Source organism: Carex rostrata, chromosome 10 (assembly GCF_964058835.1).
Source record: "Carex rostrata chromosome 10, lpCarRost1.2, whole genome shotgun sequence".
Taxonomy (NCBI): Eukaryota; Viridiplantae; Streptophyta; class Magnoliopsida; order Poales; family Cyperaceae; genus Carex; species Carex rostrata.
Window position 1 is genome coordinate 5,838,080 of NC_135927.1, and position 258,020 is coordinate 6,096,099.

The 258,020-nt window shown below is 34.4% G+C and overlaps 17 protein-coding genes and 5 long non-coding RNA genes across 33 annotated transcripts; 13 read left to right on the top strand and 9 right to left on the bottom strand.

The window, feature by feature from the left end:
- The first annotated feature begins 8,592 nt into the window (after positions 1-8,592).
- Positions 8,593-10,189, top strand: LOC144560601 (uncharacterized). The gene is made up of 4 exons (XM_078309844.1): positions 8,593-8,676; positions 8,831-8,971; positions 9,053-9,140; positions 9,968-10,189. The coding sequence occupies exons 2-4, from the start codon at positions 8,858-8,860 to the stop codon at positions 10,096-10,098; spliced, it is 333 nt and encodes a 110-aa protein (XP_078165970.1). The 5' UTR covers positions 8,593-8,676; positions 8,831-8,857; the 3' UTR covers positions 10,099-10,189.
- Positions 10,190-23,397: 13,208 nt separating this feature from the next.
- Positions 23,398-27,144, top strand: LOC144560571 (cytochrome P450 CYP72A616-like). Its single transcript, XM_078309801.1, has 5 exons — positions 23,398-23,799; positions 24,486-24,706; positions 25,026-25,270; positions 25,754-26,144; positions 26,568-27,144. The coding sequence occupies exons 1-5, from the start codon at positions 23,511-23,513 to the stop codon at positions 26,994-26,996; spliced, it is 1,575 nt and encodes a 524-aa protein (XP_078165927.1). The 5' UTR covers positions 23,398-23,510; the 3' UTR covers positions 26,997-27,144.
- Positions 27,145-30,857: 3,713 nt separating this feature from the next.
- Positions 30,858-31,973, bottom strand: LOC144560205 (F-box protein At2g17036-like). The gene has a single exon (XM_078309381.1). The coding sequence runs from the start codon at positions 31,971-31,973 to the stop codon at positions 30,858-30,860; it is 1,116 nt and encodes a 371-aa protein (XP_078165507.1).
- A 39,375-nt stretch (positions 31,974-71,348) lies between these two features.
- Positions 71,349-72,118, top strand: LOC144560206 (F-box protein At2g05970-like). The gene is made up of 2 exons (XM_078309382.1): positions 71,349-72,008; positions 72,107-72,118. The coding sequence occupies exons 1-2, from the start codon at positions 71,349-71,351 to the stop codon at positions 72,116-72,118; spliced, it is 672 nt and encodes a 223-aa protein (XP_078165508.1).
- Positions 72,119-80,407: 8,289 nt separating this feature from the next.
- Positions 80,408-84,903, top strand: LOC144560670 (Nucleotide-sugar transporter family protein). Its single transcript, XM_078309913.1, has 7 exons — positions 80,408-80,589; positions 81,180-81,228; positions 81,680-81,906; positions 83,223-83,421; positions 83,674-83,817; positions 83,969-84,043; positions 84,495-84,903. The coding sequence occupies exons 1-7, from the start codon at positions 80,498-80,500 to the stop codon at positions 84,654-84,656; spliced, it is 948 nt and encodes a 315-aa protein (XP_078166039.1). The 5' UTR covers positions 80,408-80,497; the 3' UTR covers positions 84,657-84,903.
- Positions 84,904-87,334: 2,431 nt separating this feature from the next.
- On the bottom strand, positions 87,335-93,106 carry LOC144560081 (putative disease resistance protein RGA3). Of its 4 annotated transcripts, none has more exons than XM_078309233.1 (6): positions 92,690-93,106; positions 89,411-92,257; positions 89,233-89,300; positions 88,398-88,631; positions 88,089-88,190; positions 87,335-87,626 (listed from the first exon to the last, which is right to left on the bottom strand). In XM_078309233.1, exons 1-2 carry the CDS (start codon positions 93,056-93,058, stop codon positions 90,830-90,832), a joined length of 1,797 nt encoding a protein of 598 aa, XP_078165359.1. In that variant the 5' UTR covers positions 93,059-93,106; the 3' UTR covers positions 87,335-87,626; positions 88,089-88,190; positions 88,398-88,631; positions 89,233-89,300; positions 89,411-90,829. The 4 variants fall into 4 exon arrangements, with proteins under 4 accessions (XP_078165359.1, XP_078165360.1, XP_078165361.1 ...); XM_078309234.1 differs by having other exon boundaries at positions 88,089-88,288; XM_078309235.1 differs by having other exon boundaries at positions 88,393-88,631.
- LOC144560082 (uncharacterized) lies at positions 88,113-101,657 on the top strand. The gene is made up of 2 exons (XR_013513315.1): positions 88,113-88,206; positions 101,394-101,657. It is a non-coding gene; the product is annotated as an uncharacterized LOC144560082 (long non-coding RNA).
- On the top strand, positions 97,721-99,408 carry LOC144561021 (uncharacterized). The gene is made up of 2 exons (XR_013513556.1): positions 97,721-97,782; positions 99,144-99,408. It is a non-coding gene; the product is annotated as an uncharacterized LOC144561021 (long non-coding RNA).
- CRY1 (cryptochrome 1) lies at positions 100,242-105,851 on the bottom strand. Of its 2 annotated transcripts, none has more exons than XM_078309230.1 (6): positions 105,398-105,851; positions 104,199-104,417; positions 103,029-103,380; positions 102,409-102,766; positions 101,034-101,803; positions 100,242-100,529 (listed from the first exon to the last, which is right to left on the bottom strand). In XM_078309230.1, exons 1-6 carry the CDS (start codon positions 105,747-105,749, stop codon positions 100,466-100,468), a joined length of 2,115 nt encoding a protein of 704 aa, XP_078165356.1. In that variant the 5' UTR covers positions 105,750-105,851; the 3' UTR covers positions 100,242-100,465. The 2 variants fall into 2 exon arrangements, with proteins under 2 accessions (XP_078165356.1, XP_078165357.1); XM_078309231.1 differs by having other exon boundaries at positions 101,026-101,803; positions 105,398-105,850.
- A 19,715-nt stretch (positions 105,852-125,566) lies between these two features.
- Positions 125,567-131,103, top strand: LOC144560596 (putative protein phosphatase 2C 41). 2 transcript variants are annotated; one of them, XM_078309836.1, is made up of 6 exons: positions 125,567-125,751; positions 125,839-125,936; positions 127,476-127,718; positions 128,189-128,465; positions 130,099-130,253; positions 130,658-131,103. In XM_078309836.1, exons 2-6 carry the CDS (start codon positions 125,898-125,900, stop codon positions 130,799-130,801), a joined length of 858 nt encoding a protein of 285 aa, XP_078165962.1. In that variant the 5' UTR covers positions 125,567-125,751; positions 125,839-125,897; the 3' UTR covers positions 130,802-131,103. The 2 variants fall into 2 exon arrangements, with proteins under 2 accessions (XP_078165962.1, XP_078165961.1); XM_078309835.1 differs by lacking the exon at positions 125,567-125,751 and having other exon boundaries at positions 125,790-125,936.
- Positions 131,104-131,898: 795 nt separating this feature from the next.
- LOC144560526 (transmembrane 50A-like protein) lies at positions 131,899-135,025 on the top strand. Its single transcript, XM_078309750.1, has 4 exons — positions 131,899-132,169; positions 132,903-133,002; positions 133,568-133,720; positions 134,785-135,025. Exons 1-4 carry the CDS (start codon positions 132,028-132,030, stop codon positions 134,819-134,821), a joined length of 432 nt encoding a protein of 143 aa, XP_078165876.1. The 5' UTR covers positions 131,899-132,027; the 3' UTR covers positions 134,822-135,025.
- Positions 135,026-135,841: 816 nt separating this feature from the next.
- On the top strand, positions 135,842-139,612 carry LOC144560095 (uncharacterized). Of its 2 annotated transcripts, XR_013513322.1 has the most exons (7): positions 135,842-136,056; positions 136,415-136,455; positions 136,884-136,971; positions 137,814-138,185; positions 138,278-138,461; positions 138,597-138,672; positions 139,268-139,612. It is a non-coding gene; the product is annotated as an uncharacterized LOC144560095 (long non-coding RNA). The 2 variants fall into 2 exon arrangements; XR_013513321.1 differs by having other exon boundaries at positions 137,814-138,461.
- Positions 139,613-144,790: 5,178 nt separating this feature from the next.
- On the bottom strand, positions 144,791-149,214 carry LOC144560207 (uncharacterized). Its single transcript, XM_078309384.1, has 2 exons — positions 148,089-149,214; positions 144,791-146,085 (listed from the first exon to the last, which is right to left on the bottom strand). Exons 1-2 carry the CDS (start codon positions 149,212-149,214, stop codon positions 144,791-144,793), a joined length of 2,421 nt encoding a protein of 806 aa, XP_078165510.1.
- A 1,858-nt stretch (positions 149,215-151,072) lies between these two features.
- On the bottom strand, positions 151,073-157,119 carry LOC144560721 (ChaC-like family protein). 2 transcript variants are annotated; one of them, XR_013513454.1, is made up of 9 exons: positions 156,980-157,119; positions 154,972-155,048; positions 153,765-153,815; positions 153,240-153,296; positions 153,122-153,162; positions 152,744-152,815; positions 152,449-152,528; positions 151,543-151,842; positions 151,073-151,090 (listed from the first exon to the last, which is right to left on the bottom strand). XR_013513454.1 is itself a non-coding variant. In XM_078309973.1 (8 exons), exons 1-8 carry the CDS (start codon positions 157,086-157,088, stop codon positions 151,787-151,789), a joined length of 543 nt encoding a protein of 180 aa, XP_078166099.1. In that variant the 5' UTR covers positions 157,089-157,119; the 3' UTR covers positions 151,445-151,786. The 2 variants fall into 2 exon arrangements, 1 of the variants encoding a protein (XP_078166099.1); XM_078309973.1 differs by lacking the exon at positions 151,073-151,090 and having other exon boundaries at positions 151,445-151,842.
- A 12,455-nt stretch (positions 157,120-169,574) lies between these two features.
- Positions 169,575-170,370, bottom strand: LOC144560178 (uncharacterized). Its single transcript, XM_078309360.1, has 3 exons — positions 170,268-170,370; positions 169,727-170,181; positions 169,575-169,638 (listed from the first exon to the last, which is right to left on the bottom strand). The coding sequence occupies exons 1-3, from the start codon at positions 170,334-170,336 to the stop codon at positions 169,623-169,625; spliced, it is 540 nt and encodes a 179-aa protein (XP_078165486.1). The 5' UTR covers positions 170,337-170,370; the 3' UTR covers positions 169,575-169,622.
- Positions 170,371-173,082: 2,712 nt separating this feature from the next.
- On the bottom strand, positions 173,083-178,348 carry LOC144560803 (uncharacterized). Its single transcript, XM_078310047.1, has 3 exons — positions 175,519-178,348; positions 173,897-174,194; positions 173,083-173,233 (listed from the first exon to the last, which is right to left on the bottom strand). Exons 1-3 carry the CDS (start codon positions 178,346-178,348, stop codon positions 173,083-173,085), a joined length of 3,279 nt encoding a protein of 1,092 aa, XP_078166173.1.
- Positions 178,349-186,853: 8,505 nt separating this feature from the next.
- LOC144560761 (uncharacterized) lies at positions 186,854-188,148 on the top strand. Of its 4 annotated transcripts, none has more exons than XR_013513468.1 (5): positions 186,866-186,922; positions 187,135-187,220; positions 187,318-187,349; positions 187,703-187,864; positions 188,046-188,148. It is a non-coding gene; the product is annotated as an uncharacterized LOC144560761 (long non-coding RNA). The 4 variants fall into 4 exon arrangements; XR_013513469.1 differs by having other exon boundaries at positions 186,884-186,922; positions 187,115-187,220; XR_013513466.1 differs by having other exon boundaries at positions 186,854-186,922; positions 187,135-187,349.
- A 12,273-nt stretch (positions 188,149-200,421) lies between these two features.
- Positions 200,422-202,269, top strand: LOC144560586 (protein VERNALIZATION 3-like). The gene is made up of 4 exons (XM_078309820.1): positions 200,422-200,689; positions 200,842-200,903; positions 201,200-201,240; positions 201,621-202,269. The coding sequence occupies exons 1-4, from the start codon at positions 200,495-200,497 to the stop codon at positions 201,851-201,853; spliced, it is 531 nt and encodes a 176-aa protein (XP_078165946.1). The 5' UTR covers positions 200,422-200,494; the 3' UTR covers positions 201,854-202,269.
- An 8,913-nt stretch (positions 202,270-211,182) lies between these two features.
- Positions 211,183-214,687, top strand: LOC144561086 (protein VERNALIZATION 3-like). The gene is made up of 4 exons (XM_078310293.1): positions 211,183-211,452; positions 211,590-211,651; positions 211,956-211,996; positions 214,071-214,687. The coding sequence occupies exons 1-4, from the start codon at positions 211,258-211,260 to the stop codon at positions 214,301-214,303; spliced, it is 531 nt and encodes a 176-aa protein (XP_078166419.1). The 5' UTR covers positions 211,183-211,257; the 3' UTR covers positions 214,304-214,687.
- Positions 214,688-216,541: 1,854 nt separating this feature from the next.
- LOC144560208 (BURP domain-containing protein 6-like) lies at positions 216,542-218,674 on the bottom strand. The gene is made up of 3 exons (XM_078309385.1): positions 218,642-218,674; positions 218,079-218,190; positions 216,542-217,619 (listed from the first exon to the last, which is right to left on the bottom strand). Exons 1-3 carry the CDS (start codon positions 218,672-218,674, stop codon positions 216,802-216,804), a joined length of 963 nt encoding a protein of 320 aa, XP_078165511.1. The 3' UTR covers positions 216,542-216,801.
- A 9,894-nt stretch (positions 218,675-228,568) lies between these two features.
- LOC144560559 (uncharacterized) lies at positions 228,569-251,216 on the bottom strand. Of its 2 annotated transcripts, none has more exons than XM_078309788.1 (2): positions 250,395-251,207; positions 228,569-230,470 (listed from the first exon to the last, which is right to left on the bottom strand). In XM_078309788.1, the coding sequence occupies exons 1-2, from the start codon at positions 251,167-251,169 to the stop codon at positions 229,221-229,223; spliced, it is 2,025 nt and encodes a 674-aa protein (XP_078165914.1). In that variant the 5' UTR covers positions 251,170-251,207; the 3' UTR covers positions 228,569-229,220. The 2 variants fall into 2 exon arrangements, with proteins under 2 accessions (XP_078165914.1, XP_078165915.1); XM_078309789.1 differs by lacking the exon at positions 228,569-230,470 and adding an exon at positions 249,343-250,226 and having other exon boundaries at positions 250,332-251,216.
- Positions 230,756-251,264, top strand: LOC144560560 (uncharacterized). The gene is made up of 3 exons (XR_013513418.1): positions 230,756-230,951; positions 251,151-251,198; positions 251,242-251,264. It is a non-coding gene; the product is annotated as an uncharacterized LOC144560560 (long non-coding RNA).
- Positions 251,265-258,020: the final 6,756 nt, after the last annotated feature.

Here is a 258,020-nt window from a genome sequence, read left to right on the forward strand (position 1 = left end):
TGGCTCCATCATACTCGCCACCATTGTCCGATCTCAAGCACTTCATCTTTTGACCGGTCTCATTCTCGACCTCTGCCTTCCACTTCTTGAAAACCTCGAACACTTCAGATTTGTGTTTGAGAAAGTAGACCCATACCTTGCGAGTGGAATCGTCGATAAACGTGACATAGTACCTCGAGCCTCCTTGGGATTGGACCGGTGCTGGTCCCCACACGTCAGTGTGCACAAGTTCTAGCCTGCCTTCCTTACGCTTTCGCCCGACTTTTGAAAAGCTAACTCGCTTCTGTTTGCCTAGCACGCAATCTTCACAAAAGTCGGTTTCAACCGACTGCATAGCCGGTAACAACCCTTTTGATGCTAGAACCTTCAACCCTCTGTCACTCATGTGTCCTAACCTGTTGTGCCACAGGATTGGATTGGTCTCAGCCCCCGCAATTGCTACCAAGTCTACACTGCTGTCAGTTAGATAAAGTGTACCCGTCTTGGTGCCTCGTGCTACAACTATAGCTCCTTTCACTATTCTCCAAGAACCTTCTCCAAAGATGGTCCTATACCCCTCACCATCCAATTGACCGACAGAGATTAAATTCTTCTTCAACCCGGGAATGTAACGAACATCATGCAATGTCCATCTATAGCCATTGCTCGACTTAATATGAACATCACCTATGCCCGTAATATCTAAAGGTTTACCATCCGCTAGGAATACTTTTCCATATTCCCCAGTTACAAAATTTTTCATCAATTCTTTGCAAGAGGTAGAATGAAAAGAAGCACCTGAATCTAGAATCCAAGATTCGATTGGGCTGTCGACACATAAGACTTGAGCATCATCTGAGTCCTCCTTGGTTGTTGCATTCACCGAGTTGGACTCGTCTCCTCTCTTCTTCGCCTTTTTAGGGGCCTTACAGTCACGCTTCAAGTGACCCTTTTTGCCACAATTCCAGCACTCCGCCTCACCTTTGGTTCGAGACTTGCTTCGTCCTCTCGACTTGGATCTACCTCGGTTCTCACCCTTTTGACTCTCCCGACCCCTTTGAACGGTTAGGGCCGACCCGCTTGTTTCACCTCGCTCATTTCTACGAATCCCTTCGCTAATGATGCGGTCACGAACATAGTCGAGAGTCACCTTTTCTTGGCCCGAGATCACCTCTACGGTAGTTGACCAGCTGTCCGGCATAGAGATCAACAAGCAATGCGCGAGCAACTCATCATCCAAGGGATACGCAATCGCCTTCAGTTGGTTCACGATATGGTTGAACTCGGCTACATACTCCGTCACGGAAACACCCTCGGCCATTTGAAGTTGAAATAGTCGTCGTAGAAGGTGAATCTTGTTGGAACTCGAGGGCTTCTCAAACAAGTCAGACAGTCTCTTGATGAATCCAAAGGTTGTGGTCTGATATCTCCATATTATGTCTAATTTACAGCCCTAATTTGCACTTAAACCTGTGTTTTAAAGCCTATAAATGTGGACTTTTTACTTGTATTTCAAAGAAATGTGGTACTGCTATGTTTTGTTTGGTATTTTGTAGGAAAAAAGGCGAAAAACTGGATCTGACAATTTTTCATACGGCCCGTATGATATTCCCTACGGGCCGTACAGGATCTGCCCAACCACACAGAAGGTTCCACAACAGAGGCACGAAGTCTCCAAGACAAAGCACAGGCATACGGCCCGTATGGGGTCCCCTACGGGCCGTACGACGCTAAATAGGCAAATCCAGCTGGAATCTGAAATCAGCTGAAATCAAGGAGGCCGAAAAGGAAGCCTCTACAGACGCGATCTGGGGCATTAAATGAGAGAATTACACACCAAAAAAAGGGGGATTCACCACTGGAACTGGGACAAGCTTTCTTGGAGCAAAAGATGAGAGGAGGAGAAGAGGAAGAGAAGGGAAAAACGCTAGTTTGCAACGGATCTTCGGATTTTCCACTGTTTTGTCATGAACTCTTTTATTTTCTGTTATTTGTGTTATCTTATGAACATGAGTAGCTAATTTACTTTGTTTCTAGGGTTAAGATGTAGTTTCTAGTTTGGTTTTGTTTGCATGCTACTTGGATTTTGTGTTGAATGCTTTGTTTTTACCTTGTTGAGTAGTATTTTGATTGCTTTATTTGTGCTTGCTTGAATTGATTAGTCATCCCGTTAGATGAATGCGCACATCTAAGTGTTAGGAGCCAAGTCTATGACATTTAATCCAACCGAATAAAGTATATGAAGTAAGGTGAAACCAAGGAGTACCCGAAAGGTGAAACTTTCCTTGAGGCGAAAGTCCTTGGATACTTTTAGTAAACCAACAAGTAACTTAGATAAATTAGGCCAAAATGCGAAAGTTGAGGTTTAACGCATCTAAGAGGGAAGTATTTGAGTCCGGTAATCGAGTACTAGGCCAAAATGCGAAAGTTGAGGTTAGGTATCTAGATCTGGTCGATAGAAACCCTAAACATTAGTATCAACACAGAAAACAGTAGCTGCAGCATTAACTCGGGGTCCCCTACGGGCCGTACGGGAATCCGTACGGGCCGTATGCCTCGGGGCTGAACAGAAATGAAATCTGAACCCTGGAAACGCCTTTCTATCAATTGAAAACAACTCTAATTCTCTTTATTGCTTTTTAAACTTGCCATAACTCAATAGAATTATTAGAATTAAATCAAACTAATTTCTCTCACTTCTAGAATCTCAAGTAATTTTAGGATAAGTCCGGTCATTTTCTTCCGTCCCTGTGGATCGATATACCTGAGCATACTCATCGATAGGATAGTGCACTTGCTATCTGATTTGACAGAGTATAACAAAGGTTTAAAAGGTATAGCTTGCTATACCGAAACTTTGTAGCATATATTCTGTGCGAACATGGTATCATTAGCGACATGTGAAGCCACATCCATTGAGATGGTATTGCGAATGAGACCAAGTGCACGGCGATCTAGCTTCTTCCACACCTTGTCCTCCATGGTGCCGGGTTTGTTCTCTAACATCGCATCCTCTAGTTCTTTGGCATACAACATATCGGTTATTTGTAGCTTCCAATAACCAAAATGTTTGCCATCGAAACAACGGATATTTGCCTTGCCATCCTCCATGTTGATCGAGCAGCACTTCCTCCTTCACAAACGTTCATTTGGACTTGCACACCAACAGAACCTCCCCGTAACCTGGGCTCTGATACCAGTTGTAAAGTCGAGGTAGCAGCACAATAACACAACACGATACTGAGATGAGCAAGAGAGAGAGAGAGAAAGAGAAATAATAGAACACTAGAATTGTGGAAAACCAGACGGGTGATGAAAAACCACAAACCCCGCTGGCCTAATATTGTTTATAGAGGAGAAATGAATTACAAGCTTCAGAAAGCTATTCTGTAAGTGATGATTACAAGAGGGAGTCTAGACTCCTTTATATAGCCTAGAATAACTTGGGGGCAAAGAAACCTAATTAATGCAAATATCTATCACAAGATATTTCCTCTACCAAACATTCATAAACCAAAGAAGAGTGGTAGCCAAGTAACCTATCACCTTGCTTTGTGATCAAGTAACCTATCACATTACTTGGTGAACAAGTTGTCTTCACACCCAACATACCTGCTCCTTGACCTTCGTAGGAAAGGTACCGCTGGTGGTTCCTGAATCTCATCCACAAGCCTCATTGAAATTTATTTGAATATTTACTTTTAATTATGTATATTGAAATTATAAAATATTTAGTTAAGTATATTCAATATTATTTGAATTTTTTTTATTGTACTTTTATATATTTCAACTTCTTTCATAAAATATCAAATGTGTACTTGTAATTTTGTGTTTAAAATTCTAATTTATGATTATAAAGACTTGAATTTAAACCACATACATGCATTATACATTTTAAATTTTCTTCTTAATCTATTTTTTTCTAATTCGGTCTCTCATATAACAGAAACAATAACTCCATAAATAAGAATAATGATGATAATGTCAACAAAAATAAATATGAATTAAAAAACTAAGTAATCTTTACTAAGCAAAATGCCAAACTAAGAGTCATGTGATGTGCCTGCAGACCCAAGAGAAAAGGTAAACGCAACTACACAAACTTTCAGAATCATTTATTTTAGGAATATATAAAACAAATGTCAGAAAAGAAAAAAGATAAAATGTTTTTAATGCACGTGAATAAACTGAATCATTGTTTCGAACTAATTTAGTTCTTTAGAAGCGTTTTAAATAAGTTGGTTTCATAGAGTTTGTATATATATCTCAATTCTTAGTCACACAAAATGTCTAATTAGCATATATAGAAACTATAATAATTAATCCAAATCTTTGATTCGGTTTCTTTGAGAATGCCTACAGGAAAGAAATCATTCTGAATTAATGATTCAGTTCCTTCTATGACATTGAAAATGATTTTTAACATTCTAATTCTTTGCAAAAAATTTAATACATTTCTAAAAAATAAAAATAATGTTCAAACTCAATAAAAAAGAATGACATATTCAAAGATATTGCATCTCTCTCTCTCTCTCTCTCTCTGGCATTTTAACTGAAATGGATCTCAAAACAATTGCAGTTCATTTCATCCAACAATGGGGAGTTCTCTTCTACTTGATGATGAACTTCCAGAAAATGCTCATTTCATGCCAGAATATTAATCAGACACCTTGCAATTCAACTGATGTCTCTACCTTACAAGCCTTTGTCACCTCTCTTCCTTATTCTACCATCAAAGGTTGGAGTTCCAATTCATCTTCTGGGAAAAACATGGCATGTTGTAATTGGACAGGCATCTCGTGCGACAATTCTACCGGTCGGGTAATAGGACTGGATCTCCAACTCATGAATCTTCAAGGAACCATTTATCCATCTTTAGTTCAATTGGATCAACTCAGATGGCTTAATCTCAGCTACAATCGTCTTGAAGGCAATATCCCTAACCAACTTCTTTATCTTCCCAACTTAGAGAGGCTTGATGTTTCAAATAATATCCTGCGCGGAACCATCCCTATCTTTATCCGGTCATCCAGTCTTGAAATATCTGATATTAGCTACAATAATTTTTATGGTCCTCTGAATCCAGCTATTTGTAATTATTCATCAAACATTAAAATTCTACGGTACTCGAAAAATCTATTCAGAGGTGATTTCCCATTTGGTTTCAGCAATTGCAGATCTATTGAAGAGATTAGGCTTGATTCAAACATAATCTCGGGCAGCATAGCAGTCGATCTGTTCAAGTTTTCCAATCTGAAGAAATTGTATTTGCAAGACAACCAACTTTCTGGCGAAATGAGCAAAATGTTTAGTAATCTTTCTAACCTGATTGAGCTGGACATTTCTGATAATCTGTTTCAAGGAAAAATACCAGATATCTTTGGTACCCTTCAAAAGCTGATAACTTTTTATGCCAATAGTAATGATTTTACAGGACTATTACCTCCTTCCTTTGTTAATCTGGCATCACTTAGAATTTGACTTCTTAGGAATAATACTGAGCGGTCAGATAGATTTAAATTGCTCAGCCATGACACAGTTGAGCTTGCTTGATCTTGAATCAAATCTTTATACGGGACCAATAAATGCTCTGAATGACTGTCTTATGTTAAGAACCATTAATTTAGCCAGAAACAATCTCACTGGTGAAATCCCATCGAATTTCAGAAACTTGAAACTATTATCCTACGTTTCTCTTGCAGAAAACAACTTTTACAATTTATCCTCGGCATTATCTATCCTTGGAGATCTCCCAAGCCTAACCACGCTTGTCCTCTTGTACGAAATTTCTTTGGTGGTGAACATTTGCCTAGTAGCATCATAGGGTTTGAAAATGTTGAAATTCTGGTAATGGCAAACTGTGCTTTTTCTGGTGTGATCCCACCTTGGATTGCCAACTTTACCAAATTGAAGGTTTTGGATCTGTCATGGAATCTTTTCACCGGCACAATCCCTCCTCAGATTGCTAACCTTGATAGTCTAATATACCTGGATTTATCTAACAATGTACTAAGCGGAGATCTTCCAAGCAGCTTAACAAATTTGAAAGGCCTCATATCCAAAAATATTGTGCACCAATGGGCAGATGAGGCCGATTATTTCCCTTTTTTTACAAAGTCAAATATTACTGGAAAGACTCATCGGTATAATCTCATCTATCATCAGTTCCATCCATCTTTAATTCTTCGCAACAATTTGCTGACATGCCCAATTCTACCTGGTTTTGGGAATATGAAGAACCTAGAAGTTCTGGATCTTGGCATCAACCAATTGTTAGGTGCAATACCTGATGAACTCTCAGGTTTATCTAACTTAGAGGTCTTGGACTTGTCGCATAATGACCTATCGGGTGGCATTCCGGCTTCACTTGGTCAACTTCATTTTATTTCTATATTTGGTGTCGGGTACAATAACTTAACCGGTTTAGTGGCAAAGGCACATAATCTCTATGTGAAAGATCATGAGTTCGAAACTTAGATGGGGGAAATCATTTGTTATAATAATAAAGGTATTAAATAGTTGGATGGCTTGACATCCAATCTTTACTCGAAAAAAAAAAAAAATAACCGGTGAAATTCCGAGGGGTGGTCAGTTTGATGTTTTTGTATGTTCAAGTTACGAGGGGAACCCAAATCTCTATGGTGTCCCATGTAATCCTTATAACAGATCGATCTACGCCTTCAGAATTTGGAACTCAGGTTCAAGGCAAGAAAGATGTATTGATCCCTGATATCACCGCTGGTGCTATCATTGGAATGTCTGCAGGTTTCATTATTGGTATTGGCATTGGTGCTCTAATTCCACTAGGTGGCCGGTTCTCCACACGGCACTCTTTCATTGGTTTCTTATACAATTTTCTTCCTAGAAAGTCAGTATCAGCTGTTTGATACTTGTAATAAAAAAAAATTAAAGAATAAACATGTTTGCATGGCTTTGCTTGATACTTGTAAGATATATAGTACTTCTTGTTATTGTTCTCCTCTCCAATTTTGTTCAAACAATTATATCATGTTTTAATTGTTACTGTTTTTAGGATAATCTCTTCATTGAAAACAGTATTTATTTATAACAAAAATATCACGTATCACAAAATTATCAGATTTATAGGTCACTACTTGCAGAGGAAAAAATAAAAATTATAAGTCTATTATAAACAAAAACAACATGCGTCTCGATAAAATTTAGAAAAAAGCTGAATGTTCATCAGTGACGTACCAAATTTCCCTTCTTGAATATATAAAAAAAAAAACCTCTTAATTTGGATTACTATTTTCTGTGCTTTTAAAAACAAAATTGATTGTTATTGTCACAACCGGATTTTGACCATCTAAAGTGTGATTAAAACAACATTTTTTTTATAACAGCAAGCTTCTCTATAACAAGTTTTATACAATTATATACATTTATATAAATAAAATTAAATACCACAAATATATATTCAATTTACTCCCGGATATTTAACGAGATAATTGCACACCAGTCTATCAGATCTAGACAAACAATGTACGTGAATCACAATTAGGTGATCTCACCCGCTATATATATATATATATGCCGATGTAAATTGTACAACAAATTAAATCATCTCTTTCATACACAAATCAATTAATTTTCTTGACCTAATTCGATTTTCATACACAAAACTATTTTTCACATCACATATTAATCCTCATGATGTAAATCATTAACAATTTCACATATAACAAATAAACGTAATTGAAATTATAAAGAAGTCTGATTATCAGGAAGGAAACAATATGCAAACATTGTAAAGCCTTTCAATTTAGTAGTGTCACTAAAAAATTTAGTAGTGTAGTTATTTTCTTGTTTTACAAAAATATCTTGTAATTATTATAATAGATAATAATATTTTTTGGGGTGTTACAGTTATAAAAAGTGATCAATGAGAATTAAGCTAAAACCATTAATTTTCCATACAATAAACTTGAGGGGATACGGACACCTACGTATCCTTTTCTCACTACGACTTCTCCATTTCATTCCCTATCCAGTGCCTCTAGTACAGCATTTTATCCTTACTAGACATCACGTTCACAGGAGAGCATAATAACAGGTGGTCCCCAACCGTTAATTAATTCGTTGGTGAACTCACCTCATGAGTTCTGTTTAGCGGACCCCACTTACCAGTGTCTCGCACTATCTTCCCATCTGAAGAAATCTCTTGATTATCTTTCTTTTATTTTTCTTCTATTTTCCTCGGCCCAGATCCGGAGTAAGTAACTTAACAGAGCAATTTTCACTTCCTGAAGCTCAAGGACTATAGAATCAAAATAGTACTGCATATGGTTTGTGATCTGCATTAAGCGAAAACTACTCTGTTACAATCTTCACCCCAGATCCGGCCCAAATTTTCGGTACGATACCCCTAAAGTAACTCAAATTTTGTATTTTCATCTCCACCGTGTGATCGGAATCCGAACCAATTCGATCCAGCTTAAAATGCACCGGATTTTAATAATCGTGCAAGGACAGATCAGACGGTCCCAATCCAAACTCAGATCTGCTTCGTCTGATCAGAATTCGAATTCATATCTTGATTTTCTTTCTTTTATTTCTTTCCTGTTTTTCTCGGCCCAGATCCGGCCCAAATGTTCCCTTCTCCTTTCTCCCAAATCAAACAGCGCCATTGCTGCCATTCTTTCATTGGCCTCCTCTCCTCTCCCTCCGCCAGTACAGGTATCACTTCCTTTATCTCTTTTTCCTCTTTTTTCTCACTCCTTTTGGCTTCATCAATCCCTTGCCTAACCTTGTTTGTTACATAATGCAAATTTGATTTCAAGTTAAAACCCTAGCTACCACAAATCTAACCATTAGTTGTGATTTCTACAAGTTTCAAAAGCACAAAAAGCAAAGAAAAATGGAGTTCTGTCCATGGTGTGGTTTGATGCTACAAATTGAGCCGGCTAGAGGTGGCCGTAATTTGTCTCTCTCTTGCCCTGTCTGCCCCTATTACTGCATCCCTGTATCCAAGGTTATTTTTCATAAATTGTTTCTTTTTTTATTTTATGTTTTATTATCTTGGTTGGTGTTTGATTGTTTGAATTTAATTCAGATTGAGAAGGAGATTGCAATTGTTAAGAAGGAGGTTGAACCGATTTTCAGTGGCGCTGATGCGATGAAATTGGCACCCAAAACAAAAGGTAAATTTTTTTTTTGTGCCAGTACTGTTTTTAATATCTATTACAAATCGTGGGGAAATTGAAATAAATATTTCATTAATTAATTTCTCATGATTTTACAATACAATATCAATTTCGTTACTATTTTTTCTTTATATGGTAACCTTGATAATTCCATTTTTGGCTGAGTCAGAAAAATAGGGTTTCATTGGTAAAAGTTACATTTGATTTTGTATAATGTACCGAGAACTGGCATTTCCAACAGTATCATACTGATTAGGTCATTTTATTAGTAGTTCCTGCATCAGGAAATTTTGTAATCCTTAGTACTAAATCAAGTATATGTGATTTGATATTACATGTTTTTTATTTCTTTTTGAAGGCATAGCATATTCAGGGCAAGTATAGTTCCTATCTGTGTACATTGCTAATATTGTTTTTAATAGGAAGGGGGAATTTCATGTATACCCCTCAAAAGTTTCGAAATTACATATTTACCCTTCTAAATTTGAAAAACTCACAAAATTAACCATTTTATTGTCTTTGCTATTAAAACTCGTTTAAATTTATGAAGTACCAATTTTACCCTTCATTAAGAAAAATAAAACAATTGGTCAATTTTTGAGGGCAAATGGGTCATGTCTATCATTCTGCCAATCACATGAGCATGTACCTAAATGTCCACTTGTTATGAGTTTTAGAGGGGAAAATACGTAATTTCGAAGTTTTTGAAGGGTATACATGATATTCCCCCTAATTGTAATTACCTGTTGTGGTTTTTAATTTTTGTTGTTTATGTTGTTATATACTCCTCTTACTCTTGTTAACTTTTAATTTAAATTGTGTAGCGACATGTCCGAGGTGCCACAATGGCGAGGCTTACTTCAAGCAAATGCAGATTCGGTCGGCCGATGAGCCCATGACCACCTTTTACAAATGCTGCAATGATAAGTGCCGCTATGACTGGCGTGAGGACTAATATTTTGCTTCTAAACTTCAGTTTTTGTTTTCTTTTCCTTTTTACACTCATTCATCTGGTAAATTGGAGGCTGAGTGTATGTGTGTGTGTGTGTGTGTGAGAGAGAGAGAGAGAGAGAGAGAGAGAGAGATAGCACAAGTATCTTGATTGTTTTCTTTTGGAGAGATGGTGTTGTTTCTGTACTGTTTTTTATATAGTTGGTTAGAAACTCCTAGATAAAAAAAATTTGCCATTTGGAAATATATACTCTAGTGTTCTATTCTTTGAAAAAGGTTCAAGTACAGCTCGAAAGATGGTTTTTTAAGTTATCTCTTAAGTGGGTCAGATGCTAGTGTTCTATTCTTTGAAAAAGGTTAAAGTACAGCTCGAAAGATGGTTTTTTAAGTTCTCTTAATTGGGTCAGATGCTAATAATATAACATCCAATATTATTGTCTCAGTATAAATATAGCTGTTCACTGATTTCTACAATTCGACTTTCCTATTTTGTGCTCCTTCCGTACCTGTAGATCTACAACTTGATTTTGGTACTATGTATTGGGGTAATTATTGGACTTGGGTAACAGTAACAAATGGAATTTATCTCTAAATTCAATTTGTTGATGTTTCTTTTGCTACTTATGCAGATAAAAAACTTTACTATAATTTGAAAAAAAAAAAAAAAATGTAAATGTGAAGACAGGATTTGTGCATGCAAGGTGCTTGAGGAAATGCCCCTCTCTGCCAATTTCATTACAGAACATGTGATATCTAGTAAATGCACACATCTTATTAAATGGGTTTTATGATTTTGTATGTGGTACCAACTCTATACCTTCTTAATTGGGTTTCTTGTTTTTTTTTTATTTTTTTGGCACTTGTTGGGTGCACAAAATGTTATGTGATATATTTGTTCATGGATCAATTTGTAGCACTGACAAGTGTGACCAAACAGGATAATCTCTGCATCATAGAAACTTAAACAGCTAAGTAGATTGGGGTTCTTAATGGTAGTATTTACTTCTGAGCTACTTAACTGTTTTTGTTTTAATAATACACAGTTTATCCAGTATGGTCATTTACTTTTTTAGAAATCTATACACACACCCCCACGGCCCCACACACTCAGAATTCAAATCCTCTACATTAATGCACTGTTTGAGTTTAGATCCAAACCGTTTGATTCAAATCCGAACCAATATTCAAGGACCCATTGCATTACAGGCATGAACCGGATCGGCTCTGATTCTGATCGGACAGTGCTTAATGAAATGCTTCTGTGTAATTTGATTCATCTAGGTGTTGAATGTTTAGATAAAATTTGTGCATGCAAGGTGCTTGACGAAATGCCTCTATCGGCATTTCCATGCTGATCTAAGGATTTTGTCGTTTTGCTAGCTGCATTTTTTTTATAAGTAAAATACACAAAAAGGGATGCTAATTTGAGAAGGGAGCAATTCAATGTACATCAGATTAAATTCTGATATTTTGTTGGAGCTGTTAAATTGATTCATGATTAATGATTCATAATTCACAATGTACATCAGATTAAATTCTGATATTTTGTTGGAGCAATTCAATCAAAATAACTCATTTGCACGAATCTTAATGCAAGTTGAATGGCTCAGACTAGACATCTTACTAAATTTGATCTGATGTCCATCGAAACGCCTCCGATTCCATGCTAATTACCTAGGTGATGATCATTAGGCCTTGAATGATTTTTATTTGACATATTTGTAACTTTAAACTTATAGAAACCATTGTTGTTGGATGCTTTTACAATAATTTGAAAATCTTCAGAGAATAAATTTATACATAAATATAATAACATTTTATCTATATGCCACCATCTAACCTTACTTCATACAGAAAAATATAATAATTTTTTGACTTGCTTTTGTTATGCTTGACATATAGTTATAAAATTTTCCTAAGATAATTTATTATTTCAAAAGGTCAAACAGTTCCAAATTCAGATCCAATTTCTGAAAAAAATATATAAAGGCTAGAGTTTTCTAAAAAATAATGAGGTTGATGTAAAAATACTGCTGGAGACTTTTAGTTGAGTTTATGGTTTAGGGTCAGTCAATGCCATATTTAGAGAATGTAGCATTAAAATTATACTACTTGTAAAGTTTTCAAATCTATTTGCAAACTTCGATGAAAAATGTAATGCTAATAAGATGCAATTGGCTATGTACTGGCTGTTGACAAAACTAAAAGAATCAATCTCTAAATTAACATAACAATTTACTGATTTTTATCCATAAATAAAAAAAAATTAAATTGGTAGGATTACTTTTATAAACTTTTAAAAAAAGAATAAGATTACAATGCATTATTGACTTTTTTTTTTTAAATGTTCACCAAGAAATAAAAAATTACAAAAATATCCATGATTTTCTGAAAATTTTAAAAATACCCAAAATACTAAGATTCTTGGCGGTTGATTTTTTTTTTTTTTTTATCGCCAAGAGTCCTATCGATCCAGTTAATTTTTTTTTTTTTTTGTTAGAACATTCTCAAAATGAAAACACTAAACTAAATTACTAATAAAGCACTAAACTAAATAATCAAAATGACATGTTTTTTCTATGACATACATAGATCTGGATATAAAAAATGTATACAAAATTTCAAAACGAAAACAACAAACTAAATTTCCAAATGAAAACACTAAACTACACGTACTAAACTAAACCATCAAAATGACTTGTTTTGATTATAGCATACCCGAGATCGGGATATAAAAAATGCTAAACTAAATTTCAAAATGAAAACAATTGAACTAAAAAATAAAAATATAACAAAAAAAACTCTAGATCTAAGACATTACATTTAGACGAACAATGCCTAAGAAAAAGTATTGCAAAGAATGATAAAATAAATAAAAAATAGACAAAAAAAACCTTAATTGAAAACTTCAACTCAAGTATTGAGGCTCTTTCATTTATTTTTCATACAATTTTGAATTTAAAAAAAAAAAAAACGCGAACCATAAATATTGATATATTTTTCCCGCAAGCTTTCCGAAAAGTAATTATATGCTGAAATTGTACACTAGAGCTCCAATATGCGCCCGTTTGAAGTTTCTTTGTCATTTTCCACACTTCTCGGTTAAGATATCGTTTCTCTTGACTAATTCCTTGCCATATTGTTGCCGGTTTATGAGAGATGTCTCAGATAAATACATGTATAACCTACATGTGTTTTAGAAGTGAGAGAAATGACTTACAAAAATAGATAGAGATGCATTATAACAGGAAGACAAATATTGATCACATGAAAAAGTTTGTATTTCAGTTATCACACAAATATCATACAGTAAAACCATGTACATGCACATGAAAAAGTTTGTATTTCAGTTTGAATAATACAATATTTTTGTTTTTGTTCTGTCATTTAGTTACCGTTTTATATTATCCATTTGATATTAATTATTAAAAAATTAATTTATGAACAATTTTACTCTTCAACTACTCTTTAAATACTCTTCAATTTAAAAAAAAAAATCATTAATATTTTTGTATTTTTATTTTTTGGTGGATATTAAAAAATATTCGGACATTAATTGATACCGAGAATGAAAAATACTGTAAAGAAATGTGACCTCTGAACCATAGTTTGGTTACACTACTAGAATTTCCGTTTTTTTCAAGGGTAGCATCTGTATTTTCAAGGGTAAGAAGGGCCCTTGGAAATGAAATTGAGTTTGCTGACACATTTAACTATTTTCAAGGGTAGGCCATTGGAAATAGTAGCGCATGGAAATCCCTGATGCCAACCCTTGAAAATGCTTGCTATCCACCCTTGGAAATACTTTTGCATGACCCATGACCCGCTAAACAGAACGAATACTATATTTTATTGAGAGCCCATATTATTTTCAAGGGACTACCCTTGAAAATGTTTTGGTAAGTCTGTTTATACTATTTTATAGTGAGGCTCATGGAAATGCTGGAGCACAATACCCTTGAAAATACTTTGTTGATTCAGTTTATATTATTTTATGCTGAGGCCCATGAAAATGCTGGAGCACACCCTTGGAAATGTTTTATTGATTCAGTTTATATTATTTTATAGTTAGATATAATATTTTCATGAGGCTACCGTTGGAAAAGTTTAGCTCTTAGAGACAGAAACATTTTTGATTATTTGAGATGCCCCTTTGAATGATAAAAATAATAAATCACAACAATAAAACTAGTACAATAAACACCCACAATTCCAATTAATAATACTAAATTATATAAAAAGATTACTAAATAACACAATAGTAATATCATATTATGCAAGTATCATATTTACAAAATCAAAGTATCTCATTATTCAACACAGTTTCATATATCTATGATCAGAAAAAATCCACCTACAATTTTTCTCAAAACAAGAAAAGTGTCAAAACCATTAAAAAAAACTCAACGCAAACTAATATATCCCCACTGGTTCTAACTAATACAGTGTACAGGGGGGATTTCATTGTGAATATGTCTAATAATCATGAATATCAATTACATTTTCTTTTGCTATATTAATTTTTTTCAAGATGGGATTTCATTGGAGTAAGGCTAGTGACTGGTACCAAGCCGGTACCAGCACATCAGTTTTACAACTGACCATATGTCAACATTACACAACATATATACCAATAGCATTCTTTTACTAATATAAACTCTTTCTAATAGCTAACCATGCAAAATAAAACCTGAGTTACAACCCAAACAAAACAAGTCTGACAACAACTATTACACTTTTGCAAATAAGTCCACATAACTAAGAAAATATCAAAAACTTGAAATCAGCAGCTAACAAATAAGCAAACTGTCAATTTCCAAATGGTTCAAACAGCCGATTCAAACCGTTAGACGTGGTATGTATATCAACAACATGTGCATGGTCATGCTCAAATGTAACCTGCTCTGCTGGCTTGAACTGCTCAGCCTGCACAAATTATCAAAAACACCAATTTAAAGCAAAAAAATAACATAAAAAGAAAAGGCATTTATTTTCTGGAGTGATTCAATGTCATAGTTATTAGGCAGACTAAACTCGATAATCAAAACTATAGGTTAGGCAAACAAAGCAAAGGAAACCACTTAAATTTTCCTAACATCAACCTCTTTAACAAAAAATTTGATTTCACTTTCAAACCCTTTCCTAATAGGTAACTATGCAAAATAATTTATGAGTTATAAGTAAAGTAAAATAATAAAAAAGAATATATATAATTAAGTCATGTTCCTTGATCCATTGTCAGAGAATTCTTCCCTGACCCGATACACAACCGATGCTGATAAGGAAATTATGAGGTGCAAAATCATGGAAATTATGATGCTGATAAAACCTCTCTCCCTGACAATGGATCAAGCTTAACTGATTCTTAGAAATTAGTTTCTTTGTACAAAATTACCTAAACTGAAAAATTCTCTTGTAATTATATCCGGTGCCAGCACATCCAGCACTAGTATATGTTGACATAAGTCTGAATTTACAAGCATCCATCTAATTTCACGCATAGAGTGCAAACTCTCCCTCTAACAGAAAATTAGTAAGAGTCAAAATATAGTTTTCATAAAAAATTAGTAAGAGTCAAAATATAGTTTTATCAACTTACTTTGGTACCATTGGGTACAAGGTCTTGCAAGATTCTCAGCCTCTCATTGATTATTAGGCTGTGAAGCTCTGAGGGTCTGTTGCAGAACCGTGACCGGCATGTGTTTTTGCAGAAGTTCGGTGTATTGTTTTTATTGTACATAATAGCTTTAAAAAGTGTATTTGGGGGTAAGCAAATAAACCATAGAGGGAATTGCGAAGCAAGGCATTAGATGAAGCAAGATGCATAACCGTAAATGATATCAGTACCAAATAATTTTCAATAAATGATATCTTGCAATAGCTCTGGTAGGATTCCATTATGACAATATATTTCATAATTTTCAATATAACCTAATTTTTCAACAAATGTAGTGAATGTTCCTTAAAAAGGTTAGGATATTTTACATTCTACATAACAAGGATAGAATCAGTTACTGGTAAAACCCTAATTCAATTAAAAAGCCCCAATTAAATAAAAATCAATCAATATCAGTGTATACAAAAAATGGTTAAAAAAATAGAGTGAGAGAGAGTACCAGTTGTGGAGGAGGTGGCGGTGGAACAGAGCTGCGGTGGCGAAGGATTGGACCGACGGAGAGGGGGAAGACAGCAGGGAGGGAACAGACCGCATGGTGTCGACCTTGGGTTTCAGGCGGGGATTTGTCGAAGGAAGGGGAAGGGAAAAAAAAGGTGGCGGCAGAGGAGGAGAGGAGGCAGAGGGAGGAGAAGGGGTGGTGGGAATGAGGATTGGAGGGGAGTAGAGAGAAGGGAAATGCAAAAAAAGAAGAAAAAGAAAGAAAGAATCGATACCGCTAAAGAAAGGGAGTCCGCATCGTCTGCATTAACTCAAAAACGGAGTCCAGCCGTGCGATTATAAACTGGATCCATCCGACCCTCCGCCTAAAACATTGGGTCTTTACTTTTAGTGCAGATCTAATTTGCACGACTCTCAAAGCAAATCAGACGGTCCAGATACATTAACTCAAAAGATTCCTTTTTGAGTTAACGTAGAGGATACAAATTCGAAGAAAGGGACCCATTATACTGTAGCAACTCATCAAGGATTAGATAGATAGTATAGATTGGTCCGGATCTCCTGAGGTAATGGAGATGTCCATTGACAATCAGGATGGCACATTTTTAATTGAACGGTTTAGATTTACAAATGTTCATAGCCCTTCGATGTCTCGATATTCCATTAGCTAGATGGATAAGTAAATGAACATGAAATCAGATCAAACTTTGCTGCAAGGAAATAAATACAGTGCTCTTTAATTTCAACGGTTCCGATCGACCACCGAACAATGTGTTTACGTGCGTCTTCATTAACTCACAAAGCAAGAGTATATGTTCTATAAAACATATACTCTTGCTTTGTGAGTTAATGAAGGCACACATATACACATCATTTGCTGATCGATCGAAACCGTTGAAATCAAAGAGCAATGCATATATATTATTGCAGTAAATTTTGATGAAATTTTATATTTATTTACCTATCCATCAAGTCGATGGAATATCAAAAGATCAAAGGGTTATAAACACTTCACGTTGGATCGAAACTCAAACACAACAAAACTTCAAAACTTTTATGTTGGTTGTGTTTAATATATGCCCTTGATCATTTCAAAACAAATTTATAATCATTTTATTGTAAATCAACCATTGATCGTTTACGCGAAAATGAACGGTCCACAGATATTTGCTAAATTTGAAGGGGCAAATAATGATGAAAGTCTTTAAAATTGACACTTATAAGTATAATTTGGCCATAAAAACATAATTAATTTTAATTTTAATTTTTTCATATTATTTGATGTATATGCATTACATAATTAGCAAATATCAACCTCCAAGCCGTATGATAGATAATGAATGGTGATGATGTATTTATTTGAGGTGATTTTATTAGCAAAGCAGTTTTGATTTATGCAGCGCACAACCTATATAATTTAAGGAGCTTCCAAAAAATTTGATACACTGCTTGAAGCTAAAACTGCTCTGTTAAAATCTATACTTGTCAAATTTAGTTCTCCCATTACATCCAGAGAATATCTTTAGGCGCCTCCTCTCTCTTTTCTCCCTAAATTTTTCATTTCTCCTAAATTTTCCCATTCCCTCCAATTTTATCCGCCATTTTTCTCTTCTTTTTCGAAAATTCCAAATGGAGCCGCCAAATGTGCCGATCTAACTAGACCCAGATTGAACGCGTCTCTCTCTCACACATACTTTACTCTCCTTCCTCTCTTTTCCTCTTCTAACTCCACCGTAGCACCTACCCTGCCGTAGCACCTCCCTCGCTGCCGTAGCACCTCCCGGCTGCCGTAGCACGTACCCCCACCGTAGCACCTCCCCCACAGCCGTAACACCTCCCGGCTGCCATAGCCCGTCACCTGATGCCGTAACACCTTCCCTGTCACCATAGCATCTTGAATTGTGAGTTAGGGTTTCAGTGAGTTAGGGTTCTGGACACATAGAACTCTTGAATTGTTTTTTAGTTGATGCCAAGTAATTAGGTTTTAATTATTTTAGTTTTAAATTAGACCACAACGATTAAATTAGACCATAAATTTCCTGGTTTTCCTTCCTTTTGTTGCTTGAAAATTGGTCGTTTTCTGTTTTACATTTTTTTAGGGTTTTGGATTTTATGAAATTTGGTTCAAAAGTTGAATACCAGTACCTTAGTGTATGCAGTCTAATAACAGGAATATTTGTATACTCTATAGTATGTACCTACATTGATGGCAGTTGTTCTCATTAGTGAAGCTGTATCCTGTACTGGTACGAAAGTCTCTGAGATTGGGACTAAAGGACATTTGTCTAATCCCCAAAGAGTACTACTAATTAATTAAGCCTTCATTGGGGATATATGATCCTAACACTACAAATCCTTATGTCAATTTGTACATATTGCAAAAGTTGTATGGAGAGAAATGCTTGGTCGGACTCTACGGACCCAACCCAAAATCTGGAACCAGTCAGCACATAGACATTGTGCTGCTCATAAATAAAAAGTTTGCCTTTCGTACCCTCATTTTATCAGTATAATTTATTTTCTTCTTTGCTTAAATCAGCCTGAGTTTTGTAATTTATGATAGTCTTAAATAAAAAAAAGATAGCATTGGAGATGTAATACCAAATCCAAAATTGCTAATAGTGTAAACAAAATTTGTAAGAAATTGACTTTACTGGGATCAATAAATTATAGACAGCAGTCGTTCTCTCTTTCATTTGCATAGTTGTTAATGCTTTACAGTAAGTTCATTTCATCAAATTTCTATTTCTATTTTTTGTATAATTAAAAAAGTGAATATGCTTTTAATTGTAGTTTGTCTATTACTTCATTTATATGCATTTGGTTTCACGTAGTTAATACATTCTTTCTTTTTCTGTTTCAGTTTATATTTCTTTACATATATTCTTTCTTTGCTTCATTTAATTTCAGAAACATAGTAAAACACTCTAACACTATTAGTTCTTTGTTTCAGAGGTCATGTATTTCAAGAAGAATGACAGTGCAAGAGCAGATATCAGCTTACATGGATTCGCCCCTGGCAGGCTCCACTATGCCAGAGAGTATCATCACCATTGCCATCACTCTCCAGATTTCGAAGAGGAGGTATCATACCACTTGTCTTTAATTGTCATTAGTCTAAAAATTGTGACTTATAAACTGAATTTCTGGTCTTCTGTCTGTTCAGTGCAACTTTAGTCGCCAGCTAAGCTTTCACTGGTCTCTTCCTGCACAGAGGTAAATTACTGCTTTTTTTTCTTTTCTTTTGTTAATGGCAAGTCTGTTGTTCCTTTTTTCCTCAATTGACTCAGCATTTCACTGATTTTTGTCAATGGTAGTGAGGTAAAAACAAATTTGTTCTACTTTTTTTTCCTGTGATTTTGGGTTCTATATCTCTGTTTTTTGTTGTATGTTGGGTCGTTTGCCTTTTCATGTAGAAATCACCTTATGTAAATGTCGGGAACAAGACCAAACAATAACGGTCCTATACTAATATAATACAACATTTTAAGTCAAAACAGACAAATAGTAGGACTGCAGTGACCATCCAATGTTGATTACAAAATTTTAAATGCACATATTAGGTATTGGGATGTGGATTGGAACTATCCTTGATACAAAAATGTTGCTGTCATGGACATGTAAGTAATTTTGTCAAAAATATTAGCTATATCTTAACATGTGCACTGCCAACACAATGTGAAATTTAATTGATATTATTCGAAATATGTACATGCTTAGTTATATGCAAATAAAAAATAGTATGCAATAATACTCTCAAGAATAACTTGTAAATATTGGTTGTACTAGATTTCACTACATGGCAATATCTTATAATAGCATAAGGAAATGCCATCTAAAAGAGAAGATACCATCTGAAAAGGATTACTTGTCAGAGGTAAATGATCTCATTTCTTGCTATCATTTTACTAAGTTGAATGTAGATGTAAGTTATGGCTATCATTTTATGTGGTGAAGTTGTACTTTTTTATGTTTGTAGAGTGTGGAAGCAAAATCATGACAAGCTAACAGTGATATTAAAGTGGTCCTAATTTGGATTGCTGTTGCGCTTGGCAAGGATTGGTAATGCTTTAGATTTTTACTATCTAAATATTAAATTGTATAACCTTTTAGTGATCACCACCTATTATTACAGTGAGAACAACATAGCAAGATAAAAGGAAGAGTGACTGCATTGTTCTCGTAAAACATTTTTGCAATTTAGTCAATTGTAAATATTATTTTGCTAGTTGTCTTCAATTAGGGCATATTTTGAGTATGTATAGAAGTGTTTTTTAAGCACTTTTAAAGGGTGTATACCATGGTTTATATTAGCGGTGTGCAAGCACACGATATTGTGTTGTAAAGGGTTTTTCACTTTCTTTTGATACAATGTGTTGATTATGCTATGTTAATGATTTATGCTTATTAAATGCTTTGCAATCTCTTTTCTTAATGTGTTTTTTATCGATTTGTAAGATGTGTTATCAGTTTGAATGGGAATTGGAGATTGTAAAGGAATATTGGGTTGGTATCGGGAGAATTATCCAATGAAAGCATTCTGGTACAAAAAAAAAGAGGCTAGTATTTCCAGGGGTATATCAATGGAAAAAAAATGCATGGACCCATTTAAATAATAGCACCAATATCTGATCAGGTGGGGCCCACTTTCGCTGGTCATGGATATGCTGGGGTGGGTCCCTCGTAAACTACCCTTGAAAATACTCTAGTGGGTCCCAGGGGTGTCACCCTTGGAAATGTTCAAGTGGGACCCATGTTCCCTCCCCTTGAAAATAATCTGATGGGCTCCACGATGCTCCCCTTGAAAATAATCTGATGGGCCCCACGATGCTCCCCTTGAAAATAATGTAGACAGTGGCCAAGTTTGAAAGTATTTCCAACGGCCCTTTTTTCAAGGGTATTCTCTTGAAAAAAGTTAGAAAAGAGTATTTCCAACGGTACCCTTGGAAATACTGACTATTTGCAAGGAGGGTATTATCAACGGTAGTATTTTCAAGGGTAGCGCTTGAAAATAGCGATTTTTGGGCTTTTTTCAAGGGTAATCTCTTGGAAATAGCCATTTTCGGGAGCATGAAAAAAGAGTGAATTCTAGTAGTGTTACTATATTATATTTTCTGACAGAAAGTCAAGCCCTCTAATTAAGCATATCACGTGCAATACATTTGCCGAGGGATGTGAATGTGAGCAGAATTTTTTATTTCTAGAATCTAGTAATATCTTAAACATTATTTTATCATGAAGGAGAAAAATGGATTAATATATATATATATTTTTATATATGTTGCGATAGGAAAAAATCAAATCATTAATTATTTTCTATTAGACAATTTTTAGGAAACCGAATTAAAAAATTAGTTTGTGGAGATCCCAATTCTTAACATAAAATATATCTATCTTATGGGCATAAAAGTTCTATAGTATTAGATCAAATTTAATTGGTTCAACGTCTGATCATAGATCGATGTTCAATCGGATTAACATTCATATACTTTTAGTATGTTTGATTGTAAAACAAGAATAGCTGCAATAATTATTTTTTATGTTTGTCTTATTAAAATAACTAAGTCTTATTTTTTTGTTAGAATAGATTATTTTAATAAGATGAACAAATTGGATTTTCAATTCTAGCTATTCAAACTCAATCAAATTCACAATAATCTATTTTCAACCCAATTAAATATACCTCAAGATCAACATAAATAATAAATTTGTACCCAAACAGATCTGATCGAATATCGAATCAAATTAGCTACTACCAAATTTTCAAAAAAAAATAAAAAAATATCGAATCAAATTTAATATGATATTCATTGAACCGCTTCCATTCCATATTTAATAAATTTTAGTAAAAAAATATTCTAGAATGAGAGGTCCCATTAGAAAATCAGGATAGGATGCTAATGCTAGATATAAAAATACATTTCCTCTTTTTCCCGCTTCCCTCCCTTGTTCTAATCTACTTAATTAATTTGTACTCTTCATGGGATATTGAAGAAGGCGCCAAAATTTAGAGTCATTTAGGTCAACACCACCCAATCCGAGGAGCGCCGTTCCCAATGTGAAATCGGATTGGTCATCTCCAACATTTGATTTTTTTTTTTAAAATTTAAAATACAAAGATAATAATTATTTTTATTTCTGAACAAAACTTGCACCAATGATGTTGTTTTTTAGACTTTAAACACTATTTAAGAGAAAGTAAGATTGTTTCAAGTTCATCAAATTCTTTTGTGAACTAAAACCTATCCAAACGATGAATTCGAACTGTTAAAATCCATTTACGTACCTTACGAATAATGTGTCTCTATGTAAAGATTTTAAACTTTCGAATTAACTTTGTATAGAATCATGTGGTAAAAAAGGTTTAAAAAAATGAATGTATTAAAATTAAATTTATAAATTTGTTAATTTTGGCTGTTTGACACATACTAAATTAATTTCAAAGTTTAAATTTTCTTATGTAAACACATTACTCATAAGGTAAATGGGTTTCAACGCTTCAAATTTTTCGTTTGAAGTCAATCTGTTAGGTTTTAGTGTTTAGTTCACAAAGGGACTTGGTGAACTTAAGAAAACCCTATTTCTACTCCATTTAGACCACATATTTGTCCAAAAGATGCTGAGATTGCACTATTCACTACAAGAATATATAGAACAACATCTGCGAGGATAAAAAAAAATCCTATCTACAAAAACATGCTATATTTTTTAGCGTATCAGTATTAGTGATAGGATTATCTGCGAATATAACATCATCAAAAATCACTTCTATCCTCGCAGATACTGTCCCATTATTGTAGTGATTGGTACAGTTCCATCAGTTTGTTTTTGGTGGAACCGTATCCATTTATTTTTCAAGGAAAAAAATAATAAATCTCTCTTACCAATAAAAATTTCAACCATTATATTGCTTGAAAGATGTGTATTGGACGTTATATCAACATCCTTTGAAGAGAAGCAACACAGAACCAATTAATGTTTCATCATCTATACATTACAGTCAATATAGACCTGATTTTTATTCTCTCTGTATTTGGCGTGCATTGGAAACTTTCCCCGGATTCCATGGGAAAAAAAATGAAAAAAAAATTATAATCAATGGTCACTTAGTAGCAACGTCAACGATTTCGAAATCACCAAAAAAAAAAAATTTAATATCGATACATATATGTTAAAATAATGACATATTTAACCTCCCTAGCCATGCATGCTTATTGGATCCCTCTTCCACTGGAACAGTCACATGCAACAATACCAGTACAGAAGAAAATTAATTGCGTAATAACCAATTGACGCAACAAATGATTTACCAATTTGGGTTAAACCTATGGAGCTTCTTCATTGGAGCTTTCTTCTTGCTTCTCCTATGGATAGCAGTTGAAACATTTGAATGGGCATGGCTCAGGCCAAGGCGCCTGGACCGAGCACTCCGGAAGCAAGGATTGCGTGGCACCATGTACCGATCTCTCTCCGGTGATGTAAAGGAGAACAATCGGCTCAATAATGAAGCTCGGGCCAAGCTCATGCCCCATTCGCACGACATTACTGCTCGTGTGGAGCCAATGCTACATTGTGCTATGAAAGAATACGGTGAGAATTATTATCATTTTTCTCTTTTTTTCTCATTGCAGATGGAAGATCCATTTTCTTTCTTGTGGGAATTTCATATATACCCCTTAAAAACTTTGAAATTATATATTCCCACCTCTAAAGTTCTTAATATTTTTATACCCTTCTAAATTTCAAAAACTCACAAATTTAACCATTTTATTACCTTAAATTTCTATCAAAACTCGATTTATAAAGTACCCATATTATCTTTTATTAACAAAAATAAAAAATATGTAGCATGTTTGTGCAAATGTCAGTCTTCAAATTTGTCGGTATGTTTCCGAGGGCAAATGGTTAATTTGTCTACTTTTGATGTTTGCATGACAAGTAGAAAAATTAACCATTTGTTTTCGGAATGCGACCAATTAAAAGACTTACATTTTTCTTAAATGGGCTACATGTTTTATCATCTTTTTATTAAAGGGTAATATGAGTATTTTATAAATATAACATTAGTTTTTTGAAAAGACCCTAAAATGGATAAATTTGTGAGTTTTGAAATTTGAATGGATAAATATGATATTATGAAGATTAGAGAGGGTATACGTAATTTACAAGCATTTTAGGGGTATACAAGAAATTCCCCCTTTCTTTATTCATTAATGCTCTTTAATTGCCATGGTGTATGATACTGTGAATACTAATTTCTTTCTAAAAAAAAACAGGCAAACAATCCTTCACTTGGTATGGACCATATCCAAGAGTTACCATCAGAGATCCAAAATTAGTGAGAGAAATTCTATCCAATAAATTTGGGCACTATGAGAAACAAAAAGTAAGCGGATTTGTTCGGTTGTTAGCAGATGGACTTTTGATATATGAAGGGGAGAAATGGCATAAGCACAGGAGAATTCTCAATCCTGCCTTTTATCTAGAAAAATTAAAGGTAGTTTGTTAATTCGTACAAAAATAAACTTTCATTGTTCAATCCAGCTTTGTTTCATAATTTTTTTGTACCTACATTAGGCCAGTTTGGCATATTTGTTAGTAAGGTTAGTGTACTGGCATTAACCAGAACCATGTTAATTATCAGAATAGTTTACTTGACAATAACAAGAGAACTGTTATTCCTGGAGCAATGACAAATCGTCAAATCTACCTGTCCAAGTTTCAAAAAGTTAATTTCAGAAGCTTCAAATTTTAAAGGTGCGAATATAATTATTTTCTTCTAATTGAAGAGTCCATGAACACATGCTCCTTTTCAGAGGATGTTGCCAGCATTCTCTACTTGTTGCAATGAACTAGTAGGAAGATGGGAGAACTCTGCCGGACCTGACGGGTCGTTCGAGTTGGATGTGTGGCCAGAGTTGCAAAATTTTACTGGAGATGTTATTTCAAGATCAGCATTTGGCAGTAGTTACCAGGAAGGAAGGCGCATTTTTCAGCTCCAAGGCGAACAAGCTGAGTGCCTTGTCAAGGCTTTTCGCACCCATTACATCCCTTTCTACTGGTATACATTCTGCCCCTTGCTATCATTGTTTTTATTTGTGACATGATTTTTGTAATTTGTGATCAAGTGTCACACTGTCACCAGAGACGGACTCAGGAGTTGGGCTAAGTACAAAAATATGAGTTTAGCTAGGAATCAAACGAGTTGAGACGGAAAAAAAATTAGTTGGGAAAAAAATAAATTTGACTCGGGAATAGGCAAACTTTTTCACCAGAGATAGGCCACAGACCAACAATACATGACCTATTTTTTTTTTACAAAATTGAGGGTTCCTACTTCTGGGTCTTTCCGGGTCCACCCCAGAGGGTCACTATAGTAGTGTATATATATATCCTCGTCTACAAGCTAAGTTACAAATACTAGAAGAAAAAAAGGACTAAGAGCTAATCATTTTCCTCTTATTTTAGTCCGGTACTAAACCAATTTTTGTCTACTTTAAGAATAATAAAAAAAATATAGCAACATTTTTTACTGATATTGCAGGTACCTCCCAACAAAAAACAATAAGAGGATGAAGCAAATCGATAGAGAGGTCGACACACTCCTTAGGGGCATGATAACAAAAAGAGAGAAAGCCATCCAAAATGGGGAGAGCACACAAGACGACCTGCTTGGTTTATTGTTGGAGTCCAATATGAGGGAAATGGGGCAAAATGGGAAATCCGATTCAAGTCATGGTATGACAACTGAAGAGGTGATAGAAGAGTGTAAATTATTTTATTTTGCTGGAAAGGATACTACCTCAGTGCTGCTTACTTGGACAATGATTGTGTTGAGCATGCATCCCGAGTGGCAAGAAAAGGCGCGTGAGGAGGTGTTACAACATTTTGGGATGGAGAAACCAGATTTTACTGGCTTGAGTCGGCTAAAGATTGTGAGTATTTTAATTTTTAAATAAATTACGTGAAAACCGAAAGACGATAATGTTAGCTTCCGCTAAAAAAATATGATCAAATTTTTTTTTTTTACTGAACTACATGGGCAGATAGTGAGTTTTAATATAAGTATGATTCTGTTTTATATTGAACATGACAATTATGATCTTGTATCAGACTAGAATAATTGCTGATGGTATACAAGCATGAATGCATTGTACAAATATAACATACCCCCAACTGAAAGCCTTTAGAATTAATGTATTAAAGTATTCTTTAAAGTTAAATCTTAATTGCTCATTCCCACATCAGTTATGTTAGTTTGAGATGAACTACGAAATATAATTCATGTCAATTTGGAAATAAATTTCAAAACTCACCATATATTGTTATTTCAAGTTCTTAAATAATTTTGTATTTAGGTGACCATGATACTATACGAGGTGCTTCGCTTGTATACTCCAGTAGCTATGCTCACCCGTCATACATACAAAACCGTGCAGCTTGGTGATGTAACTCTTCCACCCGGTGTGGTTCTTGGATTGCCCCTACTATTCATCCACCATGACACTGACATATGGGGCCCTGATGCTACCGAGTTCAAACCAACACGGTTTGCTGGTGGCATCTCAAAGGCAGCAAAGGATGGCCAAGGAGCCTTCTTTCCTTTCGGGTGGGGCCCACGCATCTGCATCGGGCAGAATTTTGCACTTCTCGAGGCTAAAATGGGCTTGAGTATGATTCTTCAACGTTTCGTATTTGAGTTGTCAGAAAAGTACCAGCATGCACCTTGCACTGTTATCACTGTACATCCTGAGCATGGCGCACCGCTTAAGTTCCATAGAATTTAACCTAGTGCATTGATTTTAGGACAATGAAGATGTTTATTGTATTTCTGTAGGATTTTTTAGAATTCTTAGTGCTATTTGAATAACTTATTCAATAAGCAATGATGCAATGTTATCATTCTCATGGGAATACATGAGAATTTTGACTAAATTGTAAAATTTATCAACTAATAGGTAAAACTTTGACAGCATTGGGAGATATCTCATGGGCATCGGACCAAATTCAGTCCGATGTTCGGTCTGAACTGTTCGATCCTCATTGAAATTCATATAAAAAATTAAAATTATAAACCGACCCGTGAATATAAACGGTTTGCAAAACTCAACACAGATCGAACAGTCCAGATCAGGCATCAGAGCCCTTTTGTAACCAATCAACAATTGCATGCATGCATGTCTACTTGTCTTAATAATTCATAAAGTGGCCTTGTAATTTCTTCAGTTGCTTTGTTTTGGGCCCATTATTGCATGTTACATTTCAATATTTTAAGCTCAGCCGAAAGAAAATATATTTGCAATGACGGGGCCTCCATGCAGCGTGTTAATTAGTTTATCCGTCAGATTTATGCTTATTGCCTATTTAGGGACGAAGTCATTCTCAAATCTCAAATAAATATGGTTTCTGAATTAACAATGAACACAATTTTCTACAACAGAGCATTAAATAATTTATAACATGCTATCATATTGTTTTCATAAACCCATATACAACCCTTCCCTTCCATATATATTCTTACTATAAAGTCCCGTATTGATTGTAGCTTCATTTTTTTTCTTCATAAAAATGGTGTCAAACACATGCACCTCCTGTTTAGTTCATTACTGAAACATCCACCATTTAATTTACATCATAAAAAATATCGTCATAAAAGAAACAATAAACTTTAATTTATTTAGTATGGGGCTGGATTACTAGGTAAGATCCAGTAACGACTGTTTAACTTTAATCCAAGGAAATAGTCAGGTGGAATCTATATGTGATATTTCACAACAATTATACAACAAAAAATATATAATTATATCTATTTTATTTTCTATTTCTGTTTAGTCATTAAATAAATATCTTTCTCGAAATATATCCCTAAATAAATAACGAGCATACAAAAATAGGTAATTAATCTCAATTAACAGGCTTAATTTTTTTTTCATTTACCCATATATAGCTCCCATGCACCCTAAATTTGAAAAATGACAAACAATATTCTTTTTTGCACTACATAGAAATTCTTATATTGTCAAAAAGGCCTATACATTACAATGTACTGTAACCCATCTCTCTCTCCCTCTCTGTGTGTATATATATATATATATATAGTAAGACTACCATACATTGTAATGCATATGCATTTTATGTTGTTCTCCATATTAATATGTCTTTGGAGACCAAATTTTATATTTTTTTGAAAAAATTTTTACTATTTTTTTAGATTGATTGAAAATCGTTGTTTTTTATGGTCCATATTTGTCTGAAAAACAATGATTTTCAATAAATCTAAAAAGATAACAAAAAATTTAAAAAAATATATATATAATATGGTCTCCAAACACATTAATATGGAGAACATGATGAACGGTTTGAATCAGTTATTTGGACTTTGAATCCGATGATTTATAGTCTAATGCACAAAAATATTTATGCATTGCAATGTATAGTAGCCTTACTCTATCTATATGTATGTATGTATGTATGTATGTACATATGTATATGTATATATATATATTTAATTCAATTTTCAACCCACCTAAATATATATTCGTGTTTTTATTAAAATACAATTGCATATATATAAAATGAATTATTTTTTTATGTTTAATTTGTAAAATATAATAAAACAAATTATTATATTAGTATTATTCGTTATTGACCCACTACCATTTCGTTACCCGAGAATATTAACGGATAAGGATAGGGCAGGATAAGGTTAATGGATATGGGTAGATATGGGTAAAGTCAATTTTAATAGGTATGGTTATGAAAATGTCTCCACCCGTACGTACCTTACCCATTGACACCCCTACTAACAAGGTTGGTATATTATTAATATAATAAAACATTCATTCATGTGCACAGCCTTAACTGATAATATATCAATAATAAGAAAGAAAAACATGTAATTCAGCAACATTCAAACCATTACGTTTCAGCATCATATTAAAAAAATACTCCATTGCACAAAACAACACTGTTGCCCTGTGACGCAGTGCGTATTGAATAAATATCCAATTCAGATTCGGACGTAAACGATGGGCACACCAGATCCAATCCAATCAATGAATTGAATGTACAACTTTATATTTCATCCAGGCCACAATGGCATGGGCGGTCTTCTAAGAAACAATTAAATGGCATGGTCTTCTAGGAGCCTTGAAACAATTAAACATTTCTATTGATTTGACCGCACGAGTTTTGATAAGAATTAGAACTTTTGTTGGTTTACTATAAATTAGCATTAATAGTATTTATTATTTAGCATTTCCTATGATAACTTTTAGTTTTGTTTTACTTTAAATATGTATGGAAACCCACAGTTGGTGTTGGGGCACGGAAGTTTGAATATAAAATTTTATTGTTTTGTTGTTTGTTCTATTTGTGACTCTATACTCTTCTCCATTACTACTTAACTGACACATGAGCTTAACGGGAAAGATCGTAACGGGACCATTTTGCGTTACCCTGTCAATGAGGCAATAAACAATTTGCCATCCATAGTTTTGCTTCGTGCTATATCTGATCTGCAAGCATCTGTGGCTGCATTCTTTAATAAGAAAAATTACTGCATTTCTCCACGTCATCGAGCTGGTACACAAAATCAGCGAGGTGCTCCTCTTCTTCCAGTCCCCCCCTCTGACCTGCAGGTTGCGGACGGAACATTCACATGTTGTGTGAATGTCTGCGCCTATGTTTACCAGATTAAAACCCACCTTATTATTCAAGATAACCATATGTGCACAGCATAGGGACACAGAAAGAACACATAAAAGGCGGGTTGTACCGGGTAATTCTCACATAAAATGCAAGGAGAATTGCACCTCATGTTTCGACGCTGCATATTATTATGCGTGAGCAATCTGTCTTTTAACAACAAGAACAAGAAAATTTTCACCGTTGGTGGCACTTTGAAACAGGTATATACAGTAAGTTATTAGAGAGTCACTAAAATTACTATGGAAAAAGGTATATACATATACAAGCTACAACATATTTGACAAGTATAAATTAATAACAAAAGCGATTTTCCATGATGAATAGTTTTTGAATGATTGAGGTAATTTATTGCTTTATACTTTCATAGGACTATTTTCTGATAGGAGGGAAAGTCATAGGAATTTGAAAGCGCATTGAATAGTATAGTATAGTTACAATGGTGTAATTTTTTCTACAAGAAAAAATTGGGTTAATTAATTAACTCCATATATTACTTGTAGACACTTTCTGTAAAACGGGAAATTAAAAGAGAGAGAGAGAGAGAGTGTACCAAACAATACTTGAACAACAAGCACATATATAATGTTGTGTTAATTATATTTTGTTCTCCGGGATATATATTTTGCAATCTTGCTACTCAATCAACTATTTAGTCTGAATATCCTCCAACATCCAGTTTTGGTAAAAAATTCAGCAAAATTAGAGACACTTCACCTTTCATATAACAGTCCTAATTGATGAGTGATACACACTATGAAAAATAACAGTAGAAAAAAATACATCACAAGGCCAGAACCACGGTACTGAGTGATTCTACGTACAAAAAATACATCACAAGGCTATGAAAAATAACAGTAGTAATTATTACAATAAATTTGACGCTACTGAGTGATTCTACGTACAAACTGATAAATATGCCTGAGCCAAATTAAGAAATGCTATTTGACATCACAAGGCCAGAACCACGGTGTCGGATAACTCTTGTTCATGGGGAATCGCACATAAGTTTTCTTCTTGAAGTTGTAAACAGCTAAAAAGTGATATTTATTATCATTATCATTGCAACATTCATCGAAGTAATAAATGCAATTCCTTTCTGCACTGTCAAGGCCAATAGTCGATGCTATGCGACAATAATCCAGACCCATAAATACCGCTTTATCTCCAATGCTTTTAACGGAACTCAACAGTCGGCGTCCCTGGTCTAGGTCAAGCTCATACATATTCATTGCATTGCCACGTCCCTTGTTCCTACAAACCATCAAAAGTTTGCCTCCAGACTCGACGAGGTACTTTCTAAAGTTATTCAAGATACTATTTTTTATGGTGAGAACGACCTTTCCTGCCCTAAAAGAAGAGCCTTCATCTTCCCAACAATAGAGAGTGTCATCTGTCATGGCATAGATCTTCCCTTGATAAACGATGGCATCCTTGTAATGTTTTTCAAGGTCTAACCAGGTCCACTTATTGTCTCCAACCTTCAAAACAGCCAAACCATGCGGCTGGAAGAAACACAGTAGCAAAAGCCCATTATTGTTACCGGAACTGTGACCAGACACCCGACCAAGAATTACTTTTTCATGAGAGTGAAATTTCAAGGTGTTCCGCCGAGCGTCCCAATATGCGTTGAGGTTTCCTTCGTAGTCATGGGGGAGTTTCACAGAGGGGAGTAGTTGCTTATCCCCAGTGAGGGGTGAGATTAGGTGCAGTTGGGATTTATCGTCGATACATACGAGCCTGCCAAAGTTGGAGCCAATCCAACGGGGGCCATTGAGGGTAAACGGGATGGGGCTGGTAATGCAGTAAGCGGTGTAGGTGGTTAAATCATAGAAGGTGAAATCAGTGTGGCCGCAGTTATTGTATGAGTTGCAAGTATTGATGAGGTGCCAAGGGATGGGCTGGTCGAGGCGGAACCGAGGGAAAGTGGGAAGGCGGGGTTGGATGATGAAGGCCCAATTAGTGCAGACGGCTGATAATCGGAGGCAATTGAGGCTGTCTAGGCGGTCAGAGATAGAGATCAGCAGGTCGGATGGGAGATTGGCCCATGTAGCCATTGTCTTTTAAAATTGGTGCAAGCAAGCCAAGAGAAATGGCTACTTGTAACAAAGATGAAGAAAACAATGAATTTAATTTAGTGTCCCCTATGTCGCCATCAGGTCTCTATATAGAATATCTATGCAAGAGATTTCAAGATTGGAAATCATAATATATTATAGAAAGAAAATTTATTCAGTAAATCTTATTATACTCTTAAATGGATGATACTGGAAATCAAAATATATGGTAGAAGCATCGTATATCACAATATTCTAATTCCAATTGTGAAACAATTTGTGTAACATGATATTGCTTGCATGAATAATATATCTAGAATTGGTTAGATTCAGTTTCCAAATGTCATTATCAATAAAATATTACAAGTTAAGATAAAAGTGACAAAAATCATTGTCAAGAAATTGCATTCACGATGGAAAGCTATTCATACCTGAGAATATCTTCTTGAGATGATCGAGCGACAAGCAGATAGCCGACTAGAATTATGAGAATATTGTTACAATGGTAATGAGGAGGCCTCGTTTAATTTCTATATACACAAGGGTCTACGATAAGAAAGATAAGTTTGCCATTTTATAAGAGATCAAAATATAGAATCCTAATTTTATTTGTACTTCTTAATTTGTCAGAGGCACAAATTAAGGTGGAATATTGATGAGGTGATATAATTTTTTTTTTCTTCGTTGCTTGCTGACGGTACCTTTTGTTTGGTTATCATTTTATAGCATTAATGGAGAAATATATTAATGAGCAAACATTAATAGGGACTTTGTCCTATTTAGATATCGTAATACTAGAGGGGACTTGACAATTGACTATTATAAATAGTACCTTATTGGATATATTTATATTTATATATATTTTCTAACGATTTAATTTCATTATATTTAAATATTGTAAGAACCTTTAATTTAATTTTAGACAGTTGAATCTTTAAGTAGCTTGCTTGTACTCCACAATGGTGGAATATTGATGTGGTTAAAGTAGCCCACTATATTACCTGAAATAAATACCACACAATATCTCTACACACTCTAAAATTAGTACAACACAATCTGTATAAACATTGTGCATAAAATAATATCAAAGATAAAATATATAGAAATCGCTAAAATAGCATTAGCACATCAGTTCCACATGTAAATTGTTTTGCACCGTATCTGTATTTTTAGCATAACTTCTTCATCCAATCAATGATTAAGATGACATCAGTTGACAAAATAAGAACAAACTCTACAACATGAACCCGAAATAATTAGGATGTTGATAATTATCCCCGCACTCTCATCTTCACATTTATGCCCCCATTAATTTCCATAACTACCATGGGGGACCATAAAAACTCCAGCACTGATTTTTTTTCTAAAGTATTAATACTTACGTACAAAAATATTTATCCCTAAGAATGAAAATATTTATACCAATAAGGTAAACAATTTTTACATAAATAATTGTCTCTCCAAATAAATCTCAAACTACATGAGGGACCATGCACATTTTTAGAGGTGGATTTTTTTATCTCGTTTCAATCTCATCCACATTTCTGACAATATATGAGGAATTTTGTGAATCTAAAACCACAAACGTATTTTACGTAATTTTCTCTTTCAAATGAGATCCATGATGACATACTTTCGGACACGTCGTTACACATGTATTTATACCTCATCGTGCAAGTATTCATATCTATACTTGCAAATACTTTTTACATATGACAGTGACTGACATATGAAAATATTAATATCAAGTATTACAAGTATTTATACTTATACACTAGAGTATTTATACCTATGTAAAAAATACTTGAATAAACACCTCATATACGTTTATCGTGATGAATATTTTTTGTATGGATAAATAATTAGTGGGGACCATTGTACAGCCTCTAATTTTAAAAGTGAACCCTCTAATTTTAGAAGTGTTTAAATAATTAGTGGGGACCATAGTACAACCTCTAAATAATTATCACATTTCTTATTTAACTTGGAATCTTTAATTTTAGAAATGTTTAAATAATTAGTGGAGACTATAATGTAATCTTCCTTAACCTCCTTAATAAAGTGGAGACTATTATGTAATCTTCCATAACCTCCTTAATTTTAGAAATGTTTAAATAAATAGTGGAGACTATAAATTGTAGTTGTGGGGATGGAGTGGGGATAGGAGTGTGGAGATGAATATAATTATTCAAATAATTAATAGTTCCATAACCTCCTTAATAAAGTTTTGAATTTTGTTGTCTATTTTAGGTATAAGATTTGGTGGTCTATTTGGATACACTTTTAACTTTTAAATTCATAAATGACCCTATAAGTAAGGTAAGATCGATTGCAAGCGCACAATCGACCCTTGTAGTAATACGGGTGTTGCACCAAGAGATAATGGAAGGGAATAATTTTCACTAAATTAATTAATTCTAAAATAAATGCAAGTAAAGGGGGGTGCGGTTGTGTTGAAGTCTAGGGGCTTTCGGCTACTATCCGTTGGTCTTATTACTACAATACTCGTTTTATATTCATGTTTTGATATGATGGGATTTCTAATCAAACAGTGTCAAAAGGTCACTTTCATGAAGTAATGATGGACCTATACAATTCGGGCTTCTCACCGTACATCATTCTAGCTATATAGGCCATATTCTTTGTTGTCCTAGTCTTATTCCAAAGAATTGTTATTACTATGCTTGTATGCTATGAGCATTAATATTCCTTTCCTAAGGGCTGTCACTATCTAAGGGGATTTTTACTTTTGACCACAATCAAACAATTAATACTTTGCTACAATTATTTTGGTCAATCTTAGGCTTCCCGATTATGAGGCATCACGGTTAAATTCTTCACCTCAATCAAAACCTTTGTTCTTGTGGTTCTGGTCAAAGACTAACCTATTATCATTGATGTACAAGACTTGGTGTCCTCAATCCAATAATGGAATCCTTAATGTAAAAAGTCTGTCAGACTCTACAAGATTAATTACCAGTTTTAAGCAATTCAAGTCATACATACACAAATATTAAATTACCAAGAACAAACATCAACCATACCAATCATAATATAAAAACGAACCGAGTAAGGTAAATTTCAAACCAGCATCAAGTAAGGTAAAACTTAACTCTTATTGGTTCTTGAATATCCATGTTCAAATAAGAAAAGAGTACAAGAAAAGTAAGGTAGATTTTAATTTGAACATGCAGTTAATGGGCCTTGTCCTGGGGTAATATTAAACCTTGATAGCAAGCGAAATAGATAAAAAAACCAAGTACAGGATAAGATAGCAATGAAATCAGAAATTTTAGCCAATTTTTTTATGTATTCATGTAGTAATACAAAATGTTTCTAGCCAGTATTATTTCATACTGTCTTTTTGCACAGGCTGGGTTGCTAGAACCTGACTCGGTTGAAGGCACGGAAGGGGGTATACCAGAATTCAACATCTTATACAAGAATCAGAAGATCAACACAAAGTTTGAGTCTACTGTCTGGAACCTGTTACACAAGAAGATCTAGGGCTCCTACATGCGACAGGAATTTCCATGCATTACGCGATCTAGGACCCTTTACACCCTTGGAAATAAACTCTATTTCCGTTCGAAAAAACTCAGATTCCAATAGTGAAAAATCTGCATATATATATTTTTTTTCCAAATACCCGTACATAGCTCCCACCTAAATTGGAAAAATGAAAAAAACTACTTTTGCACTATTTAATGAGCATACAAAAATAGGGCGGTGACTAATTTTTATTTAATTTACCAATATATAGCTGCCATGCATCCTAAATTCGAACAATCGAGTAAGGAATTTTGGCCTAATTAGATTCGTGGTGTCGCTTGAAGATTTGTAGCAAGGCAAAACAAACAGTTTGGATCTAACCTCATGTGTTCAGGTATCTGAGTGATTTGAATTCCAACCCAATTGCATCTATATATTTTTGCATTTGTTGACAACGATATCGATCAATGTCTGTTAATAGCATGAGCCGCAAGACTGCCTCCTCCTGGTCCAATCTTCAACCAGACCTATTGCTTTCCATTGCAGACCGCTTCGATGTCACCACATCCATCCGACTCTCCGCCGTGTGCACCTCCTGGGCCTCCACAATCTGTCCCTCCCTCCCTTCCTTCCCTCCAATCCGTCCCGACCAACCCATCCCGTGGATGCTTTGCTTTGCACGAAACTCCCATTCCAACCGCAACTGCAGTGTCCTCACCTTTTATGATCTCAGCACCAAAGCCTATTTTTCTGTCCGGATCCCTATCCCCTTGCTCTGTGAACACCACTGGATGGGCTCCAACAATGGCTGGCTCGTGACCCTTGACCAGCAACTCCAGCTTCACCTAATCAATCCTCTTACGGGGACCCATGTCCTTCTCCCCTCGAAAGGCATAGAAAATGAGCACCCCAGCAAAGTAATTATTTGGCAGAGTCCCAAAAATCCCAACGAATTGCAAGCTTTTTGTTTGACCCAGCAAGGGGTCTTATTCTATGCGAAGCTTGGCCAAACAAAATGGAGTTGGATGGCTGCGGGTTGTGAGGATATCACTGCACTTCGAGGGAAAGTATATGCCTTTTCAATGAATGAACTCTGTTACTGGAATCCTGGAGGCTCTTTTACTAAACGAACGATCATCCCCAGTTACTTGACCCCGGGATCGACAAAGTACCTCCTAGAGTTGAATGGTGAACTCACCATGCTGAAGATAGACAATAAAAAGCAGGTTAGTTTGGAAAATCACACACCGAAGCGAGTGAAATTTTGTGAATTTAAACATAAATATCCTGTCAGCTGGAGTACGCATTTTAAAAGCTTAGGGGATGTTGCTTTGTTTTTTGGTGCCAATTGTTCCTACGCAATGTCGAGTTCCGGTCGTGATGATATACAAGGGAATTGTATTTATTTTACTAATCAAATGTCGCTCTGTTTTCATGATGATGAAACATCTCATCCAAAACAAAATTTTGGACGTTTTGACTTGACGAAACAGACTTATTATAAGCCATGCTGTCCACAAAATTCGCCTATGCATTTGCCCCCACCATTTTGGTTCTGGCCTTGCTAATTATGAAGATTGTCAGACTGACGCGGTAAGTTTTATTCACTTATTCATATTAGTTAGATCATATTTTTTAGTCTTCCGCTGTTGGTATATTGTCAATTGATCAAATGCTCTCTTTAATCTGATCAATTTGTGAAGTAGTATGCATTTTGAATATTATTGCTGGAATATACTATATATTGACATGATACGGTTTTCCAAATGATATGAGCACAGGAATATATAGTTTTTATCTGCAATGGACAAATTTGGTAATATGGCCACCACAACTTAATCAGAAATCGGATTCAAAGACAACCACGTTTTTACCAAAATCACAGTATTCGGATTACAAATAAAGGGAACCAAATTACCCTCTGAAAATCGCACAATGTTTGTTTGTCAAAACTGTGCACTATGGACTGGTACTTGCTAATGTAATTCCTCACCTTTGGTTGTTTCTTGCTGGTTGGTCTTTGCACAAATATTCTTTATTTTATTAGAATATAGCATGCTATACAGTACTCTCTATGGTTGGTTAAGAAATTTTTTTTTTTGATGAAGCATAGCTGCATTGTGTTTTTATAATGATTTCAAAATTGTTAACCAGCAATTCACTAGTCATGTTGATCCTAGATATGGAGTTGGACAACAGCCCCTAATGATTTTATATTTAATTGTTCATCTGTTAAGGACTTGTGGTATTTGGATGCTAATATATCCTTGAAAGATATACTATAAATTGAACTGATTTGGAGGTTTGTAATGTGATGTAATGTGAAATATTTGGCTAGAAAGAAATAGAATTATCTTTCCAGGTGGTAGGGCTAAAAGATTGCATACTTTATGGGGTCAAATAATAGCAATGTCTACTTTCTAATGTAAAAACCAGATAAATGGTAATTATTTCAAATTTACTCTTTTGTTACCTTGTGATACAAAGGGTATGACAGGGACAGATATGGAGGTAGCAGAGGAAGAAACAATGTGTGGAACAGGATTGAGGAGTACAACTAAAGATCTGATGATGTTGGTTAATGCATGAGATTCTGAGTTTTTATGTTTTAGTGACTTTCTATGGTTGTAGTAAGTAGGATGACAAACTTAATATAATATATTATATGTTTGATCATTGGTTTTACTGGTCAAACAGATGAATCAACTTGTTTAATCGTTATATTTCAAATAACAAAGAATATATTATGGATGCATATATAGCTGTAGCATACTTAAAAATGAGGATCACTTACTCTGTAATCACTAGAAATTTAAGAAATGAAAACAAAAGAAAATATATTATATGTTTCTTCCAGAGAAAATACTCATAATTTATTTATTTATTTTATAGTACAATACATTAAACGTACGTGGCAATAGACATGTTAAGCACAGTATAATAAAATGATAACTTTGAAATCCATTTTATAGGGATAACATATTTAAGGCATAATTAAATGACTTTTATCTATATGGATCAAAAACCAATATTGACTTCCATTTTTTGGCTAGATAACGTTCATAATTTTTGTAACTAGAAATCCTATACATGAAGGAAATAAATTGTAAATTATATCTTGATTGGGAGATTATTTCTTTGTTTTTTGTTTTGTGTGTCTTTCAATCTATAATATCTATGTATGAAGTATGAATTAAGAATATCGTTCTTCATTTATATTGGAAAATATTTAATTTGCTTTAATTGTGTTTGTCAATTAAGAAATATACTTGCATTAATTACACAAAATCATAATAAATCAATAATGAACCGTAGCCCAAGGCTTTGATTGACAGAATCTCCTTTTCAATTGTGCAATATATATTGTACATAACTATATCTTATATTCCCTTAAAATAAACAAGATAAAACTCAAATTAGCTGCTTTTACATTGACATATTCCATTAATTCATGATTTGTAGCACAAAGTTTATACAAAACGTGAATTAATAAAGTAAATTAAACAAGGTTTGCACAAACAGCTTTCCTAAACGAGTAAATTTATTTATCATTTTTTTTAATAAATACGGATTAAATATTAATGTGTGGACGAATATAATATATGCAGTTAATTGATTTGTCAAGGAGAGGTAGGGGAAAGGAGAGGAAACATGTAAACATGGGGTAGGAAGAGGGAGGGGAAAGGAGAGGAAGATGAGGTTCCCACAATGACATTTTGTTATAATTTTTTAAGAAAAATTGGTTATTTGTCACTCCAAAACCTTCAAATTTAAATAATGACATCTCGAAATTAGAAATTGTAATAATGTCACTCCAAATAATTAATGACTAAAATATCCTCTTTCTCCTCTTCTTCTTCTCTTGCCTCCTCTTCTAGACCACTCGCCATGGCTGCCTCCTTTTTCCTCAATTTCAGTTAACTCAAAAACAAAAATTATCTAACTAAAACATATTAAAACGTTGAATGATGCAAGTTTAATAAACTAAAACCTAAAGGTTGAATCATAGCAGTTTAACAAACTAAACCCTATTCTTTTCACATTTAAAAGGATTTAGAAAAAGCCAAGAACATGCAAGAAACTTCAGATCAAAATGAAAAATAAAAAAGCAGATGTTAACATCAAACCTTGAGTACAGCAGTGCTGTCCCTAAGAGGGGTACGAGGGTAGCAGTAGGGAAGCGGGCAGACTGCGCAACCCGGCTAGTTGCTGAGATTATGTTCTCCTTGTTGTCAGTCAAGGACCCCACCCACCTGTTAGGCATTGGATTAATTGGTACAACTCCTCAGATGAAATAACCGCCTGTTAATTGATCCATAGACCCTCTTTCGATCAACATCTGCATTAGAGAAACAATAACTAAGATAAATTAGATGTAAGAAATCAATTTTACAAGGAACTAACTGCTGCATCTTTATCTAGCGAAAGTCACCCTATTGGATCTAAAGGAGATAAATTATCGGAATAACGCGAAATAAGGTAAAAACTATTTTCTTAAGGCACGATTTGAGATGATTTCCAACGAAGGCGTGGGAGATAGCCATGGCGAGTGGTCTAGAAGAGGAGGCAGGAGAAGAAGAAGAGGAGAAGAAGGGAGGTTATTATAGTCATTAATTATTTGGAGTGACAAAACTAAAAATTAATGAAGTTGAGAGTGGCATTCTTACAATTTTTAATTTCACGATGACATTTTTCAAATTTGATGGTTTTGGAGTGGCAAATAACCATTTTTCCCACTTTTTTAAGGCAGTATTTTTTTTGAAAATTTTGCAAGGATAGAGTATTTCTTTGCAAAGTTTTGGAGTAGCAAATAACCCATTTTCCTAACAGCTATACCCTAAACCATAAATCCTAAACCCTAAAGCCTCAACCCTAAACCTTAAACCCTAACCGCTAAACCCAAAAACCCTAAATCTTAAACCCTAATCGCTAGAACCTAAAACCTAACCGCTAAACCCTAAACCTTAACAGCTAAACCCAAAACCATAAACCATAACCCTAAACCCTACACCCTAACCGCCAAATCCTAAACCCAAAACTCTAAATCTAAACACTAAACCCTAAACCTTAAACCCCAATCGCCAAACTCTAAACCCTAAACCCTAAATCTAAACCCAAAACCCTAATCCCTAAACCCAAAACCTTAAACACTAATCGCTAAACCCTAAACCCAAAAAACTAAACCCCAAACCCTAAACCCTAAACCCTAAAACCCAAACCCCAATCACCAAATCCTAAACCCTAAACCCTAAAACAGAAACCCTAAACCGTAAATTCGAAACCCTAAACCCTCAATGCTAAACCCTAAACCCTAACCCCTAACTCTAAATCCCAAACCCTAAACCCTAATCCATAAACCCTAAACCCTAAACCCTAATCGCCAAACCCTAAACCATAAATCCTAAACACTAAACCCTAAACCCAAATCGCTCAACCCTAAACCCTAAATCCCAAACCCTAAACCCTAAACCTTAAACCCCAAACCATAAACCTAAACCCTAAACCCTAACCGCTAAACCCTAAACCCTAAATGCTAAACCCTAAACCCTAAACCCCAATCGCTAAACTCTAAACCCTAAACCCTAAATTTTAACCCTAACCCCTAAACCCTAAACCTTAAACCCTAAACCTTAATCGCTAAACCCTAAACCCAAAACCCTAAACCCTAAAACCTAAACCCCAATCACCAAACCCTAAACCCTAAACCCTAAATCAGAAACAACAAACCCTAAACCCTAAATTTGAAACACTAAACCCTAAATGCTAAACCCTAAAGTAGAAACCCTAAATCTAAACCCCAAACCCTAAACCCTAATCCCTAAACCCTAAACCCTCATCGCCAAACCCTAAACCATAAACCCTAAACCCTAAACACTAAACCCTAAATCCTAATCGCTAAACCCTAAACCCTAATTCCAAAACCCTAAATCCTAAACCCTAAATCCTAAACCCTAATCGCTAAACCCTAAACCATAAACTCATAGCTCTAAAACCTAAAGTCTCATCGCCAAACCGTAAACCTTAAACCCTAAACCATAATCGCTACACCCTAAACCCCAAACACTAAACCCAAAACCCTAAACCCTAAAACCTAAACCCCAATCACCAAACCCGAAACCCTAAACCCTAAATCCGAAACCCTACACCCTAATCCTAAACCATAAACACTAATCGCTAAACCCTAAACACTAAACCCTAACCGCTAAACCCTAAACCCTGAACCCAAAACCCAAAACCCTAAACCCTAAACCCCAATCGCCAAACCCTAAACCTAAAACCACAAACCCAAAACACTAAACAAGAAACTCGAAACCCTAAACCCTAAACCCTAAACCATTAACCCTAAACCCTAAACCCTAAACCCTAAATCTAAAACCCTAAATCCTAAAACCTAAACCCCCATCACCAAACCCTAAACCCTAAACCAGAAACCCTAAACCCTCAATGCTAAACCCCAAACCATAAACCCTAATCTCTAAACCCTAATCGCCAAACCCTAAACCATAAACCCTAAACCCTAAACACTAAACCCTAAACCTTAATCGCTAAACCCTAAAACCCAAACCCCAAACCCTGAACCCTAAACTCTAATCGCTAAACCCTAAACCCTAAACCCTAAACCCTAAACTCATAGCTTTAAAGCCTAAAGCCTCATCCCCAAACCCTAAACCTTAAACCCTAAACCCCAATCGCTAAACCCTAAACCCAAAACCCTAAACCCAAAACCCTAAACCCTAAAACATAAACACCAATCACCAAAACCTAAACCCTAAACCCTAAACCAGAAACCCTAAACCCTAAATTCGAAACCCTAAACCCTAAATCTAAACCCCAAACCCTAAACCCTAATACCTAAACCCTAAACCCTAAACCCTAATCGCCAAACCCTAAAACATAAACCCTAAACACTAAACCCTAAACCCTAATCGTCCTACATATAGTCACTACTAGAGTACTCCAAACACCTTCAATTCGAGTGTTGTATTACCGTTACAAATGCCCTATTATATTGCTATATAGAGTCACTACTAGTATGCTCCAAACAACTTGAATTGGAGTGTTGTATTAGGGTTGTAAATGCCTTATTATCTTGCCATAGAGAGACACTACTAGAGTACTCCAAACATATTCAATTGGAATGTTGTATTAGGGCTATAATCCATTTTATCTTGCCAAATAGAGACACAACTACAGTGCTCCAAACACCTTCAGTTGGAGTGTTGTATTAGGGTTGTAAATGTCCTATTATCTTACCATCCGGAGACATTACTAGAGTACTATGAACACCTTCAATTGGAGTGTTGTATTATGGTTGTAAATACTCTATTATGTTGCTATCTTGAGACACTACTAGAGTGCTCCAAACAACTTCAATTGAAGTGTTATATTACGGTTGCAAGAGCCCTATTATCTTGCTATTTGGAGCCACTATTATAGCGCTCCAAATAAGTTTAATTGGTGTATTGTATTAGGATTGTCAATGCCCTATTATCTTGCCATCTAAAGATACTACTAGAATGCTCCAAACGTCTTCAATTGAAGTATTTTATTAGGATTGTAAATGCCCTATTATCTTGTCATATAGAATTACTACTATAGTGCTTCAAACACCTTCAATTGGAGTGTTGTATTAGGGTTGAAAATGTCATATTATCTTGTTATATAGAGTCACTACAAGAGGGCTCCAAACACCTTCATTTGAAGTGTTGTACTCGGGTTGCAAATGACTTATTATCTTGCCATAGAGAGACACAACTAGAGAGCTCCAAACAACTTCACTTAGAATGTTGTATTACAGTTGCAAATGTCCTATTATCTGGATGTATGCAGTCACTATTAGAGAGATCCAAGTACGTTCAATTGGTGTGTTGTATTAGGGTTGCAACAGCCCAATTATCTTGTCATATGGAGACAATACTAGAGTACTCCAAACACCTTCAATTGGAGTGTTATGTTACGGTTGGAAATGCCCTATTATCTTGCCATCTGGAGAAACTACTAGAGTGCTCCAAACACCTTCAATTGGAGTATTTTATTAGAATTGTAAATGCCCTATTAACTTGTCAGATAGAGTCACTACTAGAGTGCTCCGAACACCTGGAATTGGAGTGTTGCATTAGGGTTGTTAACGCCCTTTTATCTTGCCGTATAGAGACACAACTAGAGTGCTCCAAATAGCTTCAATTGGAGTGTTGTATTAGGGTTGTAAATGCCCTATTTTCTTACCAACCATAGACATTAGTAGAGTGCTCCAAATACATTCAGTTGGTGTCTTGTATTAGGGTTGTAAATGCCCTATTATCTTGCCATCTAGAGACACTACTAGAGAGCTCCAAAAACACCTTCAATTGGAGTGTTGTATTAGGGTTGTAAATGCCTAATTATCTTCCCATAGAGAGACACCACTAGAGTGCCTGAACACCTTCGATTGTAGTATTGTAGCAGGGTTGTAAATGCTCTATTATGTTGCCATCTTGAGACACTACTAGAGTGCTCCAAACAACTTCAATTGGAGTGTTGTATTACAGTTGCAACAGCCCCAAACACCTTCAATTAGAGTGTTGTATTAGGGTTGAAAATGTCATATTATCTTGTTATTTAGAGTCACTACAAGAGGGCTCTAAACAGCTTCATTTGAAGTGTTGTACTAGGGTTGCAAATGACTTGCTTGCCATAGAGAGACACAACCAGAGAGCTCCAAACAACTTCACTTGGAGTGTTGTATTACAGTTGCAAATGTCCTATTATCTGGATGTATGGAGTCACTATATGGGAGCTCCAAGTACGTTCAATTGGTGTGTTGTATTAGGGTTGCAACAGCCCAATTATCTTGTCATCTGTAGACATTACTAGAGTACTCCAAACACCTTCAATTGGAGTGTTATGTTACGATTGGAAATGCCCTATTATCTTGCCATCTGGAGAAACTACTAGAGTGCTCCAAACACCTTCAATTGGAGTGTTTTATTAGAATTGAAATTCCCTATTAACTTGTCAAATAGAGTCACTACTAGAGTGCTCCGAACACCTAGAATTGGAGTGTTGTATTTGTTAACGCCCTTTTATCTTGTCGTATAGAGACACAACTAGATTGCTCCAAACAGCTTCCATTGGAGTGTTGTATTAGGGTTGTAAATGCATTATTATCTTACGAAACGGAGACATTACTAGAGTGCTCCAAATACATTCAGTTGGTGTCTTGTATTAGGGTTGTAAATGCCCTATTATCTTGCCATTTGGAGACACTACTAGAGACCTCCAAAAACACATTCAATTGGAGTGTTGTATTAGGGTTGTAAATGCCTAATTATCTTCCCATAGAGAGACACCACTAGAGTGCCCGAACACCTTCGATTGTAGTGTTATAGCAGGGTTGTAAATGCTCTATTATGTTCCTATCTTGAGACACTACTTGAGTGCTCCAAACAACTTCAATTGGAGTGTTGTATTACGGTTGCAAATGCCCTATTATCTCGATGTATGGAGTCACTATTAGAGAGCTCCAAGTACGTTCAATTGGTGTGTTGTATTAGGGTTGCAACAGCCCAATTATCTTGTCATATGGAGACATTACTAGAGTACTCCAAACACCTTCAATTGGAGTGTTATGTTAGAGTTGGAAATGCCCTATTATCTTTCCATCTGGAGAAACTACTAGAGTGCTCCAAACACCTTCAATTGGAGTGTTTTGTTAGAATTGTAAATGCCCTATTAACTTGTCAAATAGAGTCACTACTAGAGGGCTCCGAACACATAGAATTGGAGTGTTGTATTAGGGTTGTTAACGCCCTTTTATCTTGTCGTATAGAGACACAACTAGAGTGCTCCAAACAGCTTCCATTGGAGTGTTGTTAGGGTTGTAAATGCATTATTATCTTACGAAACGGAGACATTACTAGAGTGCTCCAAATAATTTCAGTTGGTATCTTGTATTAGGGTTGTAAATGCCCTATTATCTTGCCATTTGGAGACACTACTAGAGAGCTCCAAAAACACCTTCAATTGGAGTGTTGTATTAGGGTTGTAAATGCCTAATTATCTTCCCATAGAGAGACACCACTAGAGTGCCCGAACACCTTCGATTGTAGTGTTGTAGCAGGGTTGTAAATGCTCTATTATGTTGCCATCTTGAGACACTACTAGAGTGCTCCAAACAACTTCAATTGGAGTATTGTATTACGGTTGCAAATGCCCTGTTATCTTGATGTATAGAGTCACGATTAGAGTTCTCCAAATACGTTCAATTGGTGTGTTCTATTAGGGTTGCCACAGCCCAATTATTTTGCCATATGGAGACATTACTAGAGTAATCCAAACATCTTCAATTGGTGTGTTGTATTAGGGTTGCAACAGCCCTATTATCTTGTCATCTGGAGACACTACTGGAGTGCTCCAGACACCTTCAATTGGAGTGTTGTATTAGTGTTGTAAATGCCCTTTTATCTTGCCATATAGAGACACAACTAGAGTTCCCCAAATACCTTCCATTGGAGTGTTGTATTAGGGTTGTAAATGCCCTTCTATCTTACCATCCGGAGACATTATTGGAGTGCTCCAACCACCTTCAGTTGGAGTGTTGTAAATGTCCTATTATCTTGCCCTCTGCACACACCACTAGAGTGCTCCAAGCACCTTCATTTGGAGTGTTTTATTACGGTTATAAATGCCCTATTATATTGTCATATATACTCACTACTAGAGTGCTCCAAACACCTTGAATTGAAATGATGTATTAGGGTTTTAAATGTCATATTATCTTGCTATATAGAGTCATTGGAGCGTTGTATTAGAGTTGTAAATGTCCTATTATCTTGCTATATAGAGTCACTACAAGAGTGCTCCAAACACCTTCTATTGGAGTGTTGTATTACGGTTGTAAATGCCCTATTATCTTACGAACCGGAAACATTAATAGAGCACTCCAAATACCTTCAATTGGAGTGTTGTATTAGGGTTGTAAATGCCCTATTATCTTGTCATCTAGAGACACTACTGGAGTGCTCCAAACACCTTCAATTATATTGGAGTGTTGTATTAGTGTTGTAAATGCTCTTTTATCTTGCCATATGGAGACACAACTAGAGTTCTCCAAATACCTTCCATTGGAGGATTGTATTAGGGTTATAAATGCCCTACTATCTTACCATCTGGAGACATTATTGGAGTGCTCCAACCACCTTCAATTGGAATGTTGTATTAAGGTTGTAAATACCCTATTATCTTGTCATCATGAGACACTACTATAGTGCTCGAAACAAATTCAATTGGAGTGTTGTATTAGGGTTGCAAATGACTTACTATCTTGGCAGAGAGAGACACACTCGAGAGCTCCAAACACCTTCAATTGGAGTGTTGTATTAGGGTTGTAAACACCCTTTTAGCTTGCCACTCAACTAGAGTGCTCCAAACACTGTAGAGTGTTGTATTAGGGTTGTAAATGCCCATTTATCTTGCTCTATAAAGTCTCTACTAGAGTGCTCCAAACACCTTGAATTGGAGTGTTGTATTAGGGTTGTAATTGCCTTATTATCTAGCCATAGAAAGACAGCACTAGAGTGCCCTAACACCTTCGATTGGAGTGTTGTAGTGGGGTTGTAAATGCTCTATCATGTTGCCATCTTGAGACACTACTAGAGAGCTCCAAACAACTTCACTTGGAGTGTTGTATTACGGTTGCAAATGCCCTATTATCTTCCTGTATAGAGTCACTATTAGAGCACACCAAATACGTTCAATTGGAGTGTTGTATTAGGGTTGCAACAGCCCAATTATCTTGCCATATGGAGACATTACTAGAGTTATCCAAACATCTTCAATTGGAGTGTTGTATTATGGTTGTAAATGCCCTATTATCTTTCCATCCGGAGACATTACTAGAGTGCTCGAAACACCATCAATTGGAATGTTGTATTAGGGTTGTAAATGCCCTATTATCTTGCCATATAGAGACACTACTAGAGTGCTCTAAGCATCTTCAATTGGAGCATTTTATTAGGGTAGTAAATGTCCTATTAACTTCTCATATAGGGTCAATACTAGAGTACCCCAAACACCTTCAATTGGAATGTTGTATTAATGTTGTAAATGTCCATCAAGCCATCTGCACACACCACTAGAGTGCTCCAAGCACCTTCAATTGGAGTGTTTTATTAGGTTGTAAATGCCCAATTATCTTGTCATATAGAATCACTACTAGAGTGCTCCACACACCTTCAATTAGAGTGTTGTATTAGGGTTGTAAATGCCCTATTATCTTTCCATATGGAGACACTACTAGAGTGCTCCAAACACGTTCAATTGGAATGTTTTATTAGGTTGTAAATGCCCTATTATCGAGTCATATAGAATCACTACTAGAGTGCACAAAACACATTAAATTGAAGTGAAGTATTTGGGATGTATATGCTCTATTATCTTCCTATATAGAGTGACTACTAGAGTGCTCCAAACACCAACAATTGGAGTGTTTTATTTCGGTTGTGAATGCCCTATTATCTTGTTATATAGAGTCAGTACTAGGGTGTCCCAAACACCTTGAATTGAAGTGTTTTATTAGGGTTGTAAATGCCCTATTATCTCGCTATACAGAGTCACTACCACAGTACTCGAAACACCTTCAAATGGAGTGTTGTATTAGTGTTGTAAACGCCCTATTATCTTTTCATAATGAGACACTACTAGAGTGCTCCAAACACCTTCCATTGGACTGTTGTATTAGTGTTGTAAATGCCCTTTTATCTTGCCATATAGAGACACAACTAGAGTGCTCGCAATACCATCCATTAGAGCGTTGTATTAGGGTTATAAACGCCCTACAATCATACCATCCGGAGACATTATTAGATTGCTCCAACCACCTTCAATTGGAGTGTATAGGGTTGTAAATGTCCTATTATCTTGTCATCTAGAGACACTACTAGAGTGCTCCAAACACCTTCAATTATATTGGAGTATTGTATTAGTGTTGTAAATGCTCTTTTATCTTGCCATATGGAGACACAACTAGAGTTCTCCAAATACCTTCCATTGGAGGATTGTATTAGGGTTATAAATGCCCTACTATCTTACCATCCGGAGATGTTATTGGAGTCCTCGAACCACCTTCAATTGGAGTGTTGTATTAGTGTTGTAAATGCACTATTATGTAGCCATCTTGAGACACTACTAGAGCACTCCAAACAACATCAATTGCAGTGTTGTATTACATTTGCAACTGCCATTTTATCATGCCATATAGATACACAACTAGAGTGCTCCAAACACTTTCAATTGGAGTGTTGTACGAGAGTTGTAAATGCCCAATTATTTTTCCATCCGGTGACAGTACTGTAGTGCTCCAAATACCTTCAATTGGAGTGTTTTATTATGGTTGTAAATGCCCTATTATCTCGCTATACATAGTCACTACCAGAGTACTCCAAACACTGGCAATTGGAGTGTTGTATTAGGGTTGCAAATGTCTTATTATCTTGCCATAAAGAGACATTACTAGATTACTCTAAACACTTTCAAATAGAGTGTTATATTAGTGTTGCAAATGCCCTATTATCTTTTCATAATGAGACACTACTAGAGTGCTCCAAACACCTTCCATTGGACTGTTGTATTAGTGTTGTAAATGCCCTTTTATCTTGCCATATAGAGACACAACTAGAGTGCTCGAAATACCTTCCATTAGAGTATCTTACCATCCGGAGACACTATGAGAGTGCTCCAACCACCTTCAATTGGAGTGTTGTATTAATGTTGTAAATGTCCTATTATCTAGCCATCTGCACACACCACTAGAGTGCTCCAAGCACCTTCAATTGAAGTGTTTTATTAGGTTGTAAATGCCCAATTATCTTGTCATATAGAATCACTACTAGAGTGCACAAAACGCATTAAATTGAAGTGAAGTATTTGGGACGTATATGCTCTATTATCTTCCTATATAGAGTGACTACTAGAGTGCTCCAAACACCTACAATTGGAGTGTTTTATTTGGGTTGTGAATGCCCTATTATCTTGTCATATAGAGTCAGTACTAGAGTGTCCCAAACACCTTGAATTGAAGTGATATATTTGGGTTGTAAATGCTCTATTATCTTCCTGTATAGAGTCACTACTAGAGTGCTCCAAACACCTTGAATTGAAGTGATATATTTGGGTTGTAAATGCTTTATTATCTTCTTGTATAGAGTCACTACCAGAGTGCTCCAAACACCTGCAATTGGAGTGTTGTATCAGGGTTGCAAATGTCTTATTATCTTGCCATAAAGAGACAGTACTAGAGTACTCAAAACACCTTCAAATTGAGTGTTGTATTAGTGTTGTAAACGCCCTATTGTCTTTTCATAATGCGACACTACAAGAGTGCTCCAAACACTTCCAATTGGAGTGTTGTATTAGTGTTGTAAATGCCCTTTTTATCTTGCCATATAGAGACACAACTAGATTGCTCGAAATACCTTCCATTGGAGCATTGAATTAGGGTTGTAAACGCTCTACAATCTTACCATCCGGAGACATTATTGGAGTGCTCCAACCACCTTCAATTGGAGTGTTGTATTAGTGTTGTAAATGCACTATTATGTAGCCATCTTGAGACACTACTAGAGCACTCCAAACAACATCAATTGCAGTGTTGTATTACAGTTGCAACTGCCATTTTATCTTGCCATATAGAGACACAACTAGAGTGCTCCAAACACTTTCAATTGGAGTTTTGTACGAGGGTTGTAAATGCCCGATTATATTTCCATCCGGTGACAGTACTGTAGTGTTCCAAATACCTTCAATTGGAGTGTTTTATTATGGTTGTAAATGCCCTATTATCTCGCTATACATAGTCACTACCAGAGTACTCCAAACACTGGCAATTGGAGTGTTGTATTAGGGTTGCAAATGTCTTCAAATGGAGTGTTGTATTAGTGTTGTAAACGCCCTATTATCTTTTCATAATGAGACACAACTAGAGTGCTCGAAATACCTTCCATTAGAGTATTGTATTAGGGTTGTAAACGCCCTACAATCTTACCATCCGGAGACATTATGAGAGTGCTCCAACCACCTTCAATTGGAGTGTTGTATTAATGTTGTAAATGTCCTATTATCTAGCCAGCACACACCACTAGAGTGCTCCAAGCACCTTCAATTGGAGTGTTTTATTAGGTTGTAAATGCCCAATTATCTTGTCATATAGAATCACTACTAGAGTGCTCCAAACACCTACAATTAGAGTGTTGTATTAGGGTTGTAAATGCCCTATTATCTTTCCATATGGAGACACTACTAGAGTGCTCCAATCACGTTCAATTGCAGTGTTTTATTAGGTTGTGAATGCCCTATTATCGAGTCATACAGAATCACTAATAGAGTGCACAAAACGCATTAAATTCAAGTGAAGTATTTGGGATGTGTATCTATTATCTTCCTATATAGAGTGACTACTAGAGTGCTCCAAACACCTACAATTGGAGTGTTTTATTTGGGTTGTGAATGCCCTATTATCTTGTCATATAGAGTCAGTACTAGAGTGTCCCAAAGACCTAGAATTGAAGTGATGTATTTGGAATGTAAATGCTCTATTATCTTCCTGTATAGAGTCACTACTAGAGTGCTCCAAACACCTTGAATTGAAGTGATGTATTTGGGTTGTAAATGCTCTATTATCTTCTCACATAGAGTCACTACCAGAGTGCTCCAAACACCTGCAATTAGAGTGTTGTATTAGGGTTGCAAATGTCTTATTATCTTGCCATAGAAAGACAGTACTAGAGTACTCGAAACAACTTCAAATTGAGTGTTGTATTAGTGTTGTAAACGCCCTATTGTCTTTTCATAATGCGACACTACAAGAGTGCTCCAAACACCTTCAATTAGAGTGTTGTATTAGTGTTGTAAATGCCCTTTTTATCTTGCCATATTGGAGAATTCTATTAGGGTTGTAAACGCCGTACAATCTTACCATCCGGAGACATTATTGGAGTGCTCGAACCACCTTCAATTGGAGTGTTGTATTAGTGTTGTAAATGCACTATTATGTAGCCATCTTGAGACACTACTAGAGCACTCCAAACAACATCAATTGCAGTGTTGTATTACATTTGCAACTGCCATTTTATCATGCCATATAGATACACAACTAGAGTGCTCCAAACACTTTCAATTGGAGTGTTGTACGAGAGTTGTAAATGCCCGATTATCTTTCCATCCGGTGACAGTACTGTAGTGCTCCAAATACCTTCAATTGGAGTGTTTTATTATGCTTCTAAATGCCCTATTATCTCGCTATACATAGTCACTACCAGAGTACTCCAAACACTGGCCATTGGAGTGTTGTATTAGGGTTGCACATGTCTTATTATCTTGCCATAAAGAGACAGTACTAGATTACTCGAAACACCTTCAAATGGAGTGTTGTATTAGTGTTGTAAACGCCCTATTATCTTTTCATAATGAGACACTATTAGAGTGCTCCGAACACCTTCCATCGGACTGTTGTATTAGTGTTGTAAATGCCCTTTTATCTTGCCATATAGAGACACAACTAGAGTGCTCGAAATACCTTCCATTAGAGTATTGTATTAGGGTTGTAAATGCCCTACAATCTTACCATCCGGAGACATTATGAGAGTGCTCCAACCACCTTCAATTGGAGTGTTGTATTAATGTTGTAAATGTCCTATTATCAAGCCATCTGCACACACCACTAGAGTGCTCCAAGCACCTTCAATTGGAGTGTTTTATTAGGTTGTAAATGCTCAATTATCTTGTCATATAGAATCACTACTAGAGTGCTCCACACACCTTCAATTAGAGTGTTGTATTAGGGTTGTAAATGCCCTATTATCTTTACATATGGAGACACTACTAGAGTGCTCCAAACACGTTCAATTGGAATGTTCTATTAGGTTGTAAATGCCCTATTATCGAGTCATATAGAATCACTACTAGAGTGCACAAAACACGTTAAATTGAAGTGAAGTATTTGGGATGTATATGCTCTATTATCTTCCTATATAGAGTGACTACTAGAGTGCTCCAAACACCAACAATTGGAGTGTTTTATTTCGGTTGTGAATGCCCTATTATCTTGTTATATAGAGTCAGTACTAGGGTTTCCCAAACACCTTGAATTGAAGTGTTTTATTAGGGTTGTAAATGCCCTATTATCTCGCTATACAGAGTCACTACCACAGTACTCAAAACACCTTCAAATGGAGTGTTGTATTAGTGTTGTAAACGCCCTATTATCTTTTCATAATGAGACACTACTAGAGTGCTCCAAACACCTTCCATTGGACTGTTGTATTAGTGTTGTAAATTCCCTTTTATCTTGCCATATAGAGACACAACTAGAGTGCTCGAAATACCTTCCATTAGAGCGTTGTATTAGGGTTGTAAACGCCCTACAATCATACCATCCGGAGACATTATTAGATTGCTCCAACCACCTTCAATTGGAGTGTATAGGGTTGTAAATGTCATATTATCTTGTCATCTAGAGACACTACTAGAGTGCTCCAAACACCTTCAATTATATTGGAGTATTGTATTAGTGTTGTAAATGCTCTTTTATCTTGCCATATGGAGACACAACTAGAGTTCTCCAAATACCTTCCATTGGAGGATTGTATTAGGGTTATAAATGCCCTACTATCTTACCATCCGGAGATGTTATTGGAGTCCTCGAACCACCTTCAATTGGAGTGTTGTATTAGTGTTGTAAATGCACTATTATGTAGCCATCTTGAGACACTACTAGAGCACTCCAAACAACATCAATTGCAGTGTTGTATTACATTTGCAACTGCCATTTTATCATGCCATATAGATACACAACTAGAGTGCTCCAAACACTTTCAATTGGAGTGTTGTACGAGAGTTGTAAATGCCCGATTATCTTTCCATCCGGTGACAGTACTGTAGTGCTCCAAATACCTTCAATTGGAGTGTTTTATTATGGTTGTAAATGCCCTATTATCTCGCTATACATAGTCACTACCAGAGTACTCCAAACACTGGCAATTGGAGTGTTGTATTAGGGTAGCAAATGTCTTATTATCTTGCCATAAACAGACAGTACTAGATTACTCGAAACACCTTCAAATGGAGTGTTGTATTAGTGTTGTAAACGCCCTATTATCTTTTCATAATGAGACACTATTAGAGTGCTCCAAACACCTTCCATTGGACTGTTGTATTAGTGTTGTAAATGCCCTTTTATCTTGCCATATAGAGACACAACTAGAGTGCTCGAAATACCTTCCAATCCGGAGACATTATGATACTGCTCCAACCACCTTCAATTGGAGTGTTGTATTAATGTTGTAAATGTCCTATTATCAAGCCATCTGCACACACCACTAGAGTGCTCCAAGCACCTTCAATTGGAGTGTTTGATTAGGTTGTAAATGCCCAATTATCTTGTCATATAGAATCACTACTAGAGTGCTCCACACACCTTCAATTAGAGTGTTGTATTAGGGTTGTAAATGCCCTATTATCTTTCCATATGGAGACACTACTAGAGTGCTCCAAACACGTTCAATTGGAATGTTTTATTAGGTTGTAAATGCCCTATTATCGAGTCATATAGAATCACTACTAGAGTGCACAAAACACATTAAATTGAAGTGAAGTATTTGGGATGTATATGCTCTATTATCTTCCTATATAGAGTGACTACTAGAGTGGTCCAAACACCAACAATTGGAGTGTTTTATTTCTGTTGTGAATGCCCTATTATCTTGTTATATAGAGTCAGTACTAGGGTGTCCCAAACACCTTGAATTGAAGTGTTTTATTAGGGTTGTAAATGCCCTATTATCTCGCTATACAGAGTCACTACCACAGTACTCGAAACACCTTCAAATGGAGTGTTGTATTAGTGTTGTAAACGCCCTATTATCTTTTCATAATGAGACACTACTAGAGTGCTCCAAACACCTTCCATTAGACTGTTGTATTAGTGTTGTAAATGCCCTTTTGTCTTGCCATATAGAGACACAACTAGAGTGCTCGAAATACCTTCCATTAGAGCGTTGTATTAGGGTTGTAAACGCCCTACAATCATACCATCCGGAGACATTATTAGAGTGCTCCAACCACCTTCAATTGGAGTGTATAGGGTTGTAAATGCCCTATTATCTTGTAATCTAGAGACACTACTAGAGTGCTCCAAACACCTTCAATTATATTGGAGTATTGTATTAGTGTTGTAAATGCTCTTTTATCTTGCCATATGGAGACACAACTAGAGTTCTCCAAATACCTTCCATTGGAGGATTGTATTAGGGTTATAAATGCCCTACTATCTTACCATCCGGAGATGTTATTGGAGTCCTCGAACCACCTTCAATTGGAGTGTTGTATTAGTGTTGTGAATGCCCTATTATGTAGCCATCTTGAGACACTACTAGAGCACTCCAAACAACATCAATTGCAGTGTTGTATTAGGGTTGCAAATGACTTACTATCTTGCCAGTGAGAGACACACTTGAGAGCTCCACCACTAGAGTGTTGTATTAGTGTTGTAAATGCCCAATTATCTTGTCATATAGAATCAATACTAGAGTGCTCCAAACACCTTCAATTAGATTGTTGTATTAGGATTGTAAATGTCCTATTATCATTCCATATGGAGACACTACTAGAGTGCTCCAATCACGTTCAATTGGAGTGTTCTATTAGGTTGTAAATGCCCTATTATCGAGTCATATAGAATCACTACTAGAGTGCACAAAACGTATTAAATTCAAGTGAAGTATTTGGGATGTATATACTCTATTATCTTCCTATATAGAGTGACTACTAGAGTGCTCCAAACACCAACAATTGGAGTGTTTTATTTGGGTTGTGAATGCCTATCTTGTTATATAGAGTCAGTACTAGGGTGTCCCAAACACCTTGAAGTGAAGTGTTTTATTAGGGTTGTAAATGCCCTATTATCTCGCTATACAGAGTCACTACCACAGTACTCCAAACACCTTCAATTGGAGTGTTGTACTAGGGTTGTAAATGCCCGATTATCTTTCCATCTGGTGACATTACTTTAGTGCTCCAAATACCTTCAATTGGAGTGTTTTATTAGGGTTACAAATGCCCTATTATCTTGCTGTATGGAGTCACTACCAGAGTGCAGCAAACACCATCAATTGAAGTGCTGTATTAGGGTTGCAAATGCCTTAGTATCTTGCCATAAAGACACAGTAGTAGAGTGCTCGAAACACCTTCAAAGAGAGTTTTATATTAGTGTTACTACAGGAGTGCTCCAAACACCGTTAATTGGAGTGTTGTATTAGGGTCGTAAATGTCGTATTACCTTACTATATAGAGTCTCTACTAGAGTGCTCCAAACACTTTCAATTGGAGTGTTCTATTAGGGTTGTAAATGCTTTATTATCTTGCCATAGAGACACTACTAGAGTGCTCCGAGCACCTTCAATTGGAATGTTGTATTTGTGTTGGAAATGCACTATTATGTTACCATCTTGAGCCAGTACTAGAGTGCTCCAAACAACTTCAATTGCAGTGTTGTATTACAGTTGCAACTGCCCTTTTATCTTGCCATATACTGACACAACTAGAGTGGTCCAAACACCATCAATTGGAGTGTTGTATTAGGGTTGTAAATGCCCGATTATCTTTCCATCCGGTGACATTACTCTAGTGCTCCAAATACCTTCAATTTGAGTGTTTTATTAGGGTTGTAAATGCCCTATTATCTTGCTATATGGAGTCACTACCAGAGTGTTGCAAATGCCATCAATTGAAGTGCTGTATTAGGGTTGCAAATGTCTTATTATCTTGCCATAAAGACACAGTACTAGAGTGCTCGAAACACCTTCAAAGAGAGTTTTATATTAGTGTTACTATAGGAGTGCTCCAAACACCGTTAATTGGAATGTTGTATTAGGGTTGTAAATGTCGTATTATCTTGCTATATAGAGTCAATACTAGAGTGCTCCAAACACCTTCAATTGGAGTGTTCTATTAGGGTTGTAAATGCCTTATTATCTTGCCATAGAGAGACACTACTAGAGTGCTCCGAACACCTTCAATTGGAATGTTGTATTTGTGCTGGAATACACTATTATGTTGCCATCTTGAGCCAGTACTAGAGTGCTCCCAACAACTTCAATTGCAGTGTTGTATTACAGTTGCAACTGCCCTTTTATCTTGCCATATACAGACACAACTAGAGTGCTCGAAACACCTTCAATTGGAGTGTTGTATTAGGGTTGTAAATGCCCGATTATCTTTCCATCCGGTGACATTACTCTAGTGCTCCAAATACCTTCAATTGGAGTGTTTTATTAGGGTTGTAAATGCCCTATTATCTTGCTATATGGAGTCACTACCAGAGTGGTCCAAACACCATCAATTGGAGTGCTATATTAGGGTTGCAAATGCCTTGTTATCTTGCCATAAAGACACAGTACTAGAGTGCTCGAAACACCTACAAATGGAGTGTTGTATTAGTGTTGTAAACGCCCTTTTATCTTGCCATATAGAGACACTACTAGAGCGCTCCAAGCACCTTTAATTGGAGTGTTTATTTAGGGTTGTAAATGCCCTATTATCTTGTCATATAGAGTCCCTCTAAGAGTACTCCAAACACCTTGAATTGAAGTGATGTATTTGTAAATGCTCTATTGTCTTCCTATATAGAGTCACTACCGGAGTACTCCAAACACCTTCAATTGTAGTGTTTTATTAGGGTTTTAAATGCCCTATTATCTTGCTATATGGAGGCATTACCAGAGTGCTCCAAACACCTGCAATTGGAATGTTGTATTTGGGTTGCAAATGCCTTATTATCTTGCCATAAAGAGACACTACTAGAGTGCTCCAAACACTTCAATTGGAGTATTGTATTAGGGTCATAATTGCCCATTTATCTTGCCATATAGAGACACAACTAGAGTGCTCCAAACACCTCCCATTTGAGCGTTGTATTAGGGTTGTAAATGACCAATTATCTTACCATCCTGAGACATTAGTGGAGTGCTCCAACCACCTTCACTTGGAGTGTTGCATTAGGGTTGTAAATGTCCTATTATCTTGCCATCTGGAGACACTACTAGAGTGCTCAAACCACCTTCAATTGGTATTTTATGAGCGTTCTAAATGCCCTATTATCTTGTCATATAGAGTCACTACAAGAGTGCTCCAAACACCTTGAATTGAAGTGACGTATTAGGGTTGCAAATGCTCTATTGTCTTCCTATATAGAGTCACTACAGGAGTGCTCCAAACACCGTGAATTGGAGTGTTGTATTAGGGTTGTAAATGTCTTATTATCTTGCTATATGGAGTCACTACCAGAGTGCTCCAAACACCTGCAATTGGAGTGTTGTATTAGGGTTGCAAATGCCTTATTATCTTGCCATAAAGAGACACTACTAGAGTGCTCCAAACACTTCAATTGGAGTGTTGTATTAGGGTCCTAATTGCCCATTTATCTTGCCATATAGAGACACAACTAGAGTGCTCCAAACACCTTCCATTTGAGCGTTGTATTAGGGTTGTAAATGACCAATTATCTTACCATCCTGAGACATTAGTGGAGTGCTCCAACCACCTTCACTTGGAGTGTTGCATTAGGGTTGTAAATGTCTTATTATCTTGTCATCTAGAGACACTACTAGAGTGCTCAAACCACCTTCAATTGGTATTTTATGAGCGTTCTAAATGCCCTATTATCTTGTCATATAGAGTCACTACAAGAGTGCTCCAAACCACCTTGAATTGAAGTGACGTATTAGGGTTGTAAATGCTCTATTGTCTTCCTATATAGAGTCACTACGGGAGTGCTCCAAACACCGTGAATTGGAGTGTTGTATTAGGGTTGTAAATGTCTTATTATCTTGCTATATGGAGTCACTACCAGAGTGCTCCAAACACCTGCAATTGGAGTGTTGTATTAGGGTTGCAAATGCCTTATTATCTTGCCATAAAGAGACACTACTAGAGTGCTCCAAACACTTCAATTGGAGTGTTGTATTAGGGTCCTAATTGCCCATTTATCTTGCCATATAGAGACACAACTAGAGTGCTCCAAACACCTCCCATTTGAGCGTTGTATTAGGGTTGTAAATGACCAATTATCTTACCATCCTGAGACATTAGTGGAGTGCTCCAACCACCTTCACTTGGAGTGTTGCATTAGGGTTGTAAATGTCCTATTATCTTGCCATCTGGAGACACTACTAGAGTGCTCAAACCACCTTCAATTGGTATTTTATGAGCGTTCTAAATGCCCTATTATCTTGTCATATAGAGTCACTACAAGAGTGCTCCAAACACCTTGAATTGAAGTGACGTATTAGGGTTGCAAATGCTCTATTGTCTTCCTATATAGAGTCACTACAGGAGTGCTCCAAACACCGTGAATTGGAGTGTTGTATTAGGGTTGTAAATGTCTTATTATCTTGCTATATGGAGTCACTACCAGAGTGCTCCAAACACCTGCAATTGGAGTGTTGTATTAGGGTTGCAAATGCCTTATTATCTTGCCATAAAGAGACACTACTAGAGTGCTCCAAACACTTCAATTGGAGTGTTGTATTAGGGTCCTAATTGCCCATTTATCTTGCCATATAGAGACACAACTAGAGTGCTCCAAACACCTTCCATTTGAGCGTTGTATTAGGGTTGTAAATGACCAATTATCTTACCATCCTGAGACATTAGTGGAGTGCTCCAACCACCTTCACTTGGAGTGTTGCATTAGGGTTGTAAATGTCTTATTATCTTGTCATCTAGAGACACTACTAGAGTGCTCAAACCACCTTCAATTGGTATTTTATGAGCGTTCTAAATGCCCTATTATCTTGTCATATAGAGTCACTACAAGAGTGCTCCAAACCACCTTGAATTGAAGTGACGTATTAGGGTTGTAAATGCTCTATTGTCTTCCTATATAGAGTCACTACAGGAGTGCTCCAAACACCGTGAATTGGAGTGTTGTATTAGGGTTGTAAATATCTTATTATCTTGCTATATGGAGTCACTACCAGAGTGCTCCAAACACCTTCAATTTGAGTGTTGTATTAGGGTTGCAAATGCCTTATTATCTTGCCATAAAGAGACACTACTAGAGTGCTCCAAACACTTCAATTGGAGTGTTGTATTAGGGTCGTAATTGCCCATTTATCTTGCCATATAGAGACACAACTAGAGTGCTCCAAACACCTTCCATTTGAGCGTTGTATTAGGGTGGTAAATGACCAATTATCTTACCATCCTAAGACATTAGTGGAGTGCTCCAACCACCTTCACTTGGAGTGTTGCATTAGGGTTGTAAATATCCTATTATCTTGCCATCTGGAGACACTACTAGAGTGCTCAAACCACCTTCAATTGGTATTTTATGAGCGTTCTAAATGCCCTATTATCTTGTCATATAGAGTCACTACAAGAGTGCTCCAAACACCTTGAATTGAAGTGACGTATTAGGGTTGTAAATGCTCTATTGTCTTCCTATATAGAGTCACTACGGGAGTGCTCCAAACACCGTGAATTGGAGTGTTGTATTAGGGTTGTAAATGTCTTATTATCTTGCTATATGGAGTCACTACCAGAGTGCTCCAAACACCTGCAATTGGAGTGTTGTATTAGGGTTGCAAATGCCTTATTATCTTGCCATAAAGAGACACTACTAGAGTGCTCCAAACACTTCAATTGGAGTGTTGTATTAGGGTCCTAATTGCCCATTTATCTTGCCATATAGAGACACAACTAGAGTGCTCCAAACACCTTCCATTTGAGCGTTGTATTAGGGTGGTAAATGACCAATTATCTTACCATCCTAAGACATTATTGGAGTGCTCCAACCACCTTCACTTGGAGTGTTGTATTATGGTTGTAAATGTCATATTATCTTGCCATCTGGAGATACTACTAGAGTGCTCAAACCACCTTCAATTGGTATTTTATGAGCGTTCTAAATGCCCTATTATCTTGTCATATAGAGTCATACAAGAGTGCTCCAAACACCTTGAATTGAAGTGAAGTATTAGGGTTGTAAATGCTCTATTGTCTTCCTATATAGAGTCACTATAGGATTGCTCCAAACACCGTCAATTGGAGTGTTTTATTAGGGTTGTAAATGTCTTATTATCTTGCTATATAGAGTCACTACTAGAGTGCTCCAAACACCTTGAATTGGAGTGTTGTATTAGGGTTGTAAATGCCCGATTATCTTTCCATCCGGTGACATTACTGTAGTGCTCCAAATACCTTCAATTGGAGTGTTTTATTAGAGTTGTAAATGCCTTATTATCTTGCTATATAGAGTCACTACCAGAGTGCTTCAAACACCATCAATTGGAGTGTTGTATTAGGGTTGCAAATATTATCTTGCCATAATGACACAGTACTAGAGTGCTCGAAACACCTTCAAATGGAGTGTTGTATTAGTGTTGTAAACGCCCTTTTATCTTGCCGTATAGAGACACTACTAGAGCGCTCCAAGCACCTTTAATTGGTGTGATTATTTAGGGTTGTAAATGCCCTATTATCTTGTCATATAGAGTCCCTCTAAGAGTACTCCAAACACCTTGAATTGAAGTGACGTATTAGGATTGTAAATGTTATATTATCTTCCTATATAGAGTCACTACAGGAGGGCTCCAAACACCGTGAATTGGAGTGGTGTATTAGTGTAAATGCCCTATTATCTGGTCATATTGTATCACTACTAGAGTGCACAAAAGATATTCAATTGAAGTGATGTATTTGGGTTGTATATGCTCTATTATCTTCCTATATAGAGTGACTACTAGAGTGCTCCAAACACCTACAATTGTAGTGTTTTATTTGGGTTGTAAATGCCCTATTATCTTGTCATATAGAGTAAGTACTAGAGTGCCCCAAACACCTTGAATTGAAGTGATGTATTTGGGTTGTAAATGCTCCATTATCTTCCTGTATAGAGTCACTACTAGTGTGCTGAAAATACATTCAATTTGAGTGTTGTCTTAGAGTTGCGCCGACTGTTTTCCCTTGCCTTTTACAGACAATACTAGAGTTATGCAATGACCTTCAATTGGAGTGTTGTATTATGTTTGTGACCACCCACTTGTCGTGCCATATAGAGACACTACTAGTGTATTGCAAAGACCTTCAAATGGAGTGTTGTATTAGAGTTGCAACCACCCTCTTCTCTTGCCATCTGGAGACAACTACTAGAGCGCTGCATACACCTTCAATGTGAGTGTTGTATTTGGGTTGCAACCACCTTGTTCCCTTGCCATTTGGAGATACTAATAGAGTGCAACAAATATCTTCAATTGGAATGTTGTATTAGGGTTTCTATCACTTTCTTCTCTAGCCATTTGGAGACACTACCAGAGTGCTGCAAATACCTTCAATTGGAGTGTTGCATTAGGGTTGCAACCACCCTTTTCTCTTGCCATTGGAAGACACTACTGAAGTGCTAGAAACACAGTCATATGGAGTGTTGTATTAGGGTTGCAACCATCGCCTTCTCTTGCCATTTGGGGACACTACTAGTGTACTATAAAGACCTTCAATTGGGGTGTTGTATTAAGGTTACGATTATCCTCTTTTTTTGCCATCTGAAAATACTTCTAGAGTACTACAAAGACCTTCAATTGGAGTGTTGTATTAGGGTTGCAATTACCTCATCTCTTGCTAGACACTACTAAAGTGCTGCAAACACCTTCAATTGAAGTGTTGTATTAGGACTGCAACCACTCTCTTCTCTTGCAATTTGGAGACACTACTAGAGTGCTACAAACACCTTTAATTGGAGTGTTGTATCTGGGTTGCAACAACCCTCATCTCTTGTGATATGAAGACACCACTAGAGTGCTACAAAGACCATCATTTGGAGTGTTGTACTAGGGTTGCAGCCATCCTCTTCTCTTGTCACCTGGGTACACTACTAGAGTTCTGTAAATAATTTCAATTGGAGTGTTGTATTTGGGTTACATCTACCCTCTATTTATGCCATCTGGACTACTAGAGTGTTGAACAGACCTTCTATTCGAGTGTTGTATTATGGTTGCATCTACCCTTTTCCCTTGCCATTTAGAGACACCACTAGTATGCTGCAAACCTTCAATTGGAGTGTTGTATTAGGGTTGCAACTACCCTCATCTCTTGCTATATGGAGTCACTACTAGTGTGTTGCAAAGAACTTCAATTGGAGTGTTGTATTAGGGTTTCAACTATGCCCTTCTCTTGCCATATGGAGACACTACAAGAGTAATACAAACACCTTCAATTGGAGTGTTATATTAGGGTTGCAACTACTCTCTTCTCTTGCTATATGGATCCAATACCAGAGTGTTACAAAAACCTTTAATTGGAGTGTTGTATTAAGGTTACAACTACCATATTCTCTTGCTATATGGAGGCACAACTAGAGTGTTGCAAACACCTTCAATTGGAGCATTGTATTAGGGTTGCAACAACTCTCTTTTCTTGCAATCTGGGGACACTACTTGTGTGCAGCAAAGACCTATAATTGGAGTGTTCTTAAGGGTTACAACTACCTTCTTCTTTTGCTATCTTGAGAAACTAATAGAGTGCTGCAAAGACATTCTAATCGAGTGTTGTATTAAAGTTGTAACCACCCTTTTTCCTTGTCACTTAGAGACACTACTAGAGTGCTGCATATACTATCAATTGTAGTGTTGTATTATTGTTGCAACTACCATCATCTCTTGGGATATGGAGGCACTACTAGTGTGCTGCAAATACCTTCAATTGGAGTGTTGTATTAGGGTTGCAACTGCCCTGTTCTCTTGCCATATGGAGACACTACCAGAGTGCTGCAAACACCTTCAATTGGAGTGTTGTATAAGTGTTGCAACCACCCTCTTCTCTTGTCATTTGGGGACAATTCTAGTGTGCTGCAAAGACCTATAATTAGAGTGTTGTATTAGGGTTACAACAAACCTCTTCATTTGTCATCTGGAGACACTACTAGAGTGCGGCAAGGACCTTAAATTCGAGTGTTGTATTAGGGTTGCAGCTATTAGAGTGCTGCAAAGAACTTCAATTGAAATGTTGTATGAGGGCCACGACCAACCACTTCTCTTGTCATATAGAGACACTACTAGTGTCTTGCAAATACCTTTATATGGAGTGTTGTATTAGGGTTGTGGCCATCATCTTTTCTTGCCATCTTGAGACACTAATAGAGTGCTACAAAGACATTCTATTCGAGTGTTGTATTAGGGTTCCAACCACCCTCTTCCCTTTTCATTTAGGAGTGCAACATAGACGTTCAATTGGAGCATTGTATTAGGGTTGCAAGCACCCTCTTCTCTAGTCATCTAGAGACACTACTAGGCTGCTGCAAACACCTTCCATGTGAATGTTGTCTTAGGGTGGCAACCACCCTATTCTGTTGCCGTATAGGAACACACTACTAGTGTGCAGCAATGATCTTCAATTGGAGTGTTGTATTAGGGTTGCAACTACCCTCCTCTCTTGCCATAGGGACCCACTACTAGCGTGCTATAAATACCTTCAATGAGTATTATATTAGGGTTATAACTACCCTCATCTCTAGCGATATAGAGGCATTACTAATGTGATGCAAAAACCCTCAATTGGAGTGTTGTATTAGGGTTGTAACTACCCTATTCTCTTGCCATATGGAGACACTACTAGAGTGCAGCAAAGACCTTCTATTTGAGTGTTGTATTAGAGTTTCAGCAACACTTTTCCCTTTCCTTACCATTTAGAGAAACTACTAGAGTGTTGTAAAGACTTTCAATTGGAGTGTTGTATTAGGGTTGCAACCACCCTCATCTCTAACTATATGGAGTTACTACTAGTGTGCCACAAAGACCTTCAATTGGAGTGTGGTATTAGGGTTTCAATAGCCCTCTTTCTTGCCATATGGAGTCAATACGAGAGTGCTGCAAACATAATCAATTGGAGTGTTGTATTAGGGTTGCAACCATCCTCTTCTCTTATCATCTGGGGACACAACTAGTGTTGTAAAGACCTTCAATTGGAGTGTTGTATTTGGGTTACAACTACTCTTTTCTTTTGTCATCTGGAGACACTACTAGAGTGCTGCAAAGACCTTGTATTCATGTGTTGTATTAGGGTTGCAGCTACCATTTTTTCTTGCTATATGGAGACACTACTAAAGTGTTGCAAACCTTTAATTGGAGTGTTGTATTAGGGTTGCAACTACCCTCAGCTATTCCGACATGGAGTCACTACTAGTGTGCTGCAAAGAACTTCAATTGGAGTATTGTATTAGGGTTGCAACTACCCTTTCTTCTTGTCATATCGAGACAAACACCTTCAATTGGAGTGTTGTATTAGGGTTGCTACCACCAACTTCTCTTGTCATCTCGAGAAACTACTAGTACATTGCAAAGACCTATAATTGGATTATTGTATTATGGTTACCACTACACTCTTCTTTTGCCATCTAGAGACACTACTAGAGTGCTACAAAGACCTTCAATTGGAATGTTGTATGAGGATTGCGACTTATGACTAACCACTTCTCTTGCCATATAGAGACACTACTAGTGTCTTGCAAATACCTTCATATGGAGTGTTGTATTAGGATTGCAACCATCATCTTTTCTTGCCATCGGGAGACGCTAATAGAGTGCTACAAAGACATTTTATTCGAGTGTTGTATTAGGGTTGCAACCACCCTCTTCCCTTGTCATTTAAGAGTGCAACAAACACGTTCAATTAGAGCGTTGTATTAGGGTTGCAACCCCCCTATTCTCTTGCCATTTGGGAACACACTACTAGAGTGCTGCAAAGATCTTCAATTGGAGTATTGTATTAGGGTTGCAACTATCCTCCTCTCTTGCCATATGGACCTACTACTAGCGTGATGCAAAGACCTTCAATTGGAGTGTTGTATTAGGGTTACAACTACCCTCATCTCTTGCGATATGGACGCATTACTAGTGTGCCGCAAAGACCTTCAATTGGAGTGTTGTATAAGGGTTACAACTACCCTCATCTCTTGCAATATGGAGTCATTACTAGTGTGCTGCAAAGACCTTCAATTGAAGTGCTGGATTAGGGTTGCAACTACTCTTGTCATCTAGAGAGACTACTAGAGTGCTGCAAAGACCTTATATTCATGTATTGCATTAGGGTTGCAACTACCATTTTCCCTTGCCATTTAGAGATACTACTAGAGTGCTGTAAACCTTCAATTGGAGTGTTATATTAGGATTGCAACTACCCTCAGTTATTGCGACATGGAGAAGCTCTCTCAACCTAGTTTCATTATTGCTAATTTGACTCTCTCTAAATGAAATGTTTGGCTTATTTGTGAATGTATGATCATTGGACAAATTAGGTTGAGTTTCATTGGTTTCAAGTGAATTGCTAGTTGATTCACATTCGGATTCATACCCATCTACATCGAAATTTAAATGTACCTTTATTTGAGGTGCTAGAAGATGTGCTACTTGAGTTCTCCTTTTTGTTGTTCGACTTAGCCACCTTTTTAGGATTTCCAATAGCGAATTTGTTGGTGATGTTGTGGTTGGAAATGATCTCTTTCTTGTTGACATCGGAGGCTTTATCATGGTAAGCCATCAAGGCTAGGTTCACTACATGTGCATCATCCGTCTCCAGGTCAGACTCATCTCGCTCCAAGGGAGGCTCCTCTTGTGGGGTTTCTTCCTTAACCCTTCTTGAAAAACTTTTAACATTTTCTTATCTTGATATTCTTCATTATTCGATCCCAAGTTGCATTCTGGCCTTTCTTCTTCATCCTTGTGTCTAGAAAAGATCATGTAGCATGTTTGCATGGAGTGTCCTTCCTTGTGACAAATTATACACATCATCTTCTTATTACCCTCTCAACGCTTCTTGTTGTGTTTTTGTTCAAAGTCCAATATGCCTCGAAATGTTTTGAATAGGAGGAGAGAATCTTTGGAGAATTCTTGGTTCATTTTGTTTATGAAGTGATTGTAGGATTTATTTTTGTAGAATTTTTTGTAGTTTGCGCGAAGAGCTACATTTTTAGTGAAATTATATTTGGGTTCATGATTTTCGGTTTGTCGAAGTTTCTCTTCACAACTTAGAAGATAAGCAATTAGTTTGTCCGGGGTGAAGGTTTGGACTCTCGAGAGTACTTCAAGAGCGCTTATCATTGACTCCCATCTTGGTTTTCTAAGCAACACACGCAAAATATTTTCTACAATTTTATTGTTAGAAATAGGTTCTCCCAATTCTATAAATTCATTTTGAATTTGTAACATCCTATTGTACATGTCATCAATTGATTCATTATCTCCTATATTAAAAGTTTCAAATCTAGTTTCAAGCCCAGTGAGTTTGGTTCGTTTAAATTTGATCATTACCCTCATATTTGTTAACAAGGGCATCCCATATTTCTTTAGAATTTGTGGCATTACAAAATACTATAGTTATTGATTCATGTACCAAACCCATAATAACATTCATTGCTGTATCATTTAGACTTTTTAGTAATTATGTTGGTGGTTTTACCATACTCAGGGGTGAAACCATTTTCAACGACTTTCCATACACCAATTAGGTTTAGAAAGTTTTTCATTATCTTTTTCCAATAGCTAAAGTTTTAGGTAGAAGGGGTTAACATTGGAGGTTCCCTACAATAACTTGGTACCATTGGTGCCATTTATAGATCAAAATAAAAATTTCAAATTAAGTGTACCTTAATTTGAATTTCCTGCTCTGATACCACTTGTTGGTCCCAAAGGCACTAGAGGGGGGGTGAATAGATGTTTTCAAAAACTGTTAATCTAAATTAAATTATTTAGCGTGTCTATAAGTTATTCTCGACGGAAACTCGAATAACTTAAATCTAAACTAAAATAGAAAATAAATAAAGTAAATAGTAGAGTTTAGAGACACTTACAGAGTTTGGCACTAACGCCTATGTCTCCGGGGCTTTGCGATCTTCTTGATGGCGCGTCTTTCTTTACCCAATAAGAAAGGAATACAAGATGGAACCGGTGAGCCCTTACAAAGCTTGAGAAGTCAAACAACCCGAGAATGAAAATGGTTCAAGAGCACTAAAGGATCTAATACAAGAGAAGCGAGCACTCAAGGCTCTAGGGTTTGTACGAATAAAAGATCTGTCACAAATCACTCGAGTTCTTACAATAGATTGAGTATGGAGTAGATTTTTGGTTGTTGAATGAATATTGAAGTTTCAAGATTAGGCAACCAAGGTAGCTCTCTATTTGAGTTGAGAAGAAGAAGTTTGACGGCTGGAACACACCCAAGAAACCTAGCTTTGGCTTATATATAAAGGGAGAAGCAAATCTAGGTTTATTCTTGTTTCCATATCTGACGTCTGTCTTCCAAGGCCTATAGGGATCCATCCATTCATATTGTGAATAACGTTAATTCATAGAAGTTGTAGATCTCGGTCTCTTGAGAATTTCAAGCTTTGATTCACTCAAATTAGAGTTTGTATGACCAAACGGTGGCCAAAATACGAAGGGTGCGCAGGCTGACAGAATTATAGCGTTGCAACGGTCCGTCTCTAGATTGCTTAGCGTTATGTGATGCTAAATAGTATTTTATACGTCACGGACTATCCTGTGATGTATTTTTACCATTATAACTCTCCCTGGACATATAACGGTCCTCAACTGTTCTGGAACTTCAGCACTCTTCAAACAGGCGTATCTTGGTATTCGAGTGTCCGATTTTGGTATATGACCACTTTTCGGAAAGCTTGTGAAGAGTAGATGTTGATTTTAAAGTTTTAACTTTCATTGGAATATTTTTAAATCTTATGAACCTGCACACATCTCAACTCAAGAAAATTATTAAATGCAATTTATGTATGTTTTGCAACTCCAGAAAAGTCGAGAGCTCCCAAAATCCAACATTGTTACCCTTGACCAGCAACTCCAGTTCCACCTAATCAAGCCTCTTATAGGTGCCCATGTTCTTCTCCCTGGCAAAGGCATAGAAAAAGAGCACCCCAAGAAGATAATTATGTGTCATAGTCCTGACAACAACAATGAATTACTAATTTTTTGCTTGACCCACCAAGGATGTTTAGTCTCAGCGAAGATCGGGGATGAGAGTTGGACTTGGAAGGCTAATTCCGACATGGCTTATGAGGATATCGTTTCAAAAAAAATCTTCTCTTGTATCTCAATGCTTGAACTGATGTATGATAAGCTCATGCTTTCTTTTTCTTTTTCTTTTTCTTTTTCTTTTTTTTTATTTGTTATGAGTTGATAGGTCAGGGGACCCCTGTAAAGGGAGAGATAAGCGGTAGTAAGATCTTCAACTCGGAGCTTTGCATTCATGATGCATGTGGCAATGTTAGTAATCTCCATAAAGGTTAAAAATCAATGTTAAAAATCTATAAAGTAGCACAAGGCTTCAATTGACAGAATCTCCTTTTCTATTGTGCAATATTATACATAACTATATTTTATATTCCTTTAAAATAAACAATCTAAAACTCAAATTAGCTGCTCTTACATTGACAATATTCCATTTTGTTTTGTTCGGAAAACAAAATATATATATATATATATATATATATATATATATATCTATTTTGTTTTCTATTCGGTTTAGGCTTTCAATAAATAACTTTTTAAAAATATATCTCTCAATAGATAACGAATCTGCCTATATAAACAAATTCAAATACCCATACATAGTTCCCGGTAAATTAGAAAAACTAAAAAAAAAAAAAAAACCTTCTTTACACTATATAACGAAAGCAAATATATAGCTCCTATTAACAGGTGCGCGGCCTAATTAGGGCTGCTAATGAGTCGAGCCGGCTCGCGAATCAACGAGTTGAGCGGCTCAATATTTCATAATGAATCGGACTCGAAACTAAAAAATGCCCTAACTCGACTCGACTCACTTTTGAAAGAAAAAAGCTCGGCTCGGCTCGACTCATGTAAACACTTGGCTCAACTCAGCTCAACTCGCGAGCTCGCGAGTCGGCTCGTGAGCCGGCTCATATTACATGTTAAAAAAATGATCATTTAATTATTTTAAAGAAATGATTGAAGTGGGATAGAGATATTCTTGTGACTTTAAATTATATGTTGAAAAACTTTGATTAGTTTTTAAAGAAATGATCTAAAGAAATTTGAAAAAAATATCATTCTTTTAAAATAATTTCAAAATGCCGGCTCATATTACATGTTGAAAACTTTGAAATTTGAAAAAGAAAAAATTTGAAATTTGAAATCTGAAAAAAATTTGAAATATGAAAAATTTTGAAATATGAAAAATTTGAAATCTGAAAAAATTTGAAATCTGAAAAAAATTTGAAATCTGAAAAATTTGAATCTGAAAAAAATTTGAAATCTGAAAAATTTGAAATCTGAAAAAATTTGAAATTTGAAAAAAATTGAAATCTGAAAAAAATTTGAAATCTGAAAAATTTTGAAATCTGAAAAAATTGAAATCTGAAAAAATTTGAAATCTGAAAAATTTGAAATCTGAAAAAAATTTGAAATCTGAAAAATTTGAAATATGAAAAAATTTGAAATCTGAAAAAATTTAAAATCTGAAAAAAATTTGAAATCTGAAAAAAATTGAAATCTGAAAAAATTTGAAATCTGAAAAAATTTGAAGTCTGAAAAAAATTTGATATCTGAAAAAATTTGAAATCTGAAAAAAATTTGAAATATGAAAATTTTGAAATCTGAAAAATTTGAAATATGAAAATTTTGAAATCTGAAAAATTTGAAATCTGAAAAAAAATTTGAAATCTGAAAATTTTGAAATCTGAAAAAATTTGAAATTTGAAAAAAATTGAAATCTCAAAAAAATTTGAAATCTTAAAAATTTTGAAATCTGAAAAAATTTTGAAATCTGAAAAAATTGAAATCTGAAAAAATTTGAAATCTGAAAAAATTTGAAATCTGAAAAATTTGAAATCTGTAAAAAATTTGAAATATGAAAAATTTGAAATATGAAAAAAATTGAAATCTGAAAAAATTTGAAATCTGAAAAAATTTGAAATCTGAAAAAAATTTGAAATCTGAAAAAAATTTGAAATCTGAAAAAATTTGAAATCTGAAAAAATTTGAAATCTGAAAAAATTTGAAATTTGAAAAATTTGAAATCTGAAAAAATTTGAAATCTGAAAAAATTTGAAATCTGAAAAAAATTTGAAATCTGAAAAAATTTTGAAATCTGAAAAATTTTGAAATCTGAAAAAATTTGAAATCTGAAAAAAAATTGAAATCTGAAAAATTTGAAGGTAGGTCTCATGGTAAATTAACATATACATGTATTACAAATTTGAAAAAATTTGTCTCTACATGTAAATTAATTAAACATCAACATAAAGGTAGGCCTCATAGCAAATAAAGATATACATGTATTAAAAATATGAGTTGGCTTGTGAGCCGGCTCGCGAGTTCATGAGCCGAGTCGAGCTTTTTCTTTTAGGAGCCGAGTCGAGTCGAGCTTTTTCTTTCACGAGCCGAGTCGAGCTGAGCTTTTTCTTTCAAAAATGAGCTGAGTTAAGAGCCGAATCATTATGCTACAATTGACGAGCCGAGTCGAGTTTGAGCCGAATCTTAATCATTAGCAGCCCTAGGCCTAATATTTATTTTTTTATTTAATTTAACCATATATAGCTCCCATGCACCCCAAATTTGAAAAATGACAAAAAATATTTTCCTTTGCACTGTATATAAACTCTTCTATTTTTAAAGGTCCATATACCATCCCTTTTCAATCGAGTTGGTTAAGGAATTCGGGCTTGTTTTGATTCCCAGTGTCGCTTGAAGATTTGTGTTGAGGCATAACAAACATTCGGATCGATCTAACGAGACGCGGCCAGGTGTTTCAGGGATCTGAATTCCAAACCAATTGCATTTGTATGTTTGCATTTGTTGACAACGATATCGATCGACGTCTGTTAACACCATGAGCCCCCAGACTTCTAGCTCTTGGGCTAACCTTCTACCTGACGTAGTGCTTTCCATCATGGACCACATCGATATCACCACCTCCATCAGACTTTCCGCCGTGTGCACCTCCTGGGCCTCCACAATCCGTCACTGCCTCCCTTCCTTCCCTCCGATGCATCGTGACCCACCCGTCCCTTGGCTGCTCATCTCTGCTAAGAACTCCAATATGAACATCAACCGCACTGACCTCACCTTTTATGATCTCAGCACTGACTCCTATTTTACTATCTGGATCCCGATACCCTCTCTCTGTGAACACCACTGGATGTGCTCCTACAAGGGTTGGCTTGTTACCCTTGACCGGCAACTCCAGCTCCACCTAATCAAGCCTCTTACGGGCGCCCATGTTCTTCTCCCCGGCAAAGGCATAGAAAAAGAGCACCCCAAGAAGGCAATTATGTGTCATAGTCCTGATAACACCAATGAATTACTAATTTTTTGCTTGACCCACCAGGGGTGCTTAGTCTCAACGAAGCTTGGCCCACCATGTTGGACTTGGAAGGCTAATTCCGACATGGCTTATCAGGATATCATTTTACATCAAGGAAAACTTTATGCTTTTTCAATGGATTATTTATGCTACTGGAAGATCCCAAACTCTTCTACCAAAGGAAAGGTAATCGGCTATATCTTTACTGAGGAGTGGACAAATTACCTCCTACAGTGGAACAGTGAACTCATCATGCTGAGTATAGAGAATGAACAAATGGTTAGCTTGGAAAATAACGCACCAAATGAAGTAGAATTGCTTCAACTTAAACCTAAAGATCGTGGCTGCTCGGCGAGACGTGTTTTGAACTTAGGGGATGATGCTTTGTTTTTCGGTGCCAATTGTTCCTACACAACGTCGAGTTCTGGTCATGATAATATACAAGGGAATTGCCTTTACTTTACTAATCAAATGTGGAATTGTTTTCATAATGATGAACAATTTCATCCAAACCTTAATTTTGGAAGATTTGACTTAGGAAATCAGACTTTTTATAAGCCATGTTGTCCACAAGATTCACCTATGCATTTGCCTCCACCGATTTGGTTCTGGCCTTGCTAATTATGAAGACTTAAAATATAAGTAGTACTCTTCATTGATTGAGTTTAGTTTGTTCTTCTTTTTTAATTCTTTGTTTAAATTCTCCATCTTTTACATATGTCCGGTCAATTTGTCTTTTATTTTCTTTCTTGTTTCTTTTAAGAATAGACAATCCTTTTTAATCGCATTGTAAGCTCTTATTAATTAATTTGTCATTATTCATGATTTATATTTTAACAGTCTGTGCAATTGAGTAAAATCTGGTTTACATATAACCAATTGGATGTGCATGCATGCTAGTTCTACATCATTACAGAATTTTATGTTATTTTATCAAAACAATGTTATCTGTCATGGTATCTCAATAGAATAATTTCTGTAAATCTTTTTCCCAGAAAGATTGTCTATTCTTACAAGAATATTATAGAAAACAAGCTAGTTCTACACCATTACTGTATTCGTTGTCTATTCTCATTTTCTTGGAAACAAGCTATTCTCATTTTCCGGATTTTCAGATGTCTGTTCTTAAAAGATTTCGAGATGTGTTAAAATTATGGAACCTGATAATTGTACTCCGAACAAAATCTCCGAGCACGCCCCCCAAGTAGTTTAACAGAAAAAACTTCCAATGTTATTTAACTTCCATTATTTCCTATGTTAATATCCAAATATTTAAAGTTATCTAAAAATATTTTCTTTTTTACCTTGAAGACAAAAGTAGTTGAGAGTTAAAACTATCTAAAAATGCTTTCAAATAGGGGTTTATATGCTTGCGAGTAACATTTTAAAATATTATAAACATAGCTTTAAATGTTTGGATATTAGCAATGGAAATGAAAGTTAGACAATATTAGAAGGTTTTTTCTATTAAACTACTTGGGGAACGCACTCTGGTATGATGGCTTGAAGTACCATAACATTTCTCTAAAATTATATTGTAAACTCTGAAGAATAGACATCTGGAAATCATTTTCCCATAGAGTTGTTTCCAAGAAACAAACTTGTTTCTGAGCTGAGCTACCAGAGTCGAGCTGTCTCCGAGTCGAGCTCACCCGAGTCAAGTTGGGCTGTGGCGTTCATACAATCCGTGTCGAGTTGGGGTTTTTTTTTTTTTTTTTTTATTGATCGTTGAATTGTTAATGCCCGGCTCTTTGGCAGGCCTTGGAGAACTATAATACGAAAGACAAAATTGACAAAAGATAAATTTAATAATTAATAAAGACGAAAGATGAACCATAGCTGAATTAATTAAGTTAGAAGATAATTACTAAAAGGATGTGTTTTGAATGGTTTGTATCACATGTTTTTGAGATTTCTCTGCTTCCATTTCTTCATTTCATAATTAGTTCAGATGTTACTTCTGTTAGGTCACAAAATGTTGATTGGTTACCTATTTTGAAATTTGTTCAAAGAAACCTTAATTTGCAATCAAATGATGTACACACAAAGATATAGTTCTTTGAATACACTTGTTTGAATGACCAAATGTTGTACTACAAACGAGTTTAAAAATTTATACACTTAATATTAGAATATCTTAATTCACATAGAAGAATAATATCAGTAGAATGTTTAAGTAATGGTGTAGAACTAGTTTGTTTCCAAGGAAATGAGAATAGACAAAGAATTAAAAAAGAAAAGACATCTGGAAACAAGCTTTTTTAATTGTATTGTAAACTCTTGAGAATAGGAATCTGGAAATCATATTTCCAGAAAGTTGTTTCTGAAAAAATAAATTACAAAGGAACGTTTTCTACTTTTGGATAATTTCAGAGTCTAATTAAGACAAATCGACATTTTCTAATGAAACCATTGGACTTAATTGTTATCTTATAAATTTATTTCTTATCCCCATGACAGCTGATATATCCCAGTTCTTATCCTCTGCTACATTGAGGTCAGACGGTAGCTCGTTACATCCATTTGAGATTTGTTAAAAAAACTGACAATACGAATTTACTGTTAAAACCGTCGTACAGAATAAGAACTCTACCTGGCCACCTCTGTTTCTTTTTTTGAGGATATTCCTAATATAGACAGTTGTTATCAGTATAAAAAACAGTGATTTAAATTACTTCTGAAAACGTCAAATATTAGTAAATTCTGAGATATAATCAAGATGAACACCAAGCTGAGCATTACCATTGCATTTCTTCTCCTCTGTAATATCTTTTGCTTGACACAAGGTAATCTTCATTCTAGAAATAATTGAAAACCAATATAACATATATAGAAGTAACAAAAAAAATCTTCTCTTGTATCTCAATGCTTCAACTGATGTATGATATATAAGCTCATTTTTTTTTTTTTTTTTTTTCTATTTGTTATGAGTCGATAGGTCAGGGGACACTGACAAAGGGAGAGGAAAACCGGAGTAAGATTTTCAACCCGGAGCTTTGCATTCGTGATGCATGTGGCAATGTAAGTAATCTCCATATATGTTACTGCTGCGCGGGCCATAAAAAGAGATCTTGCTACCAGAATCAGAAAGACTGCTGGTCTCAATGCCAGTAAAAATATATTTATACTCAAAGTCTCCGACAGGTGACAATTAATGGGCATATATATAATCAGCATCAACCGTGTGCTTATTTTATATCTGATTTGTAATCTAAAGTGTAAGAGTAGATTGATAATCAATTATGAAAGTGCTCATGAGCTTAACCAAGACCTAATTACATGACTCTCTTCGTCATGAAAGTAATCCAATAAACACTTAGTGTGGAGCTTCAAGTTTTACATGATTCTTCTTGTCATTTTTGTGTATATTGTTTGGACCATCTCGAAAAGAAAAGATTAGATAGCTTATACAATTCAAAAGTATTTGAAGCCAAACATTAATACAATGGAAGTTGGACAGGTGTACGCTACTACGAAAACGTTAATCATACATGACATATCATACAAGAATGCGAGAAAATTTCAAACAAACAGTGTATAAAGGGAGGTGCTCATGTGAAAATTAACTCAACCATGAACAGGGGCGGATCTACTGCAGCACAGGGGGGGTCAGCTGCCCCCCGCTGGATTTTCAAAAATAGTGCTAAAAATCTGTTTTTCGGACCTCTGCCCCTCCCTGGAATTCAAATTGTCCCCCTGTAGCGAAACAAATTAGCGGAGCCCATATAAACTCTGAGCGAAACAAATTAGCGGAGCCCAAATAGGCGCTGATCCCAAATAGCGAAAATTAGTTGAAACAAAATATTTTTATTTTTTTTTATTTTTTTTAATTCAAAGGCAGAGGCTGCCAAGTTGAACCAAAATGTTGATTTCAAATTCCCTATAAATGTTGAATTATTGATTTTTTCAAGTAATTTAGAATTTTTATTATATTGATTGGTATTTTTTTTGTTATGTTGAATTGTACCCGATAAGCTATTGGGTTTGAACCCGATAAGCTATTTGCATCCGATTATTGCCCCGCCCTGACAAAAATCCTGCGTCCGCCCCTGACCATAAACACATGGTCGTTTAAAATGCAGCCATGCACGAAAGGCACCTATTTTTGTACATAGTTTATTATTAAGAAACCGTGTACGATCTTGTCCTATCATACACTGTTTTTATGGAACAAACCATGTATGATTATATTAAAGAGAAGGGTTCAAATGCCTTCATTTTTTGTGCCTCCACCATGCCTCTATTTTTTAAAACTTTAATAACTCAAAATTTAAAACTTAAAAGTTAAAATAAAACCGTTAAATGTGATCTATGTTATTTTCTTTATGTGCTCATAAAAAATTATCACATTTTAATTTTGTTTTTATGTGAATCAATAAGTTCAAAAATCAACGTCTATAAATCATCCATATTAATGTATTTTTTACAAGTTCTTGATGACAATTAAAATAAAATTGAAATGTCATAATTTTTTACACGTGCATAAATAAAATGACGTAGGTCATATCCAACGGTTTTATTTTGATTTTTAAGTTTTAAATTTTGAGTTTTTAAAGTTTTAAAAAATGAAAGTATAGTGGAGGCACAAAAAATGGAGGCATTTGAACCTTCCTCTATATTAAATCTCCAATATGGTTTTGCATTTAATAAACGTTTACGATCGCGCTCTCCAAAACCAACCCCTGCTAAAAAAAAAATTTCTTCAAGCCACGCCCCCTTGCTATGCGCGCGCACCTCTTCACATTTCCGTCTTCAACCCAATTTAGGTCATGCCTCTTCATTTTTCTCATTAAGTCCATTATCTAATTCATTTTCACTCTTATCTTTCTCATTTCTAATTAAACCCTCTCACCATGGTCGGGAGATTTATCTCCCTTTGACAATGGATACCACCAAGATTTAGGTAACACAATATATCAATGGTGCCCATAGTTAAAATGAGATTAATCTCAACAATATTTGTGAATTGTTTGGTTGTTTTACACTCTTATAAAAAGATAAGAACATACTGTTAGATTTATTGCCAACCTCGTTGGATTTAATGTCAACATTGAGCATATATGTAATCTAATTATGGATTGTTTACTGTCATATATAGTTGTCAATTAAAGTGATCAAATAAGGTAATAGACAATTAATATATTCATTAGGATATAGTTCATAAATGTGTAGAACAATTTAAGAAAAGATCAAATCATTGATGGACTGATTTAAAATTTTGCAATTAAGAAATCTGTTTTTATGAAGAGTTGTGCTGTCCGCACGGATATCGATGCAGTTGCACAGCTTTTGATGCGCTAGCACGGTTTTTGATGCACAACACATTATACCTTTTTTTAATTTCGCAAATAACCAAAAAGATTATTATATATAAGGATTGGTCCCCAAAGCACAACTGAACATATGTTTTTCTCTTAAGAAAAATACAGTTTGGTGTGTCTTCTCTTCTTCTTCCACCATCAAAGAATAGAGAAGAGAAATATATTAGGAAAATTTGGAGAGGATTTTTCAAGAGTCACACCTTGTTGTCTTGGAAGACTTATTCCTCGACCCGACGACAAAAGGCGAGAAGGACTTCTTGCCATTAAAGACTTGTCTCGTGCTCACGGAGACGGCTTGCTCTGCTATGGTTTTGGTTATTACATGACAAACGACATGGAATCAGGTATTATGTTCCGCACTTAAAATTTATGTTTTGGGTCTCTTTGGCATAGGACGGTCCTTAAGTTAAGATGGGGAACTGTTTCTCCTTCCCCGAGGTGTAAGTGTTTGACCCCTAGATGAACGGTTCAGATCGACCGTTTGGATTTTGAAAAATCAAATTTGGACCGTAAGCACTTCGGTCCATATGCAACTGAATGCATATTAGCCACTCTCTCTCTCTCTATATATATATATATTATTTGATTCGGTATGTTACATGTAAATCTTTATATGTATAAATTTGTATATTTAGTTCATTCTTTATATGTATGTGTGTGTATTATTTAAATAAATAAATGTCATACACGATTATATTGAAATAACCGTGTATATATAAACCTTGTGAATTAGGATTTTAAATTTTTCATGCTCTCTTTTGCAAATTATACACGGTTTTTGTAGGACCGTGTATGATCAGCCCTCATTCTATATGATTTTTGTTATTGAACCGTGTATAAAAAGTCCTTACAATTTTAGGTTTTTTGTACATCTTCATATACTGCCCTTTCTTTAATTCTCACCTCTAATCAAATAACTCTTTCACTTCTTTCTCTCTCTCTTCTCCCTTCACTGCACTCTCTCTTTATGTTTTGTCTAATTAAATATAGAGTGAGTCTATGGTGCTATGCATATTACGATTTGGCACCGTGCTACGGCTCTATATTTGAGTTTTCAAATCCTAACGGTCGATTCGAACTGTTCATCTTGTTCTCCATATTAATATGTGTTTGGATACCAAATTTTACATTTTTTGAATTTTTTTTACTATTTTTTTAGATTTATTGAAAATCACTGTTTTTGGATGGTCCAGAATTTTCAGATCAAGTGATTTTCTAAATATCTAAAAAAATAATAAACAAATTTCAAAAAATGTAAAATTTGGTCTCCAAACACATATTATTATGGAGAACAAGATGAACGGTTCGGATCGACCGTTAAGATTTGAAAACTCGAATATAGAGCCGTAGCACAGTAACAACCCGTGATATGCATAGTACCATAGACTCACTCTTAAATATATTTGAAAACTCAGTCAAATCTCTTTCTCTTTCTAGGTTCTCTCAAAACCAATCTAGATTTTCACTTACAACTTTGAAACTGTCAGTACTGTAAAAGAAGTTCCAAGGTAACAAATTATTGGTCTGTAAAGAAATAGCTTACGATATAATAGGTACATTATAGCTCTCAAAAACATCAAAATTACATATATCCCCCTCTAACATTCATAATATCATATTTGCCCTTCCAAATTTCAAAACTCACAAATTTAATTATTTTATTGTATTTTTTATTAAAACACGTTTCAAATTTTTAAAGTACCTATTTTACTCTCTATTAAGAATAATAAAAAAAATATGTAGTGTGTTTAAGAAAAATAGCAGCCTTCTAATAGATCAGCTTTTGAGGTAATTAAGTGGTTCATTTATCTAGTTTTGACACATACACTGACATTCAGGTATAGACTTGTTCAAAAGTAGAGAAATAACATATTTGCCCTCCGAAACTATTCAATTAGAAGACTGAGATTTTTCTAAAACATATACATTTTTTTTTACTTTTTTAATGAAGAGTAAAATAGGTTCTTTATAAATTTAAAATGAGGTTTAATACTAAAAAAACATTAAAATGGGTAAATTTGTGAGTTTTTTTAAAAATTGGAAGGGTAAATATTATTTTATGAACTTTAGAGGGGAAATTTCGTGAATTTAAATTCCCCTTTTTTATGTCTGAGATTTCACATCAACCTTTTTTTTATATATAGAAAAAATAACAAAAGAGGTCGCATAAATCTATAACACTTGTAATTAATTAGCCTTTTTAAAAAGGGATCGTGCTGCTACTGCTACCAATTATCAGGAACAAAAGTTCTGCCAACTGACAAAAGCGCATGATGTTTTTTTTTTTATATATATATTTTCGTTTATAAATGTAAATTTTATACAAATTAAATATATATACGGAGTTAATAATTGATAAAAAGTTTATACATACAAAAATTGTATTGTCTAAATTTGTAAATAATATTTGAACACACTTTTTTAAGTATAAATCCTTTCATTTGTGTAAAATTTTGTCACCTAATAACCTAAGATATATAGGAAATTATATACGAAAATCAATTTTTATATGAAGAAATTACAAAAATACTGTTAACTTTATTCATTTATTGTGTATCGTCTTGTATATAATTTGAATGTTATTTTACATTTAATTAGATGCCACTTAGTCGTTACATATAAATCGTTATAATATGAAGTTATTTTATATATGGTAGAATATACACCAACTTGACCAAATTGTATTATTTTTAATATATATAATGTATACAAATATAAATTATTTTTCAAATATCCAACTTTTAAAATCATAATCCTTCTTTTTTATGTTCTCATTTCTCAAGCATCGTCAATGGATCCAAGTCCAACAACCCCAAAAGAGAGGTAATGATTTTAACAGAGTCGCATTCGCTTCATGCAGCGCATGGACTACAGAATTGAAATATCGCTGCACATAGTTAGTGCGCTGTATGAACCAAAACTACTCTGTTAAACTCTTTACCAATAGAGTTTATACTGCTTTTGAATAGGGTGCGTATTCTCTGAGATATCTCAACTTTTGCGTGACCGACGTGTCCGGTGCCTATTCGGGGTGATGTAGGGGGCTTTGAGATTCGTGCAGAACGTATTTAAATGTTTGGGATTTTCCATAACGTCACGCAAAGTTTGAGATATCTCAGAGGAAACGAATTCCCTAATACCCAACTGGAGACGATGGGTTCAGCGTCAAAATTATCAATCGAGTCCAATTAGCACTGAGTCCGTCCAATCAGCTTTACGATCCGTGCATTTCACTTCAATATTCGTGTCCGTGCACTTTATACCACGCATGATTCTAGAAGAACTGGAGACGACGGTACGAGGCGCACTTCGTCGTCGTCGTCTCTCTCTCTCTCTCTCTCTCTCTCTCTCAGCATGACTTCTGAGAAACCAAAGGTGTGGCTTTATCTCCTCCTCTTAACCCTCCAGTACGGTTCTCAGCCTCTCCTCTCCAAGCGCTTCGTGAGGTTCTCTTTTCTATTCTAACACATATTTACCATAAGAGAAAGCCCAAAACAGAATCAAGGGTAACTTGAACTTACTTGCAAAATTGAACTTGTACTGGTTCCTTTTTGTCAAAACTGAACTGCTAATAAGTGCATTTGGGTTCTTTCAAGAAAGCAATTAACTGGTACCAGTGCCTTCATGTCAAATGAATTGCAAAATTAAACTGGTACCAGTACCTTCCTGTCAAAATGGAACTACTAATAAGTGCATTTGGGTTTATTCAAGAAAGCAATTTACTGGTACCACTGCCTTCCTGTCAAATGAATTGCAAAATAGAACTGGTACCTGTGCTTTCATTTCAAAATTGAACCATTAATAAGTGCATTTTGGTTTATTCAAGAAAGCAATTAACTCGTACCAGTGTTTTCCTGTCAAATTAATTGCAAAATTAAACTGGTACCAGTTCCTTCCTGTCAAATGAATTGCAAAATTGAACTGTTACCAGTTCCTTCGTGTCAAAATTTAACTACTAACAAGTGCATTTTGGTTCATTTGAAAAGAAATTTTTGTTTGCACGCGCCAATTTCAAGTACTAATGTTTATTCTACAGGAGGGAAGTAATTGTCACCTCACTAGTTCTAGCATGTGAAGTTGCAAAGGTGATTTTACTAATACTATTTTTATTTACCGTAATTAAGAGTTACATGGACCAGTACTGGTAATGACCATTTTACAATCACTAGTGAATCTTAGAAATTATGTGAATGTAGCAAGTGAAGTAGTGATAAAGTGCTTTAAGTGGAGTATAGTTAAAGCTGCTCCATAGGTTCATTACTTAAAAGACACCGAATCTCTTAACTTTTGACACTTGTTACCCTTACTGCCCTTTTTAACATTGTGCATGAGGACAATTTGGTCTTCTTACTTTGCTTTAGAGTGATTTAGTATCTATTTCACTTTTAGTTTACTGCACTTGACAAACTCAGGATTGATTTCTAGTTACTTCCTGCTTTGAGTACCAATGTCTGTACCAGTTGAAATTTATTAACATTGAATGTAACATTAAAAGCTGGTTTTGCAAGGCAAACAATTGATTTTGACTTTTTGTAGGTCGTATGTGCGGTAATTCTATTAGTGAAAGAAGGCACCTTCAAAAAGCTGTTCCAGCAGTGGAGTCTGGTGGGTTCACTTACTGCATCTGCACTTCCTGCAGCTATATATGCAGTGCAAAACAGTTTGCTCCAGATTTCGTACAAGAATCTCGACTCCCTTACTTTCTCTATCCTTAACCAGACCAAGCTATTATTCACAGCTTTTTTCACCTTTCTTATTTTAGGGTACAGTAATTTCTCTTAATTTTCCCACTTTACTCATTTATTTATAATTCAATCAAGAGTGAGGCTATGGTACTATCCATAGCGCATATTGATCCGTATGATGGATCAATATCTCCATTTTCAAAGTCCCCAAAATTTTTTTAGTTACCACCCTAATAAATCAAAATTACTCAATTGATCAGATTTCAAAAATTACCACCCACGCATACCCAGCAAATTAAACTAGTGTGCAGACGGGGGATGCACACCAGTGTTGTGTGTAGACTAGGGATGCACACCAATTGGTGCGCATAATGAGTTGGCGCAGTTGGCGCACCAATTGTTATAGCTTGATATTTTTCACTAGCTTACGAGGTGTTGGTCATCTCATTTCTTTGATATTTTTCTTCTTTTCTCTGCTTTTGAGGAATTAAAGTCTTCCTCGTTTTCAATCATGTGTGCTTGATGTTTTCAATTAGATGAGAGTAGTTAGAGTTTGACCCATTTTACATGTTTGTAGAGTTTGATTGGAAATTAAAATAATTTGGGTACAACATTCTATGGTTTCTATAGAGACTTGTTACACTACACGTGTCATGCTATTTGAAAAGGTCAAAAACAAGATTTTGATTGAATGGATTAAAACTAGGTGGTGCGACAACCCAGTATGCGCACCAAATTGGTGCGCATCCCCAGTCTTTCTTTCCAATTCAATTTGGTGCGCGAACTGGGTACGCGTGGGTGGTAAGTTTTGAAATTTGATCAATTGAATGGTAATCAATTAATTTTGATTTATTAGGGTGGTAACTAAAAAGTTTCGGTCAAAGTCCAATCGATCTAAATAGTTTAACATAATCACTGTATGAAAATGTAATTGCATATCAAATTTTACATTGTTTGAGAATTTTTTCACTATTTTTTTTATATATGGGTAGAAAATCACTTGATCTAAAGATTCTAGACTATATAAAAGCAGTGATTTTCTACCTATATATTTTTATGAATTATTTTACTATATTTTATATAGGTACAAAAGCACTACTTTTGAATGGTCTAGATTCTTTAGATCAAGTGATTTCTGCGCATCTAAAAAAATAGTAAAAAAATTCTAGAAAATACAAAATTTGATCTACGGGTACATTTTCATATGGAGATCATTTTGAGTGGTTCAGATCGACTATTTCAACTTTAAAAACAAAGATATTGATCCATAGTACGGACCAATTTGTGATATGCATAGTATCATAGCTTCACTCTTATCTAAATACAAAGAATAGGATCCACTTTGTGACACTAGCAATATTTTTTACAAATCTCACATTTTAAAAAACTTACAGACAAAAGCAATCAGGAAAACAGATACTAGCACTGGGTTTGTTAATAATTGCAGCGACACTCCTAAGTGTCGGTGAGAGTACAAATAAAAGCTCAAGTGGGGCCCACTCAGAAAATATACTGTTATATGGAATTGTCCCTGTTATGGTTGCCTCAGTTCTTTCTGGCCTGGCCTCTTCTCTCTGCCAGTGGGCCTCTCAGGTTAGATTATCTTTTAATCTACTTTGACATATGATACATGTTGATTCAAAGAGAGTAGTTTAATTTTTTTACTGCATGCCAGTATTGAATCTCTTTGGTGCAGTATTAGTACAGTAAAGATGTTACTTTTGGATTTGCATTTGAAAATTCATATGCTATGGATATTGCTCTGAAAGATTAAGATGAAAGACGAAGGTTTTAAATTTTTTTATTTTTTATTTTTGTTTTGTTTTCGTGCAACCTAAATTGCAGGTTAAGAAGCACACATCATACTTGATGACAGTGGAGATGTCACTTATAGGCAGCTTTTGCTTGTTGGCAAGCACGGCCCACTCACCAGATGGAGAGGCCATTAAAAAATATGGCTTTTTTCATGGATGGACACTTTTGACTCTGGTAATTCCTTGTTATTTTTATTTTTTTCTGAAAAATTTGCTGGAATTTCCTATGGCAAGAAACTGCAAAACTTACAAGGTAGTGATTACTCAAAACAAAATTAAAATATAGAACAGCTTGTGTTTATAAAATGAAGGTTCTCCTTTTTCAGGTGCCGGTTATATCAAATGCTGTAGGTGGCATTCTTGTTGGACTTGTCACTGCTTATGCTGGAGGTGTTAGGAAGGCAAGTTAACCTAATTTTGTGCTTCATTATTATTTTCGTAATATAATTTTTATTATCGTACTAAGGTTCCATGAAGCAAATTAAAAAAAGGGCCCTGAATTAACTCAATCAACTCAGCTTATGCACATGTAGGCAAAATCAAAATTCAACATACAAATATACATAGTTATAAGTTGGGGTACTGATTACAAGTAGGGGCGAAATTGACCATAGTTATAAAATTGTATATGAAACAGATAGTTATAACAAAATTGTAAAGACTGCAGTTTCACTTTGTTGAGAAATTTCAATGAAGTACTAAAACATTAATTTCCACAAATATCTCATAATAAGAAAAACATTGGGTATTAATCGCAATTTGTAGATGTTGCTTTCTCTTTCAAATGAATTAAACATAGGGTGCAATTTGCATTATTTACCAAGAACTTTGATTTATTAATTTCGGATGCAGGGTTTTGTCATAGTATCAGCACTCCTTGTGACTGCACTCTTTCAGTTTATTTTTGACGGGAAACCGCCTTCTATCTACTGCCTTATGGCCCTACCTCTTGTCACTTCCAGTATTTTCATATACCAAAAATACCCCTATGTGGACCGCAAGAAGAAAGACTAAGCATTTACATTCATGAAAAGAGCTATATATTTTTAGAAAGCTCTTTTGTTTATGTTGTTGGAGTACTCTTCACTTAACACATTCTTGTTAGCTAATTGAAGGGTCTGGTTACAATTTGAGAAAAATAGAGGGACTTAAATGTCTAATTGTTGTAGGCTGTAAGCAAACATGCTTTGATTGGTCTTACTAGGAATATTTATTTCTATTTTCTGCACTGTGGTAAATTATTAAAATTGTGTTTCTCTTATTTTTATTGTTCTTTTTCTTATTTTTCCTTTTTTTCCTGGTAATTGCTACAGTTTGTCTTACAGGCTTGTATTGAACTATTGATAATTGAAAAGGTTTCAAATGCCTTCATTTTTTGTGCATCTATCATATCTCTATTATATTATGTTTTATATTAGAAAAAATTCTAATAATTATATGTCAAATTAAAACCATTATATATATTCTTTATTATTTTCTTGATGTATACATACAATATTAACACTTTTTTTTAATTTTGTTATATATGAATTAAAAATTTGAAAAATCAATATATAAAAATTATCCACTATAGTGTATTTTTGCTAGTTCTTGATAACAATCAAAATAAAATTAAACTATCATAATATTTTATGTGTATACAGAGAGAACTGATATAAATTAAATTTAACAGTTTTATTTTGGTATTTAAAATTTAAATTTTAAGTTATTAAAGTTTAAAAATCGAAGAAATAAGAGAAAACCCCTCATTGATAATTACACACAAAAATTGGTTAATCATATTTTATTGAAGGCCTTTTAGCCTTCACTGCACTTTTCTTATTAATTAAATTGTTGGTTGCAATTAAGCAACCCTTCAAAAGAAAAAATTATTATACACGATCAAACATATGACAAATTAAAGATTTTGTTATATAATTTTTTACTGATTTTACTCTGTAATATTATGGTATGAAAACAACATTTATCTAAATCCATAGTCAATAAATAATTAAGAAATGAAAATACTTTACCAGTATCGTCAAGATTGTCATTTGTCAATGCTGCAGAAATTTACTGAAATCAGCGGTTTTCAAACCAGCTTAATAAATAGTAAACAAATTCCAAAAAATGTAAAATTTGGTCTCCAAGTAGATTATAATATAGATTAAACATCTAACGGTTTAGATTTGTTGTTTGGACATCAAAAAAACAAAAAAGGGCCGGTAGCAAATTAGCCGGACCCTATATATACCGATTTTTTTATTTTTATCCAAAATTTAAATTAAATTTCAAAACTTAACCGGTTTGATTGTCATTTTCTAATTCTACCCAAACCGGTTAACCGTTAACCGGACCAAATTTCCGGTTAACGGTTAACCGGACCCTTTGAAATGGTTCGGTTTACCGTTAACCGGACCCAAACCATGGGTCCGGTTAACGATTAACCGGATTTGTTGGTCCGCTTAACCGTTAACCGAACCAAATTTTTTTTTTTTTTTTTTTTTTTTTTTTTTTTTTTAAAACAGAAAATTTTAAAAAAAAATTTCTATTGAAAATAAACATGAAAATTCGTATTTAGATTTATCAAATTTACACCAAAAATTTACATATTTAGATTTATTAAATATTCGTATTTAGATTTATCAAATTCGTATTGAAAACCACCATGAAAATTTCTATTGAAAATAAACATGAAAATTCGTATTTAGATTTATCAAATTTACACCAAAAATTTCTATTTAAAATTATAGAAAAATACACATACACATACACATACACATACACATACACATATACATATACATAAATAATATACGGTTACCAATTTTTTTTTTTTTTACTTTTTTTTAAAACAGAAAATTTTAAATTTTTTTATTTTTCTATTGAAAATATACACGAAAATTCGTATTTAGATTTATTAAATTTTTTTTATTTTTCTATTGAAAATATACATGGAAATTTTTGGTGTAAATTTGATAAATCTAAATACGAATTTTCATGTTTATTTTCAATAGAAAAATAAAAAAATTTAAAATTTTCTGTTTTAAAAAAAAGTAAAAAAAAAAAAAATTGGTAACCGTATATTATTTATGTATATGTGTATGTGTATGTGTATGTGTATGTGTATGTGTATGTGTATGTGTATTTTTTTATAATTTTAAATAGAAATTTTTGTTGTAAATTTGATAAATCTAAATACGAATTTTCATGTTTATTTTCAATAGAAATTTTCATGGTGGTTTTCAATACGAATTTGATAAATCTAAATACGAATATTTAATAAATCTAAATATGTAAATTTTTGGTGGAAATTTTTGGTGTAAATTTGATAAATCTAAATACGAATTTTCATGTTTATTTTCAATAGAATTTTTTTTTTTAAATTTTCTGTTTTAAAAAAAAAAAAAAAAAAAAAAAAAAAAAAAAAAAATTCGGTTCGGTTAACGGTTAAGCGGACCAACAAATCCGGTTAATCGTTAACCGGACCCATGGTTTGGGTCCGGTTAACGGTAAACCGAACCATTTCAAAGGGTCCGGTTAACCGTTAACCGGAAATTTGGTCCGGTTAACCGTTAACCGGAAATTTGGTCCGGTTAACGGTTAACCGGTTTGGGTAGAATTAGAAAATGACAATCAAACCGGTTAAGTTTTGAAATTTAATTTAAATTTTGGATAAAAATAAAAAAATCGGCTATATATATATATATACATACATGCAATCTAACACCCATCTCTCACATTAATCATCACTACCAAAGTCAACTGGCAAAAAGATACTCAGAATCAGAATCAGATAAACAGTGAGACTCTTTTTCTAGGCACCATACGGTACAAAAGTCCTAGCAAAGCTTAAAAATCTACACAATTAATTATACATGATGGACATGATCACAAGAATATAAAATAATTTACATTATATCTAAGTTTTGTTCCTTGTTCATGACTGAGTTGAACCAATAAAATTTGACCTGTACTGCATTCTTCATATCCCAACTTCTTGTCCTGTTATTCAATTTTTCGAATCATCAATGAATAACATGCAAATCATCGGATTTACGGTTCGAAAAAGCATGAAAAATGGGTGATGTTATCATACTATGCATACCGCAAATTGGTCCTTAATATGGATTTATATCTTTGTTTTCAAAATTTACATTTTTTACAATTATTTTACTTTCTTTTTAGACAAGTAGAAAATCACTTCATGTAAAAATTCTATACCATTCAAATATAGTGATTTTCTATCTATCTAAAAATAGTAAAAAATTCAATAAAATGTGAAATTTAGTGTTCAAATACATTTTCATATGGAGATCATGTTGAACGGTTCAGATTGATAATTTGAACATGGAAAACAAAAATATTGATCCATAGTACAGACCAATCCGCGCTATGCATAGTACCATACCTCACTCATGAATAATTATTCAGAAATAATATAACTTAGTCACAGTACCCACTTACACTGGCATTAGTCGGCACCTCTGCATTGTGCCCTAGATTGTTCCCCATGTTGTGCATCAGATTGTTATTCGACACATTTGACACTTCTTCATCCTCCCCAACCTGGATCAATGATGAGGTCATGCTAGGCACCAAAGTGAAATGCACGGGGCTCTTAAATATTTGTGCGGATTCTGATTGGACAGTACGGATCTAGACAGCTAGACAGAAATATTCTTTGTCATATGAATTCCAAAAACAAACAGTGGAACAATCCACCTAAGAAAGAAATTACAACTCTCTTCACCAGAATGAGATGAAACACCTTACACAAGCTCAATTAGCCGAAGTGGAGATGAGGTGAGAGGAGAGAAGTGCTAGAACCATCGGCCTTCTTACGGTTGGTCAAATAGTTCATCAGTGGCCCATTGAGAAATGCCATCAGTGCCCAGTGAGTGTTGCACCAGCCTGGCGTCCATCCTCGCGCCAGCAGGGCATTGCTCCCCCGCTCTCAGTCATCCTCGAATGATGCCGTGCTGTCTGAAAGACACATCGATACATCCCCTGCAATTTTGGTGAGAAATTGTTATGTTTTCACTTTTTACCAAGAGTGCAAGAGATGTGTGATTGTTTCAAGTTTCAACTAAATTTGAGATTTTGGGGGGGTTAGTTCAGTTAATTCAGACTTAATTTAACTTGCACAACATAGAGCTAATTCACTCTTCACTGATTGGAACTAATACTAAGAGTCTAGTATGTGACAGCAAAAAGTGCTGATTATTAGACGAAAGAAACCTGTACTCTTGTGTTTCAGTAATTGGACATCAGGAAGAGAATTTAAGTATAAATATTTGGAGTAAAAATTGAAATCATGCATTTTACAAAACAAAAGTTTTAAGTTAGATATGAAACTCTAAAACAAGATTTATTTTCAGACCCCTCATATTTTTTTTTTCTGTACCAAGTTGTTGCAGATTTAAAGCACAATTTTTCTTTGAACTAAAAATTGACTTAGTTTAGCTTAATCATTGTTATGAGGAGAATTAAAGAAAAAAATGAGTATAGGAAAAATACAAAATCAATGAATATGAGTCACCACAATCCAAGAAAATTCTCTGTTTATTACAAATCATATAATATATTGAATAATAAATTCATTTCTAACCGGGGGTCTTCAAGGGAAATTCTAAATGTTCCTTGTGGGTGAAAGTAATAAGACATCATCAAAAAAGGCTGCAAAATAATTGGATAATAGCTTATTTAGCATCAACAAACAAGATAGAAAAGTATAAGAATTCAGTGGTCTAAAATTTAAATATTCAAATAATAATGAAATTACAAACCTGATTTGATTTATTGCAGAAGTCCAATTTAAATGTCACGGCAGCCGCAACCGCGAACACGCACATTACAACCAGATGGAATCAACCCATCTGGCAGAACATGAAGCAAATCACAGTCTTCAATTTCCAACTTTTTAAGTGATGAGATGCTTTCATGAGAGGAATCACCAAAGGGTTCAACAGATTCCACCAACTGCAGTCCATCCATCTTTAGTGATTTCAGGGCTTTACATGAATAAATTTTCAATGCAGCCAACATATTCAGATCCCCTAGTCCAGTAATCAACTCCAAGTGATCACACTCTAAAATTTGCAATATTTCAAGCTGGGAAAACTGTTGCTTCAGATGCACCACTTGGATACTAGAGCATGCCTGAATCTTGAGGTGCTTGAGAGAGTGGAGATTGCTGAATGGAAGAGATTGAATATTGACACAACATTCTAACAAAACTTCTTCAATTGAATGGAAGGAAGATGGATTCCTCATCCATTCTGGTACCCTAGCAGATGGATACCATCTAACTAGAAGTTTCTTGAGATTAGGATGTGGTTGGAGGCATTCTAGCAAGGAAAAATCTACATCATCTGCAGCAACTGACCATCCCTCACCACCTTTTTTTATGCTTAATATCAGCTCAGATTTCGCATCATAAGGAAATTCGTAATTTCCAGAATCCCAACATAAATCCAAAGATTTAAGTTTGAACTTACTTTTTAGATTAGCAAGCCGGGCATCTGCTAAATTACTCATTTTTTCTAATCCTTCAATAGAAAGTTTTCCTTCAAGGTAATTCATATCATTTAACCAATCTATAGTTCTAACTCTTAACCATGTTACCATTTTCTTTATTACTGGAAAATTACCTTGACCTTGAGGGACATAATCGAGCTTGTGATTGTTTTTGGCTGAACCACGAAGTGGCAAAATTTTAAGCTTCTCTAAACTACTGAGACAGCCTATTGTATTAGGTAATTTTTTCATCCGATTCGAAAGAATTGTTAATTCATGAAGGTTAGAGAGATTTTTTAGATCTAATGGAACATCCTCTAAATGATCACTTCTAATAAATAATCTAAGTAAGTTACTAAGTGAACATAGCGATTTAGATACCTTCTTAATTTTGCTAGATTGAATATTTAGAAACTGTAAGTTAACAAGATCACCTATACTTTCAGGTAGATCTTCAAGGGAAAAGCAATCAAGCATTAAAGTCTGCAGGTTATAGAGGAGGCCAATGGATAGCGGCAACATTTTAAGATTAAAAGATGTAATACCGAGATAGACGAGATGTTTTAACCCGGGAATAAAATCAGGAATATTTGTAAAATCCCCTTTCAATTCCAATACTCTGAGTGCTTCAAATTTACTGAGGTTACATATGGCTATGTCTCTTGGACAATCTTCATAATGTTTCGAATTTAGGTCCATTGCCTCTGTATTGATTTTTTTCTTTTTTTGAAAGATGTTGCCTCTGTATTGTTAATACAATATTGGAGCTCCAAATCTCCGCTGCAACCGCTCAGATCCGTGGAAAGAGTTCTTAGATCTTTTAGATTTTGTTGGAGAATTTGATTTACATATCCCCCGAAACCTCTTGTATATAAATGGTACGCTTGTTTAAGAACCTCTCTCTTTTGATTACTAAGTGGCTGATTGATCTCCATCGAATAATGTTCATTCTCAGAATTAATTCGAGCTAGGTCATGGATCATATCATGCAACTTACAACATTGTGAAGATCGACTTGAAAAATCATCGAGAAATGACCTCGCTTTTAACTCTTCATAATATTCAACACCAATTTTTGTAATGCTGCTTCTACCCCTGGACTCAATGTAGCCATGAGAGATCCATAACTCTATCAAATTCATCTTTTGCAATAAGTAATCTTTTGGGTACGTTGAGCAAAACAAAAAACACCGCTTAAGGTGGGCAGGTAGGTGAGCATAACTAATCTCAAGTGCTGGAAATATTTCATTCGATGGATTTGATTCCCAAAGATCATTATCTAGAATCTCTATCCAAGTCTCTTCATCTGTTTCATGCCTAAGGAGGCCTGCAATCGACTTCACAGCCAATGGTAATCCACCACACTTTCTCATAATATCCCTTCCCATATTTACCAAGTCTGTTGGTACAATATCACTTCTACCACTAAATGCATAATGATGAAACAACTGCCAGCATGAATCTTCAGGCAAGTTAATTGGCCTACAATATGCCGTTGTTTGCATGACCTCTGCCACGGTTTTATTTCTTGTTGTCACGAGAATTCTGACCATCTTTGCTTCTTTAAAAGGACATCGAAACAACTCCCAAAGAATTTGATTCTCGTTCCACACGTCATCTAAGACGAGCAGTATTTTTTTTCCATTCACAATTTTTGCAAGCTCTTCTTGTAATCGGCTCAACTCACTCACACCATTATTTATTTTAGAGACTGATTCAATGGTTGCTTTGATGAGTCTCCTCACATCAAATTCTTCTGAGACACATACCCACCCAAATAAATCAAAGCACCAAGAAACCCTCCGATCTTTGTAGACAAGTTGGGCAATGGTGGTTTTTCCAAGACCACCTTTGCCAACAATTGAAATGACTGAAAATGTTTTTTCTTTTTCAGATAGTAAGAAATCAATGACCTCCTCTTTTTCATCATCTCTGCCAAAAATGCACGTCTCATCCACCATGTGACTCGTTGGGGGTCGGAAATTTTTTTTGTTCGGATGCCTCACCCCATCACCCTCTCTTAATTGAAGAGCCACACGATCATTTGCTATCTCGTCAAATTGACTTCTTATTCTGTTAAGCCGAGGTACCATACCATAAGAAATTGGAACGATGTACTGTCCAAAAACAAATGTATTACATAAGTAATCGAATTTGTACAGAAATATGTTATTCTAGTTCCTTTTTAAGATAATTTCAGATTAAAATTAAGTTACTCTGGTCGCTTTTAAGATATTTTCAGATTTTAAGATAATTTCAGATAAAATTAGGTTTATATATGTACCCTATAGTTGCAATTTTAGTTTTGGTTGTATCGCTGTATAGATGCTGGTTTATATTTCAAATAGTGGCGAGGTTAAATTATTTAAAACGAAAAAAATTGGGTTCAGATTTGGACCGTCCAATTTGAATTCAGGAAAATCTGGTTCGAGATGGAGCGCACGGGCCCCTTTAATCTAACGGCCCGATTCAAATCTGACGATCTGGATCTAAACTCAAAAATTGGATTACTTTAGGAGATCCGAACTCCTTATGCAAAAGGCACTAACCTCCATCAGATTTCTCTGAGAAGCGGAAGCCTGCGAAGCCTTTCTTGCCTCTACTTGGAGACGTGTGACCTCATAGCTGGACTCGCTGAACACATCCTGGGCATCATAAGCAACCTTCTTGAGCTCCTTGAGCCAGAGCTTGACAGAGCAGTCTCTGATCTCCCTCTCTTCAGCATCATGCAACGTGGCCTTGATCCGTTCCAGAGTTCGCATCAGCCTCTCCAGATCCTTCTCAACAGCTCGAGCACGCCCCCTTTCAGAGTTATTAGAATTCGATGAAGATGGAGATTGAGCCTGTGCAGAGGCTCTAATTAAGGGGAGCAAATGGGCGCCTAGAGTGAGCAGAGATGTTATCAAATTCCCTACCATTTTTCTATGTAGATTTCTGTGGAGAGAGAGAGAGAGAGGTTCCTTAGATCTGAGTTGTGAAAATGAGCATCAGAGTCTTCAGATATGAGGCAAAGTTATATAGTCAAAAGTCAAAACGCCCACTTGATTTTTCCACCATGTTAGACCATAGAGAGAAAATCAGAAAACTTCACTGTAATTATTGGAGCAGATTTTGACTTGTATATAATTGAGAGAATTTTACTCTGACATCCTTATCAATCAATTTTAAAATACCACAATAATTTATCATAGTCATCCTATTCATTTATAAATAGCCTTCCAATTAGGGGTGAAAACAAATTGGATACTGGTAATATCATATCCGTATCTGTAACATCCCAATTTTCGAAACTTGATGATTTATCTCTATCAAGTAAAGTGCGTTAAAACAATATATAACAATATGGATTTCTATGTATATTTTAAACCTTTGCATCAGAAAAGTCTTACTCTAGCTAGGTTGGATATTTTAAAATTAATTGTAATATCATGTTAATTAAATGATAGTATTTTAAAAGCCTAGTTTATTTGAAAAATTACAAGGGATTTAATTACAAATTTACTAAATATTTAATTGAGAATAATATTTAAAAGCCTAGTTTATTTGTAAAAAATCAATATATAAAAATTATCCACTATAGTGTATTTTTGTTAGTTCTTGATAACTATCAAAATAAAATTAAACTATCATAATATTTTATGTGTATACAGAGAGAACTGATATAAATTAAATTTAATAGTTTTATTTTGGTATTTAAAATTTAAATTTTAAGTTATTAAAGTTTAAAAATCGAAGAAATAAGAGAAAAACCCTCATTGATAATTACACACAAAAATTAGTTAACCATATTTTATTGAAGGCCTTTTAGCCTTCACTGCACTTTTCTTATTAATTAAATTGTTGGTTGCAATTAAGCAACCCTTCAAAAGAAAAAATTACTATACACGATCAAACATATGACAAATTAAAGATTTTGTTATATAATTTTTTACTAATTTTTTTTTTTTTTGATTTAAAACCCGTAGGTTGTCTTCATTTATCCAGGAAAAGGCATTACATGAAGTAAAATACCGAAATCTAGTACTGTAAACAAACTAAACTAAATCTAAGACAGAACATGGAAATAAATATAGGATGCAAACAATGCCCTATCAGCTTGAATGTAGAAATTAACTTAATTAAATTATCTCTAAAAAGCATGAAAATAAAACCAGTAAAAAGCCTTCTCCTAGAAACTTGAAATTCTATGCTGTTGTTTGTTGCGCCTGTGTACCAGTTCCTATCAGGAATCTGCCTGGGTCAAGCTGGTACCATTCTTGCCTCCAATTAGCTTCAATCGAGTGTTGCCATGGAGCGGTCGATTGTTCCACCATTCTTGTTGTTCTTGCGTGGTTAGCCAATACATGAGGCCCCATCAATATGTCCCTACTGACATGTCTCACTGTTATTCGTTCTCCCAATTGTCTTGTCTTTTGCACACACATCACCACTGTCTCAGTTGCACCCCAAGATGGTAAGTGTTATATTCCGAAATTTTAAAACGTGATTAATTTGCTAAAATGATCCTTAAACTAAATAAAATTGTCTAACTAAATTAATGATCGATTATATTGTCTGATTAATTTAAATCGAATCTAAAATTTCAAAATATAAATGAATCATGAAATTATGTACATTAAATTTTAGAGGGTTAAAACATAAAATAAAATATGACACTATAAATAAATTGTAAACATCCGGTAAATTGGTAAATCAAAAATTTGTTACAATCGTAAAACTTAAGAAAGAAAATAAATCAAATTAAATCGATTTGTGAAGAAATTAATAAAGTTGGAATTAGTAGAATGAAGGTACAAATTTTCGTACGAATAATATTATATCAAAATTTTCAAATTTTATTTATTTAAGAATTATAAATATTTATCGATAATTTTATTTATATATATATGTACTATTTAATATCGAATTATTAGATCCTAAAAATCTAAATTCTAAGTACTAAATAATATTCACACGGCATTATAGGTTTATTAAGAAATTTCGATTTGAAATTTTAAAAGAAATGAATTCCTAAAACAAATTGTTATGAGTTATATTAGGACCCTGGATTTTCCAACCCCTTGATCAAAACCCTATGCACGAATCTTGAGACGGGAATTTAAATACACCCGGATCTCTCTCTCTCTTTCTTTCCCCTGCCTCTGGGCCCCGTCGCCCCTCTTCCTCTCTTTTGCGTTGCCCCTTTTCGGAAAACCTAAGAGAGGCGATCGCCTCTCTCTCGCTCGTTCTCGCGCGCGACGCTGTTGCCTCCGGTTCACCTGCTCCTGTCATTTCGCCTGTGTGCGCGACGACTTTGGCCGCACGACCTGTCAGACGGTTCTGACAGCCACGACCCGCTCCCTTTTGTCCCTGTGTGTGCTTTAACGGGTATATAAGTCTCTCTCTCTCTCTCGTTGGGTTTCTCTGGTTCTTTTCCGCTCATGAGTTGAGACCTCTCTCTTTTTCCTTCCATTTTTCTGTGTTACTGTGATCTCCCAAAACCCTAGGGTTTGGGGTTTTCGGTTCTGTGACTTGGCTGTTGCCGTGCTTGCTGGTGAGCTTGGTGATTGTTGTGACTGTTCTGACTGGCGCTTGCTTAGTGCCGTGCTGGTGTCGGCCTGGTGCTGTTCTGGTATTCGCTTGGAACCGGCCGTTTTCATCTCCCCATCCGTGCTAGCTCTAATCGGGTAAATTCTCGAGTTCCCCGTTTAAATTGATCGATGTGGCTTTGACGTGTTTCGATTTGATAAATGGCCTTTGCTCGGGTTGTTGATTTTCCTGGCAAAGGCACCAATTTTCGTCGTTGCGTTGCGTTGTGCTTGCTGTTGCTTTGTGTTGCGCATTGTTGCTGTTAGGCTTGTGCCAGGCTGTGATTTGGGTGTGGTGCTGTGTTGTTGCCTTGTGGTTGTTCTGTTGTGCCTTGCTGTACCGATACTGGTACTGGACCCCTACCTTTTTCTGTGCTTTCTAGTACGACTCTGTGTTGTTCCTGTGCTCTCCGTGTGTACTGTACCGATACTGGTACCGTCCCCTTCTTAGTGTGCTGCTTCTGTTCTCCCTTGTCTGTTCTGGTTCTGTTGGTACGACGCTATGCCGATGTGTGTACTGATTTCTGCGTGGTGACTGGCCTTTGTGCCTTGTGTACTTACTGGTAGTGCATGGTGAATTGTTTTACCAGACTTGGAACTGACAGGGACCAAATTGTGAGTATCTGGAAGTTTAGGGTTGATTGTGAATAAAATAGGCCCTTGAAAGAATTTTAAAAATTCAGGGGCTAATGTGAATATGTGATGTTATTGGGCTTGGCCCTTTTTGCTTGTTGAGTTCGGCTGAAAATTTATTGGGCTTAGGCCCAATCCGAATTGGACTTAATTAATTAAGGGCTTGGATCCTTTTTCTAAATTATGGGCCTTTAATTAAATTAAGTGGAAATATAATTGTTAAGTCAAGTGGGCCGAAAGGTATAAGGAATCGATGGATTAAAAGACGGCTTTTTAAAAATTTAGGTTTTCAATAATGTAACCGAATAAAACCGGATGCTTATGTAAACTTAAATTAAATCGGGAAATGATTATACCGTCCAGGGTCTGATGCCTCGATGATGACTCATAACATAATTTGAGCAGATACTATAATAACCCGATTGGACACCTGTATGATCCCGAAACAAACCAAATTAAAACACCCAACACATTAAACAAAAATAAAAGTTTTTATAAAAAGTTTTTAAAGTTAAAATAATTCTTTTAAACATTTTTCGAAGTTGTACGAAAATTAGTTGTTAATTATTAAAGGACCAATTCATTTAGCAACGGAGAGTATTTATTGGACATAGATTCGAAACGACTAATTAAACGTAGAAAATTAATTTAGTTATAAAAATAACGAATTGCGCGACTTAGGAATAAATTAATTAGAAAACGCGTACAATAATTAAATGTTTCGTTTTTTAAAATTTTATAAAAGAATTATACATCTGGAATATAAAATGACTAAACTATATTAAAAACGGATTATAAAAATTGCAATGATCATACAATCAATATATTTTTTATTAAAATATTCGCATTAGAGATTTTTGATTATAAATTTACTTTCGAAACCGAATTCTGATCAATTAAAATTAATTGTAGTCCGTTTAAAATAAATCAAAGTAGATAGGCAATTAGAATATATTAGTTAAGTAAAACCCGTTAACTTACCGTAACTCTTGAAACAATTATTTTATTACGAATAATTCGACATTTGAGTTTACACAAGCAAGATATCTTCAAATTAAATCATTAGAATATAAATTTAATTAGGATTAAATTAGATTAAATTAGACCAAAGTGAATGATCAATAGTTGACGAACTTATAAATTAAGATTTATGCTAAGCTCGATGACATGAAATTAATTAATTAATATACGCCTAATCGGATCAGTCAGACTGACTGAATCGGTAATTTTATAAAATCGAAATAATCGAGAAGTTGACTTACACATTAAGTGGGACAAGGGTTAGAATAAAATTAGCATAGATTTTAATTAGTTTAAATTACGTGATCACAGATCAGTCAACTCCGTACGAGTCCGACCCGTGGACCGATCCGACTGACCCGCAGTCCGGAGCATACGCGGAGCACGCTGATTACTAGCGACAGAGACTCCAGCCCCCTCAGGTGTGGGATATCTGAATTATTCTTTTCGTGGGCGTACTCTTACCAGTCGATCCATCTGACCTGACATTCGCACTTTATTTTAAGTAGTTGCATTAAAACTGTAGAGCATGTTTATCCTCTCTGCACTGTAGGTAGAATTGCATAAACCCTGAAAAACCTGAATTTACTATATTTTAGGAGTAGAATAATTAAATAATATTATAAGTATATTATTAGAATATTAGGTTATTAGTTGTCTCCCTCTCGTGGAAGACAATATATTATTATTATATTACGTGCATACGCATGCATTGGTGAGAGCTGAGCAGAGCCGAGTGACTTCGTTCCGTCTTGGTGTCACTTGGCAGGGGACGGCCCGACAGCCACTGAGCTGAGGGTCACTTGATCCTTGGATGGCTTTAGGATTATATTATATGTATAAACTTTGAATATATATCTTTCTGATTCATTTTACCATTACGTGCGGGCCGGATGCGAGCCCTGAGGCACGAACGATTCGGGATTTATTCCTTCCCTACATTAGGAGCTACTTTGCCTAGAACGGAAGTTCCCAAGGCTAGTGCAGGCCTTGAGGAATGATGTGCAAGTGCATAAGGTCGACGAGCCTTGATGCACGGGGTCGACGAGCCCCTGATCCTATTGGTCTGGCCGGACGGTAGAGTTCTCTCCTGCTCATGAGGGAAGAGATTAACTTTTTACGACTTGCATTGTATGATTTCTCCTATTGGATATGTTTGGGTGATGAATCGTTAGGCGAGATGACACACCGGATTTTGATATAACCATCGGCTAGTGTGCAGTTCTTGTGGGCAATGCGCGATGTCATTAGGCAACGTGTATCATTGTTCCCTGATCACAGTCCTTGGATTATATTATTCAGATTATTTTGGTAAAGGTATAACCATCGGCTAGTGTGCAGTTCTTGTGGAGCAATGCTCGATGTCACTAGGCATCGTGTATCATTGCACTCTGATCACAGTCCTTGGATTATACTATTCGATTCTTATGATACTATTGGCACGGCACGGGGTGATTTACTTAATTTCATACTATTATTATTATATTTGTTCACACAGTGCTTTGGTACTGGACTCCGACTGGATTTATATCCGATATTTCACCTTGATTTTATTTTGGGTTTATTCCGCATGTTGGCATAATAGAATAATCGCATCATGGCATCATTCAAAGTATGATAAATTATATTAGATATTAATATAGGTTCACACATGTGCATATTTTCAATTGCATTCATTTTATAAATAAAAGTGCTTTGACCGTAGAGGATCCCTGAGGGGATAATTCTGGGTCACATACTGGGCGATTCGTCGCTCACCCACAAGTTGTTTCGTGGGTTTTAGGTACAGATTCTGGCGGTCCGCAGCAGGAGATGTCAGGAGCTGTCCCCGAGGGCCACACCACTTGACCTAGTTAGGATTATGCTTTTGATTAGGTTTACGAGTCCCGTATTTTCTGTGTTATATATATACGGGCTCGATAGATCATGTATCCCCTTCTATAGATGGTGTGATTTGGATCCGAGATGGATCGAATTATATGTTATGTATGTGTATGTTTATTTATTTGCTATGTGACTGATGCTTGATAATTATATTATTTTGCTTCCGCTGCTGTTTGATTTATTATTGATGATTAGCCTTGCGTGCTTAATGACTAATTAAGCACGAGGCGAGGTTGATCACACCTTAATCCAGAATTCCTGGTTTGGGGTGTGACAGTAAGTTTTGTATATCCCCACTATTTATTGCTTTGGCCAGGGTTTTACTATCTGTGAGAATTTGCATCTTTGATACTCCTCCCATTTTTTACTAATTTAACTCTGTAATATAATGGTATGAAAACAACATTTATCTAAATCCATAGTCAATAAATAATTAAGAAATGAAAATACTTTACCAGTATCGTCAAGATTGTCATTTGTTAATTATAGAAGAATATATATTACATAGATCCACGTTGTTGAGTATAGACAGTACGGTATGATCTACAAATAAAATGAATATCATTAGTGAGACACCTGACTCGTAGAGAATAAAATGCAAAGTATAAGTAGTAATTTTTCATAATCCTCAAAGCCCAAAAGGCTATACCAAGGCCCACAAAGCCTCTCTTGAAAAGCCTGCTCGAATTCGAGATCACCAGTGATCACCATAAATGAATTTTAATATAAAAGATAATAAAATGAATAAATTTGTGAGTTTTCAAAGTTTAGAGAGGAGAATACGTAATATTGAAGTTTAGAGTGAAAAATACATAATTTTGAAGTTTTTGAGTGGTATACATGAAATTCTCCCTATGAAACATAATATATACCGTTGTAAATTTCATGCATACACAAAAATTTTCAGATTTAGTGGCTGGTCCTGTTAGCAGATTAAATTAGTGAGGTTATTTACTCGAGAAAATATAATTAAAATATATATATATATATATATACATACATGCAATCTAACACCCAACTCTCACATTAATCATCACTAGCAAAGTCAACTGGCAAAAAGATACTCAGAATCAGAACCAGATAAACAGTGAGACTCTTTTTTCTAGGCACTATACGGTACAAAAGTCCTAGCAAAGCTTAAAAATCTACACAATTATACATGATGGACATGATCACAAGAATATAAAATAATTTACATTATATCTAAGTTTTGTTCCTTGTTCATGACTGAGTTGAACCAATAAAGTTTGGCTGTACTGCATTCTCCATATCCCAACTTCTTGTCCTGTTATTCAATTTTTTGAATCATAAATCAATAACACACATTATCAAATTTACGGCTCAAAAAAAGCATGAAAATGAGTGAGGCTATGATACTATGCATAGCGCAGATTGGTCCACTATGGATTAATATCTTCGTTAATTTAATCCGTGATCTTTTACCGTTCAATATTGTCTCCATATGAAAATATACTTGTAGATCAAATTTTACATTTTTTAGAATTTTTTTTACTATATTTTAGATAGGTAGAAAATCACTTCATCTAAAAATTCTAAACCATTCAGACGTAGTGATTTTCTACCCATCTAAAAAAATTCGATAAAATGTAAAATTTAGTGTGCAAGTAGATTTTTTATCATGTTTGAATGGTTCAAATTGATTATTTGAACATTGAAAACAAAAATACTTATCCATAGTACGGACCAATCTGCGCTATGCATAGTACCATAGCCTCACTCATGAAAAATTATTCAGAAATAATATAACTTAGTCACAGTACCAACTTACACTGCTGGGGACAGTTGTCTCCAGTCGATATGTCTCGATTGCACCGAATGCCTTTGAAACCCACTTGAAGAGATCTCCGGCTCTTCTGACCGGCTAGACATGCTCGGTGGGTCCCACACCGGCACCACACCTTGCGACCCCCTTCCTGTGAAACTACTAGAAGCTTCCGTCGGTTCTCCAACAAACCTCCATGCATTATTGTTATTGTTATTCCCTCGTGTGGGCCCCGCACCCATAAAACCGGCATTAGTCGGCACCTCTGCATTGTGCCCTAGATTGTTCCCCATGTTGTTGTGCATTAGATTGTTATTCGACACGTTTGACACTTCTTCATCTTCTCCAACTCTAATCAATGACGAGGTCATGCTAGGCACCCTTTGATCCTCGCGCCGGGTAACCTGACCCGGCCTGTTAACCCTAACGGGTCGTACGGGTTCACTTTCCATAAACTCCATTTGCATATCAACTGGGAAATCAATCGGAGGCAACTCCGAGTCGCCTAACCCTTCTTCTGTGCCATTCTCCAATGCAGCCCTTGATGCAGCCTCTAACTGCCACATATCAGCGAGTGCGTCTTGAAGTCTTGCTTTGGCCGACTCTAAATCTATTATTGGTAACGGGTAATTGGATCCTAGTTCGACTCCAGCTGCTTGTAACACAGGTTCAGGTGCATCCCAAGGGTGGTGGATCCATTCGGTTGGAAGTCGTGCTAATTCAGGTAGCCACCGGCGCACGTACTCTCCATGCGGGTCAAACTTGTACCCTTCAAACTACGAAATATAGACAAAGTTGTCAAATTTAAATCTGTCAGGGGAAGGAATTATGTTTGCACTGATGAATTTCTTAATTTTATTAGAAATTGACCTTTGAAGTTAGGCAAAGACTACAATTAAGCACTTTATCAAGCCCATTTGAAACGAAGTATTAACAGCTACTCTAGGAGGGATGTTTTTATGTGGTACTAAAGATTGGAAATAGGTTGGTTGGGTACATGTAAATAGAAAAATTGGGTAAAGATTTTAACAGAGCAGTTTTGGCTTCATGCAGCACACGGACTACAGAATCATAACAGCGCTGCACGAAGTCAAAATTGCTCTGTTAAAATCTCTGCACAAAAAATTCACATGGTAGTTATGTAACTAGAACTTTTATTGTTGGAAATTGAATAAAAAGTAGAAATTTTCTACCTATATAAAAAAATAGTAAAAAAATTCTAAAAGATGTAAAATTTAGTCTACAAGTATATTTTCATATGAAGATTATGTTGAACGTTCAGATCGAATGTTTGAACTTTAAAAACGAAAATATTGATCCATAGTACAGACCATTATGCACTTTGTACTTGTTTACAGAATAGGCAAGACAGTATATATACCTCAGGATTATCTATCTGATCCAACTCTCGGCCATCTGGCAACGATCCCGAAATATACTGCCAACCAAGCGCATCACTTTCCAGATCAGCATCCAACAAGGTGTCCCAAAAGTACTTCATCCCCCACCGCCACGGCAGCTGGAGAACTTTAACAAAGAAGCTCGATACAACAACCCGGATGCGGTCATGTAACCAACCTGTGGCCCACAACTCCCTCATACCCGCATCCACTAATGGGTAGCCCGTCCTCCCTTGCCTCCATGCCTTGAATAATGCTTCATCTATTACCCATGGGAAGAACCTTAGATGCGCCAAGAGGGGTCGCTCATGACTACACGGGTGGTTAAAACTCATGTACCTGGAATAGTCGTCAGATTGAGATACCCAATTTATAAATTAGAATGAACAAAATGTAAACTTTTAATTATAACGAAATAGTTAGCTTTAGCAGTCTAATCCATATCCTCCGGGGTAACAGGATATTTCAATTTAGATCCGGACCGTTCGATCAGAATCCGATGATCGGATGGTACGGATCTAGACAAAAATATTATTTTACCTTAGGTGATATGAATTCCAAAAAACAAACAGTTGTCATTTGACACAGTGGAACAGTATACCTTGAGTACTCCCTCAGGCCAATCGACCTAAGAAAGAGACTACAACTCTCATCACCGGCTTTGTTTCCTTCATTAGTCCATACAAGTTGCTTCATGCGAACAAGATGAAAAACCTTTCGCACACTTAATTCGCCGAAATGGAGGTGAGGTGAGAGGAGAGAGGTGCTGGATCCATCAGCCTTCTTACGGTTTGTAGAGTAATTGATCAGCGGCCCATTGAGAAAGGCCATGAGGGCCCGGTCCGCGTTGCGCCAACCTGGCGTCCAGGCTCGTGCCAGCAGGGCGTTGCTCCCCCGCTCTGAGTCGTCCTCGAATGATACCGTGCTGTCTGAAAGGCACGTTGATTCATCCCCTGCAAATTTGAGATTTTGGTGGGCTAAGAGATGTGTTATAGATTTGCATAAAGACTGATCTGGCACTCAGTTAACTCAGATTTAATTATTTTGCACAACAGAGAGTTAATTAACTCTTCACTGTTAGGTTTTTTCAGTAAATATTTTGAGTAAAAATTGGAATCATGCATTTTACAAAACAAAAGTTTAGGTTAGATATGAGACTAAAACAAAATTTATTTTTGAGACCCTCGTTTCTTTTCTTTTTTTCTGTACCAAGTTGTTGCAGATTTAAAAGCACAATTTTTCTTGGCAGTAGAGGAGTGAGGTTATGATAAAAAGCATATTACACAGCAGCCTGGGCTCTGGACTCATTATCTCTTGTTTTTAAAGTCCAAACAGTGAATCTGAACTGTTCATAATGATTTTCATATAAAAATGTACTTGCAGACAAAATTTTACATTTTTTAGAAAAAATTTACTGTTTTTTAGATAGGTAGAAAATCACTTGATTTGAAAATACTGGACCCTCCAAAAGAGGTGGTTTTCTACATATCTAAAAAATAGTAAAAACATTTAAAAAAAATATAAAATTTGGTCTATAACTACATTTTCATATGGAGGTCATGGTTAACGATTAGGATCGACTGTTTGAACATGGAAAATAGAGATAGGACAGAGGGAATAAGCACCCAATGGGACAAAGAAAAGAAGAACCCTAATATATCACGTAATCTTGTCTTAGGGGAATATGCCAAATAAAAGAGCATGAAAGTATGAAACATGAGTGATTTTAAAAGTTCCCATCAGATTAGTTCAGTATAAAGCGAAGCATTACCAGAGCATATTCCTTTGGGTGGAAGTAAAGGGGCGGCGGGGTCATATGGCATGCTGAGGCACTTATTCCAGAAAGGGGCAAAAGTGGAAAAAGGTTGTCCATTTTCATCATTCACCTCCCATGGATCATAAAGCAAGTCGGCATTGAATGAACTGACATTTATGCCCCTGGTTAATAAAAGCTCCTTCAGCCGGTGATCTCTCACCAGAGATAATGGGTCTGAAACAGTCAGAAAATAAGCATATGAAAATAACAATAATAACAAAAACATATCAAAAGGAGGAAAGCAAATACCAGTTGGGATAGGTACCAGATGATTTATACCAGTTTAGATAGGTACCAGATGTTGAGTGGTATGGTAGTAATAAAAAAAAATGGCAAGCTAAACCAAATAAATCAGTTTATAAAGATAAAGAATTGCTAAAACAATGATTTGTGTAAGTATACTTTAACAAGGTAAAACTAGTAGAATATAATAATAAATGAATACAATAAAAATAACATTAAGAGATTTAAACCATAATTAAAGAAAGATAGGAAATTGTATATGTATTGACATCAATTAGATTAATTGGGTTTGAATAGATAAATACAAGGGAAATAAATAAACAAACAAAAGCCACAAAAAAGGAATAGTCAAGCAGAGCCAATCAAATAAACAAATATGAAAATATCACCGAAAAAGGCCAAGAACTATCAACATCAGGTGAAGCAATTAATAAAAGAAACAAGCAGAGAACAAACAATAAGTGCCCATAAAGTAAACCCCATAACTTGTAATTATAAAAAACACCATTTGTTAGGTGGGTCTCACATGAATAATGTTCAATTAATTAAAGTTTTCTCAATTTATGCTAAACAACCCATAATTAAAAATTTCTCTGTAATTAATTATGTTTCAGATTGGATCTTGTAAATTTAAATCAATTAAAAATTGTTAGCCTCTGACTTTCTCCTTTGGGAAACAAAGCAAGAATCTTTCCTTAAAGGAACAAAATCCAACAGTAAACATAACCATAATACCTCAAAAGTTCAAATAAACAATAAAATTTACAATTATAGTAACTAAGATTCGGATACAACCCAATAGAGTAATAATTGTAACAGAGCAGTTTTGACTTCAAACAGCACAAGAATTATATAGTAAGTACGCTGCATGAAGCCAAAGCTACTCTGTTAATAAATATACAGGAACTAACCATAGAGATGATTGAAGAAGACATTAGTGGCACCAGTGCGGTGCACCAGGTCTACCAACGCCGCAGCAGAATCAGCCGATCGTCTATAAACAAGCGGCGCTGCACCGAGTCTACGGAGAGAAGCATCGAGATGCCTGAGACTCTGAGAAAGCCACCACCGGGAAACTCTACCAGGGTAAAACGGGCCTTCTTCCTCTGGGGCCCATATGTAGACTGCTATAACCTCTCCTGCCCGAACCCCAGCTGACAGCGCTGGGTTGTCTTCCACCCTCAAATCCCGCCTGAACCAGACGATGCTCCGGGCAGCGGAGTTGTCATGGTGGAGACCTGATTGAGTTGGTGAAGCAGGCATCAATCTCTCTCTATAATTTTTGCTATAATTTTGGAGGGATGAGGTTGAGGTGGGAGAGGTGGAGTGGCTTATCTGTTTTTTGAGTATTTTTTATTGTTTGTGTGGGTGAGAGAGGAGATAGAGTAAGATAGAGAAAATTCATATCACCTGAGGTAACAGAAATTTTGAGTTCAGATCCGCACCGTCCGATCAGAATTTGCACGAATTTTAAAGTAAACCCGTGCATTATACCTTGGGCCGGAATTATCCGGATTCTGATCGGACGGTCTGAATCTAAAACCAAAGTTTATGTTATCTCAGTGGAGAAGCGAACTCGAGAGAGAGATGAAGGAATTCATATATCCTGAGGTAACATAATATTTCTGTGTAGATCCAGATCGTTCGATCAGAATCCGCACGAATATTAAAGTGATTGGACGGTCCGAATATAAAATCAAAGTTTAAGTTACTTTTGAGGATGTGGTATCAGCGGAAGTGGGGAATGAAAGGGATGGAAATAGGAGGATTATACGGTGCGTATAGTGGAATGTGTCGTCTCTATACTTCTGTCTTTGTCTTTGTCTTAGTCGTCGGTAAAACTTTAACAGAGCAGTTTTAGCTTCGAATCACAGAATTAAAATAGTGCTGTATATGGTTTGTGCGCTGCATGAAGTAAAAATTCTTCTGTTAATACTTTAAGGTGAATTCCTGAGATGAGATGCTGATGAGTGATGATGCATGAATGAATGCTCTCTTTGGTTTTTTTGTTATGATAGCATGACCAATAAATAAGTAACATCCAAGCAAAACACCCCCAATCCATGGGAAACAGTTGTGGACCTGTAAAATAAATTTTATATAATTTCATTTTGAGAACATAGCAGATTTGATGGATATCGGACTTATTTTTTAATTCGATGAGCTCTATTACCATTTAATCCGCTTTAAAATTCATGCGCAATTGACATAAGCGTGCACGAATATTAAAACAGAGTGCACATATTTTAAAGCAAAACAGATATGAAATTTGAGAACGGAGTAGATCCAATGGCCATTGAATCTACTTTTGAATTTGATAAGCTCGAAGACCATCTGATCCGCTTTAAAATTCATCCACAATTGACGTGACCACGCACAAATTTAAAGCATAACAAACATGAAATTTGAGAATGGAGTAGATACAATGGGCATGGGATCTACTTTTAGATTGGATGAGCTTCAGGATTGTCAGATTCGTTTTAAAACATGTGCACACGAAAATTGACGTGAGCACGTACGAATATTAAAGCAGAGCACACAGATCTTAAAGCAGAACAGACGATCATTTAACCCATCGAACCTAAAGTATGTCTAATGTCCATCAGACCTACTCTACAATGTTTCATTTTATAACGAGCCTAGTAGCCATATTTTTTTAGTGTGGTTATGGTCAGGGCAGATAAAAGTATCTAATTAAATATCACAAATGAATGGGGTCAATTAACTCTATTTATATAATTTTATTTATATAATTTAGAGCAAAATATTATGGATACTGTAAATTGATTATCATAAAATTTCATATAAATGGAGTCAATTGATTCTGCAATGTTTGTTTGACCCCATAGTTTAAAAGTCTGGCTCTTTTCCTGGTTACGGTAATATGTATATTATGAATCGACTCTTGTGATGGATTCATATCTTTATTTTCAAAGTTTAGATAGTTGATATGGACGGTTAAATATGATATTTGTATGAAAAAAGTGATTGTAAATTAAATTTACATTATTTAGAATTATTTACTATTGTAAAACAATAGATAGAAAATTAGATTTTGGATGGTCTAGAATTTTAAATTAAATTATTTTCTACTTTAACTAAAAAAAATAGTAAAAAAGTTCTAATTAACAAATGCAAAATTTAGTTTGCAAGTGAATATAAATAAAATGTTGGACGGTTCAGATTTCATATTCGATCTGGACATTTCGATTTGTTTAAAGATTCATATGAAAAATTAAAATTATAAATTATTCAATAAATTTAAACCGAACAGCAAATCTCAACACGTCAACGGCTCAGATTGAACATCGAACTTGTGATTTCACAGCATACCCACATTTGTATTTATTTAACAAATTATTGCAACTGATACAATAAAAAGAAAGGTTATTAAAATTATTAAAAAAAGGAAATAAAAAGGATAATTATCATAATTTTAATTGGTTAAATAAGAAGTAATTTGATAATTGTTTGGTCACTAATTAGACTTCTCGCTATGACGCGATAAACGCTATTTAGAACCTTGAATTTTATAATGCTTATCCAAATTATTTTGATTCTAATGGATTATTTTCACCGATTAATCTGTATATGATAAATTGAATTTGATCATCGTTTATTATGTTTCTTTCAACACGAATATCATCTATTTGAATTTTGAGGACAATTATTTTGAAGGAGGAGAATTTGTAACATCCCATAATTTAAATTATTGTTATTTTTTTAGACTTCTTTTATAAATCTTGTACATTAGAAGGTGAAACATATAAAAATACCAAAGTAAAAAACAAAACAAAACAAACAAACATGGCACTAGTTAAGGCCACGTGGCATATGGTTGTGTTGCCATCTTTTTTTTTACCACTGTTCAAATCCTGTTTAAAAGGTGTGATGAGAAGATGAGAAAAAAAAAAAAAAAGCATAGTGGACCGCCCCATAGGCGAGCGGTCTGCTTTGATTATGGACCGCTCAGAATTCAGGCGGTCGGGATAGTTTTTAAAAAAAAAAAAACACGTGGGCACTTTTGTAAAAACTATTTTTTTTAGGGTTTTAATAAAAATATCTGCAGTTTTAACATTCATTTGTTCAAGCTGTAAAATTTTCAGCCGCTACTATACTAAATATTGTTTGAATGGTTAACAATTTTAAGCATGTCTTAATCACAACAGCATGACTAATGTACTGTAATATAAATCTGACTTAATTATGGTACGGCACGTGTTTAGAATCCTATAATAGGTCATAGGTGGCACAGTCACACATGTGATGTGATATGACTTATGAACAACACATAAAACCACTTGTCTTTGCAGAGTTCAGATTACAATGTAACTTAAAATTTAAATTTGAATTCATACTGTTTGTTATAAATTGACACGAATCTTAAAGCATCCTTGTGAAAATTTGAAATTGGTCTTAATTACTTAAAATTCTAATTGAACGGTCCTGATTTTAAACTCAATTTTTTTAATTAAAAATTAGTGATCAAGTCATCTAACTATTTAATATCCATAAAAAAAAAAAATTCTGAATTTTAAACCTGTGATCTCTCAGAGATCAACTTGAATCTACTGCTCCATCTATTATAAGCACAGGAAGATTATAAGTTACAAAATTCTTTTAACTTTTTTTTTATAAAACAAGAGTTTAACTTGGATCTTTTATTTTATTTTATTTTCTTCGGTAACAAACTCAAAAATAAAATTGTTAAAACAAGATGAAATAGAACCATGGTCAAGTTCAATCACTCAATTAATGGGATGGAATATTCTCTGAGGGGGTGTTCCTGGAGCACTTTGTAACTTATGTCCCTAATTCTCTGCGCCACCAAACCTTGTCATCCAAAATCTTATGTGCCTCCCTCAATGTAGAAACTATATAAGGGTACAGTTGATTGGAAAAAAGTCTCAAGATTGTTGGTTATTTAAAAGTCGAGAGTTCAATTTCATCTAACGATTTTGTAGTTTTTACAAAAAAAAATCCAAAATGATTATATAAGCACGGTCTACGGTGCATAATGAGTTCGGCAGAGTTAAATGTTTGTGATTCACAAATAATTCACGTATAATTCAGAAATAATTCAAAATTATACATACGCGAATAATTTGGATATAATTCGGAAAATACTCGAATAATTCGTAAATTTCGCAAATAATTTGTAAAATTCGTGAATAGTTTGGAAATACGGAATTATATGCGGATTGATTCGCTAATGACTTGCTCAAATCCGAACTATTCACAAATCTTGTTACTATTCCAACAATATACTAGAATTACACATGTTGTAAATAACAGTATGCACTCATCATATTGATAAATACCACCAAGCTATTAATCGAAAATAATCAGAAATAATCAGTCATAATAGAAAATAATTGATCAATTAGTCAGAAAAAATCTGTAACTATTTAGTCGCCGCTAATAACTAATTTGTCGATTAACCAACCTAAACGGCCGTTTTTTACAACACTGAAATTACATATCACCATACCCGCCACACGGTTGGATTCACATCAAAAGTGCCAATGTGGAGAAGTTGGCTCTATTTAGTTACCCAAAAAGAAGATCACATAGTTATTAAATAATGCTGTGCATTTAATTTGGATACTATGTCGTCATAACTTTTGTATAACTACATGGCTAGTGGCTATGCATTGAATTTTTTTTTTTTTAATCCTATGAGACATATTCACACTGACATGACAAACCATTTTGTCATGGATAGTATTAAGAGGGCCAAGTACAGTGATCATAATTCCTTTTATTTAGGATGTCATTAAAAGATAATGATCTTTTGTCATTTATTAGTCTCTTTGTGATTTATAAATGCAAACTAATATTGTATACCATGAAATAGATACAAGGATATACAAGAGTTGGCTACAGTGCTACGTGCATCGGCTCAATATTTGTGTTTTCAAAATTATAACGGTAGATCCGAATAGTTCAACATGATCTTCGTATGAATATGTACTTGCAAATCAAATTTTACATTTTTTAAAATTTTTTTACTATTTTTTTAGATAGGTAGAAAATCACTTGATCTTAATGGTACAAAATTTTCAGATCAAATGATTTTCTACCTATCTAAAAAAATAGGAAAAAAATTCTAAAAAATATAAAATTTAGTTTGCAAGTATATATTCATATGGAGATCATATTGAATGGTTTGGATCGACTGTTAGGATTTTAAAAATTCAAATATTAAACCGTTGCACGGAGACCCTGTATGCTACGCGTAGCATATTAGCATTTTCTAGGATAGACAATGATACATAAGAATAGAATAAAAGTGACAAATTTACTTCTTCATGTTCACAATTTCTCTCGTAAGATATATTAAATGTTTGAGTGCCTCCTAAGAAAAAAGAAACCGAATCTCCTGTATATCCATAGGTGGAATAATTCTGCCAACAAAATTCATCCATCTATCTCTCCATCTATCCATCTATGATCTGAACAGTTATAATTAAAAATATGAGTTGTGTCTTGTTAAAATCAAATACTCTCAATACTTTAATTGTGATCGTTCAGAATTTCCTGCCCACCTATAAGCAGGAGATTCAGTTCCAATTCGGAGCATGAAATTAAGCAAACAACTCTACTTTTTTCAAAATAGTATTATAAATACAAATGGGGATGGGAAAATCTGAAGAAAATATTTTGTTCAATTTTGGATTGATAAATTTAATGGTTCATGATAAGCTTTTTGTTCCATTAATTTTGGATGGATAAGTTCAATAGTATGTATTTGTCTATTTGGATTGTACTAGAAACATCAATTTGTTGAAGAGATTATCTCATCCCAAGCTATTTTTCTTTGTTAGAAATTGACAGGGTTCTTGCTAGGACAGTGAAGTTTTGAGCTTTTTCTCTAAAGGGGGTCCATGTCTTGTGCCAATTTGAAGTTGCCTTTGTTTCTTTGCTTTGATTAAATTCATTTCATATATCAATGAGAATTGTGTGGAATCACCTTTAAAAAGAAGAAGAATTATTGTACTTCTAGATTATGTTAGCTGTAACTTTTACTCTCTTCAAAATGAAGAGAGGTGCTTTCCAGGAGGAGGGGTTTAATGGATATCAGATCAAATTCAATATGATATTTAGTCACAGCCGTTTGATATACATTGAAATGCGTGTTCACTTGATCTAGACAAATTATATAATTTTTTTCTGAAAATCTTAATGCGGATCAGATAGTTTTGACCTAAAATCAGACCGCCCCGATTCTGTCTTGTAGAGTTATCTCACTAATTATTTTGTTTTCTATTTTTTGTGTTGCAGTTATATGTACAATTTAGATAAATGCATGAAGTTCATACTCCATGAAAAACTTGTCGAAATTGCAGCTAAAAGGAACAATTTCTTTTTTTTGAATGAAATATGGATCTTAAGCCTTCAAATTTCATAATGTACTACTGTTATTACAACAAATAATTTTTTCTATCCGAATTTCGAATCTAGGATCTCTTATATCACTAGATCAAAGATTAGTTTTTAGTTAAGAGGAACAATTAAATTGCAACAATAAGCATTCTAATAAGAGAGAATAGAAGAAATAGTTATATTCTGAAAATTTGTTCAACAACTAATTACTCATGTTATTTTTTAGATAAAAAATGGAGATCAAAAGTAGTTCTCAATGTCCATCAATTATTGATGCTGAATGAGATACCAAGTCACAAGTATCACGCGCGTGAGCAACACATCGAAAGAAAAAGAGCAACACATCGACAGGTTATTTTTGAATTAGTAATTAATTATGTGCAATTCATTTAGACAAATTAATCTTAAGATGTATTCAAATAATAAAACTCACACATATATGAATAATTATTAATAAATTAGAATTAAAAGATATATTATTATTTATTTCATTTTAGTAATAAATTTGGTCCATACTTTTGGAATATTCTGAAAACAAAATGCTGATAATTATTCCCACAAAAAAAAAAATGACCTTGAAATATTGGAAACAACATGCATGATAAGTTGGGGTGATTTCTACAAGGTGGCAACTGCCATGCATGGTACCACTCTATGTGTCACTAATGCTCGGTTACGGATCGGTTCAGTGGTGAAAGGTTTTCATGTTGGATCTTAATCCAACGTTGAGTATATATGTGATATAATTATGAATTATTTACTGTCATATATGATTGTCAAAATTAAAGTGATATAATATGGAATTAAGATATTAGACAATCTCTGTATTCAATAGGATGTGGTCCATAAATGTGTAGAACAATTTAGGTAAAGATCAAATTATTGATGGACTGATTCTGAGATTTGCAATTAAGAAAACTGTCATTTTGACCTTGAGTGCGGACGCACTCAGTACTTGGCCAAATTCTGGAAACTTCAGACAACACAGGAAAAATGTCCGAGCGTAATGCGGACGCACTGGAACCCCAGTGCAAACGCACTCGGTACTTAGGTGATTTTCTGAAGTTCAATGCCTAGTGCGGACGCATTGGACCCTAGTGCGGACGCACTCAGGACTTAGGCGAATTTTTGAAGTTTAGCGCAGAGTGCAAAAAAGTCCGAGCGTAATGCGGACGCACTCAGGACTTGGGAAAATTCGAGGCTGAAGTTTAAGGCGGTTATTTGGACACGTTACAACCCAGTGCGGACGCACTGAGCCCTAGTGTCCGCACTCGCACTGTTAGATGTATAAACCTATATAAAGATGGGTCCCTAAGGCATAAGATAACTAACTCATCTCAAAATTCTAAAAGATGTTATTCTTAAACAAAATTTTGAGAGCCTTCTCCATTCTTCCACCATCAAAGAATTGAGAGGAGAAATATATTAGAAATTTGAAAATGATTTCTCAAAGGCGATCTTGTTGCTTTGGAAGACCTAATCTAAGATTCAACCAATAAGGCGTGAGGGAAATCTTGGCATCAAGAGTCTTGTCTTGCGCTCACGGAGACGGTTGCTGCTCCACCATTGGCTTTGATATTCCATGGCAAACGAGATGAAATCAGAAATTGTATTCCGCACTAAAGATTATGTTTTGAGTCTCTTTGGCATGGGACGGTCTTAGGTTAAGGTGGGGATTGTTTCTTCTTCTCCGGGATGTAAGTGTTTGACGTACAATTAGTGTCGCCTCAAAAAACCGACACTAATACAATTAGTGTCGGCTGTTTATAATTAGCTGACACTAATAACTAATACTTAGTGTCGGGTTTTCAATTTTAGCCGATACTAATACTTAGTGTCGACTGTTTATAAACGGCCGACACTAATAACTAACAATTAGTGTCGGCTATTTTTAAACAGCCGACACTAATAATTTAGTATCGGCTCTTTATAAAGACACTAAGCTGAAAATTTTCGCGCATAAACCCGCCCACCATTTTCATTTTCAGTCCCGCTAATTCTCTCTCTCTCGCAATCTAGGGTTTTTTCAAAACACGATTCTCTTGCTCTCTCTCTCTCTCCGTCTCTTTGGTTCTCAGCTCCGTCTTCCCCCTCATCGGTGTCTCTCTCCCTCCATTTCACTCTCTATTTCTCTCTCTATCCCTCGTGCGAGTCAAGAGGCGGCTGTGGACACCAGGCGTTTCCTAGATGTTGCCTCTGTGGACTCTACAGCGAAGTAACGAAAAGGTGAAAAGAACGCTCTGGTTGAGCAGCGCAGCAGTGAAGAGGAGAAAAGGAGATAGCGGGCACAGAGGGAGAAGAAAAGGAGATCGATTTTGCGATCTGATCAAATCTCTGATTTTAATCAATTTTGTACCAGGATGCAAAGGGGAATGATGTTGATCTAAGCACGTACAAGGGAAAGGTTTTGCTAATTGTCAATGTTGCTTCGCAGTGGTACAACAATTGATCCTTGCTTTAATTCTTCTTCTTTTTTGGTTTGTATTTACAATAACATTATAATTAGGGTACTTCAACGAAATTAAAATTTGATCCCATGAAATTGAACTAAAATAATGCTCTTTTGGTTTGGTTTTGACTTTGGAACAGTTTGTGATAATGTTGTCAATTTTGGGGGTCCAATAAATCCGATCGTTTCTATTTTTTATTTTTATTTTAATTCCTCTGATCTTAATATTAGTGTTGAGTGTCCTGTTAGCAAATCTAATTTTACAATAGTGAAGTCAATTCTCCAAAAGAGTACTTGGCCATGTTGGTTTTCCTTTCTTTTGTTTATTTTTGTTATTAAATTGTGATTGATTTCATATGTCTAACTGATTGCTACTTTTACTTGCAGCAGATTTCATGTCTAACTGATTCCTTTCTTTTGGTCACTACTTTTACTTGTACCCTATCTTTGACATATTGGTAAATTGACCCTATTTATTTTTAAAAAAATTGTGCTTATTGGTAAATTTATATATAATTAGTAGAAAATGCTATGGAACTGTCAAATTGATTCTTATTCGCAGTACAAAAATTTCATATGCTTGACTCTCATTCACGTTTGATCTCCATAGTCTGAAGGTCTGGCTCCGCCCCTGCCAAGAAATATAGGTTCATATATAGCAGTTCATGCAGTATCTAACATAGGTAAAATACTTGCTTTAGTTAGTTGCATGGGTTAAATGGTACAAAAAGGGTAGATATGCTTGATCTTTAACATTGGTTCGGTTCGATTAAAATTGAAATAAAATAGGTTGATCAAGATTTGGAGGCGATTTAGTAGACAGGTAGTGAAATTACTTTGTTGCCCTTGACAAAGAAGGTTTGGTTCAAGCTTGCAAGAAATCCTAATGTCTATATATGCAAGTGCTTTGGGAATAATAACATGGTCCCTTAATTATCTCTATAGTTTTTGCAAACAAAATAAATTGCTATTTTTTTAACAACAGAGAACTCAAAGCTCATGTTGGTTTTTTTTTTTTTAAAAAAAAGAAATTATAAGGAAGAGACTGCCAGATGTTCCCAAAGCTCATGCAAACTTATAAATTAGTATATGTATAAAACTTACAAATTAGCTAGAGAGTCAAAATACACCTGATGCCATCAACCGTATACTGGTACGTATCAGCAATACACGGCTGAGGTTTTTGCTATATTGATCCAATAATACGCCTAGTACTATGATAGTGCAAGGGGGGGGGGGGGACCAATATCATGACCCAAGTAAATTAATTGTGAAGACTAACTTTATAGACTGATACAAATAAATTTCTTCATAGACTTTGGAAAGTGTGGATATTCACAGTTTCACACTCAAGTAAATTAATTATCAAGACTGACTTTAGAAAGTGTCCAACAACTTTTTTTTCCAAAATTTAAAGACCAAATAAAAAATTCTAGCACTTTTGACATAAGCCTACTGGTACCGAAACAATATTTCGGTCTTAGTAGTTTTCAAATTTTTTGTAATCATGACGTACTATTACTATTATAAACTACTGAGACTGGACCATTAATTGCTTCGGTCCATAACCTGCCATCAATGGAAAGGTAAAATCTTGTTGATATTCACTCTGTATCTTATTCAATTTTCTTTATGTTCTAAATAGCGGCGCTATAGCGTTTTCGGATCACAAAAGTTATAACGCTATTGGCGCTATAGCACGCTATAACGCGTTATATCAGCATAATATGACAATAACAATATTGTTCTTTTTACCGTTCATCTATATATGACGTAATAAACGTTATTTAAACCTTTGATTTTATCTAAATTCCTTGTTTCTTTGGTGGCTCTTGTGTAATAACCAAAAGAGTCTCTTGCTTGAAAGGGACATAATTTTGGGGTTATTGAGAAGGTATTATGTGATGTGTCACCAATAAAATGCGACATCAACGATTGCAAGTTGCAACAATTACGGAGGCAAAATATTCAAGTAATTAGTATCAATTACATAATTTTTTTTGTTTGTCAAGTATATGAAGATCAACATATAATTTTTTTTTTGAAAAATTGTGAAAGTCGATTTTTTTTTTTAATTTGTTTAAAGAAGTCACTAATTAAATTGACCTCCAAATTTTTAGAAATTTTATCCTATTTAATTTTTTTCTACTTCATAGCTAATATTTTACCAACACAAATATATCGTAAAATATGGATTGTGATAATAGACCTTTATAATTTTTTTATACAAGAAAATGAAAAATAATTGGCTTTTGAGAAACAAATCAAAATCTTATTATAAAAAATTTGAAATTTCTTTTTAAGTTCACAAAGGATCCGGTTTCTCACCTATTTCAAATTGCAAATTCATGTCCCTCTCATAATTCAACCAATTAAGGAGCTAGACATTATACTGAGAAATATGCATTCAACAAAATTTTGGTCTCCTATGAGTTGTCCTTGTTCTTCATTTATGATATGATTTTTAGGTATGTAACCATTATTCAATCCTGACCTATAAAATGACAGGAACCTGGTATCCAATGAAAACTGTCGGATAGAACGAAGATTCGGGCAATGTTCGGCCTGGTGGAAAGTTTATGATTCACAGATAATTTGAATATAATTTGAAAATAATTCGTAATTATATATTGAGTTTGGGGTCAGATATCTTAGTATCACAAGAGCACTAAAAAGTATTCAGGAAAAAATTGTGAATAATTCGTAAAATTAAGGAAAAGTTCGTAAATTTGCAAATTATTTCTAAATAATTTGGAAAAAAATCGGGATATCGCATAATATGCGGATTGATTCGCCAACAACTCAAATTCAAATTATGCGTGAATAATTTGCGAATCTTATTACTGTACTTCAAATTAGATCTGATGTTGCTCTTTCGCTGGAAAGCTGAATAAGCGAATTCTGTCGATCTAGGGTTTAGAGACAGCTGCCTCACTCCAATCTCTCATTCTCTTCTCTTTCTCTTCAACTCCATCACTCCTTGTAGTCTTCATTCTTAATACAACATCTCCCGTCTCTCTTGATTCTACCTTCTCGAGCGGAGAAGATAATGAGAGAGGGGAGGAACCGAAGTCGAGCGAGCCAATCGGAGTCGAAAGTGCGGTATCGTCGGAGCTCGGAGCGTATTTAGAGTTCATATCTCTATAGAAACATGATGGTGAGTAGATTCGGTTGTCATCGGAACGCGACGGTAGTCGAAGAAGCGGATTTGGTTGTGTAGCGAGATAGCGTCAGGGTGATCAACATCTCGATTGAACTGTGACGGTGAGTAGATCCGATCGTTGTCGGAGTGCGGCGGCGGTCGAAGAAGCAGATCCGGTCATGGAGCAATTAAAGCATTACGGTGATCAACATCTTGATTTGAGTGTGATGGTAATTAGATCCGGTTGCTGTCGAAGCGCAGCGGCAGTCGAAGAAATGGATCCGGTCGTGGAGCGAGATGATGATTATAATATTAGATTATATTTTATGAGAATAAAATAGTAAATTTAGAAATAACAGTCATTTGATTAATTGTAAATACGTTTCTTATCAATGAAATTGTTAGTTGATATTTAATTAAAACCAGTAACCTAAAAAAAAAGAAATTAGATCCGACCTTCGATCTGCAACAAGATTCCAGTTTAACAGTTTATAATTTTAATTGTACTTACGGATCTCGATGCAAACAGTTCAGACCAGATATAGGAACAAATTTGATCCAATGTTCGTCAAAAACACCCCGCTCCCAAGTACTAAGAGGATCAAAATTTAGTGTTGGCCTTGCATCAGCAACTATTACTAACCATCCGATGTTCATCAGACGACTCTCGACAACCTAATGGAGTCTGTATCCTCTGAAGTAACAACATATTTGTGTTTAGATCTGAACCATCCGATGAGAATCCGGCCCAATATAGTTCGAGGTGAAATACACAGTGCTCCTTTAATAATCGTGCCAAAGCAGATCGATCAGTCTGGATCTTAACACAAAATTTCTGTTGCCTCAGCTGATATGAATTCATATCGGATGGCCTTGTATTTAGAAACCGTATGAAGCTGGGCTAATATATCATACAATACATTTTGGGCCCAAAATAGCTATTTGGGCCGAGCACCATTTTATATATGTGAAAGAGTAGAGAACGGTTCTTTTTTTGTGGGTGTTTATCATTGAAGTTTTTTAAAAAGGAAGGATGATCATTTAAGTTTCTTCATTTTTCTTTTCAAATTTGAATGCCTTGTTGTTTTACATATTCATTGTAAAGCCTTTTCTTTTAATCAAAAAGGCTATCTAGAAGAAATGAAATCAATAGAACATATAGCAATGAAATATTTTAAATCTTACCTGATGTGGATCAACCCAAGTTCACAAAGGATCCGGTTTCTCACCTATTTCAAATTGCAAATTCATGTCCCTCTCATAATTCAACCAATTAAGGAGCTAGACATTATACTGAGAAATATGCATTCAACAAAATTTTGGTCTCCTAACTATCAGTTGTCCTTGTTCTTCATTTATGATATGATTTTTAGGTATGTAACCATTATTCAATCCTGACCTATAAAATGACAGGAACCTGGTATCCGATGAAAACTGTCGGATAGAAGATTCGGGCAATGTTCGGCCTGGTGGAAAGTTTATGATTCACAAATAATTTGAATATAATTTGAAAATAATTCAGAATTATATATTGAGTTTGGGCCAGATATCTTAATCTCACAAGAGAACTAAAAAATATTCAGGAAAAAATTGTGAATAATTCGTAAAATTAAGAAAAAGTTCATAAAATTTGCGAACTATTTGCAAATAATTCAGAAACAATCGGAATATCACATAATATACGGATTGATTCGCCAACAACTCAAATTCAAATTATTTTTGAATTATTTGTGAATAATTTGTGAATCTTATTACTATACTTCAAATTAGATCCGATGTTGCTCTTTCGCTGGAAAGCTAAATAAGTGAATTTTGCCGATCTAGGGTTTGGAGACAGCCGTCTCACTCCAATCTCTCCTTGTCTTCTCTTTGTCTTCAACTCCATCATTCCTTGTAGTCTTCATTTTTAATACAACATCTCCCCTCTCTCTTGGTTCTACTTTCTCGAGCGGAGAAGAGAATAAGAGAGGGGAGGAACCGGAGCTGAGCGAGCCAATCAGAGTTGAAAGTGAGGTATCATCGGAGCTCGAAGCGTATGTAGAGTTCATATCTCTATAGAAACACGACGGTGAGTAGATTCGGTTATCGTCGGAGTGCGACGGTGGTCAAAGAAACAGATCTGGTTGTGTAGCGAGATAGCGTCAGGGTGATCGACATCTCGATTGAACTGCGACGGTGAGTAGATCCGGTCGTTGTCGGAGCGCGGCGGCGGTCGAAGAAACGGATCCGGTCGTGGAGTGAGATGGCGATTAAAGTATTACGGTAATCAACATCTTGATTGGAGTGTGATGGTAATTAGATCCGGTTGCTGTCGAAGCGCGGCGGCAGTCGAAGAAATGGATCCGGTCGTGGAGCGAGATGATGATTATAATATTAGATTATATTTTATGAGAATAAAATAGTAAATTTAGAAATAACAGTCATTTGATTAATTGTAAATACGTTTCTTATCAATGAAATTGTTAGTTGATATTTAATTAAAACCAGTAACCTAAAAAAAAAGAAATTAGATCCGACCTTCGATCTGCAACAAGATTCCAGTTTAACAGTTTATAATTTTAATTGTACTTACGGATCTCGATGCAAACAGTTCAGACCAGATATAGGAACAAATTTGATCCAATGTTCGTCAAAAACACCCCGCTCCCAAGTACTAAGAGGATCAAAATTTAGTGTTGGCCTTGCATCAGCAACTATTACTAACCATCCGATGTTCATCAGACGACTCTCGACAACCTAATGGAGTCTATATCCTCTGAAGTAACAACATATTTGTGTTTAGATCTGAACCATCCGATGAGAATCCGGCCCAATATAGTTCGAGGTGAAATACACAGTGCTCCTTTAATAATCGTGCCAAAGCAGATCGATCAGTCTGGATCTTAACACAAAATTTCTGTTACCTCAGCTGATATGGATTCATATCGGATGGCCTTGTATTTAGAAACCGTATGAAGCTGGGCTAATATATCATACAATACATTTTGGGCCCAAAATAGCTATTTGGGCCGAGCACCATTTTATATATGTGAAAGAGTAGAGAACGGTTCTTTTTTTGTGGGTGTTTATCATTGAAGTTTTTTAAAAAGGAAGGATGATCATTTAAGTTTCTTCATTTTTCTTTTCCAATTTGAATGCCTTGTTGTTTTACATATTCATTGTAAAGCCTTTTCTTTTAATAAAAAAGGCTATCTAGAAGAAATGAAATCAATAGAACATATAGCAATGAAATATTTTAAATCTTACCAATTATAAATTTTGAACTTGGTTCATGTCAGAACGAGCCGAATTTAACTTTACTCGAGCCAATTATAAGCCTAGCCAAACTAGCTTGTTAACAGCTCGTTCGTCGGCTTCAAGGCAGATTGGATGTTTAATTCTCTTTTTTCCAAATTGAATCATGTTTTTGTGTTTATCAATGTTTTTTTAACATATTCAAACTGCAATTAAATCGTTTTGGGCATTAAACCCGGTTTAAAAAGGGATTTTTCGTTTTATCTCTGATTTCTTTTACTGTTTTATATGAGTTTATTAATTTTATTTTATTTTAAATTATAAATGTTTTGGGTAGAATTTATTCAAAACTTGATTTTATATTTGTGAAAATCACCTAGTGTTTAACTGTTAGAAAATTTGTATCATCTCTGCATATTATTGAAAATGTATCATTCTAATTACAAGTTTATTTCTATATTTATATTACTTGAAGTTTTGATTTGACAGAAAAAAAAATTTGATTTATTATTTCAATCTTGCAAGGATATTCTCTGTATTTCAGACAGCTCATAGAGGGCTAGTCTCTTTCTGAGTTTATGAAAAGGGTATCGTGGCGCCTTGATTCAAGTCTGAGTACTCTTTTATAGTTAGATATTAACTTTATTGAAAAGTGTAACAGTTTTCAATCATATCAGATAGTTGTATTTGAGAAGAGTATCTGATGTGGATCAACCCAAGTCCCCTGTATGGGATTCAAATCTGCTCCTTTTCTTGAGAAAAGGAGCACCCTCCTATTCTTTAATTTGAACCGTTTAAAGTCGATCAAACGGCTCCAATTACTTTTTTTCATTTATATCAATATAATATATTAAAATGAATCAGATGTAATTGAAACCGTTTAATTGATTTTGAACAGTTCAAATTAAAGAATAGAAGGGTGCTCCTTTTCTCAAAAAAAGGAGCAGATTTGGATCTCCCTGTATGTCCTCTCAGTTTAGGAGTTGGCAACACAAAATATATCGTTCTTTCAAGTGCCAACATTTCGTTTCATTAGGTATACTTTTTATTTTAATGTCTAATCTTAGTTTCTGCACTTAAATCCAAAAGATTGTACAGCTTTTCTAAAATTTACTATCTTTATCCGTGAAGATGCAAAGTTTATTATGATGAAGCAATATATGGAGATATGTAATTTTAAGTATTAATATACCTACTGGATACATAACTGGCAAATAATGTCACGAACACTTAAGAATTGAATCCTACCAAATATTTAAAGGTTTTAGACTTTTACGTCTTATAAATTATTGAAAAAAATTTCTTTATACTAACATTTTCATTTTGTTTTAACAAACTAATATAATAATCTTCAAACCAATAATATTATATTTTATTAACTTTAATATTACATTTGTCATATTTTTGGTTAAACTAGTCGATCTATTATTTATCAATTTCCTCCACTATCATATATTTGAAACTTAATAATTTGAAAAGAATCTCATATTGTGTAGAGCTTATTATTTTTGACCTATTCTATAAGATCAGAAATTAAATTACAAATATGACAAAAAAAAAAAGCTACAGATTTGAAGGATGTATCATAACTTATTTCATGGTATTCATAAAATACTTATAATAATGTATAAATTATAATGAATTATGCATGACTTTTCACATGAAACGAATGATCGATCAGATTTAATTTTCATGAATTTGACATGATAATGTTTTTCAATTGAGATGATAATGTTTTTCAAGTACCATAGTTTGTTATGGATCAACATCTGCCGTTTTTTTTTCAACAAAAAGCAGAAATCTGATATCTTTTTTTCTCTCTTTAAGGTCCTGTTCGGCAGACATATGGAATTGAAAACGGACTAGAAATATAAGTGAAATTGATTTTTTTTTCCCACACAGACAGCAACAACGCCAAACAAAGTCTAAAAAGAAGAAAAGAGGAGAAAGCAACAGAGGAGAGAGACAGCGAGAAATTGAGAATAATAGAGATTTAAAGAGCACCGGATCTCGTACCATGAACCATGACCTCCCTTTCAAGTTTGTAACTATTTGTATTGTTATATGCAAAATAGCCTTGTTATGCCACAGAAAATCTGAAGTAACTAAAGGGTGATGCTGATGCCACTTGGACAAAGGCGACAAGGCGTTTTGTTTACCCATTCAAGTCAAACTGGTCAATCCATATCCTAAAGGAATAAGTTTATTATAATGTAATCATACAAATAATTTACTTTACTAGGTAAGGACTAAGGACCTCAAGCATTAAAATACTATTAAATTTAGAGTCTCAAGGAAGCTCTCTAACCTCCTAATGGAGTGTGATTTTTCAAATCTTTTTTCTAAAGTATTAAATTTAGGTTCTCATGTACTTTTCCTAAAGATACATGCTTGGACCTGTTATATAAGTGCATATTAGAACCTCATTATATTAAAATTGCAAATTACTCCCAGTATTTTCTTTTATTTTAAATTTACATGAAGATATATTTTTTTCATGAAATTTTGGATCAATACATGTATTTTCAAAATATTTTTAATCTCTCAATGTTGTACAAATTAAAGCAAACAAAATTTAAAATATTGACATTCGAGAGGTATATGCAGGACGGAACTAAAAAATTGTGACTGGAGAGATCAGAAATCTAGTATAGTGAAAATTTATAATATAAGGAGACTAAAAAACATTGATGTACTTAAAAATTACAAAATTTAATGGACAAAATTATAATTTTTCAATTTATTTTATGATGGTTCAATTCTTTGATATATAGTGTGAAAACATTAATTTGATGAGATATTCTGGATATAATAAGTATCACTAAAAGACTATTTTTGCAAGATCTTACAAGATATAAACAAGTTGCATGAATTTTCTTTGAAAATGATGTATATCTTTCATTTAGACTTAGAGAGATATAATGTATGATCTATGAAGCTACTTATTTGCTCTTGAAATAATGTAGTAATGCTAGTATAATATATAGTTCCAACATTCATACCATACTCACACAAACTCTTAAAAAAGATGCATGAATATTCCAAATGAGCAAATATCATTCCATTACATGTAGGGGTGAAAACGGTATGGATAATATTCAATTCATATGATTCGTATTCAAAAACTTAAATGTGGATATTTGATATATGAATATCTGTGTGGATAAGGATAATAATATGATTTTACGTTTCAATTATCCATATCCGAATAGTAGATATATATAATATATTTTAATATATATTATGAAAAATTTATGTTATTCACTATTATAATTAGATAAATATTACAAACTTTATTATTTTTTAATATTTTTTATATTATTTTAATAAATATCTGATCTGATTCAGACCTGTATCCGTATTGGTCTAATATTCGCTCCGTATTTGTATCTGAAAAACGAGAAAAAAGATATGAATATGGTTTTACCACTATCCGTTCCGTATCCGCTCTGTTTTCACCCCTGATTACATGCTATTTGCTATATTCAAACAATTATTAAAATATATTAAAAAAATTGTGTAAGATAAAGTACTAAAATTATTTAAAAAAATTGAATTTACAAAAGTAATTAATTCTTTAACACATAATTCTTGAACAAATAAACTAAAAAACTGAAAACTTTAGATTGGTAATTCTTGACTCATTAAATATATCAAAATCAACCGTTCAAATTTGTACTATGAATCCAATTTATTGTACACACCTATTCTATTTATTATATCATCCTATAATAATGCATAGGTTACAATTACAAACTTACAATTGAATGCAGTCAAAGTATTAAAGTGCTCTCATTAATTCAAAGGTCTAATAATTAATGGCTAACCCAATTCCAGCTAGCATTTCCATGTCAAGCTTTCTATAGCACACCAGGAAGTCAAGGATTGCCAACTTGGTCTCTATTCTTTTATTAATCATGAGAAATGCTTCAAACCTCAAAATCTCATCTTTTCAAGACACATATATCTTTGTAATGTCCATTTAAATACTGTTTTCAAAACTAAAATAGTCTTTTAGATTTGAAATAATATTATAAATTTGTTGCTATAAATTAATTAAAGGGAATTAAATTATTTGAATCAAGTTAAAGGGTTAAAATATTTATTTGGTTATACTGATTGAAATTTCAATAAACCCGATTGATTGCTTATAAATTACTAGTTGTGGACTAAAAGTTTTTTACTCTAATTATTTTAGTTAAAATTATAAGAGCAATTTGACGACCTATTACCTTAAAGGGAATAATTTTTTGAAGTAATATGTTAAATTTATTATTATAAAGTACTTTAAAGGGAATACAAATTTTCGACTCCAATTTTTATTTGGTTAAAGTTTTTTGAAATTTTAATTAATCAATTAATTGCTTATAAATCAATTAATTATTATTATTTCAGTTAAATTATAAGAGCAATCTGACAACCCATTACCTTCCGATTATTTTTATTTGTAGAATTTTAAAAAATTAAACTTGTGCATCAAATTAAAAATATTTTCATTTATAGCTGAAATACTAGCATTAGATCGAACAAAAAAAATGCAAGAAATGATAACATTTCGCCACATTAGAATTACTAAAACAGAGTTTCACAATTTTCACAGGCAAGACATGAAACACTGTGTTTTCTCAAGTATAAAATGCTAGTATTTTGTCTTGCTCTGAAACATTAGATAAAAAAGTTATTTTTGATTTGATGTTACAACATATAAAAAAATTGATATCTTTGACAAGAAGAAGAGATGCTTATAACAAATATTTTAAAAAGAAAGAAATAAAAAAGAAGAGAAGAGAAAAAAAGAGAAAAAAAGAGAGGTGTCAATTGGGGGACAGATATGAGCGCTTATATCTTCCTCCGCTGCCTGTTGACTCAATTAAAGCAACAATCTTTAGACTCCAATTTTTTCTCACAACGCGCAATCCAAAGAATAATTCACAAATTAAATAACCAATTCTCTCTTCTCTCCTTTAAAGCCCTATTGCTCTTTGCTCTCTTTCACCTCACTGATTGATTCCTCCTGGGACTTCTCTAGATCTTGGTTTTTTGGTTTTTTTGAGGTATATATATATATATATAGCTTTGATTTGGTATGATTTTGTACTAAATTTCGTTTTTGGTTTAACAATTTTGTTGGTTTTTTACAGGTTTTGTTGTTGGAATAATAGAAGATGATACAAGATTTGATGCAATTTTAGTTGAATTTATGGATTGTTTTTGCTGCCTTGGAGGGGGCTTTTCTCAGGTACTAATAGATGACTGAAAGAATTCTTCTTTTTTTTTTTTAATTTTTTTATAGATATCTTTTATTTATTTAATATTGTTAATCAAGATCCAATCAGTAGTATATACAAAAAAAATAAAATAGAATGTTCTCTTATACTGGTAAAAGAAAATGGCTATAACAGAAGAAAATAATATATATTATGTTTCTGAGTGAGGCTAGCTATGGTACTATGCATAGCGCGAATTGGTCTGTACTATGAATCAATATATATATATATATATAGGACGTGGCTACGGTGCTACGGGTAGCTAAGAGGCCTCCGTGCTACGGCTCGGATTTGGAGTTTTCAAAATCCTAACGGTCGATCCGAACCGTTCATCTTGTTCTCCATATTAATATGTGCTTGGAGACCAAATTTTACATTTTTCTGAATTTTTTTACTATTTATTAAGCCACTTTGAAAACTCCTGATCCAACGGTGGCTTAACCCAACAGTAAAACCAGAAACTACCGTTGGATCAGCGGTTTTCAAAGTGACTTAATAAATAGTAAAAAAATTCAGAAAAATGTAAAATTTGGTCTCCAAGCACATATTAATATGGAGAACAAGATGAACGGTTCGGATCGACCGTTAGGATTTTGAAAACTCGAAATCTGAGCCGTAGCACGGAGGCCTCTTAGCTACCCGTAGCATATTAGCCAAAACCTATATATATATATATATATATATATTTTTTTTTTTTTTTAAGCTTAGTTAGTGGCTTTAAGTGCTAACTAACAATTTCATTGATAAGAAAAACGAAATTACAACGAGTCAAATGACTCCTCAATACAAAATCTAATATTTTATTCTCACAAAATTCACAAAATTACTCAAAATAACTATAATATTCTAATCTCACTTATATATACTCATAATTACTCTGTTACCTTAAACCCTATCGCTCTCTACGATCGGATCCGCTCTTTCGACTGCTGTCACGCTCTGACATCCGGATCTACTTACCTGCGCTCCGATCGAGAGGACGTAGAGATTTAATATTCCGAGCTCCGACGAAACCGCATTTTCGGCTTCGATCGGCTTCACTCGACTCCGGTTCCTCCCCTCTCTCTCATTCTTCTCTCCACTCAAGAAAGTAGAGCTGAGAGAGAGGGGAGAAGCTATGTGAGAGGTGAGATCTAGAAGAGTGAGAAGAACGAACTAGAGGAGAAAAAGTAGGGAGAAGAAATGGCAACAGCGGCGGCTCGTTAGAATATTAGAGTTATTTTGAGTAATTTTGTGAATTTTGTGAGAATAAAAGATTAGATTTTGTATTAGGGAGTTATTTGACTCGTTGTAACTTCGTTTTTTTTATCAATGAAATTGTTAGTTGACACTTAAAGTCACTAACCTTCAAAAAAAAAAAATCTTTGTTTTGATGACCTCCATATGAAAATGTACTTGCAAACTAAACTTGCAATTTTTTAGAATTTTTTTACTATTTTTTTATAGATATAAAATCAAAACTTTTGAATGGTCTAGAATTTACATACATATATATAAAAAAATTTGAACAGTCATCTGGTGCTTCGTCTTCATCGAGTGGGAAAGGGAAGAGCACACAAGGCCACACGAAAGTGTGCTATGGGTTTAGTTTGGTCAAGGGAATGACGAACCATCCAATGGAAGACTACCACGTGGTGGATTTCATGCGAAAGAAGGGCCATGATTTGGGTCTTTTTGCAATCTTTGACGGGCATCTCGGGCACAATGTGCCCGAGTATCTTCAGAAAAATCTCTTCAATAATATCATCAAAGAGGTAAATGTTTTCCATATTTTGGAATATTTTGGAATATTTTTCATTTGTACCCTTTAGGTTCCTATAACTATTGATAACGGGTCCAATTCCCCTAAAGTAACAAAATTTTGAGTTTAGATATGAACCCTCACATCAGAATTCGGTTCAATCCAGCCCGAGGTGAAATGCACCTAAACATAAATATTATGTTACCTTAGGTGATATGAATTCCAATAACTATTGGTCTGAAACCTTCTTCCAACCTACTTAATATTATGTCAGGATAAGTTGTACAATAAGGGGTAGTTTGGGCATCTTTTGCAACTGAATGGAGAAGGGCAGGGTAGGGTATAATTTCACATTGTCTAGGGCTATACATGATAATTAGTAGGGGGTGGGGGGTGGGGTTTGGATGACATTTATGAATATGCTCAGTTTTTTGCATGAAATTTCCTCATTTTTTTCATTTTTGTAAACTCTTGACATTGTAGGAGGAGTTTTGGACTCAACCCGACCGAGCAATAACAAAGGCTTACGAGAAGACGGATCAGGCTGTCCTAACGCACCGCCCGGACCTTGGCCAGGGCGGCTCCACGGCTGTCACTGCAGTCCTCGTTGATGGGTCCAAGCTGTGGGTTGCGAATGTTGGTGATTCCCGGTCCGTTCTTCTTAAAGGTGGCAAGGTTTTTCAAATGACAACTGATCATGACCCCAATGCCGATAGGGGTAGTATTGAGAATAAAGGAGGCTTTGTGTCTAACATGCCAGGTTTTTGACCCCCCCCTCTTCCACCTGCTAATCTTCTATTATAGATAGTAATAATTAACGAGGAGGCTTCAAATGCTTCCATTTTTAAAACTTAAATTTAAATCTTAAATGTCAAAATAAAACTGTGAGATATGAGTATGACTTAAATATCCTTTCCACTTGCTAATCTTCTATTATAGATAGTAATAATTAATGAGGGTTCAAATGCCTCCATTTTGAAAACTTAAATTTAAATCTTAAATGCCAAAATAAAACCGTGAGATATGAGTATGACTTAAATATCATTTTCTCTGTGCGCACGTAAAAATTTATGATATTTCAAACTTTTTTTTTATTCTCATCAAGGAGCTTGCAAAAAATGCAATAATGTGGAGAAAACTTATTATTTTTTTTTATGTGCACATAGAGAAAATAATATAGATCATATTTAACAGTTTTATTTTGACATACAAATTTTAGAATTTTGCTATTATAAAATTAAAAAGTGGAGACATTGAACCCTCATAATTAATGTTATTATTTCTGTGGTGGGTTTACATAGTGGGCCCAGTGTTTTCAAGTTTACAAGCAACATCTTTCAGCAGTCGGTATTTTATTTTTATTTTTTTGACAATCAATACTGAATAGTTAAGCTATGGTCAAGTCAAAGGACCTAATAAAAGCAAGTGTTGAGTCATATGAAAAGTACCAAAAACCCCCTCATTAGTGTTTACCTAACATTTTCCATCCAACTACCACTGACAGTTTTTGGAGATGTTCTCATCTTAACTAACATTGAAAATTTTATGATATTTTTGCAATTTCACCCATCGGTAGTTGAATGTTCAAGTCTTTTCTACCTTTATATGCTTTTAAATTCAGGTTTTCAATAGAACTTGAAAACAGCATTTGCTTCCATTGTATAAATATATAGATGAATTTACTCTAATTGAAAACACAGACTTAACCAAATCTATTGCAAATAGTTCTTTTGCCAAAATTTGTTCCATTTGAGTTTGTGAAAATTGAAGGGCTCAGTAAAATAAGGGTGATGTCTTTTTCCAAAATTAGGCTCCTTTTTTGACTTTTTTCAAATAATGCTGTTAGTTTCTTTTGAGATAATTTCTAGTAGCGAAATATATTTAAGATATTTGCAAATAAAATATATATGTTATGTTTTAAAGATCTTGTTTGACTATGGTAGGTGAAAAGCATCAGCCTTAGAATCTATTGTTAACATTTCTAGTTGCTATTAGTCACCTAACTTTACGATATTTGGTTCATGTCTCCACTAAAATTAATTTCAAATATTAATATGAATGAGTAATCTAGGAAACGGCAAGACACTCAATTCCCATTTGAAAGAGCTAACTTGAAGCATTATGATTTATTTTATTTAATAGGAATTTACAAACTGTGCTAGAGTTACATAAATAAATTCTAGGTAGGTTTTTGCAATTTATTCTCAATACTATCTTAAAAATTCCCAACAGTTTTATATTTTATGAGTCAGAACTATATGGTTTTCTTTGCAAATAACAACTGACAGTCTAAAAAAAAAAATGAAGGAAAAAAAAGCCTCAAAGATTCTCAATTTATCATAATCTCTAAATAAAACTTTTATAATTTATTTCTTTTTATTTTATCTGTTCAGGTGATGTACCCAGAGTGAATGGACAGCTGGCAGTTGCACGAGCATTTGGAGACCGTAATCTGAAATCACATCTAAGGTCGGATCCTGACATACAATTCCAAGAAATAGATCACACAGCCGAGCTTCTTATACTTGCAAGTGATGGCCTTTGGAAGGTTAGTTCACCCAATATCACCTAATTGTGATGTTTTTACTTTGAGAAAACCAAAAATGGAAAAGAAATTTCAGGTGTAAATTTGGAAAGTTTTGGGTGGTCCTTGCAAATATAAAAAAATATCAAGTCTTTGAGTCTTTTCCAAACTGAAGTTGATTTTGGGGTAAAGATTATTAACAGAGTAGTTTTGGCTTCATGCAGCGCACGGACCATATGCAGCATTGTTATGATTGATAGCCCATGCGCTGCATGAAGCCAAAACTTCTCTGTTAATAAACTTTACCCTGATTTTGTGCCTGCAGCTCTATAACCAAAACCACTGTGTACTGCATTTCTTAATGTTTATTTGTTTTTCAGTATTTTTCTTTTGAAAATTTGTTAAAATTAATTTTATTTGCAATGCAGGTTATGGACAATAATCAAGCGGTTGAAATTGCAAAGAAATCGAAAGACCCGCAAGTAGCGGCAAAGCAGTTAACAGCCGAAGCTCTTAAAAGAGAAAGCAAAGATGACATTTCATGTATTGTTGTTCGGTTTAAGGTTCAATAAAAAAGACTAATTAAGTCTTAAGAGGGTTATTATCACTTATTACATGATATATATAAATATATCTTTAGATATCTTGTCAGTGTAAAAATGCTTGCTCTCTATCCGGTATGATTTGAGGTTTGTAAATAAACAAACTCTCCTTGTGGGATGCTTCTTGTTCTCAATTTTTTTTTTTTTTTTTTTGGGTGGGGGTTGGTTTGGTTGCTAATAAATGTTTATTATATTTTAAGTAATGCCTAGGTGATGGAAGAATATTTTGCTATAAAGTATATATGTGGCTCTGAATTGAAAATTCGTTATAATTGCTTGTGTTTTGTTTTGTACTGTTATTCTTTTAAAACTATGGTTTTTGTATTTTGTAGGATGAAGTTATACTACAAAATTAAATATTTATGATCTACAATGTAGGTGTATGATGGCTATAAATTATAATTAGTCATATTATGAGTTTTCTTAAATTAGTTATTTTTAAGTTGAATCATTATAATATAACTTAATTTTATATTTATTCGTTATGTATGTATTTTGTTATTTTTTTAATTTACATATTTAATCTGATCCGAATTTGATTCGAAATCCACTAATAATGAATAATCTATATTTAAATTCTCAATTTTTTATGAAGTCTATATTTAAATCTTCTAAAAATTCTTATAAACTTCACAGCCCTATATCAATTTTTTATTCGACCCGACTCGGTCTTTCTTGGGTAAAAGATTTTAACAAACCCATTTTAACTTCATGCAGCGCAGTAACCTTATAGAGTGCTGGTTTGGTTCCAAATTTCTTGCTCTGTATGAAGCGAAAGCTACTTTCTTAAAATTAACCCTTTTTATTGCCTATTCTCTATGGTTACGGAATATTTGTTTTCTGATCGCGACCGTCCGATCAGAAAGTTGATCAATCCAGTTAAAGGTAAAGCAGATCAGACGGTCCAGATCTAAACTCAAAATTTGAGTTAACTCGGGTAATTAGGATTCGACCCACTCAGCCTTTTCTTGGGTAATGAGTTTAACAAACGTATTTAGGCTTCATGCAGCGCACTAACCTTATATAGTGCTTCTTTGATTCTATTGTTCGTGCGCTGCACAGAGTCAAAACTATTCTGTTAAAATATCTACCCCTTGTCTCCTCGACGAAGAGAGCATTTCTCAAGCCAGCTCAATTAGAGAGAGAGAGAGGCGATTTTCTGATCAAGTCCCTCTTAAATCGAGAAATCTGATCGAATGGACAGCAACAACTTCTCAATCTTGTGGGGGATCGCCGGACCGGGAATCTCCGGCGCGGTGTTCGGCGCCGGGTGGTGGTTCTGGGTCGACGCTGTCGTTTGTAGCTCTGTTAAGATCTCTTTTCTCCACTACCTCCCTGGTAAGCAAAAACTTCATCTCTAGATTCTCTAACCCTTGACTTCATCTTTAGCAGAATTTTTAGGAATTGTCAAATTCAAGTATTGTAATTGAGTATTTCTAACTTGTCTGACAAGATTCCATGGGAAATTTGGATTTCTTACCTTATTCATTTGTCAGGTTCTTCTTCTAGGGGAATTTTTTCAGGTATACCCATAAAAAAACTCGAAAAAACCTGATAAATGAATAAGGTAATACCTAAATTAAGATCAATCATCAATACAATAAGCTCAATTGAAGCCGAAAAACCTAAATTACTCCTTGGATTTATTCATAACCAGCTTGTAAAGACTTTGAACCTGGCAACTAAAATCCCTTTTTGCTTGGTTTTAGTTCAATTTCAGATTTGTAAATTGATGTTCTTTTTTCAGGATTTATTTTCATAGAAGGAATGTCTACTCTTTGAAAATACTTATTGCTTTATGTACATTAAATTTTTAGTCTAATAATTGTATTATAGTATGTTGTTTATGAATGTTGACAAACAAGGGTTTCTTAATTTTTTTTTTTGTTTTGTTAGGAATATTTGTCTCATTGGCTGCACTTATATTTAATAGTTTTATGTCTGCTATTTGAGAATACTTATTGCTTTATGTGCATTAAATTTTTAGTCCAATCTGTATTATAAATTTATAATACGTGGTTTATGAATGTGTGACTAACTAGGGTTTCTTAAATTTTTTTTGTCTTGTTAGGAATATTTGCATCTCTGGCTGCACTTATGTTTAATTGTGTAAACCGAGATGAGATCGGCAATGATTATTACTCCCCTTATGGTGGCGATGACGAGTGGAGGTGAGATTCATTTGTTCAGGGAATTTACTCCATTGTTCCCTTCAATAAATTTAGATATTATTTTTTCTCCTGAAAATAAAAAGTATCTCACATACTGCAAACATGGGAGACATTCACCTTTTAGATGGATACAAAATATTGAAATGAACAAATGTAGATATGAAATATTGGAAGCTATCTCGGATTTTAGTGATGTAAGAAGCATCTGCTTTGTCCTTGTGGTCCTCATATAGTTTTTTTTACTTGTGCAAAGAGAAACAGAAGGGTTAGCTTTGAATCTTTTGCAGGAAGTAGAGAGATAGGTGTGGAGGAGGAGGGGGGGGGGGGGGGGGGGGTTAAAGGATATTGTGACCGCATTAAGGATTGAGTGATATATCTAACAGGTCATAGTGGTACACATGGTATAATTTGTAAATTGGCACTGGAACTACTCGCAGCCATAAATATTAACTCAAGACTAGATACAGTTTGTTTGGAATCAACAATGTTTCTATGTCAAAATAGAAATGAAAAAAAGAAAAAAGATAAGTGAAAGAAGAATTGATTGAATGAAATGGATTTGTAGGCTAAAGCTGTGGCTATTTGTGGCCTATGTGGTGTCGTTTGTGTCATTGGCTGGTGCAGTGGGTTTACTGGTACAGGATGCCCTCACAGACAAGGGCCCTTCTTCTTGGACTGGTGTTGCTGGTGTTCTCCAGTGTTTCTTTATCTTAATCAGGTTTATTTTCTCTCTTGCATTGCTTTTTTTATTTTTTATTTTTTTATTGCAAAACAAAGATTCCTTTTTATCATTTGGGATTTTTTTGTTTTGTTGTTGTTGGGTGGGTGGGGGGTCCGGATCCCTAAAGTAAGCTGAATTTTGAGTTTAGATCCGGACCATCCGATCAGAATTCGGGTCAATTCGGCCTGAGGTGGAATGCACGGGAGCCCATTAATATTCGTGTTGGAGCAGATCGAACGGTCTGGATCTGAACTTAAAATTTGAGTTACTTCAAGGGATCCTAATTCGAGGAGGGGGGGGGGTGTTGTACTTATTTTATGTGTCTTCAGTGGGTGGGTGTTGCCGAATCCTTATCATCTAAAGTAATGCAATCTGTCAGTTTTGATGAACTGTTCAATCTTAATCGGAGCCAACCTGGACATATTTCGAAATTGATGGGGTGCTTTATGATTCGTGCTAATATAGGAGTGTCTTCAGTGGGGGGGGGAGGGTGCCGAATCCTTATCATCTATAGTAACACAATTTCAGATTTTAGAATCTGATCGTTCAATCTTAGTCGGAACCAATCTGGACCTATTTGGAAATTTGCTGGGTGCGTTAAGATTCGTGCTAATATAGGATGAACAGTACTGATTCAAACTCAAATGGGTGAGGTTCCTTGGGTGATGTGAATCGAGCAAAATGAGCTTTTATGAGTTCTTATCCAGATTGTTACTGATCTATTGTCTATGTATTGTTATTCAATAACTCAGTATATAAACTTTAATAAAGATTAGTTTGGATTATTTTTATTCTTTTACAAATTAAAAATTCAAAATTTCAGGAAAGGGACTGATTGGTTGGTATTTTTGAAATGTAAAAACCCATTTCGAACACTGATTTGCTGGAAATTTGCTGGAACCGCATTATTGAATCTATTTTTCGAAGATTTGTATTTTTAATTTCTAAAAAAATAATAAAAATCCTTAGTTTGTTTAAGAGTTGTTTACTTTTCATTCCATCTGTATCCTTTGTTTTGTGTTGATTTATAAAATTTGTTGACCTAATTTTTTGACTTGCAGCGGCCTGGTCTACTGGACATGTCACACTGAAGATTAGAATCAAGTTGGGTGTTTCTTTTTTATTCAAGTTAGTGAAAAAATAGATGTGAATTGTTATGATGAAATCAAATTTGAATCTCTCAAAAACAAACCTTGTGTTTGCAAGTTTATCGAGTTCTTATAGGTGTTGTAAATGTAAATTTGGTGATCTGAGTTGGAATCACGCGAGTTGTGAGTTAAATTAAATTTAGCAAAATTTAAAGAGTATCTTTGTTCATTTTTAGAACAAGTAATTTAGCAATTATTTCATATTAATATCAGAATATTTCCATCCCTGCAATTTAAATTTTGTTCACAGGGCAAAAAATAATAATTTTTAGAATTAGTAAAGGGATCAATTTTCTATAATTAATTTAGTAAGATTGTTAAGAGCACCTCCATTTTATTTGCATGGGATTGTAAATGCTGATATGATATTTGCAATTTTACTTGCAGGAATGTGAAGTATTTGTTAATTTAATAATCTGGTTAAATTAACAATTTGTTTGAAAATATAATATAAATTTATAAATTGATTTGCAAGTGTATGAGTATCTCCATTTCTGTTATTATTAAAATTTGCTCTTTTTGTTAATTTGAAAATTTAATTATTTTGTTTAAGTCAACAAAATAGAAAATTTGAAGGATTTAAACATTCTAAAATTAATTATATGAAAAAAATTACTGATGTGGTAAGCAAATTTTATTTTTTTATTGTACTAATGTAAATGTTCTAAATTAACAATTACTTCAGTGTAATTAAAATTACGAGTGACTTTAATATCTCTCCTCTATATTATGCATCTTAAATTACTTTGAATGACAGAAAGTCGTGCGGCTGAGATTTATCCAAAAGAATTCGAATTTGAATCTGAGCCATCTAAACAAATAATCTGCCTTCTTTTGATTAAATACACCCCTTATCTGTGTAGAAGTCTAAATTTAATGAAAATTATACCCGCTACACGTATTGTTACACATATTGTTACACATATTGTCACATAGATCCGACTCAACCCCCAAATATCTCTCCCCCCTCCGCTTCTATTTCTGGAAAAACGAATATGAATGGTGGTCAGGAAAGAATGGCGACGGATATAGGGTTTCAGCAGCATCGATTCCAGCGGGGGTAAGGAAAACTATCAAGATTATTAAGGAGTTTGCATCCAACCATAGCGATGAAGAAGTCTATGCCATGCTTCGCGAATGCTCGATGAATCCCAATGAAACTTGCCGGAAGCTTTTTTATCCAAGGTTTCAATGGAGATTTTTCTCCCTTTCTTTCTCTCTCACGTAGATATCGCCTGATCCAGTTTAGTTTGAACTTCATTTGGTTCACTCGAGCCTGGTTGTTTGACTTCCTCTATCCAATGCCTGGATATTTATAGGCTGCCATTCTTATTTGCTTTAGTCTGCTTAAACCACTATTTAGGAAATTAAACTTTGTAACAATTTTATTTAATCTGTTAATTTTGTAATTTTTTCTATGTTAGTTTTTTGGAAGTTTTATTTTTTCACAAGTCCCATTATTAATTAATGAAGAAAATCTTACTGGTTAACTTGTGTCCCAGTAAACTGTTACTGTGTAATTAAGTTCATTTTTTTATTTCAGATACTTTCCATGGAAAAAGGAGGGGTGACAAGAAAAAGGAGGTAAAATCCCTTTATTTCTCTCATCAATCCTACTAAAAATAGTGATTTTCTACCTATCTAGAAATATAGTATTTTTTTTATAAAAAATATAAAATTTTGTCTGCAAGTACATTCTTATATAGAAATCATGTTGAACAACTCAAATTGACATTTGGACTTTAAAAATGAAAACATTGATCTGTAGTACGGACCAATTTGCACTATGCATAGTGGCATAGCCTCACTCTTAATGCTATTGCCACCTATATATGCATTTTGGGCATGATCTGATCTGTTCAAGATAGTAAGAAGCAAAGGGTTTAATTTACGTGTGCCATTATTATGGCTTGACAACATAACATTAAAAAGCTCAATGTTGTAGATGTATTTTGTACTATATAATTTAAACTGGTGTACTTTAGAGTCATCTTAAGGTGCATGTGATGTAGGAGGAGGTTGGAGAAGTGTATATACATACCTCTGCCAGATCTTAACAGTAGAAAGGAGCGCATCAAAATTAATCTAAGAACGATGGAGGTATGTGATGTTCTTTTAGCTTTATACAATATGGATGCGCATCTTGTATATGTTGGTTTAATTTAATTCAGCATATCTTATAGCCAAGAAAGCTTTAAGGTTGTGGTAGCTTGCACCATGTACCATCGTACCTACTATCTAGAATGACCATAAATCTCTATACTGGTTCTTGTCAGCCTGTACATGGAAAAACCTGATCCACGGATCCTTTTTATTAATAATATTTTTTTGTAATATTTTTGTTGTGACGCATCTTTCAATGGAATGAGGAGAAAATTTTCTGGGAAAACACGTGAGGAGATAAAAAAACATGGCCATGGAAGAAATTGTCAATGTCCCTGTGGCCCTTCAAATCCAGCAGACTTGAAACAATTATCTCTATTTTTTCTAAAAATATTGTATATTAGATTATTACTCTTGACATCTTTGACTTTCATTTGTACTTTAGAAACCTGGAGGGATTATATCTCTTCTTGATGAGTGTTGGTGCGTAATTCTTAAAATTAAATCGTCAATACTTCTTTGTTTTTCTTTACTAAAAGCATTAGACTTTGAGTTTAATTGGGTTTTTGGGCAAATTGGGCAAATTGATGATATTTAAACTACTACTTAGATATACTTTGTCAATTTATGAAATTAAACTACTTACATATACAGGGCTGAATGCTATAGTATTACCAATGTTTGTCAATTTAATGATGCATAGGGCTGAAATTAAACTACTTAGATTTTTCAATTTAATGATATGGTACTACCAATGTTTCTTGTACATTCTTTGTTTTAAAAACAAATTCAATTTGTTATCTGTTTAATAAATAATAATGATCGTCTTCTTGTGAAAGGTGTATATGATACAAAAGAAGCTAGCAGCCAAGGACTATGATACAAAAGAAGCTAGCAGCCAAGCAATTGCTTGTGCAGAAAGAAAGGGATGGACTTTGAAGAAAGACATGAACCAGGAGAGGATGAAAAAGGCGATAACATTGATTTTGCTGCTGCTCATTTAGTGCAAGATGAGGCTTAATTCTACCTTTTACGTACATTTTTTCTTGAGAACTAATATAGGTATTAGAAACAAGCCAATGTTTCGTCTCTGAGTTGCATTTGTTGTTTTAGGTCCTATTTTGTATGGTTTAAAGGAAGTTTCAGCTGATTAATTTTGCTCTTATTTTATTTTATTGCAAGTTGGCATGTACAAAATCCAAGAATACAATGTTACTGTACTGCTTTCTTTTCTAATGTTTTTATTTAATTTTTTGGGTCGAAATGAAATAATAACTCCTACATCCAAAATGATGTCAATCAGATTATGATAATAGAAAATGGTGGAATTGGTCTCTAAAGAAGAGAATCAATACGTATGAAGTACCCGAGGATACAGAGAGCACTGGGAAAAGGCCAAGCCAAGTGATTTCCTTCTCTTATTCACAAGGCAAGATGGTAACTTACAGCAACAGTCTGGTGTTGGAGATTGATACCTGATTAGAAGGGTATTTGTGTTACTTTTTGTTTGGTTTGTCCATTTGAAATGATCTAATATCTACTGTCGGGTATCAATCCAACCATTGAGTTGCCTAGAATTCTTTACTGATTTATTATTTTTTTTTTTGGCTTAATAAATTTAGATAAGGAAAATGCATTGACCAATAAGGATATTAACTACTATGTGCCAGTAAGACATGTGAAGTGGCCATGTTCATGGTATATAGTTTTTACTTCTCAAACTATTGTCAGTTTTTACTTTGCATGTAAAGATCAGTATTGTCATATTCCAATCTATACTGAGTGGAACCAGTTGGGCTGAGAATCCACAGGATGAATTGGCATGTTTTGTTGTCATGTGTACGTGTTTATTTTAGAGGAATCAAAGAGTTTTATATAATCATAAATTACTAGAAATTGGTATATTGATTACTTCAGTCAGAGTTTTGTAGTCTCAGTCCCAGTTTGATATATTCATCATGTTCCCTGTACCAGTACCACTTTGAGTCATTGGTACAACCAATGTACCAGTACCACTGTACCAACACCATCTCCTCTCTTTTTCTGTGTATATTTTGTGACAATTGATGTAGTGTTATAATAAATGGTGTTTGAGTCCATAAAGTAACAATTGATTTTGCTATCCTGGTAATTTTAATAAATGAATTGTGCAATTAAGTCATGCATATCTAGAGTAGACAATTTAAGTTAGCTTGTATTTCTTTGTATTAATGAGAAAATCGACCCGATATGTCATTGAATCTTCTTTTATGGAAAAAATTATAGAGTTCTCTTTTGACATCCATTTTGACAGGTATTTCTTTATCCCTTCTCTTTGTAAATGCCACTGATGCACCGACTATGACACTCTGACTCACGATGAGAGTCTGTGATCTGAGATGCTCTGACTTTGACACTGAGGCACACCAGCGCCTCCAATGTGCTCATTGATGCTGTTGTATGTGCTCATCTATTTTGATTAATGAGATGTTTTTAGCAAGTAACAACTTAACCGGGTCCTCAATGGTATAGTTAGATCAGATAATTAATGTACTTTCTATTTTCATACAACCATGACATTATGAAATGGAAATTTTAGTATGATTATTGTTGTAAATTGTAATTTGTGATCGATACACTGCATTCATGACAAGTCATTATTTGAATACATTTGAATCGAGCTATTATTTGATATCATTGGTAAGAATTATCACATCAAATTATTATCAGAGATCAAGGTTTAAGGTAATTAAAATGACATAACCATATAAATTATCTATTAACATGTCCCTCAATTTTTGAATAATTATTTTCATTAATATTTTTTTATATAAAAATATATTTTTCCTCTTATAATATGTCTCCGTTGCAACGCACGGGTACGACACTAGTTGATTATTATAAGCGACGTATTATATTTGTATTAAAATAACTTTCCTATATAGCCCATAAAAGAATGTCTCTTTTATTGGTTACTTTTTGGTGACATTCAAATAATGTCCAGATTTCATCAATAATGAAATTAAGATTCGTTAACGAATTTTGTTTATCTTTTGTTAGCACATAGTTTATTCCTTTTTTTTTTTTTAAATTTTAAAATTTATGTATGATTCACATTTTAAATATACATTATTCATTTTTTTTTCGAGCGAAATAACATATTATTCTTTTGTACCTAATGAAATTATGAACGATTTTTTCATAAAGAATAAACTAATTACTCATAATTAATATCTTGACACGTACTGAGTTGGGAATGAATATTCCAACGAAAATAAATGCTATACAAGAAAAATCACCTTTAACTCGAAAACTTCTTCCAATGTATTGGTAAACTCCTCATACTTGAGATTTACACAAATCTCAAAACGGAGCCCCCCTATAGTTTTCATAGGCACCATACTGAGTTTGGCTCGACTGGGATTAATCTAGACTGTCCGTTTATTTATTGCACCCCTCAGGTATTTGAGGGGACACACTCAAGTCTGCCATCCCATCGGTCATGGCATGGAGGTGTGTCGTTTCGAAGCGGAGTGTTACGATTGAAGGGTGGTTAGTGATCATAATGTTAATATGTTGGTGATTTTCATTAGAATTGAGACGCTTCATAAATACAGTTAAGCGTTCGACTAACATATTTTGGGTTTGTTGCATTTGCTCGAGGATGGTACGTAATTAGAAGATTCGGGCTAGTCATTGTTGTTGCGAAGATAATGTTAAGTTGAATGGTTGATGAAGATACAGTTTTATACATGTATGAAGAGAATTACCGAACTTGCTTTGATACCACTTGATGATAAACATCTCAAATTTAACTTCACTTTTAAGCATCTTGTTTGGTTTAGTGCAATATTGAATAATTTTATAGTAGAGAATTTAGACGATGAAAAAAAAATATCACAAGACAGAAGATTTTTTAAGAAACATTTCATATCATCTATCCCATTACAAACATATCTCCTTTATATAAGTTGTACAACCCAACATAACTGGAGAAAAATTAAATATTTAATCTATCTAGAAATTATCAAATTCATTCACTCTAATAATTTGACTAATTGACTAATTTATTAAGTATTATAGAAAACAACAACATATTTAAACAATGTAATTAAACATCATAGAAAATGAGAACGTGTGGAACTTAGAACTTGTGCACTGGCCATTCAAAAAGAAGATTGAAGAGCAAATAAACAGTACCGAGTCCGAGTTTGAGTTCTGATCTGAGTCTAAATCGGTTTGGTTTTCATCAGATGCCAAGGAAAAAATAAATAAGATTTAAGGAATAGCTACCGCATTTCATGAAGGCAATTTTTAGCTACTGGTATAATATATATAATATGTTTTTAAGTATTGTACACACAATAGTAACAAAAAAGGAAAATATTTAAACTTTTCCTTATTTTGACATTTTATGTAGTTGGCAGAGTATTTTTACTGATCATGCATAAATAGAAAATGAGAACATATAGACTGCAATACTCAACTTTCATTTGCACATTTCTCTTGTGCATCCTTTTTATCTTCTCCTTGCATTGCATATTTTCATCTCAAACCAATCTGATGACATCTGTGGAGTTCCAATGCCGCACTACCCGGCCTTGGGCTGATATTCCACCCGACCTACTTGTCCCAATTGCAAAGCACCTCGACATCACCACTGCAATCCATCTCTCTGCTGTGCGCACCTCTTGGGCCCCCACAATCCTCCCTTGCTTCCCTTCCGTCCCTTCCTTCCGCCCCGACAAACCCATTCCTTGGCTCCTCATCTCTCCTCAAAAGTCGAAAACCGATCCCAACCATACCGACTTCATCTTCTATGATCTTATCACTGCCACCTGTTATTCTATCCCGGTCCACATTCCCTTCCTCCATAACCACCAATGGTGGGGTTCCAAAAAAGGCTGGATCATGACTGTTGATCAGCAATCACAAATCCACCTAATCAAACCGCTTACCGGTGCTCATGTTCTTCTCCCCTCTGACGGCATAGGAAGAAAGCGCCCATGGAAAATAATTATTTGCCGCACCCCAGATTGCACCGATGGGTATCTAGCTATTAGTATAAATCAACACGGATACTTGGTCATTGCAAAGGCCGGGGTAGATAGTTGGATCTCGATGAGTAGTTGCTGCAAATTTGTCGATGCAATTCTTTATAAAGGAAAAGTTTATGGCATCACATCAGATGGCATTACTTGTTGGAACATTCTCGGGTCTTCTTTCCGATGGGAATGGTTTATAAGGATGAGTTATTATAAGAGGATCCATTGGTGGACAAAGTATCTTGAAATGTGGAGATGGAGAGGTAATCATATCCGGCAATATTTTGGTCCATGGACAAAGTACCTTGTTGAGTGGAGAGGTGAACTCCTCTTGGTGTTTACAAACAAAGAACCAACGACTAGATTAGACCATTATCCACATTGCCAAGTAAAATTGTATAAATTTAACTTTAAATGCCGTGATCGTTGGTTGAGACGGGTTTGGAGCCTAGGGAATGATGCTTTATTCATCGGTGCCAATTATTCCTATGCAGTGTCGACTCGAGGTGTTGATAATGTGTGTGGGAATTGCGTTTATTTTACTGATCAGTTGTGGCATTACTTTTGTCATTTCAAGATTTTTAAATCGAGATGTGCTTTCGGGGTTTATGATCTTAAGAAGAAAACTTATGAGCGGTGCTATGTGGGCAACTCACCATTATATTCGATGCCACCGATTTGGTTCTGGCCTTGCTAATTATGTTGAGTGAAACAGTATGTACTCTTCATTTCTTGTGATTAGTATGTTCATTCATTAAAAAAGAAAAGAAATAGAATTGACAATTTTTCATTTTTGTGGAAGTTAAGAAAAGACCCGGAAGAAAGACTATCAAAGATTATACAAGTGGGATATAAGCATATGAGTCTTCTACCATAGAATTTCAAAAAAAGATATAAGCATATGAGTATTTTACTATTAGCCTTTTGCAAATTTTGCAATATGGCACTGTTGTGAATTTGAAATTGGGAATGAAAAGGAAACTATTTCCCTTTGTAGTTAAATCTTATTGCAAGGGAAATCATATTATTGTTCCAAATTAAAACTTCAAAAGAAGATTTTATTCTAACATATTATTAATCCCTTCTAGGTGAAAGGATCATGCCATCCTGGACAGTATTGTGCAAGTTACATTGATTTTGTTGAGGCAAATTTATGGGTCTATTATATACATTTTTCTTTTTTTCTTTTCTTTGTATATATTTTTTTCTTCCCTTTTGGGTGCAATATTTAACCTAAAATGTATGATTTCATGGATGGTCTCAAGCATGCTCTGTTTGATTTTACAAGTACAATTTTGTTTGCTTCCAGAAATCAATTAATTTTAGTAATTTTGATTTCCGAGTGCTAGATAATTCTTTAAGAATATTATAGCTATTGTCTGTTGAGAAGAATTTGATGTGTTAATATTGCAAAGAAATGAGCCTTATAAGTTTATTCAAGTTAGTCTAACATCTGTTTTATGCATTGGGCTTTTCAATTAAAATAAAAGAATTATATTTTGAATCTTCAAAGCCTCTTTTAAAAGAAATTTTATTTATACAATAGTGTATACCAGTGTTTTGGAAACAAAAAGCAATGCATTCACTTATAGGAACAAAGAAGTTTTATTAATGCAATAGTGTATGTATACCTGTAATTTGTAGTTAGCACAAAGATTATAGAAACAAAGAACTATGCATGTAGTCAATGGATAGACATAATATATAAAGAAATGAGAATTAAAGATTACCATTCAATTGGTTCTATTTTACACCAATTCAGCCAAATATTGCTGTAATTTTATTTCAATATTAAGATTTCTAGATCATAATCCCCACCTTTCACAAAACCAGAACCTAGCACTATCAATTCTTTCTAATAAAAATCCAAAAGTGACTACACTGCTCAAATATATCTTCGAACAATCAACTATTCTAAAAATAATTAAGTGCTCTTATTTGGGCGAGACAAAAAATAACTCGAATTAGCGACTATTCCAAACTACTATTTTGTGTTTGGCTTATATAGTATCTAGGGACTATTAATTATTTATTTATCTTTTAGGGATTAGCATGTTATTATACTAACACAACCAAATGTTGAGTTAGTGAGTAGTGACTATTCTCAATCTTTCCATTTTATAGTCACTACCAAGTTTCTCAAAAAAAAAAAAAAAAAAAAAGACTATTCTCATTCTTTAATTAGTTTGTGGCTATTCTCAGTATTATGAGAATATAACTAAAGATTACCAATCAAGTCTAATTTTCAAGACAGCTCCCTTCAGGAATAAAGATTACATCTCATTAGATGTAGCTCTTAATTTCCATATAATATTGCTATAATTTTATTTCAATATGAAGAATATTCTAGATCGTAATTAATCATCACTTTTAACAAAACCTGAACGTAAAACAATAAATTCATTAAAATAAAAAACCAAAAGTGACTACACTACTCGATATATATATCATCGAACAATCAACTATTCTTATATAAAAAAATGAAGAAGAGACCCCTTAACTAATTATATTGTCCATTTATAGTTTTAATTTGGAAAAATAATCCAATTTCCCTTGCAATCAGATTTATTACTGAAAGGGTGTTTGCCCTTCATTCCATTCATTCCCAATTTCAAATCCACAACAGTGCCATATTACAAAATTTGACCCTGGCCAATTGTAAAATACTCGTATGCTTATATGACTGGTACAATCTTTGATGGTCTTTTCTAACTTTTACATCAAAATGAAAAATTGTCAATTCTAAATTAATCACAAGAAATGAAGAGTACATACTGTTTCACTCTACATAATTAGCAAGGCCAGAACCAAATAGGTGGCATCGAATATAAAGGTGAGTTGCCCATATAGCATCGGTTATAAGTTTGCTTCTTCAGATCATAAACCCCGAAAGCACATATCGTTTGAAATTTATTGGACTGACGAAAGTAATTCCAAATCTGATCAGTAAAATAAATGCAATTCCCGCGTACATTATCAACACCTTTAGTCGACACTGCATAGGTTTTATTGGCACCGATAAACAAAGCATCATTCCCTAGGCTCCAAACCCGTCTCAACCGACGATCACGACCTTGAAAGTTAAATTTATACAATATTACTCTGCAATGTGCATAATGTCCGAATCTAGTCGATGATTCTTTGTTTGTAAACACCAAGAGGAGTCCACCTCTCCACTCAACAAGGTACTTAGTCCATGAATAGAAATGCCTACTACTTCTCCATATTTGTCTCCACGTTTCAAGGTACTTTGTCCACCAATCAATCCTCTTAATAGTAAACGTACTTATAAACCATTCAGATCGGAGAGAAGAACCAAGAATATCCCAACAAGAAAAGCCGTCGAATGAAATGGTGTAAACTTTTCCTTTATAAAGAACCACATCATGAAATTTGCAGTAATTATTCATTGAGATCCAACTATCCACCCCGGCCTTTGCAACGACCAAGTTTCCGAGATTATTTATACTAATAGCGAAATACCCATCAATGCAATCAGGTGTGCGGCAAAGAATTACTTTCCATGGGCGCTCTATTCCTATGCCATCAGAGGGGAGAAGAACATGGGCACCGGTAAGCGGTTTTATTAGGTGGAGTTGTGATTGTGGATCGACGGTCACAAGCCATCCTTTGTTGGAACAGTACCATTGGTGGTTGTAGAGGGAGGGGATGGGTGTGGGAATAGAATAATAGGTGGCGGTGATAAGATCATAGAAGGTGATGTCGGTATAGTTGGGTTCGGTTTCTGACTTTTTAATAGAGATAAGAAGCCAAGGAATGGGTTGGTCGGGGTGGAAGAAAGGGATGGAAGCGAAGAAAGGGAGGATTATAGGAGGCCAAGAGGTGTGCATGGCAGATAGGCGGATTGCAGTGGTGAGGTCGAGGCGCTTTGCAATTCGGAGCAGTAGGTCGGGTGGAATATCAGCCCAAGGCCGGGTAGTGTGGTTTTGGAACTCCACAGATGTCATCAGATTGGTTTTGAAAGAAAAATATGCAATGCAAATAGACACAAGGTAGATAAAATGGATGTACCAGAGAAAAGTGCAAATGAAAGCTGAGTATTTCAGTCTATATATGTTCTCATTTTCTATTTATGCATGATCAGTAAAAATACCATGACAACTATATAAAATATCAAAATAAGAAAAAGTTCAAATTTTCCTTTCTTTTTAAATAGTGTGTAATATACCTAAAAATATTTTATATTAACTTTACTTGTATACTAGTAGCTAAAATTTGGCTTCATGAAATGCGGTAGCTTTTTACCTTGAGGTCATGTTCGGATGTAAGGGTTTGGATAGTAATTACTGGGAATTCGGCCTCAGTGAGATTTTGTTTTCTTTATTTTACTTCCATTTTGGGTGCATTTAGAGACCACAACCTCAAATGTATCATTCCATGATTGGTGTCAAGCATCCTCTGTTTGATTTTACAAGTATAATTTGGTTTACTTCCAAAAATCAATTAATTTCAGCAATTTTGATTGAGTGCTAGATTCTTTAAGAATATTTTAGCTATTGAGTGCTGATGGTAAATTGGTAATGATATCATCCATTCATCTTCCAAAGACTGACATGATTAAGGGGCGGATCTATACACCAAGAGGGATGCTTAACTATTTTTGTAATTTTACTGTTTTTTAATTATGTATATTAAATTTAATTGATTTTTGTTTTTTGTTTTTAAGTTTTTATATAGTTCAACTCTCTTATAAAATGTTAAATGTATGATTGTAGCTTAATGGTTAGAATTCTATTTTGTGGTTGCAAAGGCTTGAGTTTAATATTATGCATTTTATGTTTCAGTCTGCTCAATCTAAATTTTCTAATTCAGTCCCTACGTGTTAACTAATTAAGAACAAATTACAGAGATAAAGAATTAGAAAATTGGAAGCTGGAGAAGGGGGAAAGAGCAGTGTGGTGCTTGAAAGCTAGTTAAAATTTAAAAATGAAAAGAGTGGAAATTAGTGCTAATTTCAACACTAGAATTTCAAGTTTGACTAAAAAGATTGTGGTATTGGTATTGCGCTGTATGAAACCAGTTTTTACCGAGGTCCACCGAATTCATACCACCTAAGGTATCTCATCATTTTGAGTTTGAATCCGGTATGTTCGTTACAAATTAGCACGAATCTTAAAGGGGTCCCGTGCATTACAAGTTTGGATTCAAACTCAAACGGTAAGGTAATGCAGAGGATTCAGACTCGAGGTCTGCCTCCGGTATATGTAGTTTAATTTCATGAACTATTTGGCAAAATAACAAGACAATTTGCAATAATTCTTGGAATAATGACTGTTAAAATATCAAATCTACATTCCATGTTTTTAGAAAGTATATTTTGATGTTCTTGATTTTGAAGATAAAAATATAATTCTTTTATTTTAATTGAAGAGCTCAATGCTTTACTCTAAAAACAGGTATTACAATAACTTGAATAAACTTACAAGGCCCATTTCTGTGCAATATTAACACATCAAATTCTTCTCAATCACTATAATATTCATAAAGAATCCAGAACTCGGTAATCAACTTAAATTGCTAAAATTATTTGATTTATGTAAATAAACCGACTTATACTTGTTAAATTATACAGAGCATATTTGAGACGAACCATGGAATGATACATTTGAGGTTATGGCCTCTAAATGTACCTAAAATGGAAGAAAAATAAACAAAGAAAAGAAAATAAATTAAGCTATATATATAATCCACCCATAAATTTGTCACAACAAAATCAATGCAACTTGCACGATACTGTCAAGGATGGCATGTTCCTTTCACCTGCAAGGGATTAATAATTTGTTAGAAATTAAATCTCCTTTTGCATTGTTAAGTTAGCAAAATATTCTGATTTCCTTTGCAATCAAATGTACTATGTTGTGGGTCTTCATAACTGAAATGATGTTTTTCCCTATATTCCCAAATTCAATCCACAATCTTTGATGGCCTTTTCTAACTTTAACATCAAAATGAAAAATTATCAGTTCTAAATTAATCACAAGAAATGAAGAGTACATACTTACCGTTTTCCTCTACATAATTAGCAAGGCCCGAACCAAATCGGTGGCATCGAATATAAAGGTGAGTTACCCAGATAGCATCGGTTATAAGTTTGCTTCTTCAGATCATAAACCCCGAAAGCACATTTCGATTGAAATTTATTGTACAGACGAAAGTAATTCCAAATCTGATCAGTAAAATATACGCAATTCCCACGTACATTATCAACACCTTGAGTCGACACTGCATAGGTTTTATTGGCACCGATAAACAAAGAATCATTCCCTAGGCTCCAAACCCGTCTCAACCGACGATCATGATCTTTAAAGTTAAATTTATACAATATTACTCTGCAATGTGCATAATTTTCCAATCTAGTCGATGATTCTTTGTTTGTAAACACCAAGAGGAGTTCACCTCTCCACTCAACAAGGTACTTAGTCCATGGATTGAAATGACTACTACGTCTCCACATTTGTCTCCACATTTCAAGGTACTTTGTGCACCAATCAATCCTCTTAATATCAAATGTACTTATATACCATTGACATCGGAGAGAAGAACCAAGAATGTCCCAACAACAAAAGCCATCTAAAGAAATGGTGTAAACTTTTCCTTTATAAAGAACCACATCATGAAATTCGCTGTAATTATTCATTGAGATCCAACTATCTACCCCGGCCTTTGCAATGACCAAATTTCCGAGATTATTTATACCAATAGCGAAATACCCATCAGTGCAATCGGGCGTGCGGCAAAGAATTACTTTCCATGGGCGCGCTCTAAAAATGCCATAAGAGGGGAGAAGAACATGGGCACCGGTAAGCGGTTTTATTAGGTGGAGTTGTGATTGCGGATCGACAGTCACAAGCCATCCTTTGTTGGAACAGTACCATTGGTGGTTGTTGAGGGAGGGGATGGGTGTGGGAATAGAATAATAGGTGGCGGTGATAAGATCATAGAAGGTGAAGTCGGTATAGTTGGGTTGGGTTTCGGACTTTTGAATAGAGATAAGAAGCCAAGGAATGGGTTGGTTGGGGTGGAAGGAAGGGATGGAAGCAAAGCAAGGGAGAATTGTAGGGGCCCAAGCGGTGCGCACAGCAGAGAGGCGGATTGCAGTGGTGAGGTCGAGGCGCTTCGCAATTGGGAGCAGTAGGTCGGGTGGAATATCAGCCCAAGGCCGGGTAGTGTGGCTTTGAACCTCCACAGATGTCATCAGATTGGTTTTGAATGGAAATTAATATGCGATGCAAAGAGACACAAGGTAGATAAAATAGATGTACCAGAGAAAAGTGCAAATGAAAGCGGAGTATTTCAGTCTATATGTTATCATTTTCTATTTATGCATCATCAGTAAAAATACACTGACAACTATATAAAATGTCGAAATAAGGAAAAGTTTAAATTTTCCTTCTTTCTTTTTTTTCAAATTGTGTGTGCACTATACCTAAAAATATTTTATATCAAAATTACTTGTATATATACTAGTAGCTAAAATTGGCCTTCATGAAAATGCGGTAGCTATTTTTACCTTAAGGTCATGTTTCGGGTATAAGTGTTTGGATAGGAATTAGGGGAATTGGGACTAAGCTATGTTGCATGGATACAGGTACGGGTGTCGTGTCAGACACGACACGGGTACGACGACACAACAATTCTAAAAAATAGAGAACACGACACGTCTATTATATATTTATTATTTTTAATTATTTTTATATATTGTATTTAAGATAATCATAACAGAAAATAAATTTGTATAAATGATTAAAGACTTAACCAAAGAATATAGTAAATATTATAACTACTGGAAGATAATACAAAAGAAGCTCTAGTGGAGTGGTAAAACATTTTGAAACTCGCTTAGGAACCCAGTTCGATTCACGAAAGGGAGGAAAAAAAATTCAATTTCGCTGGTGGTGTATGCGCAGTGCACGGGTGCAGGAGCGGTTCACGGTTGCGGTCCACAGGCACGGGCGCAGCTCACGGTCCACATGTGCATATCCGCCGTGTCCCAATCGTATTGGACGTTTCGGGTCGTATCGGACGTTTTGGGCTGTATCGGCACGTTTCAACGCGGTGTCGGAGACCGTATCAACATGGTTGGGACACGCCAGCTCCCCTGACGCGCCAGCTGGCGTGTCTGATACGTATCGTGGCCGTGTCAGAGGTGTGTCGGTGTCGGATACATGTCAGACACAGGTACAATAGATTTCTAGGAGTGTCAGGGTAACATAGGAACTAAGTGAGATTTTTTTTTCGGAACCAAATCTCTTGCCCTCAATTTCTGTTTACAGAGTCCATCTATTACATTTCATTCTTGCTTCAATCTGAACGGTCGCATTTAAAGTGTTGATTGTGTCTTTTCCAAAAAAAAAAATTCTTTAATTATAACTGTTTAGATTGAAATAACCATAAAATGTATAGATGGCCCTTGTTTAGGAATTTCCTGCCACAGGAGTGGGTGATTTGGTTCTCCTTTTTTTTTTTTTTTTCTGAAACTCGTTCGGATGGTCCAATTATTTCCTGTTTGTTCCCAAAACTCTTTCCAATATGCTTAAATTACATGAAAACCAAAATGAAGTCGAAGATAATTTTTTACAAACATTCTTTTGTATTTTTAATGTTCATAATTAAATTTAACAGAAAGTCTTTATTTAACTCCGGTTCAAACTGACTGATAAATTTGAGGAAGTTGAAATGGGCCATCTTTCTAACTATTTAAAGCAATCTGGATCACTTAACTAAGCCCTCCAGAGAATTTTGGGACTGAAAAAACCTTTAAATTTATATATTGATCACCTTTCACCTTGATATGCTTGAATAGAAGAAGAATACAGTGCATTTTCTTTTGTACAAGTAAATAAACATGTCTTCTAGTAGTATGAAACAATTTTTGCAATTTTATCAAATGCTCAGAAAAAGTAAAGAAAATCCCCCGCAACAAAAATCCCTTTGAGAATTTCACATTTCTGAGAAAATAAATACAGAATAATTTCAGAAGGTGATATATATTAATAGTTTTAAGAATGGAGTGTCGCACCTGGCCATAATAATGTTACACACAATTATCAATAGAAACCAACATGCAAAACCTCAGAAAAATTATATGCAAACTCAATAAGACCAGTGGAAAAGAAAAAAAAAAAACAAAATAACCAAGTTGCAACTTCTAAAAAACTCAAATTTTACACTCTTGCAAGTTGCAACTCCCCAAAATAACCAAACTCGCTATAAATATTTTCAACCTATCTAAAAAAAAAAATACTAAACAAATTCTAAAAAATGGAAACTTTTGATCTGTAAGTATATTTTCATTTGGATATCAAGTCAAACAAAACAGTTCACATCAACTATTTGAACTTTAAAAATCGAGATATTGATCCATAGTAGGAACCAATATACGTTATACATAGCACCATAGCATCACTAAAAAAAATACATAATAATTTCGGAAGGTGATGTATAATAATAGTTTTAAGAATGAAGTATGGCACTTGGCCATAATAATGTTACACAATTATCAATAGAAACAAATACGCAAAACCTCAAAAAAATTATATGCAACTCAGTAAGACTAGAGGAAAAGAAAAAAATAAATGAAAAAAGGACTCAATCGCCCCTTAAAAACTTACTGTTAACCTTGCTTATTGGTGTCGTGGGTTTTCCCATTTTTGAGGGGTACAAATGATGTATTAAGGTTTTGCATGGGTTGAAATGACAGTTCTGTCTTTTTTTATTTATTTTTTATTTTTCTTCTGCAATATTACCAGAACATCTTTGCAAGGATATTAGATAAGTCTTCTGACTGCATTTGCAAGGTCTCTGACATGGGGATCCTCGCATCCTATTCAAACACAAAATTTTATAAATTAAGAAAAATTCCTATAGAAGCCCTTAGCTTATCAAAATAAATGAAAAGGAAAAGGAGGCTATGGTACTATGCATAGTGTGTATTGGTCCGTATTATGAATTAATATCTCTATTTCCCAAGTCCAAATAGCCAATCCGAACAGTTCAACATGATCTCCATATGAAAATGCACTTGCCGACTAAATTTTACATTTTTTAGAATTCTTTTACTATTTTTTTTAGATATGTAGAAAATCACTACTTTTTAATGGTCTGGAAATTAGAATCTATAGATCAAGTGATTTCAGCCTATCTACAAAAATAGTAAAAAGATTCAAAAATGTAAAATTTGATTTACAATTTTCACATGGTGATCATGTTGAATGGTTCGGCTCAGAGATATTGATCCATAGTAAGGAAAATACTTCTTTTTTTCAAAATTATAAACCTTTGCATATACAATTGCATTGAGAACAGAGAAGATTAAAATGCCATTAGTGATGCAAAAGAAAGAACTTGCCTTTTAATTTCATGTAAATAACAAAAAAAGGGGCATTTATTTAAAATCAACAAAGAGATATGAGAAATGAGAGAAACTCACCAAATTTGAGTAATGCATCTTCTAGATGGAAGAGATAATCTCTATTAGGTCCTGAAGGTCCCTCTGCTTTGACAATTTGCCTACAAATTATACAAACCCCACGGTCAAAAGTGAAAACATTTTTTCACAAAAATTTTATATCAAAAGCTCAAATGACCATGAACACCCCTGCAAAAAAGAGAGAAATTATCCTGCTTTAAACAAATTTCAGAACTACTTTGTAAATGCAAAAAATTACAATGATAGAGTGAAGGGACCGCTCTAATGGAATAATCAAGAGGGAAACAGTGCATACCTAGCAATTTCTTCAAGAGGTGCAGGTCCCAGGTAATTCGGGTTTAACTCCTTGTTCGGCGAAGCATAATATCTATTTTGCTACTTTTCAAATTAGTAACATGCTAAACATGATATACAATGCCATATATCAAAAAAGGCATTGTTTCATCTCCATCTCTGCAACAAAAATAAAAAAAATACCATGTATACCCTACAAACTATGAACTGTCGATATTCTTTAAAAGAGTGGTAGTTTAGGTGCTTTTGGATAAATATACAATGTTTCTCGGGTTAATTCTAACTTTTGCCAGGTTTAAACATAACATTTTGAGGTTATTTACAGGGGCTAGACAATCATATTTTTTTTTATTTTAAAAACACGAAGTGCAGCACTTACACCATTACATCACTTATCGCTGGAGTCAAAGAATACAAATCCTGAAATATCATGGCAAATTTTCATGTCAATCATTGAATTACATTTTATATTTGCACTATAAATTTTTCCTAATTACCGTGAAGAAATCAAGATAAAGCTTCATGTCATACTGCTTCTCCCTTACTTCCAGATCCTGTAATACTAAATGATAAACATAAACTCATCTCTTTTCAATTTAGAAAACTACAAATAAAAAAAAAGGAGCTACGTATCTGTATGTAGGATTTTCTGTTTAATTTGGGTTTTGTTAAAAACATAAAGAAAATGAGGTAAATACAAAGTTCACACAAAAATTTCTATCAACATCCAAAATAAAAAAAAATGTGAAAATTGGTTTACCAGAAAAGTCTGTTCTGTACTTGTCATTTACTTTACAGAATTTGTACTGAACAAATTGTACAGAAAACAAGAGTGAGGCTATGGTACTTGTCATTTACTTTACAGAATTTTTATATGGAGATCATGTTGAACTGTTCAAATCAATAGTTTGGACTTTGAAAATGGAGATATCGATCCATAGTATGGACCATTATGTGCTATGAATAGTACCATAGCTTCACTCTGAAAACAAAATCTAATAGTAAGATGAATGGTTATGTACCTCTAAAGCAATCTTCTTATCTTCCTCTTTTAACTTGTATGCAACTCCCCACTGTTGACATGTAAACATATAACTAAGAGACCATATTACACACTAAACAAATTCTAATTGTTAAATTAAGGTTGCAAGTCTACAAGATAACCAGTGGCATCTTTCATTATATTTTTGCTTTATTAAACAGGGTTTTTTGTTTGTGAAATAAATATAAAGTAATCCTGCTGGAAGTCCTCTAATACCATTAAAACTATAGAGAACATTGTAAATCTTAAATCTTCTAGGGGCTCTTTTGCAAAATTTTCTTGTTTCCATTACATTTTTACATGTCAAGAGAAAGAAGTGGCTAAAAGAAGAAGAAAGAAGATAGTTCAAACCACAAAATAAAAATAGTAATAAACAATTTTAATGGAAAATATTGCAAAAAATATACTTAAAAATGCATTTTCTTTTACTAATACAGCATAGAACTGTCCTGCAAGTATCAAAAGAACTGCTGCTTTTGTTCAATTTGGCTTTGTTCAAGGATCCAAAAACCCAAACAACCAATTCTAGATTGTACACGTGCTGAGATAAAATTGTTTTTAATTTAAAATAAGAAATATTTGCTCTCTCTAGATATAACTTTTCACATGTCACAGTTCAATCTCAAGAGCACAACCTCACACAGATTTCACCAATTAATGAAGCAAACCAAATTCACAACTTAACAGTACCAAAACAAAGAGTGAGTCTATGGTACTATGCATATTACGATTCGGCACCGTGCTACGGCTTTATATTTGAGTTTTCAAATCCTAACGGTCGATCCGAACCGTTCATCTTGTTCTCCATATTAATATGTGTTTGGAGACCAAATTTTGCATTTTTTGAAATTTTTTTACTATTTTTTTAGATTTATTGAAAATCACTGTTTTTGGATGGTCCAGAATTTTCAGATCAAGTGATTTTCTAAATATCTAAAAAAATAGTAAAAAAATTTCAAAAAATGTAAAATTTGGTCTCTAAATACATATTAATATAGAGAACAAGATGAACGGTTCGGATCGACCGTTAGGATTTGAAAACTCGAATATAGAGCCGTAGCACAGTAACAACCCGTGATATGCATAGTACCATAGACTCACTCCAAAAAAAATCTAGTTATGCAATTTTAAAATATCATGTCAGATGAGTAAAACATGATTTTCTGATCGGACGGAAACAATCTTACACAGATTTCACCAGGACAGGGCTCTAAAGTGACAGTTCTCCCGGGAAAGGCAGGCGTGCCTCTATGATCTGTACTACCTGATACAAATTGCAAAAAAAAAAAAAAAAAAAAAAAAAATTATGAACTAAAAGTTTGGCAATCATAAGAAAAGCTCAACTTTCATCCAAAATGCACCAAAAATAACTCAAGTGTGTCCTTGCTTGCCCCACAGAAAACATAATCCTTTAACATCCCCATAGTTGAAAATTTACATATATCATGCGCTAAAGCATGGCAAGTTTTACATATCACAGTTTCCTCTCTCAATTTAAACAAAAATGTAACGAAGTATGCAACGACCAACCCTTATTTCATAGATTTCAAAATTGAAAATCTACGAAAATGACAATGTGCATGATATGAAGTGCATAAAATTGAATTTTCATAAAATGCAAGTCGAGCCATATACTTAATGAGGAGAATTTCTTTTTTAAGTACCTACAAAAAGTTTACTGGCACAACATGCAATTTGGCCAAGTAAAAATGACCAAAAATATAGGATAGACAACAGTTGTTAGTGGTCTTCTTAATTTCTGAATTGTATAGCACATGGGGGTGGATTTGCAAAATTACCAGGTTATGGTTCTAACAGAATAATCAATGAAATTGAAAAATTCAAAGAGTGAATCTAATCTGGAGATTAATAAACAAAGGATATTGTCTCATCTCCTTTAGTAAGACAACAGCGGCACATATTAAAATTTAAAGCTAAAAGCTAGTTAAGGATGTAGGTTTGTGTAGCTGAGGCTAATAGAGGCATCAGGGTTTTTAAAGGGAATATGCATTTTTGCTTTTATTTAGGGTTCTTGTAGATGTCAAAAACAAGTTTCAGTAATGAACCGGGCTTTATACCTTTTTTTTTCAAAAAAAAAATCAGGCAGAAAAAAGTCTGTACATTTTGGAAAGAAACTAACAATTTTATTACTTGGATTAAAATTTGTCCTGGGATATATCATTATCATTCAGTGGAGCTCTTCACAATTTAACAGTATCTATTAGCATCCTCCTCAATCCCAAACCTATCAAAAATTTGATTTAACCTCAATTTAACCTAATCAATCCATACTCAGAGAAACAGGAGAAAACACATATATGCAAATTTCAAAATTACTGTCACTAATTAGAAAGTGGGTTCATCATTTTGGTATTTTTACAAATGCACGGAAAGGCTATTTTGGGTAGAAAAAATCAAGCTAAAAATTTGGCACAATTTGGGAAAAATAGCAATTAATAACACTTATTGCCTTCAAATTAGTTTTGAGATATATCATTCAGTGAAACTCTTCACAATTTAACATTATCTATTAGCATCCCCAGCAATCCTGAACCTATCAAAAACTTTGATTTAGCCTCAATTTAATCTAATTAAATGGAATTCCTACGAAACAGGCTTTATGCCTTCATTCAAAAAAAAAATCAAGCTAAAAATTCAGTACAATTTGCCAAAACTAACAATTATACTACTTACTGGCTTAAAATTTGTTCTGCGATATATCATTCAGTGGAACTCTTCACAATTTAACATTATCTATTAGTATCCCCAGAAATCCTGAACCTATTGAAAACTTCAATTTAACCTCAATTTAACCTAATTAAATGGTAGTTCCTATGAAACGAGTAATACATACATACAATCAGAGAAACATGAGAAAACACATATATGCAAATTTCAAAAGTATTGTCAGTAATTAGAAAGTGGGTTCATCATTTTGGTAATTTTACAAATGCACGGAAAGGCTATTTTGGGTAGAAAAAAATCAAGCTAAAAATTTGGCACAATTTGGGAAAACTAACAAATTATATTACTTATTGCCTTAAAATTTGTTCTGAGATATATCATTCAAGTAATCCTGAACCTATTTAAAACTTCAATTTAACCTCAATTAAACCTGATTAAATGGCATTTCCTTGAAGCAAGTAATCAATCCATACAATCATGGAAAGCACCGTGAGTAATTAGAAAGTATACCTTGGAAGAAGACCCTGCGGTAGTCTCTGATGAAACCGACGCGTTTGTCGTCGAAAGCGAATCCGGGTCGCCATATCAGGGACCCGTATCCAAATATCCATGTCGCCATCTCTAAAGAGCGAAAGAGGAAATGAAGACAAAGCGAGAAGAGTGTTTCTAATTTCTAATTTAGCTCCCCTAAAGTAACAGAAATTTTGGGTTTGAATTTGGAACGTTTGATCTCCTCTAGCGAATTTTGCCACTGACTGATTGGTCTCGATTCTGATCTGACGGTTAAGATCTAAAGTAAAATATTGTGTTACTATAGGGATTTTGGAACCCAGAAAGATAGATGGGATAGAATTCGCATCCTCTGAGATATCTCAGATTTTGCGTGACTTTTTGGAAAATCTCAACCGTTGCAATAGTTATGCGCGAATCTCAAACTCAAATAATACTGGCCCCCTCCGGAGTGCGTATCCTCTGAGATATCTCATTTTTTCCATGACCAACGTGTCCGGTGCCTATTCGTGGATAGCGCAGGGTCATTATTATTCGAGCTTTGTGATTCGTGCAGAACGTCATTGAACGATTGTAATTTTCCTAAAAGTCACGCAAAATATGAGATATCTCAGAGGATCCTGCAAAGGAGAAGGGGGAAGGAGCTCTGATCCAGATATTCTGTAGCCAGACCAGATGTGGCGTATCCTTTTTTTTTTTTTTTTTTTTTGGATAAAAAGGCCGAAGCCCATTAGAAATTGGGTTGCATTTTCATTAGACACGACCTGATCCAGATATTCTGTAGCCAGACCCAGATGTGGCGTATCTTAGACACGGCCTATCTCAGACACTTGGGGGTCAAACTACTACTAAACTATTCGGCGTATCTCTGTCAATTGGGTAATTGGGGCGGCGACTGGAGAGCAATTCTTATCACCTGAGGAACCTCAATTTTTGAGTTTGAATCCTGTCCGTTCGTTGAAATCGTTGAAATCTAAGTGCTTCGTGAGTGTGATACATGTAAATGTAAAAATTTTAAAGTTTCAAATTCATTCATTACATGGTCCAACGGTCAAAATAATGATGAAAAATTAACACATAAAATAATTAAAAAAATAACTTATAAAATGTTCATTGTTTTGATCGCTTGACTATGTACTAAATGAATTCAAAACTTTAAATTTTTTGCATGTACATGAATCACTCACAAAGTATTTAGATTTTAACGGTTTGAATTTGTACTTCGAAGTCAATCTGATAGTTTTTTGGATGTGTGTTCACGACCCCTCTTGATAGTTAAAGAACAATGTATGATTTGTTTTATTTTTATTAAAATGTTCATAATGCATGTGCGACTATCCATGTAATTTGTTAGTCATTAAAGAATTATTAAACAGACTTTTATAGATTTGAAACTATTTATACATTCATATTTGAGGGGTTATTAAACAAATTTGCCCAGACATACAAACAAATTTAAAGAGGAGGGCATACATACATATATAGATTTACATGTAACATATATATAATTAATCAAACAACATATATACATAGAAATATTTTTTTTTTTTGAAAAAGTGGTTGTCCACCGATTTTATTAGAAATCAAAATGGTGTTATGCTTCTAACTCCAAATATCTGGAGAAAGAAGCAATTACAAAAACTGGTACTTACCAGTAACAACAACACAACCAACAAAACAACAATAGTAGTATCAACAAAACAAAACACAGAGCCACATTGACTAATGCACAAAACAAAGCTAATGAAATACAAACCCAAGACAAAGCCACCTGAAACCTAAACCAGAGTAATCAACAGAAAATATCTCAAGTAAGCAATTCATCAAGGAACCCTAACCTAAGCATATGGGTTGAACCGTCTACCTCTGAATCCATAATTGGTGCCTCTACCTCTGAATCCTCCCCTTGAAGTGATACCTGTGTTTCTATAACAGTTATGACCTGGGAAGGCATTTTATTAGTGTCTAATGGAATGATTAATGATAATTTAAACATTGATCCATTATTTAAAATCTTACACCAAAAAGTGGCTAATAAATTAATCCTTGAACCTACAGCATGTAAAGTAGCCAAGTTTGTTGTTTGTCGTATATACATACATATATAACAAATAACAAACTTGGTTGCTACCTAGTTATTGAATTAATGGGAGAACGAATAGCATGACATTAATTTGCAAATTTGAGCAACTAAATATTAATCTAAATTCTAAACCTTTTACGTTGTTAACCTCGATCTGTGGCTCTCTATCCCTTTTAATTTATAAAGGGAATAAGAACCTCAAAGGCCAAATACGAAGAAGAGCAGAGTTCAATTATTATAGTGCTATTGCAGAATAACATGTCCTCCGCTTCCACCACAGATATCAATTTAGGATATATGATGTGTAGGGCTGTATAAAAAGCTTGCGACTTGTGAGCTGCTCAAACTCAGCTCGGTAACAAACTCGTTAAAAGCTCGTTCATTTAAAATTCGAGTTAGTCTGACTCGAGTTGAGTAACTCGTGAGTTAAACGAGTTGGACTCAACCCGCTCGTTATAACTCGTGACTCGTTTGATTAATGATTTCTTCCATAACTTTCAGACATAGTAACAAATGAATTATTCAGGTTCGGTTCAGCGGGGTCAAAAATTCGTGATTCAGGTATAATTCGAGTATAATTCGGAAATAATACGGAACAAAACTAAATTCTAAATCAGAGAATTTTTTTAATTTTAGCACTTAATAACAACCTGGATACAAATTTCTGTATACAAAAAGAAACACATAAGATCAAATCTAAGAGTAAGGCTACGGTGTTATGGATTGCATAGAAGGCCTCTATGCAACGGCTCAATATTCGAGTTTTCAAAATTCTAACGGTCGATCCGAACTGTTCAACATAATCTCCATATGAATATGTACTTGCAAACCAAATTTTACATTTCCGAAGAAGGCCCAAGCCCAAATACATTTTTAGATTGTTCAAAAAACTCTATAAATTGAGGTCGGTAGTGTATACTGTATAGGCATCCTAGAAATGTCTAAAATTGTATATAATATAAAATATTAGAATAAAGGATCCAAACTGACATTAGTCAAAGTCGGTAGAAACAATATGAATTATCTAGATAATTGGATAACCGAGATAGGTCTAAGTATAAATAGGTCCGTGGTCTATGAATTAAGGGAATCAGAGAGCATATAGTGAGACGTGAGTTATATAAGTCTTTTAAAATCTTGTATGCTCCATTAAATAAAAGAAGTTTTAAGTTATATAAACAACTCTCTTCTTCCAATACCACAATCCGAGTATTGTTTCCAACAAGAGTATCACAAACCCTCCTCCAAGACCTAGAATTTTGGTAGCGGGAGGCGAGATCGGCGGTCTGGTATTCGCAATAGCAGCTAAAAAGAAAGGTTTTGATGTAGTTGTTTTGGAGAGAGAGAGAGTAGTGTAGTTAGGGGGCAAGGGAAGTTCAGGGGACCCATCATGTTAGAAAGCAATGCGCTATCTACATTGGAGGCAATCGACAAAAAGGTCGCAGATCAGGTCATGAATGCCGGTTGCATAATACGTAACCGCGTCAATGGTATTGTCGATGGGTTATCCGCATGCTGGTAACAATTTTCTTCAATTTGATTATCTCAAAATTTTGAATTCACGCTTTTATGACATTATAGATATTTATGAAATTATAGAAAGAGGATTTGATTTGTGTGCATGACATTTCTTCTTGAATTCAGGTTTGCAAAGTTTGACACATTCAGTCCTGCATGTGAACATTAAGGCCAACCCGTGGCTAGGGTTATAAGTCGCATCACCCTTCAAGAGATACTTGTGCGTGCACTAGCTAGGAGATGATGCAATATTAAATAATAGCAATGTTGTCAATTTTGTCGACAGAGGAAATAATGTTTGTTTCAGTTCCATCTTTTGTTTGCACCTTGTGTTTTATATTGTAGCGGAATTCATCAGCGTCTCTAGCACAGTGAAAGCTAAAATATTCTTAATTTAGTCTGTTCATTCAACCCGTATCGAATAACAAATGAGAGGGAAGAATGAATCAGCCACTGCTAACATGAAAAATATTAGGCATAGTTTAGTTAACACTTTGTAATCCTCTATTATTGTACCAAACCAGCTGCATAAATGGAGAGTAGGAGAAAGAAAATTCACTTCTCTTTCTAATTAATCACATAAGGCCAATTTTGGAGATGCTCAATTTTTAGGAATAATTAGGAGATAAAATAAAATAAAATTGTAAACTGCATATAAACGCAAAAGTATGGCCATTATATAAATTAATATTACATTAACTGCAAACACACTAGTACTGCGGAATATAATTACAATTTCCCATTAATGGATATCATGACTCATGAGTTGAATTTTTTGAAATATAAAGAGTTTATAATCCCAATAAGAGCAATCTTATATGGTGATATTCCAATATATTATGAGGAGGGACCTACTTACAACATTTGTAAGTTACAACATATTTTACAACAATTCAATTTTGTGATTTTCAAAGATCAAACAGTTGATCCAAATCATTCAACAGGACCTCTATTTTAAAATGTTCTTAGATATCAAATTTTACATTTTTTTGAATTTATATTACTATTTATGAAGTATATATTTTACAAAACTGTTTTTTTCATTGATCCAAAATTGTCTAAAAATAACGGTTTCGTAAAATACTTAATAAATAGTAAACAAATTCTAAAAAATATAAAATTTGTTATTCAAACACATTTTAATATAGAGATCATGTTTAAAACTCTTTGAGCTTTGAAACGAAGATAAGAACGATGCATGATTAGAGCACGGAAACAATGTGACATTTTAATCATACTCTTACGGTATTGGAATACCGCCAGCAGAACTGTATGTGACAATATATATTTGACATCTTTCCTCATCAAACATGTGCTAAAATTATTATGTGTGTCACTCTAGCTGCATAGACCTTAAATGAATCTGTTGTCGGTAATATATATAATCAGAAACAAGTCTCCAAACCATGCATAATACCACATTTTTTTTGGTTTCTTTTTGTCTGCTACTAAAAAACTCTCAATATATAGTACTAATAGAAAGAAAAGAAAAAAAACCACAGTAAACCGCTCTTGCTTTCTTCTTTCTTGCTACTCGATTATGACTAGAGACGATCCAGGCAACTAAAATTATATATACTTTCGGTTAGAGGTAGACCACTGTAGTACGGAGGGGAGAATAGCTGCCCCCTCTGGATTTTCAAAAATAGTACTAAAAATTTGCTTATTTCAGTTTTGTCCCTCTTTAGAATTTAAATTGCCCCTCTAGAGTCCAATATAAATTGTCTGGAGCCCAACTAAATTTGACGGAGCAAAACTTTCTAAACTCACTGAACTCGCTGAGGCATTGAGTTTTGACAGAGCCCATCTAAACTCTCTCTCTCTCATGAAAGTGAAAAAGACAGACAATTGAAATCTCATTTAGAATTTGACGCAGCTCTCTCTCTTTGAAAACGAAATCGACGGCGCACACCATGCCCTCTCTTTCGCTAACTTACCCTCTCTCTCTATCTCTCTGACTCGAAGCTGACCAGTGACGCACACCAAGCCTTTCTCTGACTCGCCGCAGCACACCAGCGGCACTTCGGCAGCACATTGGAGCGATATTGAATCTCACGCTAAATTTGGCTCTTTCCTAATTTTGAACTTTACTCGAATTCCTTGAATTACTTGAACTCTAATTTGAGTAGAACTAGGGTGCTCTTAAGCTCACCAAAGTTTTGGTGAGCTTAACTCTAAAACTTATCAAATCGGTTTCAAATGACGAATCTGAACTGTTGAAACCCGCCTACCTTACGTGTGATGCATCTACATGTGAAATTTTTAAACATTCGAATTAATTTAGTATAAAGTCAAGCGGTCAAAAAATGTTCAAAAATGAATACACTAAAATTAATTTATTAACCTTCTAATTTTGACCGCTTGACTTTATATTAAATTAATTCGAATGTTTAAAAATTTCACATGTAAATGCATCACACGTAAGGTAGGCGGGTTTCAACAGTTCGGATTCGTCATTTGAAATTAATTTTATGAGTTTTAGAGTTAAGCTCACCAAAACTTTGGTGAACTTAAGAGCACCCTAGTTCTACTCCTCTAATTTACATGAATTCGTTGAATAATGATAAATTGAATTCAACCCTAATTTATTGAATTAGGATAAATTGTCTTGAACTCTAATTTATTCATGGAATTAGAATAAATTGACTTGTACCCTGATTTACTTGAATTCATTGAATTATGATAAATTGAATTCAACCCTAATTTATTGAATTAGGATAAATTATCTTGAACTCTAATTTATTAATGGAATTAAGATAAATTGACTTGAACACTAATTTACTTGAATTCATTGAATTATGATAAATTGACTTGAACCAAAATTTACTTGGATTAAGGTTTAGGGTTTACTTGAATTAAATTAGGATAAATTATGTCTTGATCATGGTAATGGTAATTAGGATCAGAACCCTAATTTACTTGATTTATTTTCTTCAAATTTGTAGGGTAAAAGAAATGGACAAGTTCTATCAGAGGGTACCCAAACGTCCATTTGATTCATCTTCGATTTGATAAGTTGTTGTCTGCGGTTTAAAACAGTTATTATTTTCAGGTTCTTGTTTTCAAACACTTAATTAATTTGTTATTGGTTTTAATAATTGTGTGGTAAGAATAGTTAGTTTTCTGGTACCATGAGCTATTGTTGTGTTTATTGGTTGTATATGTGATGTTGTTAGTACTTGTTTGTTAATAATTGTTGTAAACATTTTTTATATATTGCTTGTAGCATGGATAGATATATATATTATATGTTGGAGTACTTGTATATGTATATATTAATTGTTGGTTCAAATATGGGTATGGAATGAGTACATGCATGTTTATTGTTGCTTTGCTAGCTGTGTTTTAAAAATGGCTAGGCTAGTCCATAATACAATAATTAAAAGTAAAAAATAATAATAATTACATGTACATCACCATCGGCCCAGAAATTAATGATCCGCTAGAAAACTAGGATTTGCCAACGCCAACACAAAAAAAACAGATGAAGCAAGACACTATTGCAATCGGCTATTGAAATTCAGTAGACAACATTTGCCGTCAGTGGCGAAACGAAAGCGATGGCGTTGGGTTCGTCAAATCCGAAGGCCGAACGTGCGCTGCTAATGGTATGTTGATCAATGCCATATGTTTTGAGCTGATAGCACAGGTGTGTACATTTCCTATCGGAGCGATATGCAACGGTTCAAAAACCGATGGCGGAACACGATTTCAACTGATATAGAAGTGTTTTTTTAGTATTTTTTTTTTTTCAATAGGGGCAACGCATTTGTAAGACCTAGATGTTACAAGGTCAATGGTTAATCACTTAATCATTTACTATTATCATTTAGTACACATGACCTGGTTATAGATATGTGATCGGAACTCGTCTAAATCAACCAAATTAAACAAATTAAGTATATCTGCCATTCAGTTTGACTTGTGAATTAATAAAATACAGATGAACAGCTAGCTGTTGACAGCTGGGGGCATTTATGCACTACTAGAATTTTCGTTTTTTTCAAGGGTAGTATCTGTATTTTCAAGGGTAAGAAGGGCCCTTGGAAATAAAATCGAGTTTGCTGACACATTTAACTATTTTCAAGGGTAGGCCCTTGGAAATAGTAGCGCATGGAAATCTCTGATGCCAACTCTTGAAAATGCTTGTTATCCACCCTTGGAAATACTTTTGCACGACCCATGACCCGCTAAACAGAACGAATACTATATTTTATTGATAGCCCATATTATTTTATAGTGGGGCTCATGGAAATGCTGGAGCAAAATACTCTTGAAAATATTTTTTTGATTCAGTTTATATTATTTTATGCTGAGGTCCATGAAAATGCTGGAGCATACTCTTGGAAATATTTTATTGATTCAGTTTATATTATTTTATAGTTAGATATAATATTTTCATGAGGCTACCGTTGGAAAAGTTTAGCTCCTAGAGACAGAAACATTTTTGATTATTTGATATGCCCCTTTGAATGATGAAAATAATAAATCACAACAATAAGACTAGTACAATAAACACCCACAATTCCAATTAATAATACTAAATTATATAAAAAGATTACTAAATAACACAATAATAATATCATATTATGCAAGTATCATATTTACAAAATCAAAGTATCTCATTATTCAACACATAATTTCATATATCTATGATCAGAAAAAATCCACCTACAAATTTTCTTAAAACAATAAAAGTGTAAAAAAATCCACCTACAATTTTTCTTCGTAATCTGATTATTTGTCCATTTCCTTGTATGCTTCCATCTCCAATTACTAGACTAAGAGGCAAAAAAAAAAAAAAAAAGGCAATGTCAGCTCTTTTTTTTTTGAATAAAATGAGGTCATGGATAAGATAAGTTATTTCACCAAGTACAAGATAATAAGAAGAAGACTTAAATTAGGAAGACACTAGTTTATCTTCTTTGGAAATGGTCAAATCTACAAAATTTCATACAAGTAATTCAATTGATTTTGCACAATTCTCCTTTCAAAATGACCAAATCTGTTTGTTGGTAAACTGCAGTTCTCTGTTCTGACAGTTTGATTTGTGATTTTTGCTGAGAGCAATTGGCTGGGCCAAATTTGGAGTTTTTTATATGGAAATGACCATCAATACTTGAACTTTATGCTTAATTAATTTCAGAATGTTTATGGCTCGAGGACTATGATGAACAGGTGGTTTTCTAACTGACAAATTTCAGGCTGGTAGCAATTTTTCTGAACCAGTCCCAATTTCAAAAGATGAACTTCTAAAATCGATCATAAATCACAGAAAATTCCAAATTAAGAAATTCTTTTTCAGTATATTCATAGGAATGTCCTCTACATGTAGATGTAGCAGTTTGAACATATTTGAATTAGAGCTATGCTTTTCTATTTGTTTAGTGCATAGTGACTTGTAAATAACCAATGAGACAGTACTGGTACTGGCTCCTTAGTTGTCTCTCCTTTTATATCTTTATTTGTGCAAATGGCAAGTTTGAGATTCTGTTCTATACCAAAATTTTCTTTCTTATCAAAAGTAAAATAATAAAAAAGAATATATATAATAAAATAAACTTGCCTTGTGTTTCTCTTCAAGTTTCTCAAATGAATCAAATGACAGTTGATCTGTCAAATGGACCAAGGATAATTTGTGATAAAGTGAAAATGACCAACTTGTCCTTGAGGCATCCTCTTGCAGGTAGTAACAAGAGCCTCGCCAAAACTCCTCTAGCTGAGACTTCCTAAGAGCATTCATTTTGGTTTCTTGTGATGAATGTATAATATCTACTAAGTTCGGTAATCTCTCCATATCCTATATAAATTCAATTCAAAGCATTACAGTAATATTCATGGCAACTTCCAGTTTCTTCCTTAACCCTTCTTTGCAAATATTAAAAAAGATGGCGGACCATTTTATAATGGGAAAATTTCCTCCATGCCACTCCAAAACTTGGAAAATACCAAATTGCCACCCCAAAACTCAAAATTTCTTATTTGCCACCCTAAAATCATCAAATTTACCAAATTGCCACATTTATACATCTAATATACTTATTTGATTAAAATAATTCTGAAAAGTGTTGTATAAAAAACGTATTTTCATATTTCCCATTTTACCCTTCAAGAACACAGATAAAATTAGAAATGGAGGCCTCCACTGATGCACTTCATCCCTTCGCCTCCACTGACGCACTTCATACCCTTCCCTTCGCCTCTTTTAATTTCTCTCATCGCTCTCTTAATTTCATTTTGTTCCCTGTTTTTTCTTCTCTAAGCTATAGAAATATGAAGGGGTTTTAAGATTGCTAGCCAGTTTTGGTTTGAACCATGTTGATATCGGTACGGAGTTTTTTCCTCACAATTTGACTGATTTTTTTCATGGTTTTGGATGCAATCTTCACTATCACACTCTACTTGATGACAGGAACTCGATTAAAACATCATTTTCTTCATGTGAAACTTCGATTTTGTCAAATTAAAACACAGAGAATGATTTATTATGTAGTAATGATCATCCATATTGGTTCTGGAGTGCATATGTACATTTCTCTTTATTGAATTATCAAGTAAGAGACTTTAGCAATTTTTATTGCATAGTTCATATGCTGACAGTTCATGATTTGATCCTTAAATCCTAATTTTTGAATATGCACTACTACAGAATAAGTGATTATACACGGACATAAACAAGCGAGCTACACGGATTTCCCGCCGCGTAGGCTGTCACGGTTTAGAAATCCTTGTATATATACACACGGATATTTACCGCGTACAATTACCGAATAGCTACACGGATTATTACATACACAGCCGTTTACAAATACTTGACACTGGCGCTCTCCATAACCGAGCTTCACGGATTATTACATAAAAAACCGTGTACAATTAGATTTCTACACGGTTATTTATCTAAATATCCGTGTAGCTCTCTTATTTTTTAATTTTGTTTAATATTGAAATATCTTTCTACACGGATATATAAATAAATATCCGTGTAGCTCTCTTATTTTTTAATATTTTTTTAATATATAATTTTATGTATTAATTTTCTTCTTTATTTTTTTAATGTGGAAACACCTTTCTACACGGATGTATAATTAAATATCCGTGTACCTCTCTTATTTTTTAATATTTTTTAATATTGAATGACCTTTCTACACGGATGTATAATTAAATATCCGTGTAGCTCTCTTATTTTTTAATATTTTTTTAATATATAATTTTATGTATTAATTTTCTTCTTTATTTTTTTAATGTGGAAACACCTTTCTACACGGATGTATAATTCAATATCCGTGTACCTCTCTTATTTTTTAATATTTTTTAATATTGAATGACCTTTCTACACGGATGTATAATTAAATATCCGTGTAGCTCTCTTATTTTTTAATATTTTTTTAATATATAATTTTATGTATTAATTTTCTTCTTTATTTTTTTAATGTGGAAACACCTTTCTACACGGATGTATAATTAAATATCAGTGTACCTCTCTTATTTTTTAATATTTTTTAATATTGAATGACCTTTCTACACGGATGTATAATTAAATATCCGTGTAGCTCTCTTATTTTTTAATATTTTTTAAATATATTATTTTATGTATTAATTTTCTTCTTTTTTTTTAATGTGGAAACACCTTTCTACACGGATGTATAATTAAATATCCGTGTAGCTCTCTTATTTTTTAATATTTTTTTAATATATAATTTTATGTATTAATTTTCTTCTTTATTTTTTTAATTTGGAAAAACCTTTGTACACGGATAAATTTTAAAATGTCCGTGTATAATTGAACTACTTTTTTTAAAAAAAATTTTGCTTTTTTTTGGCTAGCCTCCAGTTTTGCCAGCCATTTAAAATCAGATCAATTCCAGAACAGAGAATTTCCAAAATAAGAATACCAAAACCGGTAAATTTTCAAAATTTCCAAATTATATAAAAAATTAATACAAAATTCATGTACACTGAATTATACAAAGATCATACAAATCCATATTCTGGTTTACAAAATTCTTTTATAAAAAAATCTGCCCACATACATCTAAAGTGATCTAACTGCTCCTTGGAGTAACTCTTTGAATCTGGTGAATACTACAAAAAATTCGAAACATGCAAGTTACAAAAATACGGCAACTACATCTCTGTTTTGCTTTATAGAAATAAATTATTGCAATTATAACAATGCAACTAATAAAACAAGTTTAGAGGAAATCAATATTAATTGTATGGACAAGTCAAGGCAAAACATATGAATTACATACCGGATATGCTGGCCATTTGAATTGTATGCTCTCAACAAAGTGAAACATAAAAATCATCGTGTAATAACCGCACTCCCAACCGCCAATCTGTTGCGGGCACTGATATTTACATTCAGCAGCCTATGTCAGAATGACAATAAATTTTTGAACCCAAAAATATGAAATTATAAAATTATAGTGTGCTCACCTCCTTCCAGAGCCCATTCATTTTATTTCTGCTCTTACCCGTGCTCTGCACTCCACCCTCTTTAAGATATTGCCGAAAAGCCCTTACAAAATTGAGTGACTGTAATTAGCAATTCCACAATTATAAAAAAAAAAATCAAACCAAGTGATATTTAGATAACTTACTTAATTATAACAGTCATGACTCTTTTAGACTGCTGAGTGGTGATGGATTTGTCGGGCCGCCTTGAATCCATGACATAAATCGTATTTTCAAGTGGCACAATCACCAACAAACACCAGTGGGAGCTGTGGGGGGAGAAGAATTGTAGTACTTTAGCATAAAATTAGTGACATATATATTTCAGCATGTAATGGTGACACAACTGTTTGCTATGGTTCATTGTGTAATTGTTTAACTGAAAATATAAACAATTAAGGGTTACAAGTAACCTACTTTTGGTGGTATGGCAGGAGAAGAAATTTCTTTTGATCCCCACGAGCATGATGCATCGCTTTACGCAAGTAGTCGACACAATCATCCTCATACCATTCCAACATGTTTCCATTAATTCTGCCGGGGTCCAAAAGTGCACACAAGTTCACCTTACCTTTCGATGCGGTCTCACGGCATTTCTGGACTAGGAACCTGAAAAATCATCATTTTACATTAGAGTATATATATTTGAGTGCTATACACATGATATAAATAATTGATTGGTCACTAACATGAGGAAAACGGTGATGACTCCCACATCGAGCCATTTATCGCTTGACGAGGCGCCCTGTAGAAAGTCGTTGAATTCTGTGAAAGGCAGCACGACCTCCCTGCCATCGTGTAGAAACATACCGGGGGGGACACTGAAGGTAACAGCCGTCATGTCCTTGGGTGCCTTGATCAAGTGGGCGTGGAGAGTCTGCAACTGACCAGGCAAACGGCTAACCTCTTCTGCTGTGAGCCCCGTATGGTCTAGTGGCGCATCCACTGGCGCATCTACTGGCGCATCCACTGGCGCATCCACTGGCGCATCCACTGGTGCATCTACTGGCGCATCCACTGGCGCATCTACTGGCGCATCCACTGGCGCATCAGGCACTTCTGGCGCAACAGACACCAAGTATAATTCCATGTCCCGTACCGGTGACAACGCTTCATCCTCATTGATTGTCTCACCTCTTCGTATCTGTATCAAATGTTGTATATGTCTTTTTCAAGTATTTGAAAAGAATGATTTGAATAAGATATCCCATTAATTTGGAGTTTACGTACATTGTCCAAAATAATTTGATTTTTCGGCCATTGGACTGTCGAATAGCGGGCATCATCAAGCACCACCATTTCATCGACAGGGACAGGAAGAGGTATTCTCACAGCCCAATCCTGCGTGATCTTCTCAATCGCTACGCGGAGATAGTTGGGCCTCAACTGATCACCGGCTGCAGGAGGATATACAGTGCCCTTAGCAATGGTCAGAGGAGTAGTACCGAAATACATGACGAGGTCGCATGCTGTGGCCTCCTGCAATAATTATCAGCAATTAGTTGTCTTTAGAATGAAATAATATTGTCTAGCGAATTAACCGCGAGAATCAACAATACCTTTCGATTATGAACAAGTAGTGGTTACCTTTAGATTGTCCAAGCCGCCTATCACTTCGGTCCCGGATGCCTGACTGCTTCGCCGAATTCCCGGAGAAACGGGAGGTCGGTCCTCGGATGGCTGCCTAATTTGGTGCATTTGGTTCACCATCCTTGATTCCAGCTCAGCCAGCTTCTGGTTGTACTCCATTGAAAGCTCCTCGCGTACCTCCTGGCGCACCTGCGCCAACCTTGATTCCATCTCGTCTTTGTTGACCTTGGCACGAGGTCTTCTCCGGGGTTTTGCTCCATTGAATTCCTCCTTCCAGCCCGTGTAGACCCCTCTGCCCCTAACTCGACCGGTGTGTTCTGGATTCGGGAGCGCCAAGGACAAGGAATCTTCTTGACTTGCGACAGTCCGGGCACCAGAATTGACCTCCTCCACCTCCAACTGTTAATTAAAAAATTGGTTATAACAAAACACTAAGTAATGTACACAGAGTTATGATTTTGTTTGAATGACACAGTTATAACAAAAGGCTCTTACCATTTTATGAGCAACGGGCTCCACGTCTTTTGGGAGTACTATCCGCCCCTCAAGGGTTACCTCAGATCTTCCCATGAGCCAATCTTGGCCCCTAGGATTTTTTTATCTTAACCACGGGTGAGTCAGACTGTTGGTTTTTCAAAATAACTTTTGCCCATTCTTTCGACTTACCCTCGTAACCACCTGACCCTAATTTGTGCGGGTACTTGTTCATTTTGGCGATCTTCCTGCCCTTCTCACTTTTTTTCTTCGAACATCAAAGTAAATCCATTACTTAAGGAAGATGGGTACAGATTGAGAAAGAACAAAAACTAAGAGCATCTCCAATCCAGCAATTGAAATTAATTGCTAATTTGTGCGGTTATGAAATTAATTCCAACAATTGCTAAATAAGCAATAGCCGTACAACCCAGCAATTACAGAAACAATTGACGCATCAGCATAAGCAATCCATAAGCAATCACTGTTGGAGATGCTCTAATGAGTTACCTAAATTTACATACCTTGAATTCTTCTGTTTTCTTCAAAGCTTGGAACTCCTCCCACACCTCTTGTGTCAGCCAAGGATACACTGGCAACGGATCTTTCCCTTGATCCATGTAAAGTGTTTTCAACCTGCTCTTGAATTGCTTCCAAGCTTCATTCATTATCTTCAAAGACACTCCCTTTATCTTGTCTTTTGGGTCGTCCACGATGTTCCACTGGTCCTGATTGACAACGAAACTACTGCATGTAAGTTCATCTACTCCAAAAAAAAAATTAGAATTGTTAGGTACTTTACCTTCACAATGTTCCACCATTGGTCCTTGTCCTTCTTTTGATCAAACTGATCCCAGCGCTCGACCAGGATAGATGCATGTTTCTTCACCGTGGAGGCGCAAAAATTTGAGTACTTTGCCCGATTATCACCCGTCGCACAGCCGTTCTTGTGGAATTCGATTGGCAATATTTCCTTCTGCTCAGTGATCTTCTTGCACATTGTCGGACCTCTTTTCCTTTTTTCAGGCCGAGCCTGCGAGACCTCTTCTTCCATGACAGCTACATTCTCTCCTTCTACATTATCCATCACAGCTACATTCTCTACATTATCCTCACCTGAATGTGTCATCGTTCTTTCTACAATCTACCGAGCGAGCGAGAGGAGCTTAGAGGTTCACCAACTACAGGAGGACAGAGCGAAACACCAACAGTGGCAGCACCAAGAGAGAGGAACCACGGAAAGAGAGAGGAGGAGACGCGTGGGTTTAGGGTTAAGAGGAGACGAAGGGATTTTGAAAAGAAAGTGACCAGGCCGACCCAGCGCGCATTTTATTTCGCGCAAACCATTTATACACGGATATTTAATTAAACATCCGTGAAGGAAGACATTTCTAGACGGTTATTTCATTAATAATCCGTGTATAAATTCTATGCGTTCGCGGAAACAAATTCGCGCCTTGGGAAGTTCGAAATGTAAAGACATATTTTTATTTTTTTTTTAAATTTTTAAACTTAATTTGCATCTAAACTCAAATATTTATAAATAATAAAATTTCAGAGTTTGAAGCGACGTCGTTCCGACTTCCATTAGATAATTATTTAAAAAGCACATTTTCAGTTTAAATAGCAAATCTTTTAACTTTCTACACGGATGTTTAAGTAAAAAACCATTTAGAAATGATAGAGAATGTCTCCACGGATATTTCATTAAACGTCCGTGTGCAAATATTTATTAATTTAAAATTCTTAGAAGACGAAACGGCTCTTCAAAATTCTATATGAAACTAGTTCGATCAAGATATTTATATAAATTTTATTTGCAAGTAGAAATGGCCGAAGTCCCTCCGGCCGGCAGTGCTCACCCCTCAAATGTGCCGTGGCCATTGCCCTCCGGCTACGTCCCGCCCGAAGAGGTTGATGTTAATTTCGAACTCCCCCCCGGTTTCGAAGTCCCTCCTGGCTATCTCAGGCCTCCTCCCAACTACAGGAGGACATGGCCGTGGCCGCCTTCAAATGTGCCACGCCGAAGTCCAAGGGGGCATCCACCACCAAAGCCGTACATAAGGAGGGGCGATCGCTGGATCAGGCCAAAGAGCCCCTGGATTAGGAGGAGGCCGGGGTCGCGCCAGGGCCTTTATGAAGGCATGTTTCATTAATTTAGCTATCTTTTTTTGTTTTCTTCTTCTGTATTTTGTTTAATCAGTTTTTTTTGTGTTATATGATGTATTAGCCAGGATCCTTTTTGATGTAATATATTTTGTTTAATTTAATCAACATTTTGTTTTCTATAAATTTTTCTTTTTTGTTAAATAAATGATGCTATCTAAATAATTAATAATGTTAATATGTTATAGATATAAATTAACGTGTTAAATTAAAGTGTTAAAATACCTTTCTACATGGATATTCAATTGAAGTGTTAAAATACCTTTATATTAATAATCTCATATTTATATTAATATTTAAGTAAAGATTCATAAAATATAAACAGACAAAATATAAACAATTAAAATATAGACAAATGAAATATAAATTATTTAATATTAAAAATAAAAATAATCTATTTCTTGGTTTTATTTGAAGATTCATCTTTTTTGTCTTTATTGCTTTCTTGATCTTCTTCATTTTTTTTCTGCTTCTTCCTCGCCCTTCTCTTCTCCTCGTCTTCCTCTTCTCCTTCCTCCTCATCATCTTCTCCAGCAGCCTCTTCCTCTTCCTCCTCTTCCTCTCCCTCCTCTTCTTCTTCATCGTCGTCTTCGTCATCATCTTCTTCTTCTTGGTCATCGTTCTCGCACCTAGGGCAGATCCATGAATTGTATCTCGGATCTCTGCTGCCTTGGTAAGTATTTGAGCAGACGCATAACGGGTGGTATGAGTCTTGACAGTGGTTGCAATGGAACAACCACTCATATTTTCCGACCTCTTGGCACACTGTGCACTGTATGCCTCCAGTGGGTAAGTCGTTTTGTGAGTCGTCTGAGTCTGAACCTTCAGTTTGCTGGAAGAACTCACTCTCAGAACTATTTGAATCGTTAGAGTTTGAGTAGTCACTGTTATTTTGTGAGTCATCGGATGAGTAGGGATCCATTTTTCCTGGGAACAAATTAAAGAAGTAAGTTCAAAAGAAATGTACAATTCAGATTGTTTTGTAATGGAGTTTCTCGGATTATATAGAATTATGAAGTTGTTTTGATCGTCTTCTCAGATAATTACATAGAAAGGCAACGATTCGAATTCCGCGCTTCAAAATAAATGCAACATTTTACAAGATTCATGCATAACGGACGTCTTAATTAAAATAACTATTTCTACACGGACGTTTGATTAAACGTCCGTGTACGATTCTTTCTAATAGTTTTGGTCAATAAATATGGCTCTAATTACTAAAGGGTTAGGGAATGAATATGGTGCCCTTTCAATTTTCTTTTATTTAATAGTCATAAGTTCAAACGATGCAAAAGCCTGCTCATAATTAATACATATAAAAGAGTAAAAACTAATTAATAAAGAGTAGGGCTAAAAGTCCGTGTGGAATACCTTTCTACACGGATTTGTAGTTAAAAGTCCGTGTGAAAAACCTTTCTACACGGAGTTTTAATTAAAAATCCGTTTAGAAAGGTTTTCCAAACGGATTAAAGGTCCGTGTGGAAAACCTTTCTAAACGGATTTTTGTTGGTACTTACATAAATAATAAGTTGCCTTTATTTTTTTATTCTTAAATGATGCACTTAATATGTCAACTAGAAAAAAAACACTACATATAAACAATGATACGAAATCATAATATTGAACAACAGATCATACAAAACCATATTAAATAGTAAGAATAAATGCAAAATTTCATAATATGGAGCGTAGTTTCCTTTTCCAGTTTAAATAATAAATGTAAAAACTTAAGGATAAATGCAAAATGGCTGCGAACATTTAGAAAGGTTTTTAAACATTTTAAAATATTCAAAAAAAGAAATACATAGCTAAAAGAGAGCTACACGGACATTTAACTACATGTCCGTGTAGAAAAGCAATTTGTCATTAAAACTCTTCTTAAGGGAAAATGGGGCTGTTCGATGGGTTCTCTCACCATCGGTTCTGCTTATCAGATATCTATATTCATAAAATTTATATTTAAAAGGAATAAATAAACAAATAAAATGTAAAATACAAAAACACAGTAAAATATTATCGATCGGTTTACAGTCATCCAAAGATCTCATCAGTAATGCAAATAAACTATGCTTATCTATTCGGCTATTCATCTCTGAAATATTATAAAAGAAATAAATATTATAAATTGTTTTTTTCTGGAATATAAATATGAAATTGTTCACGGTTAAACGAAATAAATATTATACATTGGTTTTTTTTTTCCTTTTTTTCTTTTTTTCCACTGTTTGAACATTTTCCCATAGTCCTTCACTGTGGTAAGATCTCATGTAATTTGCTTCGTCTTGTTCTTCAGTAGTTGTTGCTATCTCAGCTTGCACATCGGCACAAAATGGAGGTATCTCATCGAACTGGTCGTACTCTTCTTCGTCGATTACGTTTTCTATCCCAACAATCCTTCTTTTTCCGGGTAAGACGATGCTCCACCTAGCATCACTCGGGTCAGTGACATAAAAGACTTGGGTTGCTTGCTTGGTGAGTATGAACGGATCATCAACATACCCGACTCTGTTAAAATCTACCATTGTGAACCCGTCGTTATCAACTTTAACGCCACGGTCTTCGACCCATTGACACCGAAACAAGGGAATGCTGAGGTGAGCATTGTAAACGAGCTCCCAAATTTCTTCAATAACACCGTAATATGACTTTGATGCCATTACAGGCCGGGCATCCCCTGATCTACTGAATTCTTGAGACGTCGCCACCAACGTCACCCCACTATTTTGCATGGTGCTCTTATCACTTTGTAATTTAGTGTAAAATGTATATCCATTAATCTCGTATCCTTGGAATGTTCTAACAACCATTTGGGGTCCTTGGCCCAGCCATCTAACCGTTTCACTTACGGGCGACATTTCGGAGTGTGACTTCACTCTTTCTTTCAGCCATCCTATGAAACAACGGTTATGCTCGTCAGTAATCCACTTCTGACTTCTCGTGTAGTTCTGTTGTCGAAGGATTGCCATGTGCTCATCTATATAGGGAGTGACATCTGCCATGTGCTGTAGTACAATAAAATGTGCCTTTAACAGTTCATCTCTATCAGCAAGTATGGTTTTCAACCCAATAGTCCCTACTCCTTGGAGCCTTCCCTCGTATCGAGATGTTGGAACGCCAATAGGACCAACACCGGTCATGTAGTTGGTGCAAAACTCAATCACCTCTTCCGTGGAATATCCTTCTACGATGCTACCTTCGGGCCGATGTCGGTTCCTTACGTAACTTTTCAAAATACCCATGAATCTCTCGAATGGATACATATACCGCAGGAACACGTGACCACAAATCTTAATTTCCCTCACAAGGTGAACAACAAGGTGAACCATAACATCGAAAAAAGATGGCGGAAAATACATCTCAAGATGGCAAAGAGTAACGACGACCTCCTTTTGCAGAGAGTCCAATTTTAGCGGGTCTATCACTTTGGAATTAATTGCATTGAAGAAAAAACAAAGCTTCGTGATGGCTTGCCGAACGGGCTTTGGTAAAATTCCTCGGATTGCAACAGGAATCATATGTGTCATTAAAACATGACAGTCGTGGGATTTCGGACCAATCAATTTCATGTCCTTCATGGACACAAGCTTCTTAATATTCGAAGAATACCCTGATGGGACTTTAATACTATGAAGGCATTTACAGAAGCTTGTTTTCTCGGTCTTCGACATTGTGCACATTGCGGGAGGTAGGTATGCCTTTTGCTTCCCTTTATCCTGCGGTGCAAGCTTGGGTCTTATTTTCATTTCCACCATGTCTTTTCGAGCATTGATACCGTCTTTAGTCTTCCCCGGAATATTCAACAATGTGCCGATCAGACTGTCGCAGACATTTTTCTCAATATGCATGACATCTAGGCAGTGTCTCACTTCTAAATATTCCCAGTACGGTAGCTCCCAAAATATGGACTTCTTTTTCCAAATATTTTTCGGTGGTGCTTTGGCACATTTTCCGAAAACAACTTTAAGATTTTTAACCAGCAGGAAGACACCCTTCCCGTCTAACGGACGACGTGCCACTCCAAGCTCAGTGTTCCCGTTGAATTCTTTCTTCTTCTTACGGTATGAGTGATTAATAGGAAGAAACCTACGGTGCCCCATGAAAACATTCTTTTTACAATTTTTCAACCTCAGCACCTGCGTGTCATCTTCACAGATAGGGCACGCTTTTGCTCCTTTAGTACTATAGCCCGATAAATTTCCGTACGCGGGAAAATCGTTTATGGTGCAAAATACCATGGCCCGCAGCTCAAATTGCTCTTTACCGTACGCATCCCACACCCGGACGCCATCCCTCCACAATTTTTGGAGGTCCTCAATTAATGGTGCGAGATATACATCTATGTCATTTCCGGGTTGTCTGGGTCCTTGGATTAGTAATGACATCATTATATACCTGCGTTTCATGCACAACCAAGGAGGAAGATTGTAAATGCATATAAGAACTGGCCAAGTACTGTGCCGACTGCTCATGCTTCCAAACGGACTCATTCCGTCTGTGCTCAACCCTAGCCTAAGGTTTCTTGATTCGCCACCAAATTCTGTGAAATCTCTATCAATGTTTCTCCACTGAGGAGAATCAGCTGGGTGTCTTAGTTTACCGTCCCTTTTGCGCTCGTCTTCATGCCAACGCAATAATTTCGCATCTTTGGGATTTGCAAATAACCGTTTGAATCTCGGTATTATCGGAAAATACCACACCGACTTAGCCGGAGCCCGACCCTTGTTTCCTTCATCGTTACCATCGTCAGTGTCCTGGTTCTTACGTCTGTACCGTGAAACACCGCATTTAGGACAAACATGCATGGCCTCGTACTCTCCACGGTACAATACACAGTCATTCGGACAGGCATGTATTTTTTCGACCTTCAAGCCCATTGGACAGATCAACTTCTTCGCCTGATATATTGTACAGGGTAACTCGTTGTTATCTGGGAGCATTTCTCGTAAGAGCTCTAATAAGGACGTGAAACTCTTGTCGCTCCAACCATTGTGTGCTTTTAAGTTCAACAATTTCAACACAGCTGACAGTTTTGAAAATTTGGTACACCCGGGATATAACGGCCTTTTGGATTCATTAGACATATACTGAAATTTTTTATAATTTTTATCACTAATTTCATCTTCCACATCACGTAACATGTCTTCTAGATTTTCAATAAAATCGTATTCTGCATTTTCATCAATATTCACACAATCATCCTCGTTGTAATTAAGTTCAAGTAGATTATCAAAATTTTCGACATTCTCAAAATCATCGTTGGAATGAAGCTCAAAATTATCATCAACTTCTACATTAATATCAACATTGTCTTCCAAAACAAAATTTCTATTGGTAGCACTACATTCCCCAATTTTCTCACCATGCATAAACCAACACGTATATCTCTTCTGAAATCCCCGACAAATCAAATGAGCTCTAATTTCTTCCAAGTCCCCAAATCTTTTAAAATTGCTACAATCTCTACAAGGACACAAGATGTCGTTATCCTTTGTCTTCGCTCTATAACTCTCGGCACATTTTATGAACTCATCAACGCGAGCCAAATATTCTGCAGTATCACGTCGCAATTCGTACATCCAACTTCGATCCATCTGTAAATTAAATTAAAATAATGATTCCAATTAGTCATGGTGGTCGAGCAACATACATTGTTACAAATTCTTGGCTTACAAACGGGTCGGTTTACAATCGTAACCCACTCCTTGAATATTATGCCTCATATGTGAACACATTAATTAGCGGGATTTAATTAGTGTTTAAGAAAAATTTGACAGCATTTCCCCTTAACTCCCCAAGTATGCGTAAACCACATACTCGTAGGAGCAATAAGGAGAAATGCTGACGAATTTTTCTCAAACACTAATTAAATCCCGCTAATTAATGTGTTCACATCCTAAATGAGACACAATATTCAAAGAGCAGTCCCAAACGGGGGACTATCCAAAATTAATCCCTATTAGATTAATTTTGAACGGGCATGGACCTAAAAGCATCAATAGGTCGGTTATTGGACCACAATACACTAATTATTTACATTACCTTAACAGATCAAGCATGCATGCATTAATAAATAATTGACCTAAATAATTAAGCAATAATAAGTACCAGAAAATTAGCGAGAGAAAAGAGGAAGACTAACCCTAGCAAGATAGAGAGGAGAAATGCAAATTAACTTCAAAGATCTCAGCTTCGGTCTCGATCCTTCTGCGCAGAAATCAGACCAACAGAGAGAGAGAGAGAGTAATTGATCAAAACGGCGCTGGAAGAAGGCCTTTTTGTAACCCTAAACCTTTCTACACGGACATTTATCTATAAAGCCGTGTAGAAAGTCGAGAGAGCTACACGGACTTTTATATAAACAGCCGTGTATAATTATTTTTTAACTCTTTTTAATTAAAAGAAACAACCTTTTTTAATTCTACCTTTCTACACGGCTCTTTATTAAATGTCCGTTTAGCATTGTATTTTTTTTTGGTTTTTTTTTTTATGTTTTTCAGATAGCAAAACAAACAATTTCCAAAAAAGAGGAAGACATTTAAAATCCTGAATTCCAAAACATATATAGCAATTTGAACAAAAAATTCATGTACATTAATTTATACAAAAATTACAAATTCTTATTGAGCATTAATTACAAAAGTTAAATCCATATAAACTAAAAAATTCTATCAAGGACTGGAAGAGGTGGATATATGAAGGACCCTCAGAATCGGATGGAGAGTCAGATGAAGACGATCTCGTCCGACTCCCCACCCGGCTCTGGTCCTTCATCCGACTATCCGGCTCTGAAATTATCCTCCAAAAAAACTTTAGCGCACAAATCAGACCAATTAATTGGGGAAATGAAGCAATTCGCATGGGAATTCGAGATGTAGGTTATCAATTATATCGGACTGGTCATCTTATGAGCTCCAAAAACAGTAGCTCATCTTTATAGATTTGCGATCCGAAATAATTGATAAACCTAAATTTCCGCCCAATTGTTAACTGCGAGAGGGAGAGTACAGATTGATCAATATGTTCTAATAAAGAAAGAGTTCAATAAAGATTCATATGTAAACTAAAATTTCCATTAAGGACTGGAAGAGGGGATCCCCTCTTCCAGTCGTTAATGGATATTTTTAGTTTACAAGTGGGTGATTCTTTCCTTTTGGTGCCAGTAGGGTTTACAGAGGGTAATATGAAGATACATATTTTAATAAAGAAAGAGCTAGCTGAAAATAAAAAGTTGGATGAAGGACCTTCAAAAAAAAGAGAAGAGGTGGATGAACAACCTTCAGAGTCGGATGAAGAGTCGAATGAAGAGTCGTCCGACTCTTCATTGGACTCTTCATCTGACACTTCGTCTGGCTCTGAAGGTCATTCATCCCTCCTCTTCCATTTTTTTTGAAGGTCTTCATCCCAACTCTTTATTCGATCAGCTCTTTCTTTATTAAAACATGATCTTCATATTACCCCCTCTGTAAATAATCAGATTACAGAGAGAGAGAGAATTGATCAAAACGGCGCTGGAAGGAGAAGGCCTTTTATATAACCAACTTGGTGCTCGAAAAGGCGCGCCCTTACCAAAACCCTAAAATAACCTTTCTACACGGCTTTTTATTAAACGTCCGTGCAGCTCTCTCAAGCTTTCTACACTGTTATTTAAACAAACATCCGTGTACAAGTTGGACATTTCTTCACGGTTCTTTAATTAAATATCCGTGTAGCTCTCTCAAGCTTTGTACACTGTTATTTAAACAGACATCCGTGTACAAGTTGGTCATTTCTTCACGGTTCTTTAATTAAATATCCGTGTAGCTCTATCAAGGCTTTCTACACTGTTATTTAGACAATAAGCCGTGTACATTCCCTAATAAACGTCCGTGTAGCTCTCTCAAGGCTTTCTACACCGATTCTTTAATAAAAAACCGTGTAGAGATTTCACAGATATTCCGGGCACCCAAAAAATTACAATTTCTCCACGGTTTTTATGTAAAATTGTCAAATCCGTGTACAATGTGCAGTGTACAATGACCATTTTTGTAGTAGTGATGATCATGTATTTTTATTATATAATTACTTTCTTAGCCATGTTAGGCACTTCTGGGACAAATTTCACATTTTTAGGAATTTTATTTATATTTTTAACGCCTTATTTAGTGACAGAAGGGCATCAGCAGTCCTTTTCTCAGTCATTTACTTATGAATTTATTCTGAGCAATTGGCTACATGAAATTTGGATTTCTTTTCATGAAAATGTCCATATTAGTCCATATTACTTGTGTGTTTTATTTCATATTTTTCTGGTCTTCCTACATCGCGTGGGTAAGGGGTTTAGTACCATTTTTCCAGTGTACCAGCAACAGAAATAAAAAAAAAAATTCAGATATTTGGAAATTTGAACTTCAAAAATTCATTAAAAATAGTAGAAAAATCCTTTTTGATCAAAATTTGGGCCTAAACAGTATGGAATGAAGTCCTCTATCTGCCTGTCATATTTATTTTGACAGAATCAGAGTTTTTGCCCTCTGATTTGCCAGTTTTCAGCAGAAGGGCATTTTGAGCATTTTTTTATGACAACAGAGGTTTGCAAAGGCTCAACTACTGATCCCATGCAATCAATGCACTGCACATCATGCCAGTATGACTGTGCTAGTGATTGAGCACTGAGATTAGTACCAGAATCCTTCCTTCTACATTTTTCTTTACCAGCAAGTGTATTAAGCTTGATTTTAATGATTCTTCTTGCATATTTTCATGGTTTTATGCAAGGAGCCTTAAAAGTTGCTTAATTTCATTTCTTTGCCATGTAAGCTTGTTGTTACATACAAAATCATGATTTACTGTTTTTTTTTTATCAGACTTTAGCTTTGATCAAGCTTAGATGTCAATGGATTAAGACAGTAAGACAGAAAGCCTCAATTTAGTATTAATTATCACATAAAAAACAATGATAATGTTTCCAATATAAAAAAACAATCAAAACAAACTTCAACTAATTATAATTATGCAATAACAATTACACATTTGTAAGTACATGAAATTTCCAGCAAAGTACTACCACCAGCATATATCGAAAGATAGTATTGAAAGTTGTATACAAAAAAAGAGTGCTTTATGCTTCTATCTATCAAAATACACAAAAAAAGAGCTCTATATATGCCTATATCTATCAAAATATACAAAAGAGAGCTCTATGCCTCTATGGCTCTAGAGGCAGGAGGTTCGGCGAAGAGCAGTGCTGGTGGAGCAAGAACTGGTTAAATGTTGCTGACTTTAAAGTGTTGCTTGAAGAGGTGGAGATGCAGCGGCAAAGACAGAAAAGGCGGAGAGGAGCGACACGAGGTGCTTGAAGAGACGCTTCTCGAAGCAAACGGGAAGGCAGAGGCCCCGTGGAAGAAAGATTGGAAAGGAGAGGAGAGGAGAGGAGACGAAGAGAGGGGTTAATTTGGTTTGCAGTCTGTTGAATTGAGGGATAAAATTGGAAATATCAAAATACGTTTTTAATACAATGTTTTTCAGAATAAACTTAATCAAATATGTATATTAGATGTATAAATGTGACAATTTGGTAAATTTGATGATTTTAGAGTGGCAAATAAGAAATTTTGAGTTTTGGGGTGGCAATTTGGTATTTTCCAAGTTTTGGAGTGGCATGGAGGAAATTTTCCCTTTTATAATCTAGGCACCATTTGCAAAACTGTAATTTACATATTTTACTTGGTAGGCAGGGTAATTAAATATATTACAAGTACTGGCAAGGTATATCCTATTTGAAAGAGAAACCCCTATTTCTTCTCAAATTTGTGTAAGCACGAAATGTTATAACCCTTGCAATTTATATACACTGGTGTAAGTAAAACAAACTTTAGATTACTTTATTACCAAAGTATTTCTTTTCTCAAATATGTTTTAAATGACAATGTTATAACACCAACCTTCAATATTAGCTAGGAAGTAAACTTTTTTCTCTGCTATAAGGTTATTTTTATCTTGGTAAATATTAATTGGGTTGAATTCAAATACAACAACAGATAATTAAGTCATGTTCTACTCAAGTTAACCACAAAAGCAAATATGAGAAATGTCAGGAAAAATTTGCAAATTGTTGGAATGTAAGGGTGTAATTGGAAAAACATCACTAGCCGAAAAGATATCTCAATAGAAGGGAACAAGGGAACTGGTGAAATGATTCTTAGCTTCCCAAAGGATTTGTGTTCTCTCTTTATTCATGCCCTGTCAGAACCTTCTAAAACAACCTTAACTTCCCTTATGATTGATGTGAATCTAAAATCCTAAATTGTTTTCTTCTTTTCTTTTTCTCGTTTGGGTCTCTTTACTTTTTGCTTTTGGACTCTGATCATAACAGGGCTTGCCATTAGGTGCCTATATGTACCAACAAATGATGCATTTGGCATAGATGGAATTGCCTCTTTGCACTTCAGCTCATTTAAGTGGCACTAAGCAAACAATCTGAAGCCTAGGGGGTACCAAACAGAAAAATGAGTTTTCAAACCCTTAGACTACTAATGGTTTTTGTTTGTGTGTGGCTACTGGTATTTCATGAACAAGACATAAATGGCATGAGAAACATCGATCTTGTTTTAAAAAGGCATGAAAGAAGGATGCAAGGAGCAAAGAGAGATTTAGCAATTAACTTTCAACCAAAGAGTTCTTCTCAAGGAGTATCTACGTCATCTGATCTAGATGAGGAAAACAAAAGACGGGTCAGAAGAGGATCTGATCTGATACACAACCGATGCTGATAAGGAAATTATGAGGTGCAAAATCATGGAAATTATGATGCTGATAAAACCTCTCTCCCTGACAATGGATCAAGCTTAACTGATTCTTAGAAATTAGTTTCTTTGTACAAAATTACCTAAACTTCTGAATTCTCGTGTAACTATATCCGGTGCCAGCACATCCAGCACTAGTATATGTTGACATAAGTCTGAATTTACAAGCATCCATCTAATTTCACGCATAGAGTGCAAGCTCTCCCTCTAACAAAAAATAAATAAAGAAGAAAAGAAGGAACATAGAGGAACAAAAAAACTGCCCCTTTCAACAGCATATGCAGAAAATTTTCCTAATTTAATGAATCAATAAGGGATTCATATTAATAAGTCGCCTTGACAGAATCAATAAGGGATTCATATTAATAAGTCGCCTTGCAGTACATAACAAGGATAGAATCCTACCTGACAACTGTAGTGAAGTGATTTGAAAGGGCCAGTTCATCCTCTCATCAAAGTCGCCTTGACAGAATATAGGCATGATTCCTACACCTAAAAGAAACAGTATTTAATTCCTAGCGCAAAGGTATAATACAATCCGACGGAGGGGGGGAAGACAGCAGGGAGGGAACAGAGCGCATGGTGTCGACCTTGGGTTTCAGGCTGGGATTCGTCGGAGGAAGGGGAAGGGAAAAAAAGGTGGCGGTGGAGGAGGAGAGGAGGCAGAGGGAGGAGAAGGGGTGGTGGGAATGAGGATCGGAGGGGAGTAGAGAGAAGGGAAATGCGTAAAAAGAAGAAAAAAAAAGAATCGATACCGCTGAAGAAAGGGAGTCTGCATTGTCTGCAATAACTCAAAAAAAGAAAGAATCGATACCAGCCGTCCGATTATAAACGGAGTCCATCCGACCCTCCCCTAAACCATAGGGGTCTTTAATTTTAGTGCGGATCTAATTTGCACGACTATCAAAACAAATCAGACGGTCTAGATACTTAACTCAAAAGATTCCTTTTTGAGTTAATGCAGAGGATACAAATTCAAAGAAAAGGACCCATTTGTCAGAGACGCTGTTTAATTCATTATACTGTAGCAATCATCAAGGATTAGATACATAGTATAGATTGGTCCGGATCTCCTGAGATAATGGAGATGTCCATTGACAATCAGGATGACACATTTTTAATCGAACGACTTAGATTTACAAATGTTCATAGCCCTTCGATATCTCAATATTCCATCAGCCAGATGGATAAGTAAATGAACATGAAATCAGATCAAACTTTGCTATAAGGAAATAAATGCAGTGCTCTTTAATTTCAACGGTTCCGATCGACCAACGAACAATGTGTTTACGTACATCTTCATTAATTCACAGAGCAAGAGTTTATGTTCTATGAAACATATACTCTTGCTCTGTGAGTTAATGAAGGCACACGTATACATGTCGTCCGTTGGTCGATCGGAACTGTTGAAATCAAATAGCACTGCATATATATTATTGCAGAAAATTTTGATGAAATTTTATATTTATTTACCTATCCATCAAGTCTACGGAATATCGAAACATCGAAGGGCTATAAATACTTCACGTTGGATCAAAGCTCAGACACAACAAAACTTCAAAACTTTTATGTTGGTTGTGTTTAATATATCTCCTTGATCATTTCAAAACAAATTTAGAATCATTTCATTGAAAATCAACCGTCGATCATTTACGTGAAAATGAACGGTCCGTAAATATTTGCTAAATTTGAAGGGGCAAATAATGATGAAAGTCTTTAAAATTGACACTTATAAGTATAATTTGGTCCTAAAAAACATAAGTAATTTTAATTTTAATTTTTTTCATATTATTTGATGTATATGCATTACATAATTAGCAAATATCAACCTCCAAGCCGTCTGATAAATCATAAATGGTGATGATGTACTTATTTGAGGTGATTTTATTAGCAAAGCAGTTTTAAGTTATGCAGCGCACAACCTATATAATTTAAGGAGCTTCTAAAATATCTGATACACTGCTTGAAGCTAAAACTGCTCTGTTAAAATCTATACTTCTCAAATATTTTGTTCTCCCATTTCATCCAGAGAAGATTTTTAGGCACCTACTCTCTCTAAAATTTTCCATTCCCTTCGATTTTATCCGCCATTTTCCTCTTCTTTTTCGGAAATTTCAAATGGAGTTGCCGCTATCACCAAACCTAATGCCGATCTTTTTCACTTACGATCTAACCACTAGACCTTACCTTCGCCCAATCCCACCACCAAACCCTTGTGCACACGCAAACCTCCATCTGTGCTCTCCATCTTCTACAATGCAGCCACCGCAACGAGGTAGCAGAGGTGGCGACTAAGATGGCCGCGACGAGCAGTGGCTGAATTTGTGAATTTACGCATCTGATTGCAATTTAAATTAACACAAGTCTCTCTCTCTCACACACACGCACACATATGCGCACATAGAATTCTAACGCAATTGACCTACTTCTGCCTAATAGGAACTCTGAAGAGGCCCAAATTAGTCGTGTCAGCACAGAAAATCTCGCTTCCTTCAGTGACAACAAGTTTATTAGCATAGCAGGTATGCTATGGGGAACTGATGAGTTGATTAGTTATTATTGTCTTTCTTGTGGTGCACTTCAACTGTTTGATGAAATGCCTCTTTTGCTTGCTTTGGTTGATCATAGAGAGATTGATCCAAGCTGCTTTGTTTGGAATCGGAAAAATAAGCAAACTTGTTACAATCTACCATTAAGTTGCACTAGATTTATTTTTAAAGAAGGCTATTGGTAACCCTGCTCAATCATTTTCAAGCAATTATGATTTTGGTTAGTTTTTTTTTTCGGTGATTGGTTTGGAGGCTTGCTTTATTCAGCAAGCCAAGATGCTAAATTGGCTGTGCAAGACCAGCTGTCAGCTCTTAGTTTCACTAGGTTAGATCTCTCTTCAAAAGTTGTATTTCGTTTATTGTGTTATTAATTGCTAAAATGTCTTGTTCTGGTTCTTTACATCTTATATTTAGGTTGCACATGATTTTTTTTTACACCGATGGTTACTTTATTAATTTTTATTGTGCTTATGCAAAATTGACAGTTTTTACTAAATTTTTTGACAAACTTTATTAGATCTTCTTCATGATTTACAGTTTGGCTGTTATTTTTGGTGCTGGATTAGTAACCAGCTTATCCCCTTGTACATTGAGTGTTCTGCCATTGACTCTAGGCTACATAGGTAAACCAATTTCATAATGCATGCATTAGTTAAATGATAATGTTGAATGCAAAGTACATTTCCCTCTCATGCATTTCACTTTTTTTTAACTTTTCAGGAGCCTTTGGTGCTGGGAAAGATTGAGGAGAGGTAATGAAAATCTTTGTTTAAGAAAAAAAAATACCGTAATGGAGGCCCATATGAATCTCTAGTGAAAGAATGATGATATTAATATGTTTAGTCTAGTTTTCATAAAACTAACTACTGGAGCACATCGGGTTTATGTGATAAGCTACAACCTAACCATTGCTATTATTATTACCTCCTAATTTAATCATAATTGAGAATCTATGAGGTAGTGAATCTTTCTATTCGTGCTAACTGCTAAGTTCAGTTTATTTATTAAAAAGCTATTGGCATGAGCGGACTCGCACCTTTTGAGCGAATAATACTTCATTTAATGGAGTACCTGATTTTTTTTTGTCCTTCTTTTGTTTAATTAGGTTATTGGAAATTCAATTGCTTTTGCACTAGGTTTGGCTACAACACTAGCCATACTAGGCGTAGCTGCCTCCTTTGCGGGAAAGGCATATGGCCAAGTTGGCCAAGGTCTTCCTGTGGCTGCCTCTGGTTTAGCCATAGTTATGGGCTTGAATCTTTTAGAGGTACTTTCTACATTTGAAATTTGGGAATATCCAAGAAACAGTGCATTTTCTATTATATTCCTTGACCTACTAAATATGGAAAGTGGAATATGCTAATTGAATATAAGAAATTTTAATGATAGGCTACTGTATATTATTTTCTTACATAATAAACGTTTCCTTGTATGGCTATCTTTTTTAGGTGATCGAATTACAACTCCCCTCATTCTTCAACAATTTTGATCCACGGGCAGTAGCAGCAAGCTTTCCTTCAAGTACTTTCTTTCAATTTTACACTTTAAAATGAACTTGCTACTTTACCTACATGGTATTTACTTTACCTTTTTCTCTCTAAAAGTACAAAAACCTTAATATAAATATATACTATTAATTACTGGATGTAATTTTTGAAACATGATCTGAATATAGGCATTGCATTGTGGTTAGCTGCACGAGGTGCTGGAACGTAGATGGTGAGATCTATCAACTGTTAGAAAATAGCACCAACCATCAACAAGAGTAAGCAAGCACATAATTGTTATTAACCTTGACTACTGCTCATTAATCCAATGACACATCATTATAATTTGTTAATTTGTAGTTGGAAGGCAACACAAAAGTTCACATGGTTTAGAGTTCCATTAATTCTTGAAGGAAGAGCATAAAAACAAAGCTCTCCTGATAACCATGCATTTCATGTATTTGGAGTGATTGGTAGATAATTATTAAATGGAAACGTTTATGATGCAAAATGGGTACTAAAATGTTGGTGTGTGGCTGAAGCATAATTGGTGCATACTAACAGAGGTTTATTTTAAAATTCAAGGGGTTTAGAATATTTCTTGCATTAGTAAGTCACTGAGTTGTAAAAATAACATAGCTATACAACTTTTCATTAAAAAAAAATTATTAAATGAAAGTACCCTTTTTTTCTAAAAAGATACAGGTGGAGTAACGAGATTTGTGAGTATCCAGCCCAAGGGATAATATTTTTGGGTGTATAGCAATGTGCAAGTACACGGTGTTGTGTTGTAATGGGTTTTTGACATTTTTTGATACAATGTGTGTTGATTATGCTATGTTAATGCTTTATTCTTATTAAAAGGTTTATGCTTATTAAATGCTTTATGATGTTTTTCTCAATGTGTTTTCTATCGATTTGTAAGATGTGTTCTCAGTTTGAATGGGAATTGGGGATTGTAAAGGAATACTGGGAGGATTGTCCAATGAAAGCATTTTGGTACCAAAAATAGGAGGCTAGTAATTCCAGAGGTATATCCATGGAAAAAATGCACGGGCCTATTCAAATAATAGCGCCAATTTCTGACCAAGTGGGGCCCACTTTCGCTGGTCATGGATATGCTGGGGTGGGTCCCCCGTAAACTGCCCTTGAAAATACTCAAGTGGGTCCCAAGGGTGTCACCCTTGGAAATGTTCAAGTGGGACCCATGTTCCCTCCCCTTGAAAATAATCTGGTGGGCTCCACGATGCTCCCCTTGAAAATAATGTAGACAGTGGCCAAATTTGAAATTATTTCCAACGACCCTTTTTTCAAGGGTAGTCTCTTGAAAAAAGCTAGAAAAGAGTATTTCCAACTGTCCCCTTGGAAATACTGACTATTTCCAAGGAGGGTATTATCAACGGTAGTATTTTCAAGGGTAGCGCTTGAAAATGGTGATTTTTGGGCTTTTTTCAAGGGTAATCTCTTGGAAAAAGCCATTTTCGGGAGCATGAAAAAAGAGTGAATTCTAGTAGTGATGGTTCGCGCGTGGCTGCTCTTTGCGACTCTGAGCTGGCTACATGGTCTAAAGACTGCCCCCAGAACTATAATTATAGAGTGAGGCTATGGTACTTTAATAGAGTGTGTCACTCTGGCTGCATATACCAGCCTATACAATTGACTTCCCATGCTACGCAGTAAAAATGGATATCCTCTTATGGAAAGCTTACCAAAAATACTCCAACATTCATACACAATTTTTAATAAAAAAAAAAAAACATGTACATGCAATTTGGTCAAATTGTACACAGTTTTACTATTTACATTTGTGTATGAATGTTGGAGCATATTTATATACGGTTGTAAACAAAAAACCATGTACATCCGAGTCCGTATCCTCTAAAGTAACAAAAAAAAATTCAGTTTTGACCCGGACCGTCTGATCAGAAATTAGGGCCAATTCAGCCCACGGAAGAACACACGGGGCCCTTTAATATTTGTGTTAGGATATATTGGACGGTCCAGATCAAAACTCACAAGTTGGGAGTTACTTTAGGGGCCTTCATTATAGTGTTCCTTCAAATGAAAGGGCTAGGATTTCAACCACAGGTACCAAAAGGGCTAGGAGTACTTATGACAACAACAGCTAGACACTGTAATGAAACTATTTCAAGGAAAGTTTTCATAGGCACGCATCTAGAATTTTCAATTTTTTAAATTCTCATTCTCATGTAAAGAATAACAAAAAAAAAAACCGTCTGTTTATAAAGGAAAGATTATTCACATATTCGAACAGAGTCGGCTATCAACTATTTGTTTATAAAGATCTATTCAGAGACGTACATAGTTAACCGCAATTGATTATTAGTTTGACTTTGCTTGGCAATATAGATGAACAGACTTGGATGGAAGCATAACATAATGTTATAATCACAAATTATTTAGTCATGGTGAGACTATTGGATTGTGACAAAAATATTATGGATGTTTTGACAAATTGGTTTTCTCACAGTACTAGGGGCAAGTGCAGCTACTATTTATTTGAAAAATAGATGTCAGCAACGACTGTATGCAGAATTGACAACCTTTCCATCAATATTTTTTTATTCATAATGCCCATACAAAAATGAAAATAGTTTACGCTCCTTCACCTACCATAGTGTGTATAAAATTAGTAATAATGCAACTTGGTATCTCACTTTAATTAAAACTAGTAATGAAAATAGTTTGGTACATGAACTTGTCTTAAATTAAATATTCTATCAGGAATATTTACCTTCTAACGCTTACCAGTATGTAGAAGCTTCATTAATCAATAGAATATATTTTACATACAAACACTTTTGATCGACTCAACCTAGTGCGCAGAGAGAAATGTGCGAAATTCTGTTTAGATAAGAAAGTTTCGGCCTACGGGCAAATGCTTTAAAAAGAAAAAGAAAAATAGAAGATGGTTTGAGAAGGCCCAGCAGCCCATGTCCATTTGTAGGCCTGTTATTCTTTCACCTTTCTTTATTTTGTTAAGAAATTGGTATATGAGTGAGTCTATGGTACTATGCATATTACGATTTGTTACCGTGCTACGGCTCTATATTTGAGTTTTCAAATCCTAACGGTCGATCCGAACCGTTCATCTTGTTCTCCATATTAATATGTGTTTGGAGACCAAATTTTACATTTTTTGAAATTTTTTTACTATTTTTTGAAATTTATTGAAAATCACTGTTTTTGGATGGTCCAGAATTTTCAGATCAAGTGATTTTCTAAATATCTAAAAAAATAGTAAATTTTTTTCAAAAATGTAAAATTTGGTCTCCAAACACATATTAATATGGAGAACAAGATGAACGATTCGGATCGACCGTTAGGATTTGAAAACTCGAATATAGAGCCGTAGCACGGTAACAACCTGTGATATGCATAGTACCATAGACTCACTCTTGGTATATTGGGTTGCGTACACAAGTTTTGCGAGACAACCTCAAGAGCTGTGTGTGTGTGTGTGTGTGAGAGAGAGAGAGAGAGAGTTTATTGTTTATATTTACTAATATTTTTGTTGTTTTCTTTGTCAATACATGCCAGTAGACTCTCATATATGAAATCAATTATTTCTAATTGCTTCTCTAATTATGTTTTTTTTTATATAGCATGTAATGTATTGGAATGATCTGTAATTGTAATCACTTCAGCTAGATGATGTTATTTTTTGATGTAATAACTGTAGCTAGGTTTTCTAAATTGACACTTCTATTTAAATATGTGCTTATGAATGTTTGTTTGAAACATTAAAATATGCTTCAGATCTCTAATTTGCACTACAAAATGAAACCTATTGTTTCTTAAAATCACATAATATATAGCAAATTTGAATCCTATGCCCTCAAAAGAAGTCTTCTTCATTCCTAAAGTGCATCAGATTCGTATGCAATTTGATCTTCGCCATCTTCATCATCTTTACTAATAAAGTCAGATTCATATTCACTTGCAGATTCTATGGAAATAGGTTATTTTCTTTTACGCTTGTCATTTTGTGTGAGAATTGTCTCTTCTCCTTTACTTGTCATGTCATCCTCTTCTTTCTACAATCAGAAAATAAGGTAATAATAAATATTTACAAATTATCCATTTAACTACAAAGTAATATAATACTTACAAATTACATTAAAAAACACTACAATTTAAATTGTTATCTACATTTACTAGAAAATTTAAAAACATTAGTTGAATTGTAATGACCAGAGTCTTAGTTTTGCTTAATTTGCAAGAACTGAGCAAAAAGACAACCAATGTTTTATTTGAGAAATAAGCAACATATAATAATATATTTGAGAAAAATTCATCATGTAATTAAATTGAAAACATCTAACAACTACAGCCTATTGCATAGCGCTGTACCCTCAAAACAATATCATCTAATAGCAATATTATTTAAACCAGTCTCCCCAGCTGTTTTGTGCGAGATTATTGAAACTTAATTTGAAAACTCAAAATTTTCCAATTTAATATGCTTTTCTAAATCTCCACTTATAATATTTGTTAATTTGAGGGGTTAAATTTGAAGTGTTATATCTAATTAAAGAGGCGCCAATTGGGAGACCTCTAGTTCCTTGCGATATTTCTCTGACTTAATTGAATAGCAATGAACCTCTCTTTAATATTCATTAATTCTCTAAATAGTTACTCTCACTATGTCCTCTCCTTATTAAGGCACCCCTCAATTCTAATACACTCTCCCCGAATTCCTTTCTCTGATTATGTTCTCTTATTTATTTTTCATTTAACCCACTGATAATGAAAACACTTTTCTTGATTTCCACTGATAATGAAATCCTCTGATTTATTCTCCATTTATCATTTTGGCTCAATCTTATTAAATTCTGACTCTTGTTGAATATTATGGAGTTATCATCAGTCGCTTCTATGGTCATGTCCTAAGGAGCGATATTCACGGATGATCTTAGTGGTGATTTCAATTTTTCGCACAATCTAGGTATTATTGTTTCAACTTTATGTATTTTATTTTGATTACTTCTTTAACTATCCCTATTTCTAAAAATTTACTCCAACAATCTTAGGAATAACGATATTTTATCCGAACTTTTATTTTTGTTTTGATTTAATATGTAACATTCTTAAGTCTGTTCTTGATTCGGATAGTGATATATATTGTTATTTTCATGAGATTAAATTTTGTGATATTATAATTCACAATTTAAGTAGAAAAATTTCATGGTGGATCAAATTTTGATTTAGTTTACATAGATTACCATTCTTTTTAATCTGATTATTAAAAAGAAAAATAAAAGACTATGTGTTTTGGATAGTATATAATTATAGTACATCAGAAAATTCCGAATTTGATGTTTTACTATTTAATTACTTTACAAATTAGCCGTAAGTTTTAATTTGAATTGTCTATGACCAGTTTATATGAAGCATTAATATGTTGAAATTATTGTGCACATATAGAGTATCAATTCATTTCGACGTCCAATTGTTCTGAAGCAGAACTGCACACATTCTTTGAGCATTTGTAATGGATATCAGATAAAATACAGTTCAAATTTAAGTCGGAATCGTCCAATCAACATTAAGATTTGCACACATCTGATTCGCACAAAAGTTATAGATGTATGCACCAATCTTAAGGTCGATTGGATGGTTCCTCCGAGTTTGGGACCAATTTGATCTGATATCCATCGGACCTCTTATGATTCCATTCCTATAATGGAGTGTGTCAATTTATGCATTGCCTTTTTGAAGCATCACTGCACACATTCTTTGTGCATTTCTGATGGACATCAGATCAAATATAGTTCAAATTTAAGTTCAAATCGTCCAATTAACATTAAGATTTGTACACATGATTCATACACATTTTACAGTTGTATGCATGAATCTTAAGGCCGATGGGACGGCTCCTCCGACTTTTGGACCAAATTTGATCCGATGTCCATCAGACCTCTCATGATTCCTATAATGGAGTGTGTCAATTTATGCATTGCCTTTCTGAAGCATAACTGCACACATTTTTTTGTGCATTTATGATGAACATCAAATCAAAAACAGTTCAAATGTAAGTCCGAATCGTCCAATTAACATTAAGTTTCATACACATGTGATTCACACACATTTTACAGTTGCATGCATGAATCTTAAGGCAGATGGAACAGCTCCTCTGAGTTTTGGACCAAATTTGATCCGATGTCCATCGGACCTCTCATGATTCTTTTCCTATAATGGAGTGTGTCAATTTATGCAGTGCCTTCCTGAAGCATCACTTTACACATATATTCTTTGTTCATTTCTGATGGACATCAAATTTAAGTTGGAATCATCCTATCAACATTAAGATTCGTACACATCTAATTCGCACACATTTTACAGTTGGATGCATGAATCTTAAGGCCGATGGAATGGCTCCTCCGAGTTTTGGACCAAATTATTGTTCCGATTAGACAGTTGCATGCATCGGACATCTCATGATTACTTTGCTATAATGGAGTGTGTCAATTTATATGGATTGCGCCTTTAAGCAACAAGGCATCTTATGGTGTATATCAGATTAGAAAAGGCGCGCGAGAGATAGATCGATGGCATCCACACACATAGCAATCACGCAAGAATATCACATATAAAAATGAAGGTTATTAGCATTGGAGGATTCTAGTTATGAATGGTTGCGTTGACATAAAGATGTCATACGAAACAGTGTATTCATATTCTTTATACCTCATCGTTTCAAAAGAAAGTACAGATATATATTCCAGTTGTCACATCTTCTTTTTAACTTTGCCCCATATGCTCGTGTCAGCTTCTCGATCGAATGAAATAACGTGTCAATGTTTGAAGCTATATTTTGCAATTCATGAAGGTGCATATACTATGTTTAATTTCATAAATACATATACATAGGGGCGGTTCTTGGTACTGCCCAGTGGCGTCAGCTATTTTTGTGATTTTAAAAACTTAATTATATAAATGAAAATTTAATTTAAATTTGATTTTTTTTTGAACTTTTTAAAAGGTAATTTTGATTGCTTTCGATGATAAATACTATGGTGCTATATCTAACTATGAGAACAGTGATAAAAAAAAATTGTACTCATTGGTGATATTTGATTGTGGACTAAATGTTGGAATAAGAGCCGGACTTAGTTAATTATTCCTTTAAGAAATAATTCCAATTATTTAATGACAACATACTATCTTCTTAATTAATTAGCTCATAATTCAGAAAATAAGATATTTATTGAATAAATATAGAAATAAAGAACTAACTTATCGGCGTGGAAATAATTAATATACATGATATTGTAGTGTAATTTAATTTTTTGAAAATGATTTACAGATAATCAACTTTATTTGACAACTTTGATAATTTACTCAATGGTTATTAATATAAAAAAATTAAAGTTATATACTGTTTATAATTCAAGTGGACCGTGCGTTTATTTTGGCATAATTTGAAAATCTTTTGTCCATTTTTTTTTAGATCACTTGATGGATGATCATTGGATTTTTAAATTGAACTAACTTTTATACACAATAACACATCCTTATCATAGAGAATCTTCATTTTAATGATATTGACAGTAACTTTAGTTGTACCATCTTCTTTTTGTCTTTGTCTCGTATGCACGTCTCTGTTCCTCAAATCTAAGATCATCTAGGACCTAAATGACATGACGTGTCGATGTTTGAAGCTATATCCCCATTCTATTATTAAGCACGTTGGGTGTCCGAATTGCCAACGGCTACGATTGAAAGGTGAAACTTCGGATTTAATCTCAGCCCTTCAATTACATAATTTGTCTTCTTTTGATTAAATGCATCTATTTTATGTATAGAAGTCTAAATTTAGTTAAAAACATACTCACCACATGTGCTGCCACATGATACGTTACAATTAAAATTGAACAAATTCTGAAATTTAGCGATATATTTATCTGTTTCCTTATTTCTTTGTTTCCATATTTCTCTTCTTCAATTGAGAAGACTCCACCTTCCATTTTCTTATTTCTTTGTTTCCTTCTTCTTCGTTTCTCTTTCTTTGTTTCTATACATATTGGTGTGGGCAATTTAGAATATATTTCCAATATAGAATATATCAATGTGTGCGTGTGTATATATATATTCTATAAATTAGAAACAAAGAAGAATATAAATTGGAACGTGTGTGTGAATATATATTTCTCTTATAATATGTGTGTGTATATATATCCTATACATACACACGATAACATTTTTTATTTATGTTTTTTGATATCATATTATATATTGATATTGAATTGTTGTATGATATTTAATATTAGATTCGAATCGAGCTATTATTTGATACCATTGGTACTTAAAAATAAAGAATCATCACATCATCAAATTGTTATCAGAGGTCACGATTAAAGTTAATTAAAAATACATAATCATATAAATTTTCTATTAACATGTGTTTTAATTTTTAAATAGTTATTAGTTTTATTAATATATTTGTTTCTTATAATATGTCCCATTGCAACGCACCAGTATGATACTAGTGTAATATATATATATATATGAGTGTGACTAATTTGCTACCGGAAGCACTTCGGCCGAGGTGCTTCTGGGGTTATATTTTAGTGTGTGATGATCAAACAACAAATCTAAACCGTTAGATGTTCAATCTATTATAAAATCTGCTTGGAGACCAAATTTTACATTTTTTGGAATTTTTTTACTATTTATTAAGATGGTTTGAAATCGTTGTTTTTTAATGGTGCAGAATTTTTACTATTTCTTATAATCGCTGTTTTGTGATTTTGAAAGTTCAAATAATCAATTCAAGCCATTCAACATGATATTTATATTAAAATGTGCTTAGAGATCAAATTTGAATTTTTTTTAATATTTATTAAATATTTTACAAAATTGTTGTTTTTCTAAACCACTGAAAAAAAAAATATTGAATTATATTCTGATATGTGGGGTCAGGGTCAAAGATTCATGAACCTTCTTTGACTATCATTTTCTTTGAATATTGACTTATATTTTTTCTTTGACTATCATTTTCTATTATATCTTTAATTTCTTTCGCCGTCATTCTAAGATTCATGAATTAACCTTCTTTTTTCTCACTGTTCACATCTAATTCCCTTGTCTCTTCGTAAAGTATCTGAGTGAGTTTTTCTCTTGCTGGCTAAGTACCTTTACGGCTTGCTTTGCTAATTGTATGTGTGTTTGCTCTCTGAATTTGCTGCTCCTTGTAATTGATATAGAGACTTAAGAAATTGAATTTAAGGCATGCTTAGGGGTTATTGTTACTGCTGAACTGAAATATAATGTACTCAACAGATCAAAGTAGTGAAATTCTTGATATATATCTTTCTTTCTTTTGTTTCTTTACGGGTGTAAACCCGATTACTTTTCTTTTTTTTGATAATTAGTGGTTAAGATTACCACTAACAAATATATTGATAAGAAAATATTAGTTACAAAATTCTAAATTTTATCTCCTTATATAACATAAAAGTAAATATTTACATTCATACTCAATTTTAGAATTTAATTTCCATCTTGCTCTATGATCGGATCTGCTTTTTTGACCATTGCCGCGCTCTGAGAACGAACGGATCTACTCACCATCGTGTTCAGATTGAGATGAAAACTCTACACTCTGAGCTCCAACGATACCGCACTCTTGGGTCCAATCGGCTCCGCTCAGCTTTGGTCCCACCTCTCTCGTTCCACGACTGGATTTACTCACTGTCACGCTTCGATCGAGATGAGACTCTACACTCCGAGCTCCGACGATATCACACTCTCAGCTCCGATCAGCTCCAGTCCCTCCCCTCTCTCTCGTTCTCCTCTTCGCTTGAGGATGTAGTACCAAGGGAAAGGAGAAGGTGTTGTGTCGAAAATAAGACCTACAAGGAGTGAAAATAAGACCTCCCCTCTCTTTCGTTCTCTTGGAGCGATGTAAACCCGATTATCTTAATATTTTCCTTTACTTCTTTTGCTGATCCAGATTGTGATATTGCAGCTCATGGTGTGTACTATATTGAATTTCATATAGTTTATAATCAATTAAGATGCAATTGTCGACGTTTCTGAATGATAAATATTATGGTGCTAACTGATGAGAACGGCAATAAAAAATATTTCTACTCATAGTTACTCAAACAAAGAAAAATGTAAATTTATATATGTTTCATTCTTCCCTCGTTTGTTTTCTTCAAATGAAATTTTCCTTTTAAAAATAGCAAAAATACATGAGCGTTTTTCCGTATAATCATCACAATGATCTTTAGTAATTTAGCTCATTGTACAATAAATTAAGACAAAGATAATGTTGGCCTAATTTTGGAAGAAAGCTATGACAAATAATACTTAATATGAATCATTTTTTTACTATCCTTTAAGAAATCAATTGAATTATTTTATGACTACCTACTATCTTTTTAATTAATTAGCACATAATTCAGAAAGTAAGAAATTTATTGAATAAATAAAAAATAAAGAATGAACTTATATATCCACGTGGAAATAATTAGTTTACATGGTATTGTAGTGTAATTATATTTTTGGAAAAGGATTTACATATAATCAATTTTTTTGATAACTTATATAATTTACTCAATGGTTATTAATATAAAAAAAAGTAAGAGAAATTTTCTGGTTCCCCAGGTTATCATACCCAAGCGCGACCACCAACTAGTTTAGCAGAAAAAAGACTTATAATTTTGCTTAACTTCCATTTCAAGCGCTCATGCATATTGAAGCTTTTAAAGTTTTGTTTATAATATTTTATAATGTTACTCGCAATCATTTAAACCTCCGTCTGCAAGCATTTAATTATAAATCTGTGTAGTTTTAATTCCTAACTACTTTTGTCTTCAAATCAAAAAAAGAAAGATTTTTTTTATCCACTTTTTTTTTATTTTGCTATGTTCATTTTCGTTCATTTCCTGATTATCCGTTATGAATTTTACGAATCTAAAAATACAAATGTTTTCAACTCAATTTTTTCTTTCAAATGAGATCCATGAAGAAATATTTTTGAATTATTTTCAAATCGTTTTTTTAAAGTAAAGCTCGTGAACATTTTAAATTTTCAAACTTCTAAATTTCAGTTTACAACCATTTAAATCTCTGATGTCATCATTTAAACTATTATTTTCAAGCGTTTATACTTGTGATGCCGGTCATATAGTATCACACATTTATACCTTTGTATGCAATCATTAAAATTAGTTGTTTTAAACTTTTAAATAGTTTCAATGTCAGGTTTAAAAAATTGTAGACTGATGTTTAAAAGCTTGAGAATTTAAAGTACTCATGGACTTCACTTAAAAAAAAATAAAAACAACAACTTTAAAAAAAACTCAAAAAATATTTCTTTATGGATTCAATTGAAAGAGCAAATTGAGTAAAAAACGTTTGTATTTTTAAATTCGTAAAATTCATCACGGATCATCGGAATAATGAATGAGAATAATCAGAGGAGAGAAAAGAGTGGGTGAAAGAAATCTTTATTTTTTTGGCTTGAAGACAAAAGTAATTTGAAGTTAAAATTACCTAGATTTAGAATTTAAAGTCTTGTAGATAGAGATTGATGTGCTTATGAGTAGTATTGTAAAATGTTATAAATAGAGTTTTAAATGCTTAGATATGAGCTCTGAAAATGAAATTTAGATATTAAATACTTGAAGGACGTGCTCGGGAATTTATTTGGAGAGCAGTTATCAGGCTCCAAATATTAAAGTTCTACGTTGTCTATGATTCAAGTTGGCCGTGCATTTATATTGGGATAATTTGAAAATCTTTTGTCAAATTTATTTTATTTATTTTTAAATTATTTGACGGATTATAATTCAATACTTCTTAGTCAAAGTGAATTTTTATTTTTTATTTATTTTGATAATCATTGACTTGATTATCATAATTGTCAAATAATTTGGTTATGGTTATAATTTTTTTTCTGTTTTTTTGCTGAATATTTTTGCTTACGACAACAATTATAATAAAAACAGTCGCATATGTCTGAACTCTGAACTGATAACATCAAAAAGTGTATGTTATAATTACCCATATATTCTATCAAAAATACTCAACTGCTATGAATTTACTATCCGCTATCAACACCATCACCTAAACATGTATTAAAAAATTTCTTCCATCATAAAATGCAATTGAATGCAATAGTACCTAATAATCAATTAACTTCAACCATTGCAAGAAAAATCTCTCTAGAAAGCTTGTATGAACAACGCAGATTATACATAAAGCAATAAACACACACTAAGCTAAGCTAAAAGTTGATAGCGACCTCTCTCATTCCCCCTCTTCCTCTCTTCCTATAAGAAGGCTTTCCTCGTGCATTGTCCAATTACTTAATTAAAGCCATCCTGATAGTGGATACAGTTAGGGGATTCATTTTACTTCCTAGTTTTTGCAATATGTCATCAGATGATCCTTTGGTTTTCTCAAGTATATTAAGCGATGTATTGGACCCCTTTCGTTCAATGATGTCCATTCGAGTGTTCTATAGCAATAGGCTCACAGTTGCTGGGTGTGACCTACGACCATCCGCAGTTGTCAACCGACCAAAAATTGAGATTGGTGGTGGTAGCCCCACATATTTCTACACACTTGTGAGTAGAAATATCACGCACACTCTTAATGTTAAAAACATAATATAAATGTCGGGTTGGATGGAAAGCTTATTGTGCAATATATATACCCATTGTGCTTTCCTGAGACTGCACTAAGTTGTTAATTTCTTTCTTTTTTGTAACTTTGAAAGGTACTGGTAGATCCGGATGCACCAAGCCCAACTAAACCAAATCTAAGGAGTACCTTACATTGGTGAGCACAATATAATTAATCTCATTTCTTCTTTTTGTTGGTTAGTTTTACTGATCATTCATGCAGCAAGCATGATTAATTTGCATCATATATATAATTTCATAGAGATTGGTGATTTTCATTATAGAGCAAATGGTTAAGATATATTGTGACCATAAATGTTGTTAGACATATATGCTTGGATTTGTTTAGCTTTATTTTGTGCATATAAACACATTAAGGAGAAAGATTATGTGCATATATATTTCATGAACTGACATCTGCTATAATTCTCTCCTTTTCTTTTCCTCTAATAGGATGGTCACCGACATTCCTGGAAATACAGATGTATCCTTGGGTATGCATATATTTTGCTCGCCTTATGCGTAAAGCCATAAACTTTATTACTTGAAAATTTGCTTTTATATCTTCAGTAACATGAACAATGTATTCAAATACTTGTAGAAACATTAACATTCTTTCTACTCTATATATAAGAAATTTGAATATCAGTAAATCAAGAAGTAGCAAAACTATGAGTAAAAGTAAAAACTAGATTAAAAGATACAATGTGTAGTATATTTTACCATGAATTAAGATTACCTACTCAGGCGTGCAAAATCTCAATCATGTCTCCATAACTATATGATTGACTATTTCAATATTTTATGAAGACTGACTGAAAATAGAAGCTCAAGCAGCACAATATTTTCACTTACAAGTATGTAATTGGTGCAGGACAAGAGGTGGTAGTCTATGAGAAGCCACAGCCGACAGCCGGGATCCACCGCATGGTTTTCGTGCTATATCGACAGACTGGTCGGGCAACTGTATTGCCACCTGATTTGCGCCACAACTTCAATTGCAGGAATTTTGCACGCCAGTATCACCTGGAGATCATGGCCGCGATGTACTTTAACTGCCAGAGGGAATCTGGCTCGGGTGGCAGGCGATTCAGACCCGACAACTAGATTTATTTCTATAACTCCACAAGTACATTTTATGTATATATATGATTGCACTAGATAGAATAAATTGGAGGCAGGTGCCTTCTTGATTATTTGCCAGTATTATATATGGAAGATGGAGTAAAATAATTTGAGGTGGATGAGAACTATTTACTGTTTGCATCCCCTCCATTCAGCGTTCACCACGTGGAGCTCACTTAGCATAACGTGTATGACAACTAGTTAGCTGGCTAACATATATACATGGTGACATGGATTGCACCATTATTATTGTAATAAAGTAGTAGAGAAAGATGCAGCATGAAAAAGGATAGAAATATCGACCTCATTCATATATGTTTATCAATGTCATATGATATGTGTATATGGTTTTGAAAATTTTTAGTAAATAAAGTATGGAAATAAAGTTTGTACTAGTACTACAGTAAGTAATTCTACTACTTGTATATGGGTGTGGAAATAAAGTAATAAAGGACTAGAGAAAGACGCAGCATAAAAAAGGATAGAAATATCTCACTTATGCTTATCAATGTCATATGATATGTGTATATGCTTATAAATGTCATATATCACTCATATTACATTAATATAACTTTGCAGGCATTAATTAGAGGCACACAAGTCCACTTTATTTTCGCACAAAACAAAGTTAAGGGTATAATTTCATACATATGTACATTTTAAATCTTCTAGTTTATGTCTTTATTTCATGCTGGTTCACTAAATCATTTAAATTCCAGAAATATAATTTATAATATTCAGTTAATAAATATACCTTTATTTATAAAGCAACTCTTTAAGCATTTAAAGAAATAAACGTTATGGTGATATTTTTACATCCCACTACAAGAATGAGCCACTTTTCGCGAGAATAAAATAGTGACTTTTTGCGACGGACTACCCTCATTGTTCAGTTTTTTCTTTTTGCGACGGTACTTTTTGTGACGGACGACCGTCATAAATGCACTTTTTCCCTTACAAAAAGTGTCTACTTTATTGTAGTGTCCATTTCTTAGTCGATTTCTAATAAAGAATCATTTACTGCCCAAAATGATTTTCTAAAAATTTATAAATAAATCAAAATCTTTTCTAATATTTATATATATGAACCATTTTAAGCAATTATAGATCATACAATATTTTAGAAACCCTAAATTGACTAATTATTCCTTAATTGACCCTCCTAACTTAATTAAAATTTTAACTGCCAAAAATTAATAATTTAATTTTTCATAACTTTTTATATCATATTAATGAGATCTAGTAAAGTATAATTTGTAAAAATAATTTGGAGCAAAATAGCAAAATACCACCCATCCAAGTCGTGAGTAACAACTCCTAGAGCTGCTCCGCAGTCTCTTCCTTTTGAGTAGTTGTTCCGAAAAATATAAGACTTTTGAAGAGCAACTATACTTTTTTTTAATATAAAGAATGAAAAAAAATTTGTAGCCAAACTCCCGAAATATTGATCTTAATTTCAGCAAAATCTAGAACTGCTTGCTACAAAATTTCCTGCTGAATTCCAATTTTGTTAATTTTGTGTTGCTATATAAACCTGAATAATCTCTAGATTTATATTTTCTTCCTGTTCTAAACATTCTAAATAAAAACTAGAATTTAGAACTATCAAAATTCTTCTGGCAATTTTGAATTAAAATGATATCAAACATGAAAAAAAAAATGCACGTACCATATTGCAAAAGATAGATTAACTAAGCACTTAGGGATTAAATCACATAATGAAAGTGTACTAATTAACATGATCAATAGCCAAAGCTCTGATACCAATTGAAGAATTGCATGATGCGTTAAGGCAGTCAAAATTAATTTTTTTTTTACCCTTTTACAAACACCTACAGACCTACTTTATTATGCTAATTCTATTCAAGTAAGTCATATACACGAATAATTATCTACTTATTCATCTAGCACAAATCTATTTACTAAAGGATATTTGGATATACCTCTACCAAATTTCAATTTGGTAAATAGAGAGAAGTTGTATTCTCTTTTAGATATATTGGATACCTTTATTTGTCGAAACGGCCTCCTAATATTCACCTTGAACTAAACAAGACTTAGAAAGACTGCTAGATATTTTAATCTAATCTAAACTAAGAACCTAGTTTATAATCTTTCTTATTTTTCTAATAATATTTTATTAGAGAGACTAATAATATGAGAGGAAGAGAGGGTAGCGGCTAGCAGAGAGAGGAAGAGAAGAAAAATTATTTTCAAAAACTACTTATATACAAATATACTATGGCTACCATTGTGTAACATTCATAGTATAATTCTCCTTAATTAAAAGAGCCAACTCATATTAATTTTGGGCTTGAATAAACTTATGTTATAATAATATTATAAACATCATTATATTTATGTGCCATGTATATTATACTATATAATGTGCAACACATTATGATATGATTGTGCTTCCATGTTAGTGACGGAATACGGTTAAAGATAGTGCTTCCCATGATATGAGTATTGTTGTTTCAACTTGATTTATTTTATATTGATTACTTCTTTAACTATCCGAATTTCTAAAAAAATACTCCAACAATCTTAACCGTAATGATATTATATCCGAACTTTTATTTCAGTTTTGATTTAATTTCTAACATTCTTAAATGTGTTCTTAGTTTGGATAGTGATTTATATTGTTATTTCTATGTGATTAAAGTTGGTGATATTTTAAGTCACAATTTGAGTATCAAAGTTTTATGGTGGATCAAATTTTGATTTAGTTTATCTAGATTACCATTTTATGGTGGATCAAAAATACAAGACTGTGTTTTGGATAGTATATAATTATAGTACATAAGAAAAATCTGAATTTGATGTTTTACTATTCAATTACTTTACAAACCGTAGGTTTGAATTTGAATTGTCGATCTATGATCGGTTTATATGAAGCATTAATTTGCTCAAATTTTAAGCATAAAAATTTGACCATAGTCATGGTGGGCCCGCTCGGATCTTATTGGTTGTGCTTTTGGACCATAAAGTATTCTATATATTCTTTTTTGTGATGCAATCATATCCTATGGGCATTTCAAGGAATAAAGTATTCTATATATTCTTTGTCTGCTCCAACCCTGACCCTGCAATTAGTTGTTTCCCCAATCCTTGTTGCCCCTTTTTTTGCTGGTAATTTGGTTACTTTCGTGATGCCTTTTAAAAGAAAATTTGATCCGATGTTCATTAGACCCTTCCCGATCCTTTCCTATTATTAGAGTATGTCAATTTTTTGTATTACCTTTCTACTTTCTAGCAACAAGGCATCTTATGGTGGGAAAGAGATAGATGCATGTCATCCACACGCATAGCAATCACGCAAGAACATAGATGGAAAAGTGGAGGTTAATTATTAGCATTGGAGGATTTTAGTTATGAATAGTTGCATTGACATAAAGTTGGCGATATGTAACAGTATATTCATTCTTTACCTCATCGTTTCAAAAAGAAAGTAGATATATTATAGCTGTACCATCTTTTTGTTTTTTGTTTTTTGTTTACTTTGCCTGGTATGCACTTGTCAGTCTCTCAAATGAAATAACGTGTCAATTTTTGAAGCTACATATTGCTATTCATGAAGGTGTACTATGTTTAATTTCATAAATAGATATATATATCGGTTATCTTTATGATTTCAAAATTTAAATTATGTAAATTGAAATTTAATGGAATTTTTGTTTATCTTTTTAAATTGCAATTTTGATCGTTTCCAAATGCTAAATACTATGGTGCTATCTGATAAGAACAACGAGAACAAATATTTGTGTGTGAGTCTATGGTACTATGCATATTACGATTTGGCACCGTGCTACGGTTCTATATTCGAGTTTTCAAATCCTAACGGTCGATCCGAACCGTTCATCTTGTTCTCCATATTAATATGTGTTTGGAGACCAAATTTTACATTTTTAAAATTTTTTTTACTATTTTTTTAGATATTTAGAAAATCACTTGATCTGAAAATTCTGGACCATCCAAAAACAGTGATTTTCAATGAATTTAAAAAAATAGTAAAAAAATTTTAAAAAATGTAAAATTTGGTCCCCAAACACATATTAATATGGAGAACAAGATGAACGGTTCGGATCGACCGTTAAGATTTGAAAACTTGAATATAGAGCCGTAGCACGGTGCCAAATCGTAATATGCATAGTACCATAGAGTCACTCATTTAGTTATTAACGAAAGATAAATTTGTGTTTCATTCTTAATTCCTTCAGTTTTTTTTTTTTTTTTTTTAAATCATGGGTTAAAGGTCAAGCCACCCAAATCACTTTCAAACCCCTATAAATATTATAGAGCATTTTTCCACTTTATGGGTTTCGAACCCATGACCTTCCACATGAGAGGCATGTGCCTTATTCTTAATTCCTTCGTTGTTTCCTTGAAATGGAAGTTTCGTTTTAAAAGAAGCAAAAAATGCAAAATGCTAAATTTAGCTCATTATACAATAAAGACAAAGATAATGTATTGATCTAATTTTGGAAGAAAGCTATGAGACTTAATGCTTAATACTAGTCATGTTTTTTTTTACAATTCTTTAATTAAGAAATCAATTGATTATTATATGAAAACCAACTATGTATCTTCTTAGCTCATAATTAATAAAGTAATTAAGATATTTTATTGACTAAATGAAGAAATAAAGAATTATCTTATCGACATGGAAATAATTAATATACACGGTATTGTAGTGCAATTCTATTTCTGGAAAAAGATTTACAGAAAATCAACTTTATTTGACAACTTTGATAATTGACTCAATGGTTGTTAATATCAAAAATTAAAGTTATATGTTGCCAATAATTCAAGTAGGCCATGGGTTTATTTTGGTATAATTAGGAAATCTTTTGTCCAATTCATTTTTCTTTTAAAAAAAAATCACTTAATGGATGATCATTGGGTTTTTAATTGAACTAACTTTTATACAGAATAAGTCAATAACACATCATTATCATAGAGAATCTTGCATTTCATGATTTTCACAATCTTTGTCCTAGGTGTGTCCATGGATACGATACGGGTAGGGTAGAAGCATTTTCATACCCATACTCACTAAGAATGATCTTCCTTATTCATTAAGATTTGACCTTACCTTACCCTACTATTACCTGTTAAAATTATCGGGTAACGAAATAGTAGCGGGTGAATAACAAATAATACGACTATAATAATTAGCTTTATTATATTTTACAAATAGAAAATCAAAACTCATTTATTTTGCACATATACAATAATATTACTAATAAAAAAAAAAAATTGTGCAATCAATTTCAACTAAATTATATTTTTTATAAAACAAGAAAATTCAAAAACAAAAATATAAAATTACTCATTAATTATTTAATTAAAGAACAAACCATACAAATAAAAATAATATTTTTAATATTTTTCTTACAACAAAAATAATACACTAAATAATAAAATTACTCACTAATTATTTCTCAAATATTATCATATTATTATATTATATATAATTATCCTATAGGGTAATGGGTACAAAATAGCCTTTACTCGTATCCTTACCCATTTAGGTAATGAAAAAAAAATCCTTACCCATATTCATATCTAATAAGTTAACGAAAAAAAAATTACCCATACCCACTTTATCGAATACAGTGCAGATCAGATAAACGGCTAAAAGAGTATCATTGACACCCCTACTTTGTCCCAAATATCATAATAGTTAAATATTCTAAAGTAGATATATTTTAGTTGTACCATCTTCTTTTTATATCTTTGCCTCGTATGCACATATCTGTTTCTCAAATCTAGGATTAGCTCGGACGTAAAAGGATATAACGCGTGTCAATGTTTGAAGCAATGTATTGCAGTTCATGGTGTACTATATTGAATTTTATAAATACATATATAGTATATAATCAATTAAAATGCATTTTTGAACAATTCTGAACGATAAATACTATGGTGATATAACTGATGAGAACGGCAAGAAAAAAACGATGCGAAAAAGTACATTTATGTTTCATTCATCCTTCGTTGTTTTCTTCGAAAGGATTTTTCCTTGTAAAAGAAGCAAAAATGCAAAATACCCTCGAGCGTTTTACGGTATAATAATCACTATGTTCTTTAGTAATGTAGCTCATTGCATAATAAAGACAGATAATGTTGGACTAATTTTGGAAGAAAGCTATGAGAAGTAATGCTAAATATTAGTCATTGTTTTTTTCTATCCTTTAAGAAATAAATTGAATTATATTATGACAACCAATTATCATCTTAAATAATTTGCTCATAATTAAGAAAGTAAGATATTTATTGAATAAGTCAAGAAATAAAGAATTAACTTATCGACATGGAAATTATTAATTTACATGGTATTGTAGTGTAATTCTATTTCTGTAAAAGGTCTATTCAACTTTATTTGACAACTTTGATAATTTACTTAATGGTTATTAATTTGAAAAATTAAAGTTTTATGTTGTCTATAATTCAAATAGGCCGTGCGTTTATTTTGGGATAATTACAAAATTATTTGTCCAATATTTTTTTTTAAATATTTCTTGACGGACGATCATTGGGTTTTTAAATTGAACTAAGTTTTATACACAATAACACATCTTTATCTTAGAGAATCTTGATTTTCATGATTTTGACAATTTTTGTCATATTTATTATTATAGTCAAATATTCAAAAGTCACAATAATAGACTCCCACTAAAACTTGGAATCCCTAATGGATATTATACCCATATAAGCAACATGCGCATGCTCGTGAAACTGTTTGGTTGTCAATCTTTTAATGATTAGATCTACCAACATGTAGTATATGTTCCTTTATACAACAACCATTATGTACTCTTTCTTTACTTTACTTCACTTTAGCATTGTTCCATATTTTAAAGAATACTTGGAGCATTCATTGAGACTAAATTTGTCTCCTTTTGTTATTGAGCTACTTTCTGGTTTACTGTTTTGCTTTTCATACATAAGGAGAACTCTATCGATACAATTCATTTAGAATAAACTTAGAATACTTTGGGATTTTATCCCTTAATATTTCAATTCCTAAGCTAAATGATGCATCACTAAGATCTTTCATCTATAAATTTTTTATCAGAAATTTTTTAGTTTCTTGCAACATATTTATATCGATATTGGTATGCATCCCATTCCTGTGCTTCTACATGCGGTGCACCCCATCCTACATGAGGTGTTGGTGCTGCGGGCCCTGCTACTGCTCCATGCTCGTCTAGTCACTCCGAAGCCATCATCATCCTCGTCGAACTCTAGGTTCGGATCGGGGATCTGATCTACATCTCCCTCGTAGTCCATCTCTGGCTCCTCTGGAACATCAGCATTAATATTGTCAGACCAGTTCCAAGTCTTCTTATCCGCAAAGATGATAGGCATGAGAGGTAGCAGAGTCTCGTGCTCAAGGTAGCTATGGTGGAGAGTGATAGGGGTGATATATATAGTGTTTTTCCCTACCATTAAACCTAAAATATTGTTATTTGTCGAATCACAAATGCTTATTTTTCATAGAATCATATTCCTTTTGTTATTTTACTTGATTTTGGAGAATTACATATTTTTAGTGTTATTGAGGCTTAAACAGGCATAAATCGCAGCAATCTGGAGACAATGTCATAGCGGTGCGGATGCCGCCATCCGCATGCGACTCAGAGGCCCAACCGCACAAGAATGCACATAAAATACAGAGAGCAATTAATCTCCCAGCCAATCGTGCAGCTGATTTATTCATCTACATGCAACTCCAGCATCTGCTCACAGTAACTGTCAGATTAGCGATTACAACTCTAAACCTGGCAACTAAGCTCCGCTAAGCCCACTAACACATATGGACGAATAGGAACTCATCTATTCATCAGAACAAACCGGAGAACTTAGCATATAGCATTGTTGGTCCCAAATGCACTTAGAGGGGATGAATAGGGACTTTTTAAACTTTTAGTCTAAGTTATAAGTCCCTAATGTATCTTAGAGTTATCCTCGATGAAAACTTGAATAACTTAGTCCTAAACTAAAATATAAAATAATAAAGTAATAGAGTTTAGAGACACTTGACACAAGAGTTGTTTACGAAGTTCGGCACTAACGCCTACATCTTCAGGGCCTGTGACCTTCGAGATAACGCACCTTTCTTTACCCAATAAGAAATGAAGTACAAGGTGGAACCGGTGAGTCCTTACAATCTTCTAGAAAGTCACACGGCCTGAGCACAGAATCGGCTCACGAGCACTAAAGGCTCAAGGATAACAAAGCAAGCAACTAAGGCTCAGCGGTAAAAGGTTGATCTTGCAGGATCACTCTAAGAGTTTGTGTATTGGTTGAATAAGCTTGAGATTGATTGTGAATATTGAAGTTGAAGTGGACAAGCAATAATGACTTTATCTAGATCTGGGAATTCGAAATATTGAAGTTGGGGGCGGCTAGAGTTCACTTCCAAACCTTACTATTACTTCTATTTATAGAGAGCTGGTAAAAATGAAGTAATTTGGCTCTACCATTATAACGGTTCATGGATCGTTATAATGGTAGGTCAACTTATGTTGGTTTGGATCGTTGGGAACCCTAACGGTAGATTTTGTATATAATGGTAGATGACCGTTGTAACGATTCCCACAATGAAAATCCTCTGGAACTCCGACCGTTGGGTGACGGTTCCAACCGATTTAATCCATCACACGCCGGTAGAGGATTTATTTATTCCGTTACAACTGTTCCTGGACCGTTATAACGGTAGGCCTCACTTAGTTCATTCTCAACCTTATTTTACCAATTTTACATATTAATTATGATGCTTTGCTGAACTGATAACATCAAAAAGTGTATGTTATAACTCATATGCTATCAAAAATGAATTCACATCCTCTCAGGTTACCGGACTGAGTACAATTTAACTTAGCACAAATCTCAAAGCACAAATAATATTGCCCCCCTCAGACATTCCGAGCAAGAACAGGATGAAATTAAATCTGGGCCGTCCTTTTCAATTATGTTGAGTCAGGTACCTGCTGGAAGGATATAGATCCATCAAAAATACTCAACTGCTATATATGAATAATTTACTATCGGCTATCAACACAATCACCTAAACATGTATTCAAAAGACTTAATTTCCATAATAAAATGCTGTTGAATGCAACAGTACCTAATAATCAATTAACCTCAACCACCGCAAGAAAAAGCTATCTAATAAACTTGCAAGGACAACACAGACTGTGCATAAAGCTATAAACATACTAAGCCAAGCTAAAAGTTGATAGCAACCTCTCTCGTTCCCCCTCTTCCCCTCTTCCTATAAGAAGAGGTTTTCCTCGTGCATTGTCCATTACTTAATTAAAGCTATCCTGATAGTGGATACAGTTAGGGGTTTCATTTTTCTTCTTAGTATTTACAACATGTCATCAGATGATCCTTTGGTTTTCTCAAGTATAATAAGCGATGTATTGGAGCCCTTTAGTCCAACGATGTCCATTCGAGTGTTCTATAACAACAGGCTCACAGTTGCTGGGTGTGACCTACGACCATCCGCACTTGCGAACCGACCGAAAATTGAGATTGGTGGTGGAAGCCCCACAGATTTCTACACACTTGTGAGTAGAAATCTTACACTCTTAATGTTAAAAACAAAATGTAAATGTCAGGTTGGATGGAAAGCTTATTGTGCAATACCCATTCTCCTGAGTGTGCACTGTGTTGTTAATTTCTTTCCTTATTGTAACATTGAAAGGTACTGGTGGATCCCGATGCACCAACCCCAACTAACCCAAATCTAAGGAGTACCTTACATTGGTGAGCACAATATAATTAATCTCACTTGTTCTTTTTGTGGGTTAGTTTTACTTATCATTCATGCAGCAAACATCATTAATTTGCATCATGTATATAATTTCACAGAGACTGGTGATTTTTGTTATACAGCAAATGGTTAAGATATAATGTGACCATAGATGATGTTAGACATATATATATACTTGGATTTCTTTACCTTTATTTTGTGCATATAAACATATCAAGGAGAGAGATTATATGTGCATAATTATACTTCATGAACTGCCATCTGCTTTAATTCTCTCCTTTTCTTTTCTTCACGTAGGATGGTCACTGACATTCCTGGAAATACAAATGTGTCCTTGGGTATGTAAATATTTTGCTCGGCTTGTGCATAAAGCCATAAACTTTATTACTTGAAATTTTGCTTTTACATCTTCAGAACACGAACAATGTATTCAAATACTTACAGAAACATTAGCACTCCTTCTACTCAATATATAAGAAATATGAATATCAGCAAATCATGAAGTAGCAAAACAATGAGTAAAACTAAAAATAGATCAATAGATACAATGTGTATTATATTTTCCTATCAAAGGCATTCAAAATCTCAATCATGTCTCCATAACTCTAATTGATTATTTCAATATTTGATGAAGACTGACTGACTTTTTTTGAAGGACAGTTGACCAGTAGCCAGCTGTCGATATATTGAATAAGAAAATTTTATTTACATCTCCCAATGGGAGCTTTTTATCCTACTTTACACAATCTTAACTCGTAAATAACACACTGATTAGGGCCACAAATGATCGACCATGATCGTACGTTCCCATTCTATTCTTTACTCTCCTTTTACTAACAATGGGCTGACCATAAAATAGCTTCTTCTGTTGTTTCATTAATTAATCTATTCGTCTGCTTTCTTTCTTGAGAGAAGATCCTCTGATTTCTCTCTTTCCACAAAGACCAGAGCCCCGCAGCCCATGCCCCGTCCCATCTCTTCTTTTGTTCCCCTGATAGGGTGACTCTATTATTCCACCAAACTTCATGTGCAACCTCTGTATGTGTTGGTAGCCTTATGTTCAATGCCGCAAAGAGTCCCATCCAAAAAACCCTAGCAAAGTTGCAATTCTAGAATAGGTGATCTCTAGATTCAACCTCCTCCGTTGTGCACATGACACACTCCCAGTCAACCGCACAGCCCCTTTTTATTAGGTTTTCCCTTGTTAGCAATTTATCCGCTATGAATAGCCAGACAAATACTCTAACCTTGGGCGGTATTTTAAGTTTCCAGATAACTTTGTAGTATTCGCACCTGACTCCTTTTCGATGTAAGACCTTGTAGGCTGATGCCGTAGTGAAGGTCCTTTCTGTCCATTTCCAGGTTAAGCAATTTGAGTTGTCGTCAAGATTTACCGAGCAGTCGAAGAAGGATGAGAATTCAGCTAGGGATTTAAGTATGATCCCTGCATTCCCAAGTCTGCTTGGTGTGAGACACTGTGTAATTGGAGGAGCGTCTGCGCCCATAGACCATTTTCATCGTTGTGCAGTTTCCATAGCCACTTAACTAGAAGTGTCGCATTCTGGCCTGCTATATCTATAATCCCCAAGCCCCCCTCTTGTTTTAGAGCACACGTCCTTTCCCAGTTGACTAGGCAGTTGATTGGTTTACACCTGTCATTTCCTTTCCATAGGAAGTTCCTTCTCTGTTGGTCTATATGCTTTATCACCCATTTTGGTATCCTGAATGTTTGTGCATAATGTAGCGAAAGGGCCGATAATACCGATTTAACTAGTACCAATCGCCCGCCATATGACAGGAGGTTGGACTTCCAACTCGCTATTCTGTTGTGGACCGCCAAAATGATCGGTTGAAATTGGACCTTAGTCGATTTTCGGATTGACAATGGTAATCCAAGGTATGTCATTGGTAGCTGGGAACTTGGGCTGGCTAGGATCCTCTGAATCACATGAGTTGCTTGTGTTGGGACCGATATTGGTACAAAATTGCTCTTGGCCCTATTTATTCTGAGTCCCAAGAGAGATTCATGTCTCCAAGACTAGCGTGAGGACTTTTAGGATTTTTGGGTGTGCCTCCGTGATTATGAGGGTGTCATCTGCATACTGAATCACTGTAACCGGAATATGGATCGGTGTGTGAAGACTGACTGACTTACATTAACTTCTCAAATTTGTTGTCATGAAGTTTAAAATAGTAGCTCAAGCAGCAAAATATTTACCGTTTGCCACTAAAAAATACATTGCCAGTTGTCCTTTAAAAAAAATTAGCATTCGGTGATTCACTGTAGCGATAAAACTTAACTAACATTGTATTGCCCAATGCCCATATCACATCTTGTCTCAAAAGGATATATTGACAGTTATTGGTACAGTTTTATGTGTATTTTCACTTACAAGTATGTAATTGGTGCAGGACAAGAGGTGGTAGTCTATGAGAAGCCACAGCCGACAGCCGGGATCCACCGCATTGTTTTCGTGCTATATCGACAGACTGGTCGGGCAACTGTATTGCCACCTGATTTGTGCCACAACTTCAATTGCAAGAGTTTTGCACGCCAGTATCATCTGGAGATCATGGCCGCAATGTACTTCAACTGCCAGAGGGAATCTGGCTCGGGTGGCAGGCGATTCTGGCCCAACAACTAGATGCATTTCTATAACTCCACATGTACATTATATCTATATATGTGATTGCACTAGAGAGAATAAATTGTAGGCAGGTGCCTGCTTGATTATTTGCCAGTATTATGGAAGATGGAGTAAAATAATTTGAGGTGGATAAGAACTGTTTACTGTTTGCATCCCCTCCATACAGCATTCGCCACGTGGAGCTCACTTAGAATAACGTGTTTCAAAACTAGTTCGCTGAATATAACATGTATAGATGGTGACATGGAGAGCACCATTGTTATTGTAATAAAGGACTAGAGAAAGATGCAGCATGAAAAAGGATAGAAATATCTCACTCATGCTTATCAATGTCATATGATATGTATATGGGTTTGAAAAAATATTAATAAATAAACTTTGTACATGTACACATTACATGGTAGTTTTTTCTACCCTCTCATTCTCCTTTTTTTTTTCTTTTTGAGGAGGTTGGCAGGGGCGGGCAAGGAAAAATAAGATTAATCAAAACAACAGTTACTTCTTAGAGTCCTCTATCTAGAGGGCTTGCAAAATCATTCTAAATAGATTTGTTTAAGCCTTTGTCCTATGATAAACCGATAGACATCATCGGTTCAAACTAGCAGGGATCTCCTCCATAGTCTAACCCCTTGAATGATCAACTGCACCAGCACCTCCCACGGCACCAGCACCTCTTCTATTTTTGCGAGATTTTCAATTAGTTGATTAATACACTCTGAATGTAGGGTTTTTTCAATTCAAAATAAAATCCTATGAGACCAGTCAAATGATATAGTCTAAATAAAAATCTCTAAATTAACCTACTTTCAGAGTCATGCGCTTGATTAATACCTATGAGATTAAAAAAACCTACACTCAATGCATGGTACAGCTCTCTGAAAAAAAAAAATCAAAGATTATAAAATCCTCCTTTTTACAAGTAGAATATAGATAAAGATTTCAGTCGATAACCTAATCTTATTTACTGTACCGATCAATCTAATTAAGTGTCAAAATCAAGAAGTTACAACAGAAACATATAAAAAAATCTTACAAGTAAAATATTTTGTTACTTGATTCAACTCAAAATGTTCTCATGATAAGAGAGATTGCTTAAGGTTTGAACAAAAAAACAATCACAGCACGGGTACAGAGAAGAGGAAAAATTCTGAATTTGAAAGGTGAAGAGTCGGAAGAAAGAAAATGTGCAAGAGCTTTTTATTAAAAAAAAATTAATTAAAAAGGTATGTCCTATGTCAACTAGAGATTGGGAAGCACGAAAATAGGGGAGTAGAGGATTTGGTTCCCATGAAATATGCGGTCCAATCCCATAAATAATGTATGCTTGCTGTATGTATCATTTTTTTATCACTAAGAACAAAACAAAGAAAACAAAACACCGGTCTTTTTTTTTCTCTCCCATAGTTTGTAAAAGAACTCGTAGTTTGTGACACGTTCGTGATTGGCTAAAAAAAACTCGTAAATAGCGTACTCGGTCCATGTTAATTTCCTTTTTATTCAGTAAATTCCTATCTTGTTAGTTACTGAATTCTATTATTACTGCACTATCATTTGTGCAACTGGTATACTGTTTTGAATTTTCAGTATGGGCCCAAATGTAAATAATTTTAGTTTTGAAGGTTCGTATCATAAAATTTCATTTATCCTTGTCAGGGGGACTCGACAGCAAATGTGCAGTTTAAATGGCTCCGGTTAAAACTCTGTTCTAGTTGAATTCGGATTAAGATAAATTACAAGTTGAGAATCTAAAATGGGCCCTAATATGTTGGCCCAATGCTTTACTTAATATTTATTAAAATGGGCTTGAACCCAAACGAAAAGTAAAATAGAAAATGGGCTTTCGGGTTTAGTTTAGAAAAATAAAATAAATTGAAAGGTTGAGCTACATCCTATAGACCGAAAATTAGAAATTTTATATACAACTACATATATGAACTCAATTAAAACCGTAGATGACTAATAACATAATTAAATAAAAAAAATGCTATTAGCTAAATAAGCTTGGCAATTCTCTTCCGAGCTTAAGATCAAATTTGAAGTAAATAACTTGTGGACTAATATTAGAATGTAGAAAGTGTCATAAATAAGTTGAAATGTGATTTGAAATTCTTTTTATTACCATTAATAAATATAATTAGTATACATAGTATCATTATATAATACAATTCAAGTTAACTCATTACATAATTAAGATATTAACATACATTGAAAAACCAAATTTTATATTTTTTGAAATTTTTCTACTATTTATCAAAACAGTCATAAAATATATTAAAAATAATAATAAAATAATATGAAAAACCCTGTCTTAAAAAAATCTGAAAAAATACTAAAAAATATTTCAAAAAATATAAAATTTTGGACATGAAGTGCATAGAAGCTATAATATTCAATAAAACATTACATCAACCATTGTCTATTGATAATTGCACTCGTTGGTAACACCTTTATTCAAGCCCTCTAGTAAGGGCAAATTGAAAAGAAAAAAACAAACTTCATGCCACACAATCAGAACCAATTATATCCACTGCTTTGCTCATGGCTTCACTTGAAACCCAAAGAAGATGATTTTCAGGAAGGAAATGGCAAACTGGTTCAACGCCAGGCTCCACATTCAACAACTCAAGAAAGAACCGATTGAAGTTTACTGTATCATGATGGCACACAGCAACAGCATTAACTTTTGAGCCATCTTTTCCAACTAAAGGAACCAAAAATCCTTCGTATGCAATATTGGTATGACAGTAGTGTACCGCCTGTGGTGATGGCTCCTGGTGGCATACAACCAATCTAGAATGATAGGGTAATTTCTTTATTGGAGAAGCTATTGTGTATAACACTTTTCCTTGTGGAGCCATTGATTTACTCCGGATGACTGTTGTCGAAAGGGCTTTTATATTAGTGGTCCCGAGTAAATTGACAACGTTATCGATCATGAACTCGAGAGAAGTTGAACAAAACTTCTTTTCACCAATCAAAGTTGGTTCCTCACAGTCTTTGACAATTTTTTCTATTTGTTTTGCTTCATCACTATCTGGGACCATCGAAAAATTGTCCAAGATCTGAGGGAGGCTGTCAGAACAAAATTTTATGCGATCGGCTTCAGTGCGAGACATGAAGGCACCTCCAATTATGGTTTGATCGAAGTTGAGCCCTTGGTTCATTTGTGCTCCAGGGTGCATGTCTTTTCTCGGGAAGAACGTACTTCGAACATAGTCAGGCGATGGTAATGCACCCGATAAAATAAAAATATTTTGTGTCATGCCTTCACGCACTTTCACTCGGTGTTTGACGATGCCAGAATTATTCATTGCTATTTGTAGCAAGTAAACTAAAGTTTAGAATTGCATACAGGATGTTATTATTTATACATTTTTGGAACAATTAACCATTACATTCAAATGCGAAAACAACAACTCTTCATTTGATTATGTACTAGATCATGGACATTACTATATACTAGCATTCAATAAATTTATATCTACCACAAATGTGAAATGTTAGTGCAGTGGATAATTAAAGTGACAACACAGACCCATACATAAGAATATATTTTGGTGGAGCATCCGACTATATCTAAAATATTGCAAAAACTGAACATTAATATTTTTCTCAAGCCACTGGTAAGTTCCTAACTCGTATTTATACAAGTAAATAATGTTGTTTCTTGGTTGTCATTAATTAACTAGTTTAGTTGTCCTTTACTAAGTAAATTATACTACGCCATATCGTATCTTGTTTTAAGACAATAAAGTCGAAGAGGAGAACAAACCGGGATCAATGAGATTGCGGATGGCATTTGGCATGGTGGTGTTGGGTAGAACAGAGAGCCAGTAGGTCTCCAATGGTGAAACTGCATCATGAGCTTCTACTGCCGCAAGAACCTATAAGATGTATTTTTGTTCATTTTGGTGTCAGAGAAAATTTGATATTATCTTAAAAAGTTGTATTTAGATGAGAACTTAGCTTACAAGGTTGTCTTTTTCCTCTTTTTTTCAATGTTTCGAGTGAGCAAATAAATGTTTTTCATCCCAATATGAAATTCCAATCTTATATCTTGTACTAAAGGGGAGAGACTTGTTTAATTTTGTCATTTCATATATATATTTTTCTCCATACAAACTTGAAAGTTGTCACGAAGAGTATCTTGGATGGTTTGATAGGGTTTGATAGTGTTGATAAATTTTATGATTGACACATCATAAATTTACATATATATTAAATATCAAAATAAAAATAAAAAACTGAAGAGGCAAAAATATCGAAAAAGAAAAGCAAGAAATTGAAGCTAAAGCTACGATATAAATCAAATGTACAGTAGATTTACATACTCACCAAAACAAAAGAGATGATGAACAGACGGGCCATGACTATTAGAGCAGAGAAGAAGAATAATCTCAGATTGGTGTGTCTTTGATTGACAATCTTAGGTTCTTTTAAAGGCGCAGGAATGAGTGGTTATTTTGGAATAGTACCTGGGGGAGACAAAGATACATCGTATGCTTTTAAATTCCGATTGCTAGATTTGAGGTGTCAAAATAAATAGGATATTATATAATTATTGCTAGATATGTACAAGGATATATAAAAAGGTAACTTGCCTTATGTGAAGATTGCATTAAAATATTTTCTAATATTTTCTAATATTTTCTAATATTTCCGATAAATCGTATGCTTTTAAATTCCGATTGCTAGATCTGAGGTGTCAAAATAAATAGGATATTATATAATTATTCCTAGATATGTACGAGGATATATAAAAAGTATGTATCCTTAGAGACTATTGCAAAACTCAATATTTTGTGTAGTTACTACAGTAAAGTAAATATTTAGAGAATAAAACAAATTGGACACTTAAATATTTTTCTTTTTCTCTTTTGGTGGCAAGACGTAATGGAATGAAACAAATTGAACACTTAAATATTTTTCCTCCAATTATACTTTAGAGAATAACAAATGTATATTTTCCAAGGTTAACCAACATAGTGAAAATAAGCTTAATTTGTTAAATTAAATATTGAATTAATATCCATTCAACTACAAATTAGGTCTGTCAATGGATGTTCAAAATACGATAATCCGCTCCAAATGCGCAGTTGATTTCTAACCAACATATTATTAATGGTGTATTAGTTCCATATAGGATTTATTAAAAATAATATAGTTCACCTTATTTTTATATTCACACTTGGCTCCTTCTAAAGGAACTATTGGTTTCATGCAAGAGCAAATTTCAAAAATTTAACTTGAAAGAAACCTATATAGATCTACTTAATTATTTGACTAACGATGAATCTTATTTAGCATTTTAACTTGTTTAAACTTTATACCTCAAATCCTGATCTCTAAATCAAGAAGTAGGGACTTGAGATGTAAGGTTGTTGCCTCCAAACAAGAAAACCTCCACTAGTATCCACCAAGGATTCGAGAAGAGAATCCAAGTTTTCCTTGCTCGAGGTATTACTTAAATTCACACTCTTAAATCGATAGTTCTGCTTCTTTTTCAAGCTAACTATTAGATGAAATTGGTAGAGTTTTTTCTCAACACATGAGAGGATGGAAGAGAGAGATGGTAGCCGCCCCAATCTCTTAGATGGGGTGATTTTTATACTCAAAAGTTAGGGTTAACTTTATGAGTAGTATTTTGGGCCAATGGGCCAATGGATAAACTTGTGGACTTAACCCATATGTCAAATGGTCGCAACATGACCTATTTACTCTCTTCTATTTATTTATCAATTGTTCACAAATAAAACATCCAATGAATTGTAATTGGGCCAATCAATTTAATTTCCTCATGTTATGCTAAGATATAAATTCACATGCACATAAATTTATATATAGATTTAAGGTTGTCATCTCCATGACTTTATTTTATAATCATCAAATGATACTAAAATAAATTTCTCAAATTAAATCCCTTTTGGTGTAACCCAGTAGAATCTAGATCACGTTGGCAATAGAATTAAAACTATTTTAATTCCATAAATCATAAGTGGTATCTAGCAAATATGATGGTCTAAGTTAAATATTATTACAGTATTGTGAAAAATTAGGATTGTTGGATCCAAATGTAGATACTAATAGTTTATCTTATATATATATATTACTTCTTTCACAAGCTGAAAGACAACTTCCTGCAGCAACAGCACCTGCCTTGTCTAATGGAAAGAGAGGTACCGTCCTTTTCTTGTTGGAATAATAACACTGGGGTCGTGTGTGTATAACCAGAAAAATATTTGGAGCAATGTTATATGCTTCCTTCAAAGCATGATATTGTAATGTATAGTTGGGAGAAGTTTGAGCTCTTTCTATGTGCTTCTTTGAAATATGTACCTCATATCTGGTAATTATACGAAAAGAACTGAAAGCAACCCTTTCCTCTTTCTTCTGTATAAGAGATAAACAGTGTGCTTGAAGTGGTTATTTGGGGTATCTTATTATGTACATGGGAACACTAGTGGAAAATATGGAATCAGGATCGGTTATATACGCATATCAGTATCGGAATACAACCGATCCTGATGAAGGCGATACTAATACTATCAGGATCGGTTTTGTATTTTTTAAAAACCGATCCAAATAGAAACTATTATGATCGGTTGTTCATTAAAACCGATCTTAATAGCAGTTACCTGGATCGGTTTTTCTTAATGAACCGATCCTAATAGGTATATTCTGGATCGGTTCTTTAAAATAACCGATCCAGATTAATACCTATTAGGATCGGTTCTTTCGTTTAACCGATCCTGATAGTTTATTCCCTCATTTTTTTAATACTCGTTATTAAATAAATTAGTATCGGTTTTTTAAAAAAACAAATCCGATCCAGATTATTCATATCAAGATCGGTTTTAACAAAAAACCAAACCGATCCTGATAGTATTTTATAATTTTTTTTTATTAAAAATTATTTTTCTAGATCGGTTTTTTAAGAAAAACCGATCCAGATACTATCAAGATCGGTTTTTATGTAAAACCGATCCTGATAGTATTTTCCAATTTTTTTTATTAAAAATTGTTTTTCTAGATCGGTTTTTGAAGAAAAACCGATCCAGATACAATCTGGACCGGTTCTTTAATATAACCGATTTAGATTACTGTCTATCTGGATCGGTTCTACTAAACAACCGATCTAGATAGTCAACAATCTGGATCGGTTCTATTAAAAACCGATCCTATTGGAAGCTGGTCAAATAATTTTTGTTTTTACATTGTATTTATATCAGGATCGGTTAATAATTTTTGACCGATCTAAATTTGAAGTATTAAGAACGGTATTTATATCAGGATCGGTTATTAATTTTTGACCGATCTAAATTTTGAATATTAAGAACGGCAATGTATTTTGACCGATCCTGATTCTTTGTTTTCTTTTTTACATTCAATTTATATTAGGATCGGTTATTAATTTTTGACCGATCCAGATTCTTCTTTTTTTTTTTTTTTTTAAGAATCAACATTTTATATATTCAGATATATTGCACTATTGATATTTATATATTGATAGTCTATTTAAATCCATAAAATTTAATATTACATATCAGGATTGCTTCAAATTTAAATGATGGATTGCTTCGACATCCATTAAACTGAGAAATCTCACTGGGAACTTATATAGGATTATAAATTAAGAAAACATGACATGTACAATAAATTAGATGAAGCACAAACAGCACTTCATCTGGAACTCTGCCAATACAAAGCGCTAATTAAATCTCCCACAGGACCTGTTTCTTACATCTAATGGCATTGCACATATGCACCAGCCATTGTATGATGACATCACTCGCGAGATCATCCCACATGCAGCAATCCTTCCATGAAGTCGCATGTTGTTGAGCACTGCCTCGAGCATTGCACCACCGACATTCTCAACAAGCTGCCTGACTGCCCCAGCTGCTGCTGATACGAACACATATTCACCTTCCTTAGCCGATGCTATTTCATGAAATCCTACAAATGCTGTAAAACCTGGCATCCCTGTATATATCCAAGTATTTTAAAACCAACGTATAAATTAGCGAAGTATACTTTTACCGACATATCCCTATGAATTCTTTATTTGCAAATGTAACAAACAAGGGTGTAATGCTGAAAGCCAATTTTTGCTGAGACGAATGGATGGGAATAATAAATTTATACACAATCAGAGTAGTTACTCTTACCGAGTATACCAGTGTAGTAAGAAAGAGGCAAATCGGGGTGGTTGATTTTAAATAAAACTTGGGGTTCAATAATCAAGCTATATTCTTCACGTCCTGTAGTGCCCCAAACCAAGTCTCCTACTTCAAAATTTGCATGGGTAGAATCTATTACTTTGCTTACTCCAAAGCTAGTTAACACCTGTAATCAAATGAACAGAGAATGAGATATTTGGCTGATTCCTCTGTCATAATTTATTTTTGAAGGTCCCTGTAGCAAGCCTATACCATATGGACCTGCATACCCTTTTTTAAAGAGAGGCTCAAGACCAAACCTTCAAAAAGTTAACAATAACAATAACAATAATATTAAACAGACTACTTTTTGGAAGCTATATATAGGATATTCATGGTAATAGGTGGAATAAAAAAGCACGATGTATTAGAAAAGGTTCATTATCAAAAGAAGAATGGTATAATTTGAGCATCCAAACCTCCTATGTTAGCATATGATTCAAGAGGGGCTTTTTCGACTTTCATCACTGACACCATGGGGTCCACTTCATTTTGTAATATACCAACAACAGATAGTACCTGGTAATAAATCAACACATAAGCATGTTATATGGTCATCTACAGAGGGTTACCTTCATGCTTGTCATAAATTAAGTTTGCAAATAATAATTAATTCAAAACGAAAATGTAAATGCAAATATACTGAACCAGTTGCTACCTTAAAGCAAACTCTTTCTAGTTATCCCACCAAGATTGAAAACCCAAGATCCAAAATTCTAGAAAAGACAAAATTTCAACCCGGCTCAAGCTGATCCTTATCAACAAACGACAAAATTCCAACATAATACTCAGGCCCCAAATAACTTGATACAATCGCATGGTTCTCATCAACCTTAGATCGACCCTCTTCGCTCTTGTCTTCATGCGGCTTCAACCTCTCCTGACCAGCATGTTACGCGAGGCCCTTAGGAAGGCCCCCCCAAAGCCAAAGCCAAAGCCATAGCCCCCTGTCTTCCCCGGACGTAGTCACATGAGTGGCGAACCAGACGCCACGAAGTCCCCGTCATCTTTGATCTGGACCGTCAATTTCTTTGCCTTTTTCGCCTTCTTCAGATCTGGCTAGAGGAATTGAGAGACGGAGAAAGATAGATTGGTCACCAACGGAGGAATTGAGAGAGAGATTGGGAGAGGCGGAGAATGAGAGGGAGAGACGGAGAGAGAGAGGGGGAATGGATTTTGGCTAAGTTAATTGAAATTGAAAATGAGATAGATTGGATGAGGCGCCAAGCGAAAATAATTAACCTAGCGTCAAATGAGATGGTTTTAGGATCAGTTATAGGATCGGTTCTTATTTAAGAACTGATTCTATTGTTTTATTGATTTTAAAAAATAAAAAGAAAAAGAATATCTGGATCGGTTCTTACCTAAGAACTGATCCTGTTATTTTATTGATTTTAAAAAAAAAAAAGTATCTGGATCGGTTCTTATCTAAGAACTGATCCTGTTGTTTTATTGATTTTAAAAATTATATACGAACTATTTGTAATAATTCATAATGTTTAGTTTTATGAATGTTAGCACATTCTGAAGAAGGATCACTAAACTAAATTATACTGAATTAACGAACTTCTTAAAATTAATTGATGAACTATTCATGATTTGTTCTCTGAACAATTTTTTTTTTTGTTTCTAACAACTTTAGTTATTGGTATTGAGGAAAAAAATTCACACCATCACTTTCGTCATAAAAATACATGTCGGTCACATGTTCACATAACATGCACGGACAAAGTCAGATTTTTAAACTATCAGTGTCAAACATACAAATTAGATGTCAATCATATAAAATTTTCACAGTATGAAAGTATGGATGTCAATTTTACAAAATGCATAACATCTTACTTTAAAAGTGAGGCTATGGTGTTTTATAATATACATATCAAGATAAGCTCTGGATGAAAATCGATGTGCATGCAACAATTGTTATATGAAAGCACAACTCATAATTTGCTCATATGAGATATTGGAGAAACCCAACTACTATTATATTGTTATATTATTTAAATGCTTCAACTCACTTGTCCTGAATAATATTTTAAAAATAGTTATATTTTTATATAGAACTAGTTACACTCTATTTACTTATAATTATTATTAAATTTAAAATAGAATTTTCAAAAATAATATATGTTATCTAAATTATCCAATATTGTACACAAACACAAAGATTCTTTTTTTAGAAAAAAAAGCTTGACATTGTTTGTTAAGAGTGAGAAAAATAATTCAATTGAATTATAAATTTAATTTGTCTAATATTAAGACTAAATTAAAACTTTATTCAAAGATTTACTTATAATTATGTACCTATACAATTCAATTTGCTAGCATTATGCAATTCTTATATGGTATTATCTCATACAATGAACCTTAAAATGTTTTTATTACTTCTTTTGCTACCTGAGCTTAATATTAACAAATTTGACACATAATAGTACAATTGAGATTTTTATTATTAATGCTAAAATTTGACTTAATTAATTAACTGAACTCACACAATAATTAACAATTAAATCTTAATTTGAATCTTACCGAGATGAATTAACTATAAAAAGGTGATGAAATAAAGACAATTACCAGCAATTTAAAATTTTCTTATGGACCTATCTCCATGAAATAAAATATACATTTTTTTTTGAAATAGAATTAAATTTCAAAACTTTCATTACATAATGCCGCAGCAACAAAATTGAATGGAAAAGCGGTTATTTATTTAATACAATATCAAAAAAAAAAAAAATTAATTCGCAAACCAACTACTTCAGAGATACTGTTTTTGTTTATCTAACAAAATTGTAATACTATTTTTTTTTCAAAGTTGGTTCTGCAAAAAAAAAAAAAAAAAAAAAATTACTATCTGGATCGGTTTTTATAAAAAACCGATCCTGATACTAATTTTTTTTTTGCAGAACCAACTTTGAAATAGTGTGTCTATTTTAAAAACCGATCGGTTTTTTTTTGCAGAACCAACTTTGAAATAGTGTGCCTCGAAATGCCGATTTGTCAGTCCATTTTAAGTTGGAGACCCAAAGAACCAGGATCTTGGAATAGTGTGTCTATGTTGAGCCCTACACGGTCTTGGACTTCAGTTTCTTGGTCTGGAGGGTCTGAGCTCAGCTGCTCTGTATTGGCATATACATTGTCTTCCAACTGAACCGTCGCTTCCATCTGTTGCCAAGACAAAACCTGATGCACATCTACAAGATCGGGTGACAAAAAATATATACTTCTGAGTGAAATTAATGTGGCACTCAAGAATATGAAAAACGACAAGGGTACTCCAGATCAAATTTTTATTTGGTAGTTTAAACCAATAACAAAACATATAATCTGAATCAATTTTTAGCAGTGGATTTATGTCTTCACTCTGTATTAACTACTGAAGAAGGGTTAACATTAAATGTACATTAAAAGAGGCAATATGAAATACTTACTGGATGACGAAACATTGAGAAGTTTTACAAATTAATGTACGTACCTTGCTCAATTGCAGCGGAGAACTGCTGGATCGTTTCCTCAGTGGCTTGCTCCATTGAGTTCCGATCAAAGAGAGCTTTATTGCAGCTTGGCTTTAGAGAAAGAGCTTCATCACAATGTTCTGACAATGGCAAGCGCTCTTTCTCTAAACTGGACAATGGCTTTAGGGGTTTTATAGCCCGCTTTAATTTGTTTGAAGAAGAAACTTCTCGTTCAAGAAAAAAAAGGAGAAACTGGGTAAGTTACCGTTCTGGGAGTGTCTCCTCTGAGATATCTCATATTTTGCATGACCGACGTGTCCAGTGCCTATTCGGGAATAGCATAGGGGGCAGTATTAATTGAGCTTTGAGATTTGTGCAGAAAATATTTGAACAGTTCAGATTTTCCAGAAAGTCACCCAAAATATTAGATATTTCAGAGGATGGATTTGGTCCCCACAATGTTCTCTTCACACAAACAAAAAAAAAAACCAATGTTCTGATTCCATGTTATCGTTTTTGTCCTTGTCTCTGTTATTCTTCTCACTGTCACTTGGCGGTTGACAGCTGAATTTTTTTCGCTATACACCCTAAAGTTTATAGTCTACAGGCGGTTAGGCGAAGCCTCGGCCATATATTTTACTATTTTATAGTTACTTATATCTGACATAATGAGAAATTTAAGATATTTTATCGTTATATATAAGTGAGCAGTAGTTTCAACTTAATAAATACTATATTTTATAAAAATTTGGAAATATAAATCAGACGGTAAACAATATAAAAAGAGCTGGGTTATGTGAAGATTGCATTAGAATATTTTCTAATATTTCCGAATAATATAAATTAAGTATCCGTAGAGGCTATTGCAAAACTCAATATTTTGTGTAATAACTACAGTAGAGTTAATATTTACCCATAGTTATTTTTGGCTACACTATATATGTTGGTTACTTTGAGGTGAGAAGAAAGGTTAGAGGCAATAGATAATGGAATGAAACAAATTGAACACTTAAATATTTTTCTTCTTCTTTTTTGGTGGGATTTGTTTTTCCTCCAATTATACTTTAGAGAATAACAAATGTATATTTTGCAGGGTTAACCAACATAGCGAAAATAACCTTTGTTAAGTTAAATATTCAATTAATATCCAATCAACTACAAATTAGGGTTGTCAATGGATGTTCAAAAATACGATAATCCGCTCCAAATGCGCATTTGATTTCTGAAAATATATTATTAATGGTTTATTAGTTCCGCATATGATTTATTAAAAATAATATAGTTCACCCTGGCTCCTTCACAATCTAAATGCAAAATTAATTAATTAATTAGTCGATAAATAATGTTATTGTAAAATACTAATTAAATATGTTTTGAGTTGCTCCAAAGTTGTATGAATCATGTATGTTTAAGGATATTAAAATATACTAATTAAAATATTATTGTTAATTTGTATTCTTGTTATATAAATTTTTTTTTTATTATATATACATGTATATTTCAGCGGTTTTAGATATTTTAACTAAGACATTCAATATGATCCTATTTGGATCTGAAATCCTCTAAGATATATTCAGCGTATAAGAATTCAAATTTGAAATTTTGAATTGTCAAATCTAAATATTAATCTATAGTTATTTCGGACAAATTATTGAAGTTATATCCGTTATATATGTAACGTGGCATTTTCCAGCTAAAACTAATATTAGCAGAATCACACCGGACATCAATCCGGTAAATTTTTGGATCAGTGGTTTACTAGTTGGACCGATATATCAACCGGTTCAACTATTGTTTTTTTTTTAAATAATTACAGTTTATTTATTTATAATTCGAAGATGCATGACATATATATTGTCAATAATTAAAATAAAGAAACAACATCAAAATAAATAATAAATATTTTTCACTACTAATAAGTACAATTTTTTCCGGAACAATTCTTCAACCAATCATATGATCTCTTAGGAGCAGCTTTTTTAAAAAAACATTCTATGTAATTTGAATATATTATGCCGATTCACTCGTATTTTTTATTCGAGGAAACTACTTGTGTGATGTGTAAATTCTAAAAACATTTATAATCACCTGTTAGTTCTCAAAGGAGTCATTTCATATAAATGAAAAAAGTTTCAACGTATGACAAGGTAACAATGCATTAAAGTTGGGACGGGTTGGAAGGAGTTAGGTCTAGTTTGGAGCGGGTTTAGTCCGGTCCAGATTCGGTCCTCGGGTTGGAACGGCTAGAATTCAGTATGAGTTGGTGAACCAAACCCTTCCTAAACCCGTGCCTAGCAAAGGAACGGTTCGGTCCGGTATGGATCCGGTTCACGGGTTGGCCGGTTTGGTCCTAGACCGGCGGGTTTTATCTCAACACTAGTGTTAACCCATACAGAACTAAACTTTTGAAAAAATACTATTTTTTATTTAATATACATCAGCACACAGTCCCAGAAAAGTAGAGTAGCTTTTTTTTTTCTTTTTTTTTGAAAGAAAGGCCTAAATTGCATTTGACTGAAAGTATTTACAGACCTAACTAAAAAAAAAAAAAAACACCCCAACCAGATAGACACTTAAGTATTTACACATATTGCCTCATTAACTAGCTACTGATCAATCAGTAGCAAGGTCTCGGCTACTCATTTGACATCATTAGCAGGGACAATATCAGCAAGGGACTGATAAACCTAAAGTCTCAGAAAAATCAAAAACATCAACCACAACTCAGATTGATACCAACAGAGGTACACAAGAATCTGATGCACATCCATCTCAGCAAATCAAAAAAATTCAGGTTGGTACCCAACAATGGTACACCACTGCCTAAACAGCATCCTCCAATGTAAAACATGCATACAAACCCAACATTAAGAGTATATCAGTCACAAAGCAAGCAGAAAACAGTATGCTTCAAGCATTTGGCAACATTGGTACCAGTGGTACCAGCTCATTCTCAAAAGCTGTAAGCATTGCATCAGTGAAAGGCTCAACACTTTGCAATGGTATCATATCAACATCTTCAGGAGAGATGTGGGATTTGATCTTTTCTTTCACTCCACCTACCCAGTACTGAATTATTGCATAAATAGAGATAATCAACACACGTGACAATTAAAAAAGCCCGACACTGATATTTGGGGAGTGAGAGGACCACAGAAGTAGGGGTACAACTAAGCAATTTCACACTTCCACACCAAATTCACCATAAAGAACATGTACAACAATTAAAATAAATAATAGCTATTGGTCTTCATGTAAATGTTTTCTTCCATCTCTCATCCTAGAGATAAGTTTCTTCATTTCATCCGGACTCTCATGACTGCTTACTGCATTTAGAAGCATGCCAAAGATGATATCATTAGGCTTAAGACCTTGCTTCATCATCTTCTCGGCCAAATGTAGAGCCTCGCTGATTCTGTCAGTTTTACAATAGCCATTGATTAATATACCGTAACTGTGTTGGTCCGGGTTAATGCCTTTTGAAACCATACACTCTAACAATTCTGCTGCTTCATTGTGGCAGCCTCCTAGCACATAACCCTGTAGCAGTGCGTTGTAAATGATTATATTAGGTTTCTCTCCTCTTTCCACCATAAAACTGATCAGCTTCTCTGCTTCCAAATTTAATTGTTGCTTGCACAAGGATTCAATTAGTATACCGAAAGTCACAACATCAGGTGAAATGCCTTGACTTACCATATCACGGAATACCCCAATGGCACGGTTCCAGTCACCGACAGCAGAAATCCCGTGGATAATAGAACTATATGTGACAACATCTGGCATCAACCCTTTCTCTATCATCTCCGGAAGAAGATCTGAAGCACGCAAGAAGGCTCCCTCTTTACAACAACCATCTATTAAGGTATTATATGTGAATTTATCGGCTTGAAGCCCAGAGCCAACTAATTTTTCATATATTTCAAAAGCCTTTTTGATATCACCAAGTCCACAAAATCCAAGAATGAGACCATTGTAGGTATAGACATCAGGAGCAACTTCTTTCGCAACCATTTCATCAAACATTCTGAGAGCACTATGAGTATTACCCTGGCTACACAGACTATGAATGAGAATGTTGTAGGTGATCACATCTGGAACAACGCCTTTAGCAGCCATGTCATCAAACATCTTCAAACCACTATCAGTGTCACCCTGGCTACAGAGACCATGAATAAGACTGTTGTAGGTATGCAAATCAGGAACAAGTATACAAGAAGGCATTTCATCGAACACCTTCCGTGCTGTAATAAGATCACCATTTTTGCACAGGCCATCAATGAGAATGTTACAAGTGATTACATTGGGCCTCACTTTTTGAGCAGCCATCTCTTTAAAGATCTTTACCGCCATATCAATCTCACCCTCTTTGCAAAAGCCATGGATTAGAGTACTGTAAGTAATAACATCAAGTTTGCAACTAGTATTTTCTCTTGCCATCTGACGACACAGCTCAAGCCCAAGTCTGGTTTCACCAGTGCTCCAAAGCCCTCCAATTAAAGTGTTGTAAATTATTAAATCAGTAGCGCATCCCATGAGAGACATTTTAGCAAACACCTTACCAGCAAGCCCAATCTGCTTCAATACACGAAGTCCCTTGATTAGGGAGCCGAACATGACTGTATCAACACCACATCCTTCTCTCAATGACTGACCAAGCACACAAAATCCGAGATCTGCTCGACCCATGCGACGACAGCAATCTATGACGAGGCCAAAAGTATGTATGGTGGGAGAGACGCCTCCATCTCTGGTACGCTTCAAGTGGTTAAAGAGGTTGAGTACGGTTAAGTAGCGGCTGGAGTGTTTAGTTTTAGAAATTGAAAGAAGAAATTTGTTGATGGTAACAATGGATGGTGAGTGATTTTGTGGTGAGAGGAGGCGATTGAAGAGAGACAGCCTCTGACAGCTGAAGGCTCTTTCCAGATTGAATCCTGTGTTGTACCAATCTCTCCAGGTGACCGGCCAAAGGTCCGGCTGCCTTGGCCATGAATAAATAAAACGAATTGAGGTTTGATGTGATGGTTTAGTGTTCAATCCTCTTCTCTCTCAGGAGTCGGGAGTAGAGAGAGATTCTTGCTAAACAGAAATGAAGTTGCGGATTGGCACATTTGGCATTGGTCTAAAATATTTGAGCCCAATGTAGGAGAGGTCATACCCCAAAATAAATCAGCCGTTTGGAAAACTTGGACCATAAAAGTTTCGGAATGATTAACAATTGTAAAGTTCTTATTCCCAAAAAACATAAATTCATTTTTTTAGCACCTGCGGTTCTCTCATTCATGCTACAAAGTTTTATTTTATGAAAACTTTGTTCTAACAAAAACACCAACTTTTAGAGCACCTTTTTGTGTGCATTGCTTGTAACAAAAACACAACCAGAGAGATCTCCAACTAACAAGGAGGAAAATAGGAATGCCGATCTGACCATCAGTTCTACTGAGGATTATCCATGAGATAATTGGAGATTTGAGTTTCTTATTTTAACACAATTAAATCTAAGTGAAGGAGAAAGAAAATACAAGAGGGATATAATTGGAAATATAAAATTTAAAGTGTGTAAACTATAAGGATAAATAAGAAAGAATTGAAAGAGTTGAGAGGCAAATATGAGGAATAAATAAGAAATTCAACAAGAGTTAGACGGTATCTAGAAAATTAATCCTTTTCCTATTTACGATTTTGGGACTATAAAAATCGTTTGCTGTTTTAATATCAGGATGGTCGGAAAATTGAGAATCATTAACCTATGCAAATTTGGCAGCTATCTTCGAGAGAGGCGAAGCAACAGGTTTCGTTGAAAAAGGAAATGTGGATGAACCTGATGCTGTGCACATGCTGGTCGTTATGGCGTCAGAGGAATGCAGTGGTGTTCAACAACACACGGACACGGATGGGAGCTGTGATACTGGGAACAAAGATTTTGCAAGAGGGTGATTTATGGTTTAAGTTCTGTTAGCTGTAAAGCAATTTTGTATTTTTGGTTTTTGTAGGGACCGAACTGCAAAATTTTCCTTTGCTTTCTTGTACCTTTGACAGTCTCTGTTAATGATTTCAAAAAAAAAAAAAAAAACCTATGCAAATTAAACTGCAAACGACTCTGGCACATGTAAATTAAAACGGATTAGAATTGGATAGTACATACTCCCAATTCCGTAAAACATTTCGTGAATTAAAACGGATTAAAGCTGGATAGTATATATGCCTCGCAATTCCGTAAAATATTTCGTGGCACATGTAAGTTAAAACGAATTAAAGCAGTATAGTTTATGACGTACAATTCCGTAAAACATGCATGTTAGCTGCAGGCTTAATCTCATGAAAGAAAAACATATCAGAACTGAACAGTTGTCATCAGATGATCAGATGATTAGAATCAGATCAATGGATTTTGTAGATTAGTGTGGGTCCCACCATAAGCGTTTTTGTCAAAAAATATTGCTAACCTCATGCTAAAACATCATATGATATTGTTTGGCAATCCTGCCACAATAACACATACAAAACATATCATATTAAATCAAGAGCAATTCAAGCCTTATGATGTTGTTTGGCACCATGGATTAAGAGTTAGAGGCTTAAGAAATTAATCTTCACTAAAGAGCTCATATTTGACAATATGACTGAATTAAGAATGTAGGATTGAGTGAATAAAACATATGAGAATAAATATAAAGACGAAATTACCCTCATTATCTTTTTTGACGTGTAGTGATATAGCCTACTTAATGAAACTTAATATATTACAATTTTGATTCAGCATGGAGGGTGAATTACCAGTTTAAATCATTTGATCATTTAAGAAAAATAATTCATTTCAACTCGATTCAGTATACTTCTTGCCTTTGTTTACCCCTATTTTAACCCTCAACAATCACAAATTGCAATGTTTTCACATATTCAACCTCTAGAATTATAAAACTGTACATATAGATCCTTAAAATTGCAAGCAACAATACACAAAAAAAACATTGGTACTAGTGAGCAGGGGTACCAGCAGTTGGTACAAGATTTCAGAAAAACCAGCAGAGCACTGGTACAATGTTTGAATGCAAGAATAGATTGGGTGATGGCTTCTGCTATGTGAACGCAAGAATACAGCACTGGTACAATGGTTGAAATATCTCTGCCGTTGTACACATTTTCTATTATGTGATGGCTCTGCTGTATCTGGCAAGGCTACTTTTCAAATATTGGGCTTGCATCCTAATTTTCTATGCATTCTTATATGATGGTATATGGGGAACATTTCTATTTTACAATGGGATGCGGGTGTGTTTCAGTAAATGTATATGTTGTGGGGATAAATTCTGCTTTGTTACTGCTACCGATACAAAAGGTCACTTACTGGTATGAATAGATTGGGTTTAAGGTACTGATATGTTTTAGTTGCTGGTATGCTTTATTTACTGATACTGATAGATTGGTTTTAACTTTTAATTTGGGTTAATTTGCTGATATTAGGTGCCAATATGGATGAGTACACTGATCAGTATGTAATCATCAAACAGGTGTTAATGAAAGCCTATAGGCCTGTTGACAAAAAAGAAAAAGAAATAACCTGTCAGGAGTTGGTTTCTAAAGTGGACTAGAGAATAACGTTCCTAAGTAGACTCGTTCAAATCCGGCAATGGCTGCCCATCTAACTTCTGCATGCTGAACACGTTTCTTCCACTTGATTCTTATTTTCTAGTAATACTAATCTATTTCTGTTTTGGATGAATCCTAGCTGTTGCCAAATATAAAAAGAGTCGGAGCAATTTGGGTCTGGAGGGAATAGATGATCGAGAGCAGAATGAATGAAGAGGGCTTTGGGAGTAACCTACAATCTAATTAATTAATAGATCACTTTTTTCCTTGATTCTTCTACTCAGGAGATCGATGTCAACCGGAAGATTAGAACTAGGGTTCATCAGGTGCTCTATGAATTCAGCTCTAAAATTTATTGAATTTGCTTCAAACGATAAATTCAAAATGTTGAAATTTATTTACTCTAAGAGTGATATATCTATATACCAAAATTTAAAAATTTCAAGTTAATTTTATATAAAGTCAAGTGGTAAAGAAAACATTCAAAAAATTAATTAATACATTAAAATTAGTTTATAAGCATTCTAATTTTGACTTTATACTAAATTAATTTAAAAGCTAAAAAAATTTGCATCCATCATAACCCAAATTTCGAGATTAGATCATACCCAAAAATAAATTGCATTGCAAACGTTTTTTTAGATGAAAAAAAAAACACAATTTTATTCACATAGATAAAAATTGCAGATAAGAAGAAAGTATACATATATTAGAGAAGACGGATGTGTCATTTTCTCATTTTATGAACCTTTGAGTTTGTGTAGATTCAGATATGACATTAACATCTGGGTCTAGAATTTAATAAATAAAAAAATTCCTTTCGGCAAATATTAATTAAGAACTTATTTGTGTAGATTCAGATATGACATTAACGTACATCTGGGTCTAGATTCAGAGGTTCATTGTATGACATTAACATCTGGGTCTGGAATTTAATAAAGGACAGTGATAACAATCTCCGCAGGTTTATCCCCGCATTTATCGCCGCAGATAATGCCAAAAAAAACATGGGGGGACCGCTCAATCATTAATTAGCGTTTAAAAAACTGCGGGTATTTAACTTGAAGCATTAAAGTATTTACCTTGAATTTGTCAGGTATTAAACCCTATGCAATGATCTCTATTTATAAAAGAATAAATCAATCCATTAATTGTCCCCGCACAAAATTTCTTTTTTTTTAGAATCGTCCCCGCACAACTGGGGACCATTAAACATGGGGGGACCGCTCAATCATTAATGAGCGTTTAAAACACTGTTAGTATTTAACTTGAAGCATCAAAGTATTTAACTTGAATTTATCATGTATTAAACCCTATGCAATGATCTCTATTTATGAAAGAATAAATCAATCCATTAATTGTTCCCACACAAAATTTCATTTTTTTTTTAATCGTCCCCGCACAACTGGAGACCATTAAATAAACAATCATCTCACCCAATGATAAATACTCTGAGACATAATGATAAATATTTTATGTTACATGGGTAAATATTTTACATTATATGGATAAATACTTTATGTTACATGGATAAATACTTCTCATGCATACTTGCAACTTTCAGTAAAACATCAATGATAAATACTCTCATGCATAATGATAAATACTTTATGTTACATGGATAAATACTTTGTATTGCTTAGATAAATACTTCTCAGACATAATTGCAACTTATAGTAAAACATTAATGATAAATACTTTCAGACATAATGATAAATACTCTATGTTACATGAATAAATACTCTATGTTACAAGGGTAAATACTTCTCAGAAATAATGATAAATACTTTTTTGAACATCAATTATCAGATAAACATTTATTAACAGTGATTGTTATTAGATAACAGTATAATTAATGCGCAGATTGTTTTTAAAGCAATAATTAACGCGGGAATTGTTATTAGAGTAATGCATAATTAATGCGGGGATGGGAGTGGGGGGTTTCTTATAATTAGTGGGGGGATAAAAGAAAACTTTTAGAGAAATTAGTGAGGAGATAAAATGAAACTTTTAGGAAAATTAGTGGAGGGATATATGGCAGTTAAGAAAGAGAGAGAGTGCTGGGAAAATGGAGGGATGAGAGTAGGGAGTTTGTTATAATTATTCTTTAATAAATAAATAAAAGTTCCTTTTGGCAAATATTAATTAAGAACTTATTAATGACAACATAACTAATATTAATATGGTCTGCTCTTCTCCAGTCCTTGTAACGGGAGATAACCATTCGTTTCTCGGACTTGGAAAGAAGAATAGGAGATGGTCTTGTTACAAGTCTCTGTACAGTCGGTCCCAGTAATAGTTAATCAGTCATTATGGTCCCACCTCGCAGCACAAACTATAATGAGAAAATATAAAATAGAAATTTAACTATAACATATATAATTTGGACATTTTGACAAAGTGTCAGAGTTTACTTGTACACAAAAATGACGCGTATTTTTGTCAAGGGTTTTTCCTTCTGATCTTCTGTAACAGAAACTGTGTAATCCAGTGTGAAATAGGTCTCCGACTAACATAAGAATGGGCCATAAATCATAATGAATATTTTTGTGATGATCCACTGTGGCTCATGATCCACTGTGGTTATCTCCATGTGGTCATTCAGGCTAAAGTTGGTTATTAGTTAAGTTGTTGTCCGCGATATGGAAAGTAATATATTATAGTCCATTTCATGGACATGCAGCAAATGCTATATAACCGATTCAATGATTAATGAACACTGTACAACTGCAAATGCTTTGACCCGCTGTTGGACTTGGACCCTAAAATTAACTAAAATTGATGTATATATTGAACTTATGATATATATATAACACATCAGATAAAATGCAATAAAAGATTAAGAGCAAAAACAAGCATTTACCCAAATTTTATCTCTCCACATAGGTAGCTACTGAGAAGTTTCAAAAAGAATAGTGCCAACAAACTGTATACTGCATTATGCAAACAAAACATTAATTAATTCTACATTAATAGTTATTCAAGTACCAAGCTAGGTTACACTTACAGTACATACACCTTCATTCAATCCTTCTCTAAGGGTCAGATGAAAAGTAAAAAACAAAAAAAAGTTCAACCCGGCCCCACAATCAGATCAACTTAATATATATCCACTGCTTTGCTCATGGCTTCACTGGAAACCCAAAGAAGATGATTTTCAGGAAGGAAATGGCAAACTGGTTCAACACTACCAGGCTCCATATTCAACAACTCAAGAAAGAACCGATTGAAATTTACTGTATCATGATGGCATACAGCAACAGCATTAACTTTTGAAACATCCTTTCCAACTAGAGGAACCATAAATCCTTCATATGCAATATTGGTATGGCAGTAGTGTACTGCCTGTGGTGATGGTTCCTGGTGGCATACAACCAATCTAGAATGATAGGGTAATTTCTTTATTGGAGAAGTTATAGTGTAAAACACTTTTCGTTGTGGAGCAATCGCTTTACTCCGGATGACTGTTGTCGAAAGGGCTTTTATATTAGTGGTTCCGAGTAAATTGACAATGTTATCAATCAGGAACTCGAGAGAAGTTGAACAAAACTTCTTCTCACCTGTCAAATTTGGTTCCTCACAGTCTTTGAGGATTTTTACCATCTGTTTAGCCTCTTTACTGCCGGAGTCCATGGAAAAATGGGCAAGGATTTGAGGGAGGTTCTCAGAGGAAAATTTTAGGTGATCGGCTTCTGTGCGTGACATGAAGGTACCTCCAATTATGGTTTGATCGAAGTTGAGCCCTTGGTTCATTTGTGCTCCAGGGTGCATGTCTTTTCTCGGGAAGAACGTACTTCGAACATAGTCAGGCGATGGTAATGCACCCGATAAAATGAAAATATTTTGTGTGATGCCTTCACACACTTTCACTCGGTGTTTGACGATGCCAGAACCATTCATTGCTATTTGTAGCAAGTAAACAAAAGTTTAGAATTGCATACAGGATGTTATTATTTATACATTTTTGGAACAATTAACCACTGGTAAGTTCCTAACTCGGATTTATACAAGTAAATGATGTTGTTTGTTGGTTGTCATTAATTGACTAGTGATCCTTTACTAAGTTAATTATACTACGCCGTACCGTATTTTGTTTTAAGCCAATAAAATTAAAGAGGAGGACGAACCGGGATCAATGAGATTGCGGATGGCATTTGGCATGGTGGTGTTGGGTAGAACAGAGAGCCAGTAGGTCTCCAATGGTGAAACAGCATGCTGCGCTTCTACTACCGCCACAACCTAAAACAATTAATTAAGTATTTTTGTTCATTATGTCTACATTTCTCATTAAATCAAAAAAAAAAATTGAAAGAGGAAAATTATAGAAAAAGAAATTAAAAGCAAGAAATTAAAGCTAAAGTTATATAGGAGCTAGAGTTGGTCACCAAAACAAAAGAGAGAAGGATTAACATTAGACTGGCCATGACTATAGTAGATCAGATTGGTGTGTTGATCTTAATTAAGTAGTAGGATGTATATGAGAGGTGATATGATTATGAGTGAGATATGAGATGTATATATCATAAGGCGTAGGTTATGAGAGGTTATATATTTTGAATGAAACATCCAAAAAGATGCTCCTCCCAAAATTGGAAGTTGATTGAATGCTTGCCAACCAGACGACTAATTACAATTTAAACATGACAAAAGTATATGGTCTTGGGTTTTGGTGAAAAAATGATGATTATATATATATATATATTTCATATCTGATGATTATTATTGCAATTGCGGCATGCTATTTCTAAATATTATTTTCATAATTACCAACTGATTTAATTTAACTTTTTTCATAAAAAGTGTTCAAATGACTCCATTTTGATGGCTTTATTATACCTCTATTTTTACAACTGTAACAATTTTAAATGTGATAATAAAATCGTTAGATATATATATATATATATAGAGCTAGGCTACGGTGAGTTGCGAAGTAAAGCGACTATTTTACTTCACGCTCATATTTTGCGATTTTAAAGTTCAAAACGTGGATCCGAACGTTCATCTTGTTCTTCATATTGAAATGTGCTTGGAGACCAAATTTTACATTTTTTGGAATTTTTTTACTATTTATTAAGCAATTTTGAAAGTCGCTGATCTGATGGTCCAGAAAATTTTACTGTTTTTTACTGTTCACAGCAAAACAGCAATTTTAAAAAATGCTTAATAAATAGTAAAAAAATTCCAAAAAATGTAAAATTTGGTCTCCAAGCACATTTCAATATGGATTAAATATCTAACGGTTCGGATCGGTAATTTGGACTTTCAAAATAAAAATACAACGTGAAGTAGAAACGCGTTTTACTTCGCAACTCACCGTAGGCTACCTCATATATATATATGATTTGTTTTATTTTCTCTATGTTCATGTAAAAAAATTACGATATTTTGATTATATTTGACCCGGATTAAGAGCTTGTAAAAATATATTAATGTGGATAATTTTTTAACATCCATTTTTTTAACTTAATTGATTCATATAAAAACTATTTCAAAATATAATATTTTTATGGACTTGTATGAACCGCGTAAAATAATTATTTCTAGTTTGTTGTGGATATTTTTTACTTTTGCCAAATTAATAATTATGCTTATCTTTTTTAATTAATATTATGTACAATTCTAATGTCTCGTGTCAAATATCAAACAATTTGTATGAATCGAGAGTAGCTGAAGTATGTAGTTACTGTCTATGCTTGAAATTAAATATATTCTACACATTAAATTTTACTTTCAATTATATACAATTTGTATCTAGCTACACTTTAATATACAACTTTGAATAATCTTAATCTTAAATAGTAAATAATAAATTTGAGGGATCGATCTAGCTTGTGATGTTGACAAGTTTTTTATTTAGTTCTTAATCTTCATTACTTGGTACCTTTGGGTTTTGTGCCAACGTTGCTACCTTATTTTTATTTTGAGGAGGGATCACTAGACAAGGTTTATTTAGACAATTTTGAATAATGAATGTTTATAAAAACAAAAAACAAATATCATTGAAAATTAGTAAGTAAATGTGTATACATTGTTAGAAACATAGATAATCTAACAATTATATTTTGTAATATTTAATTATTATTTTTTTATACATCAAGGATTGCCAATTTTGAAACATTACTTAAAATTTCAGTCAATGGTATATGGTAAAACAAACATCATAACTCCTCATATTTTTACAACTTTATTTTGATTTGAAGACAAAAATAATTAGAAGTTCAACTATCCAAATTTGACGATTTATTAAAGACTTGTAGTAGAATTGATGAAATGTCAAAACTGTTGTTATATCCAATTTGGATTGAGGCTGAATTAAATTTAAATTTTCCAAAAAGAAAAGAAAAATTAATGCCAGATCAGACTTATACTGCTTAATTTGCACAATCATTGATCAATGTTTATAACATAATTTCCAAATGGCATCAGTTTGATGTCATGGCCTATATGGAATATGGATTGTGAAACAAATTAATGTGAACCTAAGAATGTATCAAATTTTCTTAATGCCATGATTTCCAAAAGGTACGAAATGTTACCACCTTGAGCACTCTTTTCTTAGAAGAGCTGTGCGAAATTAAAACGGTGAAATGACAAGACATCAGATTTTAAAAGCCTAGCTAGCTACCTACCTAATAATGTTACCTCCTTTCAAAAGCCATACAAAGTGATGCAATTAATTAATTAAGGTACTGGCACCCATCCAGATCCAGGAGGTATCTTTCCATTGTTTGAAAGGCGCCAAAAATTAATGGTTTCTGTATTTGCAGGGGTCTTCATTGGAGTGTCTCATTTTTAGTGGCATTTTACAACTCATTCGTTTACAATACATAATTTTCACTTCTTTGCCAGGTACCGAAATTTTTATTAATATCCAAAAAAAATAATTAATTTCAAAAACTACCCCATCTGCGCTTATGGGACCAAAATCCGGTAAACCCTCTTTATTTAGACCAGTTTTGGAACTCAGCGATTCATGGAAAGATACCAAATTAAACTTAAGCACACATGCCCAAAAGTGCTACTTTTAGATAATAATTACGAGCTTTAGCATTGAAATTACAAAACAATTCACTGTCAGTGCCTATTGATATCACCATCTAAATACGTACACACCTAATATTGAAAAATTCAAATTTAAGATCACTATAAATTTTCTGTTCACTGGAAATAAAGTAACACAAGTATCGATTAAGAATCTTAATTCCAACACCAACAAGGATTTCATCATATCAGTTGGAACATACAACAGGTTATACTTATGGTATCATCACCTAGGTTCAAAGATGAAATGCATGAGGCAGGGAAATTAGTTAGCTATAGTACCTTGAGGCAAAGTGGCAGCACGACATAGGGGAAGAAGCGCGACGGAGGGGAAATTTTTCATAAAACAAGTGCTACTTAGTACTCATCTTATATTTCGATATAGTAAACAAGCACAAAATACACACAAATGGTTAAACTAAATAAAAAAAATCCTTCTGATATTAAGACTGAGCAATTGAAATTATAATGCAAGTATTCTAACAAAAATCAAGGTAATTGACAAATTTGCACTGCAAACCCTTCTGAACAATTCGATTAAAATTTAGATTAATTAATACTGAAACCTGGAAAAAAAATAAGGATTTATTAAATTAAAAAAAAATCACCTTCTGAACTATTCGATTAAAATTAAGATTAATTAATACTGAAACCTGGAAAAATAAGGCTTTATTAAATTTGAAAAAATAAAAAATTCATACCATAATGAATATGACAAGTGAAATTGACCCAAGAGAGCTGCTTCTTTCCGAGTGTACCAGTGATCTACTCCATTCAACTCGAGTTGCACTGTTAGAAAGAAAACCAGAATAATGAACTCTTCCGCTATTCGACCCTTTGATGGAATAGTGGAAGATGCTAATCAAGAGGTTATTCCATACTGCTATTTGACATTTGGCACGAGATTAACTAGAATAGCAACTATTCTGCTACACCATTCTAAATTTCAGCTGCCAAACAACCACTAATATTTGAGATAAGGACGGATACATTTTTATTTTAAGTTATGTTTGGTGCATCATGCACCATATGAATATAGCATCTGAGTTAACCAAGGCAGTCTCCAAATGCCTTCTTAAATTAACCAATTACCAATTCAAAAACCAATTGTCTTGCATAGAATTCAAGACCTGTGCTGACCAATACCACACAAAAAAAAGCAAGAGAATAGTAAATCATACATTAGAGAACTAAACTTTTGAACTAATACTAAAAAGGCAATACCCAGTGCCGAAAGCTCCCACGCATTGTGGGGTCTGGGGAAGAGAATTTCTAGGCAGCCTTTCCCTTGCTTTTTGAACTAATACTATTTTTTTTAATTTACATCAGCACAAATTGTCCTACAAAAGTAGGGTGTGACTACACTTTCACCATAATCAACACTTACAACAATTAAGATTATTAATAGCTATTGGTTTTCATCTTCATCTTTTCTAACATCTCTCATTTCAGAAATAAGTTTCTTCATTTTATCCGGACTCTCATGATTGCTAACTGCATTTAGAAGAATGTGAAACGTGACATCATTAGGCTTAAGGCCTTGCTTTATCATCTTCTCGGCCAAATGTAGAGCCTCACTCATTCTGTCATTTTTACAATAACCGTTGATTAATATACTGTAACTGTGTTGGTCTGGCTCAATGCCTTTTAAGGCCATCCTTTCCAATAAAACTGCTGCTTCATTGAGATGGCCCTCTAGCACATAACCCTGCAACAGTGTTGTATATGTGATTACATCAGGTTTCACCCCTCTCTCCTCCATAAAACCGACCAGCTTCTCTACTTCACAAGTTAATCTTTGCTTGCACAAGGAATCTATTAATGCATTGAAAGTCACTACATTAGGTGAAATGCCTTGATCTACCATATCGCGGAATGCCCCAATGGCACGGCTCCAGTCACCGACAGCTGAAATCCCATGGATAATAGAACTGTATGTGACAACATCTGGCATCACCCCTCTATCTCTCATCTCCTGAAGAAGCTCCGAAGCACGCAAGAAGGCCCCCTCTTTGCAACAACAATCTATTAAGGTATTATATGTGATCTCATTCGTTGTAGAATTTCTTTACAATTTTTCTCGTCTTGATTTGCTATTCATATGCTTAATTTGCGTATAGCTGCAATTGATTGTCAGCACTTTAATTTCTATTCTTTCCATTGTAATTAATTAAACTACTCTTATTTATTTCATGGATTATGTTGAGCAGGTACTACTATCAATAAAAAGAGACTACACGAAAAAATAAAAGGAGAAGACATGACATAATCATATATATATATTCCTTCTCTGCAAAGAGATGAACGGTCAGATTTTGAGTCTCGTTATAATTTTGTAAGTTCCCATTTTTTTCAGTTTGTTGTTCCTGGGACGTTCAACTTTTCATACCAGCCCGTTGTTATGGTTGCTAGGTTTAAAATTTCTATTGTTATATACATTTTATAATTAATTGTGATTGTGCTCAATGCATGGATTTAATTGGGTCGGATTGTTATGGTTTACTTCATTTTATGTAACATTAAATATGATTTTTGTTACTAGTTGTGAATATTTGGTTGTAACATTAAATGCTCTCCTTTTCTTATATAAAAAGTTCATAATTTTTACAATAACATAATGATTATAGTTAGTTTATACCTCCTCAATGTGGGACCATTTAAATGCTTGATGCACTAACCGTAGGTTCAATAAAAATAGAGATTAACGCATGTCTCCGAGTTTATAATGGATAGTTAATTTACTCTCAATGTGGGACCATTTAAATGCTCCAGTTATGATGCTCTTTATCACTAAGTTTATTTTTCAGTTAATTTTTCTCTTTTATGTTATGTGTTGACGAGGTTAACTGCAACTTTCTATGAAACAACATATAATTCAGTTCTCATGACTAGCACCAATTGAACTTCAATTACTAACCATCTCGCATTCACATTATTTGAAATGGATGTGGATCTACGAGGTGTAAACCATAGAAGGAAAAAATCGGAAACGGAATCAGAATCTATCACTTGAACATAGAATCGAAATCAGATTAATCAGTAGGAATCAGTTGAAACAGATTGAAAACTCGGAGTTTTTTTTCTTCTAGATGCTTGTTTTGTATTATTTATATTGATAAAAAATTAATTTATCAATAATTTATATTTAAATAAATAATTACGCTTAAACAATCCACTAAGACAATTTAAGACAAGTATTACAACTTAAAATACATTTAACGAGTAAATAGTGTTTTTGTAGATAGATGAACAAGAGTATTTAGTTAATTTAAAATTAAATACATAAACAAATTATTTGCAAATATAATTGTTTGAAAATAAAGTACATATGAAATTGTTAGAAATAAATGTTGAAAGTTAAAAATTTATACGATATGAGCATATTAGAAAATTAATTAATACTTGATAATACTTAAATTTTATTTTATTATCGGGACTGATTTCAAAACTTTAAAATTTTAATGAGGCATTTAATCTTCTCTCGAGTTGGAAAGATGGAAGGTCACCTTGCTAATAATTCGCTGACTATATATGAGTTATTAAAAGGACCATCCAAATTCGATTCAATCTCGGAGTCCAGCTGCAGAAATTGTCCTTCTAATAATTAATTCGCTGGCTCTGCTCATTTCCGCGCGCACTAATCGATCCGTCCGTGTCTCTTTTCTTCTTCTTCACGACGTCAATGCGGTTGATTTCAACCCCTTTGTCCTTTCCTCTGCTAGTTAATTACTTGTCAATTCCAAATTAAACAAAAAAAACGCAGAATCGGTGAGAGAATCGTTCCAAATTGTGAGAATGTCTGGAATCGGTACAGAATCGCTTCACTCGGCCAATTCAACATTGTTCAACCCAGATTTTCGCAAAGAACTCGCTTGCCAAGTAACTCAGTCCAGAATCACCTCGGTCTGGTCTGATTCCAGCCCGACTCAGCCGATTCTGATTTGACTCGTCTAATTTTGCCTTCTATGGTACGTATAGACCATATCCACTGTAAATACACTTATGTTAATAGTTACCATATTGATAGTTCTTTTATACAAGTTAAACAGTCAACACCATTCATACAAGTTAATGTTACAAAGTATTGCTCATCAAATCATGCAATTATTGCTGTTCAGAAACAGATGGTCGTTCTTTAAGGGGCTGGGGAAACGATGATCAGTTCAATTCAAAACAGGCCAGTTAATTACTGGCAAACTAAGATTTTGTTGTTTATTATAACCCAACTCATCCAACTGAACAATAACCGCACCAAAATAACCAAAACTTATTTTAAATTCTGAAAAAATAGTAAAAAATTTCCAAAAAAATATAAAAATTGGTCTCCAAGCACATTTTAATATGAAGAACACGTTGGAAGGTTTGAATCGACTATTTAAACTTTGAAAATTAAGATATGAGGAGAGAGTGCACATTAGAAGCACAAAAGAGAGTGCATTTTAACTCTCCTCGTAATATATATATGAAGTTGGCTACTCTACTTACATAAACATATGAGAATATATGCTTAGAGCATCTCCAATGGAGCAATTAAAGTCAATTGCTAAACAGCCACGTCGTTACCTTTAGCAATTAAAGAGATTCATAATTGCTAAACAATCCATCCCAACAATTAATAATAGATTGCAATTAATGCCGCATCAGTGAAAAATTAAAAAAAAACGCCCCCTTTCTCTTCTTCTTCATAAATTCAATTTATCATTTTCCTGTTCTCTCCGTTGCTCTCCTCTGTCTCATCTTCTCTTGCTATTATCTTGCTCTTGCGCTCTCTTCTTTCCTCTTCTCTCGCTATTCTCCTCTTCTCCTCTAGTATCATTTTAAATCTCAATTTTAAGATGCGATATGAGACTGGATCCAGGTTATCCATTTTAGGTTTAGTAATAATGCATGCTCTCCTTTTAAAGGCAAGGCATGAATAGAATAATAGTGGATAAATAAAATCCTTTAACAAACAACTCCATCTATGATACAAACAAATATAAATAGGTGGGATTGGCAACCCGCTAAGTTACAAAAGATTGATTTGCCATCTATGACCATGGTCAAATGCCTCCTTGCACTTCTCATCAAAGTCAAACTCCACGACTTTATGCAGAGATCTGCATAGGGAAGAAGAAATATTGGAGAGAAGGTGTTCAAACAAGGCTCAAACAGGATTTCAACCCTCACCATTGTTGCTCGGAGAAACTCTCATCGGAGAAAAAAAAAACCCAACAATTGAGATCTTAAAATGCACCGAATGAAAAGGCAAAATCAACCAAGACTTCGAGAAACAACCGGAAACGAATAGATTTTGAGAAAAATGAAAGAAAATGTTTTTTCTTTTATTCTTGTGTTGGGTACGGAAGTTTGGAGAAGAGAGACATTGAAAAGAAAAAGATTGTTTTTTGACAGCCAATCATTTTGTTTTATTTTGCCACTGTGTCCATAAGAAGCCTTTGCTTTATAAGCAAATTTGCTTATTTAGAAAGCGCCATACATTCCAGCAATTGAAATAGCAATTGACACGTCGGAATAAGCAATCCGAAAACAATCCCCGTTGGAGATGCTCTTATAAGTTATTTTTTTGTTTTCAAAATTCAAAAAATCGCCCTGAACCGTTAGATGTGATCTCTATATTGAAATGTGCTTGGAGGCCAAATTTTACATTTTTCTGAATTATTTTACTATTTATTAAGCTATTTTGAAAATTGTTGATTCATTAATATTCTTCATCTGGTACATGTCATCAGCAGACAACAGCAGCAGGTGGCGGGCCCCGTCAGAAAGGCTCAGTACACTAGAAGGGAAGACCAGCTAACTCTCTCCCCCTTTCTGGCACCAGCGTCTTCTCTTCTTTTATTGCAAGGCAAATTTTCACTCATTACAGCACATGCTGCAGCTGAAGTAATATATACTCTTGGGGCAACTAAGAACAGCATGAATCAATAACCATGAAAAATTGTGTTAAAAGAAGTGCCAATATATGTTGAGAAAATTTCCAAGCAATCCTGGAAGCCAACAAAACCTAGGTGAACAAAACCGAAACAACATTCTTATATGCAGCTTTCAATTCTAAAACAGGTAGTTGTAATCAGACTAAAAAGGTACTCCGTAGCGGTGTAGCCATACAATAATTATCTCATTGACACTAGGTTTCATGCCTGGAGAAGTGCTTCAACAATGTCACAAGCTGAAAATTGAAGGAAATGAACAAAAACTAAGGAAAAGTGATGAGCATATATATATATAGTTGAATCAAATCAAATGGACATTATTATTGTATATTTTTTTCCTATTTCAACCCTTGGCAATCACAAAATACAATATTTTAAAACTGTACAAATAGATCCTTAAAATTGTAAACAATAATACACAAAAAATCCGAGCTTGACCTCATCATGCCTAACCATGCAATTATGTAAACCAGAACTTCAAACAATCGACTAACTTCAATTTAAAATTTTCAAATCTGAGTTTATCTATTGTGCCCGAACAAAAGCTTATCAAAAACTCAACCATATAGCATGTCAATTTCAAAAATTTAACACAATGATCCTAGATTAACCAATTTTTTTTTCTGGGTACTTCTCTTTCAACAAAAAGAAAAGAGGAAAAAAAAAAAGAGCTCGTAAATCATCAAGTTGTCTTGAAAAATAAATATATATATATATATATATATATATATAGAGCTAGGCTACGGTGAGTTGCGAAGTAAAACGCGTTTCTACTTCACGCCGTATTTTTATTTTGAAAGTCCAAATTACCGATCCGAACCGTTAGATATTTAATCCATATTGAAATGTGCTCGGAGACCAAATTTTACATTTTTTGGAATTTTTTTACTATTTATTAAGTATTTTTTAAAATTGCTGTTTTGCTGTGAACAGTAAAAAAACAGTAAAATTTTCTGCACCATCAGATCAGCGACTTTCAAAATTGCTTAATAAATAATAAACAAATTCCAAAAAATGTAAAATTTGGTCTCCAAGCACATTTCAATATGAAGAACAAGATGAACGGTTCGGATCAACATTTTGAACTTTAAAATCGCAAAATATGAGCGTGAAGTAAAATAGTCGCTTTACTTCGCAACTCACCGTAGCCTAGCTCTATATATATATATATATATATATATATATATAGATATATATATATATATATATATATATATATATTACAAGAAAAAATCCATTACAAGTCAGCATTTACAGGATAATTAAACACCATTAGAAATTCAAAAGAAAACGATGATCAAACCTTTTCTTGTCAGCCATTGCCAGCAATCACTGGTACCGTACATACCAGTTTGAAAACATAACAGCCATTGCTAATAAATCTAGGTACTGTACATACCAGCCCTATGAAAGCAAGTTAAGATGCTGAATTTACAGAAAAATCTGAAGAATCTGATATAATATGATGAATCTATCAACAAATCCAGGTCAGGTTACAGGACCTAAATCCGGTAAGCCCTCTTTATTTAGACCAGTTTTGGTACTCAGCTATTCTTGGAAAGATACCAAATTAAACTTCAGCACACATGCCCAAAAGTGCTACTTTTAGATACTAATTACGAGCTTTAGCATTGAAATTACAAAACAATTCACTGTCAGTGCCTATTGATATCACCATCCAAATACGTACACACCTAATATTGAAAAATTCAAATTTAAGATCACTAGATATTTTCTGTTCACTCGAAATAAAGTAACATGTATCGATTAAAAATCTTAATTCCAACACCAACAAGGATTTCATCATATCAGTTGGAACATACAACAGGCTATACTTATGGTATCATCACCTAGGTTCAAAGATGAAATGCATAAGGCAGGGAAATTAGTTAGCTATAGTACCTTGAGGCAAAGTGGCAGCGTGACATAGGGGGAGAAGCGCGACGGAGGGGAAATTTTTCATAAAACAAGTGCTACTTGGTACTCATCTTATATTTCGATATAGTAAACAAGCACAAAATACACACAAATGGTTAAACTAAATAAAAAAAATCCTTCTGATATTAAGACTGAGCAATTGAAATTATAATGCAAGTATTCTAACAAAAATCAAGGTAATTGACAAATTTGCACTGCAAACCCTTCTGAACAATTCGATTAAAATTTAGATTAATTAATACTGAAACCTGGAAAAAATAAGGATTTATTAAATAAAAAAAGTCACCTTCTGAACTATTCGATTAAAATTAAGATTAATTAATACTGAAACCTGAAAAAATAAGGATTTATTAAATTTTAAAAAAAATAAAAAATTCATACCACAATGAATATGACAAGTGAAATTGACCCAAGAGAGCTGCTTCTTTCCAAGTGTACCAGTGATCTACTCCATTCAACTTGAGTTGCACAGTTAGAAAGAAAACCATGAGCTCTTCCGCTATTCGACCCTTTGATGGAATAGTGGATGAGGCTAATCAAGAGGTTATTCCATACTGTTATTTGACATTTGGCACGAGATTAACTAGAATAGCAACTATTCTGCTACGCCATTCTAAATTTCAGCTGCCAAACAACCACTATTCGAGATAAGGACAGATACATTTTTATTTAAAGTTATGTTTGGTGCATCATGCACCATATGAATATAGCATCTGAGTTAACCAAGGCAATCTCCAAATGCCTTCTTAAATTAACAAATTACCAATTCAAAAACCAATTGTCTTGCATAGAATTCAAGACCTGTGCTGACCAATACCACACACAAAAAAGCAAGAGAATAGTAAATCATACATTAGAGAACTAAACTTTTGAACTAATACTATTTTTTTTATTTACATCAGCACAAATTGTCCTACAAAAGTAGGGTGTGACTACACTTTCACCATAATCAACACTTACAACAATTAAGATTATTAATAGCTATTGGTATCATCTTCATCTTTTCTAACATCTCTCATCTCAGAAATAAGTTTCTTCATTTCATCCGGACTCTCATGATTGCTAACTGCATTTAGAAGAATGTGAAATGTGACATCATTAGGCTTAAGGCCTTGCTTCATCATCTTCTCGGCCAAATGTAGAGCCTCACTCATTCTGTCATTTTTACAATAGCCATTGATTAAGATACTGTAACTGTGTTGGTCTGGCTCAATGCCTTTTATAGCCATCTTTTTGAATAAAACTTCTGCTTCACTGAGATTTCCCTCTAGCACATAACCCTGCAACAGTGTTGTGTAAGTGATTACATCAGGTTTTTCTCCTCTTTCAACCATAATACCAACCAGCTTCTCAGCTTCACAAGTTAATTGTTGCTTGCACAAGGAATCTATTAATGCATTGAAAGTCACTACATTAGGTGAAATGCCTTGAGTAACCATATCACGGAATACCCCAATGGCACGGCTCCAGTCACCAACAGCAGAAATCCCATGGATTATAGAACTGTATGTGACAACATTTGGCATCACCCCTCTATCTCTCATCTCCTGAAGAAGCTCCGAAGCACGCAAGAAGGCCCCCTTTTTGCAACAACAATCTATTAAGGTATTATATATGAACTCATTCACTTGAATCCCAGAGCCAACTAATTTATCATATATTTTAAAAGCCTTGTTGATATCACCAAGTCCACAAAATCCAAGAATGAGACCATTGTAGGTATAGACATCGGGAGCAACTTCTTTCGCAACCATTTCATCAAACATTCTGAGAGCACTATGAGGGTTACCCTGGCGACACAGACTTTGAATGAGAATGTTGTACGTGATCACACCTGGTACAACACCTTTAGCAGCCATGTCATCAAACATCCTCAAACCACTATTTGTGTCACCCTGGCTGCAGAGACCATGAATAAGACTGCTGTAGGTATGCAAATCAGGAACAAGTCCACAAGGAGGCATTTCATCAAACACCTTCCGTGCTGTGATAACATCACCATTTTTGCACAGGCCATCAATGAGAATGTTACAAGTGATCACGTTGGGCCTCACTTTTTGAGCAGCCATCTCCTTCAAGACCTCTACTGCCATATCAATTTCACCCTCTTTGCAAAAGCCATGAATTATACTGCTATAAGTAATAACATCAGGTTTGGAACTACTCTCTTCAGTTGCCATCTTACGACACAACTCAAGCCCAAGTCTGGTTTCACCAATGCTGCAAAGCCCTTCAATTAAAGTGTTGTATGTGATCACACTAGGAGTGCATCCCATAAGAGGCATTTTAGCAAACACCTTAGCTGCAAGCCCAATCTGTTTCGATACACAAAGTACCTTGATCAGGGAGCCGAACATGATGGTATTAACACCACATCCTTCTCTCAAGGACTGACCAAGCACACAGAATGCCAGATCTGGTCGACCCATGCGACGGCAGCAATCTATGACGAGGCCAAATGTATGGTTGTTGGGAGAGACGCCTCTATCTCTGGTACACTTCAAGCGATTAAAGAGGTCGACTACGGTTGAGTAGCTGTTAGGGTGCTTTGATTTAGCAATGGAGGCAAGAAGTCGATTGATGGTAAAAATGGATGGCGGGTGATTTTGTTTTTGTGGTGAGAGGAGGCGATGGAAGAGAGACACAGCCTCGGGCAGCTGAAGAGGTTTGGCTGCGTTGGCCATAGAAAAATAAAACCAAGTTAAATGTGATGGTTTAGTACTTCAGTGTTCAGTCTTGCGAAGAAGTACGAGAAGAGATTGTCGCTAGAAAGGAAGAAGCGAAGCCCAAATATTCCAACCCGATCGGATCGGTTTAGATGGATTAATTTGGTTAAAAGTACTCCATTTCATTTCATGTGTTAATTTTTTTCGTGCCTAATTCAGATTTGGAAAGAATGGCTGCGATTATGTATCATAATTAGTTAGTTGTCAGAGTTAGATTGATATTCAGATTTCAGATATTTAGTTAATATTAAGTTGAAATTAACAATAAATCAAATTGCACATTGTGTTGCTACTCGAACATATTGTTTAAATCGTTGATCCAAGCGATAATACTCTTTAAAATACTAAAATTATAGTATAATATATTTTTTAAACGCTGAGCATCTACATTTTCATTATTGAAAAAAATGAACTTATTTATATATTAGCAATTTAGCAATAATTTTAATAATAATTTCAGAATATTTTTATACTTGTAGGTTTAATTTTACTGACATGACAAAAAACTTTTATATTGCAGGGCTAGAGATGCTCATATCATTTACAAAGTAATTACAAAATATTATGTAACACTTCTGAATGAGCATTTGTAATTTTTTACAAGTGGAATGGATATACTTCTAAATAATTAGTCCTCTTATTCATTTTGAGTGTTTTATTATTCACTTCAATCGCTTTATTTTACGATTAAACAGAGCGATGGTGCACTTGATATTTGTTTGACGGTGAATAGATAATTAATTAACAACATGCGTCATTTTGTTTTTGTTACTGGTTTTGTGAAACTGGTATGTTATGGCTTGAATGGTTTTTTAACAACATCCCTGCATTTGCATATGTTAATGCCGAACTTGCGCAGACAATTTGTGTCTGGGGTCGCCACCTGCATTAATCAGTGGGAATATAATTGCAGTCCAAGCCCAGTTGATTCTTCGATATGGCGGTACAGTGCAGGATTATCTGATTAATCAGTGGGAATTTAATACCTTTCTTATTAGCTAGGCTTCCCGATTAGCTTAGTCGTGCGCAAACAATCATAGATGTCATGCCATGGAGTCTTGCCTATGATATCCTCATTACTCCCTGGGACCCTAATCTGTATCTTTATCGTCAACCGACCTTCGGGTACCGCCTCGACATCATAGTCACTGGCTTCCCCGTGCCGTTGTGGCATGAGTTCTTCATTGTTAGGCTTCTCTCGTTCTTAGGGGAGATAGTTTTCATAAATGCTGAGAATCTGTTGGGGATTGACAAGTCATGCATTGCGGCATCTATCTGGTGCTTTGACACGAGAACGGTGCCCCGCTTAATTTGTCCAAGTTCACTTCGCACAATACTGGGCATGCAGAGTGTAGAATTAAAATCCGACAATGGGATGGCATGCCTCACATCCCACTGCGCATTAGGCCCTACCCGAACTTTGCAGACCCAAATGACCCGAATGGTGACGATTATACTGAGGCGGATGATTTCTCACCCATGAGAGGACATGAAACTAGCTGCCATGATATATAGTCTACGTACGAAGAGTACTGTAGCCGAGCCCTCAATATGCTGACCCTATTGCTTCTCAGTCTCATGTGCAATCTGAATCTAATGCATTTGCTGGCTACCCTTGTGACAACCACCGGTGGTGGAGATCGAGCTCGGTCACTAAACCTCCATGCATGACAACCTCAAGAGAGGAAAAATTATCTCTCACCCAAGTCCAACAAAATCCACTCAAGAAGATATTGACAGCAGGAATGTTTTGGCTCTATGCAATATTCCTTTTGCTTCACTTCAGGAGGGATACACATGGAGCCAACAAAATGTGACATATATTTTAAAGCTTACCTTCCTCTACTGTCAGCTAATTACCTAACAAGATGCAAACACACATACACACAAAATGATAGGAAATACTGGTAGACTCACAATTGGAGACAACTATGGCAATTGATTTAAAATGACAACTATTTCATTTGAAACTAGTTCAGACAAAATGAAATTTTCAGTGACTTGAATAAAATAAAATTAATTGACTAAAATGAGCACAATTATTGGACTGCTCATATATTTGAATTTAGTTGTTACTGGACTGCTAAAATGTTGAGTGTTGACAGATGCAGATTTTACAAATAAGACCTTGTAAACATTTATAATTGTCGTCGGGTTGATTGATTCCGAAACCCGCAGATTTGTCGTCGGGTCGACTGACTCATAAACCGGCTTATGAACTAGGTCAATACCATTTACCATCACCTGAAATTCATGATTTCTGAATTGTTGGGCCGTGACATTGTCACCTGAAATCCATACTGCATATGCAACAACAATTGATGAAAAATTAATATCAAAGTTGAAGAAGTTGCTAGTCTGCTTGTGCCGAAGGTTACTACAGGGTGCTGGTTTGTCACCGGTCTTCAGTAGTTACTAGTTAGTGAATTCACACTTGTGCAAAAGTTATAAACAAGTATTCATTTTTATTATTTGAAAAGAAAGATACACATTGAATAATCATCTTAGCAAAGTAAAATTCAAATCACAATTTTAGATTCCTTTTGCAGCTTGAAAGCAAGAACTGATTTCTAGCCCAAATTCCTCAATTCTTTTTCTTTTCTATTTTCTTTTCTGTTTAGCATGCATGACATTTTGTTCTTGAGATCCCAAATGCTTAACTGGTACCATACTGGTACAAGGATAGTACTGGTACTGGTACTTGCTATTAATTTGGGACCTCCAATTTGGACGATTCAAAAAAAGTCAAGAGTATGATTACCCTATTTACATAAGTCAAGATTAGGAAAGCATGAATTAGACTACTAAATACTGGAACTTTATTAGTACTGTAGAGAATCATAAATTAGGCCATATGTGTACAAAGTTCAAATTAACAATGACAAAGATAAAAGAACAAAAAACAACTTACTGGTATTGTACTGCTACAATAGAAGATCTGAGTAGATGTATTTTGCTTGGAATAGGGGTGTTCATCGGTTCGGTTCAACTAAGCAAACCAAATTTATAATTCGGTTTTAAAAATAGAACCGAACCAAACCGATTTAGCATTGCAACCGAACCGAACCGAACCGAACCAAAGTTTTATTTCGGTTTGTTCAGTTTGTTTGGTTTGTTTGGTTCAAACCGAAATATATTAATTTTTTATTTAAAGCAATTGATTTATAATAAACCGAAGTATATTAAGAAATAAATCGGAATATTAAGAAATAAATTGGGATATTAAGAAATAAACCGAAGTATTTAAAGCAATTAATTAAGGAATAAACCGGGGTATTAAGAAATAAACCGGAACGGTCCGGATCAAATTCATAATATATAAAAATCCAGTCAGTTCGGTTATTTCGGTTTTGAAAATTTGAAACCGAATTGAACCGAAGTTATAATTCAGTTTTAAAAAACAAACCGAACCGAACCGTTAAACCAAAAAAATCAAACTGTTTGATCCAAATTAATTCGGCTCGGTTCAAAATCGATTAAACCGGACCCAATGAACACCCCTAGCTTGGAGATACTCTTAAGAACCTACTATGTAAATTACACAGAGAATTAAGACTGAGCTATGAATTACAATGCATTCCAACAAAAATCAAGGTCTTCGACAAATTCATTATGCAATCCCTCGTGCACTTCAAAATAAACATTGATTTATTCTTTAACCTGGACCAAAGCAATGGTTTCTTAACTTTTAAAAAATTGGAGATTAATACCTTAACAAAGTACAGTGAGAAGTGGAATTGACCCAATAGAGCTGCTTATTTCCAAGAGTACCCCTAATATTTGAGATAAGGACATATACAATTTTAATTTAAGTTATTTTTGGTGCATCATGCACTAAATTAATCAAGCCAATCTCCAAATGCCTCCTTGAATTAACCAATTACCGATTCACAAACAAAATGTCTTGCAAAGAATTCAAGACCGCTGCTGACCAAAACAAATTTTAACAAGAGAAAAAATAAAATCATACATTAGAGAATTAAACTCTTGAACTAACACATTTTTGTTTTTTAATATACATCAGCACACATGTTGTCCCACAAATGTAGGGGTATCACTAAGTACTTTCGCACTTGCACACCAAATTCACCATAATCAACACCTAAAACAATTAAAATTATTGATGGCTATTGGTTTTCATCTTCGTTATTTCTTCCATCTCTCATCTCAGAGATAAGTTTCTTCATTTCATCCGGACTCTCATGATTGCTCACTGCATTTAGAAGTATGTCAAAGGTGACATGATTAGGCTTAAGGCCTTGCTTCATCATCGTCTCAGCCAGATGTAGAGCCTCACTCATTCTGTCATTTTTACAATAACCGTTGATTAATATACTGTAACTGTGTTGGTCTGGCTCAATGCCTTTTAAGGCCATCCTTTCCAATAAAACTGCTGCTTCATTGAGATGGCCCTCTAGCACATAACCCTGCAACAGTGTTGTATAGGTGAATACATCAGGTTTCACCCCTCTTTCTTCCATAAAACCGACCAGCTTCTCTGCTTCACAAGTTAATCTTTGCTTGCATAAGGAATCTATTAACGGATTGAAAGTCACTACATCAGGTGAAATGCCTTGATTTACCATATCGCGGAATACCCCAATGGCACGGTTCCAGTCACCAACAGCAGAAATCCCATGGATAATAGAACTGTATGTGACAACATTTGGCATCACCCCTCTATCTCTCATCTCCTGAAGAAGCTCCGAAGCACGCAAGAAGGCCCCCTCTTTGCAACAACCATCTATTAAGGTATTATATGTGATCTCATTTGCTTGAAGCCCGGAGCCAACTAATTTGTCATATATTTCAAAAGCCTTGTTGATATCACCAAGTCCACAAAATCCAAGAATGAGACCATTGTAGGTAGAAACACTAGGAACAACTCCTTTTGCAACCATTTCATCAAACATTCTGAGAGCACTATTCATGTTACACTGACTACACAGACTATGAATGAGAATGTTGTAGGTGATCACATCTGGAACAACGCCTTTAGCAGCCATGTCATCAAACGTCCTCAAACCACTATCCGTGTCACCCTGGCTGCAGAGACCATGAATAAGACTGCTGTAGGTACGCAAATTGGGAACAAGTCGACAAGTAGGCATTTCTTCAAACACCTTCCGTGCTGTGATAACATCACCATTTTTGCACAGGCCATCAATGAGAATGTTACAAGTGATCACGTTGGGCCACACTTTTTGAGCAGCCATCTCCTTAAAGACCTCTACTGCCATATCAATTTCACCCTCTTTGCAAAAGCCATGAATTATACTGTTATAAGTAATAACATCAGGTTTGGAACTACTCTCTTCACTTGCCATCTTACGACACAAGTCAAGCCCAAGTCTGGTTTCACCAATGCTGCAAAGCCCTTCAATAAGCGGGCTGTAAATTATTAAATCAGGAGCACATCCCATGAGAGGCATTTTAGCAAAAACCTTACCAGCAAGCCCAATCTGCTTCAATACACAAAGTCCCTTGATCAGGGAGCCGAACATGATTGTATCAACACCACATCCTTCTCTTAATGACTGGCCAAGCACACAGAATCCGAGATCTGGTCGACCCATGCGACGACAAGGCCAAAGGTACGTATGGTGGGAGAGACGCCTCCATCTCTGGTACGCTTCAAGTGGTTAAATAGGTTGAGTACGGTGAAGTAGCGGCTGGAGTGTTTAGTTTTAGAAATTGAGAGAAGAAGTTTATTGATGGTAACAATGGATGGCGAGTGATTTTGTGAGGAGAGGAGGCGATGGAAGAGAGACACAGCCTCGGGCAGCTGAAGGCTCTCTCCAGATTGAATGCATTGTTGTACCATTCTCTCCAGGTGAGGAATGAAAGATTTGGCAGCCTTGGCCATGAATAAATAAATCCCAAGTTAAATGTGATGGTTTAGTCGGTATCGGCGCTGCTCCGAATCTTTAGATCTGAAGCATTCCAACTCCAACCGCATTGGAGAGATGGATTAATTTGGGCCTAGTTACAGTTACAAGACAAAAGCCCATGAGTTTTTTTTGTGTGTGTTCTAGCGTAAATTTCTTTCAGTTAGTTAGATATAGAAAGAATGGTCAAGATTAAGGACTATAATTGATTGTCATATTCAGATTCCATACATTCAAATCCATACAACTAAACAAAGCCTAATGCTACAACACTTATTGACATTCAAAATTAACACTTTAAAGAAGAAACAATGTCCAAAGGAGTAACAGCTAGCCTTGGAACTCTCTACCCAAGCCTTCTCAAGCTCTGAAGCAAAGTTGATAACTATCTTGAAAATGAGGAGGGATCAAGTTACAACACTTGAAAGTTACAACAAAGTTACAACATCATTTTTTTTCATTTTCAAAGTCCAAATCGTCGATCCAAACTGTTAGGTATTCAATCTATATTAAAATGTGCTTACAGACCAAATTTTACATTTTTTGAAATTTTTTTGCTATTTATTAAGATGGGTACAAAATTGCTGTTTTTAATGGTGCAGAATTTTAATAAAAACAGCAATTTTGTACCCATCTTAATAAATAGCAAAAAAATTTCAAAAAATGTAAAATTTGGTCTGCAAGCACATTTTAATATAGATTGAATATCTAACGGTTTGGATCGACGATTTGGACTTTGAAAATGAAAAAAAATGATGTTGTAACTTTGTTGTAACTTTCAAGTGTTGTAACTTGATCCCTCCTCCTTGAAAATTCACATCTAAATATATATTTATTTCTCTATACATTAATTTGTTCTGTCAATTCTGAAAATTAGCATATCGCCGTATTGTATCCGCTACGGTACCTGTAGCCATGTAA

What these genes read in the sequence shown, in the direction of transcription:
- LOC144560601 (XM_078309844.1), top strand. Translation starts at nt 8,858, where the DNA reads ATGGAGTTCTGTCCATGGTGTGGTTTGATGCTACAAATTGAGCCGGCT. An exon ending in ACTGCATCCCTGTATCCAAG is followed by an intron (nt 8,972 to 9,052) that starts GTTATTTTTCAT and finishes AATTTAATTCAG; the next exon opens with ATTGAGAAGGAGATTGCAAT. An exon ending in ATTGGCACCCAAAACAAAAG is followed by an intron (nt 9,141 to 9,967) that starts GTAAATTTTTTT and finishes TAAATTGTGTAG; the next exon opens with CGACATGTCCGAGGTGCCAC.
- LOC144560571 (XM_078309801.1), top strand. Translation starts at nt 23,511, where the DNA reads ATGATTTACCAATTTGGGTTAAACCTATGGAGCTTCTTCATTGGAGCT. An exon ending in TTTATCTAGAAAAATTAAAG is followed by an intron (nt 24,707 to 25,025) that starts GTAGTTTGTTAA and finishes GCTCCTTTTCAG; the next exon opens with AGGATGTTGCCAGCATTCTC. An exon ending in GCTTGAGTCGGCTAAAGATT is followed by an intron (nt 26,145 to 26,567) that starts GTGAGTATTTTA and finishes TTTTGTATTTAG; the next exon opens with GTGACCATGATACTATACGA.
- LOC144560205 (XM_078309381.1), bottom strand. Translation starts at nt 31,973, where the DNA reads ATGGCTACATGGGCCAATCTCCCATCCGACCTGCTGATCTCTATCTCT.
- LOC144560206 (XM_078309382.1), top strand. Translation starts at nt 71,349, where the DNA reads ATGAGCCCCCAGACTTCTAGCTCTTGGGCTAACCTTCTACCTGACGTA.
- LOC144560670 (XM_078309913.1), top strand. Translation starts at nt 80,498, where the DNA reads ATGACTTCTGAGAAACCAAAGGTGTGGCTTTATCTCCTCCTCTTAACC. An exon ending in TTCACCTTTCTTATTTTAGG is followed by an intron (nt 81,907 to 83,222) that starts GTACAGTAATTT and finishes AAAAACTTACAG; the next exon opens with ACAAAAGCAATCAGGAAAAC. An exon ending in TCTGCCAGTGGGCCTCTCAG is followed by an intron (nt 83,422 to 83,673) that starts GTTAGATTATCT and finishes CCTAAATTGCAG; the next exon opens with GTTAAGAAGCACACATCATA.
- LOC144560081 (XM_078309236.1), bottom strand. Translation starts at nt 93,058, where the DNA reads ATGGTAGGGAATTTGATAACATCTCTGCTCACTCTAGGCGCCCATTTG. An exon ending in CTCAGAGAAATCTGATGGAG is followed by an intron (nt 92,258 to 92,689) that starts GTTAGTGCCTTT and finishes GTTTTTGGACAG; the next exon opens with TACATCGTTCCAATTTCTTA.
- CRY1 (XM_078309230.1), bottom strand. Translation starts at nt 105,749, where the DNA reads ATGCCTGCTTCACCAACTCAATCAGGTCTCCACCATGACAACTCCGCT. An exon ending in ACCCAAAGGAATATGCTCTG is followed by an intron (nt 103,381 to 104,198) that starts GTAATGCTTCGC and finishes TCAAATTTGCAG; the next exon opens with GGGATGAATCAACGTGCCTT. An exon ending in AGACAACTGTCCCCAGCAGT is followed by an intron (nt 100,530 to 101,033) that starts GTAAGTTGGTAC and finishes ATTGAATAACAG; the next exon opens with GACAAGAAGTTGGGATATGG.
- LOC144560596 (XM_078309836.1), top strand. Translation starts at nt 125,898, where the DNA reads ATGGATTGTTTTTGCTGCCTTGGAGGGGGCTTTTCTCAG. An exon ending in TCAATAATATCATCAAAGAG is followed by an intron (nt 127,719 to 128,188) that starts GTAAATGTTTTC and finishes TTGACATTGTAG; the next exon opens with GAGGAGTTTTGGACTCAACC. An exon ending in CTTTGTGTCTAACATGCCAG is followed by an intron (nt 128,466 to 130,098) that starts GTTTTTGACCCC and finishes TTATCTGTTCAG; the next exon opens with GTGATGTACCCAGAGTGAAT.
- LOC144560526 (XM_078309750.1), top strand. Translation starts at nt 132,028, where the DNA reads ATGGACAGCAACAACTTCTCAATCTTGTGGGGGATCGCCGGACCGGGA. An exon ending in TTTTCTCCACTACCTCCCTG is followed by an intron (nt 132,170 to 132,902) that starts GTAAGCAAAAAC and finishes TTGTCTTGTTAG; the next exon opens with GAATATTTGCATCTCTGGCT. An exon ending in GGTGGCGATGACGAGTGGAG is followed by an intron (nt 133,003 to 133,567) that starts GTGAGATTCATT and finishes ATGGATTTGTAG; the next exon opens with GCTAAAGCTGTGGCTATTTG.
- LOC144560207 (XM_078309384.1), bottom strand. Translation starts at nt 149,214, where the DNA reads ATGACATCTGTGGAGGTTCAAAGCCACACTACCCGGCCTTGGGCTGAT. An exon ending in TTATAACCGATGCTATCTGG is followed by an intron (nt 146,086 to 148,088) that starts GTAACTCACCTT and finishes ATGCATAAATAG; the next exon opens with AAAATGAGAACATATATAGA.
- LOC144560721 (XM_078309973.1), bottom strand. Translation starts at nt 157,088, where the DNA reads ATGGCGACATGGATATTTGGATACGGGTCCCTGATATGGCGACCCGGA. An exon ending in GCGATAAGTGATGTAATGGT is followed by an intron (nt 152,816 to 153,121) that starts GTAAGTGCTGCA and finishes GTAGCAAAATAG; the next exon opens with ATATTATGCTTCGCCGAACA. An exon ending in CCTCTTGAAGAAATTGCTAG is followed by an intron (nt 152,529 to 152,743) that starts GTATGCACTGTT and finishes TATAATTTGTAG; the next exon opens with GCAAATTGTCAAAGCAGAGG.
- LOC144560178 (XM_078309360.1), bottom strand. Translation starts at nt 170,336, where the DNA reads ATGGTGGTGCTTGATGATGCCCGCTATTCGACAGTCCAATGGCCGAAA. An exon ending in ATCAAATTATTTTGGACAAT is followed by an intron (nt 170,182 to 170,267) that starts GTACGTAAACTC and finishes CATTTGATACAG; the next exon opens with ATACGAAGAGGTGAGACAAT.
- LOC144560803 (XM_078310047.1), bottom strand. Translation starts at nt 178,348, where the DNA reads ATGTCTAATGAATCCAAAAGGCCGTTATATCCCGGGTGTACCAAATTT. An exon ending in TTACATGAGATCTTACCACA is followed by an intron (nt 174,195 to 175,518) that starts GTGAAGGACTAT and finishes ATTTGTTCCCAG; the next exon opens with GAAAAATGGATCCCTACTCA. An exon ending in AATTCATGGATCTGCCCTAG is followed by an intron (nt 173,234 to 173,896) that starts GTGCGAGAACGA and finishes GCCTTCATAAAG; the next exon opens with GCCCTGGCGCGACCCCGGCC.
- LOC144560586 (XM_078309820.1), top strand. Translation starts at nt 200,495, where the DNA reads ATGTCATCAGATGATCCTTTGGTTTTCTCAAGTATATTAAGCGATGTA. An exon ending in CCACATATTTCTACACACTT is followed by an intron (nt 200,690 to 200,841) that starts GTGAGTAGAAAT and finishes TAACTTTGAAAG; the next exon opens with GTACTGGTAGATCCGGATGC. An exon ending in AAATACAGATGTATCCTTGG is followed by an intron (nt 201,241 to 201,620) that starts GTATGCATATAT and finishes TAATTGGTGCAG; the next exon opens with GACAAGAGGTGGTAGTCTAT.
- LOC144561086 (XM_078310293.1), top strand. Translation starts at nt 211,258, where the DNA reads ATGTCATCAGATGATCCTTTGGTTTTCTCAAGTATAATAAGCGATGTA. An exon ending in CTAAGGAGTACCTTACATTG is followed by an intron (nt 211,652 to 211,955) that starts GTGAGCACAATA and finishes TTCTTCACGTAG; the next exon opens with GATGGTCACTGACATTCCTG. An exon ending in AAATACAAATGTGTCCTTGG is followed by an intron (nt 211,997 to 214,070) that starts GTATGTAAATAT and finishes TAATTGGTGCAG; the next exon opens with GACAAGAGGTGGTAGTCTAT.
- LOC144560208 (XM_078309385.1), bottom strand. Translation starts at nt 218,674, where the DNA reads ATGGCCCGTCTGTTCATCATCTCTTTTGTTTTG. An exon ending in TCATCATCTCTTTTGTTTTG is followed by an intron (nt 218,191 to 218,641) that starts GTGAGTATGTAA and finishes TACATCTTATAG; the next exon opens with GTTCTTGCGGCAGTAGAAGC. An exon ending in CCGCAATCTCATTGATCCCG is followed by an intron (nt 217,620 to 218,078) that starts GTTTGTTCTCCT and finishes TGCTACAAATAG; the next exon opens with CAATGAATAATTCTGGCATC.
- LOC144560559 (XM_078309788.1), bottom strand. Translation starts at nt 251,169, where the DNA reads ATGGCCAACGCAGCCAAACCTCTTCAGCTGCCCGAGGCTGTGTCTCTC. An exon ending in CTACAGCAGTCTTATTCATG is followed by an intron (nt 230,471 to 250,394) that starts GTCTCTGCAGCC and finishes CTTTAATTGGAG; the next exon opens with GGCTTTGGAGCACTGGTGAA.